This window comes from Danio aesculapii, chromosome 10, assembly GCF_903798145.1.
Source record: "Danio aesculapii chromosome 10, fDanAes4.1, whole genome shotgun sequence".
Lineage (NCBI taxonomy): Eukaryota > Metazoa > Chordata > Actinopteri > Cypriniformes > Danionidae > Danio > Danio aesculapii.
Genome location: NC_079444.1, coordinates 18,698,362 through 18,986,719, shown reverse-complemented (window position 1 = coordinate 18,986,719; position 288,358 = coordinate 18,698,362). Strand labels below are relative to the sequence as shown.

At 35.9% G+C, this 288,358-nt stretch overlaps 1 protein-coding gene across 1 annotated transcript; it reads right to left on the bottom strand.

The window, feature by feature from the left end:
- Nucleotides 1–68,615: 68,615 nt before the first annotated feature.
- On the bottom strand, nucleotides 68,616–251,620 carry LOC130236743 (leucine-rich repeat transmembrane neuronal protein 4). The gene is made up of 3 exons (XM_056467500.1): nucleotides 251,617–251,620; nucleotides 246,544–248,108; nucleotides 68,616–69,093 (listed from the first exon to the last, which is right to left on the bottom strand). The coding sequence occupies exons 1-3, from the start codon at nucleotides 251,618–251,620 to the stop codon at nucleotides 68,755–68,757; spliced, it is 1,908 nt and encodes a 635-aa protein (XP_056323475.1). The 3' UTR covers nucleotides 68,616–68,754.
- Nucleotides 251,621–288,358: the final 36,738 nt, after the last annotated feature.

The following is a 288,358-nucleotide window of genomic DNA, read 5'->3' as shown; positions in this document are numbered from 1 at the left end:
AGAAGTTATCCTGATTGCAGTAGAGTCAGAGAAGATAGACTCCAGAAAAGGAGAGGAGCAGAGCAGGAAAGCAGATTAGGAAAAGACAGGCCAGGAAAAGAGCCAGAGCAGCGTTTTACCACCTATTTTGTATCTTTCTTGACCATGTTACTAAAGCCCAAATGCTGAGACATTCAAACTGAACAATCTACATGTGACCACATCATAAAACACCCAAAGTCCACACACCAGGCCCTGATCTTATCAGTATCTGCCTTTGGAGTCAGTATGGACCTTCTTGAGTCAAAAATACATGTTTTGCCATATAAACAAATGCATATGATAATTTAGCATATGATAATTTAGCCTTCATTTTGAATGTCAACTTTCTGCAGTTTGCACTTTCACTTTCATTCAGGAACATTTCATGCATGCCCCCCGTGGAAAAGCAGGGATTGGATGTGAGGAACTGCTTGAAGAGTGTAGTGTAGGAGAAAAAACTCTGCATTTCGCGATGCAGGTCTCTGTGGTCCTTCACTGACTCTGTAGGTGCAGAGAATAGTGTCAGACAGCCATGTATGTACAGTATGGACTATCCTGTTACAAAATGCTGTGAAAATCCTACACAATAGTAATAATTTGATTATGTGTTTAGATGCTTACAGTGGATCTTTCAGACCATAATATTGTTGTGATATTACTGTAAAATTAGTAACTAAATCATTTTGACTAAGGTGTGTCTTTAAACACAGAAAGAGTACTGCTGATGATACTAACTAACTTTGCCATCTGGAGAAACATAAAGAAAGAACATTGATCACACACTTACCAAATCTGTAGAGACAGGACAATCAACACCAACTGAAACTGCCTCTTTTTTAAAAAGAAGACGAGTGGCAAATCTGGATTTCACCATTTCTAAAAGCGAAAAGCTTTCGGGTAAAAAATGTTTCTTGAAAACATATTTTTGTTGTGTGTTAGCAGACCACTAATCCACACATGGATATATCAAATATTTCCAAATGTAGTTAACCAGAGCAAGGTAATTTTTCACAGCATTATATATACAATTTGCTACAAAACAAACCACTTTGGTACCTCTTGTAGTATTGCTGCTGGTTATTGCACATAAAACCGCTGCAAAGGATAAATAAGTGTGGGGAAATGAAAACAAAACCTTCTTTTCTTTCAAAACCTTGACATTTATAAACGCAACACTGAGGACCCATGTCTACGAACAATTCTTCTACTTTCGCTTGTTTTAATTCTGGTTGGCAACACAACGTGTCGTCTCTCTGCCGTTGAACACTGTAACAAGTAACAGTAACAAGTAACAAGAACACTGTATCTTCGAAGCTGTATCATCCATATTAATGTTGCATCTCATTCACAATAGAGCAAGCTGATTGGTTCAAATCAAGTCTCTCTCATGAATTAATACTGAAAACTCAATGACGTCAGGTTGTACTGGCTGGTACAGACATTCAATATCCATGCTAGAATTTACACAAGGATCTCATGGCCGTGACGTATAGCTTTAAAATGTCTTTTCAAACGAATTTGCTCAAAAAAACACAAAAACAACCAATTTTCTCTTTTGAGCGAAATATATGTGTGCTATTAGTGTTTTTAGCAACGTGAGACGTATATATATGACTGTCAACATCTCAAAAAATCTGTTTTGATGTTTCATGACCCTTTAAAATATCAGTGTGTGTGTGTGTGCTCACAGAAGCAATGACAGAGTCCTGCACCAATAACAACACTGCAGCATTATTTCTCTCATAAGTAAATTCTGAAATGAAAGCTCAAGATTCATCTGGAATACTTCTACTTTTTACAAATAATTGATTTGATTCAGGACAGGATCTAATTATCTGTTTTTGCCAGAGCTGCTTACTTTATTCAGGTCTCAATGTAAGACATTCCGCCAATCTGTGCAATGCACACTTACATCCATCATGCATTAGAAAAGCTCGCTTTCCCAAATTATTCAAATAACTCGGTAAGAGAAGGAGACCTTGCACAGCGCATCAAAGGGTCCGAGGAGAGATCACAGAGGTTTTACTTCCATTATTACACAATACAACAAGACCATGCAACTTTCAAAGAGAACAGATCCTTTCAACTCAACATTTTTGCAATCCGCCGCAACAATGACCACCTACTTCCCCAGCAGTCTTGGTTCCAGATATATTTTCTTATTCATTTTCTCCACAGGGATCCGAAATAATTCTTCTTGAGTTCTAGACAAGAACAAAACCCAAACCAAAGCAGCTCCGAGATGACGAATCACACCATTGCACACTTTGACTAGAGTTAAAAAAAGAATTGAAAAAAAAAATGAAAGAGAAAGGATTAATATTGTTTTATGAAGTGAACATTATGCTATATGATAAAGTAGACATTATATACTGTACTTTAACCCACAAGATATAATGTGTTATAATGTAAAATTGCTCGCTTATAATAATTTGAATCAAGAGAAGATTAATTTCAACACATTTTTAAACACAATTGTTTTAATAACTAGTTAATATAACTAATACATTTAACTCAGACTCATTCTGATTACGTTCCCCTATATACATTTCTGAAGAGAGCAAAATATGTCCCAGGAGCTACGTTTTCTTGCAGTTTTTGTTTTCACAAATCAGTCAGAGCCCGCTGTGTACACTTTTTGACATGCCAAATTTCTCTCATGAGTGCCATTTGAGCCTGCTTTTCTTGCGTAAATCCACCAGAGGCCGCTGTTGACTAACTGACTGACTGACCAACCGACCGATACACCCACCCTACCCCTTCCCTAAACCCAACCAATGGTGTTTTAAAAAGCACAGATTGACCCGCCCACCCCTTTCCCTAAACCCAACCGCAGTGTTTTGAAAAGCAATCATGAAAAAAAACCAACTGATTTTTCAGATTTTCAAGCCACGTTTTCAGATTTTACCACATTCTCACCCTGTTTTTTACTTGTTTATTTTACTTTTTTGGCTTCTGTTTTTGTCTTACACACTTTCTGGCACCGTTCTTTACCGAACTCGAACCCTGTCATCGTGGTCAACTTCACTCTGCATCTCAAGTTTGCCGACGTACGCGTTGAGCTACTGGACACACTGACAACAGCAGAAAAGCCGTCCACATGCAGGTAAGCGGTCAGCTGGTAAGTGAGAAAAGGAACAGCATCATACCGCCCGGAAGCATTCGTTTCATTTAAAGTTGAAAAGCAGCCATGCATAGCTCTGGCTACATAATTTGCAATCTCCAAAAACGTATATAGGGCTACATATTCAGAATGAGCCTATGGTTGTCTTTACCATGATGACAGTACATACTATTTTACTAGATATTTTTGCAAGATATTAGTATTCATCTTAAAGTGCAGTTTAATGAGTTAAATAGAATAATTACATTAACTAGGCAAGCTGTACAACAGTGGTTTGTTCTGTAGCCAATTGTATACAGTTGAAGTCAGAATTATTAGCCCCCCTTTGAATTTTTTATCCTTTTTTAAATATTTCCCAAATTATGTTTAACAGAGCAAGGAAATTTTCACAGCTTGTCTGATAATATTTTTTCTTCTAGAGAAAGTCTTATTTGTTTTATTTTGGCTAGAATAAAAGCGGTTTTGAATTTTTTTAAGGTCAATATTATTAGCCCCTTTAAGCTATATTTTTTGACTGTCCACAGAACAAACCATCGTTATACAATAACTTGTCTAATTACCCTAACCTGTCTAGTTAACCTAATTAACCTAGTTAAGCCTTTAAATGTCATTTTAAGCTGTATAGAAGTGTCTTGAAAAATATCTAGTCAAATATTATTTACTGTCATCATGGCAAAGATAAAATAAATCAGTTATTAGAAATGAGTTATTAAAACTATTATGTTTAGAAATGTGTTGACAAAATCCTCTTTCCGTTAAACAGATATTGGGGAAAAATAAACAGAGGGGCTAATAATTCTGACTTCAACTGTATATATTGCTGTGAAAAACTATGAAAATGCTTTGGTAAACTACTTATATTTGGAAATTTTGAAAATCATTACAATTACTCTCTCTCTCTCTCTCTCTCTCACACACACACACACACACACGTCAACTAAGCTAAGAAGCATGATATATATCTCAGATGCAGAAAAGCTACTGTAGCTCATGCTTTTGTAAACACTAGATTAGATTACTGTGATGCTCTGTTCACTGGTTGCCTGGAATTCTTTATTTATACATTTCAGTTGCAGCTGCCAGAGTTCTTACCAGTTCAAGAAAATATGATCAAATCACCCCAATTTTATCTTCCTTACACTAGCTGCCTATTAAGTTCCATATTGATTATAAAATATTGCTTCTTGCCTATGAAGTTTTAAAGAGTCGAGCTCCTGTTTACCTTCTGTCTTGCTACAATCCAACCTGCTCTTTAAGATATCAAATCTCAGGGCTTCTGGTAATATCCAGAATAACAAAGTCCACTAAAGGAGGTAGAGCGTTTTCACATTTGGCTCTTAAACTCTTTAAACATCCTTCCTAGTCATGTCCGAGGCTCAGACACACTCACTCAGATCAAAACTAGATTAAAGACTTATCTTTATTTTATTATGAAATAAACTTAAACTATTTAGACAATAATGAACACTTATAAGGTAATGAACACAAGGAAAGCCTAGATCTCTGCTGTTGAACTCTGTGTATTTTCCTGTCATCTTGCTGATGTCTCAGTCTCGCCTGCATGTTTTCCATCTCAATTAACCTTCCAGAATATGACTGACACTTGTACTTTCTCTTTCCTTTTCTCTCCCCTCTACTTATCTCTTCTTCCTCTCACCACTTCTATTATTATCTTTCAAATTGAATAAACATCTCTCGCCATAAACGTATGCGGATCTCTGCAGCTTCATTTATCGTCTGGCAGTCACTTCAGTCCCACAGAAAAACACATTCATGTCCAACTCTTCGTTAATTAACTCTCTGCCAGATTTATTGATAAGCAAATGCACTTGAAATGATGTTCTGTTATCACACTCTGCAGATTGTATTTGGCAAATTTAGGCAAACAATTGTCTTCATTTTGCAACTATAAAGATGCTAGCATGATATTATGCAATAGTTTTTCTTACATACAGCAAAGAAACAACATTAAGGGCATAAAGAATATAGGTCGGAAATCAGCCTATTTTTTAGATTTCTATAACCAGTGGCTTAAGAGTTAATATGAATTTATAATTATCTTTTTTTAGATATAAAATTGCTTTTAAGAAAGACAGTGGACACAAATATTTACAAATCTAAAAATAAATAAAAAATACAAATACAGTGGAAATATATACTTGAATCTCATTTGTATGAATAGTTTTAATTAATTTACACTACTGTTCAAAAGTTTGGGGTCAGCAGGATTTTTAAATGTTTTAAAATAAGCTTATCCTGCTCACCAAGACTGCATTTATTTAATCAAAAATACTTTGAAAACAACAGTACACGTTGTAAAATTGTGAAATGTTATTGGAGTTGAAAATAACTGTTCAAAAGTAGGTTATAATTTAATTTAATCATTTATTCCAGTGATTTTAAACATGAAATTTCAGCTTCACTATTCCAGTCCTCAGAGTCCTTCAGAAATCACTCTAATATTGTTATTATTAGTATTAATAGTAAGAGTAAATAAAGCAATAATGACTGGAGTAATAATTTCATTTGAAACTACAGTACATACACTAAGAAAGCAGTTATGTATTTGTTTTTTATAAATATATAACAATTTAACCATTTTTTACATTTAATAAATGCCGCCTTGAGGAACAGTATAATAAAAAAAAACAGACGCCAAACTTTTGACCGGTAGTGTACAGTATATCAATGAGATTGACTTGAATAAATAATTATGATGGAATAAAAATAAACAGTGCATTAAATACAGTAAAAATGTACACATATACATTGCATTGTGTACATATACATTGTGAATAAATTGCATGATTTGTCTTGAATTAATCACGTTTAAACACATTCTTGTACACACAATTGAACAATGAAGTCTGAAGGAATAAAGAGCAGTATTCCATTTACTTATTAGCAGTTAAATATTTATTCATTCGTTTTCTTTTTGGCTTAGTCCCTTTATTAATCAGGGGTCACCACAGCGGAATAAACCGCCAACTTATCCAGCATATGTTTTACGCAGCGGATGCCCTTCCAGCTGCAATTTAACACTGGGAAACACCCATTCACACTTATTCACACACATACACTATGCCCAATTTAGCTCATTTAAATTTACCTATAGTGCATGTCTTTGGACTGTGGGGGAAATCGGAGCACCCGGAGGAAACCCACGCCAACACGAGGAAAACATGCAAACTCCTCACAGAAATGCCAACTGACCCAGCCAGGGCTCGAACCAGCGAATCGTGCTACCCACTGTGCCACGTGACGCCTGCAGTTAAATATATATATAAATATATATATATATATATATATATATATATATATATATATATATATATATATATATATATATAGTAAATCTCTTATTACAAATTCAAATATAGGTTATCAAATAAAATCTTAAGTGATCATCGCATCTGTGGTTCTCAGTTCTTGTACCATTCTGTTTCCAGATAACCAGTGCGATAGATGAGAGCTTCATGCATGAACTGTGCAGGGTCCCTAAACAGTGTTCATTACTCTCTACTAACCTGAGCAAGAGAAATCTTACTTCACTTCAAGAGAAATTACTTCACTTCAGAATCTTCATTCACAGGTTTGTGCAATGTCACTGTCTGCAGCGTATGTATTACTGCATTTCAGTTTTAAAGTAGACTAATTACCTCAGTGTAACACAGAGCAACCAATTGGATTTTTGTCTTCTCTTTAAATAAATCTAGTATCAGAGCTGCAGCAAGGGCTTGTGAGTGGTGGTTCCTTTGACAGCGTGACTGATGATTGCTTAGCAATGGAACACGTCACTCCACACTTTTTTTTTTTAACATTGCTGTAAAAAACCAGCTGACGGAGGCACAGCACAAGGGATAACTACACTCCTGTCCTTGTGAAAGTGAACATGTTTCAGCCATTAACACGAAGGCACTTATCTGTGTACTTTCAAATGTTGCAAGATTTGGTTCCTGAAATTACAGAGTGAGACTCATTTATATGGAAATGACATCCTTCTCCTCTTTGTTGCCGCCTGTTTTCATGCTGAGTTGATATGTGTGTTTATTTTAAGTCATACTTCTTGCACAGCAACATGGTGCACTATGTGAAAGAGTAGGAGTATGTATTATTTTGTCACATTTATATTCAGATTTGATATTAATAATTCTGTATTTTTTTTCAGAGCCTCATTTTTATTTAAGCCCATGCTTGACTAATGCTAATTGTTTTATTGTCATTCTCATGACAAGCATACAGATGGTTTTGTTTTTGAGGACTGTATGGTCTTTGTGATGTTAATTATGTACTGTGTGTTGAATAAGGCTGCAGTGCCACAACATTAACAACATATTACACAATTCACTGCTATTTGGCTAAAGGGCTCTTTATTCAACGAGTGCTAATGTGATCTTTGAAATGCGCAGGCTTGACTATGTCATGAGTCACGATGTGAGTCCAACATTCACCATGTAACTGATTTGCAAGTGCAGCTTGGCCATCAGTAATTCAACATGTTAATCAGACAGCGATACTTCATTAAGATTCTAATGATGTTTTTAGAGCTATGTAGTAGAAAACACACATACAGAATAAAACAAAAGAACCTAAATATTTTTGTGAGCCTGAGTGTTAAAAGTACAGTACATCAGAATTAAAATCTAGAAATATCTAGGCATAGCTGAATAATCGGAATTCAGTAAATGCAAATTACATTCTCTTGTTTAAAACACCATTGTTTACCAAATCTTACATGAATTTGATGTAAAACAGGCCAATCAGAACAAAACACAAACTCTGATCCATGCGATCATTAACCCACTGGGGTCTGAGGTCAACCTGTATTTTTTTGTGTTCAGCACAAAGTGTGCTACAATAATATGTGAGAAATATGAATGTACATGCTTGCTTTTTTCTGAAGAAAAATATTATGCGTAGTTAGTAGGTTTGGGAGAAAAAAGTAGCTTAAATAAGGTGCAAAAAAACTCACTGAATGAGCCTAAAAAAACTTTTGAATAACTTGCTTCACAATTATGTAAAAATTATTCTGTTCTCTCATTCAAAGAAAACATCACAATGATTTACATTTTGTAAAGTCAGTGTCTGGGTCAGCATACTGTATGCTTGGGTGACAATGGTCATGAATAATTCACACCTGGAGAGACAAAAGACACTCCCCCAATGGCTAATGTTCACCCATCAAGAGGCATTGTAAAGTAATGTCCAGCTGCAAAAGCTAGCCCAAACTAAATGCTTGTTGTATTACTTGATGTATTATGACCATGTAAATACTATGAGCTAGCAATGTGCACTAAAACAGCATGCACAAACATATATATTTGAAATGGTATAAAACGTGTTTACAATTCTGTTGTAATAAAAACTCTTATGCATTAATCCAGCATTTACTAATTATTTCTGAATCACTCTGAGACACTGAAGTGGCGTAATGACAAAAGCTTTAAACACAAGCATGAATAATATTTTAAACATGAATATTTTAAACAATTATTTTAATATATTAAACTATTATTATTAATATTAATATATAAAGACATTTTAGTGAGATTACAATGATAGCAATAATAATATTTGATAATTTAAGTTTATCTAAACTTGTTTTAAACATATGTAGGGCTCTTATTTTGTAAGGCTTTAAGGAAGAGTACAGCAGTTCTGTGAAGCAGGTTGTCATTCACATCCACGGATCATCTGATTGTTTCACAGCTGATCAAAATGCAGATCATACTGATTATAAATTTATCCAACCAGCCCTTAAGGATAATATCAGTTTAAATACATCTTTTGTTAGTTTAACTATTGTACTATAACTATTGTGTATTGTAAAATTTGCTGTGTATATTTGTAATGAGGCAACAGACACGTGTATGTTTTTAATGGGGCAAAGTACGTGTAAACTGCTAAATATAAGTGATGTTTTACAAACACATTTCGTGAGGAGCACACATAGATAAATAGCACATTTATTTCATCATAACTCCGAAAAGTTAAGATAGTTAGAAAAAGTTTAGAAAAACGCGTGTCGCAGCGATGAATGCTGATTTATACTTCTGCATCAAGTGCATGCGTATGGTCCGGTGCAGCCTTTGCGCGGTCACATAACCCTCGCCATGGCCGCTACGCACCTCAAGAAATGTAACTACACATCGCAACGATGCGTAGCGCAAGCTCTTGATTTCTCGGCTTGGTAGCGCTGACGAGTGTGGATAAGAGCAGCAAGCCTGTTGGAGCGCGTGACAGATGGACCTTTTTGTGTTTACCTTATTATTAAAGTTGCTGCACGTTCGCCTGTTCCCGTCTCTGAATGAGTGAGTTTTATCTACTTATATTAAGATAGCGTTATATAAAAAAAAAAAAAAAAAAAAAACACCAGCAAAGAAACTCAACACAGAGGAACATAAAAACCTACTACCAGCTAACAGTTCGGAAGTTTTATTGGGGAGCAACACAAAAAGCACACAGAAGTATAAATGCACAGCAACACTCAAGGCAGGCGCCGTGGGTCACAGCGATCACTCAACGCAGAAGTATAAACCAGCCTTTACATGTGACTTTCTACTGTGTGCACAAGCTATGCGTTTCCAATTGAAATAACAAAGTTGAGTGCACGAAAGATATTAAATGTTATGTAGCTAACTTCATATCCAGAACAAGTACGTCACTTCATATTTTGAGATGTTTCCAAAATGTCAATTCTGAACGTGCTTGTTAGCATACTAATGTGGTTAAAGCTGCCATACTTTATACATCACTACTGTGTGCACTGACAGCAGAGCTGCCCATGGATTAGTCTAGAAGTTAATAAAGAAATTGCTAGCTCTTCTTGTCCTTTGTTATCTAGCTTTGGTTTATGCAACATGTAAGGCTTTATTTTGTACTGGTAATTTCTGACATTTTATATACATGAGATTTGCTTGTTTTGTGTTGTTTCAGTCAGAATAGCATCTAAAATCTATTTCAAATTAAATTAAACTAAATTAGAGCGACACGGTGGCTCAGTAGTTAGCACCGTCACCTCACAGCAAGAAGGTTGCTGGGCCAGTTGGCGTTTCTGTGTGAGTTCTCCCTGTGTGACTGTGGGTTTCCTCCGGGTGCTCCGGTTTCCCCCACGGTCCAAAGACATGCACTATAGGTGAATTGAATAAGGTAAACTGGCTGTATGTGTGTGAATGAGTGTTTTCCAGTGCTGGGATGCATTATCACTAAATGACGTGCTGCATAAAACATATGCTGGATGAGTTGGCAATTCATTTCGCTGTGGCGACCCCTGATGAATTAAGGGAAATTAGTGAAAACAATTAAAATAAATGTCATATATATATATATATATATATATATATATATATATATATATATATATATATATATATATATATATATATATATATATATATATATATATATATATATATTTATTTATTTATTTATTTTTATTTTTATTTTTTTTTCATTTCATAATTAATATTTTGTTTAATATTATTTAATTTGAATATTTTTTTAAGTATTAAGAGAGGCCTATTAGGTCTTTTTTCCATTGCTAATAAAAATAAAACTTTCACTTTATCCAAAGGCAACTTAATTTATTATATTTGTAATTTCTAATATAAATGATTTTATGCAAGTATGCAGTGTTTTATATTTTGTTTTTTAATTGGCTTCATGTTTTAAAATTATTATTAAAAAAAAATAATAATAATAATTTAAATAATTGTATTATTAGATTTTTTTTTTTTTTTTTTTACATTACAGCAGTGATTTAAACCATGTATTGAAACATCCAGTGATTTAAAGCATGTCCACTGTACTGGCATTAGCACTATAATATACAATAAAAAAATCTCTATGATTTTCTAGTCTCAACAGAATATTTGTTTGTTTACTCTTCCACCAAGCAGAACTCATAAATCTGTGTGCTTGGAAAATGAATAGTAAATCTTTCCCCAAATCAGCCACATAATTTGTGGCATCAGTCATGTTTGCAGCACTTGCGTTGAATATTAAAAAAAAAGCACCTCACCCATATGAGCAATAACAGTGTTTGAAATACTAATCTGTGCCTTAGCAAGCCCCGCTAATGATTAAAAATTAAGTCTCAAGTCGTCTCAGAGTTAAAAGAACATCTGGCACGCTAACTCTAAAAGCATTATTAAATAAAATCAAATAAACATTTCCCTCAACAAATGTTTTAACACTTAACAAAATAAGCAGCAATGGCTTGTTTGGTTCCCACTGCAGGTAAATGCTCTATTACATATTTTTATGCACAAAAAGGGATTTTTTTTTTTAATAATCAACTCAAAGATTCTGCTAAAACCCATCACAAATACACCAATTTGTCTCTAATATTGAAAGTAAAAGCATCTCCACCTGAAGCCAGTCATTTCCTGGATAATTGAGCATCAACATAATCATACTCTTTGTGAAGACAGATCACTCTTATGCTGCATTCACAGTATCTCTTAAGACTCTGCAACAAAATAAATAAATAAAAAAAGAGAAGAAAAAAATTCTCTTTTGAGCCACATTACTGGCTCTTGACTCAATACGCCTGCTGTTTTTTCTTCACAAGCATGATTGATGCCAAAACAATACTTGGTCATGACAGAAATGATCGGTTTGATACATTGATTGATTACTGTGGAAAAAAAAAACAATAACTGCTCTCAGAAAATAATAATTTCTTTGTAGCCCAGAAAATGATTATGTATGTTTTAAGACAGAGATGGACAATTATTGTAGTATTAGACCTTATCTAATGCCATGGCAACAAGGAAAGGTGATTAGAGGGTGGTTTTTCTTTTACATGGCTTTCATGCAATCTTTGGTAAACCAATAGTTATTTCGGTGTATTGCATATACGTGTATAAAAAAGATGTAACTTAGATTTTCTGTCAGACACTACTTGTAAAATTCACCCACAAAGTAGATATTTCATACTTTTTTGGTGAAATTTACAAGCAGTCTGACAGAATTAAATTTGACATTTTGAAGCAAAGAAAACTTAAAAGCATTGTCTTGTAAAATCAATAGTTCACTCAAATAAGATTGTTGATTCTTATATATATATATGGTTCCTAATTCTGTGGAATATTTGATGAAGCTTGAACTGACTTCCCAGTGATGGGTTGCAGCTGGAAGGACATCCGCTGTGCAAAATATATGCTGGATAAGTTAGTGGTTCATTATGCTGTGGCAACCTCTGATTTATAAAGGGACTAAGCTGAAAATGAATGAATTTTGAACTGACTAGTTAAAATAAAGTTACTGTAGTATCATTGTTATTATTAAAATTGGATAAGTTACTGCAAAAAAACCTAATTATTATTTACATCATTAAAATTGCATTAAAATTAATTTTGTATTATTTTGACAGAAAATTTACTTAATTAATTTAGTTGCTTGACTCTGCATTGATTATAAGTAATTTTAAGGCAATAGAAATTTTGGGTAAGAATTGAAATTAAAGTTTTTAAATTCCAACCAGGACCTTTTATTTGTATTTCAAAACAGAACAAAACAAAACAAAAAAAAAAAACACTTAAATTCTAAACAGCATAAAAACATTTCAAATGAATGACACAATATTTCGAACATACCACGTTGACAAATTTCTTACTCATTTTCTTGTTTCTTAGTATGCAATTGTCTTTGAACAAAAATGTCCCCTTCCTTTTGTACCCTATTTTGAAAAAAATCTAATTATTCTGCAAAAAAAGTACAATACTCATGCAGAAGTAATTTAATTACAGTAACTGGTTACTTTAACTAAATAACACCAAAAACGAATTAAAAATATTATTTTTAGTTTCATTCTACAGAGGAAAGTCATACAGGTGTAGGGTTAAATGACAATCAGCAAATGAAGAAAATAAATGTCATTATCACATTAAATTAAGCATTAATTAAATCTATATGGACCTCCAAATAACAAGGACATAATTAGAAAATGATTCATGATATGAATGCAGAATATTTTTCTGACTATATAACAGTAGGGTTTTGTTAATAGTATAGTGAGTTTGACATATGTTTAAATGCAGTAACAGTATTGCGCATGCATTTACAAATGAGTGCATTTAGCAGAGGATACAGAATGAGCTGCTGTGGAAAAAGTGCAAATACAAGTTTTCCAAAACAAGAGCAGTGGGGTCTTTAAAATAACTTGTAAAATTGTGTGGTTACACTATACAATGAGGTTTAATTATAGATAATGCATTTATTAACATGAACTACGAATAAACAATACTTGTACAGCACTTATTCATCATAGATTAGCATTTTGTTCATGCATTATTAAAACCAAAATCTGACTGACATATCCCCCTGCCCTAAACCCAACCAACAGTATTTTAAGAAGTGCATATTGACCTAAAGTTAGGTCACTTCCCTAAATTGAAAAACCAATTCAGAAAAAGAAAAGCGCTCGTCTGATTTTTACCACATTCTCCCTGTTATTTACTTGTTCATTTTATTTTTTGGATTCTGTTTTTGTTTTATCTGCTTTCTGGAACAGTTACTCACCAAATTTGAACCCAGTCGTCGTGGCCATCTCCTCTCTGCATCTCAAGTCCACCGAAGTACATGGTGAGCTAACTGGACAAACTGGTAACCGCGAAAAAGGAACAGCGTCATACCGCCCTGTAGAGTTGATTCAAAAGAATGAAATGCAGCCATACGTACTTCTGGCTACCTAATTCACAATCTCCAGAAATGTATATAGGGCTACGTCTTCACAAAGAGCCTACGTTGCCTAAAACGATACTGCAATTCAGTGTAATGATGACACTTTATTGTAACAGAATTTGCATTACACTGAATGGCAAAATCATTACCCTGAATGACGAAACGTGAGCATGACAAGTTAATCACAAATTTCACCAAATCTATGTTATATGTAAAACTATAAAACTATTTTTGACATTTCAGTAAATGACGTGGTAAAAAAGTGAAAATTGGCATCATCATTGCACAATCTTGATGTTGCATCATTTTTACATATGTTTTTAAAATGACTTGAACCTTTTATACTGAATGACCTCTAATAAAGTGCATAAAAGACAATAAATCAATGAGTGTTATTAATAGTTACCACCTCAACATGTTAAGATGTGTAATACAAAAAAGTAACATGACAAAAAAGTAACATTGAATTTAAATGTACAATTTTGAAGCATAAGAGACAAATTATTAATACAAGTATTTGTTCTTAAAAACTCTACTAGTGTATTTAACCTTTATCATTGTGGCATTTTATGAAGGGTAACTGCACTCATATTTCAAGAACACATCCCCAAGTATCCATATTCCTCATGAAAACTGCTGCTTCAGTCCAATTTGGTGAAACGTAATGGACTTTCACAGTCTTACTAACAGCCCGATGCAGTGTAAAGACTAAATTTAGCGAAGAAAATGGATATATATGCGAGCAGCCGCCTTTCTTTCTCATGAGTGACTTGTGTAATGGGCACTTTACAACAGTCCGGTCTTGAGAGACTCTCTTGCAACTTAAAAAAAAGAAGCCTTTTATGTAACTCAAGCGAGTGCGTATGGATTGCATTCGTGTAGTGCACAAAGGGATCTATTGTGACATACACACACTTCAGGTAATGAGCGCAAAGAACTGTAATTTCTTCGGCTGATTACAGATAGTAATTAAGACACTGATCCTGCAATTATTGTGAGGCAGATATTTCATGCCTGAAAAACAGTTCTATATGAACACATTCAGCTCTTGAGGCCGAGCGGTATTGTAAAATAGCCAATAAACGCACACCTGACTGTCACATCGCAAAAGAGAACACTTTATCTCATTTGATGCTTCTAGACATAAGATTAAATGGAAAATGGCTGTACTCAAATCTTCAGTTTCTCAGAGATTTCTTCTGAGAAAAAATTAAAGAAAAGCATGATATTAAAGTCTGCAGATTTCAATATGAGCTCAAGTCTTTGAACAAGTTTTTCAAGGCAAAATGATCTGAGCTGTACAAATGACTTTTATTGCTCTGTGCTCTGTCAACAGTTATCTCATTTGTTTCTTTTCTTATTTCTCCTGAGGTTTTAGCAGAAACATTTCGAAATAAGTTTATACTAAAGGTATACGTCACCGAAAACTAGAGCTATTTACTTGGCCACAAGCTGTTCAAATTGGTTGTGACTTTCTTTGTAAAAAGAAACTAAAATAATAATGTTGGTAATCCAAACAATTCAGTTTCCAATGAATTCTATTTTATGAACAAATGCAATCTGGGCCCATGAGAAATGAATCTGTTTGCTGCTGTAGAATACTTGAGTTTGATTGGTTGATGAATGTTCAAAGGTGTGGATTTATTTTTCTATGAAAAATGTCAAAGCGAAGGTAACTTCGAGCAGATTTTGACCACTCATTTCACTCCTTAACTATTATGTCAAATGATCTTTGTCATTTCAAAATTCCTTAGAGCCAGCAAAAACAAAAACTAAAACACACAACAGTATATATCACCCTCTGAAGAGCACTTCAGAGTGAAAACGATCATGGATGTCACGATGAAGTGTCGTTCCAAACTGAAGTGCTAGAAACGGACCACTTTGAAGGGAATCCTTTGGAATGAAATGATTCTGAAGGGTACAAATGATGGACATTTTGGGCCCCCCATGATAATTTGAGCAGTGATGTTGTTTGGTGTCGCACACTGGATTTAATCCAGAAGGGCTCATCCCTAAACCTTCAGAGGGATCCTATGAAGGGATTAAATACTAGGGATGACCAAAGGGCCAAAATCCAAACTTGATCGACGTTAGTGGGCCAAAGGTAAATATATTTGCCATGGGTAATTTCCTAATTTATTTAATATTGTTTAAAAATGACTATAAAACATTGCTTAATATTAACTAATACAGCATTTTATATGAACTAATACATTTTTTTTACATTTTATAATTAACTTATTACAGTAAAAACAAAACAATATAATTTATAACAGAATTACACTAGTTTTTGCCTTGATTTGCTCGCCGATGTCTTCTGTATAGTCCTCCATCTGTTGAGTCACAGTATTTACATTTTTAAAAATCTAATTCTTTTACAAACATTTAATTAAAATAATAAAACAGCAATAAAACGAACAAAAAAGGTACTGTGTTAAAGGCATTCACCCCAACCCTCTCCATCATTCTTACTCTCCAGATGGGAAGATGAGCCAAATCAAAGGTTACAATGGGCCAACTTTGGCCCGAGGGCCTTACTTTGGGCATTTCTGCTCTAAAAGATAGTTTAATTTTATTGTATTTTAGGATGGAGTCTGGGGAATAAATGCATAAAAAGTCATTACAGGATCGTTTTATTGGCCCAAATCAAAGCAAATATCTTGAAATAAAACATAAAAATTTTTTGAAAGGATGTTTTATGAACAAGATGTTAAAATGTAATTAATACAGCACATACGTGCATGCACGTTTAGCACAACACAAATTGGCACTACAATTGAGAACCTGTAATGTTCTGTATTTACATTTAATTAGTTGAAATGTAAATAACCTGCATGGATGTGTAGGGTGAATTGTTATTATATTAGTAGTATAATGGCATGCTTTTGTTTTGTTCTTTTGTTTGAGCAGAAAAATATAATGCTCTTAGAAATTCCCAAAAACTGTATTATAGACTCAAGGGTTTACTTAATGATCACACAGTGTTTGAGGGAACAAGTTATACAAAAGCACTGAAGTTTAATTGTTTGCTTAATTATATAAAGTTTATCATGGGTGCGCAAGTGACCGTAAGCTTGATGTAAGGCAGTGAATGCAGAGTTAATCAGGAAAAAAAACCTTGGAGGAACTCAAAAAGCATTCAAATATAATTTTTCCATTTCATTTTAATTTCCCATCATCATGTCCCTTTACAGGTAAAAGTCCACTGAGTTATAAAAGATGAAGTTCTGAGAAAGAAAATATTGAAATGCATCTGTTGAATTATAGGTAAATGCAACCTATTTAGTCTTCATACAACAGCCTACACTGTAAAAAATATCCGTAAATTAGCAGTTTTCCATATTTTCATGTCTTTATTTTTAATTTCCCCATTTATTTATGCTTTTGAATTGCATTATAAGACTAATTTCCAGCCAGATTGAACATTGAAAAGTAAAAAAAAACGTAACATTTTAATAAAAAAAGTTTAAAGTGATATATTAAGTAGGTTGGTGTCGTATATTATTATTATTATTATTATTATTATTATTATTATTATTAATAATAACAACAATAATAATAATAATACATAACATTTTTATATTTTTGAGGGGAATTTCCTCATACACCACCACCTGTACGGTACAACCACTTTGTGATACACTGCCAGTACATTTTCTGTTATTTTACAGACTTATTTCTCTTTTTTATTTCTTATACAGTATATTTCAAAGTACAAACATGTCAACAAAAGTTGTTAAACTGTAGATTTGAATCTTCAACATCAACAAAACTGTAAATAAAAGCCAAAACAAAATACAGAAACTGTTAATAACAGGTATTTTTACAGTCTATAAATCACAGGAAGAATCTAGAATATTCTTCTTATTATTAGGAAAGAATCTATCTTTTTAAAGATGGCATATCAAACATTGGTATGTGAAGCACAACAGCCCTTGAGCTAGGAATATGAGTGTGATGTGAAGCCTTCAGTAGCTTATTGCTTATTTTCTTTGGTGAGTGCAGTATCCACTGCTCACTGGTTTATCATTGATCCATTATATATCACCCTCAAGGTGAAGGCAAACACAGACTCTACAGTGTCAGCTTTTGACATGTTGCTGTATGTTCTCTGCTGTTCCACAGTGCCAAGATGGCAATACTATGTGTAGATGTATATACTGGTGCAAACTGTGATCATTAAATAATGTGAAAAGGTAATAAATTATGTTCAGTTTCTGGTTTCAATTTCTCAATGTATCATCAGGAGCCAATGTTCATCTTGAGTTATTTATTTGTGACCCTGGGCTAGTCATAAGTGGTAAATATGTATGTCTATGTACAGTATTTTATTACTATTAAGATGAAAGATAAGCGTTTTTATCATACTATTTGAAAATAGTATTCTATTCTATTCAATCTGGAATCGCTGGGTTGAAAAAATAAAAATCTAAAAACTGAAAATAATTCTCTAAGTTGTTTTAATGAAAAAAAAAAAAAAAAAAAAAAAGTCACTAGCCAAAAATTGAGTTTGATATATTCACTGTAGGAAATTTACCAAATATATTCATATAACAATCTTTACTATTCTAATTATTTTTGGCAAAAGAAAAAAAAAAATCTATAATTTTGACCCACACAATGTTTTTTTTAGCTATTGCCACAAATATACCCATGAAACTATTTTACCCCTTTTTTAAGATTTAAGATAAGTCTTTTGTGTGTCTCCAGAGTGTGTCTGTAAAGTTTCAGCTTAAAAAAAAACCCCATCAGATTAGGTGGATGGAGGTGTCGCGGATGCCGCCCTCATTATTCTTTCAGCCTAAGTGGCCACCTATGTCACCTCTATGGACGCACCTGCCCTGACTGCATGCTGTATGGATATCCGTTATGTTAATGTACAAAATAAACCTGATTTAACATCCACAGAACGGGATTGAAGCATCTTTTATAATTGTAATGACATGCGGCTGTGGTGATAAAGACAGTAAAATTGCTGTAATTCATTACAAACATGCACTGTTTTAAAAATGTTTTAAACTTGTAAAACTCATTCTTGATCACATTTGATGATTGATGATCACAGAGAGCTGAACAGATCTTTTAATCCCAGTTGCTTTGCACACACCCTGTCTTGTTGATATGATTATATGCGTTACTACGGAGACATGTTAATATGCAGCTGTCAATCAATTTGGTGGGCAGGGAAATCACACTCTTACGTCACATTGTGGTTGGCCTCAAAATGGGAGGGATTTGGATCCTTTTTAGCATCAGGCAATTAAAAAAAAAAGACTTAGGGGTCTATTTTAACAATCTATGTGCAAAGTCCAAAGCAAAAGCATTAAAGCTGTGTCTGAATCCACTTTTGCTATTTTAAAAGACAGAAATATCCACTCTGCACTGCAGAGCATGGTCTAACAGGGTTGAGCTTTTTCTCTTAATGAGTTATAGGTGTGTCTTAAGAATAAACCAATCAGAGTCTCGTCTCCCATTTCCTTTAAGAGTCAATTGCGTCATGCCATCATGCATTTGCATGGCGGACTTCGTAAGTGGAAAAACTGAGCACTTCACTAGCGAGAAAACAGACCATCTGCAATACGAGAATGAGACTCTTCATGCTTTACTTTCACTCTTTTTCCTGGATAAGGAAACGTGTACGCACAGACATCCATTAGCCTACATAATTTTGTTTGTTAAGCACAAAGATTTGTTTCAAAACTATTTCTAAATTTAGTTCTAATTTCCTGCAAATGAATAAAGGAACAATAATAATGAAGTGTGCTCAAAATTATATCCAATATATGCCCCATGTGGTCCAAAACCTGACAGGTGGACAAATCCAAGCTTGTTTTTAATAAAAAAATATATATATGCATATAAGAAATAATACTTCTAATATTATTTGCATTATACAAAAGCAAGTTGTAATGAATAAACGAAAAAGCTCCCTGAGATGAAGGCATGAAGGCAGTGATTTTTATATGTAGTAAATAATTTTTGCAATATTTTATTCCTTTAATTCTTTTTCATTTGTAAAGATATGTGTATTCTGTGTGTATTAAGCAATGTTTAAGTGAGGCGCACAACTAACTCACTCTGCGCTGGACTTTAGACCTGCTTTCAGCTGGTCTATTGTGCAGTCAATTTTAGTTCCTCAAAATAGCAACGCGTCAACAATGCGCCTTAACACGCCTCTTATCTAGACCGCAGCACCCATGATGGATGGATGAATGCAAATGGATTTGCTTTTTAAACAACGTGGTGGAAAACAGGAAAATGATGGTCTGAAAATAGCAGCACGTCATAGAAACACGTCTTGCGCTCTATTGCGCCGAGTGTATGATAGGGCCCTTATTGACTTTATATCACTACAATATGACAGTGGACACACTATACCTTCACACAGTTCTGTCCAAACAGCTTACAAAAGATGATTTTCATCATAGGTGCCCTTTGAGTTTAAAGTTATGAAACATATTTGCTTATGAAAATTAACCATGGTTTTAATATATTAGAATTTTAGTAAATATGACTACTGTATAGTAGTTTTTTTTATACTGTGTTTTTAAAAACAACTTAAGATAACACATATTAACCATGACTGTCAACAGCTATTTTGTTTGTTTCCGTTTTATTTCTCCTGAGGTTTTAGCAGAAACATCTCGAAATAAGCTTATACTAAAGATATATACATCACAGAATTTGCCGATTTGCCCACAAGCTGTTAAAAATGGTCATGACTTTCTTTGTAAAAAGAAACGAAAATAATAAAAGGTAATCCAAACAATCCAATGATTTCTATTATATGGTCAAATGCAAACTGGGTCAATGGGAAAATGATCTGTTTGCTAAACTTAATAATTAAAAAAAAATTCTTATGTTTTTTGATGAAACACCTTTTCTTATGAAAATTAACCAGTTAACCCTTTAACTTCCCCACTAAGAAAAAAAAAAGAATTGCATTTGCATGTCACTAGTTAACACACTCAATGCATTTTTTTTTCAACATCCCATAATTTCTAAAATATCAACCTCCGCCAAATGATAAATGTGTTGGTTTGTGGTAAAAGTACTGGATTTAATACATATACTATCAAATCTGAAAATATTAAGTGTTAGACTGATTTACTTCAAAAAATAAAGATGAAAATCAAAAGTTTTATTTTGATTGTTTTTAAGTATGCCCATAAAATATTTCAGATTCTCATTTAACATGCTTTCTTGATTTTTTTTTTCTTCCAATAAAACCAAAATCAAGTCTAGTAGTGCAATAAGATATTCTTTGTTTGATTTTTTTGTAAACAAAACAATGCTGTGTGTGTAAACCATTATTTAAAACAGTCAAAATATGGTTTAACCATTAAATTACATTAACCGTCATTATTTAAACAGTCAAAATATGGTCAACCATTTGGTAGAGCAGGCAGGTAAAGGGTTAATTTAGTTTAATTGTAGTAAATGACCACCGTATAGTAACTGTTGTTTTTTTTTATTTTTATTACTTTTGCTATAGTAATACTAGGATAACACATATAGACCATGACTGTAGTAATCAGTTTTTTTTTACCATAGTTTTGCTATAGTAATATTGCAATATAATATTAATACTGCAGTAAAGCTATAGTAATCAATTGTATTATATAATATATTACAATGATATTGTAATTGTATAATAGAACCAATGCAGGTTGTATTACATTTAACAAATGCCATGTAATAATATCTACATTAAAAAAACTGAAGATTAATCAAAAATACAATCATATTTGCAAATACACATTAATGAACGCAGCAAAATGAATCATACCTTTCTGAAAACAAAAAGAAATACCTGAAAACTTTCCTAAATCAGGTAAAAAGTATCATCATCAGGCATCAATTTAGTTTAAGCAAAGCTTTAATTAAAGCCACGTGGAGTAACACAACAATATTATTTAGTTATTTACTCTCAGCTGGTGTAACTGGCTCCCGTTGCCTCAATATGAAGCAGCAGCATCAGAAATCGACCCGCCAGAGAAATGTTTTCGCTGGTTTTTATGAGAAGGGGGTCATAAACTCAGTGTTATCAACAGCCTGACACAAACACCTCTAAATAAACATTGAGGCAGACTGTCAGCTGTGTCAGGAGATGAGAAACTACACATTCTCTCTATGAAACACTATCACTCAGCGGCACAATTGTGTTTTCCAGCGCTCTTCAGTCTTTTCATGCAGTGACCGCTCGCGTCGATGGCAATCTGCAACATGCAGCTGCAAATGCAATGGCGTATTTGCTATTGTGCCTGTTATGAAGTGCTTTGATTGCTGTGATGTCTCATTGTTTATTGTGCACTGTATGGCTTTCTTTGAACAGGCATGTCTTGTAAAGAATGTCCTGTGATTGACGTTTCCGTTAGGAACCATACTAGCAGCTGGTTTGAAACATGAAATGATATAAATGCTAGTTAGAATTCACTGACAATTTCTTTATAACATACAGTATGCCCATGATGACATTCTGTGATTAATACAGGGGATTTGTGAGTCTTTACTATCTGTTTTATTGTTTTCCCTTTTTTATTTTATTTATTTATTTTTTTAAATATGCCAAATAGTCATGCCACTTTTATTTTAGCATGGCTTAAGATTGCAGTTTTTAGTAATAGTCTGATTTAATAATTTATTTATTTGGCAACAGTTTAGAATAAATGATCCTGAAGTTAATGGTAATGTATTTACTAGCATTAACTAAATATGAATGATCCTGTAAAACATTTAATTATAATTCAAGATTTACGAATGCATTATTCAAATCCAAAGTTGTTCCCGTTAACATTATTGATGCACGGTGAGTGAACATGAATGACCATTATTTAACTTAACAAACTAATGTCAACAAAGATGAATAAATACTGTGATAAACATATTACTAATTGTTTGTTAATGCTAGTAAATACATTAACATTAACTAACGGACCATTAAAGTGTAAGTGTTTATTTATTTAGTTTAATATGAATTGTAATATAATATTATGTCTTAAATATATTTTTAATGTATTATTTTAGAAGATCTATATTCTATTTCAAGTACCATCAAACTGTTTTATTTTTCAGTTAATTATAACATTTTCAGAAGAAAATATCATGGAAACCAGACTATATTAGTAATCTAATTTCAAGGTACAGTATTGGTTAGCATAGTAGCTTTGAAAACAAGGTCCCTCCCCTGCCGTCTATAGCCACGCCTCTTGAAATCATGAACGCGCACAGTGAAGATAACAGTTGACAACCCACTAGATCATGTTATTTGCCTTTATAATACTATAATCCTGAACAAACACCATTACATCTAGAACATTTTCAGTGGTGTAGTTAGCAAGCAAAACTTCATAATGTGCAATATTTCATCCATGCAAGGATCACTAGTTTCACTCTATCGCTTTGTCCTAAAACAAGTATGGTGCTTGGCTGGTGGGGGGCAGGACTAAACCATACTTGTATGCTATTTCAGACAGAATATTCAGAGTAGCATGATAAGAAAAAATATATATAGGGAGCGCATCACAGGTTGTCATTGTTTAAAAATAAACCAATGTGAATATAAAACCAACTTCACCTCACTAAAGAAGGGTAACAAAATTACTGTTGCTGTTAGTAGATATTTGTACACTAGTTACTTTGTAACTCATTACAATCATCACCGTGTATTTGTGTACACAAACACACACACGCACACACACTGATGGGTGGAGTTATACTAGATACTGTAATTATATTATAATTAAATTATTATAATTGTATATATATATATATATATATATATATATATATATATATATATATATATATATATATATATATATATATATAATTAATTTATTTTTAGACCATTTAATAAATTAACTTGCCTTGCCTTAAATAATGTAATTAAATAATAATAATAAAAAAATAAAATAAAATAATAATAATAATAATAATAATAATAATAATAATAATAATATGATAATAATAATAATAATAATAAAGTTCTGTTTCATGGTGCCCATTAAGTCAGAGCAAGGTAAATAAAGTTTGGACACATGAACAACATGCATAAAATGACTTTTTCCCCTCATATGTGAACTAAAAGTTGTAATTGTGTAAAATGTCTTACAATTTTCTAGAATCATTAAATAGAGAAAAAAAAAATTATTTAGGAACACCACCTCTGACCATGCTGGCCTCACCCTCGAACACCCAAACTGGACGTGTGAGGACTTCAAACACCTTTCCAAACTCAATGTTTTATTTTTCATGCACATCTATTTTGCATTTTAATATTCAGAGCTTGATTTTAAGGTGACTGTATTTCTTAGAATTCCTTCTTTTCTGGTTTTGGATTGATATTTACTTTTGTAAAATACTTAAAACCTTAAAATGTGACAATTTATTTTTATATTTTCTTACACTTTGCATTGATTTTTCAAATTTTTAAAACAAAAACGTAATTTTTGTCATATTTTTACCCCTTTTTAGCAGTATTTATTCTTGTGTACACATTTAAAAAGTTTCATTTTTCAGTGTGACATTGTGTCTTTATTCTTATTTTATGTTGAGAATATTTATGTGAAGAATTATTATTACGTTATTGTTTGTGTGACGTAGCCCACTTCATTGAGAATGTGCTACTATTTTGCATTGCTGCTAGACGGATTTGCATCTCAATCTCTTCAGCACACACGAGATTCAATTGACAAAATACTAATTTCACTCAATTTTATTTTGCAGCATACAGGAGTTGTTGGTCTGCTGCCTCATTGAGGCCTCATGGAAGCATAAAGTTGAACTTAAAACGTATCACAATATGTTTAACTTTTTATTTACGGTCAAATCTTTTTTCAGGAAAGTTTTACAATGCACTGACCGAACACACTGAACTCACAAGCTCTAGTGTGAAAGTGCTGTAAAACTGGACATCAGTGAAATGAGAACACAGCTGCTGTTAACCTCAGATGCCCTCAATGAAACAAACAGAAATGCCCATAGGAGTAGATACTGCTGTTTACTGCTGATGATTTACTCCCCTCTGCGGAGGAATTCTTAACGTTTAGCTTGTACAGACAAAACTATCATATAGATGATGTGGAAAAGCATTGAACAAGCATTTGAATGATTTTATGGTAGTTATAATGAATACATTTTTATAATTTTATTTCAAGTCTTTAGAAACCCGAAAGCTCCAGTGGGTTTGGAATGAGAAAATGATTTTCTTTTTGGAGAAAATTTCTTTAACTCTTCAGCATTAATTAATGTCGAGTCATTTTCCCAACATTAGTCAAGTAAAAGCAATTCTCAATTTTGCTCTGCACAGTCATCCACATGTCAGAGAGCACGGTGAGAATGATAAATATGTGTTATTGATATGGCTTGCGATACAAAGTGAAGCAGATAAATCAAGCTGTTTGGCTCTATCTTGTCTTTGGTGATTTCTCAGGGAGAATGAGATTGGAATCTGGGATTCACGCGAAGCTCTCTGCTGCCGCTGCATCTTCACTTTAAAAATACACTACCAGCTTTGAAGTTAACAAGTTTACTCTGAAGACAGTGTGTTGCAATATCGTCTTATCGATAACACATGAAGTAATTTCAGGCTTTTTATCTGCTTTTGAAGAGAAATTGCTTTTTCATTCAAGGGGAGACAACTGATTGATTACATTAAGAATTGCATCTTTTTTTTGTATTACAAGTAAAACAAAAAATATATATACATATAATGCATGTGAATGTGATCTGTTATATTGACTTCATGTTAGTGTTCCATGGGTTAAATTTCATTATATAACTCAAACTTGAGCAAGTTTAGAAACAACAACAACAACAACAACAACAACAACAACAACAAAAAAGCATGATTATTTGTGATTTACCACCTTAAGTAAATAAATGTTTGCATAGTTTTAAACCAAAAATATGTTTTTCGTCCACATCAAGGGTGTGTTTTTCAAACAACAACATAACTCACGGCTGAACTATCCTAGTATGATGCGTCGTTTGGGAAAAGAACAATGTAGTGACGAGTGTTTCCCAAAACCGTAGTTTCTCTGTCATAGATCCATAGTTAAAACCATGTGATAATGCAAAACACCCATAATGATGCTCTAAATGGGGTGAAGTGACAACTTCTTTAAAGAAAAAACCCATCATTTTTTGTGCACATTATATTGTTTTACATGCACACATTAAAAAAAAAAAATCCAATAATAGTTTTAGTAAAAACATGCAGTGAATATTAAACCACATTAAACTTTACAGAAGGCTATTTATTCAGAAATGAAGAAAAATCCTACTTTTTGGGTGGGCAATTTATATGGATACACCTTAATAAACTTATTGGGAATGTCACAAGAAAAAACAATTCCGTGTTTTGTTTTAACGTAACTTTATTCTTTTATAAGTTATTTACAAGCCCCCTCACATATATTAATGTGCCACAAACAGGACGTTAATATCACCAACCATTCCCATTCTATGAAGGTGTATCCATATAAATGGCCCACCCTGTATATATTTGAAGTCAGATTTATTAGCCTCCCTTTTAATTTTTTTTTTAATCTTTTAAATATTTCCCAAATTTGCACGCGTACATGTTTGTGACGCAGTTTGTGAATGGTTATTGGAATGATGAATTTGGGAAACGCCAAAATCAACAAACCATGTTTGTAACTATGCAACTTGTGACCTTAGTTGGGTAACGAGGTCACTGGCTTCCGGCACTTTAAGATTCAAAACGTATAAAGGTGCAACAAAGTTAATACATGTGGCTCCATAAACATCTCATTACGGGACAGGACTTTCATCACTGTTTGCAAAGGATGTTGAATTAAAGATTTAAAATAATGTTCATTTTCTTGCACAAACTAATCATTTCGCTAGATTAATTACAATGTATTGATTGTCAGGATTCTTTTTGTTTTGCTCTCAAAGTTCTGGTAGGCATTTAGGCTGGGAATCACAGATCATCTCGCGAGACTTTGTCCTTGATGTTGATATATCACGATATCAGCGTTACTGCATTCAATCTATATATTACAAAAAAAAATCCACGATACATCATGGTATATTTGTATATGAATGAGAAATAAAATGCATCAAAAATATATAAGATACATTTATTTTATTAAGCAGCTGCTCAGTTTACTTAAATATATATTTAAGAAAACACTGTCAAAGTTTTTTTGCTTTCTAGTTTTTTGTAAACTTAAGACACTTATTTCTACTTAGCACACTTCTGCATTTTATAAAAATACATCAAATAAGTTGGCCAAGTTCACAAAATGAATAAATAAATGCTTAGCCCTTTTTTCATGCTTTCCTACTTGATTAACCATTTTTCTTTAAGAACTGATCAGAATGTACATGGAGGGGAGCAGAGACTTCTCTGAACACTTATGTCTCCAGCAGAGTACATTACTTATTTAGTCATTAAATTAAAAAGTATTTTTAATAGTTTTCGTATTTCCCTAATATTTTCAGCCAACGTTTTCATAATATTATCTAGACTTTCTCTAGGTCTGTAAAGGTTAAATAAATGTCTCCTGTCTCCCATATTTCATACCCATCTCCGGTTTTGTTTTGTCTCCTGGAAAACTCTCAGAATTTAACCCCCCTGCCCCGGTCCTCGGCTTTTCGGTACAGTCTAAAACACAACAGAATCGCCAACATTGGTGTAATGTCCTATCGCAGTGGCTGCCTGAAACCTGGTGCATAGTACAGTCCAGGGACTCCCAACCACCAGTCTTCAGTTCGTTCCACTCATCTGCACGGCACCTACACATTTCCACCACATTTTTTTCTACAAAATTATATACTAAATTTACAGAGTCAATGTGTGTTCTGGCTATGCCAACAGTTTAGTCCAAACACAACGGCTGTTTCTCAATATGCATTCTTCAGCAATCTTGTGTCCTCACGTTACGTAATCATCAAATTCCAAAGTTCAGTTCCAATACTCAAGACCGCAAAAACGGTGGACGTGTGAAACTTCCCGAATACTGTATGTTCTTGAAATTGAGGATTTGAGGACTGAACTCACTTTAGAAGTCTCAGAAGTCATTGCGACTGGAGGTGGGAAGCGCAGCAACTTGTATAGATTATATCAGAGATATAACTGGTATATCTCAGGAGTTTCCATAAATGAAACTGTGAATATAAAACAATACCATGAAAATCTTAAAGGAATAAACATATTAAGGGTGTTTATTTACAGTGACGTCACTGTCACCGGACGGGAGCCTCGCTGCGTTTGTTTGGAGTTCGCTGCGTTTGTTTGGAGTTTAGATTCGTAATTTACATTTTTATCATAAAATACCTCCTCATTCGCTAAATATTTATCTCTCCTACCTGGGGTGAACAATCCCCTAACACACTCTTACAAACAAATCTACTTTTAAACGTTCTGTCTCTCGAGCATCCGCTTGGTGTTTGTAGCTTTAGCCTGCTAGCACCGCTGGTCAGCTAAAGCTACCAACCTCTTTCACTCACTCATTTTCTCACTTTCTGGCTTTGCTCTTCACCTTGTACAATGTCGCTTGCGTGTCTGTCCTTGAGTGCAGGAGAGGCATCGATGGAGGCGCTGGAGCTGGAGCTGGAAGCGGTGGAGTCCCAGATTCGCTCGCTGGAGACGAAGCGAGAGGGCATCAGGGCTCTGCTCTTAACCCGTACTCGCTCGTCTGAGGTAAGTGTTCGATACAACGACAATCTCCCAGTTTCATCAACCCCGTGTGCTTCTCTGTCCAGGCCCAGCGCACCGAGGACGCGGTTCGCCCAGGCGTCGTTCACGCCGACACCCGGCTACCACGGCCCCTGGGTGCAGCCGCGTAAGGTGCTTACCCGGTCCCGGGGCAGAACGTCTCCTCCTCCGGTGTTCGAGATCCCCACGGAGAACCGCTTCGCCCCTCTCCGCGAGACGGGTCGCGATGTTGCCATCATTGGCGACTCAATCGTGCGCCACGTCCGCTCCACTTCCTCCAAAGGTAACAAAGTACGCACTTTCTGCTTCCCTGGTGCCCGAGTTAAGAATATTTCTGCACAGATACCTACTATCCTGAGCGCTGCCGAGAGCCTCGGTGCCGTCGTCCTCCACGTGGGGACGAACGACACCAGGCTCCGACAGACGGAGATCCTGAAGAAGGACTTCAGGAGCCTGATCGAGACGGTTCGACGCACCTCGCCCGCCACGCAGATCATCGTTTCTGGACCGCTTCCTACCTACCGCCGAGGAAATGAAAGGTTCAGTAGACTCTTTGCTCTGAATGAATGGCTATTAACATGGTGTGAAGAACAGAAATTGCTCTTTGCCAATAACTGGAATCTTTTCTGGGAGCGTCCTAGGCTTTTCCGCGCTGACGGGCTGCACCCCAGTCGAGCTGGAGCTGAACTCCTGTCGGACAACATCTCCAGAACACTTCACTCTATCTGACTAGTAAGTAAAAATTCACAAAATTCGCAATTTAGCCACATAGACTCCTATTCCTCCCACATAAATATCAGTAATGCATACCTAGCTAACCACATAGAGACTGTGTCTGTTCCTCGTATTATTAGATCAAGAAACAAACGTACTGTGTGCTCCAGAAATAATCTATTAAGAATTAAACCAGAAAAAACACTAAAAAGTGAAAATACAAATTTCATGAAGCTTGGTCTCCTAAACATCAGGTCACTAGCACCTAAAGCACTTATCATAAATGAAATAATAACAGATAACAATCTTAATGCACTCTGTCTCACTGAAACCTGGCTGAAACAAAATGACTATATTAGTTTAAATGAGGCAACTCCTCCAGGATTCTTATATAAGCATGAGGCTCGTCAAGCTGGTCGTGGTGGTGGAGTCGCGTCAATCTTTAGTGATATTCTTAATGTTAATCAGAGAAACGGACTTATATTTAGCTCCTTTGAAGTACTAGCACTTAATGTTGTCCTTCCAAACACTATGCAAAAACCTTTGTTATCTTTCGCTCTAAATCACCATATATAGACCCCCAGGACCCTATGTCAATTTTCTAAAAGAATTTTCTGATTTTATCTCTGACTTACTAGTTAAAACTGATAAAATACTAATTGTAGGAGACTTTAACATCCACATAGATGACGCTAACGACACATTAGGGCTCGCGTTTACGGACTTGCTGGTCTCACTAGGAATAAAGCAAAATGTTATTGGTCCAACCCATCGCCTAAAGCATACACTAGATCTAATTCTGTCTTATGGAATTGAGGTCATTGATGTAGACATTATACCACAAAGTGATGATATTACAGACCACTACCTCTTACTATATAAGCTGTGTTTACCTGAAATTAGCAGATCCGCTCCAATATATCGTCCTAGTAGAACTATTGTTCCGTCCACTAAAGATGAATTTATAAATAACTTACCTGATCTTTCTCTACTTCGAAATGCACCCGCAAACGCAAATGACCTTGATGTAGTAACCAGCAGTATGGATGCCATCTTTACTAGCACTTTAAATACTGTGGCACCCATCAAACTAAAAAAGGCTAGAGAGAATAAATCTACACCGTGGTATAATAGTCATACCCGCGCTCTCAAAACAGCAACCCGTGCCCTGGAACGTAAATGGAAAAAAACTAATTTAGAAGTTTTTAGAATTGCATACAAAGACAGTATGTCCAGCTATAGGAGGGCTTTAAAATCTGCCAGGGCCGAGCACCTCCGCAAACTGATAGAAAATAATCATAACAATCCTAGATTCTTATTTAACACCATCGCTAAATTAACAAATAATCGGTCATCTTTGGAACAAAATGTTCCACCGCAAATTAGTAGTGATGACTTCATGAATTTTTTCAGTGATAAAATAGAAGGCTTTAGACAGAAAATAGGAGATATTAAACTTTCTGCACCGCCTTATACTTCAGATCCAGTAAACACGTCTCTGAATCTAAATAACCTACAGTGCTTTAAAATCATAAAACAGGAAGAGCTAGACAAAATTATAAATAGCTCTAAATCAGCTACGTGTATATTGGACCCAATTCCAACAAAGTTACTTAAAGAATTGCTACCTGTTATAGGAGAACCTCTTCTTAACATTATCAACTCTTCATTATCTTTAGGCCATGTTCCAAATCCTTACAAGTTAGCTGTTATTAAACCTATTATTAAGAAACCACAACTGGAACCCAGCAACTTAGCTAATTATAGGCCTATTTCAAACCTTCCATTTATATCTAAAATATTAGAAAAAGTTGTTTCTGCTCAATTATGCTCCTTTCTGCAGACCAACAATGTTTTTGAAGTGTTTCAGTCAGGTTTCAGAGCTCATCACAGTACAGAAACTGCATTAGTGAAAATAACCAACGATTTACTCTTAGCTGCTGACCAAGGGTGCATCTCGCTATTAGTTCTACTCGATCTTAGTGCGGCATTTGACACCATTGACCATGGTATCCTTATTAATCGCTTAAAGTCTACAGGTGTCCAGGGACATGCCCTACAATGGTTTAAGTCATACTTATCTGACCGTTACCAGTTTGTGAATATTAATGGACAGCCTTCACAAATCAGCCCAGTAAAATACGGGGTGCCTCAAGGATCAGTTTTAGGCCCTTTGCTGTTTACAATATACATGCTACCCCTGGGAGACATTATTAGAAGACATGGTATCAGCTTTCACTGCTATGCAGATGATACTCAATTATATATTTCAACTAAACCTGACGAGACGTCTAATCTGTCCAAGCTAACTGAGTGTATTAAAGATGTTAAAGACTGGATGACCAACAATTATCTTCTCTTAAACTCAGACAAAACAGAATTATTACTTATTGGGCCTAAATCCTGTACACAGCAGATCTCAAAACTCGACCTACAATTAGAGGGATACAAAGTTAGCGTTAGCTCTACTATAAAAGATCTGGGTGTCATATTAGACAGCAATTTAACTTTTAAAAATCATATATCCCATGTCACAAAAACTGCTTTCTTTCATCTGAGAAATATTGCTAAGTTACGAAGTATGCTATCCATCTCAGATGCAGAAAAGCTAGTCCATGCTTTTATGACTTCTAGGCTGGACTACTGTAATGCACTGTTTGCTGGCTGCCCAGCATCCTCTATTAACAAACTTCAGCTAGTACAAAATGCAGCTGCCAGAGTTCTAACCAGGTCTAGAAAATTTGATCACATCACCCCAATTTTATCCTCCTTACACTGGCTGCCTGTTAAGTTTTGTATTGAATTTAAAATATTGCTTCTTACATATAAAGCTTTAAATAATCTAGCTCCTGTTTATCTAACCAATCTTCTGTCTCGCTACAATCCAACTCGCTCTTTAAGATCTCAAAACTCAGGGCTTCTGGTAGTACCTAGAATAGCAAAGTCGAGTAAAGGAGGTCGAGCCTTCTCATTTATAGCTCCTAAACTCTGGAATAGCCTTCCTGATAATGTCCGAGGCTCAGACACACTCTCCCAATTCAAAACTAGATTAAAGACCTATCTGTTCAGTAAAGCATACACTTAGTGCACCACTTGGGGGCTTCCACACAGGTTATGCATCTTGTTGATATACACTGTGAACATCAGCTACGCTAATTATTTTCTTTATTCTCCATTTCCACCTGGGGATACTCTTCCCGAGGCCCTCAGACTATGCAGAGTCACTGATTCGATCCAAGACCAACGACGAGATGATCCCAAGGTTTTTTATATCCTGGACCTGGCCGAATCCTGAGCAGCTACTGTGATGGTCATGGAGGAGTGGAGAACATGAGACTGATTCCTGTGACGCTCCAGAGACAGACGAGTCTTCGCTGAGGCCAGCTTCCAGCCTCCGCCACTGAGACTACAGCTCTGCACAAGACGTTTGGCCAGCGGAGAAATTAAAATGGTCGTGCCCAACTGAGCCTGGTTTCTCTCAAGGTTTTTTTTCTTCACTTCCGCCTTTAGTGAAGTTTTTTTTCCCTCTCCGCTGTCGCCACTGGCTTGCATGTTTCGGGATCTATAGAGCTGCGCATCGTTGGATTTGCTCTTCAGTATTTGGACTCTCAGTAGTGATTATTAAACCACACTGAACTGAACTAAACTGCACTGAACTCAACACTATAAACTGAACTACACTGTTCCTATTTACTGTGACCTTTTATGTGAAGCTGCTTTGACACAATCTACATTGTATAAGCGCTATACAAATAAAGGTGAATTGAATTGAATTGAATTATTTGGTGAAATTCGTATTAAAATCTGTTCTATTTATATTGTGCAATGTATATTTGTAAAGTCTTTATGCATAGTAAACATTTTGAAAAGGGGGGAAACAAATCATTTTATGAATGCTGTAATGTTTAAATAATTTTCCATTTAGGAAGAACACAGCATCTCATTTCCCAAAGGACACGGTCTGTGGTCTCCACAAGTCCGTTCTTAGTTCTTGGAATTGAGAAACGGCTATCTGCAGAAGGAAAAACTTTCTAAAACCACTTTGTTGTTTAAATGGCAGTCGACAACCAATGTTAAGGTGCATTACTGCATCCTACTATACTGGAGTGTGAGCCTGAGTCAACTACTTCCCAAATAACGCAACAACCAATTCAAAAAAAAAAAAAAAATAAATAAAAAAAAAACTCTCATCTGTTAAATTCTGTTAACTAGTCCAATTCTTCTTAGATAATTTATTAAGTGTTCATTGTTATGGCCTCCAAGTAAAGTTACAATTCTTATTTCAAAAGGTTCCATATCTTTTAATATCTCTCTCTATCTAGAATGGATTTTTACAGTGACATAAAACATGTTCGACTGATTCCTCCTCTTGACAATGATCACATAAGCCAGTTGGATGTTTCCTTATTAAATGCAAGGTTTCATTTAAACCCGTGTGTCCCATTCTCAACAGTGTTATTATGCCTTGTTTTATTATTTCCTATCCTCCAATTCTATAGTAATGTCTTCTCGTTATATCCCAATCCCAATTATATTACCATTGTTTTAATATATTACTCTAAACTTTTGCTTCTGATTTACTAAATAGGATTTTTTATAATTTTGTCTAGCTTACATGCCTCTTTAGCTAAAACATCTGCAGCTTTATTTCCTTTAATTCCTATATGTGCTGGAATCCACATGAACACTATCATCACATTTGTTCTCTGAAGTCTAAATAAAATTTCACATGTGCAATCCTGCCTGTACTTTGATGATCCTAAAATGGCTTCCATGCAGGAGCCATTTTATAGAGTTTAGCTCCACCCAATTTTTAGAACATACCATATGAAAAAATTACAAAAATTCTAAAGCAAGGCAAAAATATTCTAAGAGACAACACATATGGTAGTAACATGCAACATATTTATCCCACAAATATCTACAAAAGTGTCTGATAAATGTGTTACACTAAAACTGAATGGTTTCTTTGATTTATCCCCCATGATGTCATCGAAAATGGTAGAACCCTGATTATTGGGGAAATGGAAACCTTAAAATGGCCGCTTTCCTTGCATACAGGTTTGGCTGTTTGGAGGTGACCCACAATGTGGGTAGGACAGCATTATTTGGTTCTTTGTTTTTATAATGGAAAATAAACTATTACGTTAGCAACAAAGTCTGGTGTGATTTATTTAAATGTTAAATCAGATAATGACATGTTTAGTTAACTCAAACTACATAAGGGATGAAAATAAACAAACAGCAAAAATGATTTTGTGGAAATAGAGCATTTCCAATCACACAAACAGTCAAGTATCCTCACAAACAGTACATTTGATATTTTTTCAGCAACACTTAAATTGTGTATAACAGAATCTGTTTGCGTGAGTAATGCATGCTTACAAACTTGCCTAAATAAGTCATAGTCACCGCCTATCTGCGACCGTATCTTTTCTAAAATATCTTTTGGCTGAATTAAGTAGTTTAAGCACATATTGCTGTGTGAAGTCTCACAGCACTGACCATGGACACGTGTGAGCGATGTAGCGACATGAAAGCAGGTCTGTGAGGGAGAAACTATAGTGAAAAATTCAGAAGAGGTTGATATCAGGAACACACAAATACCTTGGTGCAGCTTGGACACAAGAAGGTATCTCTATAGTGGTTTAAATGACGAGGTTGCTTCTCTGATGTATTGTTGATCCGCCTTTACGGTTGAAAATAACAGTATAATGACAAGTGTGTCAAGTATGAAAGGCTGTGCGTTAATAACTGATTTGGGTTGATGGTTGTGGAAGGTGTAGACGACCCCCCACTACCTCCTTGCTCTTTACTTTCGTCTCTGATATACCCCATGGGGTATACAGAACGAAGACTACAACTGCCCTCTGCAGGATCTGAGAGAGGGTCATGTGAGCTCTACTGACGCTCAGATTGGCTTGTCGCAAATAGTCGCTGTCGCACACGTAGACTGAGGTCGCCGGAAGTCACTCACTCTCCATTAAAATGAACAGTCACTTGGTGCTTTGCCCCTGCGAGTCGCTCATAGTGTGAATGCAACATAAGACTAATTAATTCATTCAGATCTTTTGTACATTTAGATAAATATCGATATTTGGTGACCGAGTATCGATAATGTTTCACGGCTGGAAATATCATGATATATCGGCATATCAATATTTTATCCCACCCCTAGTAGACAATAGGTGCATTCGACAGGAAGCACAGCCTCAGCTGGCAATCGACAAAATTAGCCGAGCGCAGGCGGAGTTGAAAACAGAGCAGTCAAGCTGGACACTTCGAGGCTCAAAGTTGCTACAGTCATGATGACTGATCACATGGCGTGATCATTTATTTATTTATTTATTATTGCAATAATGACAAAGATTTACAGACTATCTCTACACACTGTAGCTCATTTTTAAACAATAAGGGAGTTATACATTTAATTTAAGTAGCCTATATTCAATTCAATTCAATTCAATTCACCTTTATTTGTATAGCGCTTATACAATGTAGATTGTGTCAAAGCAGCTTCACATAAAAGGTCACAGTAAATAGGAACAGTGTAGTTAAGTTTGTAGTGTTTAAGTTCAGTTCAGTTTAGCTCAGTTCAGTGTGGTTTAATAATCACTACTGAGAGTCCAAATATTGAAGAGCAAATCCAACGATGCGCAGCTCTAAAGATCCTGAACCATGCAAGCCAGTGGCGACAGCGGAGAGGGAAAAAAAAACTTCACTAAAGGCGGAAGTGAAGAAAAAAAACCTTGAGAGAAACCAGGCTCAGTTGGGCACGACCATTTTAATTTCTCCGCTGGCCAAACGTCTTGTGCAGAGCTGCAGTCTCAGTGGCGGAGGCTGGAAGCTGGCCTCAGCGAAGACTCGTCTGTCTCTGGAGCATCATAGGAAACAGTCTCATGTTCTCCACTCTTCCATGACCATCGCAGTAGTTGTTCAGGATTCGGCCAGGTCCAGGATATGGAAACCTTGGGATCATCTCGTCGTTGGTCTTGGATCGAATCAGTGACTCTGCATAGTCTGAGGGCCTCGGGAAGAGTATCCCCAGGTGGAAATGGAGAATAAAGAAAATAATTAGTGTAGCTGATGTTCACAGTGTATATCAGCAAGATGCATAACCTGTGTGGAAGCCCCCTAAGTGGTGCACTAAGTGTATGCTTTACTGAACAGATAGGTCTTTAATCTAGTTTTGAATTGGGAGAGTGTGTCTGAGCCTCGGACGTTATCAGGAAGGCTATTCCAGAGTTTAGGAGCTATAAATGAGAAGGCTCGACCTCCTTTACTCGACTTTGCTATTCTATATAACAAATGCATGAGAAATTAGAGAAAAGCGAAACATAAAAAGGAAATAAATATCCACGAACAGGATATCCACGTTTTGTTAAACACAAAACAATAAGCACAAATTCTAGGAGATGGAACGTCAGTCTTTAGGCTACTAGATGTTGAATAGTATGTCAATACTGTTCCAGTTCTTGTTTGAATATGTTAAAAAGGGGTTTACATATATTTACATTTATAGATTAATATATATTCGTGCAAAACCCAAAACACAGTGTTCTGATTAAGTCTTATACAATGAGGACGATTGTTTTGGATAATGAAATCATTTATAAAAAAGCACTTTAATCCAAAAAGATTGAACGAAAGGACCAAATTAAGAGAGCTACACTTTAAGTAGAACTTTATCAGAAAGAGCAAGTTACATCATATCACTTTTAAAATATCTGCATTAACGGCTTGACAGGAAATAAAATATTTTATAATCATATATTTTTATATTTAATAAAATATTTTATTAACTGAATTTAAGAAATCTTTATAGGGAATCAATGACAATAAGTAAAACTTATTTGACTTAATATTTAGGTTATTTACTAAAATATATCATTTAAATTGTTTATGGAGCTGAATGGAGTCTGTAAAAAAAAGTCAGAATAAACCTATGCAAACAATCTGGCCTTTATGAACAAATTATTTACCAAAAAATGATCACAGCAGTAAAACATTTGTAGCCTTTTAATAAGCATGATGTGTACAAGATAGAGATGGTATAAAAAGTTAATTGTTTGTTTTGAAATTTGTGAGACAAAAATCCGAAACATGTGGTTGTTGTCATGCGGTGAACTCGGCCAATCGTGTAATATCAGTGTCGTTTTCGCAGCTCCTGCAGTCACTCTTCAGATGCTGTTCCGGCTGAATCAATCATCTGATCTCGGAGCACTGTCATGGTACTTTGATGCCACATGTGACAGTCACGTGGCGTCGACGCAGCAAGTCGAACGCACCTAATTACTTGTATTTTATGAATTAACACTTTTTTTTATTCTTGACTAGGTGAGAAAATAATAATAATTATTATTATTATTAAGATACAGGTGTCTATTTAAAGTATTTCTGAAAAGGTCTCCAGACTTCAGATCATGTAGAAAATCAAAAATCCCCTGAAAACAAGTGTTAAAACCGAGTTTAAAAAGGGTACTACTAAAGAAAAAAATCTTGATGGTGAGTAAATTAACAGCAGATTTTTAAAGTTGAACTTTCCTTTTAAGCGACCATCGGCAAAGCTCAAACTGAGCAAAAGCTATTTTGTAATATTTCACCTGACAAGCTGAACCTTGAAAGAACTGAAGCACAATTGCACATGCGTCTGTAATGGTGAGCAATATTAAATTGACTGTCTGTAATAACAGGATGTGTCAGCAGGAAAAGACTCCAACAATTAGACTTCTGATTTCAAAAGCATCATGAAACAACTGCGTGTCTCCGTGGTTAAATTGTCTCGTTGGTCCATCGGTCACCAAAACCTGAAATTATTTGATGCATCAAGGTGAACTGACTCATTTCACGAGTTCACACTTGCAACAGTTTCAGAATAAAGCGTATTTGGCGTGCTGTCCGGGGAGAGGGCTCTGAGCTCGGGGAAGACACCTAAACTCGAGTCATTCCTCTTATCAGGAAACAAAGAGGAATAGGGATTCGAGCGAAGTATCTAGCCCGGCCCCAGAACGCTCCCCCCGGGATAGTAATGCTTAAGAGGTGAGGTGACGGGGTGGTGGAGGGATGCTAAAGTTGTAAGATGCTGCAGGTAAGACAGCTTTGGTATATATAGGGGTTTGGTCAAGAACTGATTGGATAATAGAATAATTGTCAATGACGTATTTGATACTGAAACTTCTGCGCGTGCTCCTCCCGAGATTTGTTTATCAAACATCACATATTACAACAGCTCATTCTAAACGTGCCAAGAGCAACAACAATCAAAAAGCAACAAGCAGATGGCCTCAGATGTGCTAACTAAATAATAATAATACAAAAATGCAGCTTTAAAAAATACCCTACGATTCAAAAGATGATAATAAACCAATCTGAATGAAAATGAACATATTTAAGCTTCACAGAGCTGTAATTTCTGTCAGACCTTACATTTGAAAGCCACTTTACCCAAGGCCATCAACAAAACATAGCTTGATGCATAAAATCTAGACATCAGAAAAAAAGTGAAAGCATTGGAGAAGTTTTCAAAGTTAACTTTACACAAAGAGAAATGCTTTTAGCACACAACATTATTACTAACTGTCGCTAGAACACGAGTGCCGTTAGTTTCTATTGCTTTGAATGCTTGTTTTGCTGCCAAGGAATGTGAACCCATTTTGCAGGCTTTCAGCACCCCATTGTGAAACATATACTCTACTGATGTTCCATACACTGAAATTACAACGGTAGTAATTTCGTTGTAGAAAGTTTTGCAATGTATTTCACGATTTTGGAAAGGAAGAAAATCTGTGTGAACTTCTATATACAAATAGCTATACATTACAGGCACTTTTCCACCTGGTGTTGCAGAATGTGGATAGCAACTGTGATTGTGATCAGTTTGTTTTGGTACAGCAAAGTGAAGTATGAATACCTTGTGTTGGTGTGCTTTCTGTTGGTGTTTTTTTTGTGTTGGTGTGTTTTATCGGTAGCAATCATGCATTAAATCAGTTGACAAAAAGTAGGTGGTCTGTTGTGGCTTCATGAATGCTACCAAACACATCAGCTCTTACACTGTGAAAGGAAGCTGAATGAACGTGTTTAGACTACCTCTGGAAGTGGTCGAAAGTGGACAAGCTCAAAATGTTTCTGATGCAGTTTTACACTTGTAAAGTGTCATCAACACCGCCGCCAGCGGAGCACTGAAGAGGGGGCGTCTGAAATACATGTACATTTATTCATTTAGCAGACACTTTTATCCAAAGCGACTTACAAACGAGGGTAAAAGAAGCACTTCAAATCACCAGAGAGCAGCAATGTACACTCAGGAATAAAGATACAAAAGTATTAACTAGAACAATGCACTTTTGTATTTAAAGGGTACATATTTTTACCTAAGACTACGCACTATACATAAAGGGCTCATATATATACTGATATATAAATAGTGGGGGAAATAAGTATTCAACACGTCACCATTTTTCTTAGAAAACGTATTTCTAAAGCTGCTGTTGACTTTTTCACCAGATGTTAATAACAACCAAAGAAGTACATATATGACAAGAAAACAAATCTAATTAGTTTACAATTTAAGTTTTAAAAACTATTTATTTGGGCTGAATTTAGACAAAGTTAAACATTACTAAATTTAATTTCTTTGTTTAAATTCAACCCATATGAATTGTTTGCAAGCACTTACATAAAAAAAAAAAACTGTATAAATGAATAATTTTTTTCGGTGTTAATTTCTTCTTTTGTACTCTAAATAAGAAGGAAAGTAATAAACCTTTGGATTTAATTAATTAAACTATTATAGAATTTCATTTCTGGGTGAACCTTTTTCTTTAAAGAGCCCATATTATACATGAAATAGGGTCATATTTAGGTTGTAAGGGTCTCCAACAACAGTCTAATATGCATGCAAGGTCAAAAAACACTATCATGGTCTTATAATCTGCATTTATTTTTACCTAATCATCCCAGCGACTCCCATATGAATCGTTCAGCGATTCATTTGTACCCAAACCCGTCCTCAGCGCGAAGCTAATCTGCGCTGAGTGGAACGATGACAGCCTGCTGCGATTGGTCGAAACTGACAGCCTTCAGCGCGAGACAGAGTAAAATGCCCAGCACGTAATAAACAATATAAAAGTAGTCACAGTGCATACACGCTTTATAATGTAAGGTGTGGATTTGGGCTGCCAGTGGGTGAATGTAAATACAGACGATGGACTTAAAAAAACAGATGACAAACTATTTTGTTGAGCAAAAACTTCAAGAACTGGCAAGGAGCCCGTCACAGTCTACTTGCTCTTTTCACACAGACACACACACACACACACACACACACACACACACACACACACACACACACACACACACACACACACACAAACAAACACCTCCTCCTCCTCCTCCTTAGAAGACACAACACCAATAGAGAGGGAGACGTCCGCGACACCTCCCTCACCACCCGCGTCCTCAGTTATATCTGCGACACCCCCCGTCCTCACTTTGCTAACGGGTCACTTTCGTTTTCACTTTCGGGTTGAGGGCGAGGTGATCGTCTTTAACCTAGAGCGGCAGTTCAGCTTGCTGAACCGGCCCTGCGCAACACACACACACATTACCCTCACTGTTCACCTAGACTAGAGCGCCAGTTAAGCTTGCTAGGTGCAATTTAGACATCTCCCTTGAACCGGAGTTGAAATATTTTGAAACTTGACCGTTGCATGTGTGTAGAAATAGCTGGCGATCCGTAAACAAAGCGGCACGCGTTGCGTTTTCAACGTGGCTTTACACGCGATATGAGAAAATAAAGAGTTAACCTGATACAGCACACACAGTTACAAGTAACAAAACACAACTAAATACATAATTTGCAAGCTAGAGTAAACGAGGCAACAATTTTAATCGCACGTACTTACACTGGTGAAATGGGGGTAGACACTGATCCATGATGCACTGATCCATGTTCTGACAGTCTTTACTTATCCTTCCTTTTACAAACCGATGAAGTCTTCTTTTTAAGCACGTAGTTTCCAGAAGCACTAGAACTGCTCAAGGCTGGGCTATATTGCTGAGGTTTCATCTTTGATTAGACTGTCAATAATATCCATCTGCACAGCGTGACTTCATTCGACCGGTGTCTGTGTGTGTGTGTGTGTTTGTGTGTGTGGGTTTTTTTTTCTGTGTTAGTCGGCGGCGCCGCAGGTTTCAAATGTCCTGGGTTTGCGCGCGCAACTACTTGTGTTTCGTAGCCGCGTCATCACGAAACACCTAATGACTCGTTATCAAGATGACTCGTTTGAAGCACTATGAGTCTACTCTTTTATAGATGAATCAATAGTTTTAAACACTGTACACTTACAGATTTAAGCCTTAGCTGGATATTTCACTTCACTTAGAGCTATGTTACACACTACATGGAAGGGCATTTTCAATAACCCATAATATGGGCTCTTTAAGAATCATGTTTTACATAGGGGAAAAAAACAAAAAAGTCTTATATATATATATATACAATCTATGAACCGCAGGAATTATGAAGGATGTGGTCAAGATGCAGTGAAGTGGTAGGAAATTCTTAAAGGAAATTGCTCTCTGAAACAGTGTTTTTCCAATAATTCTTCTGAAGAACAGAGATCTCTTCAGTCGGTGCTTCAGACTCCTCTTCAGACAGCCGACAACATCTATGACCAATGGTGCAGGGGAGTGTAGCCTCCCTATGGCCATCCGCATGCTGCGTTGGTGATTATTTTTTTCCCTGAGTCATTAGACCCCTACCAGTGAAGTCCATGCCCTGCTGGGACCAATGTGTCTTGATAAGTTTGCCCTATTATGCTGATAAATTAGTCCATCTCCAGAGCGTTCGGGGGCTCTCTGCAGCTGTGACTGGGGGCGATGCTTCTGTCATTACACTCTGTTAAATGTCATTCTATTATCTTCCTTGAGCAAAGAAAAAAAAAAAAAAAAAAACCTGGGCTGTAAGTAGGTTTTATTCTTAGTTGTGTTCACATTAAAATTAAACAGAAATCTCCAAACAGCCCCCTGAAAAACTCATCTGATCTGTAAGCATAAATCTGATTATTTAAGTGATTCTTTTTAAATTAATAGCTTCTAGTTTAAACCCTTCAATCACATTTTTTTTTTTCACTTGGTTATGTAAATTTGCTTTTGTATCCGTTTATGGAGTTTTGATTGAATGTGTTTAGGAAGATGGTTCACTGGATTCATGATTCTTTGGTTCATTTATTTGTTTAACTATAACAGAGTTGAACAATCTGATGAATCATTTTTTCTGATGAATCATCTGTTGAACAGCATCCCAATCATCATAAATACTGCAGAAGACCTAAGGGAACCCACATGGACTCAAGATTCTCACAAAAATCAGTCAAGTTTGGTGAAGGAAAAATCATGGTTTGGGGTTACATTCAGTATGGGGGCGTGTGAGAGACCTGCAGAGTGGATGGCTACATCAACAACCTGCGGTATCAAGACATTTGTACTGCCCATTACATTCCAAGCCACAGGAGAGGGCAAATTCTTCAGCAGTATAGCGCTCCTTCTCATACTTCAGCCTCCATGTCAAAATTCCTGAAAGCAAAGAAGGTCAAGGTGCTCCAGGATTGGCCATCCCAGTCACCAGACATGAATATTATTGAGCATGTCTGGGATAAGGTGATGGAGGCATTGATGATGAATCCAAAGAATCTTGATGAACTCTGGGAGTCCTGCAAGAACGCTTTCTTTGCCATTCCAGATGACTTAAGTTATTTGAGTCATTGCAGAGATGTATGGATGCAGACCTCCAAGCTCACGGGAGTCATACACAATTTTTGTTCCTTTTCCTCTGCATGATGACTTTATATTCTGTACTGTAAATCATTTCTGTTAAGTGACAAGATTTTTGTCTAAGCAAAGTCAGACATTACTGTCCTAATTAAATAATTAAAACTCAAGGCATGATCATATTTTATTTTGGCAAAATAAGCGTAATCTAGAGGCCTTTGCCTTTCATATAAGCCACTTCTGACACCAAATGATCAACTAAAAGTCTAGTTATTATTTGTTGTTCCTAAAACTTGGATAGACGACAAGGCTGTCAGTTAGTGTATGCCTAAAATTGCTTGTAACTTGTTTTATTTGTATAGGTAGAATGTGAACAAACATATTGCATTATATGAATTAGCTTCAATAATCTACAGTACAATGCAGACTTGTCATGCTATGCAATGAATACCTGTTTTTATCATTTTTATACTTCATGTGGCTTATACAATTTATAGCACAGTGTTGAATTATTGTGTAAATGTACACTCTCTATATAAACCCCCTGAACCAAGTGTTGATGCAGCATAACTGCCTGATTTTTCACCTAATATATGTGAAGCACAGCATTTCAGCTATGGAGCAAATGTTTCCTTTTTACAGCTCAACAAAAGCAGCGATTCATTGATATTCCAATGTCCTCCTTTATATATATCAAAAGTGAGAATGGCTCCACCTGTATTGTTATTGCATCTGTTTGAAGTCATAATCCATTATGTACAATGTTAAGAGCTCATGCTGGTAAGAATAAAGAACGACTGCATTATTTACCACAACAGATTCTCCAGGGATGCTACCGTGGGCCTGTTTGCTTTGGGTAAACATTGTTGAGCATTGCGAGAACAGAAAGAGACAAAAAAAAAAGAAGTTCCAACAACAAGAAGCAGAAAACTTTTCCAAAATGCTTTCATGTGTGCGCAACTCCTACTCCTCTCCACTATTAAAGTTCACAAAAAGGTCAGTTTGGCTTTCAAACGGCCTCTTCTGCTGGTGCTCGCGGCTGTTAAATGAAGCGCCTCCGTCCTGCTTTATCTCGCAACCATTATTAAGTTTAACAACTATGTATGTTTGTAACAGAAAATCGGTAGCGGGGCATCAGGAATCGCTGGCCTCTGGATTCCTCCTTGACAGCGTCTGTTTTCAGTCATTCGCTATCAGATGGCCTCTATTACACAAAACCTTTAGAAGAACCTGGCAACCGTGCAGCTTTAAAGGGCACGAGCGAAAACACACTCTGAATAATTATGAAGCCGCTGACCTCTCGCTCGCACCGCATTCGCCATTGGCAAACATCTGTAGAAGAGAAGAGTTTAGTATTTCAGCAGCGATTCGCTTATTGGATCTTACGGCTTTACTTAAGAGGAACCTGATTTCAGGCCATAGTCGTTTATCAATACCTCTTAATGCATTCTAATCTCAAAGTCCTTTCTTGGAAATGTAAGCAAACTTAGCTGTAACAAAAAGTAGCAGTGGTGTTTATTGGAGCATGTTGTTTGTAAAACAGCATGGCGCTTTTACGAATGAGAATGAAATTAAGAATGAATTTACCAGGTTCACTGATTTAATTCTATAGGATTTGTTTATTGGATTTTAAGGCTTGATTTACTTGAAACCTGATATCAGGCCATAGTCGTTTATCAATACCTCTTAATGCATTCTAATGCAGGATCTTAGTCTTTTCTTGGAAATGTAAGCAAACTTAGCTGTTACAAAAGTAGCAGTGCTGTTTATTGGAGCATGTTGTTTGCAAAAAAGTGTGGTGCTTTTTAATAATGAACTTTTTTTTTTTGGTCATCGAGTTGCAATGTTATTGTTGATGATCAATGAACCAATCAATCATTTTACTGATCACTATGCTTTCTACACTGTTTCTACACATTTGTATGTGTGTGTCCTTGTCATAGAGTTGGGAAATCTGATTAATTTGAGTTCATTCATTTATTTAGATTAATTTAACACAGATAAATTACCAGGTTCATTATTTTATTTCTGATTTGCTTATTGGGTCTTATGACTTGATTTATTTAACTTGATTTCAGGCCATAGTCGTTTATCAATACCTCTTAATGCATTCTAATGCAGGATCTTAAAGTCTTTTCTTGGAAAATAAACAAACTTAGCTGTAACAAAAGTAGCAGTGGTGTTTATTGGAGCATGTTGTTTGTAAAACAGACTGGTGCTTTTTAATAATGAGCTTTTTTTGGTCATTGAGTTGCAATGTTGTTGTCGACGTCGGTTGATCAATCAATAAACCAATCAGTTAATCAACATTTTTTACAGATCACTATGTTTTCTATACGGTTTCTACAAATTTGTATGTGTGTGTCATTGTCATAGAGTTGGGACACTGATTAGTTTGCGTTCGTTCATTCATTTATTTAGATTAATTTAACATAGAGAAATGACCAGGTTCATTAATTTTATTCTATGATTCTTGATTCACTTGAAACCTGATTTCAGGCCATAGTCGTTCATCAATAGCTCTTAATGCATTCATTAAAGTCTTTTCTTGGAAATGTAAGTAAACGAAGTTGTAACAACGTAGCAGTGGTGTTTATTGGAACATGTAGTTTATGAAACAGCATGACACTTTAGAATGAGCTTTATTTGTTCATTGAGTTGTAATGTTTTTTTGATGTTGATCAATCAATCAATCAATCATTTTTTAAAGATCCCTATGCTTTCTGCACTGCTAAATCTGTATGATTGTGTTATTGTCATAGAGTTGGGAAATTTATTGATTTATTTGAATTCATTCATTCATTTAGATTAATTTAACGTAGAGAAATTACCAGGTTTTCTAATTTCATTCTATTTGATTTGTTCTTTGGATTTTATGGCTTGATTTTCTTAACCTGATTTCAGGCCATAGTCGTTTATCAGTACATCTTAATGCATTCTAATCTTAAAATCTTTTCTTGGAAATGTAAGCAAACTTAGCTGTAACAAAAATAGCATTGGTGTTTATTGGAGCATGTTGTTTGCAAAACAGAGTGGTGCTTTTTCGAGTTGTAATGTTGTTGTTGATGTTGGTTGATTCATCAATCAATCAATGAACCAATCAATAATTTTTACCGATCACTATGTTTTCTACACCGTTTCTACACATTTGTGTGCATGTGTCATTGTCAAAGAGTTGGGAAATCTGATTAATTTGAGTTCATTCTTTTATTTCAATTAAATTAAAACAGACAAATTACCAGGTTTAATAATTTAATTGTATATGATTTGCTTATTGGATCTTATGATTTTATTTAAATTGAATCCGATTTCAGGCCATAGTCGTTCATCCATACCCTTTTAATGCATTCTAATGCAGTATCTTAAAGTCTTTTCTTGGAAATGTAAGCAAAGGTAGCTGTAACAAAAAAGTAGCAGTGGTGCTTATTGGAGCATGGTTGTTTGCAAAACAGCGTGGCGCTTTAATAATGAGTTTTTGTCCATTGAGTTGCAATATGTTTTTCGGTCATGCTTTAATGGTTTAGTGTATGAAATGAGTCAGTGAATGTGCTCACCTATGGAGCAGGTTATCTGGAAAAGAACTAAATGATGCACTTGATGTGAACTTTGATGCGAGAACACGGTCTTCACTTGCAGTCAATTAGCAGTCTATTGTGAATAGGGAAATTTGACTCATATGGGTGAATCTGTTCATTCAAGTAGTAATTTTTAAATTAATAGATTTTTACATTATTTAAACTCTTCTATCATTTTATAGTCATCCCCCTTTTCCACTTATATATACTGTATACACTTATATACTGTGAATGTGTTTGTGTATGCCCTAGATGGGGGCTTAGACAATTGCTTGAATATGTTCAGTTCATTAGATTCATGATTCTTTTATATATATATATATATATATATATATATATATATATATATATATATATATATATATATATATATACATATATAGTTGAAGTCAGAATTTTTGGCCCCACTTTGAATTTTTCTTTCGTTTTTAAATATTTACCAAATGATGTTTAACAGAGCAAGGAAATGTACACAGTATGTCTGATAATGTTTTTTTCTTCTGGAGAAAGTCTTATTTGTTTTATTTCAGCTAGAATAAAAGCAGTTTTTAGTTTTTTAAAAATCATTTTAAGGTCAAAATTATATAATGTGTTGAAAAAAAAAATCTTCTCTCCGTTAAACAGAAATTGGGGAAAAAAAGAAACGGGCTTGTAATTCAGGGGGGGGGGGGGTGGCTAATAATTCTGACTTCAACTGTATATATATATCACTATTAGAGGGGTTGGTCAAAATGATTCATTTGAACCTATTTGTTTATTCCAGTGGTTCTTATGGTTTAAAAGGGATTCTTAGATTTATGCCTTTCCGTCTTATGTTTTACAATCAACACTGAGGCTACTTATGGGCGAAGCTGTGGCACAGTAGGTAGTGCTGTCGCCTCACAGCAAGAAGGTCGCTGGGTTGCTGGTTCGAGCCTCGGCTCAGTTGGCGTTTGGCGTGGAGTTTGCATGTTCTCCCTGCATTCGCGTGGGTTTCCTCCAGGTGCTCCGGTTTCCCCCACAGTCCAAAGACATGCAGTACAGGTGAATTGGGTAGGCTAAATTGTCCGTAGTGTATGTGTTTCCCAGTGATGGGTTGTGGCTGGAAGGGCATCCGCTGCGTAAAACAAATGATGGATGAGTTGGTGGTTCATTCCGCTGTGGCGACCCCGGATTAATAAAGGGACTAAGAATGAATGAATGAATGAACTGAGGCTACTTGTTTATATAAATATACTGTACATGAGTGTCTTGCTCTCAGATTTGGAAAATCTGAAGCATTTTTACTAAATCACTGGGATTTTTTGTATCTTTCCATGTTTTATGTTTTATAGGAATTACCAACACAAGCTCACGGCAATTCGTAACTTTTTTTTTAGTGGCTAATTCGTACGAATTCGTACGATCTAATTCGTACAATTTAGTACGATTTGCTCATCCTCCAATGACGGTTGGGTTTAGGGGCGGGGTTAGGTGCCACGCCTCCTTTTTAAAATCGTACCATTTTGTACGACTGAACTCGTACGAATTCGTACGAATTAGCCACTAAAACTGTCAAAACGTAAAATACTTACGTTTTCTCATGAGATCAGGCTGGAATTACTGTTTTTTCACTTATAAATTGCATGTGCATAGAATTGAGAAATCATATTCTCACTCTGATTATTTATAGTTAATTTTTAAAAGGATTAGTTCACCCAAAAAAAGAAAATTCTGTTGTTAATTATTCACTCTCATGTCATTGCAATCTTTTGAGACCTTCATTCATCTTCTGAACACAAATTTAGATATTTCAGGTCAAATTGTAGATGAGCTTCCTCGTTATCTATAGAAATAAAGAGTCAAGAGATCTTCAAAGCTCAAAACATAGTCAAAACGATGAATGTGACTTCATTGGTTCAACTAATCATACACAACTCCAAAAACACTTTTGGTAGGCAAAAAAAAATCTGTAAAAACAACTTTGTTCACCATTGTTCTGACCATGATGCACATACCCTATGATCAATATGAGGACGAGAGATCTAAAATGTTGTTACTTGTGTTTTGAAGATGAATAAAGGTCTCTGGGGATTGACACGGCATGATGATTAGTAATTATTAACATAATTTGCATTTTTGGTTGAACTAATCCTTCAAAAAAAAATCCACATTTTGTTAATAACACTGTCTGTAGTGTCACTACATTAAGCCATGACCCCAGAAGCAGTTTTAAAGAAGTTTCCTCGCACTGCAGCTGAACGCATGGCTCTCATGCTAACCTGAAATGGTAACAGTTATTGTGGTGCTGATTGAGCTAATCGAGCAAAGGAAAAGAAATGCTCACACATAAGCAGCTTAAGGCTTCTCTGGGGTCCAGTTCATGTTTAACTGCCCCAGCAGGACGTCTAACCTTTCAGCTGAAGAGCTTTAACACTGGACTTCCGCTGCCCCGTTTCATTCCGGCATTTTAGTGCAGGGCAGATGAGGACATGCAGACAGACAGCTTTCTTCTTTGAAGGGAACAGAAAGTGAAGGAGCATTGAAAACACTGACCTCTGATACAGGATCACTGTTGAGGCAGTTCAAAAAATAGGACCAGTTAAAAACAAATGACCATGACCATATATATATATATATATATATATATATATATATATATATATATATATATATATATATATATATATATATATACTTGAAGTCAGAATTATTAGCTCCCTTGTTTATTTTTTTCCCCCAATTTCTGTTTAATGGAGAGATTTTTTTTCAACACATTTCTAAACATAATAGATTTAATAACTCCTTTCTAATAACTGATTTATCTGATCTTTGCCATGATGACAGTAAATAATATTTTACTAGATTTTTTTGAGACACTTCTATACAGCTTAGTCTATACAAACTTAAAGGCTTAACTAGATTAATTAGGCCTTTGTTCTGTAGACTATAGAAAAAATATAGCTTAAAGGGAGCTAATCATTTTGACCTTAAAATGGATTTTCTAAAATTTAAAACTGCTTTTATTCTAGCCAAAACAAAACAAATAAGACTTTCACCAGAAGAAAAAAAATATTATCAGACATACTGTAAAAATTTCCTTGCTCTATTAAACATCATTTGGGAAATATTTTAAAAAGAAGGAAAAAATTATATATATATATATATATATATATATATATATATATATATATATATATATATATATATATATATATATATATATATATATATATATATATATTTATATATATATATATATTTGTTTGACAAATTGAGATGCAGGAAACTGTTGCTGCACAGGCCAAAAAAGCCTTTGTGATGTTTTAATTTGTACTGTTTCTGCTGTTTTCTATAGGTATTATATAAAGTGATAGTGATAGATACATCAATTGTGCTTTATAAATTATATATCATATGTAATAATAATGATAATCAAAGCATTTAAAGGGGTAGTCCAGAGTGTATTTTTAAGGCTTGGTTGTGTTTATAAGATGCAAAGCAACATGTGCTCATGCTTTGCTTGTAATCAGGTTATTTTTTTCAGGTTAATCTTACTTTATATACAGCTACTCAGCTGACATGAAAACGACTGTCAAATTTCCCAAAATTAAAAGTTGACTTTAATGTTTTTTTTTTAATCATTCCAAGTTTAAATGTTGGAACGTTCGGAAGGAATAGGGCAAAGGGGGGATAACAGGGAATAGAACACAACCAGGAACTATGCCTCTAACTACAGCTCTATAGAGGTGTAGTTGCAAGCGGACAAGCTTGCGACGCAGTTTGCGAATGTCCATTGGAGCGATGGATTTGGGAAACGGCAAATCAACAAACTATGTTTGTAACAACAGAACTTGCAACCTTAATTGGCTAAGGATAGTTTTGGGAAACGCACCCCAGATGGGTTACAAAAAGCTCAGCATCAGGTTTCAGAGCAAGTTTTCAGTATTTAGAAATACTGCAACACAAAACAAATGTAACCAAGTATAATATCATAATGAAAAACTAAATATTGCAAAATCCTTAAAAACACATTAGGTATGTAGTGCATCATGCATTCATACTGTACAAATTACATCCAATTACACACTCCTGTACATTAGATCGTTAAATTACTTTATTTCTGATCTCATCATCAAAATTTTTACAAAACATTTTTTTTTTCTGACAATAATATACTCAAAGAAGAGCCACATTTTTGCATTTGGAGCAGGTCTTCACAAAACTGTTTTCAATCTGCGCACAGAATGAAAACAAAAGAAAACAACAGCAAACTAACAGAAGGGTTATAACAATGCATATTTACATCCCACAGAAAATAAAAAACCAAACCAAAAAAAAAAACAATAACCCATAACCCGAGACCAGGCAAAGCCAGTGAAACATGATTTTCATGGACGTTAATGGGCCTACAGAGGATGAAGTGGAAGGTTAAAACACAGGGGGAGAATACAAATGAGAGACAATATTGCTTTTCATTGTGTTTTTGCCCTATGTAATCCATTAATAGATTGAGTGGGGAGAAATGAATCAGAACCAAAAAGCCTAAATTCCCTTGAATCGTTAGTTTGAGCTCTCCATAAATCATCACACCGCAGATCACTGATATCTACGCAATTAGCAGTGATTTCACGAATCTTTCTAAAACTCTCTTCTAAAACTCGATTTAAACTTTCCATTTAAAAGAGCGAGTTTGAGGAATCTGTTCTTTCACATAAAGTGGTTCTGCTTTACAGACGCAGCAAAGCAAAAAGCAAATAACGTAAGCCTAGGAACCTTGAACATGCCAGATACGCTTGAGAAACAGACGTCATTTTAACAAAAGCATTTATTTATTTATATATTCTTTTGCTGTTGATATATCAAGTGCTCAGAAAATAGTGAGAAAGGATATGAGAGCTGCTGCAACAAATAGGCCAACTGTATACTAGTCAAAATACCAAATCAAAAATCTGCCTTTTTCCCAGATATGACACTCAAAAGTGGCAGACTGATAACTACAATGGGAATACGGAGAAGAAAAAAGACAGGAAATGTCACAAACATAAAAACAAAACAGCATGGGAGAGAAGTACTGTCAGTTTAAGCTGTGTCGGTTTTTCAGTTTATGAAACATTTATATCTCCAGAACAGAAGCATCCAGAAAACATGGCTTTTTTTGGAAATAGATGATCTGAGAACAGTGCATGTTGAACAGACTGTGCTTCTGTCATCTTTGCATTTTCTCTGCCTAAAAAAAACGTGATTTCCTGGTCATTGATTATATTATGTTTGTGTTGGGGCGAGTTTTGTATTGCATTATGGCCAATTCCATATTAGTAATGAACTCCTATTTCAGAGGAAATTGGATCTCTGTTCCAAAACCTAGCATGATGCCTATGTAGGCAGAATTTTAAGGCACTACTAATACAGAATGATGTTCCAAAAGGTAGAAAGCATTAAGATGTTTTCTAAAATGTGTGCTTTTGGACCATTTAAAGCCATTACCAACAAGACAATCCCATAATTCAATGTGACAGACAGTGGAGATAATAGTACACAACATGTTAATAGTGTTGACGAATACTTTAATATTCCATTCATGTTATTTATTAGGGCAAATAGGCTGGGAAATCTGATTGTATTAAATCCAAAGGTTTCTTCAATTTCAGCTGATTCATCGATTTATTTAAACCTTTTTATTTTTATATTTATAGTAATCACTACTTTTACTTTGCTGCAGAGATCATCATTGTCTTTGTAGATCAAATTATTTTGAGTGAATCTTTTTATTCAGATGGCTCGTTGACAAAAACAAAGTGTATATTTGAGTGAATTTGGTCATCTAATGATTCATTTAAATAAGTGATTCAACAATATTTTTTTTGCTTAATTCAAATCCTTCTGTGTTAGCATATTTCTGCAGTTCTTGCTTGGTTATATTATTTTTCAAAGAGGCTGAAATCCTGATTTTATTTTTATTTATTTTTTTGTTTAATTTCATTGTTCAGTCGGATGATTCAATGAATTGATTCAATAAAGATTCATAAATTTTGTTAGTTCTTTTATAGTTTGCACTGTAAAAAATTGACCTTGAATTCCCAGTAAATTACTGGATAATAATTGCATTACTTTCACAGTAAAAAAAAACAAAAAAACTGTATATAAACACAGCAAATTACTGTGAGGTCGTTCAGAGTAATGTACTGTAATTTTGTAACATTAAATTACTGTAAAATTACAGCTATAAAGTGTAACTTCACAGTAGATAGTAAAGTCCATTACTGTGATTTCACAGTATTATCTTGTAAAATTAACTATATTTTACTGTAGCTTTCCTCAGCTACTCATTCTGACATATACCTTGATTTTGAAATCATTTTGGTGTTGAACAGTGTTTAGTTTTATGAATCAATTGCTTTTTACAGTTTATTACATTTCTGGCTAAGCACAATGTTATGTTCATTAAACATTATTTCATATTTCTATGTTAACCTTATAAAATTAAATATGACATTCATGTCGTTTCAAAACAGGATGATTTTTCTTTAAAGTTATTTTTGAAGATGTTACAAAATCTTTATGGCTGCAGTAACATTCTGTTATTTCTAAATATCAAAAAGTTCCAGTACTAGCATACAATTATTTTGTATTAATGTATATGTAGAATGAAATAAAAAGAGTTTGAATTCATGCAAAAGATATAGCCCTTTTTACAGTAATTTGCTGTAATCATGCTACCTGCATTAATTTCACAATAACATTATGAATACAACACATTACTGTGCATTTTTACAGCTAAATCCTGTAAAGTGATACTAATGCAATTTACTGTGAAAAAATAGTAACATTTTGAAAATCTGGAATTTTTTACAGAGTAGTTAAAGTGAAAATGAATCTCAGAAACATGTCTGGTATTACATATTATTTTACCCCTAATAATTACATGGCTCTGTGGAATATTTGATTCTGATTGGTCAATCACGAATTCCCTGTTAACAACCAATTAAACTAATAACACAGGCTTATCTATGTATTATAAATCACCTTGAATGTTAGTGAACATAGTCATATATATCTGTCAGTCCTCTGTTCTTGACTGAAGCCATTTTGTTAATGAATAATGATACAAGTAGGTTAGTGTAGGCTGAATCCAGCCATTTAATACATGTTTCTTGTGCTGTCCGCCTTGCGATTAATTAAAGAGCTAGTAAATTATTACAGCTTATTACAGCCAGTAAACTTTTAAAGTTTCCGCTAATTTTTTTAAATTCACTTACTTTATTTAAACAATTTAGGGTTAAAATGATTGTCCAGGTGAACATTTCAGCTCAATTAAAATAATTAAAAACTAAACCTAATTACAACTAAAAGATATATAAAATAAAGTACCAATGTGTGTAGTATGAATAACGTTTAGTTGTTACTGTCATGTAAGATGTCAACATTTGAACCACTTGAAAGTGTTTAAAACTGATTTGTAAACCATAAATACTTTTAAAACATCAATAAACATAATACGTTCACAATATATTTAAAAGGCATAACCGTACACAGTGACTTTTGGAATTGTCTGGGCCAACAAGCTTTCATTGTAACCTGTCTAGCTAACTTGAATTAAGTCTTTCATACTGATTCAGTGTCCATAACCGAATCAAGTTTAGCCAAATAGTTATATGTAGAGAATTTTAAATCAATCACTCTAGATACTTCTGGATTTCCAGGATTCTTTCCAGGATGTGTTGTAGGTGAAATGGCAGCTCAGTAGATTTTGGAACTGAAACTTTGGCTCTTCAATCAAATTTTTCCCATTCTGGTCATTTAGTCCAACGTTCAGCTGCTAACTACAACATTTGATGCGTTGATAGTTTTGTGAGCTGGAGCTCTGGTTGAATGTGGCAGATTTAGTAGACAGAGAATAAGTATGGTGACAGAGCCAAGTCCACAATAGCAGCAGATGTGAGCCTCATGGGCCAACCTCCACACACTGACAACAGCGCTACCTCTCAGCCATGTGCAAGCCTGCAGATAAGCAAAGGGTTTTTCCTCCAATTTCTGCACAGATGAGCAGATCCCTGTGTGTGTGCGTGCACTGTATAGAGCTCCTTTCACCAAGACTTTTGCCCCTATATATAATGGCTGGCCATTAGAGAAGAAAGCTATGAAAGCTAGCGTTCACATGGAATAAACAATAAAAAAAATGATAATTGCATCTTCACAATTTTTACATATTTTTAAAAATCATACATTTTGGATGCTATTTTTCATGACTGCAATTTATATCAATGCATTTTTGCAATTTAACATCACATTATTGTGATTTAATAAACATTTCAATTATTACAGACCTAGAATTAGAGTCTTAGGGTGCTTTCACACCAGTAGATCGATTGTTTTGTTTCGAAACGGGGATTAAAACAGTTACAATGTTGCATTTTGTTCTTGGTGCAGTTCGCTTTCACACAGCAATGTTTCTAAATGGACCAAAATAGCTAAAACAAGTCACATGCGAGTAAACTCTCCTCACATTGGTCAACGGTTTATTTTTCAGTCCTGCTCAGCTGTTATGCGTCATTTAAATTTATGACTATGTGCAGTAAGACATTATAAGCGAAAAGTTGTGCTTTAATTTTGAATGGTGACACCCACAGATATCATCACCACATAAAAATTGAAGGTAAGGCTTTCTCATACACAGCCTTGGCTAGAATTATGCATTATAGATTTTACATTATAGAGAGAGATGACAGGTAAACCAAGACTGCAGTTTAGTCAATTTTCCTAATGAATACATTTTCACTTTCGTACTTTGCCGGTAGGAATGATGATATCCCACTCTAATCATCCCTGCATGCACAGGACGTCAACATGACATCATATTGACGCTGTACCCCAACGTTGTGTGAACATTGAATTTTGTTTGTAAATGAAAATCAGGTTGACGTCAGAACCCAACGTCAGGTCGACGTCAATGTCCAACCTAAAATCAACCAAATATCAATGTCTAATGATGTTACCACTATGACATCAATCAGAGGTTGAATTTTGGTCTCTTACCAACACAACCTAAAATCAACCAAATATCAACGTAATTTGACATCATTATTGGACATCAAAAAAAACTTGTTCTTAGACGCAGGCTAGGCGTCATGACCTAAATCTAACCTAAAAGTAAAGTCTTATGATGTTGTGTGCCTGCTGGGATCATTCCCTTTCCATTTAGCCATATATGCCTATTACATATATCTATAATGCACTGTGATATAGCCTGGTTTGTCAGTTCGTTGGATCGTATCGCTTTCTCACTACAATCAATCTGCTCCAGAGTTCGTTTCAATTGAGCTGAGACCACCTCATTCAGGTGATCTCGGACCGATTGTTTTGGCACCAATTGCTGGTTTCACATTTGCCAAATGAACTGCTCTAATGGGGGAAATGCAGGTTCCGAAACAAAAGTCCAGGTGTGAAAGCACCCAATTGCAAACTTATATCTCATTTTGAGTTATAGGATGCTTTCACTGTGGTTCGGTTTACTTGGTCCAGACCAAGTAACATTGTAGCATTTTTCTGTCGTTTCTGGGTCCTTTTTGGATCACACTGATTGAAAAGAACCAAAACGCAGTTATGTGACAAAATCCACATCACTCATTGGCCAGATGTTATTGAACATATTTCCTAAACTGCTTTTCGATAGGTCAGAATTAATGTGCGGGAAAATGCCAATGAAACTCATGCAAGTAAACAAACCGACAGAGGCAAAATGTCGATTTTTACTATGGAGGGACGACTGCACTAGCTGATGGTCCCTGGTCATAGTATACTGTTTGTATACATTACTTTAGACAAACTATACATTTCAAGAATGAAGTGTGGCTGCAGCTGGAAAACAATCTTTAAATGCATTGCAAACGGCGAAGGTGCATCGCAAGTCATCGCAAGGCGTGAATTAATTTAGCTAAACTGCAGCATGATCATCTTACCAACAATCTACCAGGTAATGTTTCTACCTCTCCACATCCCATTATGCACAGCACATCAGACTATGGCAGCTGGATTAGTCCAAAAAATTGCAGTTCATTTTTCTGTTTGATTCTAGTTTGGATGATGTTCTCGCCACAAACGAACCGCTCCAGGGTTCCTTTGAAAGCTTTTTAGGTCCGCTTTTAATGTGCACTCAAGTGCGATTGCACATTTACACCTGCCCAAATGAACCACACCAAGAGGGAAAATGAACTCTACTGCGATTCAACCGAACTAAATAAGGCAGGTGTGAAAACACCCTTAAACTAGTAATCGTGAGTCAACTTTGTGCGATTTTGACTTGTTTTGTAAGAACTGCAATCTAAGTTACAAACTCATATTTTCAAGTCAACATTTCTGAAATGTGAATTCATATTTTTTCCCCTAAAGTTTCAGCAAGTCATTTCAATTTGAACTTTTTTCTTCTTAGAATTAATAAATAAGCTCAATGAACCTTTTTTTTTTTACTTTTGTACAACTGTAAGTTTACATCTCACATTTTGGACATTTCTTCTTATAATTGCAAGTATACATCTCACTGGTGCAGGTCATAATGCGCACAATTGCAATTCAGCATCTCACAACTTAGATTTTTCCCTCCAAAGATCTTGGAATTTAGCACGTTTTTCTCCACAGAATTGTAAATTCATTCATTCATTCATTTTCCTTCAGAATGAACCACAGCGGAATGAACCTCCAACTTCCAGCACTGGTAAATGTGAATTAGTATCTCACAAAAACCTGCGACTGCAAGTCTGATTTCTGACCTTTTCTCAGAATTGTGAATAAGCAATTTCCATTAAAAGCTCAGAATTGCAAGTCAATATAGTTTTCTCAGAATTGCAAACTGAAATCAAATGTTGCAATTACCTTTTTGATTCATTTATCCAGTGGCTGCCATAGAATATGGGCAGAGAGATGAAATTTCTACCCTCTGACTTTCTTTATTTTCTTCCTTTCTTTCCTCGCAGGCCTCTTCCAGTCCTTCTGGATATTTGCATTAGACACTCATTTGAGAGTTGGCGCAGGAGTATAAAAGTCTTCTGTTCCTTTAAATCCTACCCTTGAGGGAAAATGTGTTCCCAGAAGACACCAGGACCAAAACACAAGGGGGAAAAAAGACAAACAAGCAGGAGGGGGAAACTCTGTGAAGCTCTGAATATTTTCTCCTGTAATTTGGCTTTCATGTGAATGAACTGCACTGGTCTATTGTTTGCCGGCAAAGTGCTCCCTTAATATTAGCGAATTACACCAGCTTCCTCTGTTTTCAGAGAACATCCTTTGCAGACTGAGATGGAGAATTTGCATTTACCTTATTTATTTATTTTCCATTTAATTTCTCCGCAGCTTAACAGCACCTGCTTGGATATTTCCTAGTAAAAGCTTCTGCAAATGTTTTGCTTTGTAAACATTACGGAACACATTTTTTGATTTAACCCTCCTTTCTTCGAAAGACACTGTGCCCAACTATGATCCTTGTGCCAAATTGAAATGTGATTGCATTGAAATCTATTAATAATTCATGAATCCCTGATTAGGGATTACTCTATTAAGCAAAACTGATTTCCCCTCTACTAAAGTGTGTTAAAACACACAAATCTGAATAAAACAGTTTTTTTTAATTCCATTTCAACAAATTAATGACAACTAGGGTAAATGCTCAAACAACAAGCAGAGAATTTGCATGGGCGTCCTCAGCCTTACGTAAATGACCGTAAAGCAGCAAATTGTCAGAATAATAGGAAGAGACAGTTACATAAGGCTTCATGATTTGGCGACTTTGTGGAGGAGGAGAATTGTTGCTTTGAATGATGGTTTAAGAGCTTAGATTATCTAGTCAAGGTAACTCATCCAAATAGCTGATAGGATCAGATGGTTCCTACGCATTTCTAGATTATTTTAAGGCAGAAGAATTATATGCAGTTCTGATACGCTCTCAGCTCTGGTTTTCCACTGGAGTATCAGATCTATCTAATACTCTATTTTAGACCACTGTTGGACTGAAATATTGCTGCAAGAAAAAAAAAGGCATTGTGGAATAAATAACTTCTATGATTTATCAATCTTCAGAAAGTTTTGACTTGACCATTAATTTTGGATTGATTTAGCTTAGATTGCACAGTACCAATTCAACTATTAACTACATGATTTTAACCTGCTTATTATTAAGATATTGGCTGTTTATTAGTTCTTACACAACATTATCTTATTTTACATCTTAATGTGGTGTTAATAGCAATAATTGAAGAGTTTAGATGCAAAAACCTCTAAGAGGCATCTGAAATTGTCCTCTAAAATGAGGATTTTTATCAGGCTCCTGTGTGTATGTTCAGTAATATCACTTTTTTGGCAAAGAATAAGTCTATTTCCTGGTTTTTAAAGTAAAATATATCAACATCTATCTTTATGTTGCATCTGAACTCTTCAATTGTACCTTAAAATATAGTGTGACCAATTGTTTTATTACAGAAGTAATGGACAATTTATGATATTTCATCCATTCATTTCTATGGTCTCTGCCAAAACTGACTGACTTGCACAAATCTGACAGAAAGTCAATGGATGTCAGAGATGTAATGAGGCACATATGATTCAAGTCGGCTCCTCTAATCTCCCCAATTCACAGCATTTCGGGTTTTAATTTAGCTGTCGTGTCATGCTCTTGTCGTAATAAACATAATATCAAGGATTTGTAATCAGGCTCTTTTTTTGTTTGCCATACATGCATTATGGAGCATTACAGAAATGAGCACAATAATAAACTAATAAAAAATGACTTTTATATGAAAATGTATCATTTTTTGGCACACAATGTATAAGATATAAGTATTCAAATAGTTATTCTTGGCATAAGGATGCAGGTTTTTCTATCGCATTCAAATAAAGCCCTTTTGAGTTAAAGCAAGCTGTTTTAGTTAATTAGCTAATTAAATAGTAGAGTAATAAAATAATAAAGAAATACCTTCTGCTCAAACTGTACCAAAAGCATGACACAAACATCACGCTAAATATCAAACCTTGAGAAGCTTGAACTATTAAACGCCTAATAAATGCTAATATTTTATGAATATGATGACCAGAACAGTGCCTTTATCTTGCAATTGTCATCTATGCTTTTCTTACTTAGAGTTTTTGTCTTGTTTCTAGTTCAAATACCAACAAACTAATAATTAAGAAGCATTTTTAAGACAATTCATCCAAATTGAGTGGGGTTTTTCTTTTAAAAAAAGAGATTATCTGCCAATTTGCTAAATAAAATACTTTAAGTAAGAAAAGTATAAAGACAAGAATAGTCTAAAGGGATAGTTCACTGAAAACTGAAAAATTAAGTCATTATTTTTTCCTCTGATCACTTGTTCCAAACCTGTTTGAGTTTCTTTCTTCTGTTAAACACAAAGGAAAATATTTTGGAAACATGTAACCATTGACATCCATAGTACTGTTTATTTTTCCTACATGGAAGTCAATGATTACAGGCTTTAAGCTTTCTTCAAAATAGCATATTTTATGTTCAACAGAATAAAGAAACACATTAAGGGTTTGTAACCACTTGAGAGAGTGAGTAGACAGGGAATACATTGGCATTTTTTGGTTAAGTATCTCTTTAAATAACCTTTGCTTTCTATTTCAGCTTTTACACCATCATGTACTCTACATTTATGCGTAGAAAGGCTAGAAAAAGTGCAGGTCTGTAGTCAGCCTGGTGAAAGGGGTGGTTCTTCTTTTTCAAAAAGTGGACGTTTTCGCATTTATACATCTTATTTTCTGTTATGAGATTTAAATACATTTCAAGCACTATATTTTAGCTGGATAAGCTTGTCGGATGGTATTTCCTATATTTTCAGCTAATGAAAAAACACTTATTTTTCATTCATTCATTCATTCATTTTCTTTTCAGCTTAGTCCCTTTATTAATCTGGGTTGCCATAGCGGAATGAACCACCAACTTATCCAGCATATGTTTTACGCAGCGGATGCCCTTCCAGCTGCAACCCATCACTGGGAAACATTCATACACAGTCACATACACAATGGCCAATTTAGCTTACCCAATTCACCTATACAACGACTTTGGTCATGTGGGAGAAACTGGAGCACCCGGAGGAAACCCACACGAACACAGGGAGAACATGCAAACTCCACACAGAAATGCCAACTGACCCAGCCAAGGCTCAAACCAGTGACCTTCTTGCTGTGAGGAGATTGTGCTACCCACTGCGCCACCATGTTGCCCCTACTTATTTTCAAAAACACTTATTTGTTACATCATGTATCATTAGAAAAAAAAGAAAGAATGTTAAATTAAAAACAAGCCTATTGTCATTTATTATGCAAATAACAAACTGCCAGTACAGTCAAATTTCCTCAGTCAGAATTTGTCCATTTGAGTAATAATAATAATAATAATAATAAACAATAACAATAATGTAGAGCTTCAATTTTTCTAGCCTCTCTTGTAAAAAGAGTACATTTGAAAATTCATGGATGACAACAATTGTATTCAAACTTGAATTTGATGGGTTGTTTTCACTATTTATGATGGCATAGCAGTCAAAATAGGACAAATGAACTCATGTATGGGACAAATTCTGGAGCTTTGTCAGTGGGTGGGGGGGGTCTTTCGAACCACCCAAACCCACCCTGGCAACGGGCCTGGAGTGGTCACATCTACAAGGTTAATGCAATGCACTAATAGATTTGAGTTTGATTTTGGTAAAATATTAACATATAATCACAAATATCTGAACACATGTGTTACCATCCTTCACATTATGATTATGCTGTGTTTAATTATAAAAAAAAAATACTAATATTTTCTCAATTCCTGAAAAGTAGCAAGGTTTCTGTCCAACAGTGATTATTTTTGATGATAATGATTTAAAAATAGTAATAGTACTAAATTATAATCAACATTATATCATATAAATAAAAGCGATTCAAATAAAATATTCCATTTCCATCTGAACAACAGCTTGACATTGCCTTTCAGATTCAGGACACAGAAAGTGGTATGGATTTTCTGCAACACTGCCATTGAGCTAATGTCTTGCTGTAAGGAGCGTTTTATGAGGTTGTAAAGTTCTTGCGACTTACTCAGAATTGAAATGCGGTGGGCAGGTAACCCTATTAGCATTTACCTAACAACATCAAGCCTATACTTGATACATCATGCATGAAGCCTCAGAGCAAAGTACAAGCCACTCTCACTGAACAAGTAGATATTATTTTAATTCGCCGGGGCGTCTTGAGAAATACAAACCAGAGGAAAACAAAACAAAAAAAAAACACTGAACGCTGGATCACAATGGTTAGGGCACACAGAATCAAAGTATTTATATATATTTATATTTATGAGCGCTGATATCAATCACTCTGTTCCCCAAAACAGATGTCAGCAAAAGAGTGATAGAAAGAAAATGAAAATCTATGATGCTAATGAGATGAGGAACGGCAGATAGAAAAATATCAATCTTCCAAATGAGGGGTCATATCGAGTCTCTCTAGAAGCGTATTCTTTGATCATGGCGTGCGTTTTCAACAGCTGAGGCTTCTGTCCTTTGCACAAAACTCTGTGTTAAAAGAAGCAAAACAATATGTTTCTTTATACTCTCTATTTACAAGATAAACATACGAAGATATAACTGGTGCCGGAGACCGCCAGGACACGTTTGGAAAAGTCTGTGATCGCCTTGACAGCGTCAGGTCTCTTGAAGAGATTGAGACGTGACAGTGTGAAATCCGTTTCTTACCTCGTCGGCTTGTTCCTGTGACGTCTTGTTGGAGCGTTGCAGTTTTTATCGATCCGTGTCTGTTAGAAACATGCCAGCGTAGAGTTCTGAAGGGGCCTGAGGAGGCTCCTGAGAGACGGCCGATTAAGTCAAAAACCAGCCACTGGTCCATTGGTGTTGAAATTTGCAATATCCACACTGACTGTTGGTGAGGTACCACAAGTCCACATTCATTGTGTGAAGTCCAAACGCACAGGCACACAGGGTGAAAAAAAAAAGAAATCTGTGTTTACAGGCAATAATTCCATATTCTCATGTTATTCCGAAGTCCTTTAAGGGGTGAAATAAAGAAAAAAAATATATAAATAAAAGTGAACTTTCTATGCAGCTTGATTAAAATTCTAGATGAGGAGTGAAACGGCAAACTTGGCGATGCACAATCAGTGTAACGTGACTAATGGATGAATATAGTCATCTGGTAGACTAGTAACAGTCCAGTGTTCAAAGAAAAAACGCACAGGAGCATCTGCTCTGCCTTAATCTGAACTCAAAGTAAAAATGAACAGGCCTTCGATGTTATGGGAGACCGGCAGCTATTGCAACACTTATTCAGCACATACTTAGTAGAGATAACTGTCTGCCTGAGGAAATGTGTGATGGTTTTGGTGAGCAGTAACACTGATTTTGTGTGTGTGTGTGGATGTTCTGTAATTTTCTTCCTATATTATACAAAAATTTAAACCAAGAACTTTTCCCATACTTTAAATGGTATTCTATATTACTGCATCATAGTATCAATTTATAAATATAATTTGTTTATATTGTGTGATTACAAATGGGTCAAGTCAAATTTTAAATATTTCAATACTTCTTGAGGGTGATTTACAATGACGCGCACCTCTCAAAAAACATAACTACACATCGCAATGATGCATAGCGCAAGCTTGGTGATTGGTGGGTTTGGTACCGGTGATAAGCGTGGGCGGTGTTGAGAGCCGCGAGCCCAATGAAGCGAGTGTTTACAAGTGTCGAGTGCCGTGAAGGAGCTCCAGATGGTATTTTTTTATTTTGAGTTTACCCTATGATTAAAGTTGTTGCACGTCCTCTGATTCTTGCCCCTGAATGAGTGAGTTTTAGATTCTTGTACAAGAAGGTCACATTCAGAAAAAACAAAACACCAGTGAAGAAACTCGACACAGAGGAACATTAAAAACCTACTGGCAGCTAGCGTTTTGGAAGTGTTATTGCAAAGCAACACAAACATCACGCATAAATGAAACGTATAAATGCCCATGGCAGGCATCATGAGTCAAGCCGATCACTTAATGCAGAAGTATAAATCAGCCTTTAGGGTCTTGCTAAAAGACATTTTACAACTGACAAAATGTCCTAAACAAAACTTTATGCTATTTTTTAAAATAATTTGCTATTTTATTATTTATTTTTAATTACATTTTACTGTTTTTATTGTTTATTTTTACTTTCGTTCTTTTACCTTTAACCCATTTAATAATAAGTACCTACACTATAAAAAAAATCCTGGTTGCCTTAAATTTTTAAGCTGAATCAAATTAACCTTATGAATACATTGAACTTATATTATGTTAAACTGACTTAAAATAGCTTGCGTGACCCATAAAATTAAGTTAGAACATGATTAACTTAGTTTAATGAGTTACAATGACCTAAAACATATGCTGTCAGAAGTAATTGATGATAAAATTTTTACAGTATAAACAAATTATACATAAAAAAATTATATATATATATATATATATATATATATATATATATATATATATATATATATATATATATACACTCACACACTTCATACTTTAACACATTTATAATTTCTATTATACACCAAAATCCTCAGAGTAAAATTTACTCAATTCAGAGAGTATTTGGTCTCTCTTTAAATAAGGGAAAACAAGTTGATAATAAGTAAATCTGCTGTTTGCAGAGTTGCTTAATGATCCTCTGCTGAGATTTTGAGAGATTCAATGTATTACATTTCAGCTGTTTCATCTAAGGCTATCTAATGTAATAGTTTCAGTAAAGAAGCATTTCAAATCAATAATAAAATCAATTTTTCTGATGTGCTATTTGTGAAGATACAATGGGTTAATCAATATTTTTTTAAAGTGCGCCCCAAGTTATTGTCAAAATTGAACCCATAACACTGATCTGTGTTGAATCCCTTTTAGTGATAATGGTACTTTTGGCACATATATATATAGCATGTAGATTTATGGCAGTAGTTTGGGTTATAAAAGAAAATTGCAATTACAATAGTTCCCAGTCTCCCATACATATCGCTGTTTCATCCAATTACAGCAATTTCATCCATGTAACTGCGATGTTGAGTGACATCTGGAGTCAGAAAATCTCTCTGTTAACACTCCCTGACCGGAGGTGACTGACCACCTCTTCCTGAACTCAGCTAAAGAAAAGGAGTAAAATCAGTTTGTTCAGTTCCTCAGTTCAATTGCAGGCTCTTATTACAGGCTCAAGTCGTATTATTCGATTGTTTCCTCTAAATGGGGTTGAAAGATTGTTTTGGCCAGAAACATGTTTTGCACAAGTATGTGCATGAGAACGACTTTAGCTTAGCTTAATTTTACATGTTATTGTGAAATGTAATTCAAGTAGTTCTTGGCATTCCCACCAACAGATTGTCCGTTTGGATCAATTATCATCATAGCATAGCAACAGTTAGAAGAGAATATTGCTGGCATGTTAGCGCACACTCCTTACTGACAATTAGCTAAGCAACTCAATTTCGCATAAGGTGCAATGTCTCTCTCTGGAGGTTTGTTACTATGATGTATAGACCCTTTTAGTGACAGTGTCACAATTAAGTCAAGGCATTAGCTGGAGGCAAAACAAAGTGAATCCTGGAGGTGCCCAACAGAAAGCTACACAAAATGCCTTCTTGATGCTTTCAGACAAAACAAACAAAAAGACAATTGCACAGCTGTGGTTAACTAAAATTAAACGAGGGGATTGGACAGATATGATTAAAAAAAAGCTTACTTTGCACTTCATATCAGGCATGGTTAAATAAAGTACTGTGGTCTCTCGCTATAATGCGGTTCATTTGCCAGTTTCGCAAATTTTTTTAGCGCAATTTGAAATGCTTATTTTTATTATTTTTTTACAGCACATTGTGTTCTGCGTCTTGATTGGCTGTACACCATTGTCAATCAATCTCCTCCTGTACAGTACAGAATGCATTCAGCTTCCCAAATTATCATAAATCTTCGAATGCTAGCAGTGTGCACCGGATGTGCCATGCATTTTAGAATTGTAAACATAGATTTATATCAGGGTATGCACACCTGCGCCGCAAGTCGGCGGTTTCCTGCGGTGCCCAGCTACGACTAAAGACACTGTTCATATTTCTGCCTCTCCATCTGAATAATTTCATTTTAAATAACATACGATTGTGCGCGTCTGGTGTGTGTTACTTCCAACTGTCATGTGCCCGGCACATCATATGTGTGACCACCTTAAAGATGGAATCTGCTTTAGCTTTGTGGATCAGTGACTGCAGGAAAAAGAACATTACGCTGGATGCCAACATTATCCACACAAAAGCTAAAAAGCTTTATAAACCGTTTGCTGACAGCGATGAATGTTTGCTCCTGACAACAGGTTTTGACCTTTGGTTCCATTCTATAATACTGGACTTATTTTTCTACGAAATTTCAAACTTTTAGAGTGTTTAAACAAGAGAGAAAAGTTTTAAAATGTTAATGTATGTCTGAGGAAAGTGTATAAAGTCTGTAGTGAGGGGTTTTCATCGTGAGTTATTTTCAGAACGTAACTCCCGCGATAAATTAGGGACCACTGTATTCTTTTGTTACTATGGACTATGGTATGGTTACATAATCTGAAGAGTTCGAATGCTTTCCCACCTAACCACAAACTAGGGGAAAAGCATTGTAATGCTAACTATTTTTAGCGGTTAATTTAGCTAAAATGATTAGTCACTCAAATAGCAGTTAGCTAACTGCTAACTAATGAACAGAGACACAAATTAAACTTGTGTTGTCTCTCTTTCAATAGTGACTAAAAACACATAAACAAAGCTTGCAAGCCAGTATAGAGAATGGGAATCTACATCATGGCTTGTTGCTCTCTGCCATGTTTTATGACATGTTCATGTGCGCACAATGTAAACAATGTAAATCTCCACAAAATAAGCCAATAATAGCAATAGTTTCTGAAAAAAAAATCTTACAAACACACTATAAAATAAACTAATGTGTAATAATCTATATAAATATCTTTTTAAGTATAATTATATTTTTGTGTGTGTGTGTGTTTGTGTGTGTCAAGTTGACTGTATGTGACTGAGCTTATCTGTAAGTGACAGTGTATCAATGAGCTGCCGCAAGAAAACCTCTCCATATATGATTTTCTTTTTATTTGTGGTGTGAGGGCTTACTGTTTATTGCAAATCAGTGTGTATATATATATATATATATATATATATATGAAACAACAAACTTATAGAGATCAATGGTATATAGGATCCCATATACCATATTCCCAGAATGCATTGCGCAGTAATGTCACATTCCCATTCTCTATTAGTGAAGTGGTCGGTGGATTCGTTTTGCCTCCACCTAAGCTCTGCCCTCAAAACAATGTCACAATGACTACGTTTACATGGACATTAGTAATCAGATTATTTGCCTTATTCTGAATAAGACAATAATATAATCAAGGTGTTTACATGAGTTGCTTTTTGAATGTTCCTTCCATGATCCTGTTTTACATGTTATAGCACATAATTTGATTAACGTCATTGTGTCACCACGGTATCCTCGTTTCCTCCAGAGTTTCATGTAATTTTGGGTGTTTAACTGCAGTTTGGCACTTTTAGTTTCATTCATGAACATTTCAATTTCATTCTACACAACGGTAATAGTTTGATTAAGGTGTTTACATGTCTGTACCGCACTTCAATAATGCGACTAAAATCACCATACGCCACATGGCTTAATTCGATTTCTGTTTAGTTCGATTCTGACCTTAATCGAATTAAATTAATTAAAAATCAATGTTTACATGGTAGACTCTTAATCAGATTGTCTTAATCATATACAATCAGATTATTGGTGTCTATGTAAACATACTCATTGCTTACTCGCTGCAAAAGGGTCTATACAACACGATATTGCACTTGCAGTGTTTCACATACTTGTTAAAAAGGTGTTTCTGCCATTATATAGTAACTCTAGCCTGCGTCCTGTCATCCCTTTTGAAGCTGAAGTGTGTAACTATATATTTAGTTTAGCATTCAGTAACATATATCAACCAGCAGTCGATTTAAGAGAATGTAAACGCTGTCAATCATGTCAATATTCTAAACACTGGCTCGGCCAATAGTGTTAATTGGAGGGCGTGGCTTTCCGTCAGCCTGACCAATGGAAACTTGGTCGTTATTTTTCGGACATACAAATCACACACTTCAGCTTTTAAACTTAAAACTACACACATACACACCCTGAAGCAAACAAACACATACACTATCTATTTAACACAGCCTTTGAACACAAAACTTGGCGTTTGTCAATCTGCGTTTCTGTAGTTTGCAGAAATAGGCAACACGTTAGACATAAACGCCGCTGGCCCACACAACAATACAGTATGGTCTGACGCATACTGATACATTTTGAAAAGAAACAGGAGCTATATGTACATCTAAAGAAGCTTGATCTTTGGTACATGTAAACGCTGAAAGACCTCGCAGTATGAGACTTCATTTCAATTATAATGAATGCTTTTTTTTCCTTATACTCAAGAGATCTTCCATCTGACATGCTTATGTCTGGACAGATCTGTCTTTTAATCAAATAATGACAGCATTTATGAGCGCTCCCTGGCAACTAAATGAAAATAACAGCGAGAGGCCTTTGAGCTCTGGTGAACATTAATTTGTTTCTTTTCATTCTCACACTCTCCCTCTTTCACAAAAAAAGAAAAGAAAAAAAAAAACCTTGTTTATTGCACATTCCTATTCATTCTTCACTCAGCATGGGAGAATCGCCATTATCTACTCCTCAGAGAAGGCGTCCTGTAGCGTCGGTACAGAGCGAGGGCTGAATGAAACCAAAGCCACGTTTAACGTCTCATGCATGTTGCATTGGATTTCAATTTGCCATTGAGCGAAACGGGGACAACAAAACATGTACAGGCCTTTGATTCAGAACAAAGAAAAGATGGAAAAAGACAAATGGAATCCCATTTTCCAGAATACACTACACCCCACAATGAAAGTGCACCGTATTGCCAGATCCTCGTGTCCTCCAGCGACGACGTGGGAATGTTTTTCACTTCTCTATTATCACACGAAACAGTTAGCGCACAGTTTTCGGATGCGCCGCTGCGTTAATGTCGGCAGAATGTGGATCACCACAGCCTCTTTTCAAATTACCCATCATGCCTTGCTCTGGAAGCAGGGTGGGGGCGTTAACGTCTAAAAGTGAGGGTGCTGGTGGATCGTTCTGTCGTTGGATAGTTAATGGAGCGTTCTGTGGTGGGGTAGGGGATGCTGGGCCCCTCCATGGGTGCTCTCTGGCTGGGTGGAGAGCGGGGCCCTGTGGTGCCCGTGTTGATAGTAGGCACGGCCGGAAGGGCCACAGTCTGGATGGTGCTCCTCTCACGGGAGGGAAGCTCCTCCAGGCCCTCCAGGCTCTGCGGGGGACCCTCATAGCTCATGTTGAGCCGCAGGGGTTGATGCGCCTGGCAGTAGTCCACAATGGGCTGCTCGTACCTGTAGAAGGTCAGAGTGCTCATCTGATGAGGAACCTGTGGAGGAGAAAAGAGAAAGAGGAAGAATGAGCTTAACCGAAGATGCCTTATTAGATTAATTAAGCCATCAACAGCCATTAAATCATTATTAAAACATTTTTTTTTGTTTCTCCCTTAGCTTCATTTTAGACTCATTCTACTTATTTCTTTCAGAGGAAATACAATCAGATTTTGTTTGGAGACTGTACTAGACAGGGCCAGCCCTGTACATTCGTGGGCCCTAACTTAAAGGTTTGGGACATTTCTTCTACTTCTACTGTATATATATATACATATACATATATATATATATATATATATATATATATATATACATATATATATATATATATATATATATATATATATATATATATATATATATATATATATATATATATATATATCCCAAAAACAAAAACCCTCCAATGAAATGACACTGAACAGTAATTAATCAAAAGTGAAAATTCAATACTTAGTAGGACTAGTAAAATATACATTCAGAACTCATAAAAAAAAAACCAATTAACATTATACAATGTAAAGATTTATACATAAATAATAAAATTAACAAGCAAATAATATAATAAATATTAATATAAAAAACATAAAAATAGTAGCAACAAATACTGGGTTAATGTTAATACCCACACACAAACTTTTTGATTCCCTTCAGTCTCTTTCCCTGTTCCTTCCTTTGACTTATTTTCTAATCGATTTTTTGAGATGCAGGGTCATGAGCTTATATTAAACTAGGACTAATTCAATAAGACCATGACTCTTATAAACATGTTTCAGGAAATATGCCAGTGTAAGACACTTCAGTAAAATTGCATTTCAGTAAAATGTGTTTTAAACTAAGTTTAAGCTTCCTCTCTAAAACTGGGCAAAAATCAAATATTTCAGACGAAGTTTATTAATCTGTAATTGCTACAAGATTGTGTCCTTAACATCATTACTATTACCACCTAAAAGCGATGCTAAAATGATTTTAATCTCTTCTCATCATCATTTTCCCCTCTTTTTCTGTGCCTGTATAATAGATTAGTTTCATTTTTTCAGTCCAACTTCCAAAATAAAATATAAGGTATGGGGCAAGCAATGAAGCAAAGGCCATGGCTGTTTCTGTGTCTGTGCATGAATTTGCATTCTTGATGCAACCGGTCGGTCTCACAGGTTACATTGGAAGAACAAAGTTGGACCGCGAGAAAACAGAATGCATATGGGAAATGAGATGCTGCGAGCTTCCTGTTGATCATATGACCTTCATTCGAAGAAGAAAAATATATATACACATATTTTTTCTTTATACTGAATAGATATATAAATATATATGTGCTAAAGCACTGTCAACAAAGATGATTTGTACAATACAAATAAAAATGATTTTAGCAAGCAAACGGCTCGGACCATTAGCCGGTTGTGGGGGCCCCCTAGTGGTGGCGAGGCCCTAAGCAACCGCTTAGTTCACTTATAGGGAGGGCTAGCTCTGGTCCTAGACATTATTTTCCAAATGGTAATGAATGGGCATTGAAAAAGGACGCTGAAGCACACACAAATGTAGATAGTGGACTGTTTTACTTGTAGCATCTATCCCAAGCTTTTTGTGCCAAAATAAGAAAAAAAAATAGTTAATAGTTCAAGTCAAAAATAAACCATTCAAGCTGTAAATTCCAAAACCACTGATAATTAAGCATGCAATATAACCTCTAATGCCAACCTCAATGCAACCAGAGTCAAAGTTCAAGTCAAAAATAAACCATTCAAGCTATATATCCCAAAAACCACTGATAATTAAGCATGTTTGTTGTTTACAGTTCAACAAGTGTTCAGTGTTTCCCCAAGACCTCAGATATTAACCAATATCTGCAAACTTGTGTGGTTGAAACTACAGCTCTCGTCCTGTGGTATGTGTATATCCTAATATGATCCTAAAATGATCATGAACTTAAGCCTGCATTACAATCAGTGGCAGCTCCAGGATGGTTAATGGACCATTTAATCCTTTAGAGGGGATGCTAAAATAATTACATTTATAGCTTCAGTTCTCTAAATAAAATGTATGTTTTTAAAATAAGCTTTGAAAAGAGTCTATTTTACTTGTTTCAGCTGTAATAAATTTCTCATTTGTCACTTTAACCTCTAATGCCAACAATCAAAATTAATTGTAAATTTGACATCCACCATGCCAACTCTGAGCAGGACTTGAATTGGTGATTCTGGAACGATAAGTCACAATCTAGCCTAATACTGTATGCAATTGACCAATATTGGAATCGGTCTTAGCTTAAATGTATTTATTTTTTGCTAAAATATATATGGGTTTTAACAAATCTCCAATCTGAACTTCAGACCGAGACTGTTGGGTTAATACTGAGCTATTTTGCAGTGTCTGAAATGTGTGTTTTTTATGTTAAAAAGTGACATTGTGATAGCTATTTTATACTGTATATGCACGGCTAGCTGTAACCCTCCCGCATAATGTCAATTGTTTATTATACACCTTTGTTTTTTTATGTTTATTAATGTTTTTAATGATTATTTTCAATGAAGGAAAGTGGGAGGAAAATAGAAAAATCATTAGGAAATCCTTGAGGAGAGCTGTGCCGGGGCTGAGCTACATTCTGATGCCAAGCCTCCTTGCTGGAGCTCCCACTTATTACAATCTACTGTATATCTTTTATGTAATGTAAAATGTCTAAATTTCATTCCATGTTTTTTTTTTTTTAAGCTAAACTTTCGTCGTAGAGTGTCCTCTAGAACCCCAGAGTGAAACAAAACAGTCAAGCAGTTCTTAGATGCTATGCATTGGATTTACAGCAATGATCTGAGATGATTTTTTATCTTAAACCTTTTAATTTACAGAAGTTATGACTAGGAACAGACAGAATTTGCAGACATTTTTTGCTATTTCTGCAAGGTTTTTGTAAAAAAATCTGCGGCTTTATGTGGAATGATTTTAGGAGTATCATAACTAAAAACTTAATATATGAAATAAAAAAAAAAAAATATATATATATATATTTTTTTTACTTTTATTTAATGTTTACAATGCAAATCCAATTAGATCAACTTATATGGTCAAAAAAAGTCTCTGATACAATAAATCTACTGTAAGACAGAGAATATTACTTTACAAACTGCATTGTAAATAAATCATATGAACATTTTAATATTACTATTATTATATCACAATAATATTTGAGAAATTAACTTAAAAACTGAATACATATAAAGTTGCACACTTTTACACAAGTAAATACATAGACTCAATGATGGGCTAAAATCTGTGGAAATCTGTGCATGGATTTCGTGTGGGCCTAGTTATGACTCCAACGATCACCTGATCATAAATCGGGCCCGATTACACCGTTCAGACCCGATTGGAATTGGACGTTACCTCCCGATCAGGACTCGAATATGTATATATGCAGTTAAAGTCAGAATTATTAGCCCCCCGTTTATTTTTTTCCCCAATTTCTGTTTAACAGAGAGAAGTTTTTTTTTTCCAACACATTTCTAAACATAACAGTTTTAATAACTCATTTATTTTATCTTTGCCATGATGACAGTAAATAATATTTGACTAGATATTTTTCAAGACACTTTATAGAGCTTAAAGTGACATTTAAAGGCTTAACTAGGTTAATTAGGTTAACTAGGCATGATAGGGTAATTAGGCAAGTTATTGTATAACGATGGTTTTTAAAAAATTAAAAAACTACTTTTATTCTAGCCGAAATAAAACAAATGAGACTTTCTCCAGAAGAAAGAAATATTATCAGACATACTTTTAAAAGTTCCTTGCTCTGTTAAACATATTTTGGGAAATATTTATAAAAAGAAAAAAAAATTCAAAGGGGGTTTAATAATTCTGATTTCAACTGTGTGTATATACAGTCATTATTTTTTAACACATCTATAGTTATGCGGTGGCACAGAGTTACACCTCTTTCTTAACTTTACACAGAAACATTAACGCATGCGGCATGACATCACTTTGTTGCAGAGACGCTATTGGTTAGAAAATGCGAGTATGTCTGCAGTCTGGAGGTATTATAAAGTAGATGATGACATTCCCATAGCAAACTGTGAGATATGTAAACTTGGGATTGCCTGCCCCGTATTTTAAGTTGAGGTGCTATTTGGTTTTATATTCAATGTTTTTTAATATATTTACTGTTGCACTAAAGTCCAAAAGTGAAGAATTGATGTCATTTTCTACTTGATTGTTCAAGCTACCTCACAGAAGTGTTCTGTTCGTCAACAGAGTTGTTGAATGTTAAAATAAGGTGAATTAAATCAAAAATAAGGAACATCCTGGATCTGTTTCTTTGTTCTTCTTTATTCTTTTTTTATGTATTATAGAAGTATCGGATCGGGTTTTGGTATCGGTAGATACTTAAAATCAAATGAATCGGACTCAGACTCAAGGATGAAAAAACCTGATTGGGACATCCCTAGTTCTAACCAATGCTGTACAAACAACATACCCACGAAAAGAATCAGATAAAAGTTGTAGTCAATAGTTAGTTTCTCCAATAAAGCATTGAACATAGTTGTTAGGACTTTTGCGTGACTACTGAAATATTTCTGAGTAGCTTAAAATTGCAGCAGTCTTCCAAAAACACTTGCGTTCAGCATTCAGCGCTTAAAATAAAAAACAAAAAAAGATGCCCAGTGCCTGGTCACACTATTTCTGTTTTACCATTGCCAGCTTGCCAGCTAATGTCCTCATTTAATTGCTTTCAGTAGTGTTAAAAAGAATCAGGATATTCACCTACTGTATTCCAAGGCCAAATCAAAGTCAAAGTCAAGTCCGGAGTGACATGAAGGTGAGCAAATAATGACATTTTTTATTTTTTCGGGGGTGAACTATCCCACTTTAATTACGATAATTAAGCCACCCGCTCACCACAAGAGTCATTAAATAGTCATAAAATATCTCCGATAATGATTGTACCACCAAGAGACATGCACACACACAGAGAGAGTTCATTCCAACATCTCTCATTCCCTCATCATTCTCAGCCCACTCGCGACTTCCTCTTTAAGCTCTGCTTCCGTCTGCATTTAGAAGCTGCCTCGTGGCGCCTTGCTTTCAAAGAGGCACCGCGCTGGTAGGGGTAATAGCTTTTTACACCGAGTGCAAACCCAGCATCTGTCTTGCTTCCCAGTGTGTGTGCTGTGCTCGCTGGTGACTCACTCTGTGTATACACAAGAGGCAGAACACACACACACACACATACACAGATGCACACACACATGAACCCCCGCACGGGCTGCTGCAGCTATTCCTATGATAAGTGACACAAGCAAATATGCCTTTGCTTTTCATACCGTGACTCTGGGACCGTCACTGTGGATGAACATGCCACATGTAGAGGCCTCGTGTGTACTGCAGAAAATGTGTTTATTGTACTGGAAAACGTGACTAAAATGCTGATTGCTTAATTTGAGGTAGGCGTTCACCCATAAATGAAAATTCTGTCATCATTTGCTAACACTTTAGTTGCTACGAACTTGTTTGACTTTCTTTCTTCTTCGTTAAAAACAAATGAAGATATTTTGAAGAAAGCCGGAAACCTGTTACCATTGACTTCCATAGTATTTGTTTTTCCAACGATTTTTACCTTTGTGTTGTTGGAATATTTAATCAATTCCATGCGTGTTCAATAAAAGGTCAGGCGAGGTTTTTCTTCAATGTCAAACATATTAGTAATTTATTGGAGACAAATGAATAATTCAATTCACAGAATTCTGGTACCCTCAATGTAATGCAAAAGTTACATTCAGGAGGTGCACGCCGTTTTCATTTCCTGACTTAGACTTATATAGGCAGCTGATATTAACAGGTGGAGCTTAGTAAAATTTGTCACTTGTCAATCATTCTCCAGTCCTCCATTGGCCGCACCCATACATACGTCCTCTTTTTCTACTAATTCTCTGCACAACGTCAAAAAGCACAAGACTTCTCAACTGCAAATTCTGTGCTTACAGGAAGTTTCGCTGCAGAGCTCAATTTAATTTTAGACAAACAGGCCTTTGCGTTTCTCGCAGCTTCATCTACTTCTGCAAAAATGCTTCATTAGTATGCAAAACATATCACACTCGAGAAGAAGTTTGGTTAATATATCACCTTTAAGAAATACAAACACAATTGTTTAATGAAAATAAAAAAAATATATATTTATATGTTTAAACAAGTTTTTAAAAGATAATTAAGAAATGGAGCATTATTCACATTGCCTCAATTAATCAGTTTCTTTTTGTGATTTGTAAAATGTATTTATTTGGCTAAATAATCTGTAATAAAGAGTCAGAGATCACAATTTTGTTGACTTGCATTTTATGAATCACCAAGAATTATGTTTTCTGTTAAAAATATTATTTAATATTGTACTGTAGAAAAAGGTTCAAAAGTGATTAACAGCAACATTTAATTTTCAGAGAATTATTATTTTATTCAACATGGAAAACTAATACACATCAGCTTTTATGTTAGTACAGTCACTTTTTAATGATATGAATTATTTACAAAATTATTGCTATTATGAACTACCTCACAGTAATTTACTGTGAATTTACATACAGTACCTTACAGTAAAAGTAAATCCACTTTACATGATTTAACTGTGAATTTGTATTCAGAATTGTTTTGTGAAATTAAGGCAGGCATCATGATTACAGCAAGTTACTGTAAAAGGGTTTTATCTTTTGCACGTTATTTATAGGAATTCCAAAACTCTTTATTTTATTCAACATAGAAATTAATACACATGAGCTTTTATGTTAGTACAGTCACTTTTTTGATATGAAGAAATATTTACAGAAATATTGTTATTATGAACTACCTCACAGTAGTTTACTGTGAATTTAAATACAGTACCTTACAGTGAAAATAATGCAGCTATCACAGTGAATTACATGAGTAGCACTTTACAGGATTTAACTGTGAATTTGTATTCAGAATTATATTGTGAAATTAACGCAGGCATCATGATTACAGCAAATTACTGTAAAAAAGGGTTTTATCTTTTGCATGTCAGTTATCCATCTGGAATTATTTTTTTTCCCCGAGGGATCATTCAATAGTCCTGCTCAGCCAGTTCACAAATTTCAGAATTGTTTAATGAATCATGGTCAATGTTAATTTAACTTACTGACATCTAAATTAGTCTCTGGTCCAATTTCCACCCTTCTTTTGGTATGGATGCTAATGTAATGTAATTTGTATTTATATAGCACATTTATTGTGTATAAATGCACCCAAAGTGCTTCACAATCATGAGAGGGGTCTCTCCACACCACCACCAGTGTGCAGCATCCACTTATATGATGCAACTGAGGACAATCAGTGGACAACAGTGCCAGTGTGCTCACTACACTCTAGCTATTGGGGGAGTGGAGAGACAGTGATAAAGCCAATTCGGTGGATGGAGATAATTGGGAGACCATGATGGGTAAGGGGCCCCTACTCTTTATTAGAAGTGCCATGGGATTTTTAATGACAACAGGGAGTTAGAACCTCAGTTTAACGTCCCATGCGAAAGACAGTATGTAGTACTGTATACACTACTCTTGTCAAATCTAGTACTGTATACAAATGTAGTACTGTATACACTACTCTTGGTGTAAAGTCACTGATGGCAATATTCAACTGGCTTCATATTGGATGAAAAAAGAAGACATATGTCTTACTAGACATATACAAAACAACAAAATCCAAGTTCAAAGAAGCAAATCAGATTAAAACCAAATCAAACCTAAAAATGAAACACAACAAATTCGAGATTAATTTAAAACTAAAACAAATAAACAAATTAACAGCAAAATAAATAAAAACAACACATACAGCAAAACCAGACCAAAACAAAGAGCAAAACCAAATCAACTCACACGAAGCTAAGCTATTTTTCAAGCGGGTGCATTTAAATCCTAAAATTAAAGCCTTAATACAAGACATATTCTGAGAAAACATCTCTTACTACCTCACAGACAGTTTTGGTTCTTAACTACATTTCTTATTTCACACAATTTCTACAAAATAATGGGAAAATTCTTATTAAATAATGATGTTTTGCAGTGTCCCCATCTCTTACACACATACAAACAAACAATGACAAATCATGCTGAAACGAGTCACCATGCATTTCCGGCAAATACCCAGAGTTCATTGCTTTTAAAGGGGTGAATTAGTGAATGCTTAGAGATAGTGAAGCGACACCCAAGTGCGATTACCGTCAGCGAGCACTAAGTGAACATTAGTGACAGGAGAGCTCTGCCGGCATGACAGAAGAAGAGGTTTTACAAAGAGACTCCTGACAGCAAGCAAAATAAATAAACAACGTCAAATGCAGGGCCGACTTTCAGGCGATAATGAGATGCAGTGTGTCAGCGGCTCGGTTTAAAGCTCTTTGTATGCCACAATTAATCCACTTCCCCATATTCCCCTGAGCGGAGCGAAAGCCTTTTGCTTGGGCACCAGCAAAATGCAAAGCTACTTAAAAAAAAATGCTTTACTTATAGTGTCGTGGGATTTGGTATGATGAAATGGATAGTCATATAAGGTCAATAAAGCAGATACTAAACTGAGAAATGTGATTTTGTACAAGCACATCCATGTTTGTCTTCCAATGTATGCATGTATGTCTTTTTCATGTGATCTTTTAATTAGTGTGAACACGAATACATAATCTTGCAGTAGATACAGAGCTTAATGAAGCCACTAGAGTCTGTTATCATGTTAATCAAACAACAAAATTGGCAAGAAATTAAAAAATAAATTAAATTATAAAATGTTGGTGGGATAAAGTGATGCTTAAATAAATCTCTACAATCAAATATAACAAATAACAGAATCATGGATGGATGGATGGATAGATGGATGGATAAGAGTGATAGATGGAATGAGATGGATGGATGGATGGAATGATAGATAAGAGTGATGGATGGATGGATGGATGGATGGATAAGAGTGATAGATGGAATGAGATGGATGGATGGATACCTTTGTTTAGAGATGACCAAAATAGCATTAAATACTTTGGCCCATTGTAACTTTTGATTTGGCCCGCCATCACATCTGAGAATGTGTCATTTCAAATTTAAATGTCAACTTTTATTTGTTTGTTTTATTGTTAAGCTACAAAAAAAAGCATTCTAAAATTAATTGTTTAAATTGAAATGGTGTAAATTAATCAGATTTAGCTTAAAATGTACATATGACAGATTGACTACTGTATTGAGCATAGAACTGCACTGTGACACATGAATGTGATTGTTTATGTTTTTATTGCAATACGTTCTAATTGAAAAAGTTATACTGCATTAGTTAATATGATTTAAAATATTTTTTTCTATTTATTTATTTTTTATGTTATAAAATGAATTAGGAAATTACCCATGGCAAATTTAATATAAAATAGTTTGGTAAATTTATCTTCGGCCCATGGCTATCAATGATATTTGATTTTGGCCCTTCATACGAAAAAGGCGAAATTGGGCACCGTCCAATGCTGTCCAAATGCTATTTTCACAGAGCTTCTTCTGTTTCTGTATTTGGGCCTCCAAATAGAGAAGTGCTTACAATTTATTTTAATTATGTTCCTGAGAATTATAAAAATATATAGCTAGCATTTGACAAAGGACAGCTTTCAGAATCTCTCCCAGTTCAGTGCTGGATTCGGCTAAAAACTCCTCAAAGAAGGAGCAGCTCCAATTACATGCACAGTTTCTAGTGTTATCTGTATGTTGTAGCATGTTGTTTACCATGTTGTAAACAAGGATGTAAACAACAGGAAATGCTGTTTGGCACCGTTAACAATTTAACTACATATTCATATTTATCAGTCAAACTCCTGTATTCACTCACCATCTTCACCAGCAATGCAGTGTCTCTCTATGTGGCCATTTTCCCTGCATTCTACATTTCAAATAATGAACTCGCAAAAGATATGTGAACGTTTCATATTACTTACACATGCTTATTCCCAATATATGTGACACTTCTCAGGTTTTATGTTTTTTAGAGAGCAGGCATGAGGTTCAGCCATGTTCTCTGTCATTTTCTGTCTGATTCAGGCACAAACTGCTGCAGCTAACAGCTATTCTGACTGACACTATTTACACAGCGCTAACGTGCGTGCTTGTTGGGTCGTGACACTTTTCCTGGTGACGTGGAGCCAATCCGCGAATCATAGCTCATTATGTTAGCTGACCAATCAGAGCCTGTTGAGGGCGGGCCTTTCAGAGGAACTAGGAAATATGACAGTCGTTTTTATGTTAGCAGAGTAGCTGTATATAATCAAAGTAAGATATATGAAAAAAATAATGTTCTACAAATGAAGCATAAGCACACATTGCTTTGCATCTTATCAACCAAGCCTTAAAAAAACACTCTGGACCACCCCTTTAAAGCAAACAAAACGACCAATAAAACCAAACCAACAACAATCTAAACAAGCAGTAATAAATACATATACACATAGAAATAAAAGCATTTTAAAAACCTACAACAAAACCAAACCAACACATAAATCAACAAACAGTGTAACCAAACGAAAGCAAAAAACAAACTAAGGCAAAACCAACAGCAAAACCAAACTAAAACAAAAAGCCAATATCTAAAATAAAAAACAGCAAAAAGTCAAACTAAAACAAAATAAAATAAAATAAAATAAAATAAAATAAAACATACAACAAAACCAATTCATTCTGCTTAGTTTCTGATTTATCAGAGATCGCCACAGTCGAATGAACCGCCAACTATTTCGGCATATGTTTTACACAGTAGATGCCCTCACAGCTGCAACAAAGTACTGGGAAACACCCATACACAATCATTCATACTCACACTTATACACTACCTCCTATACCGCATGTCCTTGGACTGTGGGGGAAACCGGAGCACCCAGAAAAATCCACGACAACATGGGGAGAACATGTAAACTCCACAAAGAAATGCCAACTGACCCAGCTGGAACTTGAACCAGCAACCTTGTTGTTGCCCCCAAAAGAAAAACATATATATATAATACTAAAAAAGTTATCAAAATCATTTCTTTAAAATCTACTCTGACAACTAAATCTGGCACAATTCTGGAGGAAATGCAACTTACAGACTCACTGCTGTCTGTTGTCACAATATTAATCAAACAACATGAGTTTGCAAGAAAAACAGATAAAATGATAAAATATTGTTTGAATAAGACTCTATAATCATATCTGAACACAGAATCAGGCCCAAAGAAAACACAATTAATTTGCGCATTTTAATTACAGGCATGCTGCTTATTTAAACAGCAGCGTTCAGTATTAATGCATTATATCTAATAATCATGCAGTGAAGACCGTGCCAATAACTTAAGTTGTTTGTTTTAAAAATGATTACTTGAATACATGAAGCCATTTTGCTGCATAATCTTCAAGCCCTGTTGACTGCATTTGTTCTGTTGTTTATAATTGATTCTATTGACTGGTTCCTTAAATAATTACTTGAAAGACGTGATGTAACTCTCCAAATAGGAGTTTTTATAAACACACAATAGAAGAATCAATCTGGGTTCCCAAAAGAACATTTTACTGAGTAGTTCTTAAAAGAATAATTTTAATGCTCCTTATTTTAGCCTTCGTAATGCATTCAGGTCTGGTTAACTGAAAAAGATTCTTAAACATTAAAGGGCACCTATGGTGAAAAATCTACTTACGAGCTGTTTGGACAGAGATATGTGTAGGTATAGTGTATAGATCGTCTTATTGGGGTGATATAAACACACCGAGTCCTTTTTTTTTTCAATTTAACAACATAAAAACGGTGGATCAATTGGAGCGGTTTTCAGACCGACCGCAACTTAACATGGGAGTGTGGTCCCCCAGCCCACCAAATTGATTGACAGCTGCGTAACATGTCCCGGTAGTCACGTGTATAATCATATCAACAAGAGAAGACGAGCGCAAAGCAACCGGGAACTAAAGGTCTGTTCAGTTTGCTAGAATCATCAATCGTCATTAAATGTGATCAAGAAGAGTAAGTTTCACAAGTTTAAAATGTTTGAAAACAGAGCATGTGTGTAATGAATTACAGCAATTTACTTCAGCTTTGCTTCATCAGCTCAGCTGGGTGTCAGAACAATTATAAAAGAAGACGCTTCAATCCCAGTTTGTGGACGTTAAATCAGGTTTATTTTGTACATTAACATAACAGATATTCATATAGCAGTGAGGATTAACCTGTATCCTGTCACATTTGTGTGCAAAAAGAGTCCAAAAGCTAAACGCGCACTGTATGTATGTATGTGCGTATTGTGAACTTTGTAACGACATTGTGTGTGACTCATCGTTGTAACTTAACACAGCAAATGCATCAAATACTCATTGGTAAAGTTCTTACTGTAGTATTTCTCACAAACGCTACGTGAGATCTGCTTCCTTTATGTCTGTTTGTTGTCTGACGCAGCCGAGGGAGGAGATTAAGGCACGCAGAAAGGCACGTAGAAACGGTGGGTGGGGAGGACTAGCCTTGAAGGCGCAGTACAGCAAAACCGCCACCCAGTGCAAAAATGTATAAAATAGAATCTTATAAAAGGTATAATAAAAAATCTGATGGTTGTTTTTAGCTGAAACTTTACAGACACATTCTGGAGACACAAAAGATTCATAATAAATCTGAAAAAAGGGGTAACCTAGGTGCCTTTTAAAAAGCATACATTTTAGTTATGGAACAAAACCTGGAAAATGTTTTAAAAGCCTCAAAATATGCAATAATTATCTTATAATAATAATAATAATAATAATAATAATAATAATAATAATAATAATAATAATAATAATTTTAGGTTTTACAGTACATCCGGAAAGTATTAATTGTGCTTCACTGTTTCCACATCATTTTTTCAACATTTTTCAACAAAGTATTCAGCAAAGGTTGTGAATACTTATGTACATGTAATTTTTTCAGGTTTTTTATTTTTAATAAATTTGCAACAATTAAAAAAAAAATTCACATTGTTATTTTAGGGTATTGTGTGTAGAATTTTGAGGAAATAAATGAATTTAATCTTTTGGAATACGGCTGTAACATAAAAAATGTGGAAAAAGTGTAGCGTTATGAATACTGTATATTCATGCACTGTATATTTAGGTCATTTTATACTGTTTGTGTGTAACACCTTTAAAAAATATTTTTAAAATGATCTACAAATTTATTTTGAATAAAAACAAATATATACACTGCAAAAAAATCTGTTATTTATGTTTTTTTTTCAGCAGCTGGGTCATTAAATTACAGAAATTTACCGTGAAATAAAGGATGTTATATTACAGAAACGTCCTTAAATTAAATTTTCCAGTAAATTCCTGTAATAGCTAATAACAAACAATGTCTGCCTTTACCATTAATCTTTTTTTCATTAAAAAAATTTACATTTTTGTGTGTTATATTAAATAATATGTATTAGGGGTATGACGAGACGTTTACTCCACGAGACAAAACGAGACAAGATTAGGTTCAGAAGAACGAGACGAGATGAGATTTTACACTATTTTTAGGAACTCCTCAATGATAAAATACATGAATAGAAAATAGTCTTTTACTCAACTAAAAAAAAAAATATGTAAATGTTATTTTTACATATATTTAAATTAAGTATATGTAGTAAAGGACATACATACACTACAAAATATGTTTCTAATATATGAATGCAAAGTGGTCTTTATATTATTTTAAATATTAGCTAATTTTTGCTAATATTTGAATGGAAAATAGATTTTTACTTAACTTAAAAAATATATATCACAAAATGCTAAACAATTTAGATGCTTCTTAAAATCATTTAATTTTTGGTATTTAATTTAGAATTTTTCGAGAGTTTAACTTTCATTCAGCAACATTTTATTCATGCCCCTGGGACAATCTCTGAGCTACTGCAAATATGAAGAGCTCGATAGATAGGATGGAGAGAGTTCTTTTAATGTAATTTGATACCACATGCATAACGGACAGATTCGATTCCGGACAGCATAACGTGTTTGGTGATGATGAGAGAGTGTGAGAGTCTCCAGGAGTTCACGGTGTGTGTGCGTGTGTGTGCGTGAACTCGGGAGATGTGTGTCTGTGGATCTCGTCACACCCCTGGTATGCATATAAAATAGTAATAGTGTATAAATAATATTGTTACGATCACACAGTAAACACACAGTATTGTATAGAACTACAAATCCGCCATTAGAAGAACTACCAGATCCAGTCATGCACCACTCAACACCTGGCCTAGATCCCCGTGATTAACGGGGTCCTGTTATACTGAATGTGAACATTAGATAGATGCAGTTTCCTTGCCTTGCCAGTTTTGACCCTCACTTTGTTTTGTTTGTTTTATTGTTTATCCCTGTCTGCTGCCTGCCTTCTGACCACTCACCTTTAATTTGACTATGAATCTGAATTTTCCTGTATACATCTGTTTGCCCCTGTGTTGGCTGTTACTTGCCTGACCATTCTGCTAAATAAACCTGCATTTGGATCCGCAACTTTGTCCAGCATCACTTTACAGAAGAATCAGCACTGAAATGTGTGTGTGTGTGTTTGTGCGCGCTGTATAAATAGTCCTAGTAATCAGTTCATGAGAAGCTTCAGCTGTGTCTGTCTGCAATCATGGGGATCTAGGCCTGTAAGTGTGGTGCATGACTGGACCTTGTAGTTCTTTTGATGGCAGATTTGTAATTATATTCAATACTGTGTGTTTACCAGCGATCTGCACAGGCTGGATAGCTGGTGATTGTGACAAATATAAATACTTTATGTTGTTCTATTTGTCTTTTTTTTTTAGAATTTGGTAGATTTAATACATTTCAAAGGAATTGCATTTTAATACTGACAATTATCAGATCATAGGTCCTTCTAAAAAGTACTGTGACTAAAATATCACAAAATTAATACAGATTAGAAGCTTACCAAGTATGAGTGAATGTGAATATAAAGAACGTTTTTTAATAATAAATAAAAGAAACCCTCAAAGCAAATACCAAATCTTATTACCTAGCTGTTTAAGAGCTTAAAACATAACAGTTTGTTCATTCTGTTGTGGCAACCCCTAATACAATAAAGGGGTTAAGCCGAAGATAAACGAATGAACGAATGAACAGAACAGTTTTCTAAACAGCAATGTTTTTATAACTGGTATTGTTATCAGACTATGATATACCATTAACAAAAAGGCAAAGATGAGCTAATAACCTGGCATGTCTGATATATCAGTGGGCATCAGAAAGCAATCATACAAAAGCACACGAGTAGACATTGAGCTGGGCTTTTCAGTAATGGCAGAAGATCCTCATGAATCTGATGAGTCACGGCTGTGCTTTGGACCTTTAGTCTCTGAGGGCCCTCAAGAACATCAAACGCTAAAGACAGAGGAACGTCTGCCAAAACCCAAACCACTGCCCCAGGTGGCTTGAAGAGGAGAAGAGAAATGAATCATTGTTGTGGAAATGAAAGACCTTTGCTACTCATTTTTCTTCTGCAATCTGAAACCGATTTTCTGCAAGCTATTCTTCATGATCTTCAACATATATAATTAAAAAACTCTGTATGCTTTGACCATGAAATAGTCATTTTATTCAATCAGCTATTGCTAGGATGCATAATGCTTAATCCAAGATATCTAGTAAAATAATCAGGGCATATTTTACACATTTTGTTTTCTTAGTAAATGATAAGCATTGATATTAAACAAATATTCATATTGAAGAAATAAAGGATTTTCTGATAAAATTAGCTCTCACTGATAGCTTCTTTTGGGGAATGCCAGAATGATTCTTCACTAATATACAGTAAATACAAATATAATAGTAAATCTACACACACACACACACACACACACATATACACACATATATATATATATATATATATATATATATATATATATATATATATATATATATATATATATATATATATATATATATATTTATATATATATATATATATATATATATACAGTTTATAAAGTATGAAAATTGAAAAATAAAATTAAAATAAAACAATAAACAATAAAACAATGCATTAAAAGTTTGGGGTAGATAAGATGTGATGATTCTGCTAAAATACTGCCCAAAGCTGCATTTACGTGAAAGTACATTAAGAAAAAAAAAAAAAAAAAACCTGTCACAGTTAAAACCCCTTTATGGTGAAACATAAATACCTAAGCACAACCCTTCCTACACTTCAAGAACTGTACTCTTCCAGAGTGAGTAAAAGGGCTCGCAAAATCACTCTGGATGCCTCACACCCAGCACACTACCTGTTAGAACTGTTACTGTCTGGTCGGCGCTTCAGGGCACCAAGCACAAAAACAGCCAGACACAGGAAAAGTTTCTTTCCTCAGGCTGTCTACCTTATGAACAGTTAAATATTCACCTACTGTGCAATAAATATGTGCAATACTTGATCATACGCACTTGTACACAGCACCTTATAACCTGTCTATTTATAACAATCTGTACATACAACTCAACATCCAGGTTTCTTGACTGACCGCATTTGTTTAATGTTTATCTTTTTTTTTCATATTTATTTTGTGTTGTCACTTGTCACTTTATGTACACTGGAAGCTTCTGTAGCCAAAACAAATTCCTTGTGTGTGTGAAGCACACTTGGCAATAAAACTTATTCTGATTCTGAAATAAAATGCAATATGGTAATAAAATGCCACATTACAGTATTACTGTAAACTACATTACAGTTAAATTACAGTATTTCTGTCAGAGGACAGAGAGCGGTCAGCTGAAAAGAAAAAAATCACTTCAACCATGAATGCACTGTATATGCTAATTAAGAGATATATAAATGATAAACAGGATTAATTGAGTACAATGAGGCAGACATAACGTTAAATCTTTCTAATGAGCTTGTGCTTCAGACTATCAAAAAAGCACTCTGTTTGCAGAGCCTGTGGATTAAAAGAAAAAAAAGGAGAAAGTAATTAGTTGCAGGATTTTGTGAAACATTTTGTAAACTGACTGATTTGCAGCTGCTTTTCTGAAAATTTGCATTAATATTAGCTGCATTTTTTTTGAGTTTTACAGTGAAAATAGTCAACAACCTTTCCTTTTCGTTTTTTTATTAATTTTTTTTGTGAGCTCAAACCCAGAAAGAATGAGAGACGCTTGATTGTGCTGTGTTTTGCCCACCACAATTACAGAGCTTTTGTTATAAAACTAAGCATTTAAATCTCATCCTATTATAGATTATTGAGTGATTCAGACTAATAAATTATGTTTACATGCATTTTATCCAAGTAATCTGCTATAATACTGTCACATATATCTAATTATTTGACATTTTTGGCCATATCTGAAAAAAAGATGCAAAACTGATGTGTATATCAAGGTTAAAGCAACTAAAAGATTAGTGATTATAATACATGATACATCTAAGATTGCTCAAAATCTGTGACAATTAATAATAATAATAATAAAAAATCTAAATACTGGAGGGACTACATAATATTCATTTTTCTGCACAGACTGATTGTTTCGCTTCATAAGACCTCAATCTATCACCAGGAGCCGCACATATTAATTTTGTTTTGGCTTTCTGTCTTGTTGACTCCCAAAGTGCCAGCAGCCATTGACTTGCATTTTAAAGTCGGTGTGAAATCATAATTTACAATGGTTATTTTGCAGGAGCATACTGTTATTCTGTAGGTGAGCAATTAAACTGTGCTGAAAAGTTATTTCACTGAAAAAAAGATTTGTTTTGGTAATCTGCAATCAAAGTCTGTCTATTTAGTAGGGCTGGGCAATACAGTAAAAAAAAAAAAAATAGGATATAATGTTTAATATCATGCGGTATGGATAATTATTGAATTTTTTTTTTACAATTCATTTAGAAATATTAAGATTTTTTTATTTATTTAACCACTTTATTTTAATTTACCAACATTACTAAGGAAAATAGTTTTAATAGTAAAATTAAAAATAACCTGTCTGTTATGTCTTAAAAAAAAAAAAAAAAAAAAAAAAACACACACAAAAAACATAATTGCTAAGAGACACTCGCATATAATGTCTCTTATAATAAATAAATAAATAAATAAAATGCTACAAAGTGCACGCTATTTGGTAAAGTGTAAACACTGAACAATCAAAGCAAACTTTAAGGTGTGAATAATGATACAGTAAACCACAAACTCTGCTAACAAAACAAATTATGATCATCAAATCTAAGGTTTCAAGTAAAGGAACTAACCATCATTGATCAAATACATATTGCAACATTATAAATTGTGAAGTTGAATGACTACATTACCCCCTATGCTAAAAACTCTTCCAGATGGGGTGCTAGTGGCTTGGATGCACAAGAAAAGAAACCAAAAAGCCACTCTGGCAACATCCTTACATCTTTTTAATTTACAATCTCCTTACTGCTGCTATACGACACTCATTTTTGCATGTGTTGTTATTCTGACCTGAGGTGGCGAAACCCAATCAAAGTTCGTTCACATGAGTCTAAAAGCACATGAAAGCGCAACCACGTGGATTTGGTTTCTTTAACTATTTAAATGAGCTTTGCTCTCTTCTGGCATCTCTCGTAACTAGGCGACTATCAACCGTTTTCTTAGAGGATGACAAACGAACAAGCCATTGTTGCGGTTCTGATACTAGTGTGTATTTATGAAGAAAATGAAAAAGCACTGCAGTGTTTGGGTGATCTGTGTTTGTCTGCCATTATTACTGAAATGTGTATATTCCATACAAAGTCCGAAACAGATTGGTTAGTTCTACTAACATAAATTGTGGTGCGCACACAGCAATCGGAAATGTTGAGATGTTTTCAACTAGGTGTGCCAGGACAATTGGAGTACGTCATATGCGGAAATAATCCTAAGCTTATTGACATTCCAAGACACATGCTCAGCAGACACATTTTAATCAAACAAGTGCTTCATACTGAAACTTCATACCAAACGTTTTTTTTGTCGTTATTGACAATGGTGACTGTTTAGACTAACATTTAGAATGGCGGTTCTTCTGTTGACGTCAATTTGACGGACTCAGCCATAATAATCGTAACTATGCCCCTCTTACCTTTAGTTTGCTATGAGGGAATGTTGGGTAAAAAAAAAGCCCTGCCCCCTACTCAGTATTTAATTTCAATCTCAGCAAATTCTGGTTCATGCATACTTTAAGAATCACCAAATAAAACCAAAAACATCAAAATATACAATCAAAAATCTCCAAATACAACAGTTTTAATTTACAATCTTTAACACTCAGCTAATGTAAAAAAAGTCACCTACTTGGATGACCTGAGGGCGAGTGAATTACAGTACATACAGCACACACACTCCTTTCTCATATTCCTTCTCTCAGCCACTCCCAACTGATCTTCAGTGAAGTTGCATTGATTAATTATAGTATATTAACTACTAACTGTTCTAGTGAATTCTGAGCAGTGCAGGGCCATAAATCTGGCTTAATGTGTGTGTGTGTGAAGCAGAGAAAGGGTGTGTGACAGGTCATAACTATACCTTTCAGCACAGCAAAGTGACAGACGTGGACCTTAGTGAAGGCAGACACTATATTTAATTTAACACCAATGAAAAACGACTGCGAGGGACAGAGATATGACCGTTCAGTGTGTTTCGCACTCTTAAAGGAACAGTACACCTAGAGAAAACGCTATGAAGATACTTGTGGTTCAATGACACAGTGCTCAATTTTAAAAACAATTTATTTTAAAAAAATGTATTGAATATTCAGAAATTTGTACATTCAAAAGATTGAATCCACTTCTACTATGATAAGAATGTTTTGATTACTGTATATAAATGTCATCCTTTGATTAGAAATAAAAAGAAGCTGGAAATATTTGCAAACATCTGATGATAACAAACAATGTCCTTGCTTGTTAGACTGACGTTCAAATGGAAAAAATAAATACATAAATAAATAAGCAATTTTCTTCACAACAACAAAATAATCAGATAGATAGATAGATAGATAGATAGATAGATAGATAGATAGATAGATAGATAGATAGATAGATAGATAGATAGATAGATAGATAGATAGATAGATAGATAAAGAGACTGATAGAGAGACAGACAGACAGATAGATAGATAGATAGATAGATAGATAGATAGATAGATAGATAGATAGATAGATAGATAGATAGATAGATAGATAGATAGATAGATAGATAGATAGATAGATATACAGATAGAGAGGCAGACAGACAGATAGACAGATAGATAGATAGATAGATAGATAGATAGATAGATAGATAGATAGATAGATAGATAGATAGATAGATAGATAGATAGATAGATAGATAGATAGATAGATAGATAAAGAGACAGATAGATAGATAAAGAGAGAGACAGACAGGAAGACAGATAGACAGATAGATAGATAGATAGATAGATAGATAGATAGATAGATAGATAGATAGATAGATAGATAGATAGATAGATAGATAGATAGATAGATAGATAGATAGATAGATAGATAGATAGATAAAGAGACAGATAGAGAGACAGATAGACAGACAGATAGACAGACAGATAGACAGATAGATAGATAGACAGACAGACAGACAGACAGACAGACAGACAGACAGACAGACAGATAGATAGATAGATAGATAGATAGATAGATAGATAGATAGATAGATAGATAGATAGATAGATAGATAGACAGATAGACAGATAGACAGATAGATAGATAGATAGATAGATAGATAGATAGATAGATAGACTGATAGATAGACAGACAGACAGACAGACAGACAGACAGACAGATAGATAGATAGATAGATAGATAGATAGATAGATAGATAGATAGATAGATAGATAGATAGATAGATAGATAGATAGATAGATAGATAAAGAGACAGATAGACAGACAGATAGATAGATAGATAGATAGATAGATAGATAGACAGACAGACAGACAGACAGACAGACAGACAGACAGACAGATAGATAGATAGATAGATAGATAGATAGATAGATAGATAGATAGATAGATAGATAGATAGATAGATAGATAGATAGATAGATAGATAGACAGACAGATAGATAGATAGATAGATAGACAGACAGACAGTTGAATAGATTCTAAAGATATTTCAAGATAACATCACTGCTAATTAATATCAAGAAAGTCATATTGTTAATCTTGCAGTGTTGTAAATATTGCAAAACATAAATTTTCCATTTTAATTAACATTAATTAATTTGATGTCATTTAATTTGATGTCCATGTTTTTCTCATTATATTGCAAATAGCTGTGCAACTTAGTATTAAGAAAACAAATAGTGCAGTCATATTTTAATTAATTTATGTGTGCTTTCTGTATGAAATAATTAATAGTTATCAAACTCAAACAAATAAAGAAATGAACATAAACTGAAATACAAATAATACTGGACTAAACTTTGAGATAGTAGTAAATTCATTTGAAATCTTTTATACATGTGGTTTAAACATTTACATTTAAGCTTTTGTTAAACATTTTTAAATACATTTCTCTCTCTTTATTTTGAAAATCAGTTCTTATATTTCACATTCCTGTTGACACATTATTAACAGCACACTGGTCAAACTTTTTATTGTCGCTCCTGAATGAACTCAATCCCATAATGCCTGTGCTTTCACATCAGATGAGCTTTAAATACCTTCTATTCAGCACCTGTCACGAATCTCCTATTCTGTTCTCTCTCTCTGCTGCTTTTATCTGGAGTGCTACACATCGTGATGTTTCTTAACTCACCGTCTCCTTTCCCATTACCCAAATGACCACACCACATCTGGCCTATATACTGTATCAACAGATGCACCAACAGACTGATATTGATTTATTTTTTGTTTAATTTAGAAAATCTCTGATTTGCAGTTGCACACCAACTTCACTGCAATGACTTAATAGTACAAAGTGTGTAAACTACGGTGGCCGAGAGAGCTTAACGTGCTGCAATTTAAGAAAACACGTGCAACTACAATAAAAAAACGCCAGCAAATTAAGAAAAGACCATCTGTTTGACATCATACGTGCTGCAAATTCTTTTAAAAACGCGCTGAATTTTCTCACAATGCAAACAAATTAATAAAAAGCACTGCAATTTCTTACAATGTAAACAATTTACGAAAACGCATAGCATTTTCTCACAATGCAAACAAATTAATAAAACATGCTGCAATTTCTTACAAAATAAACAATTTAGGAAAACATGCTGCAATTTCTTACAAAATAAACAATTTAGGAAAACATGCTGCATTTTCTTACAACTCAAACAAATGAATAAAACGTGCTGTAATTTTTACAACATAATCAATATACAAAAATGCGTTGCATTTTTTCACAACACTTTCAAATAGCACAGAACACAACAAAAATGTTTCAAGAGGACCCTAAAACATGATAGACCCGGCTATTTAGGTTGTGGTTATTTAGCCTACATACAAAAGACAATGAAATCAGGATGTTATAAAAAAACAAACAAAAAACTCACCTACAACAATCAAAGATCACCTACAACTTTACTGAGTAATAGTCATGGCACAGCGGTATCCGTCACATTTTTGGGTCCACTTGAAACATTTCTGTTGTTCCATTGTTTTTGCAAGTGTTGTGAGAAAATGCAGCACTTTTTATTAATATGTTAGCATTATGAGAAAATGCAGTGCATTTTTAAATGTGTATGCGTTGTGAGGATTTGCAGCACGTGTGCTGTCAAACGAATTAAGATCTTTCCTTTACTTGCTGGCGTTTTTGTAATTGCATGTGTTTTTTATAAATAAGCATGTTAAGCTCTCTCAGCTGCCGTAGCAAACAGAGCATAAGTAAACAATAGACTTAATGTGCTAGCAACACAGGTGCCACATTGGAGGAAAAATCTGACAAATTTGACAAATATTTACCTTTGTTAAGTTCATCTGCTTTGTTCACATCACTAACAAATTAAACTGTTATTTCTACTGTTATAAGCGCCACCTAGAGGCAGAAAGTGAGTTTGCATTTTTATTTAGCCTGTCTGCTTTTTCTGTTTAGTACAGATGTTTTTTTTTTATTCAGTACATTACATTTAGTTAGTTAATTTCACAAACGATTGTCTTCTAACTTTGCATTTTTAAATTATACAAATGTAGCAACTCAAAATTGGAGCTGTCTCAGAAAAAAAGGAAAAGTATGAAAAAGTATGAAGTACAAAGTGTGTAGTATGAAAAAATGCAATTAGAATCAACCAAGGACATTTAAGACTGGTGAAATGTATACTTGCTTCACAGTACATGTGTTTTATGTAACATCATTTCACAAAGCTAAGTTCAAATAGTCACATTTTGCTTTCTATTTTAAAAGGATACAGTCTAAATTAACTTTTTTAACCCTTTAACAAATAAGTTTGAAATAATCTTGATGAGTTTTTTAATGTGACCGTTATTTTGAAAACATCATTTAATGTTTCCATGGCAACACGTCAAGTTCATCACATGACACACCAGTCAAAATAAAGAAATACATAAAATACAAGAAATTCCTTTAAAAAATGTGATTCATTAATGTTTTTCTTTTTTTCATTAAAGATGTTGAGAGTTTTAGAAAAAAAATCAATGCAACAAGACAGATTTTATAACGGTTAAAAACTATTAACTTCCATGTAAATTAACACCAATACACAAGACATGTCTTTTGAATGGGGACATCTGTAACGGTCAATATGGCGAATGAAGTCCCGCCTACTAGTACAGGAGCCAATCATCGATCGATAACGTTTCTCCGGGGGAGACATGTGCTTTTACGACTGTTTTTGTGGTCAACAAACACACTGGAATCTTAGCGAATACTTCAAATTCATGAGGTTGGTGTCGTGATCTCGTTATTTTGTTTGATTCGAACGTTTAGAAATGAAACTTATGAGACAGTTGTAATGTACTCGTAAGCTTGCCAAACAGTTTTGGACAATTTTATGTTTCCACATTAAGACAGAATGCCCGAGCATACTGGCCGAGAGGCGTTTGAAAGATGGCTGCCGAGTGAAATTACTTGCCTTAAAGGGACGTTGATACTCTGGCATTACACAATACTGTGACAATACTCTGATATTCAGATTCTCAAAAGATGTGTAAGAGCATGCATTGCATCATTGGAACAGCTTAAAAATGGTCATATTATTTGATCTACGACAGGTGATGGGCATGGCCACCATGTTAGTCTGCACTGAGAAATTAGAGCTGCTGGATTTACGACATGTTAATTCATTAACTTCTCCCCAAATACATGAGAGTAAATGGCTGTTTTACTGGGAGAAGAATAGATATATCTGACATATCAGATAGTGATATCTGACATAAATATAGCACATCACAAGAGGGCAGATTTGAATTTGGCAACTAATAAATTGCAGCAAGGAAAGTTCTAATAACACCAGTGGGATTGTACAATCTAGAGTCCAGCTCAGATTGATCCCCCCAGATTGATCGTTTGCATCAAAGGGTTTAGTGACCAAAACAAATTTCATATAAAAAAATTGTGTTTAAAAATTGACAATCAGATTCAGCCATGTAAAAACAAGATTGTTGCATCACTATTAGTAAGAGCTCTGGCCTGTTTGTCCATTACAGCAGGCGCTCATCAGTATGTGCAGGACATGCTGTCTTTGCCATTCCTGTTTATTCAGAGCTTAACAGGGAATTCTTGTGCCCTGGCCACTAGTTATGCAAATCAACAGACTCGCATCGCATATTAAAGCCATACAGTGAAGCAAACACTTGATTTGTTGCTCGCCGCTGGCCTCAGACAGAACCAACTAGCTGACAGAGACGGCTAATAGATCGCCAGCCTCAAACTGTAAGGAATCTGTAGGATTATTATTTTTTTCATCTTCAAGCCTTTTTTTTATTGGGAGAAACATTACTTCAGTGCATTCATGCAGAAGGATTCAGTGCAACAATGTATTTACCATGTCTAAAAGGCTGAACAAGGCCGAAGATATTCACCATCTGCATGCATGAGTCATTCAGTGATAGCTAAATGCGCACAGTAGGAAATCTGCTAGATCTTTAGTTAATAAGGTGACAAGTGTGATGAGCAGTGTTAATTCACTGAGGTTTACAAGCACACTCTGTGTGTGACGGAGAAAATGCAAAACGACGTGTGAGAGGGTGTTTAGTGGTAAATAGACACATTGTGTAATTGCGATTGAAGTGGGTGAATATGTTTCAATTTTAATACGGGTAGTTGAGCTCAAAGTTAATCCACTGTAATTATTAACTCTTTCGTGTTGTTTATATACTGCTTAGTCCTCCTAAGTAATTCGAATTGTAATTCTTTTAAAAACTATTTCCCCAGTTATGTTTAACAGAGCAAGGAAATCATGCTATTATTAAGTAGTTCTATTGTTAAGTGTTTTCTATTACATTTTTCTTCTCAGAAATAACATTATTTCTTTTATTTTTACTGTAATGAAAAAAAATATATATATATAATGTTCAGGTCAATATTATTAGCCTCTTTTTACTAGCCTCCGTTTAAAATTTAACCTCTTAATGCCCAATATGTTTTTTACATGCATTTTTTTATTTCTCTTTGCTATTTGGGCTTATTAGAACCTAATTAGAATAAAAATCTAAGTATCATCTTTGATAAGATATACTTTTAGAGAAAAATAATATCCATATATGTGGACTCGTGGTCCAAATTTACTTAAAACACTTTTTGCTGAAATTTTTTAATGGATATTTAACATAGAATTTTTTTTTTTAACTTGCTCTAACTATCAGATAGTAAAAATCCCATTTTGGACAGTTAAAAATAATGTTTGGGACATTTTATATGCTGCAAAACACTTGCAGGATGACACTGAATGTTTTATATTTTGTTACAGACATACAAAGTATTTTAAATAGCCACTTAAGAGCTAAAATGTGCTGTCCACATTTGTAAACACTCAAGCCCTAGGAGGTTAATACACTAATTTACAAAAATCTTGTCGCCTATCCAAGTTTTAGGAACAACAAATAATCACGTGACTTCTAGCTGATTATTTGGTATCAGAAGTGGCTTATATGAAAGGCAAAGGCCTCTAGATTATACTTATTTTGGCAAAATAAAATATGATCATTATTTAATTAGCACAGTAAGGTCTGACTTTACTTAGACAAAAGTCTTGTACAGTTTGAAATATAAAGTCATGGTGCAGCGGAAAAATAACTAATGTTGTGTATCACTCCCATGAGCTTGGAGGACTGCATCCATACATCTCTGCAATCACTCAAATAACTTAATAAAGTCATCCGGAATGGTAAAGAACACGTTCTTGCAGGACTCCCAGAGTTCATCAAGATTCTTTGGATTCATTTTCAATGCCTCCTCCTTCATCTAACCCCAGACATGCTCAATAATGTTTATTGCTGGTGACTGGGCTGGCCAATGCTGGAGCTCTTTGACCTTATATGCTTTCGGAAATGTGATGCGGAGGCTGAAGTATGAGAAGGAGTGCTCTCAGCTGAAGAATTTGTCCTCTTCTGTAGTTTTGGTGTAATGGGCAGCACAAATGTCTTGATACCTCAGGCTGTTGATGTTGCTATCCACTCTGCAGATCTCTCACACGCCCCCATACTGAATGTAACCCCAAACCATGATTTTTCCTTCACCAAACTTGAATGACTTCTGCGAGAATCTTGGGTCCATGTTCCACTAGGTTTTCTGCAGTATTTGTGATGATTGGGATGCAGTTCAACAGTTGATCCATCGGAAAAATCTACCTTGAGTCACTTCTCCAAATGATCAACTAGAATTCAGGCTATTATTTGTTGCTCTTACAACTGGGATTGACGACAAGACTTTAGTCTTGAATTTTATTTTATTTTTTTCAATTGGCTAGAACAGTCCACTGTTGTCCAATGATTTGCCTAATAAACAAAACTAGCAAAGTTAACCTAATAAACCTCAAATACATCATACTTTAAGCTGAATACTAGTATCTTGCAAATAATAAGAAACATATTATGTGCTGTTATCATGACAAAGACAAAATAAAATGGTTGTTCGGAAGTAATTAAAACTGTTAAATATGAGTTAAAAAAATTATGACAGATTCTACAGCTCTCACCAATACAGTGTAAAAAGGAACCCAATAAAACAAATGGACAAACATAATAATATATATAAAAAACTACATAAAAATAAGGAAAAAAAAGAACATTTAATACACAATGATGCTTTAGAAATGTATTTTATGAATGGGAGAATTTTTATTTTGGCATGAACTTTCCTTTTTAGTTTACTTACCAAATCAGTAAACAGCTACCAGGGCAGAACGTGCCACAAGTGGTGTTCACGCTGGTTTGGCAGAAGTATTTTTGTCATTGTCAAGAGAGTTTAAATGGCCTCTGATAGAGCCTGAAAGTGTTTGCATGCCTGTGCGTGTGAGAGTTGCATCAGGCTGTGTGCAAATTTAATGTGGCTGTGACACAGATGTTGCACAGGGAGCCCGGATGACACTAAAGACACCAGACACCCGCTCGGTGAAGTCAAACACATGTCTGAGGGCCGCAGCAAACTCCAACAAGAACATGTTTAAGAGAGAAAAGGGAATTCGAAGACGCTGACAAGTGTTTGCTTTCCATTTATATAACAGATGAACTCATGCATTATCTGTCAGAATGGTGAAAGGCTTATCTGCATTTATACAATAAAGGTTGCCACTGATGCTGGAGAATGTTACAGTAGTTGGCGTACATAATTCTTGTTGGAAAGGAGCAGAAATGGAAAACATTTTTAAATCACCTCATTCATCAATTTTGGTTGCTTACAGAGACATATATAATCAGTGTTGTGTGTGTTGTTGTTTTTTATCTATGTATTCAGCCCAGAAACAAGAATATGTCAGAATTTATGCTAGTATATATTTTAAAAATGAATTTGAGGAGAACTTTTCCTTTAAAAGTGTTTTAGTAAGCAGAATCTGAATCTGCAACAGAAAGAAAAAGAATTCCCCAAAGATCCATCCAGTAACTAGTGGCTAAAAATGTTTCTTTTATCATGGTATGAAGAACATTTTAATAATTAAATAATCGGTTTGCCACTATTAATAATATATTTTTGATAAAAATATCCAATCCAATTTTTAGTCTTGTTTCTTAGTAAACAAAATAAAGAAATACATAAAATAAAAGAAATTCCTTAAACATTTTAATTCATTAATGTTTTTCTTTTTTTTTCTTTGAGATGTTTTAGAAGTTTTAGAAAAAAAATCAATGCAACAATACAGATTTTATAATGGTTTTTAAATATCATGGTTCTATATATTCAATACAGGTTTTTAAATGGACAGTCAAATGCATTTGTTTAAGTGTTTTAGCAAACTTGCTAATTCTCAACACCTGTCCACAGGAGGCTTGACAAAATGGAGGTATAATAAAAAATACCATATACACAGCATTATAATTCTTTACATAAAAATACTGGAGCAAAAGCGACAAGATCCAACAAACTAACAGTAGACTATTTGTGCAAACACTGCTATTTAACCACTTTTTAAGAACACTACAAAAAATATTTAGATTACTTTCTGATTTTAAGCTAACAGGTAAATCAGATTGACCAATTGACAGATTGACCAAATGAGGTCTTACACTTTGACACTAGACAGTCACCATTAGCAGTTGCCCGTGTGACTCTGTGAGAGGTTTGATGCCTACTGATTAGATCACAAAACAGGATTGGAACATGATTATTTAAACATTTAAAAAACAATTTAAGATAATTAAATTTAATAAAACTATCAAAATTAAAAAGGTTATGTTTACATCCATAATTTTAACTGCTTGTTTATATATTGAATCAATAGGCTTCAATGTGGTTAAAGAGACTTGTGACCGCGATGTAATGCAATATGTCAAGTGAGAGATTATCATTGTGTGCATGTATAATTTTGCAGTTTGATATGTTAAAAACCTTCTAATAATTTTTGTAACACATTACTAATTATTTATATATGATAATTGTTATATATATAACAATTTTTATATATAACCTTTAATGGTCCACACCATTGTGAATGCATGATCGCACCTAGCAGTCATGTGTGAAAACGTTCAGTCGGTGGTTTGAAACCAGCAGATCTGGAGCACCGCTAGAAATGGGTAAAACACATTTTTGTGTCTACAAATAGCCTAAAAGGGAAGCAAAATTAGATGCATAGTTTGTATTTCAATAGACACCTGGAACATTGACGTTGTTTGTTTGATATATAAAAAAAGGTAATCTTTGAGAATCAGACATCTGCTGAAATAGCCAGAGTTATTGTAGATCAGAATATACTCATTATACCTCAAAACACTGAAATATACGTAACTAGTGAAGTTAATTTATGAACTAATATCGAGAGGAGCACGTGCTTCTGATTGAACACAGCTGGTCCTGCATTAGCCAATTCATGATTCACCAATCAGACGATTCCTAAAGCTACGGTCACACCAGAGTTTGTGTGTGCGAAATTCTGTCGTGCGGCGCTGCGAAAAGGGGCGGGATTAAACAAGATGATTAGACATTAAAAAAAGCTAGCGATTGCTCCATGTTTTAAATTTCTGCCCAGAGAGGTCCTGTTTTGTTCCTCGATTGGTCTCACGCAGTCAAGTGATGCGATTTCGCAGGTCAAAGTTCACCAAGCTTGAACTTTGCACCGCAGCAACATGCGAAACTTGACGCATGACCTTGCGTTTCCGGTCTGACGCATTCGCGTGCGTATGAATGGAAGTCTATGGGAGGAAAAGCCCAACGTGACCGCAGCTTGAGTCACCGTAAATAACCTAAGATCCACCCACAGCCATCTTCACTTTCAAAAATCCCCTCTTCCACCCCTACTCTTCCTAGATGGGTGGCACGATGGCCCAGTGGTTAGCACTGTTTCCTCACAGCAAAAATATCTCTGGTTCTAGTGCTTACCAAGCCAGTCGACATTTCTGTGTGGAGTTTACATATTCTCCCATGCTCGTGTGGGTTTCCCCCAGGTTCCCCGGTTTCCTCCCACTGTCTAAAAACATCCAACTGAAGTTAATTGACTAATCCAAATTGGCACATTAGATGTGCTTCTAGTAAGTAGTTTTCTCTTCATAGCAATCCCTTTCTGTTCATTAGCTACTCAGCAGGAGAGTTTCTAGATCTACCTGAGCTCAAACTCCCCTCTCGGCCTGCAACGGGAGGGAGCCCCGGGCTCCAGGATCTTATGAGCTCAGGGCTCTCTCCCGGGACAGCATACCAAACACGCTTTATAATCAATCATCAACTCTTGAAATTAATATATATGAATTATATGATGTAGGCATGTGTTTTACACAAACTAATATTAGCTGTAAAATATTTCACCACCTCCCCCTTTAATAGTTAATGTATAATTTGCACACTGGTTACGGTTCCTCATGAGATTGTGCTGACTGGGCACTAAATGTCATCCAATTTGCATTGACAAACACAACAGAAAACACAAGCTCCAGACATGCAGAGCCATGTTCCATCACACATTTCTCCATTCCTTCACTGGCGAAGCTCCATCCCTCATCATCTCTTAAAGACGTAAAGCTTCTTCTGCATGCCCCCAAAAAACTGCTGTGTCCATCCGTCCTGACCTGCCTTCATTTTCATTCTGTCTAGCTGATGAACATTTGCAAAAAGCAAAAAGGCTTTTTGGCTGCGCGGCGACCGCCCCTGTCAGCTTTTAATCAGGGATATTGAAAAGGAGTGTGTGAACAGGGCTGATCAGACATGCCTCCATGAACTGGAGCGGAGCCAGGCCTGTGTGAAGACCTCTAGCCTTTGTTTCTTTCTCTCTCGCGCGTCTGATTTCATTTCAGAGAGGCAGATTATCTGAAATGAGGCATTCTGTCTGGAAAAGAGCACTCAGGATAAGCCCTTACTGAAGACGCTGCTGTTTGAAAAGGATCGATGCGGATTGTCTGTGCATCTAAGCTCAGGCTCTTGAGAAAGATCTACAAAGAATTTACTGTTCTTCAGTAAATGGACAAATCCCTAATTCTAATAAATGGAGTGGTGGGCAACAGGTTGTGCTCTGATGGTGAAAACACATTGGTTTCATTTATAAGTATGAATGATTCTAAACGCACACACAAATGGCACAAAAAACACAAACTGCATTCTGATTGGTTGTTGCCATGCATTTAATATACACTGCAAAAAATTACTTGTTGCCTTAAATCAGGGGTGTCCAAACCCGGTCCTGGAGGGCCAGTGTCCTGGAGAGTTTAGCTCCAACCCTAATCAAACACACCTGAACCAGCTAATCAAGCTCTTACTAGGCATACTAGAAACTTCCTGGCGGGTGTGTTGAAGCAAGTTGTAGCTAAACTCTGCAGAGCTGTGGCCCTCCAGGACCGAGTTTGGACACCCCTGCCTTAAATCTTTCTCTCTTAAGAGTCATTTTTTTTTACTTAAAATACATTAAGCTGACTTAATAGAACTTGTATAACTTAAATAATTAAGTTAAATAGATGATTAACTTAGTGTAATAAGTTATAATTAACAAAATACACTCGCAGACACTTTAATAGGTACACCTGTCCAACTGCTCGTTGACACATATTTCTAATCAGCCAATCACATGGCAGCAACTCAATGCATTTAGGCATGTAGACATGCTCAAGACGATCTGCTGCAGTTCAAACCGAGCATCAGAATGGGGAAGAAAGATTTAAGGGACTTTGAATGTGGCATGGTTGTTGGTGCCAGTCTGAGTATTTCAGAAACTGCTGATCTACTGGGATTTTCACGCACAATCATCTCTAGGGTTTACAAAGAAAGGTCTGAAAAAGAGAAAATATCCAGTGAGCTGCAGTTCTGTGGGCACAAATGTCCTGTTGATGCCAGAGGTCAGAGGAGAATGGCCAGACTGGTTCGAACTGATAGAAAGGCAACACTAACTTAAATAACCACTTGTTACAACTGAGGTATGCTGAAGAGCATCTCTGAATGCACAACACGTCGAACCTTGAGCCAAATGGGCTACAGCAGCAGAAGACCACACCGGGTAGCGCTCCTGTCAACTAGGAACATGAAACTAAGGCCACAATTCGCACAGGCTCCCCAAAATTGGACAATAGAAGATTGGAAAAATGTTGCCCGGTCTGATGAGTCTCGTTTTTGCTATGACATTCGGATGGTAGGGTCAGAATTTGCTGTCAACAACATGAAAGCATGGATCCTAAAGAGGGTCCAACCCAATACTAGTAAGGTGTACCTAATAAAGTGGCCAGTAAGAGTATGCAGCGTTATCATCTCTTGACATGACTTGATGTGTAAAAAAAAAAAAAAAAAGCTCACAGAGGTCATACATTAACATCTATTGTAACTATTAGCGATTCACCAATATATAGCCTATAATCGGTATCAGCCAACTGGAACAATAATCAATAAATTCCTGATTATTTAAAAATAGCAGACTATGACTGCTGCTTATATACTGTCAATTAAAAGAGGCATTGAATACTATATGTAAAGAATGTACTTTACCAATCTTTATAAAAAATACTTACAATTAATTCAATAATTATACTTATTTATTTTCTAAGCTTTGCAATGGTAAAATGTAGAAAGTTTTTTCACTCTAACTGAAATATATATATTGCACACATTCTAAACCAGCCCACTTTCATTTAGAGATTAGAAAGCAGCAGAAGTGTTGATCTGTAATTATATTGTGGTGTAATATCTGTGTGATTACATTTGCTCTTCCACTGGGTTTTTAAATCTCTATGTGTGTGTGTGTCTGTGTGTGTTCCTGCACTACACACTCTTCACGCCTGGTTCAGGCCACTAATCTAAATTAAAACAATCACAACTACTTATTTGGCAGTAATTAAGATATAGTGTACAGTATGAAATTAATGACAGGGCATATGTTTTCATCTGCAGAAATAATTAACACAGGGCAGGAATGGGGAGGAAAAAAACATTTTACAGGGCAGAGCATGAAAACTGTGAAATATCATACATGTATACGCTTTTAGTGATGATCAATTTAAGCAATTTTATAACACGGGGTTGGAATTAATCATAATTTATATAAAGCAATACACATATACATTTATATATATATATATATATATATATATATATATATATATATATATATATATATATATATATATATATATATATATATATATATATACATTTATATATATACATTTATATATATATATATATATATATATATATATATATATATATATATATATATATATATATATATATACATTTTGTTTTTTATCTCAACAAAACTTATTATTGTTTGCTAGAGATTAACAATAAATCTCTTGTCTTCACAACATGACCCCAAAACAAACAAACACACCAACTAACTAACTAACTAACTAACTAACTAACTAACTAACTAACTAACTAACTAACTAACTAACTAACTAACTAACTAACTAACAACACATAAATACATGCATAAAACATACATAAATAATTGTTATATACAATTTACCCCCTCTCATTTTTTATTAAGTTGAAACACTGAAACAAATGTGTATATACACAAACATATATATATATATATATATATATATATATATATATATATATATATATATATATATATATATATATATATATATATATATAAAAATGTATATGTGTATTGCTTTCAGAAATCACAATGTTGCTCAGCAATTTAAGGGTGCTGTATGTAAGTTTTTGACTCTTCTAAAGCCCCAAAATACCATTTGTTTGATGATATGCTGAGTGAACATTGTTGTTTATCTGAAAAACAATACTTAAGTCAGATATTCTGCTTTGAAAATGTCCGTTACGTGTGGGAACGACATTGTTTTGGTCCCTTTAACCTGCTCTATGCCAGTTTACCCAACTATATTTATAGCGCCCCATGTTGCCTTGGTGGAAAACAGTGCATTTCATTCATTCAAGCATGAAGGATTTCAAAGTGTGCATCTACGATCAAAAATGAGACCTCCAGTGGACAGTAACAGCCTCTGAAATGAGGCGCAGATTCAGAGTTTCACATGAGGTTATTAATTAACAAATAATATAAATATATTGAACATAAACATTAGGTGAGCTGGTTACACTGTAACCCTGTGTCCTAACAACAAGCTACGTGACGAGAGACACAGTGATAAGCAATTGTTTGCAGCATTGTTTGCAATGCAACATGACAGAAATTTAAATACAGCCATTCAAATGTATAGAATAGTGCACTTACTGCACTCCAACGAAATGGGAAGGTTTATAAACTAATTAATACATTACTTTAACATTATTAAATGTAAGTAACGTGCTGAATCATTGATATGTGTTGGTTTGCACTGAGTCACAGTTCTAAAGTTCAATTTCAAACTGAGCTAAACTATCTGCTGCTGCTTTCAGTTTTATGGCAATAAATGTCATTCATTCATTCATTCATTCATTTTCTTAACGGCTTAGTCCCTTTATTAATCCGGGGTCACCACAGTGGAATAAACCACCAACTAATTCAGCACATTTTTTACACAGCGGATGCCTTTCCAGCCGCAACCCATCTCTGGGAAACATTCATACACACTCACTCACACTCATACACTACGGACAATTTAGCTTACCCAATTCACCTGTACTGCATGTCTTTGAACTTTCGGGAAACCGAAGCACCCAGAGGAAACCCATGCGAACGCAAGGAGAACATACAAACTCCACACAGAAACGCCAACTGACCCAGCCGAGGCTCAAACCAGCAACCTTCTTGCTATGAGGCGACAGCACTACCTACTGCGCCACTGCATCGTAAAATGACATTCAAACTCACATTATTAGCATTTAAGGCTAAATAAAGCACATGAGGTGTTTTGTAGTTGTTGTTCAGCATTAAGAAATAGAAGTCGTTTCTAAAATAGGCTCGCTCCTGTTGGTGTTGTCTTAATGTCAAACATGTGTTTTGAACTAGGTGTGCAATAGCTAGTACAACTACTGGGTGTCAAACTTACATACTGCACCTTTAAAGAGCCCATATTATGGGTTTTTGAAAATGCCCTTCCATGTAGTGTGTAACACAGCTCTAAGTGAAGTGAAATATCCAGCTAAGGCTTAAATCTGTAAGTGTACAGTGTTTAAAACTATTGATTCATCTATAAAAGAGTCGACTCATAGTGCTTCAAACGAGTCGTCTTGATAACGAGTCATTAGGTGTTTCGCAATGACGCAGCCACGAAACACAAGCCTCGCCAGTAGTTACGCGCGCAAACCAGGGAGATTTGAAACCTGCGGCCCCGCCCACTAACACAGAAAAAACACTAGACACACACACACAGACGCCGCCGGTCGAATGAAGTCACGCTGTGCTCAGATGGATAATATTGACAGTCTCTACCCAAAGATGAGTTGTTAACCTGGTACAGTACACGCGGTTACTCTTTATATTCTCTTATCACATGTAAGCCACGTTAAAAACGCGACGCGTGCCGCTTTGTTTACAGATTTAACATTAAAGGCTTTTGTGAGCTCGCGTTCCACTGCCGTTTGTCGTTGCTATGGCGATCGATCGTAAGCTAGGAGACAGGAGACTCGTGTCACTTTCCCTAGTTCTTCTGAGGAGCGTTGTGTGTGTGTGTGTGTGTGTGTGAGAGAGAGAGAGAGAGAGACTCGCGTCGCTTTCCCTAGTTCTTCTGAGGAGCGTTGTGTGTGTGTGTGTGTGTGTGTGAGAGAGAGAGAGAGAGAGAGAGAGAGAGACTCGCGTCGCTTTCCCTAGTTTTTCTGAGGAGCGTTGTGTGTGTGTGTGTGTGTGAGAGAGAGAGAGAGAGAGAGAGAGAGAGAGAGAGAGAGAGACTCGCGTCGCTTTCCCTAGTTCTTCTGAGGAGCGTTGTGTGTGTGTGTGTGAGAGAGGGAGAGGGAGAGAGAGAGACTCGCGTCGATCTCCCCAGTTCTTCTGAGGAGGGTTGTGTGTGTGTGTGAGAGAGAGAGAGGGAGAGGGAGAGAGAGAGACTCGCGTCGATCTCCCCAGTTCTTCTGAGGAGGGTTGTGTGTGTGTGTGAAAAAAGCCTTACACTATGAAGCGCGTGTGCACTGTGACTACTTTTATATAGTTGATTACCAGCTGGGCATTTCACTCTGTCTCGTGCTGAAGCCTGTCACTGTCGACCAATCGCAGCAGGCTGTCATCGGTCCAATCAGCGCAGATTAGCTTCGCGCTGAGGAGGGAGTTGGGAACAAATGAATCGCTGAACGATTCATATGGGAGTCGTTGGGATAATTAGGTAAAAATAAATGCAGATTATAAGACCATCAAAGTGTTTTATGACCTTGCATGCATATTAGACTGTTGTTGGAGACCCTTACAACCTAAATATGACCCTATTTCATGTATAATATGGGCTCTTTAAATTATTTCCAGTTAAAACTTGACCTGTTGGTAAACACTGCTAGTTCACTAGACCTTAAGAACAGGTCAGAATAAATATATTGTTTCATTTTTACACATAAATCGGTTATGATGAATGGTGATATAACATTATTTCTCCCATATGTTGATATTTTATTCTCACAAAAGATACATGAATCGTCTTGACCCATGTCAACTGTGTCCCATGACAACTCATTTAACCCTAACTCTAAGAATTGTGTATCACATCATTTTAGTTGCAGCGCATGTCATGATTTTGCCAAGTACAATGCGATCCTGGATTGACATCTGTGTTGATCCTGGAACATAATTTTTGTTAAAAAATGTAATCCATACCTATTCCCTACCTCTAAACCCAACCATAACTGTAAATAATTCCCAAAATCAGAGGGGAATAATAGTCGGATAACAATCATGTAGAAGTGCATAAACCTAACCGTAAGCCTAAACTTAACATGAACGGTAAATGTATCCCTTAATTCTGAATGGCTGACTGAAATGTTGTTCAAGGATCAACATAGATGTTGATCCAGGAACTTGTCCTACTTGGTGAAATGAGGTTAGGGAAGTTACAGCAGTTTCAAAATTAAAGGTTTAGTGAAGCTAAAACGGTTAGTTTCTCTCAGCTACTGTAAGCATACTCTATAAGCATAAGCATGCTCTATACTGTGTTACATCACAACAAATGCATACAGTCCAATCTTCAAATACATGGAAGAGTAAGCAAGCACTTTCGTCTCTAATTTGCAGCAGATTATCTCCCCTCTGCCATCCTGACCTTGAGGTCATATGTGTGGATAAACCACAGCACTGTATATCAATTCAGGTACAGTTCCTGCTGAATGTTTGGATCAATAGTGCTAATATGGACAAATCAAACCAAACTGCCTTTTACACTGAACTTCTTATCAAAGCTGAGGCTGTGAAACTTTGATCTGATGTTCCGTCAAGAGATAAGACTGGACATCCAGCAACCAAATCCTGACCTCAGGCCAGCAGTGAACAGATTGCAGAAATTGAACATATTTTAGAAACATACGTATGCTTTTCGCTTATTAAGCTGTGATGCAAGGAGTATAGCTTTTTTTTGCCTCAACTCTGTTAAACTGAAAAAATTCAATAGCAGTTGATGACCACCATGCAGTCATCACATATTTAAGCAAATCTTTTACAAATCCATGGTGTTCATTACAGTTTTTGGACTTGCTGCATTGATGAGCATGAGGAGATGTAAGAAATTATTCTCACAAAAGGCATTTATAAATAAAAATCGAGCAAAAAAGATGTGCATCTCACCTTTCTAAACATGGAAAACACATTTGATCAAGGCCCAATGTATTTAAATGTGTTTTTATGAGCTTATCTGCACAGAGTATGATATATTATTTAATATGATTTATATAATGATGTTTATTTTTAAAAAATCTTGACGTATTATAACATCCTAAATACAGGCAATGCTGCGACACACAATAAATGGTATATTTTCTATGTTATAAGAAGTTTTCCACGACAGCCACTGTGAAAATTACTATTTTAGAAAAAGTTTTTATTTCTGCAATGGCGTGGCTGAAAAACAGCATAAAATACTATGACAATGAGCATCTCATGTGCTGATTATATGGTTTATTTAGTGTTTAATACTACCAATGTGAGTTTGAATACCATTATACATGACATTTTTGCCATACTGAAAGCAGCAGATTTACCCCAGCTCTTGGGGAAAAAAACAAACCCAGCAAACATATTTTGAATATGAACGTTGAGTAACTCAATGGTTGAGAGAAAATCAATATTCCATGTACTTTTAATTATGTTAAAGAGGTTTAACATGTATTAATTATATTATAAAACCTTATCATGTCATTAGGAAATCTTGTTGTTTCACTTATAATTCGGGCACAGTGTGACGACACACTCAATGACAGAGGAAGTAGATGAGAAATCGTGTGGCTTACGTTATTTGGGCATGGTTACGTCTTGCATACTCTTATTTATGATATTTATAACAGCTGCGTATACACTGTCATTTGCTTTTTCATTACTGAAACAGTAGATTTGTACTTCTTTGTTGAGAATAAACAAGAAAAGTGCTTTATGAAGTGCTGCTGCTGCCCAATGTATGACTGGACTAGCAGGAATTCTCTTGAAGACAATGCACACTCCATGCCTGTACAAAGCCTACACATATTAAATTATGAATCATAGAACTATGCACTATGCAATGTATGCAGCTGGTTGCATGCTTTATGTTGCAGAATAAAAAAACAAAATCAAATAAGCATCTATGTATTTTTGAAAATGATTCTAGAGCAATTTTATGAATAAAAAAATGCCATCTTTCACATGAATGATATTGATCAAGTTTATGTGTTATGTACAAAACAAATCTTTAGTTTCAGTGAAATTCTGCCCTGACCTCAGACAGCAGTATATTAACAATTTATAAAACATCAATCACTGTCTGACAATTTGAGATTATGCATAGATATAAACATCACAACTGTGATTTTCAATAGTATTGCAGCACACCGTGAGGGCATTTTATAATACTATTTTATAATACTATCTGATAAAGCATTTGTAAATGTAAAGCACATGCCATCAGACTTAACAAGTGTATTGTAATCGCAGCGTATATTCATTGATAGCTGATGAACTTAAATAAAGTGAGTCTGGATATCCAGTTGCAATCTTCTAATCCTCATTTTGTGACTTCTGGCTCATCAGCTCTTGAAATACTGCCAGTGCTGCTTTGAGCTGGAAGGCAGTTACCAGGCAAATGTCACATCCATTTTCTCAAGATCAGGTCGAGGAACTAGATTTTGAGTGGATTGACTTTTAACACTCAACTTTTTTCCCTCTCTCTCTTTTTCGGGGGGCATGGTAATGCATTATTTTGCAGGTTAATTTGACATATTTTGAAGACTATAAATAATTTTACAGCTACACGTCAACTGGGAGTCATTTTTTATTATTAGATATTTATCATCCATATTTTGAAATGTCATTTAAAACATTAAAGCAGACAACTTGAATTTAAAATGGATTTTATGCCTAAAAATATAAACAATTGATAATTTATTATTGCGAATACTACTATTTATTCATTAATTTTCCTTCGGCTTTGTTCCTTATTTATCAGAGGTCACCACAGTGGAATGAACCGGTAACTATTCCAGCATATGTTTTTTATGATACCCTTCTAGTCACAACCCAGTACTGAGAAACACCTACTGTATACACTGTCACATTCACACACACACACTCATTCCCAATGGCCAATTTTCATTTCATTTTCTTTTGGCTCAGTCCCTCATTTATCAGGAGTTGCCACAGCGGAATGAACCGCCATCTTATCCAGCATGTGTTTTACACAGTGGATGCCCTTCCAGCTGCAACCCTGCACTGGGAATCACCCATACACTCTTGCATTCACACCCACACATAGGCTACGGCCAGTTTAGTTTATCCAATTCACCTATAGTGCATGTCTTTGGATTGTGGGGGAAACCGGAGCACCCAGAGAAACCCACGCTAACACAGGGAGAACATGCAAACTCCACACGGAAACGCCAACTGATCCAGCCGGGACTTGATCCAGCAACCTTCTTGCTGTGAGGTGACACTGCTAACCACTGAGCCACCACGTCACCCAAATGTGTACTAAGCGAACTAAGTCTATAGAGATATGCAAGTGTAGACAACTAAAACAACATTGGCAGACTACAGATTGCAACAACATTTTATCATGTTTATTAAAGCTTTTTATAAACCATACTTCACTCACAAGCGCAATATTGTACCAGGTGAGCTTACAAGCAAGTTTTCTACATCAGGAAATCTATATGTAGGCAATATATGTAATGTAAATCTAAAATGTATTTTTTAAGAGTCATGCAATATACTAAAACTGTTTTGTGGTTATGACATGATAATTGGACCCTGTAATCATATATTAGGCTGAAAACAATGAACTGTGTATATTTTTTATGTCTGACTGCTGATATGATAATGAAAAGCAGTAGATATTTTTTGTTTCTCTTGATTTTTGCTCTTTTAAAATTTTTTATTTAACATTTTTGCCTAACACACTGTATAAATGTGCACTGCTAATTCTTGGACAGTTATTATGAGTTAATTTGCTAGATTAGCTTCAATTTTGCCTTCAGTACTGACTAGTGTAGTTCCATCATAGAAATGATCACATCTATGCTCTTTATTGCATCCATTCTCTTTACAGAAGTCTAAATTTCTTCATTACTGTCAGAATCGTTTGTGCTTTGGCAGCAAAAAAAAAAAAAAAAACACACAAAAAACAATAAATTATGGAATAGCAACTTTTTGAGATAAATAGCTTTGGACAGACGTGTAACTGCATTATTAAAGCTCCAGTGGGAAAGATTTGACACTTGCAGAACTGCAGCAACAAACCCAGAGAGCTGCATTAAGAATGCATGTGTGAGTATAAAGTATGTAAAAGTGCTTTACGAATGTATTATGTATGTTTACTTTTCAAATCGATAACATCATCTGAGTTTCACTGGGGCCACCGCAAGTGGGTGTGTTTATCTCACTTACAATCTACTATATTTACTCCGGTGACGCTCGTCCCTCGACAAAAAAAGGGGGGAAAAGGTCATGTAAAAGGGGGGAAAAGGTCAAGTGTAGAGAGATGTTCACAAAAGCGCAGGCTTATGTGTGTCTATTTGCGACAGCGGTTCTGCAGATAGTCAACAAATAATATCTCTGAGTCAGCAAAATGCTACAAAGTAGAAAATCTTGTCAAATCTAAATGTAAAACTTGTTTCTCACCTCAGGGACGCTCAGAATGTGTTTTTCTATTGTAGGACGTCTGCTTAGCATCCTGCTAACAATGGAATATGAAATCTGAACACAGTGGAAGATGCTGAGATAGAATTAAGTGAAATAAATAAAAATGGCAATTTAACATGAGGGATAAATTGAACTTTTTCGTTGTTTTTAACAAAATTTCATTAAATATAATGTAAACATTTTTGTCATGATTGTTTTAGAAACTTTCTTCACTTAAAGAGAAAACTGAAGTCACTGCATTTGGGAACAGAGATGAGGTTCTCAAGGTGAATGCGTACCTTGGCTCTGAGGGTCAAACAACAAAAAATAAGATCAAGAATCTTGTGTGACTCTGGAGACAATTTAGCTTACCCAATTCACCTGTACCCCATGTCTTTGGACTGTGGGGGAAACCGGAGCACCCGGAGGAAACCCACGCGAACGCAGGGAGAACATGCAAACTCCACACAGAAATGCCAACTGACCCAGCCGAGGCTCGAAACAGCAACCTTCTTGCTGTGAGGCGACAGCACTACCTACTGCGTCACTGCATTGTAAAATGGCATTCAAACTCCCATTATTAGCATTTAAGGCTGAATAAAGCACATGAGGTGTACCTCAGGTGATCATTTTTATAGTTTTCTGTTGTTCAGCATCAAGAAATAGAAGTTGTTTCTAAAATATTAATTTTAGGTGTTGCTTAGGACAAAAACTCCTTTTTAATATGAATTTTAATTTTAATTTTAACAATGGAATATGAAATCTGAATACAGTGGAAGATGCTGAGATAGAATTAAGTAAATTAAATAAAAATGGCAATTTAACATGAGGGATAAATTGAACTTTTTCATTGTTTTTAACAAAATTTCATTAAATATAATGTAAACATTTTTGTCATGATTGTTTTAGAAACTTTCTTCAGTTAAACAAAGAGAAAACTGAAGTCACTGCATTTGGGAACAGAGATGAGGTTCTCAAGGTGAATGCATACCTTGGCTCAGAGGGCCAAACAACAAAAAATAAGATCAAGAATCTTGTGTGACTCTGGAGTCAGATCTGAGTTTCAATAGTCATGTCAAAGCAGTAACTAAATCAGCATACTATCATGTCAAGATTCAGATGCTTTGTTTCCACTGAGGACTTAAAGAAACTTGTTCATGCTTTTATCAGCAGCAGGGTGGATTACTGTAATGGACTCCTCGCCGGCCTTCCCCCAAAAAAACAGTCAAGACAGTTGCAGCTCATCTAAAACGCTGCTGCGAAGATTCTGACCAGAACTACAAAATCTGAGAACATCACACCTGTCCTCAGATCTTTACACTGGCTCCCAGTTACATTCAGAATAGATTTTAAAATATTATTACTTGTCTATTAATCATTAAATAGCCTAGGACATCAACACATTACAGATGTGCTCACTAAATACAAACCTAACAGATCCCTCAGATTATTTGGATCAAGTAAATTAGAAATTTCAAGAGTTCAGACAAAGCAGGGTGAATCGACCTTCAGCTACTCAGTATTCAGGCACATTCAAATCAAAACTTAAAACACATCTGTTTAGCTGTGCCTTTACTGAATAAGCACTGTGCTACGTTCAACAGATCGCACTCATATGTCTTTCTTTTCTTTCATCCTTTTAAAACCTTTTTAATACATTTTAATCTGTTTTCTTTTTTTTATACTTGTCTCTTTTATTCCTTCTTATGTAAACCATTTTGAATTACCATTGAGTATGAAATGTGCTATATAAACTTGCATTGCCTTGCCTTAGAAATTAAACAAAAAATAATTAAAAAATAAGCTTTTTTTACTAAACTAAAAAAATAAAGCATTTAATAAAGTAAAAAACTAAATCGTTTTTTAAATAATAAATACAAATTTAAACCATAAAAAAGTCTCAATGACATTAAAAAGTAATATATATTAAAATACAGTTTTATTAATTGAAATGTTTCTTAATTAGTTCAGAGCAAATGCATTAATTCATGTTTATAAATGTAGACTATATTATAAAATATTACCAATTAACCACAATAAAATATTACACCTTAAGCATGCAATATGAAAATATGATCTGAAGAAAAACAGCTCAGTAATATCATTTGACAATTTATGCACTATTGACATGCATGGAAAGAAAGGTCATACAGTATGAAAAGTTCCAGACTACACACTCCTCCCTTTCGCCCACAAAAGTGAAACTCTTTGTTAAGCGAGGAAAGTAATGCCTATACAATAGCTTCAACGTGGACCATGTCTTTAGAGAAAATGACTCTCTTTCAGCGTGTCCTGCTGCTGATTTGTCGTTTCTCCATGGTTTATCTGAAGACTGACGCTCAGGCACAGCAGGGGTGCGGCTCTATTGGGAAATGAATGAATGGTTGAGTAACCCCTAGAGCCGCAATTACCCTAAACACTAAGTGCTCTTTTTCACTTTAACCTCATTGTGACCTTTCATAGGGAGCATTATGCATGTCTGCAAAACATCGAACATCAGACGGCTCTAATAACGGCGCCATTTGACTCTTCCAAAGGCGTCCAGCTGAGTTGTCCTCTGATGACTTTCTTCAAGCAAACCTTCTGACACCAGAATTAGCCTTTATCCTGGTCTGAAGAAAAGATTCCAGTAAAAAAAAAACAGTCTTGTTTCAAATAGTTGTTAGAAATAGCTATTTGCTAGAAATCTTGGAGAATATGGTGCTGATTTTGTTCCGTATTCATTCAGATGTTTAAAATCTTATTATAGAGATCAAACGTCTTTTTTTTTCTTATAGAAATACTCTTCCAGTGATTTTAAGTGGATTTGCTTTTTTGGAATTAGACTACAGCAACATGGTGGCACAGTGGGTAGTTCTGTCGCCTCACAGCAAGAAGGTCGCTGGATCGAGCCCCGGCTGGGTTAGTTTGCATTTCTGTGTGGAATATGCATGTTCTCCCCATGTTCACGTGGGTTTCCTCCGGCTGCTCCGGTTTCCCCCATAGTCCAAAGACATGCACTATAGGTGAATTGGGTAAGCTAAATTGGCCTTAGGCAGCACGGTGGCACAGTGGGTAGTACAATCGCCTCACAGAAAGAAGGTCAGTTGGCATTTCTGTGTGGAGTTTGCATGTTCTCCCCATGTTGGTGTGGGTTTCCTCCAGGTGCTCCGGTTTCCCTCACAAGTCCAAAAACATGCGCTTCAGGTGAATTGGGTAAGCTAAATTGGCCACAGTGTATGTGTGTGAAGGAGTGTGTGTGGATGTTTCCAAGTGATGGGTTGCAGTTGAAAGGGCATGTGCTGCGTGAAACATATGCTGAATAAGTTGGCGGTTCATTCCGCTTTGGCAACCCCAGATTAATAAAGGGACTAAGCCAAAAAGAGAATGAATGAAGGAAATTGGCCGCAATATGTGAGTCTGGGTGTGAATGTGAGAGTGTAGGGGTGTTTCCCAGTGCTGGGTTAGCCTACATTCTTACATGTCAATGATGTAGACAAAAACAAAAAAAGCTACTCCCTTCCATTTTGAAAACGTCTCATATTTACACATATTTCGCATTTACACATTTACAAAAACAGCCATTATATATATATATAAATATGCCAGGCCAGTATTTGGCACTGTTACCTTATTACTAAAAAAGTACCTGCAGGGAAGTGACGATGTGACGTTGGCAGCTTGGTGCTGGTGTGCAGAATTTGCAGTGTGTAAAGTAATTTTCATATCTATGCGTTTTCAGTCGCAAAACCAGTTGTCATGTAAATGAACTGGAAAAACCCATAAAACATTCCTAGCAAGCATGTAACACTGCATTTCGTTATTTTATTATTTCATTTACAAGATGTTCTTCACCTAACCCTGTTGTTGTGGTCAACTCCGTTCTGCATCTCAAGTCCGCCGTCGTACATGTCTACCTACCGAACAAACTAGTGGTAACAGCAGAAAAGCCGTCCACACGCAGGTAAGTGGTCAGCTGGTAAGTGCGAAAAGGAACGCCATCAAACCACCCCGTAACATTCGTTTTAAAGATGAAATGCAGCCATACGTAGCTCTGGCTACATAATTCGCAATCTCCAGAAATGTGAATAGGGCTACGTTTTCAGAATAAGCCTATGTTGCCTGTGTTAGTTGTGTTAATGTTTCATCAGTCGACACATCTCTATGTGCAGGTTATATAACTGCAGCAACATGAAAGAAACAAGCATAACATGAGTGCTAGATAATTCTCTAAATGTCTAATTTTGGATCAAAATAGAAAAAGGAAAAAAAAAGCACAGCAGGGGTGCAGCTCTATTGAGAAATGAATGGAAGTTTGAATAACCCCAAGAGCCGCAATTACCCTAAACACTAAGTGCGTTTTTTTCACTTTAACCACAGAAAGTGTTACGCATGCCTGCAAAAAAAAAAAAAAAAAACAGTGAACATCAGACATCCTGCAGAGTTCTCCTCTGATTACTTTCTTCAAGCACCCTTCTGACCCCAGAATTAACCGTTATCTTGGTCTAAAGAAAAGATTCCAGTAGAAAAATACTAAAATTATTCTGGTTTCAAAACAGCTCTTCAACTGTCTGTGAGAAATAGTTTTTTTTTTGCTTGAAATGTTGGAGAATATGGTGCTGTCTTTGATGGTGTGCTCTTCAGTTCCAGAGCAGAACGCCGAGTGCTTCTTTCTCAGCCTCACAGTTGCTCTTTGGCCCCGTGTGCCGAAAGTAAGAGTCTCTACAGAGGTGTTCTGGTTTCAGAACAGCGTGCCCTGGCTGGCCCTTCCGTCACATCAAATCTCATCCTGATCTTGGTGGATGTGCTTGGAGAGAGACGGGTAAATATTGGGCCTAGGCTCGGATTAAGCCGGCCAGATATACCATCACATTACAGATGGCAGGTTTAGTTTGGGAGATTTACCCAAAGCTCAACATTTGAATGTGTTGCAGTAGCGGTAGCGCTGTTCAAGAACTGCTTTTGTATAAAATACATCTTTATAAAATTGTGTATAATCACTAACTATTTTATTTATTTTATTACATACAAGTCAGAATAAGTATGTTCTTTCATATTTACATAAGTGGAACATTATTTTGCCAATATTTTATCCAAGTTATTTGAATTTAATTCAACTCAAATTTATTTGTGTAACGCTTTTCACAATAATTATTGTTTCTAAACCACTTTACAAAAGGTGCACATGATTGCATTCCAATCAAAATCAGAAAAGTTCAGGTTACTATAACTTTATTAGTAACTAATAACTTAAAATAACTAATTACTTTACCAGTTAGCAGTTAGTATATATAGTATACTGTATAAGTGATGTCTATGTGTACATATTCTATGAGGTGTATTTGTGTATTCATTAAAAGTGTATTCATTAAAGTTGACACTAAACATTACATTTGACCTGGTTTTTATGCCTACAAAATGTGAAAATTTAAGGTGTGTTAATACAATATTTAAAAAATAATAATTTTAATATGACTACTGCTACTAAAATATGGATTTGGGTTTGAAAAGTGTGTTTTTTTTGTTTGTTTGTTTTTGTTGTTGCTATAGTTATTGTTTGTGTGATTACACTTTTTTTTAAATAAAAATACTGAATACTGACTGTACTGAATACTGAAAAATACCACAATACTGAATCTGATTTAACCCTAACCCTATATTCATACACATACTGTAGGCCAAATATTGTTGCCAACGTACATGACGAGGAGCCGGACAAACTGGTAACATCGGAAAAGCTGTCCATATGGAGGTAAGTGGTCAGCTGGTAATCGAGAAAAGGAAGCGTTTTAAAGATGAAATGCAGCCATACGTAGCTCTGGCAACATAATTCGCAATCTCATATTCAATGAGGTGTATTTATGAATTAAGTGTAATTATTAAAGTTGACACTTAACATTACTTTTGACCTGGTTTTATGCATAAAATATGTGAAAAACAGCATTCAAGTAAGCAAACTCATAAAAACCTGGTCAAAATACTCCAACTATGGCCAATGCTTGTGACTAGGACAAAAATTTCACGGTTTCACAGTATCTTACTTTTAAAATACTTTTTCCACATTGAACACAATATATATATATATTTTTAAGAAACATTTAAAATATGTCAATTACATTTCAGGCTAAATAATGAAATAAATCATTGTTGACTTCTGCTGTCTTCATTAGAAATCAAAAACACAGTTTTCTTCAGGAGATAATTTTCTCCTAATAAACTTAATAAAATGGCCTTATCACACAAAAACAAACAAACAAACAAATAAACAAACAAACAAAAATGTCATAGATCATAGGAATGGTATAACAGAACATTTTTGCAGTTTTAAAACCTTGACTTTCCAAACCACGGTAAACCTTTAAACCGGTTATTGCCTACTCGTAATTGACAAGTTCAATGCTTGTTATTGCCAATCTATAAGAATATATGACATATACAGTGCGCAGCATATATAAGTACACCCCTCACAAATCTCTCTTTTTTTAAATTCATATTTTTAATCGGAAGCTACACAATATTATATTTGTGCATATACATTAGATCAGTCAGTACTGAAGCCAAATCTGGAGCTTATCTAACAAAATAACTTACGATAACGGTCCAAAAACTAGTACATGTAAATTTATATGTTATAGAAAAATATTAAATACAAATTTAAAAATTAGGAAAAATCAAGTGAAGCAAAAAAAAAAAAAAAAAAAGGAAAATTTTTGTTGAAATTTTGTAGGTTGTTGTTAATTTGCAATATTTTGCTGGAATTTAATTGCATTATCTTTCTATTTCTAAATATGTTTGGTGACTAAATTATTATTTTAATATATATATATATATATATATATATATATATATATATATATATATATATATATATATATATATATATATATATATATATCCTTAATAAATCTGTTTTGTTTAAATTCACCAATATGCATAGCCTATATTCACTGAGAAATTGATAAAAATACTAATTTTCAAAATGGGGTGTACTCAATTATGCTGAGCACTGAACATATATATGATTGGCATATTCAGACAATATTGTAAAACTTGGTCATTTAATTTAAAGTAGAAAAACATTTGATATGATTTATTGAGGCTATATATAAAATAAGATAAACTGTTTCTGTGCATTCATTTTGGATGTGATGTCAAAATTGTGCATTCAGTTGACCTGGATGATTATGGAGTCTGTACTCATAAGCAACACCCTTTCTGACACAGTAGATAATACATTAATATATATATAAAGCTATAATTAGTCTACTTAGCTACTTGTTATGAATGTTAATTTGAGTAAATGTATTTGTATTGAAATGGACAGAATAAAGATTTTGCTTGCATTTCTATCAGAAAATGTGAAACTAACTATTATTATTGTTATTTAAAAGAATGAGGAATTTTGTTCTTTGATTTTGTATATGAAGTATTTCAAGGGTCTAACAGTTTTAAATAAGTTTTAAAGTTTCTTCTGCTCACCAAGCCTACATTCATTTGATCAGAACTGCAGTAAAAACTGTATTTTTAACTGCCACACGTAACAGCCACCCTATATGTTTATGTGCTATACCACCATTTTTCTCCTCTCTTGCATCCATTTCTCATTCTTTCTCAGTTTCCCCGTCCATGTCTCTCCTTCCTCCCCAATTTCTCTCTCCATTACGCCCACAAACAGCAGCTGAAAAGGTCTGGCACTTGTTCAGCATCCCAATGATCACCCTTCCCAAAAATGTCAATGGATGGAAATCAGGCGACGTCACTAGACTGAGGATTGAAGCATGGTATTATGGGTGAACGAAATGCTCCAGAGAGGGAGGGGGTGGTCCTTTCGCCACTCCTGCCCAGTCAGAGGCCTGGTGAAGGGTATAAATCAGCAGTTAAAAGCGAGGCGCCTCCGGCTGATTGGTGTATAATTGAGTGTCTTTTCCGGACATTTCTCAAGGCTCTGGCTCTGATCATTTTAATTTTGCGGTGTGACTCAGGGTTCTGGCCTAATCAGAAGAATCTGTGCCCTGTGAGATTTGCACACCAGAGCCAGGTCGGTTGAATGGTGTTTAATATAAAGAAAGTTGATTTCTAAAGTCAAAAAGGGAAATTAAATTATGCTGCAGAGAATTAAATTTATGGGAAGCTTGGCAACTAATATGGACCTACAACTTTAGGCTTTCATCAGCATCTGGAGAGTTACACTTATTCTGCAAAAAGGGTCTGATTTAGTTTGCATACAAGTGATACGTATAATGTGTTTAAACAGGAAGGAATGTGACGTCAAAACGTAATAAAAAAAGTTTCAATTGACATTGATATATGGTTTGTTCGGTCGAGATACAACTGTTTGCAAATCTGGAAACTTATTGTTAATAAAATAAAATAACTACTGAGAAATTTGCCTTGCATATTATATATATAAAATATTTTATATATTTACAGTAATATTTTAAAAATATATATATATTTATATATTGTTGAAGTCAGAATTATTAGAACCCTTTAAGTCTTTTTTTTTGTTGAATATTTCCAAAATTATGTCTAACAGAGCAAGGTAAATTTCATAGTATGTCTGATGACTTAAAAAAACATTTTAAGGTTAAAATTATTAGCATCTTTAAGCTATATATTTTTGATAGTCTACAGAACAAACCATCGTTATACAATGACTTGCCTAATTACCCTAACCTGTCTAGTTAACCTAATTAACCTAGTTAAGCCTTTAAATGTCACTAAGCTGTATAGAAGTGTCTTGAAAAATATCTAGTCAAATATTATTTACTGTCATCATGGCAAAGATAAAATAAATCAGTTATTAGAAATGAGTTATTAAAACTATTATGTTTAGAAATGTGTTGAAAAAATCTTCCCTTTGTTAAACATAAATTGGCGAAAAAATAAACAAGGGGGCTAATAACTCAGGGGGGCTAATAATTCTGACTTCAACTGTATATATATATATATATACATTTATTTATTTATTTATTTATTTTGACCCAAACAATGCATTTTTATAAAATATACTTGTGCAACATAATGCTTTGTAGTACGGGGTAACATCACAGACAATGCTATCCAATTCAAATTTGTCCAAACTCCAAACACTTACATATACATGCAATTCTTATCAGCTTTCAGCTAAAACAAAACAACATCTCATAAGCCTTTTCACACATATTATTATTAAAAGGTAGATTGTAAATTAACAAAAACTTATTTCCACATTGCATAGAGGATCTGGGTGAGGCAGGGGGTAGCCCCACTGCAAGAAGATCGCTGGTTTGAGCTCTGACTGGGCCAGTTGTGGAGTTCACCCAGTGCATGTTCACCCACAGTCCAGACATGCGGTACAGGTGAATAGAATAAGCTAAATTGGCTGTAGTGTATGTGTGTGAATGCAAGAGTGTATGTGTGTTTCCCAATGTTGGACTGTGACTGGAAGGGCATTCGCTGTGTAAAACATATGCTGGATGAGTTGGTGGCTCATTCTGCTGTAGCGACCCCTGAATAATAAAGGGACTAAGCTGAAAAGAAAATTAATGAATGAATGTTATTTCATCAGCTCAAACACACACACAGTGCATGAGTTTTAAACTAATAATACACAATTCGTTTAATTGCTTGCATCACAATATTTATTTTTATATGTAGCAATTTTCTAATCAAGCAAACTAATTCAGAAGCTCACCTACAGTATTATGTCTGTGAATCAACTCATGCTTGAGTACAAGAGTAGTGAAACATGATTAGACAAAATTAGAGATTAAAGTCATGTAGAATCAAGGTAAAATGCCCCTTTTCCCCCACTGACACTCTCATTAAGTTTAGTGTTACTTTAAAAAAGATAAATTATTAATCTTCGAGCGCCACTCATTAGCCAAGCAAGAAACAACATAACAACATTTTTACAGACAAATCACCACATGTGTGTATTGTTTCAGGGTTGAAACACACTAGTTTCTAACACATCAATAGGCATGTTTACTCAGTGGTTATAAATTCCTATTTTAGACTTCTAAAAGTTTTCTTGACATGAACCCTAATCACTGTGGTTTGATTAACTAATTAATTTGCATGCAAATTATGCATTTAGACTGTAGATGTGACAATGGCGAACTGCAGGGGGTCAAACCATGAATCATAATAAGGAAAGAAAGGTGGTTTAGGTGACTTTGAACTCAGACATAGTTGTTAATGATAGACGGGCTGATCTGAGTATTTCAGAAACTGCTGATCTACTGGGATTTTCACACAGCCATCTCTAGGGTTTACAGAGAAAAAATAAATACAATATGAGATTCTGCTGGCAGAAATGCCTTGTTGAGGCTGGAGGTCGGAGGTACACACATGTGGAAATTGGACAGCACGGTGGTGCAGTGGGTAGCTCAATCACCTCACAGCAAGAAGATTACTGGTTCAAGGCTCAGCTGGGTCAGTTGGCAATTCTGTGTGGAGTTTGCATGTTCTCCCTGTGTTGGCGTGGGTTTCCTCTGGGTGCTCCGGTTTCCTCCACAGGTCCAAAAACATGTGGTACAGGTGAATTGGACAGGCTAAATTGTCTATATGTGTGTGTATGGATGTTTCCCAGTGAGGTTGAAGCTGAAAGGGTATTTGCTGCGTAAAACATATGCTGGATAAGTTAGCGGTTCATTCCGCTGTGGCAACCCTAGATTAATAAAGGGACTGAGCCTAAAAAAAATGAATGAATGAATGAATGAATGAATGAATGAACACGTGGGAATTCATTTTTGGCCTACCAAACATCACAAATACAAAAACACAAACACAGAGCGCAAACACAAAGCTTCCTACACCACAGATTACAAACACACAACCTTGGCTATAAAACCAGAAAATAACATACAAAGTACTTCATGGTCATTTATACAATATAGTAATAGCAGATGGTATACAAGATTTACTAAAAATATTAGTTTTTGCTGTGGGTACTCTGTATCCTACCAGAAGGACGCTTTTCAAATTCATAATAAAGAGGATGAGTGGAGTCCTGAACTATCTGTGAGGCTTTCCATCTGGTCTGGTTTACAGTATATACAGTTCCACAAGCTGCTTTCTAGGGTTCCATTATGGTCTTTCTAGCTGTGTTAACAATCTTCGCAAGTTTACATTTGCTTCTAGCCCCAAGATTTCCATACCAGCAAGAAATATTATAGGAGATAATACTTTCAACCAGACTGGTATAAACCTTCCCCAGAATTCCCTTACTAACATTAAAACTATTCAATTTCTTTAAAAGAAAGAGTCTCTGTGTTGCCTACTTATAGATGCAGTCTGCATGTTCACCAACATTTAAGCTACAATCTAAAATAATCCCTAAGTACTTAAAACTGTTTATAAAATCTCAATGAGTTGACCCTCAATAACAACTGGATGACATATAGGCTGCCCTTCACTACCAATAATAAGTTCCTTAGTTTTCAAAGCATTTTCAAAGCACTTTCCTCGCACCATGTCACCAGATGTTCTATGTGCTCAAAGTAGGCTCTCTGGCTCCTCCTTTCCTTTGACCATAAATCCAACCATGGCCATGTCATCAGATTAGATTAGATTCAACTTTAATGTCATTACACGTGTACAATTACAAGGCAACAAAATGCAGTTTAAGTCTAACCAGCAGTGCAATAGCAGCAAGTGCAGGATACAGGTACAAGTTATAAAGTGCAGTTATAGAAAAAACTATGGTGATATTTACAGATGGATGTACTATGAACATTATATACAAGTTGTATTAGCTATGAATAGAGATTTACAATAAATGAATATATGTACAGATTGCTATTAATAATCAGAAGTGTGCAGTTAGATAAACATATTTACAAATGTATATGTACAGTGGGTGTGTACATGATTACAAATGTCCATGTGCAGTGGGTATGTACAGTTCAAATAAATGAATCGGTGCAATGTAGTGCAATGAATATGTGCAATTTTTAATTGTGCAAATGTTAAATAGTGCAGTGATTGTGAGGAGTATTAATTAGAGAAGAGTGGGGGGTGTATTAGGGGGGCAAAAATGTCAGTGAGGTGCAGAGTTCAAAAGGGAGACAGCTCTGGGGAAAAAGCTGTTCCTCAGTCTGCTGGTTTAGCATACTTAAGTAGGGTAATATAGCTTTCAGAAATCTGCATTTCACTTATATACATTAAAAACAATGCAGGTGATATCACACAGCCTTGGGGTACCCCAGTGTTCAAAACAACCTGCTTCAGATATTGAACCCTGTACAGACACTCTTTGAGGACGATCAATTAAACAATCCTTTATTCATAACACTAGGTGCTTATTAATATTAAGCTTTAATAATGGAACCAATAAAATGAACCTTGAAGCAGATAAGCTACAGCAGCAGAAGAGTGCGCTGATAGCACTTCTGTCAGTTAAGAACAGCAATCTGACACTTCAAATAGATACATACATGCAGATTCACCAAGATTACACAACAGAAGATAGAAATAAGGTTGACTGCTCTGATGAGTCTCCTGTGACATATGGATGTAAGGGTCTTAATATGGCAGCACAAGTTATTTTAAAAAATGATTGAGAAAATAATGTTAAACAGACAGAGCTAAAGCAGACCTATAGAGGCATTTACGTAAAGGCTTTTCGGTCTGATAATGCCATCAACCTGATTATATACAGATTATTTGGGTGCATTTAATTATACTCAGGAGTAAATACTTTGCTATTTAAATTAGAAAGCCGTCATTAGATTGGAATGATTATTTCAGATTTATTTATAAATTTCAGTTATGAAAATGTCAGGGCTTTAAGCTGTAAGTCATACTTTTTTAAAAATTATACAAAATTTGTGTTCATTTTCTAATTTCAGATCGAAATTTGTCAGTTACATTAGTAAAATGCATCAAGCTATTTTCATCTAATGAAAATATCCATCTAATTCTAAATATAGTTAATTCTACAAGATAATACAGTGAAATCACAGTAATGAACTTTACTGTCTACTGTGAAGTTACACTATATAGCTGTAATTTATATAGCTGTAATAAAATATAGCTGTAATTACAGTAAATTAATGTAACAAAATCACAGTAAACTATTGTGAACGACCTCAAAGTAATTAGTTGTGAATTTACATACAGTATTTTACTGTGAAAGTAATGCAATTATTAGCCAGTAATTTACTGTGAATTTAAGGTCTTTTTTTTACAGTGTATGCATTTTATATTTTTACATGTAGGCTGTAGGTTCAGAAAAAAAAGCTGAATATAAATTTCAATTATGAAAATGACAGGGCTTTAGCTGCAAGTCATACTTTTTTAAAAATTATACAAAATTTGTGTTCACTTTCTAATTTCAGATAGAAATTTGTCAGTTACATTAGTAAAATGCATCAAGCTATTTTCATCTAATGACAAATTAAAACCAATTTTATTTCCCAGATCTACGTCAATGAAAAAATAAAAATCAGAATACTTATAAATGGCCTTTGGAATTGATTGACTGCTATGCTCTGACGCCTGTCTCCGATAGACAGCTGAAGACCAGAACTAGTGTCATTTTCTTACACTGACGGCAACCCCACTGCTGATGAGTGATCGGCTCCAAGTCGATTCCTCTGAAATCTCTCGCTGCATCTCTTTGTTTCACCATCATACCATCCATCATTCTCAGGTGCCACCTTTTCTGCCCCTTTCCATCACCTCCATCCTTCCTGCGCCACTGTTTCCATAGTGATGTGTGCTTGTGCCCATAATGACTAAGTATCTCTCAAAGAGGCTGCAGGGACTGGCAGGAACCCCTCTAATTTCTCTCGGCCTTTCTTTTTTTTTCTTTCTACCACTCTTGTCACATTGATGCAAGCTCACCTTTTAAGAGCAGCCCATAGAGAACAGACAGCGTCGGAAAAATGCAAAGCGCGCACAATGTCTGTAGAAGGCTGCATAATGTCAGCATGTCCCTTGTGGAGGTTAGTCACATCAAAACAAGCCATTAAAAACACACCTGTTTTAAAATAATAGATCTTTTAAAAAATGAATTATTACTCACTCTTACATCTTTTCAAACCTGGACCACCAAAGGAGACGAGTTCATGCTTTTTTTTCTCTTCTACCATGAATGAATAAAAGTGAATGGCAAACATGAGTATCAAAATCAGTGTTCAGTATTTTTACAAATAAACAAATTGTTGACAAAATTAATAAAAAGGAAATAAACATTGAGCTGTCTGTAGTAGTCTGGTCAATCTGTATGCACTGCTAGACATTTTTTTTAAATAATAATAATAAAAAATAACAGAAAGACTATATAGTATTAATTTTCATCCATTCATTTTCTTTTCAGCTTATTTCCTTTATTAATCTTGGGTCGCCACAGCGGAATGAATCACCAACTTATCCAGCATATTTTTTACGTAGTGGATACCCTTTCAGCTGCAACCCATCACTGGGAAACATCCATACACACTCATTCACTCACATACACTACGGCCAATTTAGCCTACCCAATTCAACTATACTGTCTTTGGACTGTTGGGGAAACCTGAGCACCCGGAGGAAACCTCCACGAACATGGGGGGAACATACAAACTACACACAGAAATGCCAACTGGCCAAGCCGGGACTCAAACCAGCGACCTTCTTGCTGTGAGACGACTGTTATGCCTAGTATAAATTGTATTATTAATAATTCAGTAAGTATTGAAAACAATAGAACTTTGTTCTTACCTATACTATATATGCATATGTTATTTACCTTTACTAATAATTTATTAGTTTCCCAGTGAGGGGTTGCGGCAGGAAGGGCATCCGCTGCGTAAAATGTATGCTGGATAAGTTGGCGGTTCATTTCGCTGTGGCGACCCCAGATTAATAAAGGGACTAAGCCAAAAAGAAAATGAATAAATGAATGAATGAATAATTTATTAGACAAAACTGTTAAACAGAGACAGAATCTAATGAAGATCAGACAAAACAGAAGCTCGTTATTTCAAAATAACACAGCCTTCAACCACTAATACAGACTGTAATATAATTTTTGGGAGAACAATTCCTTTAGGAAACAGAACAACCCAGGTTCATTCTGAAAACATATCGCTATATACATCTCTGGAGCAAATATGTCCCAGGAGCCTCGTTTTTTTTTTTTTTTTCAGTTTTTGTGAATCCACCAGACGCTGCTGTGTATGTTGTTTTAAATCCATCAGAGGCCACTGTCAACTAACTGACTGACTTACTGAATGACTGACTGACTGACCGATCGACTGATCTACCCTCCTCCTTCCCTGAACCCAACCAATAGTGTTTTCAAAAGCACAGATTGACCCGCCAACTCACTTCCCCAAACCCAATACAGAAAAAGAAAAGCCCTAGACAAACTGGCAACAGCGGGAAAGCTGTCCTTATGGAGGTAAGCGGTCAGCTGGTATGCGTGAAAAGGAATGGCATCATACTGAACCGCTGCGTTAGATTTAAAAACATACTTCTAGCTACATAATTCATAATCTCTAAAAATGTATATAGGGCTACATTTTCAGAATGAGACATAAGGGAACACAAAATAAGAGTCCAATTGCTAAATCCCAAATGTCATTATCAGAGTCATTTTATGTACTGCACATGTATTTTATACTACACTGTAAGGAAATTCCAGATTTTCACATGTTACTGTAATTTTTCCACAATAAATTACATTAGTATCACTTTACAGGATTTAACTGTAAACATTCACAGTAATGTGTTGTATTCAGAATTTTATTGTGAAATTAAACAAATAAGCATGATTACAGCAAATTACTGTTAAAAGGGCTATATCTTTTGCATGTTAGTTATAGGAATTCAAACTCTTTTTGATTCATTCAACATAGACATTAATCCAAATGAACTTTTATGCTAGTATTGGGACTTTTTTGATATTTAGAAATAACAGAATGTTACTGCAGCCCCAAAAACAATTTTGTTACATCTTCAAAAATAACTTGAAAGAAAAGCATCCTGTTTTAAAATGACATGAATCTCATAGTAAATTTTCATCTTTAGGTGCACTGCACCTTTATTTAATTGTATAAGGTTAACATGGAAACATGAAATAATATTTAATGAACATAACTTTGTGCTTAGCCAAAAACATAATAAACTTAAACAAAAGTAATTGATTCATAAAACCAAACCCTGTTAAACACCCAAAATGAATTCAAAGTCAGGGTAAATGTCAGAATGAGTAGCCGAGGAAAGCCTGCTTCACAGTAAAATATAGTTAATTCTACAAGATAATACTGTAAAATCACAGTAATGAACTTTACTCTCTACTGTGAAGTTACACTATATAGCTATACATTATATAGCTGTAATAAAATATAGCTGTAATTACAGTAAATTAATGTAACAAAAATCACAGTAAATTACTGTGAACTACCTCAAAGTAATTTGTTGTGAATTTACATACAGTATTTTACTGTGAAAGTAATGCAATTATTAGCCAGTAATTTACTGTGAATTTAAGGTCTTTTTTTTTACAGTGTATGTATTTTATATTTTTACATGTAGGCTATAGGTTCAGAAAAAACCTGAATATGGAACAAGAACAGCAATCGACTAATGATGGCAAACAATAGCTGCCTGTGTGAGTTTGTTTGAGGGGATTAAAAGATGTCTGCAGCTCTAATTAAATGAGTGCATTGACATTTATATTTTATTTCCTTTGCTTATAATGTTTAAAGAAAAAAAAAACAATGAATGCATCTAGCCTATTGAATGCATATAGCATCTTACAATCAAATGGAGTTACCTTAAAAGGCTGTACTTTTGACTGTGCTTGCATATTCATATATGCATAACAAACATTTATGATGTTAAAACACAAAAGGACAGCGTGAACATTCTTCAAAGTGTTTCTGTTACATAAAAGAGAAATTCTGTATCATCATGAGAGCAAGTCAATGACACAATGTTCATTTTAGGGTGAACTGTTCCTTTAAGAATCGCAGCATAACACAGATTTCTTGGAAGAAACTAGACAGAATGAGACAGAAACAGTGTGGGTGCGCACATGGGAGAGAAAACAGGGACTGCTACAGCTGCGAAAGCAGAAGAATAGAGTTTTTTTTTCCTTGGCCTAGGAAAACAGGAGGATACTAGCAGAGATGGAGAGCTATAGCAAGAGGGATCCTGAGGAAGAAGGTGGAGGGGGATGAATGCAGAAAAGCATTGAGCCGTGGCCTGTGGAGCAGCATGTAGGCACTCGTTACTGATGTGGCAGAAAATATGTGCCGACAGGAAACGAGGATGCCAGCTGTCCCTCGATTATGACATTACCGCGCAAGAATGGGCGACAGCAAAATCATATATGACTCACAGACGATGAATAATAGAGCCAAGAACCATGACCTTCTGGCCCCGCATTAGATGCTACATACAAGCTCCGAGCCTTACCATGCAAGGCAAACGCTGCATACAAACAATGACAGTGAACCACTGAGAGGCTTGAGGGATTGCATTGACACTCAATAATTAATAGAAATTAAAATGAGTGTCTGTGCATGCAAAATCACATCTGGAACCGCTGAAAGCAATGCCTCCGGCGAAAAAAGCTTGTTTTTTCCCTGCCAATAACCGTGCAAACATCCAAACAACAGCATCGGTGTGTAGGCAGCAAGCATTATCATGCGGACATTCCATTAGTTTTTTTCAGAATAAATGACCTTGCCTTTAGAATCTACTGGTGCAGAACTGCGAGGAAGTGAGAGAAGCCTAACACCAGCACCACGCAAGAGTTGCACAGCCCATGTTCACTTATATGAATACTGCATTAACATAAATGCATACTGGGGATGTGCAATTTGGATGTTTTGACTCCTCGGGTACTTAACTGCAAAAATCAACAGAGTACTGCAAGATTCAGACAGACAACTTTGGCCATTAAATTGCAGCATGTTGCATTTCTAAGATGTTAAAAATAGTTTTCCAAGACCTGTGCGTTCTGTTCCTTGGATGGGCTATGCCAGTCCGTTCTCGTTCCTGGTTCTCAGCACATTTTCTACGTTTCTCTTGTTTAACAGCCCATTTACATGGGGCATCAGCGCTAACGCTTCTAATTTACTTTGAACTGAGTGACGTCAGAGTCGCCGAACAGAATTGTGGGTCTGTTGCCTCATACTGGATAGGTTGCATGTGGGAGAAGTTGAAAAACTTAAAACTTTTCATGCTCCAGCACAGATACCAGCCAATCAGATTGCTTTGTTCAAATATACTAGTGCAGACGTTAGCTAACCATGTTAATGCAAAACCAGATATCAGATTGAGAGTGTACTGACAAATGGCATCTCTTTCTGGAATGATAATAGCAGTGCATAAGACAAGAAGACCCCGAAGAAGTTGGTAAAGTCAGCCTAAAGGACCATTGGAGTCAAAATGACACCTGTACCATCAACAATGCTTGTCGAGGGCAAACAGTATCTTAAGGGATCAAACCCACCCTGTTCTTTGCTGGACTTCAAATTGGGGCTTTTGAAAACACTATTGGTTGGATTTGGGGAAGTGGGTGGGTGGGTCAATCGGGGCTCTTGAAAAAACTATAGGCTGGGTTTAGGTAAGTGGGTGTATGGGTGAGTTGATCTGTCAGTCGATCCGTCAGTCAGTCGACAGTGGCCTCAGGTGGAATTATGTAAGAACAGTAGGCATGAATGGCAATCGCAAGAGAAATTGGAGATCTGAAAAAGCATACACAGCGGCATCTGGTGGGTTCGCGAAAACAAAAACTGAAAAAAAAATTTAAAACGTTGCTTCTGGGATGTATTTGCCGCTCTCCAGAAATGTATATAGCGGTACATTTTCAGAATGAGCTCGGGTTGCACATTTTATATATTTATACTTTGATACTTATGAATCAGAATATCATTAATTATTTATTTATTTACGTTTGATAGTGTTTTTCAACGTGTTATTATTTTAAAAGGATTTGCAATGTAATTTCGTTCTGCATTAAAATAAAAAAGGCAACTTGACACCTGAGATAATAGAAGTTCATCAAAATGGAGGGAAATCTTATTATTAAAGTTGGTAAATATTCTGCTTTATGATCAATCTGACAGTGTCAAAGGGTGTTATGAATATGATGTGTACTGTATAGCTTTATGTGATTGACTGTAAGTACTATGGCAATCACATCAATGCAAAGCTTCAGACTAGCCCTCCATCAACCATTAATGCAATGAACGGGGTTTAACACACTTCATTTAGATAACCAGCTGGGAAATCTGGCTCTGGTTAAAGTTTACTTGATTTAAAAACAAAGATGTGCACTACACTGTTTGTAGCATCTTCAGACAAAACGTTTTACAGAAGTATGAAGGATTGTTTTACTGTAATCATGAAATTTGCAAACACTTATGGTCGAGACGTGTGCAGAGTGGATTTCGTTTTTTACGATTTTGTATGTTTCAAACTTTTATGCTAAACAACTATTGATGATATTAGTCACTTACTGCCTGACTATAAGACAAAATAGCACCAACTCGCAGTCAATACTAGGCTTATGCTAGTTTTGCTGAATGAAATAAGCAAACAATGTAAATGAAATGACAATGAGATGCTGCGGTGCTAGAAACTTGTATTATTGTCGGCTAAGTGAACGAATCATTCATAATGGGTATTCATTCACAAACGAATCAAGCCCTCCGTTAGAATGAGAAGTGAAAGCGGGAGAGGAGGTGTGTTTCAGGACATGGATTAGATCAAATTTAACAAGGAGGGAGGATAATACATTTCTATGCACACAAACACTCGCTCTTTGTCAGGAATGCCTGTGCGATCACTGATCACTTGGCAGTCCTCCACAGCACCTAGGTTCCACATTTATTTCAAAGGATCGCTACCCTGTCCTAAAATGGCAGCTCTATTGATGCATTCCTTCCAATAGACAACGATAGTGTAGGCAACATCTAATGTAAATATCTATGGAGGGTCTCGAGGACCAGGACTGAAAACCGTAGAATATGCTGCCTCTTTTAATACAAGGACCCTTTATTAGTTTTAACTGCTATTACATGGTGCTGTTTTCAAAAATGTACAGGTGGACTTCCCCTTGAAATGCATCCCATTGTGAGTAAGAGATTATCATACAGTACGTGTGCATAGTTATTCCCCCACCTCCATGGCGGGATCAGCCCGTGCGTTTATACAATAAGCTGTGGACTATTTTCAATGCATTGTAATCCGCTTCCTACAGTAAACATAGTTGCCAGATGGGAACTGTCATTAGATGTGAGAGAAAAGGCTATGTTCTTGGTATTTGTCAGTTGCACAGTTTTTCTGCAACTCATGTCTAAAAGTTGCGTCGGAAACACTAGCACAGGGGCAAGACCCGTGGCCCAGCAAGCAACCACTGCGATGAAATCCACATGCCAGAACGTGCATGCTGCTGGTTTTATCCCCTAGGGGACTTAATCTCTAGAGAATAATGTTCAGCATACGAGACAGGGGAGAGCCATCAAGACTTAGCCATGTGCCCCACGGCACTGGAGATCATGCATATTTCATAGAAATGGCAAAAACAGACAGTAAGGGCCGCTAGGTCTCTCTGTGGTGCTCCTGAATGACAGCGGTGTGCTTTGGGCCATGAATTGGTGGGTCATGTTTGGTAAGCAAAATTTGAAAATAGAATAATAGACTTTTTAAATAGCTTTCTGAAGGTATTTGGAGAAACCCATTAATATCTGAGCTCTTACACGAGGGAGCAAAATAGTAAAAAAGAAATGCATTTCTGCCATGGCAGTGGTCCATAATGGAATTCAAGATAACACACACACAATAAACAGCCTACCCAAAACTGCTTTCGATGCAGTGTTAAATAGACTACTGTAATGATCACTTCATTTCATGAGTCAGTCTCTCTCTTTCACACACACACACACACACACACACACACACACCACGACATCAATAAATGCAAAAGACTGTAGAGATTCAGAATCCCCCTAAGATCTTCTCTTATGTTTTATCCATGCTGAAGTAATTGCCACAGCTGGTTTCAACCATCCTCTCACATCCTTCTAAAGAGTGCTAGTGACTTCATATCATGTAAGTAAAATGAAACATTGATGGCTCACATCGTGCACTGCATTCTAACTTATATCTTAATATATTGCACATCCGAGGACAATCAACCATCAAAATGATGTTCTTTTCACCTGCTGAGAAACTGCTAATTGGCAGATGATACATCCCAGCACAATGTCCTGATTGTAAGTAACCTGCTGTTTCGATAATATTTTGGTGCAGTGATGTGGCTGGGGGCCTCCAGGGGGCCATGTACACTGCCCTAAATGAAACAAATGTACTACTATGACTCTATGAGGCTCTCTGGTGCTATGATATGGCTAGGATATTGACTAATGGCTGCTAAGGTGTTCTGACTAGGGACCAATAAACAATATCATATTGAATTGCAGTAAAATGCATGCCAATAACAATGAAAAGCTCTAAACATTTGTACTCAATATTGATTTATCTGAGAGCCAAACACACAGCCAAAACATTCAACAACAGTCAATCAGCATGCATTTAAAGACATTAATGCCTAACACTGCTGACAGTCTAGTCAAGCACTACATGCAGCTAGAAATTTTGCACTGTACATTTTGTACCTTTATAGCACATTTTGCACATTAAACCCTGTATCAACTAAAGAACAATGCACTGCAACTTCTTTGAGATTATATATATGCCGCTCAGGTATATTAAAGACTATATTTCATATTTTATACATATCTAACATGCTTTAGCAATACTGTACAAAAATCAGCAGCAGATTTTTCCTGTCAGTGGGTGCACATGGCTTCTGAATAGAATAAAAGTAAAACAAAAAGTGGATTTCTTTTATTTGTATTTCAACAGTCTTTAAAAAAGTCAACCTATTGAAAAGAAAAAGTGTAAAATAAATAAAAATATTGTTAAAAATCACTTTTTGTCACATGTAGTGAACAATATGCCGAGGGTAAAAGGTGCGTTTCAATCCGGCTACTACCATAACTATATTTCAAACCTGTGGGAAGCACTGCATGGTTTTTCCAATTAATATTTCAACGAATGCCCCAAAGGGTTAACTGTAAATGTGTAAACAAATAGTATCTACAACAATTATATTTACAGTTACATACAGTATGTATATATATATATATATATATATATATATATATATATATATATATAATTATATATACAGTATATATAATTAATTAATATATATATATATTAATTGAAGTCAGAATTAATAGCCGCCCTTTGATTTTTTTTTCTTTTTTCAATATTTCCCAATTTATCTTTAACAGAGCAAGGATATTTTTACAGTATGTCTGATTTTTTTTCTTGAGAAAGTCTTATTTGTTCTATTTCGGATCGAATAAAAGCAGTTTTTAATTTTTTAAAACCCATTTTAAGGTCAAAATTATTAGCCCCTTTAAGCTATATATTTTTTTTTTCGACAGTCTACAGAACAAACCATCGTTATACAATAACTTGCCTAATTACCCTATCCTGCCTAGTTAACCTAATTAACCTAGTTAAGCCTTTAAATGTCACTTTAAGCTGTATAGAAGTGTCTTGAAAAACATCTAGTTAAAATATTATTTACTGTCATCATGGCAAAGATAAAATAAATCAGTCATTAGAAATAAGTTATTAAAACTATTATGTTTAGAAATGTGTTGACAAAGTCTTTTTTAACTCAAAAAATGTTGGGGATACATTTTGCCACATCACCCAGCCCAAGTTTTGACTAGCTGCTATATGGTTACTAGGGTGTTACTGAATGGCCGTCTGATTCAAAAGAGCCCACCCTTGACTCTCTATGGCATTCTATTCCCGAGACGTAATCTTTCATTTCAGAGTAAGTCTACAGGATTTTTTCCCATCTGATTTTTCATCCACCAGATGGAAAATGTAATGTGGGCTGCTTAGAAACCTAATAACACAATAAGCTTCACAATTTGAGGCATCATATCAAGGAAAAAGTTACGTGTCAAATGTTTTGTCTAAAAGAAAAACAATATGCCTTCCAAAAACCTCCCCAAATACACGTCCAACGTCCAGCCAAATTTGTAGCACCAAAGAGGCCACCGGTTGAGTCATTTTTTCTTAGTCATAATGCTCAGACTAGTACACTACGGTGATGCTGAAAGCCTAATACTTCACTCTATAGGGAATTCAGACTATGAATAGTTGATTTACATTTGTCTCAGCATTTTAGGCTTAGATATGAGAAAGTATTTCAACACAGAAAAAAAAAATACATCAGCTTGGCTATTATTCCTGCTATCATGCTATGGAGCTGTTTGGGGTTATGTGGACTTAGGCATCAACCCACTTTTAAGATTTATGATTACACAAATGTGTGTACCCAAAGCGCACTCCCTTTAAACTGTAAACAAAGTCTAAGTTGAGATGAAAATGCTCTGCAGTTTGTTTAAGGCCATCTGCTGAGAGCTTTGCTTTCGCTGTGTGTTGGATTTAAAGCTTTTCAAACGGGCTCAGAAGATACTCCTGCCACAGCGGTTTTAATCTCAGTCGTGACACTGTCTCAGTGCCCTCTGCCTCGTGCTCTTGGTAAGTGTCGGCCTCTACAAGAGTGTCGAATATAAGAGAGGCGCATTGGCTGTTTACTCAGCGAGGTAAGAAATGGTGCACTTTTTTATTTCTGGCATATTTGAGAGCTTCGACTATGGCGTCGGTAATGGGATCCTTCCGTATAGGTGAGACAGCAATCAGAAAAGGCAAGGAACTGGGATTGAGAGGGGGAAATAGAAGATGAGGCGGAGGCAAGAAAGATATAAAAGAGACACGGAAATTCTCATTGACATTTGAATAGACTGCAACAGCATTTCAGAAGCTTGGAGCGTGCACAAACTGAAGAGCCAGTGAATAAAAATATCATGTCAAGAAGCCAGAGAGGAAGATGTATAGAGACATGGATAGATAGACCGAATAGGGAGGGGGGTAGAAAGAAAATCACCACTAGACCCAGTGGTGATTTTCAATCCCCCTTGTCATCGTGAGTGGGTGTAAAGTTCAGCCTCCTCACAAATTGGACGGGGGAATTTGTTCTCCCTTGACATTCTCCACGGAGGTGTCACACAGAGGAGCTGGCCGCCTGCTCTTTGGAGGGAGATGACAGGGGCATTGTCAGGCCAAAAAACACAGGCCCCTCTCCCCCTGCGCTATCCGCCGTACATCACAACAAGAGGGCAGCTTTTCTGACGCCGTAGCTTGCCTCGAAACAGCGGGGTGGAGAGGGAAGCAATGTAGGCACTCAGACTGACTCTCGTGAGAGGCTGTTTTGGGATCGGCAGATAAAGAGGTTGTAGATCACAATGTGTTTTGGGGAATAAGGTGAACGTTCATCTTAATTACCTCCCTGACATCTCGCAGCTGTCTGTGATATTTGCAAGATACCAGAAAATGCGGATGATGAATCCCTGAGAGGGTTCGGAATGTCTGAAGACAGAGGGATCCTGTCTCGCTCTGTACCAATCTCTTCATCAACCACATCATCATTTCTCACACTCAGCTTGCAATGTTGGCCACATGGGAGCTGGTAGGAAACTACCCTCCCCGCCCCATTCGACACAATTTCGCATGCTTCGCAAAATAAACTATGCTCTACCTGGGGAAATAGACATAGACACCTTCCAAATTAACTGCGACGAAAAGAGCTAGGCGTGATCCCCTGACATTTTCAGCTTATCACAGAATGTCTGGTCATTAGAAGATTTGCCAGTTAACACAAATGTGCATGCTTCTCCCAAAGGGACACATCAAGGTATAACTTTTGCCTACTGCTGCTTTTCTGAAACAAAACCAACTGAAACTGATTTGATTACTGCACGCTGCTGAAACCAACTAGGTCAATACTATCTGAGGAAAAGCTTTTTGTAAGATTTACATTGAACTGAATGGTAGTTGAACTCCCCAAGGAAGTATGCAATTTGCAATCTTATCTCGTAGGTAGGGTTGGGTACCGAAACCTTTGTAACTGGTATGCACCGGACTGAATCAGCATATGAATTTCTGTGCCTAATTTTGCTGCCACCGGTGTTGCGACAAGGACGTAAGAAGCATTAAGGGGTACATCAAAGAACACATAGGTACGCGTTGTGTCTCACCATCTCTAAAAATATAATTCTAAACAACTTTGAGGGATACAGACACCGTCAACGATGTTAGGTGTTTGTACTTGTTTGTTAGATATAGAAGGCAAAATGTTTAGTATGGTGCATCCAGTGAGTGACTCCCTTCATCAACACACATGATCGCATTCATCTTATTTGCTTAAACGAAGTGATCTAATGTATGGCTATATTTTACAAGCAAGGATTCTGACACACCAACATGCAGCGGATGCTTTGCAAAAGTTGTGTGTAGGGGGAAACATGTCAAACTTAATGAAACAAGGGCTCATGGAATCAACTTAAAGGCAGAGGAATGCACTGTTGACATCATCTGGCACTTTCAGTGACTACGTTCACATGGACACCAATACTCTGATTTTAATTTGATTAAAACAATACTGTGATTAAGAGTCTACCATGTAAACAGCTATTTTTTTGATAACCTTAAAGGACCACAGACACCCGCGTCTCAAAATGCAGAGGTTTTTTTCTTTCCATTCGGCGTGTGGTATCAAATTCTAATAAAACTCTTCCACCAGTCCCTTACTTCATATTCTCATGCAATGCCTCAGTTTTTCCTATGTGGATATGTGGATAGCGTGGTGACTCAACGTTAATCAATCTATGTGCTATAACATGTAAAACAGGATCATAAAAGAAAGAGTCAAAAAGCAATTCACGTAAACACCATAATAATAATATTGTCTTATTCAGATTAAGGCAAATCATTAGATTACTGATGTCCATGTAAACATAGAAACAAGCCCCAAAAAAGGAGTTCACTGATTTTTGATGACAGCACAGGATAGTAGTAAGCTAATGTAATGTTAATTGCATAATGCAAATCTTGATGCAATTAATGCAATTGAAATATATATAAAATATGAATTGATTTAAACTTTAAATTTAATATAAATATACAGGGAGGGCCATTTATATGGATACACCTTAATAAACTTATTGGGAATTTCACAAGAAAAAACAATGGTGTTCTTGGTTTTAAACGTAACTTTATTCTTTCATGAGTTATTTACAAGCCCCCTCACATATACTAATGTGCCACAAACAGGACGTTAATATCACCAAACATTCCCATTTTATTAAGGTGTATCCATATAAATGACCCACACTGTATATTTATATTGTTCAATTATAATGATAATTATTTTTTTTTGGTCAAATAATTTTGTGGCTCAAAAGTATCGGTTTAGGCACCATTTTGGCACCGGTACCATTTTAAAAGTATCGACAGGTATCAAAATAACCCTAAACGATACCCAACCCTACTCGTAGGTCTGTAAAACTTTAACAACTCATACAATCGCATGCAGCGATGCTGTGTAGTTACCAATTTTAATTTGCTGCTTACAATTGTGCAGTTGGCACATTCATTTGTCCAAGCTAAATTCTGCAAGAAACTTCCTTCTAGTAAGAACTTCCTATCGTAGAAAGAAGTTTTCTGCAGAATTTAGAACATGCATGAAGTTTCATGCATCAAGTTTCATTTCATGCAGGCTCATTCTAAAAACGTACCGCTATTTACATTTCTGGAGAGCACCAAATACGTTCCAGGACCTATATTTTTTTTTTGTTTTTGTTTTGCGCAAATTCACCAGAGGCCACTGTGTACGCTTTTTGAGATCTCAAATTTCTCTCGCGAGTGCCATTCTCACGTAAATCCAGTCACTGTCGACTGACTGAATGACGGACTGACTGACCGATCATCTGACCCACCCTCCCCCTTCCCTAAACCCAACCAATGGTGTTTTCAAAAGCACCTTTTGACCAGTTGACAGCAGGAACTGAACTGGTAATAGCGGGAAAGCCGTCCATACGGAGGTAAGCGGTCAGCTGGTAAGCGCAAAAAAGGCACGGCCCGTAGCATTTGTTTTAAAGACGAAAGGCAGCCATTCGTATATCTGGCTAAATAATTCGTAATCTCCAGAAATGTATATAGGGCTACATTTTCAGAATGTGCCTTTGTTGAATTCTTTCAGTGATCTAGTAAAAAACAAAAAGAACAAAAAAAAAATGTATACTTCTGCTTTATACTGTATACCCTTATAGTTTTGAATTTGAGGGAGCAGCTATTTGTAGTGGTGTCTGAAACTATAGTGTATATTCTGAAGTGCACTCAGTTAATCACACAATGCACTGCAATAACAATTGCAATACCAAAAGTGGCTAGAGAATACCTATAATAGACTGTGAGAGTTCACGTGACAAATATATTTTTGGCATCTGAATGTTTGTGTGCTTCGAAGAAATCAAAATACTTTGTTTCATCACTAATACACAGATTGCCATGTGTTAAATAATTATCACAGGGTCTGACCAAGAAGTTGTAATGTAATCTGTCTGGGAGATTTATCAATCAGCAAAGCACAAATAAAATGGCATCCCTACATGTGCCCTAGGGAACTCTCTCATTCACTCCTTTAGGCGAACTAATGTAAATAGTAAAAGAGGGAATAGGGGGTGATTTCCAATAAAGCCCAGTACTGGATATTCCTGAGATTGATCCATTCCTTGGCCATCAAACCCATGATCTTGGCATTGCTCAACAGTTTGAGTTACAGGGAGGCTAACAGCAGGGATTAGCCAGGCTATTCTAGCAAGCCAAAGCTTCACCACTTGGATGCAACAGAGTGCAGGATCTGTAGCTGTTCTTGGTCCTGAAACCAATGCAGTTCAATTATTGAGTCACACTGAAGCAAGTGCCGCAGGTAACTGTCCAGGGTCCTGAAAGAACTGCGCTACACATCTGTCCACTATCCTTTCCAGCTGTCTGAACTCGAATGACACAGTGCAGGGCTCATATGAGAATCAGTGTCAGTAGGTTGGCACAACAAAACAGAGAACAAAGAGAACACGGGCAGCAGACGCACCATGTCGAGACGTCATGCGACCGGATTATAGAGAGAGTGACACTGCAGAAGCCCTAATCCTTATCTGGGAGATTAGGAAAACATGACACTGTGCTCATCAAATCCTTTTAATCATCCAAATGTTCTGGTCTCCTTCAAATTCACAAAAATGTGACCAAATGGAAGGAAAACTGAATCTGTCTGGGATCGCTGCCCCACATAGCCTGAAAGTTAAATAGCATAAAGGCGTTGAAAGAAGTTGTCTACATTATCTAAGCAGATCTCTTCTCGTGCTATAATTAATGTGTTTGAGGCAATTTGCATGAAGTCAGCTCTTTAAATCATATCAAACAATATTAATGTCTAGCTCTGAAGTCTGATAAAAGAAGTATGCATTGACTTCCCCAGGCTGCAAAAGTGGTACAAATAAGAAGTAACTGTATGCTCACTAAGAAGTCCGGAGGGGTTTCTAGAGAGGGTTTTGGATGAGGTTTTAATGGAGCCATGGTAGGAAGTCATGTAAAATTAAGCGACGACACAAGATGAACGAGTCATCGCGACCTTGTAACCTAGTGTTCTAACGCTGATCTCAGTGTTCTGTCTATTTTTTTTTCCACTGGATGGTTCATCTTCAAGAACAATGGTTATGTTCATGAAGCATATGAGATGTGTGTCACCAGAGGCATGTTTGCTATATTGGGGGTCTCAGCAAATCCCATTCCAGTGGGTCCTTTTGGCAGATGCTGCTGGGCTCTACATAATTGTGTGATTTTCATGCTGATTAAACATGCTACTGTGTGCCACTCAAACATTTTAGATCCAGTCAGTGCTTTCCACATGGAGCTCCCCTGGATTTTTTTTTGGTTTGGGCATAACGCATGATTATAGCCTGACGAATTAGCATAAGTTGACTGTTAAATACATTTCAAAAAGATAGAAAAAAAAAAACCTTATAATAAATAACTTAATAAATAACTTGCTCCAAAGCTAACAAGCTAAAATCTGACCCCCTGGGTCAGTCTAGGAAACATACGAAGTCTGCAAACAACATAACACAACATTGAGGAATGAAGCAACAGTGGCTACAAAGCAAAGTCATATATCATACATGTGTTTGTGTGAACACGTTTCTTGCAACAATGCCCCAAGGCAGAAGACACACGCTGCACCTGTACCACTGTCATCTGAAATTGTGTGATGGGACTCAAATTAAGTCATTACTACAGGCGCTCTTCCTTCTCCCAGAAGTCACGTACAGCAACCTCAGAGAATTCTGCTCTCAGCCAATTCCACGTACACGAGCTCATTCGCATGCAAACATAAACACATGCACACTCCAGAGTCCTCACGGGACTTTTTCAGAGTCTTGAAATTCAGTTATCTTGCATTTGATCTGCTATGAAAATACTACCAAGGTTTTATATAAACACATTCACCATATTGAGAAACAGTGGAAGATAAAATAGCACATTTAAAATTCACTAGATATTTCTCTCTGGACTGACTAGCGGATTAATCAGTCTTTACCTTGTATAAATAATTTGGTTTTGCCAACTGAACAAGTTTCCAAATCTACATATAATGTGCAAAACAACTAGACTGAATGCAATACAATAGGCATGGAATTAACAGACTTGCTTTTTAACTTGACATGCGATAAGCTACTAAAAACTCCGCAATCATGGTGGAATGCTAAAAAACAGGAAATCAAGTTGCGAAAACAATTGATGACACAGTGTCTTATAAGGTATGTTTTATTGTCACTTATGTTTACAGTGATTCATTGAGGAAATGAGGAAATCAAAGTAATAATATTAAGCAAAATCTACTCAACTTTCTGATACTTGTGTTAATAATTGTACTTGTTTATCATGCACTGGGGGCGTTATGTGCTTTCCGTTGATTTTTCATTGGTTTTGTTGTTACGTGTAGAAACTTTTTCTACACAAAGTGAGGTAAAACTTTACAATAACCGCACACTATGAAGCATTTATGAAGCATTATCAGATATTTAATTAAATCTCATGTTCGCTAATAAATATTTTATAAGAGCAAAGTTAAAAATGATGTATTCTTGACTTATAAGCTCTTATATACAGTAGGCATGGGCTGGTATAAGTTTCTGATGGTATGATAAATCTAATTTTTTGCGGTTTTAAAATGTTGACTCTTCCAAAACCGCAGAAAACCTTGAAACCGGTTATCGCCCCATGCCTATCCTTTGAAAAATAATTAAACCCCTTTAAAATATTGACTTTATTTGTCATACAGCCTGAAATCATATTGAATTCCAAATAACTTTTCCAGCCGTTGAAATGTTCCCAACCTGTGCCTCTCTACAACTTCATTCCGAAGTTCTTTTAAAAACAGGGTATAGATTCTCAGAGGGTATGATGGTTTTTATAGGTACTGTAATTGGATTTATTTTCATAATTTGGTCATGTTAAAAAATAAATAAATAAATAATAAATAAAATAAATAATTTGTTTATTTTTTATTAGTAAATTATTGCATTATTTACAAACCAGGTTTTAAGAACAGTTTGTGTTTTTAAGCTGTTAAAATATAAAGTTAACATATATCAAGCAATATTTGCTTGTTGCCATGTACTGTAGCAGCAAAATTAGTTTCAATTAGTAGAATGTGTAAAGTGGGAATATTGTAATAAAGTTCAAAAAAGAAAAAGAAAAGACAATATAAGTGCTACATTCATTCATTCATTCATTCGTTCATTCATTCATTTTATCTGGTTAAATAAAGAAACATATATTCATTTTCCTTCGGCTTAGGCCCTGTTTACACTAATATGTTTTCGTTTTAAAATGCATAAGTTTTGCTACTGTTACGCCTTCCATCCACACTACCCAGGAGTTTTCGAGCCCTGAAAACGAAGCGTTTTGAAAACGCTCAAGAAGCCATTTTGTTTTTAAAATGCTGCTGCTCTGTGTCAGTGTGGATGGCGGAAAGCTGAGACATCTAAAAATGGATTTGTGGCTTCAGACATTCACCTATCTGATTGGGGCTTTTTCCTCAATAATAAGTAGCCTACACACAGTTTAGTCCTGCATCCTTTCCTTGTAAGTTCAGACTTCGCAAGTTTGATATGGAAAACAAACTCCGGTGGACTCTTCGGGTAAATCTTTCAAAGGGAACAGTGTACTTTATAATGTCATTCGCATCACCCTGGCTATGTTGTTTTACTATCCTAACAATAAATTGAAAACATGATATAAGGAACTGCCTATTTTCATTTTAATATTAACAAATTAACAGACACCAAAAATGTTAAGGCACCATGTAGCTACACATTTAAACGACCGCCATCTTCACTGTGTACATATCTAGAACAAAACAGAGCCTATAACATAACTGCCTCCTTTCACCCTGTCTCTTTCGCTGAATATCAGTTGTAATAATCAATAATGGCCATTATAAAGGTATAATGTACAATAAGTTTATATATTATAGGAAATCAAGCAATCAGTCAATGTGCAGAATCAGTGTACACTGTTACATAAATTAATATATTAACCTAATTTTTCTTTGCGCTCAGCCAAAACCTGTTACCTGAGAAGTAATACATTCAAAAGACCAAAATCTGGGAATAGATATAGACTAGATATAGATTAGAAATAGACAACAAGATGAATTAAATATCACGTTTAACAAATATAGTAAGATTAGATCCAGCGGTAGATCCTTGATGAATTGTCCGACATGTACACATACGCTGCAGCACATGCCAGAGTGTGTGTGTGGTCACAAGATGTGCGTTTTCAGCAGCGTAGTGTGGATGGAGAACTATTCAGAAACTCTAGGTGAAACACCAGTGTGGACGTGGATCGTTTTCATTCTAACACACCGTTATAAAACTAAAACATATTAGTGTAAACGGGGCCTAGGAAACACCCATACACTCTCACATTCATACACATACACTACGGCCAATTTACTTTATTCAGTTCACCTATACCACATGCCTTTGGACTGTGTGGGAAACCAGAGCACCCAGAAGAAACCCACGTGAACATGGGGAGAACATGCAAATTCCTTACAGAAAAGCCAACTGACCCAGCCGGGGCTTAAACCAGCGACCTTCTTGCTGTGAGGCAACAGTGCTAACCACTGAGCCACTGTGCTGCTCAAAATAAGTACTTTTTATTTATTATCATTAGCCGTTTTTGCTTGCGTGAATGGGGATTGAATGGGGAACATCCTTGTGTGTACTCGACAAAATTGTCTAATTTTAGCTAGTCACGTAAACACACCCTGAAGCAGCATTAGCTAAAAGAGGAAGCAAATAAACAAACCATACTGGTCTACCCCAATAATGAAGCGCTCTGTTGAACTTTGATGACTTAACCATCGTGACTCATCCCTAGTAGATGAGCTAGATGGCAAATATCCACTCTACCCAACAGGCAACTATAACCCCATGAACTCTCTCACACATCTAACAAAGAATCATTCAGTGCCGCTCAGTTTGTCATCACCACAAAAACATTCTCACAAGGAAAGCTTTTTTTTCCCCCAGAATTTATTCAGAAATCAGGGAAGTTGTCCGTACGCACGAGCTGTGATAAAGTGCCCAATTCCGCTATCGCCGGGTCTACAGCGGAAAGTCGTGCCTCCAGTGTGTTGTAATTGTGATTCCTGTTTCAGAGTGTGAGCCTTCGGGCTGCTCTTTTGGTTTATTCATGAGTCGGGTTTGAGGATGGGAGTGGTGGAGAGGAATCTTTAATTTTACTATCAGCCCAGGCCTGGCAGATCTATGTGAAGAAGCCTCTAATTAAAGTCAAAAGGAACATCGACCATTTTCTAATGGAATAATTCAGATGAGCCATGTTTGTCCATGCCAGTCTCTCATCCTCCATTCTCATTCATTAGAATGCATTACACTGGTGTGATTTCTGGCAGCCTGTATTTGCTTCAAGATCACAAGCCAGTGTTGCCGTCAAAGAGAATTGCACTCGCTCTCTCTCCCTCTCGAGTGTGTTTGCCAGTTGGTGCAGGAAGCGACCCGATGAGGGAAGCGACGGATTATGTGCTTTGGTTAACTCTGCAAGGCCTGACATATGAAACAGCAGGCATACACAAAAAAAAAAAAATCTGCATTGTAGAGTTATTTCTGAAGCATCTTGAGACAGTGACTTCGTTCACATATACATCAGTAATCAAATTATTTGCTTTAGTTTGAATAAGACAATAATATAATTAAGGAGTTTACATGAGTTGCTTTTACAATGTTCCTTTCATGATCCCATTTTACATGTTATAGTTCACGAGTTCCCACTTGCAATAGTTTCAGAATAAAGCGTATTTGGCGTGCTGTCCGGGGAGAGGGCTCTGAGCTCTGGGAAGACACCCAAAATCGAGTTATTCCTCTTATCAGGAAACAGAAAGGAATTGGGATTCGAGCGAAGTATCTAGCCCGACCCCAGAACGCTCCCCCCGGGATTGTAATGGTTAAGAGGTGAGGTGACGGGGTGGTGGAGGGATGCTAAAGTTGTAAGATGCTGCAGGTAAGACAGCTTTGGTATATATAGGGGTTTGGTCAAGAACTGATTGGATAATAGAATAATTGTCAATGACGTATTTGATACTGAAACTTCTGCGCATGCTCCTCCTGAAATTTGTTTATAAAACATCACTCCATAGATCGATTAACATCATTGCGTCACCACATTATCTACATTTCCTTCAAAGTTTCATGTAATTTTGGGTGTTTTATTTTTAATTTTCGACTTTAACTGCAGTTTGGCACTTTCACTTTCATTCAGGAACCTTTCATTCATGCCCCTGTGACAAACTGAGGTATTGGATGTGAGTATGAATTATGAACTGCTGGAAGAGTGTTATTTTAATGGAATTTGATACTGTATGCTGAATGGTAGAAAAAAAAACCTCAGCATGTCGCGGTGTATGTGTCTGTGGTCCTTTACTGACTGAATAGATGCAGAGAATAGTGTCAAACAGCTGTGTGTATATGAAATATCCTGTCACAAAACGCAGCGAAAAGTCCAACATGATGGTTTCAACATAGGCTCATTCTGAAAATGTAGCCATATATACGTTCCTGGAGATCACAAATTATGTAGCCAGTGGTATGTATGGCTGCATATCATTTTTAAAACGAATGCTATGGCAAGGAATGACACAATTCCTTTTTGCACTTACCCAGACGGCTTTCCCGCCGTAACCAGTTTGTCCTGTTAGCTCGTCATGTACGTCAGCGGACTTAAGCCGCAGAGAGACGTTTACCACAATGATGGGGTTCGAGTTCGGTAAAGATTGATTCCAGAAAGCAGGTAGGACAAAACAGAATCCAAATAAACAAATAAATAACAGGGTGAGAATGTGGTAAAGTCAGAAAACGTGGTAAAATTCAGACAAGGGCTTTTTTTTTTCTGCATTGCTTTTGAAAATTGTTGGTTGGGTTTAGTGACCGAAGAGGGTGGGTGAGTCGATCGGTCAGTCAGTCAGTCAAACAGTCAGTAAACAGCGGCCTCTGGTGGGTTTACGCAAGAACAGCAGGCACGAATGGCACTCGCGAGAGAAATTAGAGATCTCAAACAGCATACACAGCAGCCTCTGGTAGATTCGCGAAAACAAAAACTGCAAAATAAATAAAAAAAAATAAATAAATAACAGCTTCTGCGACATATTTCGCGGTCTCCAGAAATGTATATAGAGGTGTTTTCAGAATGAGCCTGATATACTGAACTGTCCTGATTTTTTACTGGTGTTGGCTTGTTTATCTACATATCTGCATGTACAATAAGCTCGTCAGACGGTATTGTGTGAATGTGTGAAGTCTTTAAAACATGTAAATATGACTGGCAGCGATTGGATTTGAGATTATTTAGCCTTAAATAATCAGTGTTCAAAGCACCATTTTATCTACAAGGTGCACAATGCCATAGACATACAGACTTATAATAATAATCATAATGATAATTTTTTTTTTTCATAAAACAAATTTATGATTAAGATTATTGTATACTAATTACTGTATAGATCTGTTAGAAACCTACATAATAGGACAGGACAATATATTGTTAGAGCATCAATATCACAATATATATTTGCATAATTTGAGCGGGATCTTGCCGGATCCTGTTCCAGGAAAATATATTTTATTTATTTTTATTTTTTTATTAATAAATATGTTATTTATTATATATTTTATTTTAATATATTCAGATATTCCTTTTTTGTTTTCCAGTATTTATTTTAACTGATCCAGCTTTACCTTTTTCGTGGTGAATACCTATGTGTGTATGTGTGTGTGTGTGTGTGTGTGTGTTTGAGAGAGAGAATGTGAATGAGTCAGAGAGAAAACCAGCAAGCAAAGCTGTGTGGATTGTGTGTGCGCACATACATAAAGGTAGTCACTTTCGACCAATCAGCTTTCTTACGTTTACATGCATTCTCATTGGTCAGTGATTTTTATTTCGCACACAGTGAGCAGCGAAAATAAATAATGGCACAGTGGCTTACATAAATAATGTTTGTATTTTCAAAAGGCAAGAGCCAGTCAAGCATATATTACTTTTTTAAAGCAGTAAATCTGATAATGAGCCTGATCAAAAGAGACCTCGGTCAGGAAATCGGGAGACAGAAGCAAAGCAATCTTACGTCAGCCACAGAACATGACAGAAGAGGTAACTGGGCTTTTCTTGAAGATAAGACAGAGTGAGTCATTTTCGCTTGACATATAATAGTGAACTGAATGTTAGTGGTGTCAGTAAACTGGATATTAATGTTTCGAACGTTTTATGTTCGTAGCTACATGTTTGTTTGTTTTTTGACCCATTGTTGACCCATAACATTATATTGCACAAAATAATTAAAGACTATTCAGAAATTTGATTTGATTTTTGTATTAACCACTTAGTAACGGCATGTTCGGGGTAACCGGAAACTGTATGGAGGACGTCGGTTACGGTAACTTTTATTTCCTGGTTTTGTTCCCAGAAATGATCCAGTTACAAATGGAGCACTGGTTACATTGCAGTATTAGATCATTTATTAAGGATATCATTTAATATTATTTAAAACATTTAATTATACAATGATGACCAAGTTATTATATGTTTGTTCAATTTCCGTACTTGAATACTGTTACACTCCTCAGAAAACCATAAAGCATTTTTCTTTAACTTATATTTTTTGCTCTGTCATATTTATATGTTTGCTATTCATAATATTCTATGCCGATGCACTGCATAAAAAATTACTTGACCATCCCGGTTGATCTAAATTAACTAAAGCTTTTCAAATAGAGCTATTCAAATTACAAAACATTGAGATGTCAGATTTTTCCAAAATTGTGCAGCTACATAGGCAGTACATCCTGCAAATAAACCCTTGGATGTCTTTTAAATTTGTCCAGGCAGTGAATAGGGTTTTCTTGCTACACAACACATCAAACAAAATGTATAAAATTCCAGCCCGATCTCATGAGGAATCATTTATTTTACGTACTGTCATAAAAATGGCTAATTTGTATAAATTCATATGATTTAATTTGTTTATGATTTCATTTGTATATGTGTCCCTCCAAACCCCATCCCTAAACCTACACCCCACTGAGATCATACAAATGAATACAAACTAGCCACGAAATAAATAAATGACAAATTTTACAAATAAAAAGACTACATTGTAAAAACAGAAAAAAACTTATAGGTGGGCATAGATTATTTTTTAAATCTAGATTAATCTAGATTAATCTCGGAATTAATCTAGATTAAAATGGCTCATTTGAATTCTGCTGAAGGCATTCAGAATATGTGCTACCCAAATAGTCTTTGAGAACCGGTTTCTCAAGCCAGGTGGCGCATTAGACCAGGGGCTCATCTCCGCTTTCCAAAATACAGCACAAACTGCTTGAGAAACTGTTCTACTATGATAATTGGTGATGAAAATAAATTACGTTCAAAAAGATGCACTTATGTTTACTAACTGTTTAATCAGTTAAACATGAATTTTGGACTGTAGGCCTACATAAGTTTGAAACAGCGATTTTTGATTACCTTAATCCGACTAAAGTCATAACTGAACTAAAGAGAAATGGAATTAAGATGTGGAGTATGCGTATATTAGTGCATTATTGAAGTAAACACCTCGATCAAACTATTACCGTCATGTAGGACTTTTCGCCATATTTTCCGACAAGATCCACACACGCAACTTTCAGGTTTTTTTTCTTTCCATTTGGCGTGCGTTATTAAATTCCATAACACTCTCACCAGTCCTTACTCCTTATTTGCGTCTAATACCTCAGTTTGTCACGGAGGCATGAATGAAATGTTCATGAGAAACTGCCGAACTGCAGTTAAAGTCAGGCATCCTTCTGATTTGATTAAGAAGGGCACTTTTTTTGTCAGACGGCTCACTGGTCAGGTATACATCCGCGCTAAAATATCAAGGTGAAAGTCATCATAGCTTGCGCAGAATAGACCCAGCTCCCAACCAAACTTTGAGAATAGGTTAACGATGATATTTTTTTTTAATCGAGCGATAAGAGTCTCGCGTCAATGCAACATGTTAATGCCAGTAACGGCCCACCACAAAAAAAAAAATAAATAAATAAATATATATATATATATATATATATATAACAAATAATAATAATAAAAAAATCTGCATTGGGTGTCTCCTACAACAATTCAAATAGTAAAAAAAAAGAACTTTCTATATCTGGGTCTTTCAGGTTTTGCAGCATTGAAAAAGGAGAACTGAAGAAACCACAGGTAAAACAGAAATGGAAACAGCACTACACAAGGCAGGACGCCATACATTAGCATTGTAAATCAGCACATTAAAAGCCTGTTGAGTCTACAGACATTTTCTCTGTGGTTTCCAGTTTATATCTCAAAATGATGCAATGTATGACTGCGGTGGAGAAAGTGACTATACTAATATCACTGCTAATCAGATTAGGACCACCTGAGGGCAAATCTTATTGCAATACTGTCTGCAATAAATCTAATTTAAAAAAAAAATAATCAGGGAGTAATTAAACTGTCAGTAAACGTTTCAATAAATATTTATCCATTTAAAATATTTAACAGATCAGCCAACAAATGCACTTCTCCGATCCATTAGTGCAGATACACGATGAATGGCTTTAACCATTTCAAAGCTTGTGGGAAAAAACCTAAATGTGAAGTCAGTCACAGCGAGACCTAAATTTGCAGCACTTTGAGGAGGATGTCACGCCACGTGCTTCCTTTGCGGCTTGTGAGGGAGATCCACTAAGCCTTGGAGACGCCTGACTGTACTGTATTTCTCACTCACTTCCCCACTTCACCTAGCGAACACGTTCAACCAATGGTCAACAAAAGATGACAGGGATTTGTGAAGCCTGATGGAAACATTGTGAAATATGCATTAAATCTATGGCAAGCTATTTTAGCATTTAATCTTTAACATACATGCATACAGTTAAAGTCAGAATTATTAGCCCCCCTTTGATTTTTTTCTTTTTTTTTTTTCAAATTTTTTCTAAATGATGTTTAACCGAGCAAGGAAATTTTCACAGTATGTCTGATAATATTTTTTCTTCTGGAGAAAGTCTTATTTGTTTTATTCCGGCTAGAATAAAAGCAGTTTTTAATTTTTTTTAACTATTTTAAGGTCAATATTATTAGCCACTTTGTCTACAGAACAAGCCATCTTCATACAATAACTTGCCTAATTACCCTAACCTGCCTAGTTAACCTTATTAGTTAAGCCTTTAAATGTGACTTTAAGCTGTATAGAAGTGTCTTGAAAAATATATAGTAAAATATTATTCACGCTATTCACTCAACGCAGAAGTATAAACCAGCCTTTATACAGGGCTAATTGCTTAGGATTTTTTTTTATAATGTTATCCCAGTTAGAAAAGATTTTCATTTCCCTATCGAAAATTGATAAAAATGTTATACATTTAATAATGCATTAATAATTTTTAATAATTAAATTATTTAGTTTGAATATTTTTTATTAATTTTAAATTAATTAATTTATAATTAATTATTTTATTAAAAATATTAATTCACATACCCTATAACCCTTACCAAGAATAGAACAAAACATAGCTGTCAATTACTTAAGTCTACAATAAAAATAATTTAATAATAAAATAATATAGGTCAGGTTATTATCCTCAGCAGTAAATAATCTTTTAAGCAAATGTTATGGCAAGTAATTAAATGCTATTTTAAAATAAAAAGTTAAAAGTTTTATTGAGATGGATTGTTGGTGATTGTATGGGTGTTAATGGCCCGATTGGGTAGCTATACAGTACATGGACAAAGGAAAATTAAGACATGTGAAAAAAAAAAAAAAAAGATTTAAGACCTACAACACAATATTTCAGTAGATTTAAGACCTAAAATTTTGCTTTTGAGATTTAAGACTTTTTAAGACCCCGCAGATACCGTATTGATGACAAACAATACTTTAAGGAATTCCTTTTTTCCTCATTAAAATAAATCAATAAAAAGACTTGGGTTTGGCACACATTAAATGAAATATGCATCCAATGATGTCATGTTTCCAGTTTTTTTTTCCCTAAACTTTTTGAAATGCTAAATGTATCTCCAATTACGGGTGTCATGGTGGCGCAGTGGGTATCACGATTGCCTCACAGCAAGAAAGTCACTGGTTCGAACCTCGGCTGGATCAGTTGGCATTTCTGTGTGGAGTTTGCATGTTCTCCCCGTGTTCGTGTGAGTTTCATCCGGGTGCTCCGGAATTGAATAAGCTAAATTGACCATAGTGCACTGAATGTGTGTAAAAGAGTGTGTATGGGTGTTTCCCAGTGTTGGGTTGTGACTGGAAGGGCATCCGCTGCATATAAAAAAAATTTTAAATAGATAAGTTGGCGGTTCCTTCCACTGTGGAGACCTCTGATTAATAAATGGACTAAGCCTAAAAGAAAATGAATGAATCTCCATTTACAGAATCACCCATTTGTACAAGTAAGCTGCATTGAAGTACTTTGTGGATTCTTACTTTTACAGTTTTACTGCACATAAATAAAATAAATTACAATAATAATTTTAAAAACTTACTTGTTAAGTTCTCAATGGCGAACATTTGATTAAGTGATCAATCTAAAGACTGAGGTGTTTTTTTTATTAAAAAATATCACGGCTGCATCTTTATTTCAATTAGCACCTAACTAAACCTGCTAATGAGATTCTTTAACCTGTGTCTAATTAGGCATCAGTAAGGACAGCAGGAGCTCATGTGGGATTTCAGCTCCCGGGAGTTAGCTTTGATCATCCTTTAACCCCGAGCACAGCCCTGGGGGTCTGGTTCTAGCCCACCGGATCGGCCGTCCGGGGTGTGAATCGCAGTGGAAAGGGTCGAGAAAGTCTTGAGAGATGTGGTTGTGGATGAAAGCCAAGATTGGGAATACAAAGGCGAAGACGAAGGACTTTGCTACTAGGAAAGGTAAGTCTATTTACAGCAACGCCGTCTGGGGAGGAAAGAGAGAGAACAAGGGAGTGGAAAAAAAGACAGCTTCGGGAAACATTTCCCCTGATTGAGGAAGAAACAAGGTGAAACAAACAAACCGAGCACATGAAATGCAGTGAGAAGAGCTTCAAAGCCTGCAGGTTGATTTAGCAATTAGCTTCATTTGCATACGGTTGACTTAAGTACGTGGTTTTAAAACACAAAGGCATCTTGTCGAAAAACAACACAGGATTATACTCAAAAAGAGATCACACATGACAGTGATACAGTTCAGCACAACCAGAGCAACATTGTTCATTATAATAAATACTCCCACATGCTGTTATCTCCTCATATGTATTCTTTAGTCGCACCTGAGTTAGCGTTTTAGATCTGGGAGTGTGAAAACATATAGGCTGTCTCTAATGGTTTGCTTTCACATTATTCTGTTTCTACGTTTCTATGCTAAAAACTGAGGTGCTTAGTCAAATCACTGAGGCTTGAAGAGCAGAGAGGGCTAAATTATTTACACCCAAATGAGGGCAACGCTGACGACTTGTACGCTGTAAACAAAAGAGCTGGGACATTTACTGCAGTTGTTTACCCTGGAAAAACTTAGGCTAGTTAATGAAGTCCACTCAGAAAAAAGACAAGCTAAAGTAGCAGCTAGGAAAGGCAACAACAAACAAGCTTTTAATAAGGGACACCAAATTGTCCTGCTGTTGTTAAAACTAAGGTCATGACTTCGAGTCCTTTAAAAATGAACCGTAAAAAATGTATTCTTGTGCAAAGTAGAGGATTCTTTGGAAAAAAAAAATCTGGTCAAAATTTTGGATAAAATGAGCTAAATTGTTATAATGAACCACTTTATTTTAGTCAATACAAAAACAAAATTTGTGTAAAATGTCATTTTAATTATTTGTTGTGTAATTTGTTTTATTTAATGCTTGTTATTTCTGTACTTGTAAGGCCAAAGGAGTATATTCACAAATAGTTTATACTATAGTGTCTGTGTATATTTATTGTAATATGGGGTTAAGGTGCTAACATGCTAATGCCAAACTCTACACTCCCTGACAAAAGGCGTCGATCCCAGTTGTAAGAGCAACAAATAATAGCTTGACTTCTAGTTGATCATTAGGAAAAGTGGCAGAAGGTAGATTTTTCAGATGAATCATCTGTTGAACTGCATCCTAATCATCACAAATACTGCAGAAGACCTATTGGAAGCCGCATGGACTCAAGATTCTCACAGTAATCAGTCAAGTTTGGTAAGGAAAAAAATCATGGTTTGGGGTTACATTCAGTATGGGGGTGTGCAAGAGATCTGGATGGGAACATTAACAGCCTGAGGTATCAAGACATTTGTGCTGCCCATTACATTACAAACCACAGGAGAGGGCAAATTCTTCAGCAGGATAGCGCTCCTTCTCATACTGTACTTCAGGCTCCACGTCAAGGTTCCTTAAAGTAAAGGAGGTCAAGGTGCTCCAGGATTGGCCAGCCCAATCACCAGACATGAACTTTATTGAGCATGTTTGGGGTAAGATGAAGGAGGAGGCATTGAACTCTGGGAGTCCTGCAAGAACACTTTCTTCGCCATTCCAGATGACTATTAAAAAGTGATTTGAGTCATTGCAGAGATGTATGGATGCAGTCCTCCAAGCTAATGGGAGTCAGCACATTTATTAGTTCTTTTTCCACTGCAACATGACTTTTATGTTTTATACTGTACATTATTTCTGTTAAGCGACAAGACTTTTGTCTAAGCAATGTCAGATCTTACTGTCCTAATTAAATAATTAAAAATCAAGGCATGATTATATTTTATTTTGGTAATATAAGCGCAATCTAGAGGCCTTTTCCTTTCATATAAGCAACTTCTGACACCAAATGATCAACTAATAGTCAAGTTATTATTTGTTGTTCCTAAAACTTGGATAGACGACAAGACTTTTATCAGGTAGTGTAAAATCAACTGAGTCTCCTGTTATGTTTGAAGGGGGGTATTTATAGACTTTTTACATATCATTTATCCAATTTTGTTTACTGTATTTTTATTCTTCATATCATATGTCATGGAGATAACATGTAGCAACATGCTAATCTCATCTAAAATCCTCTGAAAATGGATATTTTTAAAAGGCCACTATATCTAAAGTTGCCACCAGCAGCCAAAAACGAATAACTACTGTATTTTTAACACAAATTGTGTGCACAGTTTCCATGTTTTAGCTTATGAGGGTGTTAGCATAGCATCATGCAAAATCAACTCAATTCATAATTAAGTGTGCTTATAATTGAAGTGTGCTATTTCTGTAATGACCATCTAGGGTGCTTTAAATCTGTCACTTATGAGATCTAATGACAAACAGGAAAGCTGTGATAGTAGCAGACGACAGCTCAACTCACCATTGTTTTCAAAATTTATGGGTGCCATAGCCAGTTTTATAGAGGAACAGTTGATCTCCCGTTGATCTATATGGTTGCACGGCACAAAAACTACAGTACATTTTCAGATAAAAACGCAGTTTGCTGTGCCTAATGTTTCGTGTCATAAATCAATGGTAAATGGCTAGTTCCATTTGATAATTCAAGCTTTTGGCGTGTGGTTCAGCAGGCTGTGTTTGACAGCTGCACATTTTGAGTCCAAAGTCTGTTTTCCCCGGGCTTCCTGAAAGAGATGTTACTCCCTGCGCTCGGCGGGGGACGTTTTTATTTGGCACCAGACAAAGTATTATCCAAATGCACCTATCTACATCAGATAACCTCGCAGTTTCAGTCTGCCTCTGGATTTTTCCAGTTCAATTTCCGTGCAGGAAGTCCTCAGAGACGGCAAATTATACAGTCCATGGCAACACAGGTGCAGGCTGGCTGATATACTGAACAAAGCAGCAAGGCCACCCAGCAGCATCTCCGGGAAGGGAGGGAGAGCGCAGATAAAAGGAAAATCCAGACATTTATTTGTGGATTAAAAGATTAGATGGGCAATGCAACAATGTATATGAGACATATGATGACATATAGCTGCATAATAACATGGCCTTGACTGTACTCTGTGCTTTTTTTAAACCGGAGATAGGCGCTTATCCACATATTCAAGGGCGCAAACGCACGCCAGCGAAAACGACAAACTGATAGACACGGTTTTCTCTCCGACATGTGTCAATTTTCAAAGGCGTGAAGCGACTTCTGACTGAAGCGGGATGCAGCTCGGATCGCTCCATCAAAACAGCATAACCTTGATGTCTGCAGTTCAATAGTTGCTGTTTGAGATACACACCATTTACTCTAGCGTCTCAGGCTTGCAGTGGATAAACAGGTAAATGAGGAGTGTATGTATGAGGAAAAATAATCGCGTGGGAGACACGGGAGATGAATTCAGGAAGAGAAAACTGACTGAACTTGACAAAACTGACAGAGAGAGGTGACAGAAGATCAATGGGTTTTCTGAGAGGGCTATACTGACAAGGCAACTGCGTTAATTATGATAATGCATTAATGATTTTGACACATGATGCAGTTTTAGATCTGTGGGCAGAGAGAAAATGGATAACAACATTGCATGGGGCAGTGAGTTTACTTTACACACTAATCATTCGACAGTGTATAAATCCAGGACTGCCAACTCTCACGCATTCGGCATGAGAGTCATGCAATTGACAGTATTCTCACTCTCTCACATCCATTTTCTCATGCAGAAATATCATCCGCGTTGTAGGAATGAAAATGATCATATGCATTTGTTTATATGGCAAAACATGTATTTTTCACCAAGAAGGTCCATACAGATTCCAAAGGCAGATACTAATTAGATCAGGGCCTGCTTAAGATGTGGACTTTGGGGGTTTTCAAGAGTTCACACTTAGCTGATGATTGATTATAAGCAAGTTTGGCATGCTTTCCCGGGAGAGAGCCCTGAGCTCAAAAGGTCCTTGAGCCCTGGGCTCCCTCCAGTTTCCAGGGCGAGAGGGGAGCTTTGAGCTCAGGTTGATCTCGACAACTGCCCGTTTTTGATAAGAGCTGATGACTAAAATGATTGCTATGAAGAGATATGCTGCTGGATGAGAGTATTGACTGTAGTGAGAAAACCTGGCTCTTTATAATAAATTAGGAATCGTCTGATTGGTGGATCATACAAAGTTAATGCAGAACCAACCATGTTCAATCATAATCACATGATCCTCTCGAAATTAGTTTATAAATAAACTTCACTTACGATGTGGTCACATGTTGATTGGTCAGTTTGTATGTCTCAGTATTTGGACTTCGGTCACATGGTCAAGAAAGAGACAAAACAGTTAATATACTTTGCTCTGATCTCTTTCCTGATCTCTACTCTGTCTCTCTCCCTCTCTTTCTCTCTCTCTCTCTCTCTCACTCTCAGGTAACTTTATTTTACATTTAAGCTGGGTACAATTAATATCATATGTTTTACCATTTCATGTTTAATCATTTTATACAGTTATTTGTAGCTATTTCAGTTGTAACCATAGAGAATTATTGTCATTGCAGCTGGTAGTGCATCCGCTGCATAAAACATGTGCTGGATAAGTTGGTGGTTCATTCCGCTGTTGCGCCCCAGGATTAAGAGACTAAGCCGAAAAGAAGATGAATGAATGAATAATAAATATTTTATAAAGTATTTATCAAAATAATATATTAAAAATTTTTTATTTATTCATTTTCTTTTTGAGGCTCGAACCAGCGACTTTCTTGCTGTGAGGCAAATGTGCTACCCACTTGCACTGTGCAGTCCTACAACTTTTATATGTTTATAAATAAATGGGGGTGGGGCTTGGCGTGAGGTGTGGCTTGTGGGCATAGGGGTGGGGCATACATTCTCACTCCAAGCTAAAACCAAAAGTTGGCAGCCCTGATGATCAGAACTTTTCAAATAGCTTGTCTACATAAGCAACAAGATCCTGTCTACATAAACATATTGTTAAGAAAATGGTGAGGCAAAATGTCTAAGTTTTTGTGTCTAGAAGTCTTTAATGCTCACCAAGCATTTTATAATAAATACTGATTGCAGTGTGGTTTCTTTTTTTCCCAATGATTATTTGATGAACAATTTTGTTTTACAATATACATTTCTTTACTGTTGCCTACATTGAAAAAACAAGCTATACAAGTTGAAGTATATAGTTGAAGTCAGAATTATTAGCCCAATTTCTGTTTAACAGAGAGAAGATTTTTTTTCAACACATTTCTAAACATAATAGTTTTAATAACTATAAATAGTTTTTAATAACATTTCTAATAACCGATTTATTTTATGTTTGCCATGATGCCAGTAAATAATGTTTTAACTAGATGTTTTTCAAGACACTTCTATACAGCTTAAAGTGACATTTAAAGGCTTAACTAGGTTAATTAGAGCAGCTTAGGGTAATTAGGCAAGTTATTGTATAACGATGGTTTGTTCTGTAGACTATCAAAAAAAAAAATATATATATAGCTTAAAGGGGCAAATAATTTTGTCCTTAAAATGGGGTTTAAAAAATGTAAAACTGCTTTTATTCGAGCTGAAATAAAACAAATAAGACTTTCTCCAGATGAAAAAATATTATCAGTCATACTGTGAAAACTTCCTTGCTCTGTTAAACATCATTTGGGAAACATTTAAAAAAGAAAAAGAAAAAAGAAAATCAAAGGGGGGTTAATAATTCTGACTTCAACTGTTGATATAAAACCACAATCAAAATCAATACACTAATTCACTGAGGTAAAAAATGTAGAGATAACTGAGTGATATACAAGCAAACTAGTGTGTGATTTTAACATCATTATATATTGCAAACTAACAGGATTTGCATACTTGTTCTCAATGGACTTTTCAAACTAAAATGATAAGAATTCAAAAAAGAAAATCTCCACTGATATCAATCACTAATATCAATCTCCTGATATGCTTTCCATCACTGTTTGTCATGTTTCCCCTCAAACACTGAAATGACTATTTTTAAAATGTGTTTCCAAAGCGTGCCTATGAGGCATGCCATTGGCTGTCAGTTGCTAAGCATCAAGCTGCAATCTAACACTGCATCATTTCACGCTGCACACATTCATGCACTGCAATGTGGGGCTAACATAGCGAAAACTGTCTAAAGCCTGATCCAGAGCAAGGTTTCACAACCAACGGGTAAATGCAATAAGGAATGCTGCTTCTAAATCACACATTTCTCCTCACAGGGTGTACACTTCTCTTCCAAGGGTTACAAATGGCATGTAGAATGATGATAACCCTGGGTTAAGTGCATTGTCAAAGCATCTACCACATTTTATTTAATGTTAAAAATGTCTAATGTGAGTTCAAGTTAAATGTTGTGTGACCATTATAGTTATACAACAAGAGATTGATTTGCTTATATTGTGACATCACTTTAAAAGCTTTCAATTGGTCCACAGCATTTCACATGAAAATCTTCGGTTCATTTCTTCTATTCAGTCCTTCGAGGTCAGACATCCATGAGTAAAAAAGAAACACAGAAGAGCTGCTATACAGAAGAAATGTATGTTCTTTTATATTCACAGGAGAAGTTCTAACATTCAGAACACTGACAACAAAGCTGCCTGCTTTAAACAATTCAGTATAAAGTGCTATATAAATATCCTATGACTACATGTCAGTTGAACCCGATCAATAATTTGCCATCCTGATCCTGTTTTATGCTAAAAATGTCAGCAGCTAATTATCACCCTAACATGTTATTACATTAAGTTGTGCGATCCTCCGCTCATTGGCCACTTTGTTATGTTCACCTTTACCGCCATGCGTCTTGGTATATTATCCAGCTGGAAGCAGTCACAACTAGATAGACAGAATGTTGCTATAAAAGGGTGCACATGGACAGCAACAATTCTCAGGTATGCTGTGACATTTAAACAATGCTCGACTAGTGTTAAGGGCCTAATGCGTGCCAAGAAAAAAATTCCCACATCATTACACCAACCCTGCAAACCTGAATGGCTGACACAGGGCAGAATGAATTCATATTGTTTACAGCAAATTCTGACCCTACAAAACCCTTCCTTTTTCTGTTTTTAACTGACAGAGAAACAATGTTTTTTATGGTTATTTGCTGCAGTTGCTGGCCACCTTTAAGGTCTGAGATTCTCCTCTGCATAGTGCTGTTCTAACGCTTAGCTACTGCCGCCTTCCTGTCAGTTTGAACAAGCCTGGTCATTCTCCTCTGACCTCTCTCATTACCAAGGCATTTTCGCCCACAGAACTGCCGCTCACTGGATGCTGCATGTTGTTCGTAGCATTATCTGCAATCCCCGGAGACTCTTGTGCATGAAAAAAATCCCACAGTGTCTGTCAACAGTATCCAAGACACCAAGAACACATTTCTTCATCATTCTGAAATTCAACCGGATTGCTTGATCACATGCCTGCTCCAATCACCTCTAGTGTTTTGCAATTAAACTTGCATTTTGTAGAAGCAATTTGATTAGATGTACAGCTCTTATCTTTAAATTATTCATCCAACATTATGCAATTCCATGACATTTCACATTATACAGATATTGTCATTTTTATGACTATATTCTGTGATTAAAAATACATAAATTCATAAATTTAATCATGTGGAGTGATCGCTAAATCAATGACTCAACCTGATTTGTTAAAAGCTATGAAATATTCATTGTTTCATGAGTGAGTCATTGTTTTTTTCATGTTTTTTTCCAAATCAGCTGAGTCAATGATTGTATTGAAGTAAATGAAAATAATACTGGTGCCATGTAACAACATAACCTGCAGAATGGGTCATTAAATGAATCAACAAGAGCTGCTCAAGACTGCATGTTTCAATGTCCTAACTTTCTCCCACGTAATTGACCAATCAGATATTTGGTGTACATAATAAAAGTTTCATGAATGTATATGTGAAGTTTATTTATAAGCTAATTTCGAAAGGAGCATGTGCTTATGATTGATCATGGCTGGTCCCGCATTAGCTAACGCATGATTCACCATTTAGATGATTCCTAACTCACTATAAATAACCAGAGTTTCTTACTTCAGAGGTCTTTGCCTTGAAGAATCCCTTCCTTCCACCCCTACTCTTCCTCCTTCAACTTTATAGGGTGGCACAGCCAGTGCTTAATTTGTAAATTGTGAGGTCCAGGAACAGATCGGGGTTACGGATCCGGCATGTTACCAGAAAAGGTGTCAAGGTCGAAGTTGAAGAGCAGGAGGGTGCTCTGTTGCGGACAAAATCGAAGAGGCGAGGAGAGGTGGCAGGGGTGTTCATGGACAAATTGAAGAGGGTTGGGGAGTCACGGAGGAAAGTGAAGAGCGGGCTGGACGGGGCGGGTGTGCGTGTGTGTGTGTGTGTGTGAGGAGGATCAGTAAAGTCAGGTGCCAGATCAGATTTTTGAGGTGCCGGATCCGGATCCACCTTGTTCTGGCACAAATTAAGCCCTGGGCATGGCAGCCCAGTGGTTAGCACTGTTGCCTCACAGCAAGAACGTGGTTCAGGTCCTTAACAGGCCGGTTGGCATTTCTGTGCGGAGTTTGCATGTTCTTCCCGTGCTTGCATGGGTTTCCCCCCACAGTCCAAAGACATGCATCATAAGTCAATTGATCAGTCTAAACTGGCACTACAGTCGAGCTCTTAACCAGCAGTATATCTCTATATAGCAATTTCTAATTCGTCATTAGTCCTAAATGTGAGGGGAGTTCTCGAGACCTACCTGAGCTCAAACTCCCCTCTCACCCTGCAAATGGGAGGAAGCCCCAGGCTCGAGAATCTTATGAGCTTAGGGCTCTTTCCCGGGACAGCATGCCAAATAATCAATCGTCAGCCAGGTGTGAACTCTTAAAGTCAGATTTATTAGGAACTCAAAGCTGAAGTATACATACAGACACAAGAACATTCTACAATTCGACATGTTACAAAAGAGGCCTTTAAAATCCCTCTGTCAGCTGCATCCAGCAAAGAGGTTTAGGGGTTATTAGATATTCTGAGGAATACAGATTTAACCTTTAGTGTGAGTTTAGAAAATATATTTCACAATTATTTAAATTTGGATTAAATTAAACAAAAAAAGCTAAGAGGTGCAGTGACATTTGCACTCGGTTCCCTCTGTACCTGCTCACTGATGCATTAGATACAAAGGTTCAGGCCTGTTTGTTCAAGGATATGAGTACCAGAAAAAAGTATGCATATAAAATTCCACTAACCGGCATTAGTTTTTGTGGTGAACAAGGATTTAGGCAAAATTTATAGCTAAAGATTTTGTTTGCAACAGCATCTTCAAGTAAAAAAAAAAAACTTGAGGTTGGTTGACAGTTGCTTCCCATACAGAAATGATGAATTGGTGAAACGGTAAATGTTGGAGTATATTTTCTAAATACGACGTCCTGACACAAACCCTGTAGCAGCAAAACTGTCAGTAGTCTAAAAAATAATGCTTCTTCAGTCATAGTACTTTGTTGTTCAGGCTGAAAGCCGGAGTTGAGATTTTGACTAAGAACCACCTCAGGTGCAAGAAAAGTTTGCAGTATACATCTAACCCATTTTTCAGATAAAAGGACACATGTCAGATCCAAGTACGACAGAATGGAAGATAAATTATTCTGTATCTGATGAAACCAGACTGTCACTCTTGTTATGGGACTTCTTCTAGCAAACAAAATTCTAATAGTGGATTGGATATAAAGAGGGTATTTATCTTCAGATCGCACCTCGTGCTTTCCGCAGGGCGCTGTTTCGTTCAAAGAGCAAAGATAAAGAAATGGAAACTCATCTTTGTCATTTTCAGTCTCAGTTAACTGAATCGTTAGCGGGGGGCCACCAAATCGAAGATAGTGCGGCATTCTAGCTGCGGGTAAAACCCCTGCAGAGCTCAGATTTATCTTCTGACTGTCTGCCAGAGCTTTGGAGGAGGGAGAGGCAAAGAAAAGGCCATCAGAAGGATTTTTTTTTCTCAGCTCAGCCGTCTGAAATGTGGGATTGTGGGACTCGGACAGCCTCAGAAGTGAGTCGAAGTCCTGGGGAGGAAGCTCTCTGGGGACACCGCTCCAGGGGAGCATTGGGAAATGTAGTCAGAGACGGAGTCAATCTACTGTCAGCCTGCCAAACACAGGACAACGAGACAGGCAGGAGAAAGGAGACATTACGTGTCCTCGGGGAGACTTTTCAAAAGCTGGGCAGGTACAGGTGGATGTGGCAGAACAAATGGCAAAGGTTGTGTTTTGAATGGTAAGTCACAACAGAGCATTCGGCGGCTATGAAGGACAAGGGCACGCTTCGACTGGATCCTTTCCAAATATCTGTCGGCATGTTTTTTGCAGTGAGGGTGACATCTTTTGGACACAGTCCCTGCAGCTACAAACGTCAAATTTCCCTTTTTTTATCCCTCTGCATGCTCCCTATGATGCACTGTCAAGTAAAGCGGTGCTGTCGATGTTCGGAGACCCCGTCAGATTCATGCTCTCGCTTGAATGATTGGAACCTGTAAAAATTCTTGATTCCTCGCTGCAGGGTATTTTGTATTTAAAAAGTGCTTCTGTTTTAGCAACCATGACAGCCTGCATCCAGAGTAAAGTATTTTTCCCTCACTGGTGTCACCCAAGCAATGTTCAACAACTTGCTGGTGGTGGGGAATGGGGGTTCGTGGCTGAGGGTTAAATATTCTGATGACCAGTTCCAGGACAAAGAATGCCATGCTTTAAAAATCTCTTAATGTTGAGAAGAATACATTACATGTGGGAAGGAGAAGGCCAAACTGCCAAACATTTAAAGCAAACTTCATGAGTCATAAAATAAACACATAACAAGCACAAGTAACAAAACAGCAACATAAATGTCCCAGGCCAAGTCCTTTCTCCTCATTTAGACTTGTAACTCCCCCCTTTAATTTTCAGAAGTTCCTCTATGTGAATCAAGAATTACTCCACGCCCACAACTCTTGGCACTTTTCCCAATCTTCACATATACCCTCATTGCCCCTTAGAGGCCAGAGAACACCATTGAGACTGTGCTCTACTTCTCGTGCTCAAAGGGCTGTCATAGTGGCCACGACACCTGGGGGTAAAGGCCAAACTAGGAGAGAAAGGAAATGAACAAAGGACAAAAGTCTGAAAAGCTCGCTCTAATGCTACGTTGTAATATCTGAAACAACTCAGTGTACATATCCAGACTATTTAACTCCCTTGTTGGTGGACAATGGCTGCTGTATTTCAGAGTTTCCGGAAGCAAACCCTCCTGTGCTTGCCCTCCCTGCTCCTAGCGAACAGCAGCAGGCTCTGGCATCAGCCCCTCCATCCTCTTTTGGACAGCAGGTGCCTCTTCATGACCAGCAGGACAGCGGCGAGTGGATTCGCCATCTATCCTGGCAAGTTGCTGCAGCACCATTGCAAGGTGCAACAAGGTGCAATGAGCATCCACAGGCATTCCCCACCAGCTGAGGATGTTCCTCCTTCCTCCCAAGTTTTGGGCTCTAATGCAACCGAGATAGCCATGAAAAGAGGCAGGTGGGGACTGGCACACAAACGCAAAAAAATCTAACACAAACTTTAATCATGAAGATAACAGCCAACAAAGCAAAAGTAAGAAACAACTCTACATAGAAGACTCATCCACAGCCATAAATAAAACAGCAACATAAATGTTACAGGCCTAGGCTTCTCTTGCCCTCCACTGTCCTCACTTCTCCTTTTTTAAATCTGGAGCTCCTCTTTGGGACAGGAATCTGGTGCGGATCATTGCCACTTACATTGGCATCACTTAGCTCCCACAACTCTCAGCCCACACCTCTTATTATACCTACTGTATCTGTGCTTTTTTTTCCTTTAGTCAAACTTTAAACATTTAAAAGTTCATGTCATACCTATATTTAATCTTTGTAATCTCAAAGATTGTTAACACTTCTCAGAAAACTCATCCTACAAATTGTTTATTCATAATTGTCTCTTCATAAGTTGTAACCAGCCCTTTAACATCAATAAATAAATACCAGACGTCACCTCTTCAACAAGAAACATTATGGAACATGAACAGAAGTAAGTTCAACCATGTCAAAGGCAAGTATTTCTTGCTTGACTCACTGAGGTGAACGAATCTTGTGTACATTACAAAATGTTCCACTTAAAGGTGAGTCGAATCTTCACTCTTGGTCTCTCTGCCCTACTTAGAGCATGTGTTATCGTTCTTCATAACCCAATCTGAATGCCTTAGTAGCATTTTGCTAAATTCACCCTTCTCTCGAGGCCTTGTGTCTTTCCTCTTTCCCCCAATTTAAAAGAAATCATTTCCATTTGTCTTTTCCTATGTCTATCTGTTTCCCCAGTATGTAAATGACTGTCCTAGATAAAAGTGTAAAGCACCTACTGGTGCATTCACAGGGATTATATGTCTAATCTCAACACTTCATCATATCATTTTCAACGGTACGCCTCCTAAAAGCCATAGAAACCTATGATTTGAGAACATGTGGAAAAAATACACCAAACCTCTGTAAGAGTCCTCAAAAGAAACAGGCTCCTGGGATGTGTGGAGGAGTGAATAATTGATAAGCAGGGATGAGAAGTGTAAAGAATTAAAAAATCTGGTTCTGATTCAGATCTCTCTAAATGATTCCGGTTCCAGTAGCGACTGTTTTTGTACTTTGGAAATCTGCAAATAAGAAACACATTGACTTGACTACAGCCTTTAGCAGTCTGATGACACACGATGATTTACATTTTCACACGCAGTTTTATGCAAATATATTCATAAAACTTAAACATTTTCTCATTTTATTTCTTTTGCCCCAGCTTTCGTGATACTTAAGAAAAATCACAATATCCTGATTTGAACTTTGATGAATAGAAAGTTTAAAGAACATAATTTATTTTTAAAAACTTCAAAAACTTTACAAAATCACAAATTCCTGTAACGTCATATTTAATCAATTGAATTCATCCTTCCAATATAAAATTATTAACTTATTTCAAATTAAAACTACTTAACCTTACTAATCGTACTATTTTTTTTATAATTAAATAATACTAAAAAAACCCTAACAATCCTAACGGACATAACTTTTGATATATATTCTGACATATATTATAGATATGATCCATATCATTTACACTACCGGTCAAAAGTTTTGGGTCAGTTTTTTTTTTTTTTTTTTAAATTATTCTGTTCATCAAGGCAGCAAATATTAAATGTAAAAAATAAAATGTAAAAATAAAAAAGTTAAATTATTAAATATTTATTACAATTTTAAATAACTGCTTTTTTAATGTATGTAGTTTTAAATGAAATTAATACTCCAGTCATTATTGCTTTTATTACTATTACCATTATTAGTAATAATAATAATAATAATAATAATAATAATAATAATAATAATAATAATTCATTTTAGAGGGATTTGTGAAGGATCATGTTACCGAAGTAATGAAGCTGAAAATTAATCTTTAAAAACACTGGAATAAATTATTATTTAATATATCAATTAATGTATAAATTATTAATAAATAATAAATTATATAAATTAAATGATAAACTACTTAGTACTACTAAGTAGTTATTTTATAGTGTAATAACATTTCATAATTTTACAATTTGTACAGTATTTTTGATTAAATAAATGCAGCCTTGGTGAGCAGGATCAGCTTATTTTAAAACATTTATAAATCCTACTGACCCCAAACTTTTGACCGGTAGTGTCAGTAAATATCTATAAATATAAATATACAGTTTATTATAACATAATTATAAAAAATAAAAAATGTGATTTTAAGATGAAGCATTTTTAAAAGTATAACTCAACTTTTAAGATAATTTATTATGGAATTAGACTTCACTTACTGAGTTTAATACGATTTATGATTCGCTGCAAATGGCAAGAGTCATGCTGAATCAGGTATGTTCTTAAGGCGTTTCTTTGTAAATTTAAGGTCTGGTAAATGAAACCAAACATCATATAAATCATTTTGATTTGTTTCATATTTTCTAAAATAAATAGATTCTAAATAAGAAGTGGTTCTTAGTTTCCAGCCTCATTTATAAGTCGATGTGCCCTAGTTGTGCTATGAAATTCATTATATAGACACCGTCTTATTTAAAGTAGAGGACTATACTGCAGGGATACGCAAAGCACGGCCCACGGGACAAAAATCTGTCCAAGCACACGGTTATCAGTGGCAATTTACCACAATCCAGAGCCTTTCTGAAAAATCACTTTGGCACTGCAAGTGAATGATGCAACAACTCTCATATGAACGATGAATGATTCTCATACAGTACTTTATGGTTCTTGACAACTGTTTGACAACGTTAACAAAGCAAACAAGAGCTACAGAATCAGAACTTGACAGTATACTCTCATTATCATCACTCCAAGTGTTTAAATTGAACTTTTTATGTGTATAATATAATTTCATTTAGTTTTTGGAATATTTCTCAAGAGTTTGCATATGAATAAGATTGTAGTTTAATTCATTAAAATTATTTAACAACTTGAAATTGACATGATATGCAGTGCTTCCCACAGGTTTGAAATATACTTGCGGTGGTAGCCGGATTGAAACCCACCTTTTACCCACAGCACATAAATGGTCAAATATGTGACAAACAAAATTAATGCGATTGTTTTTTTTTTATTATTTATTATTATTATTTTTTATTTATTTATTTATTTATTTTATTAATTTTATTTTTTATTTTATTTATTTTTTTTTTTTTTACTATATTTTTATTTACTATGACACTGTTAGACCTTCTTTTAAATGGGTTAAAGTTAAAATGGCTGTTGAAATAAAGAAATCCACTATTTCTCTTACTTTTATGCTATTTAGGAGCTATGTGCGCGCCCACTCTCCTTCTTTGTTTCTCTCTCTCTCTCTCTCTCTCTCTCTCTCTCTCTCTCTCTCTCTCTCTCTCTCTCTCTCTCTCTCTCTAAAGTTGCTTTATTGCTAAGACATTTAGTAAAGTATTGCCAACGCATTTTAGATATGTATAAAGTATGTAATATATTATCATTACATTAATAAAATATACAGCAAATGAGAAATAAATAACAGAAAAAGGAATAAAAATAGACATTATTGCTATAAATTATAATAATTACTAGAATAAAAGATGTAGATTATTTAAATAAGGCAAATTACTTGATTAGCCATTTCTTTGGTGCACAATTATTTTGCAGCCAGTATATTTTGTTCTCTCCGAATGATTAATCATTTAATGTTTCCCTTTGCGACTGTGTGCCCGCAGTCAGCTGCGATAAGGTCATGCAAAAATGCATACAAACAACAGCAACTTTAGAAAGCGAAAGTAAAACCTGAATCTCTGACATTTTAGGAGATTCAGAAACTGCATTCGGGAGCATTTGGGCGCAAAAGGCACGCCTCTGTGGGTCTGCAGAGCACGTGAGATTGTCTGTGTGTGTGTTGACAATCAGCAGTAGGAAACGTGCAGAGTGAGAAGACTTTCTACTGGCTAATCGATCATGAATGTTTGGCTTTCTTGTACGGATAAAAAAAAGGTGTAAAAGGATGAAAATAACAGTATTATTCATGTGTCAACACAAAATATACTTAGGCAGTCATTAATATACCTGGGTGGCCCGTCCAGGTAAAGTCTATGTGTGGGAAGCATCTGTACTAGTTCACTGTAAAGTGAACTCATTGATCTTAATTTGAACATTTATTAGTGCATTTATAAAACAAAAGTTTGACCTTAGAAAACAATAAACAGTTTAATTTTTAATTCATGCTAACAAAGAATAATGAGTATTATGACAAGTGTTACCCATACTAATTAATTTTCTTGAATACATAAATTTATAAAAGTTCCATGTGAAAGCCAAACATTCACATATTAGGTGCATTTAATAATTTTAATAATGCAAATATAAAAACCAGTGTGTATGATAATTTATTAAAATACATCATAAAATGTATTGTTTACTAGGCTCGTGCAAACATGAACAGTTGTATTTTCTTTCATTATTATTAATTAATGTTAACAAGGATTAATGAGCACTGTAACAAATGCATTGCTCATGATTAATGTTTGCTAAAGCACCGACTAACAACAGCTAAAGTATTGCTCAAATTAATGAAACATCTTTTTGAATATTAATTATAAATTTGTACATGTAAAATTCAAACATTTAAAAAAAATGACAATCTAAAAACTAGTTTTCATTAATATTTTTAATGGGGTCATAAAATTATAAGGACACTGCTGCGCATATTAGCGCACATTTTAACAGAAATAAAAATCAAATATAAGTGGCCTCTGAGCTTATGTAACTGCAATATCCCTGAGACACTGTGTAACACAGATACGTGTCACATGGTTTCAAACTCTTCTGAAAGTGTTCTTTATCAGAGCTAGTGATGAGCTAGTGTGCTTTATCTTTAACTACCCTTATTATCTTTCCTCAAAGTGTAAGTTTCACCAGCTAGGAAGCTAATTTACATTTCTGCACCTCTTATCACTAATTAAAACCAGGATATGCTATGCTGTTTGAATCTGCTCCTCGCCACCTTATTAGGCAAACGTATGTGCTAGATTGATTCACACATTTACGGCTTACTAGACCTGTTAGTGACGAGCCGGGAAGGTTAACTGCTAACATGTCCGATTTTTAAAAAAGCTTGCATTAGTATTATTGTAAAATTAAGTAACGTAATTCAAACACATTGTCTTGTTTTCAGAAATAATAAGTAAATGATGTAAGGTTGGGCATCATGGTGGTGCATTGGGTAGCACGATCGCCTCACAACAAGAAGGTCGCTGGTTTGAGCCCCGGCTGGGTCAGTTGGCATTTCTGTGTGGAGTTTGCACGTTCTCCCCGTGTTGGCGTGGGTTTCCTCCAGGTGCTCTGGTATCCCCTACAGTCCAAAGACATGCGGTACAGGTGAATTGAATAAGCTAAATTGACTGTAGTGTATATGTGTGAATGTAAGAGTGTATGGGTGCTTTCCAGTGTTGGAGGGCATCTGCTGCATAAAACATACGCTGATAAGTTGGCAGTTCATTCCGCTGTGTCGACCCCTAATAAAAGAACTAAACCGAAAAGAAAGAAATGAAGTAAGTTCTTCCTTACTTAAAATAAGCTAAATTATCTGTCAATGGGGTAAGCAAAATAATCTTGTTTTCAGTTTCACATAAGTTTATTTTTCTTACCCCACTGGCAGATCATTTAGTTCTGAAAACAAGTCAGTGTTTTTTACTTGTCTACAAATTGCTTCTTGATTTAAGATTTTTTTTAGATATTTGAACTACAAAGAAGACAAAAACTCTAAGGAAAAAAAAACATTTTTGCAGTGTGTACTACTGAAAAAAGGCACCCAGTGTTTATCTTTGATGGTCAAAAACAGTGTTTTTAAAATATTGGAACTATTAATTTAAGTATTTGGGAAATTAGTAATGAAAGTTTAAGAAAGGGTTAGTTTAGCCAAACATTTAAATTAAATTAAATAAATTAAATCCAAGAGTTTAGTTATCTTCAGGACACAAATGAAAATATTTTAGATGAAATTTGAGAGCTCCACAAAGTGTGTGTGTTTATTTATTTATTATTTATTTATTTTTTACAGTATTTGACACACAAATGTGTTCTTGGAGCTTTGTATGATTCCAGTCAAACAATTAAATTGACGAGTAATGTATTGACAGTGTTTTGGTTCCTTTTCTGGACTTTGAACATCCCAGGACCATTTCTGTCTATGTAGGATGACAGAGCTCTCAGATTTCATCTAAAATATCTTCATTTGTGTTCCGAAGATGAATGAAGGTTTCATGGTTCTGTAATTACATGAAGGTGAGTCCTTAAAAGAGTTGGGTATAATGCGTTCCACAGTCACGCGTCACTGTATCCTAATTACATTTTTGAAGATCGCAGTAATGTAACGAATTACATTTTAAATTTGTGTCATTTGATTACAGTTACTAAAGTCGGTGTAATTGCGTTACTTGCATTACAAATATAGTTTTTGGAAGAAAAAAAATGCTTCTTTTAAATCACGTTTTTCACTGCAACGTCAGTTAATCAGCATGTGCTTTTAAATTGCTGGAGAACATGTGCTAAAATGGCTGCTTTCAAGAGTTGCAGCTTCTTCAAGTGCAAATACAGACATTAATTTCATTGAGAGTAAAAACTAAAATATTGCTGTGAAATTCTGTCTATGTCCAGTCTCTATAGAACTTTCCATTGCTTTTAACTCAACAAGCAACTTGATCAAGCACTTGAAAAGAAAGCATTCTACGACAATACTCGTCACCAAGGAGGACATCGGCGCCCAAAAAAAAGCCGACCCAACTCAATTGAACCAAAAATAAATTATTGTGTAGGATTGAGAGTGAAGGTATCTTCTGAATGTGAAGAGAAGTGTAGCTGCTTATGGATCCATTCACATACTAGGAGCGCAAATTGCGCGCACTCACTTTTCCCAGGTGAACCCAGTTAAAAACTACGAGCCACGAGACAAGAGCTGACCTATCAGCTTCATACTTTGGAATATGCACATTTCAGCAAACTTATTACCGCAAAGACAAACACAGAACTCACAAACATCGCAGTGCTTTTTTTTTCATTATGGATGTCAATGGTTACTGGTATCCAGTTTTCCAGTTTACATTTTTAGTGAACTTGTTAAGTATTTTGAATATGTCAAGCTGCTGTGATCAACCCATTGTAATGTTTTTCAGTGAATATTAAATTACTGAAAGAGCTGGAGTTTATTTTGTATATTGTGTATGTTTTAAAAGTAACGTCTAAGTAAAGTAATTAGTAATCTGATTACTTTTTTATGTTATGCAATTAGTAATGTAATCAGATTACAGTTTTCCAGTAGTAATCAGTAATTTGTAATCTATCACTTTTTAAAAGTAACTTACCTAACACTGGTCATTAATAATATAATTATTAATACTTTTGGGTGATCTAACACTTTAATTCCTTAAATTCATATTTTCTCAGATGGCAGCACTTATTTTAAGTACGATTTCTCAGTACAATCAAAACTTTATCGTTTTACAAGCTGTGCTCAAGATCCACACCTGTTATCAAACACACTTTTCACTCCCAAACATTTACTTTGCCAGCACGGCCTTGCCATTTCCCCACCTCTTGTATTGCTTTAGCGTTAGCATTCTCCACACAAGCGTTTCTTAGCAGTCAGCAGCATTTACAGCCATTGACCGGGCCGCACCATTTGATCAGCAGTTAATGACACTTAACGCAATCGCTTCAAGACAACCCGGTGCTGTTTAGAGCAGAACAGATGTTTTGGCAAAGCGATCTCACGGTTTAATTAGCCATTGATACTAAGTGCATTAGCGGTGAGAAACGTCACAGCTTGAGATATAGCTGTCGCGCGGCACATGCTAACGCTAATAGGGACTCGAATGGACAGAGTGGTGATAGTAGAAGGTAATCAATGAATGTTCAAGTAGCTGAAAGGAAGACGGCGGGATCGAGGAGTGTGTGTGTGTGTTATTTTTTTGTGAGCTGCTTAAGGAGGTATTTTATGGATGCTAACATCTGGAGCTCAGACAGATGTGTGTGTATGTGTGTGTGTGACAAACAGAAGAACGCCTTAATAGGTCTCTCTAGGTGAAAGTCATTACTGCCCATTACACAGTCGACTGAGAATGATATCCGCGGTGTTCTGATGAGCTTAATAACTTAATTAAACGCTTTGATTGATAATACAAGCATATATTGTCATCAAGCTGTGATTATAAGAGCGGAATGTAAGATTAGCTTATGTAATTTGCGGATCCCCCCCACCCCCTCACACCTTTCCTTACTCACCCGCAATTATTCAGAAGCATTCATTAAGCTTGTGCGTTATGCGTGCGGTATAACACAGGGATTAGTGTTTGAAAGTGTTGTACAGGACGTGAAGTCATTCAAAGTCATATGGTAAGCTTGTACTTAGTCAAACTAAAGACATGTTAGTGACTTAAGAGTAAAAGAACAGCGATTTGAAGTTGCTTGAAGACTCGCAAAACACTGACAGATTTCTAACGCTGTCTTATATAAGAGATATATGAAGACATATGAATACTTCAGATGCAAAAACCTCTAAGTGCCAACAAAGACTAGGTTATTTTCATTGCTTTTAATAAGAAATAACAGAACATAAGCATAAGAGGCTGAGAAAAATGCTTATTGTAGAAGAAACCTCTTAGAGGTTTTTGCATCTGAACTTTTCATATAAAATCATATTTGCTATATTACATTTGGAGACTGTTTACATCATGAATCCAATGACAAGTTCTAGCTATTAGACATTTCCTTATTTACATTTTACTCGCCCTGTATCTATTTATTTTTCAAATTATTTTTTAGACAAGTGAAAAAACTTTACTTTCCATTTACTACTTGATAAAACACATACACCAGGGCAAAAATTTCTAGCAATACTAATATAAATTTAATATAATATAATAATTGATAAATTAATATTAAATTTAACATAAGTTTTACTGAGGACAAATAGTTTTTATCAATCAATCAATCAATCAATCAATCAATCAATCAAATCAACCTTTATTTATATAGCACCGTACAACAACCAAAGTTGATCAAAGTGCTTTACACAAGTAAAAACATATTATACAACACAACTAAAGAGCAGACAACGCAAAACAATACAAGAAATATCAATAAAATACCATACACTACACTATAAAACCCAAACAGTTAAGGTAACTCAAACCATTTGAGGAAATAAATCATTTAAGTTGTGAACTTAATCCATTTGAGTAAACAAAGCAATTTGAGCAAAGTAAAACCAAATAAATGAAGAGAACCCAAATCTACTGAGCACTGAGCACATTTGAGGAAACAGATTGCTACAAACCATTTGAGTTAAAAAAAAAACCTACTCTACATGAGTACATGGAACTTACTCCATCAAAGTAATAAGTATTTAATGAACTCATTACCTTCAACACAGAGTTCAAAACTCTTTTCAAATGAGTAGACTTGACTCTCAGTAAATTTTAGTTAACTACACTCATTTCATTTGATAAAGTTGACTGTTGGGTTTTACAGTGTACAAAATACAGTGGTCCCTTACAATAACGCGGTTCACCTTTTGCGGTCTTGCTGTTTTGTGGATTTTATTTTTACAATTTGACATGCTTTTTTTTTTTTTTTTTTTTTTACAATGCATCGTGTTCTGCATCCTGACTGTCTGTAGACCATTGTCAATACATTTCCTCTGTGCCGTGTCTCTTGTAAAGTATAGAATGTGTTCAGCTTGCCAAATTGACATAAATCTTTGTGTACTGTATGTTTGCAAGTTTTTTTTCCCCAAAAATTCCCATAAAGTCCACGAAACATTCTGCCATGATCAACAACATCTGCCAACATGATCTGTCAACATCAAAGGTTCCCACAGTAGCACCCAAAAGGCCGGGGAAGATGCTAACCATCGCACAAAAAGTTGGACAAGAGAGAAAAGTATGAAAATGTTAATGTCTGTCTGAGAAAATAGTGGCGTAAGGGATTTTACAGCCTTAAAACATCTATAATATTTGTAAAAACTGAAGCGGACTACTTCGTGGATTTCACCTATTGCGGGTTATTTTTAGAACCTAACTTCCGCGATTAACAAGGCACCACAATAATCAGCAGCAATCCTGACAGACAGCGAGCCATACACAACAGCACCATCTTGTTCATGCAGAATTCAATTAATATTACATTAATTGGCTAATATAAAACATGAATGAATTATAATAACGTATACATATTGATTTGATACTGTTTAGAAACTACATTGTAAAATGTGAAAACTAAAATGTGAAAAAAAAACAAGACTTAAAACAAGACAAATTAGACTACAGATTAATTTATTAGGTCCAATATGACCAATTGATCCAATATATAATATCCAATCAGACATCATTAATTTAGAACATTTAAATTAACATTATTATATAATATAATAATAATAATAACAATAATAATACATTCACAACAGTGCACTACTACTTTATGCTTACAAAAATATCTATCTCTCTATCTATCTCTCTATCTATCTATCTATCAGTCTAAATACCATGCAAAACTGATACCACAATTCTGAATAATTGTGCAGCCCTGACTGTGCTGATATCCAGCCGCAGCCTCACACAAGGCAACTCATTGGCTCTGATCCAGCAGCAGTGGTTCATCCTCCTGACCTCCGCCAGCTTCAAAAGTACCTCATCAAGTCTGCTGAAGCCCCGGCTGAGGCAGCGTTTAACCTTAAAGACACTTGTATCTGTTCCCCCAGTGCCACCCTCTCCTCTCACACCTCGACCCACCTGCGAAATGCCAGGTCATGGGCCAGTGGCTGCCCGCAAGCTTCTCCGCTGGTAAAAATGACCTTTCAAAGCTGGTCTGAGACTGGATTGTTTTAGTAGTGGAGATGATTTGAGATTTTGGAGACTCCAGAAGTCAATTTCAATTGTATAGAAATAATAATAAAACAGATAAGCTGCATCACTGTCATGTTGTTATTCAGAAATAATGTAAAATAACATTGAAGGATTAGCTCACTCCTAAAATATAAAAAGTCAAAAAGAAATGAAGGTTTTTGAGGAAAGCAAGCAGTATTTTTATGCATACAGTTGATGTTTATGGTGTTTAGTGGATTGAACTTTCAAATGGCAGTTTCAGTGCAGCTTTAATAAACTATAAATGATCCCAGGCGAAAAACAAGGGTTTTATCAAACAATCAATTAGTCATTTTCTTTTTCTATTATTTTTTTCAACCACAAAATCTCACCTGAAATTCCAACTGTGGTTTTAAGATTAAAAAGTGTAAAACGTTGATTTCCAAACTGACATTTGGAAGTTGAAGCATTAGGGAATTACAGAAGTCCACTACTGTACATGGGGGAAAATCCTGAAATGATTTACACAAATATCAAAGGAGTGAGTAAATGATTAATAAACATAGAAATGTTCATTTAGAAGTGATCTAATCATTTTAATCAAACTTTTGGCACACATTATTTTATTATCTCTCCCTTTTTGGTTGATGCTGGCCATAGATTAAATAATCTAGATGAGATTTTCTGCTATTCATTCAGAGATTGATCATTCAAGAATAGATGGTGATTCTAACAAAAGGCCGTTACAATGCGAGTCAAAGTGGATCTTTTGTGATTGCATCTCCAACCACTGTTATTCTATATTGTGTTATACATTTTGCTTAATGTCTTTATTGTATACAGCTGTTTTTCATCATTATTTGAGTTCATTATTATGTTTTTATTCATGCTTATTTACTGTTTTTTAAAATTATTATAGTTTTTTTGATTAATTAATTCATTCATTCATTTTCCTTAGGCTTAGTTCCCGATTTATCGGGCGTCGCCACAGCAAAATGAACTGTCTTGTTTTAATTCTTTTTTTTTTTGTGTATTTTTAAAAAATATATTTGTAATTACAAAATTATGATTTTTTTATTTATATATTTTTTAATTATTATTTTATTTATCATCATCATCAGTCATTCATTTATTAATTTTCCTTCGGCTTATTCTCTATTTCACAGGTCGCCACAGCAGAATAAACCACTATTCCAGCATACGTTTTAAGCAGCATATGCCCTTCCAGCTGCAACCTAGTATTAGGATACACCCATACTCACTCATTCATACTCACAGTCATACACTACACTCAATTTAGTTTATTTAATTCACCTTTAGCGCATGTCTTTGGACTGTGGGGGGAACTGAAGAACACTGAGGAAACCCACGCAAACGCTGGGAGAACATGCAAACTCCACACACCCAACTGGCGCAGCCGGGACTCGAACCAGTGACCTTCTTGTTGTGAGGCGACAGTCCTAGCCACCGCACCGCTCTCATCATCATGTAACTCCTAATATTAAGATGCTTCCCAGTTCTAACACTGTCAGCTTGGCATTGACTATGGTCAACGTTTGACTTTCTTCAGTAAATTCATTGTGCCTGTCTTTTTGATTTTTGATAGTGTGCAGACTTTTTCCAGTTGCTTCAATATCCGTTGTTTCACAACAAATCCCCTGAAAGTGTTGGTTTTAGCGCAAAGCAATTCCAAATCCGTTTTACTTGCCCTCATGTCATTGCAAACCCATAAGAAATGTACACATTGTCACAACACAATTGATTATTTCTATGAAATCTGAAAGATTTTTGTCCCTCCACTTCTAGTCTGTTCAATAAAAATAGAAATAAATAAATCTGTATGAATTGCAGAGGCTTTATATTAAAGATAATAATGTCCTGTCATAAATAATGTTCGGTTTCTTGCACAGTCCAGTCATTTATTTCATAATACCTCACTCAACGTACCATCAAGAGCCACAGCTATTAATTAGGTTTGTCCGCATATGCATCATGTATAATGACCTTTCAAAACCTGAATTGTTCTAATATCCCAGATGATCTGAGATTTCGAGATTCATCTGATCGGTGCAGGAGGGCAATTCTCACCACAGCCTCCTGAAGTGCCTGTTTTTCAGGTTTCATCTGCCCTAAGGCTGGTAACTGGAGCTGATGTAAAGGGCTACATCCTATTAAATGACACCAGGAATGAATTTCCAGTTAGAGGTTATTGTTGCGTGTAACAGGCCCCGAGCTGCCGAGCTTTAAAAGTGTTTAACGGGGTTTAACACTTCTGTGTGTTGACGAAAGAAAGCAGCACATCGGAAGTGTGTTATAGATGATACGTCAGACTCTTCATATGGTCGTAAACACCCACAGAAGATTCAGTGGTTGTAAAAAAAGGACATAAAACATGGCCAGAGCTCATAATCTGAAGCTTTTTGAGGTATGGAGCGTCAGGCATGCGACTTTATATTCAACCTCCAAATTGATAATGGGTTCAATTAAAAATGCACATTTGACTGTAATTGAAGGATGCTTTGTCACATGAGGATGATCAGTGCCGTAAAAAGTTAACAATGAAGCAAAGAAATGGAATCGAGAGTGGTAAATGTCTTAGGGGGAACGGCTGACGCATGCTGGGAATGACAAAGGGATTCTGGGAGACTGGAAAAAAAAACACAACGATTAAAAAAAATTTATTGAAAAGCTAAAACCTCACAAGTAATCAAATGACACAAACTGACAGTGAAACAAAAGTAATTCCTTTGAAACGGATGAAACTCGCAAAACATGTCAAGGCAAATCAAAAAAAGATTAATAATAAAATGAAGAATAACAATTCTTATCATTTTAATGAGAAAATGTTTATTATAAGTAATTTAAAGAGAACTTTTTCTCCCCACTTCATAAATGAATGACTGAATGAATAATCCTCATTTCCATAATGCAAATTAATAATTATAAATGACTTAAATAGAAAAGAAAAAGTCTTCCATCATGGTATAGTATACAATGCAACTACATTTTCAGTGCTTATGAGTACACCCCTCAAAAATCTCTTATTTAAAGAGCCCCTATTATGCATTAAAAAGGGTCATATTTTGGTTTTAGGGGTGTTTTGGTTTTATGCATGTAAGGTCAAAAAACACTTTCATTATTTTATAATATGTATTTATTTTTACCTAATTATCCCAACGACTCCCATATGATTCATTCAGTGATTCATTTGTTCCCAAACCCCTCCTTAGCGCGATGCTAACCTGCGCTGATTGGTCCTATGACCCAGTCAGTTGTGATTGGTCGACTGCGTTCAGCGTGAGACAGAGAGAAATGCCCACCACGGCTTATCAACAATTTCTAAGTAGTCAGAGCGCAGAGTGTATGTGTGAGCTCAATGCAGAAGTGCATTAAATCAATGCAGTTTAACACCAGCATCTTGCTCTATTTTTAACCATGACACATATTCAGAAATAATCCACACAGTGGCAAAAGCTGAACTACTTTGAAACTTGACCGCTGCAAGTGTGCTGGAACAGCTGACGATGGCGATAGCTATGACAAACAGCAGTGGATTGCGAGCTCACAAACACCTTTAAATCTGTGAACAAAGCGGCACCCGTCGCGTTTTCAACATGGCTTTGGATGCGATATGAGAATATAAAGAGTTAACCAGATACAGTACAAGCGGTTACAAGTAACAAAACACAATTAAATACAGAATTTGCAAGTTAGAGAAAACAAGGAGGCAACCATTTTAATCACACTTACTCACACTTGTGAAATGGAGGAATGAACTGATTCATGGACTGTGTACTGTAAAGTTCCTGTCGATCTCTGACAAAGTCCCATACATCAATAGTCTTTTCTGATGTTTCCTTTAACAAAATGCCCTGTTGTAAGCATGTGGATTGCTGAAGCACTCGTCAGAAAAATAACAGGAACACAGCACAAGGCTGAGGCTACAACGGGGAGGCATTTTTACAAACATAAACTTCAACCACTGACCTGGTAGTGAAAATAGCACTAACTTTCCCTCACACTTCAGAGCAAAGCGTCTTCACAACATAATTCAACCAGGATCTGCAACAGGGTTTGTCTTCCTCTTTTTCTTTCAACAGTGTTTGTGGGCGGGGCCGGGAGTTTCAATTTTCTCAGGTCTGCGTGTGCACCAAAAGGGCGGGGCTTGAGTTCTGTATCGACGTCACACCGACACTGCTAAAGATTCGTTACAGCGATGATTCATTTGAAGCACTATGATTAGACTCTTTTATAGATGAATTAATCATTTTAAACACGACGCACTTTCAAATTTAAGCCTTAGCTGGATATTTCACTTCACTTAGAGCTGTGTTACACATTGCATGGAAGCTCATTTTCAAAAACCCATAATAGGGGCTCTTTAAATTAATATTTTCTATAGCTTTACAATGATTTACAATATTAATTAATAATATGTCAGTACTGAAGCCAAATCTGGAGCTTATCTAACAAAATAACTTACAATAATGGTTCAAAAATTAGTAGCCCTAATGTATATGCTAGGAAAAAATATTAAATAACATTTTCAAAAATAGCAAAAATCAAGAGAAACAAAAAATATATATACAATTTTGTTGAAAGGTTGTAGTTTGTCATTTATTTTTGCGATATTTAGCTTGCATTTGATTGTATTTTCTTTCAATTGCTAAATATGTTCAGTGAATAAATTATTATTTTAATAAATAGATCTGTTTAATAAATCTGTTTTGTTTAGATGCACCTAAATACATTGCCTATATTCACTGAGAAATGAAAATATAAAATTTCAAAATGGGGTCTATTTACATATGCTGAGCATTGTATGTTGGTTTAATGAAGAAAAATTGCTATTAATTAATGTTAATCTGATGAGAATCATTATTCAAAACAATAATAAACCAAGATGCCACTATAATTAGGAAAGTTGTACTTGAAATGTCTTATAAACTGCTTAATTCTTAAAAAAAAATACAAGAAGACAAACAAGTTTCTTTAAAAAAAACCCTCCTTTTGTTTTAGACCTTGAAATACATGACATTCCCTGGAGCGCAGAATTATCCTTCTACAGTATACACAGATCAAACACTAAACTCCTCTGTTTATATCCACAACCCTATTGAAAAAAAAAAAACAATCCGTTATTACAGTGTCTGTCCGCATGATTACAGTATCACTGTATTACCCAGCTAATAGACCGATTTGCAGGGCAGAACCTTGCGCAAATCACTCAGGGCCGTATTTTAGTCAGAGCCACTGAAGCCCTTTTGCCGTATTTCCATAATGGCTCTTGTGGGTTGTGTGTGAGGTGACAGATTAAAGGCAAAGAGAGTCAGGGGTATAATATCGGGTAAAAGCACGGCTGCCGAGTGTATTTTTGATGTGGAGCCCATTGTGGCAAGTGCTATTGTGTGAGGCCATGAATGTGTGTGTGTGTGCGTGTGTGTGTGTGTTGGCGTTAGGTTGTGTGTTTGATGTGAAGGTAAAAAGCCTGATTGTGTTTTCTCTGTCCCAGAGGAAGTGACAGGCCTGTATTGTAATTCCACTCTCATTTCCTCCACCATGCCGAGCGCGACTCTGTCACTCACGCGCAGGAGAGAATGGCTCTGCCAATCAATCAAGCCTCCATTACGCGGCACCTCCTATTCAAACCTCCTCGTTTTCTCCTGTGCCACTTTAGCATAACTAAATTTGAGCTCTTTGTCATTGGCGGCCATGGAGCGTGATTGGTGTGGTAAGTGAAAAGAATGGGATATGGAAAGGAGAAGGTGTAGCGCTAGTCAACTCATGGCCCTTAAGAGGTAGAGTGACATTTTGAGAGGTGCATGTTAAGAAAAATATTCATAATATTGTGTTATTTTTTTCTATTGACGTAGAAAAAGGTTGGACAGTATGATGATATGTACCTTGCAATGACTAAAATATGAACAGTGTTTATATAAATGCCAGTCTTGAGACAACATTACCACAGTCATAACGGTTTATTTAGGCTTATTAAGCCTTAATATTCACAACAAATGTTTCATAAGGTTAACTTTCTCATACACTGTAAAAAATGCAGGGTTCCACACAATTCATTCATGTTGTCCCAACACAAATTGATTAAGTTAACTTAACACTTTTAACAAATTTATGTGGATTGAACATAAAATAATTAAGTTGTCCCTATGAAATCTCAAGAATTGTGTTGTTTCAGCTCCTTTTAAATAAGTAGCTTGTGTGAGCAAAAAAATAAATAAAATAATTGAGTGTAGTATGACTTACTGTATGTAAATGTTCAACTTCAAATCAGAAAAAGATGGGACAGTATGGAAAACGCAAATAAAAAAGAAAGTAACTATTTCCAAATTTACTTTGACTTGTTTTTCCTTGCAGACAATATAATCACGGTTGAAGACTTTTGGATAGTTCACCTTCAACATAGCATAACATCATTAAAGGATTCAAGGAATCTGGAGGAATTTCAGTTTGTAAAGGACAACGGTGCAAGCCTAAGCTGAACAACAGTGATCTCCGATCCCTCAGGCGGCACTGCATCATGAATCGTCATTTATTTATAAACAATATCACTACATGGGCTCAGAACTACTTTGGGAAGCCTTTGCCAAATATCACAATACATAGTTACATCCACAAATGCCAGTTAAACGGTACTGCACCAAAAGCAAGCCCTATGTTAACAGTGTCCAGAAGCGCCATAGACTTTTCTGGTCTCGGAGGCATCTGGGATGTACTGTGGAAATGTGTAATGTGGTCAGATGAATCAGTATTTCAGATAATTTTTGGAAGAAATGGATGCTGTGTGCTCCAAACCAAAGAAGAAAAGGATCATCCAGACTAGCAAGAAGTCCAGAAGCCAGGGTCTGTCATGGTTTGGGGTTGTCTCAGTGTCTCTTGGCAAAGGTAATACTGTGATAGCACCATTAATGATGAAAAGTACATAGAGATTTTGGAGCACAATATGCTGCCTTCTTTTCCAGAGACGCCCATGCATATTTCAACAAGACAGTGCAAACCTGATTGCAGTCCCAACCTGTCACCAATAGAAAATGTGTGGCACATTTTGAAGTGCAAAATGCCACAATGAAGACCCCGTACTGTTGCCCACCTTAAGACTTGTTTGCAGGAAAAATTGGACAAAATTATCACCCTTCATCACTGGTGTCTTCAGTCCCTATAGACCGTTTAAGTGTTGTGAAATTGAATATCAATATTACAAAGTGAAAAATGCTTTACTGTTCCAACTTTTTTTGAAATGTGTTAAAAATTGGAATATGAAAAAAAAAAAAAAAAGAACAGACATTTTTGGGATTGAACGATACACTGACTGACAATCAATCAATAATAATATTTTAAAAAGTACTGCTGTCTATAATTGATTAGTATTAACATATTTATGACCCTGGACCATGAAGCCAGTCATAAGGGTCATTTATTTTATTAAATTAAGATATATATATATATATATATATATAATCTGAACGCTGAATAAGTATCGGTCAATTTATGTTTTGGTTTGCTAGGATATGACAATATTTGTCTGAGATACATATATTTAAAAATCTGTAATACGAGAGTGCAAAAAAATAGAAATATTTCAAAATGTCTTCATGAAAGAATAAATATTTGTCAATTTATGTTTGGTTATGACAATATTTGTCTGATACACATATTTAAATATCTGTAATATGAGGGTGAAAAAAACAAACATCTGATCTTTATTTAATATTTCAGTGATTTGTGGCATAAAATAAAAATCTATCATTTTGACCGCTATAACTTTTTTTTTCTTTCGCAAAAATGTACCTATGCAGTATAAGATTTGTCATTCACATTTCTGTATTATTATATGTTTAGTAATAATAATTTGAACCCAGTTGGTGAATTTTGCAGTTTTGTTTCTAAAGCTGCAATATCAGTTTTCATGGTCATATTCCAGGGCAACAATGGCAAGATTCACAGGGTTCAAACTGTGAGTAGGTTTCATTTTCACATATAAATTGGCCACCAATGGACCTGAACCCCATCGAACGTCTTGTGATGTACTGGAGTAGACAGTGAACGCCTCAGGGTCAGATAGTGGAGATGCTCTCATTATAAATACACAATCTCTGCCCAAAAAAAAAAAAAAAATCTTAATGGTAATGAACTTTGCATGATTTCATAAGATTGTTTAAACAATGACTTGAAAATTGCATACCGTAATAAACACTCAATGCATTCCAATTACATGTTAGATTGTGATATTTGTTAGTATATGCTTATAAACTATTTATTTATTATTTATTAGATTTTATTTTATTTTAAATTGCAAACATCAACCAAATATTGATTTCTTACTCTTCTGAAGTTAAATGATTGCTATTAATTTGTCTAAAAATTTATATAAAATGTCAGAGAATTTTTTTTGTTAATTTATGCAAATAAATAAATGAATGAAAATGCAAAGTGGGTTAAGATGAACTAACAATGAACAACTGTATTTTCATTTCATGTAACATGACCAAATACTTTAATAAATGTATTGTACATTGTTTGTAAATGCTTTAACTAGCATTAATTAATACAACCTTGTTGTATTCCCAGTGATGGGTTGCAGTTGAAAGGGCATCCGCTGTGTAAAACATATGCTGGATAAGTTGGCAGTTCATTCCGCTGTGGCGACCCCTGATTAATAAAGGGACTAAGCCTAAAAAAGAAAATGAATGAATGAATGAATGAACCTTATTGTATTGTGTGACCAATGAATGAATAAACGAAGACATTTTTCTTTTATTTTATAAATATTTTTTCTATAGTTAAAAAATAATGATAAAATAAAAATAAACTTATGTCACCAGTAGTTTACAAAATAGAATAAAAATTATGTTTTACTCAAATGTGAACCTGGACTCCAAATCCAACCTGGACCAAATCCAACCTCCGAAGACTACGTCGAATAGTTCGGACTGCTGAGCGAATCACTTATCCAGAGCAAGCAGAAAGGCTGCCAAAGTCACTCTGGACCCCCCACACCCAGCACACTGCCTCTTTGAACTTAACTGTGCACCAGAACAGCCCGACACAGAAACAGTTTCTTCCCTCAGGCAATCCATCTCATGAACACCTGATGATAATAATTGTGGAACCAACATCACTAACTTTTTATACACATACAGTATACACTTATTTAACAACACACATGCCAATTTGCAAATAACAGCTCCACATATAACGTTGTATATAGTAATATACATGTACATACTCTTGTCAATTTGTATATTTGCATTCACTACCTACTTTTATTTTTAAAATATATTTATTATCTGTTTTTTGTCTCGTCTCTGTATTTATGTTGCACTGTAAAAGCTCTGTCACGAAAACAAATTCCTTGTACTGTATGTGTGAACATACCTGGCAATAAAGATCTTTCTCATTGTGATTATGACCACAAATCCAGTCTTATGTGCAGTTTTTTTTAGGGGTCAATTGCAATAAATGCTTTTTAAGAGGTGAAATAATTTTTCTTTTATGTCAAAAATCATTAGAAAATGAAGTAAAGATCATGTTCAGTGAAGATATTTCATAAATATACTATACTGTAAATATCAAAACCTACTTTTTGATAAGTAATAACATTGCTAAAAGCATAATTTGGACAACTTTAAAGGTGATTTTCAATATATAGTTAGTTTTGAGAACTCAGATTCCAGATTTTGATGTGGTAGTATCTCATTCAAATATTTTCCTACTCTAACAAATAATTAATCGACTGAAAGTTTATTTATTCAGCTTTTAGATTTTCATTTTAGATTCAATTTTAAAAAAAGATGACATTTATGACTGGTTTGTGCTCCAGTGTCTATAAGTAAGTATAAATACATCGTAAAAACAGAGAAACTGAGAAAGTGGTCTCTCTATTTTCTCCACAGCTGTATTTCTGAAATTTTACTATACTTCAAAATAGTTGGTTTATGGCCTCTGAGCTTTCAGCAAGCGAAGAGTATAGGAATTTCGAAAATCATTAGTTTGTATAACCTTTTCTTCCATCCGACCAATATAAAGCAGAAAAAATTATATGCCCCATCTCTCTGTTCAGGGATTGAGATGGCGAGAGGACATTTTGGTATGAAAGTGTCTACTAGGGAAATAAATGTATACGAAAGTGTGACAGCCCTATAAATTGAGCCTCTAACTCTTCCACTCACACAAACCTGACAGATAGGCACAACTTACTCTCTATAATTGGTAACTCACAGCTCACCTTTCTCTCCAAGGAGATGTGCGCACGGAAAAAAAAAAAGAAAATTGAGTGTTCCAGAAGGAAATAGATGGGAATATGACACTAAAAGGGGTGAATGCAAGACAGACCACAATGAGATGAAACCTTGAAGTAAAAGGAAACGATGACAGAGGGTTAAGCAGTCAAGATCTGTTGTGTGGCGTTCAAACGGAGCGGAACATTGCTTTTTTTTCTTTTCTTTTTTTCCATTTCCAACAAAGACCAAAGCACAACACGTTGATAGAACAAGGAAAATTAAAACCTTGAAACTGTCAGTTTGTCTAATTTCATATGCTGCACCTTGACAACGACTTCTGCATTATGCAAAATGAATTTTGTGACACTTTGAGACATCCGAAATTGTTCCAAGCGGTGACATTTAATACTCCCCCTGTTGTCCTGAAAAAAAAGTATTCCTTTGCAGAGTAAATATCCTACTTTACCCCCTGTGTTCAACATAATAATAAAGTGGGCTGAAAGGCACAAACTTTAATGACTCTGAAAACACTTTGCCTTCTTTGCTTTTCTCTATGCTACAACTTGACAAACCAAAGTACAGCTGTGGATTATTATTTTTTTTTACAAAAACATACTGGAATAAGTATGTTTTTTTGTTGTTTACTTTAAAAGTTCATATTCAAATCAAATGTTATAATATTTATTTTGTTATGGCACACTTTGTTAGTCTTAAAGTGAAGACTAATCAAGTGCATTAATCTGCTGAAAACAGTTTTGGTAAGCTTTAATCAAACCATTTTATTTCGCTCTGGAAAAGCAGTTCCTCTCTAATGATGTCGGTTTGAGGATGTGAAATACGAATAGCCATCAATTCAGTTGAAAATATGTCATCCTAATAAAATGAAGTCTGTATTACCTTCTGGTTCATAATGAACTTTAAAAAAGCCTCTTCTGATCACCAAGGTTGCATTCATTTAATCAAAAATTAAATGATTATAATTTAAAATAAAAACATTTTCTTTGTTGTTTTCTATAAAATTTTTGTATTTATTCATGTGATTCAAAGATAATGTGTGGTGAAGTTTACACTCAACCTCTTGATTTTGAAAGAGGGTCTTCTCATTAGTACACTATAGTAGTCTAAAGGCTGATTTATGCTTTCACCTGGAGCGGCATTGCGCACCAGTACGGACAAGGTTTTTTACTTGATGCATTTGCCATTGAGATATTCTTTAAAACAACAGGGGGCAGTCAAAGGAAACCCAGCGTAAAATCAGAAGAATAAACAGAGAAGTAGGAAGTTTCCAGAACTACATCATTCCATTAATATCATTCAAGTTTTTTATAGTCATTCAAGATTTTTAAATCAACCTTTGTTGCATCACTTGTTTTAGACAGCTCTACCTCAGACACAGACTCAGACAGCTCTACCTGTTGAAGTACACAAATTCCTGACCATTATCACCAATAAAGCCTATACACAGGGCATCAGTATATTATAAGCCCATAGTTTCAAATATGTCTTGCCAGTTATCAAAGAAATAATTTGTTTCTTATTTATAGTTTTGTGGCTATTACATTGTTTTAAATACGAAATTGTAATATATATATATATATATATATATATATATATATATATATATATATATATATATATATATATATATACATATATCAGTGTAAAACCTATGAATGGCGAAAAAACTTTTCTGGGATTGTGTCTTAAAACTTTTCTGGGATTGTGGCTTCTCTTTGTGGCTTAAACAAACTTATTCCTGAAGTTTTTCCAAACTTTTTTTTTTTACACAAACTTTCCTCCTTTCCCACGGCTGTTGCAATTTCTAGCCAAGAATTTTTAGTCATCTGGTTATCCCTATGATCACGCATGGACGAATCATAAAGATGTCTGTACAGGTGTACCAGTTTCAGACAAAATCTCTTACATATAAGTCCTACATATTCAACTCATAATGAAATGCAGCGCTATGCAAACTGTTCGCTGGAGTCTCGAAAAATTTTGCTTTGAAAAATTTACAAAGAGACTTGCTTTGTTGACCAAATAAGTGAATCTAATTGGATTTGCATTGTAAAAATGAAAAAGTTAAAAATGTATATATATTTTTATTTCATATAATACATTTTTTGTCATGATACTCCTAAAATAATTCCACATAAATCCACTGATTTTTTTTTACAAATTTCTCTTATAACGTTTAATATTAATAGCTTTTACCTCAATATTTTAACTAAGTACTAACTAAAAGCTATATAAATAATCAAAGCTTACTGATTAACCATTAAAATAACCGAAGAATAATTTTAACAATCCTCATATTAATCGACTAAAAAAGTAAAAGCACACACTAAGATGGTATAAATAAATCTAGCAGTTGTCATAAACAGTAAATGAGGTTTCTGTGCCGTTCTTAAGTCTTCAGGGCATTTCCAAAGAAAGATATCTCGGGGTAAAAAAAGAAAAAAAAATCAAATGTAATGAATGTCCTTTAAAAAAAGTTAATGATATTCCTCCATCTCAGACTAAGTAGGCTTTAGGCAAGTCATACAAACTGAGGGTGACATTTGCAGAGGTAGGATATATATGCTAATATAATGTCAGGCCTCTGTGACAGCGTTTTAAGTAGTTCCTGGCACATTTCGGTGCCCCTCCACGATCTGTTGACTTGCATCAAGGTTTGACCGTGTTTTCAAAGCACTGGGGTCACGAAGGCTATTTTCACAATAGATGTAGTGCAGATTGAGCCTTTAGTTATTCACCGTGCTTCTACAAAATGGCTTCTGCACTTTCGTTAAGGAGCTATACTGAGGTCAGGGGCAGAAACATGCTGTAGAAACTCAGGGTTAAGTGTCTGGCTTAAGGCTACTGGACCACTGGACATCAGGACTTCTGACCTTCAGCTGGTGTGTTAAAATCCTCTCCTCCACAGGAGATTCGTTGACCTCTTGTTTGCTGGTGCGAAGTCACTACCTGGTACGTTCCACAAATAGCACCTGAGACTTTCTCTCTTTTTTTTTCCCAAGCAATTATTGTCAGTGTAAGAGAGAGTTCAACCTCAGTAGGTCAAGCTAAACAACCAGCTAACTTGTGGTACTGAATTTACCTTGAGAATAAATGTGTGATCTTAAGAATAAAAATAAGAACAACAACCAGAAAACCAGTCGTAGTGCTTTTATTTTTTTATATATTTCTGTCATCTGTAATCTGAGGGCTCAACAAATGTAAATATTGAGAAATCATCTTTAAAGTTGTCCAAAATAAACTTCAAAAATTGAGTTTTGATATATTTATAGGACATTTACAAAACATCTTCATAGAACAGTGGTTCCAAAACTGGGGGTTTCAGGACAATGATGGGGTCACTTGGTGACTTCTAAAAGTCAAATAAATATTATTAGATTATTAGAATTACCCTATTTTATCTATAACCCACAGAAGATAAAAATAACAGATAATAGTTACATAAAACAGTATGCAGATGAAAAGCCATTAGTCTTGCGATAACTTTTATCTATAGGATTGGGGTGTTTACATTAAATGAACACAGCAATAGCGTCAGCTAGAGCAGACTGATTTTATAGCCCCCCGGTTAAACTTTCTGACACCTTTATGGCAATCAAATACATTAAAAATAAATACAGGCCACGACTAAATATTGAGAATGATCTCTGATTGGCGGTGTCCTGACATTTTGTCCTACCCATCAAATTTTGCTACCAACAGTGTATTTGAATGGTTCTGAGGTTGGGGATAGGGATAGGTAGGTTAAGGTGATATTGCACCTTAGTATCACACTATGCTAAAAAAAAAAAAAAATTGCTGCTTGCTCAAACGACTTATTTAAAATGAGTTGAAACAACACAATTCTTAAGGTTTGCCTGGAACAACTTAACTGTTTTATGTTCAATCCACTTAAATTTGTAAAAATTATTAAGTTATTGTGTTGTGACAACATGAAAGAATTGTGTAGAACCCAGCATTTTTTTAGAGTATACTCCACATTAGAATTTAAACTGGTAGCAAAATCTGATGGGTAGCATATTGCGTTATCAAATCGTGCTACCTACTTTGAATAGACGTGTGCTAAAAGTCATTGTGCCCAACAGACTCTTTAAGTGAGGTTAATATTAAATTCAACAAATGAATAAATGACTATAAAAATATATGGTTGTTAGCCTTGTCAATATGCTTGTGCTTATATAGGCCTATTGTTGTGTGCGCAATGTTTGTATATTTATAATCACCTCAGAGAAATTTGAGGGTTGTGAGTCACTGGCATTGTTATTTTGGGGGTCGCTGGCTGAAAAGTTTGTGAACCCCTGTCATAGAACATGATGTTCATTAAAAGTAAATGTTTAGTTTTAGCACATGCAATGTATTTTTGGTTACTGTCAAAAATATACCCTTGCAACATAATATTAGTTTTGTGATCCAGGGTCACAAATGTCTATTTCTAAAGGAAAATTGGCTATGACTGATATTTTCATGTTGGATGTCTCTATGGGAAAAAAATCATACACATACACACTAAGATATTTTGATGGTTTAGGGTAATTAGGCAAGTTATTGTATAATGATGGTTTGTACTGTAGACTATCGGAAAAATATATATAGCTTAAAGGGGCTAATACTTTTGACCTTAAATTGTTTTTTAAAACATTAAAATAAAACAAATAAGACTTTCACCAGAAGAAAAAAAAACATTAACAGACATACTGTAAAAATGTCCTCGCTCTGTTAAACATAATTTGGGAAATATTTAAAAAAGGAAAATAAAAATTCAAAGAGGGCTAATAATTCTGACTTCAACTGTATACACTGTAAAATGAATCTTGAGGCTTTTAATTTTCATTAAAGAAATTGATGTGATCATTAAAAATGATGTGCATATTTTCTTTAAAAATATATATTCTTGATTTATTATAAAATATTGAGAACATTTTGTTAATAAAATCAATATATTTCACTCATTTTTTAAGCAAACATGGTGCAATTATAAGACCTAATTTGAGAAACTAATTGATCAAATTTAGGAAAAAAGCTTCATATTTATTTTAAGGGAATTTAAAAAAATATAGTAATTTTTATGATTTATTTATGCGGTTTTTGCTAAAAAAAAAAACTATTTAAAAATAATACGTGCAATAGTGTTACCACACTTTTTTTAATAAAAAGGACATAAGATTTTTTTACAGTGTATACAGACCTGTATCTGCCATATATTTTTGCAATCATATAGCCATATATTTTTGCAATATAGTTTTGAAAGCCTAAAATTTCCATCCCACATAGCCTCATTCTTTCTTCAGCACAATAGATATACTGTACTATTGACTGTGTCCTGTATTTACTTGTCGCTAAATTACCTAACGTGAAAAAGCATTGACAACCACTGTCATAGATGGAAACGTGCAGTATCATAAAGTGTCTCTCCCTACGAGTCCTACAGATATGTTTTCCTTCTGTTAACATCAAACCAGCGCAAACCCTCATTAATCAAAAATGATTGGCCAGTTAAAAACACTTTGTGCTGTCCTTTCCCTGCAGAGAACTACATCCAGAGCTGCCTCTCTTTCAGCTGCTCTCCGTGCCAGAATGAAACTGCTGGCACTAAACACACACAGGTCCATAAGGGACAAGCAATCGATCGCTCTGAGTCAGCTCTGTCCACTTTAATTCATTAAAACCCCCCTGTCAATGCCCTTTGGGTAATTCCAGTAATGTGAAAGAACTTGGGAGTGCCTGTGTATGCAGGGTGTACAGTACAGCTCTCACCATATACAGCTTTCCAATGAAGGAGGAGGATTCATATCTGGGCCGTCAATCGATTAAACCATTATATGACAAATAATTAAATGCATGTGTCAATGCTTATGGAAAACAAATGGAAATAATTTCATGGCAGTGGCTAATTTGTAGTATTATCACTCACGTAAGAGTGTGCAGTCTTTATTCTTGGTGATTATATGGTAATTGCTGTTTTGATGATGTTTGAGGTGACTGAGTATGTCACTCACTTGACAGAAATAAACATAAATATGTCTGGAGAGTCTAAAAGAATTGACTGCACGATGAAGACTATCAAAGTGACCCCATAATTCAAGTTGTGAAAGCAGAAAATGTCCCTTTTGTCTTTAAAAGATATGATACAGCGATGTGATTTATGTTTTAGGCAAAATATTGTGTTTTTGTGCACTTCAATGCCTTTGTGCACTTAAAAGTAATCATTTAGTGTTTTTTCCCCCCAAATGAGTGTTTTGAAAATGAATAATTTGAGACACCAATTGTATGATTCATAAAATAAAAAAGTTATTTTTAGGGAATCATTTGAACAAACGATTCAGTGAATTGCTCATTAAGACTTGTCACCTACTGGTGCACTGTACTAACAGTATTTGTCCATTACAGGCCTAAACCTGCGATAACATAAAACACACTCAGAAAAATACGCTATTATTGCTATATAAATTCCCCAGAAACTCTATCATTGAATGAAATCACATATCTCTACACTTACAGATAGGGCTGGGCGATTACTTGAAAAGTAATCGAAATCAACATTCAGAACCTACAATCGATCAAATTTTTTCAGGTTAATTTTTTCAAATACTTTTCCTAACACGTGTGGTGTCACGTGACACCGCTTTGCTAAGGCTGGTTTAAACTTTTGCGTCGAATGCAGGGGTGTGGTTATTCTGCGGTGGCATAGCCGCACACCTCTCAGAAACATTTAACCACACATCGCACATTTGAACTACAATGAAGATGATTGGAAGCTGCACCAGAGATACCGTGAGACGCCATATTTTCCATTACAATAAAATATTTGTTTACAAAAGATTCAAGAAATGCATGGTTTAAAATATTATTTACAGGATATTCAAGAGTGCATTTATTTAGAAGAGATCCTGCTTATTTTCTACTTTTAATAAGAAAAACATTGAAAATAAATTGTTTTGTTTCCAAAAGTGTAAGTTTTTATTTGTGACTGTTAGTTTCAGGCAATGTGTGTTTTAATTTCAGTTGTTCAACGTTGATGTTCAATAATCAGAGCGTGTTTCCTTAAATTATTTTAAGTCAAGTAATGGAGCCTTCATTCAAAAATCTCTTACTTGTAGTGTGAACATATTACTGTATAAAACCTGTCAGTGAACTATGTGGGCAAAATAAATAAATAAATAAATAAATAAATAAATAAATAAATAAATAAATAAATAAATAAATAAAATATTCGTTCATTAATCACAATTGAGTTAAAATACTCAAATGATCAATTTTGATTTTAGGGAAATTGCCCAGCCCTACTTACAGACATTACCCATATTTGATCAATTTCCTAAAGTCTCTTTATTATTTGAGCATAATTTTCCACTATATTGGTCTGTTGGTAACCTGTTCTTTTAAAAATAATTTCCATTAACTCCCATTGGAACATTCCACAAGCTTTCACCCTTGGGGTTGCCAGATGTCAACGGTTTAAATCCCTCGATCGGTTTATTTACTGCATGGAGTTCAGTAATCCCCAATGGGATACTGTTATAAATACACAATAAATCCTTTTGTAATAAATAATAGATTTGACAAAAATCAAACATGAACCTTGACTACATTGTGTGCAATGGTGTTTGCTGAAATCATTCAAGCAACCTCTGTGCTACAATCAATTTGTATTGTTGTTTCACAGCATTTAACCATTTAGCTTAGGTTTTGCCTTTATTTTACCATTATAAATGCAGTTTATGTGAATACATCATTTTAAATAAATTAAGTAGATGATAAGGAAATTTTAGGTAAAATAAACATATGATTGTCTTTTAAAAAATTTGCTTCTTTCCTCCACTGAATGCAGAATAAGGTCTTCTCAAGTATGTTGGAAAACAATATATTATTGTATTTGTCCTACAATAGAAAGAAAAGTCAATGGTAACTCAATGGTTTCCAAAATTTATTTATTCTTTCCTCTACTGAATACAAAACAAGATATTCTCAAGTATGTTGGAAAGCGATATATTGTATTTGTCCTACAATAAGAATAAAAGTCAATGGCTACTCAATGGTTTCCAAAATTTCTCAAAATGTCTTCTTTTATGTACAAAGGAAAAGAAAAGAAAATCATTCAAATTAGGTCAGAAAGCAATGTGAATCTGTTTTGATAATGAATCACTTGAGTCACTGATTGAATGATGCATTTATAAATTCTTCCATTCATCACTGTCACTTGCTTCATTTCATAAATGCATTAAGTTATTTTTAAGGAGTCGTTTGAACAAACGATTCATTGAATTGATCAGTAAGATTTGATCGATTATTGAATTGATCAATAAAACTTGATACCCCCTACTGGTGTATTGTCATATTTAATAATCCATTTATTTATTCTTTCCTCCACTGAAAACAAAATAAGTTATTCTCAAGCATGTTGGAAACCGTTATATTATAGTATTTTTCTTACAATAGGAAGGAATGTCAATGGGAGTACCCAATGGTTTCCAAAGTTTCTCAAAATGTCTTCATGTTCAATGGAAAAGAAAAACAAAAAAGAATTTGAATCAGGTATTGACATATAGTGCAACAAAAAACCAAATGTTGTGTCTCACAGGATCACAGTGCTACATAAATAAACATAATTATGAAAACAACACTGGATGTAAGAGCTATTTTTAAATCTATGCATATAATTTACTTACCCGAGTGGTAATCTAACTATACTAGCCACTAACTATACTATACAAACTTAAACTATACACATAACCTAAGACAGACTATACAAGTAAGAAATAGCAATATTGTGAAAGATATTGTGCAAAGGAAGTATTTAAGGTTGATGAAATCAAGTAGAATACTGACTTTTGGACCTTTACTTGTTCTGTTCCCCTCTCTATCCCGCTTCACTTCCTGTCATTCTATTGCCCTGTCAAATAAAGGCAAATGGCCAAAAATAAATCTTAAATAAATAAATAAATAAATAAATAAATAAATAAATAAATAAATAAATAAATAAATAAATAATTGGAATCAGGTTGAGAAAATAGTAATCTTTTCTTTTGGCGAACTACCCCTTTAAGTGCAATGCAAAATTAAGTGCAAAAATAATTTAACCTTCAGTTTAACCATTAGTATTCACTTTTAATTTAGGTATTTTATTTTAATTTCTTACTAATATTGATAGCAAATAAATTTAAAATGATTCACAGCTAAATTTACAATACCATAGCAGAAAAGTCTGAATGTGTGATTTTATTATATCTGACACTAGGAAGGATTGTATTCCAAATAGGGTTAATGCGAAAAGATTTCAAACAGCCACATCAGGCCGTCACGCAGTTTTAATAAAGCCGTCTTTATCGGATGCTGAGTGGTTTTAGTTGGTGAGGAGAGGCATCAGAACACTGAGGAATGAGCGCCGCTCTCAAGCTATTACAAGGCCGAGTTAAAAGAGCGGAGGACAGAACATTCTGCGACAAAAACGCACTCCCGATACGCGCACAATCACATTCCACACTTGTCAACTTAAAAGGTCACTGTATTAGTGTGGGCCCCTCGTCCATGCTGGTGGCTCATTTCCAATGCACCGTTCGTTCCAAGGTACTTGATGGGGAGAAATAGCATGGAAAATAATTGGATGCGTATTTTGATGAATTCATGAGACGAAAAATAATCTCCATCTTTAGTCTGACATTAAAAACTGCTGTTTCACACAGCGGATGAAGTGGAACCAAGTCTGAAATGAGAATTACAGGCTAACAGGAACAGCGCAGTCGGCCCAGACATATACATGGTGGAGCTCTTTATTTTGAATATGTAGCATGCAGCACAAATTAAGAGTGGAAACAAACACGCAGGTCTTTTTTTTTTTATAATAAATGAATAATGCCAACCTAAAACTGCTACTGCATGTACAACTTTTTCCATACAGTACAAAACCTTAGGCCCTGTTTACACTGGCAGTTAAATATGACCCAATTCAGATTTTTTGCTCATATGTGATGCAGATCAGATCTCAGGGTTCATACAAATTTTTACTACAAAATTCCATGATTTTCAAGTCAATTTTTATGACATAATGTTTCATATAATGTCTACATATACCTGGTAAATAATAAGAAAAATTATGCACGTTTAAATTTCTAACAGCATATCATAAAACATGCAACAATCTCAGTTTCAATTTATTTTTATATCTATGTAAATTAGATAATTCTTACACAGCACTTATACTGAGAGAACATGTTTTTGGTTAAGAAAATAAATGTATTTCATTCCAGTATACAGATATTTGTCAAACTTATTTTAGATAATGTTAATAGTTTGGTAAAATAGTAATAGTAGGTAAAGCTACTTCTATTGCAAAGCTGCAATCACACTGCACTTTTCACTCCATAGACTTCCACTCAAAGGCATGCAAATGCGGCAGACCAGTAACGCAAGCACGTGCGACAAGTTTTACATTTCACTGCATTCCAAAGTTCAAGCTTGATGAGTTCTTACCTGCAAAATCACATCAGTTAGACCCACAGAAGATGACTTAAAAATAAGAAATTTTAAATATGGAGCAATCGCTTACTTTTATTAATGTATAATCATATTGTTTAACCTGGTCCCTTTTCGCAGTGCCGTACGACCGTATTTCGCAAGCACTAGTGTGACCGCAGCTTAAGTCGCTTTTGACAAAAATGTCTGCTAAATAACTAAATGTAAATGTAATTTCTATGACTTTTCTAAAACTTGTTGGGTTTTTCTGTTTTTCCAAAACTTTTCCAAACCTGGAAAATACCATTTCAAAATACCATGACTTTTCCAGGTTTTCCATGACTGTATGAATCCTGGATCTGTTCTTTGACTGTGTAAACATGAAAAAAAATGCATGCATTTGGATATTCAGAGATCGGTTTCAGGCCTCCTTTATATGAGGAAATAAATGAGATATAAATCGTATATGTGACGATGTGACTTTCATGTGCACAGACAGATCGGATTTATTAAGACATTTCGTTTTGTACGTCATTAATCCTATGACAATGTGGTACTTCTCTGCGGTTTAATTACGTAGATGGAAGAGCATGTGTGGAGACACCGATGCGGTAAACAACAACAACAGAGGAAACATGGAGGAGGAAAGTGGTCAGTGGCCAATGGCAAAAGTTACCTATCTGCTTGCCCTGAGGGAAGATGAGTCAGTTCAAGATAAACCCACAAATTCCAACCACATATAAACCATAGGCACAAGCTGCGATGACGGCCCTTTACCTCCTCCGCCTCAAAATCATTTTAAAATTGGGTGAACTTCACCTATTTCACAGAGCTAAATGCAAGACAATTTTTTTCATCGTGGCTAGTGTGGTGCAAATGCTAAAACCCACCTTTACGTATGCGCGATGTCGTAAATTGTATGGCAAGTGTAAACACATGCATCGGATATGGGTTACAATTAAAAGAATGTGTCAACAGACAAGCAAAAAAATCTGAATTAGGCATCAAGACCTAACAGTGTAAACAGGGCCTATACTGTATATGCTTACTGAAAAACATTACAGCCATATGACTGTTTATAACAGGCAGCACGGTGGCTTAGAAGGTTGCTGGTTTGAGTCCCGGCTGGGTAAGTTGGCAATTCTATGCGGAGTTTGATGTTCTCCCGTGTTGGTGTGGGTTTCCACCAAGTGCTCTGGTTTCCCTCACTGTCCAAAAATATGCGGTGTAAGTGAGTTGGGTAAACAAAATTGACTAGTGTATTTAGTGTGAATGAGTGTGTGTATGGGTGTTTCCCAGTACTGGGTTGCGGCTGGAAGGGAATGCGCTGCATAAAACATAGGCCGGAATATTTGGTGGTTCATTCCGCTGTGGCGACCTCTGATAAATAAGAGACTAAGCTGAAGGAAAATGAATGAATAAAATGAATCTGTTTATAACGCCAGTCAAACCTAAACAAACTTAAAATGAAATGTTTTCTGCTTTGAAACAAAGTATTTTGCCAAAAGCAGTTTGGATTTTTAACTTATCCAAGGTTTTGTGGCAGGTTCACATTCATTTTTGTGAGTCTGTGTTGGATTTGTAAACAATATTAGTAATAAAACATTAAATACGTACATTTCATTTTAACACGTTTTCTTTATGTCAGAGGTTAGTGAGTTGATGGCGAGAATTTTCGGGTTTGGATCTGGAATGGACCTGTCGGGTCAGGTTGGGTCATAAGGTTTTGTTTACAGTGCAGATTCATTGTTCAACCTACAGTTTTTTCCTAACCTCTACATCCCCAGCTAAATCTGCCAGATTTTATAATATTTTTATGAAATAAGAATCATAAAAAATGCATTTAGCTTATTTATTTTAGCCTTGAATCTATTGACAAGCGATATTCTTATTTTATTCCACAAAACTTGAGAACTAAATGTATACAAATCATGCTGATTTTACATAGCTTTGGTACTTAAAGAGCTAGTTCACCAAAAATGCTAATTCTACTATCATTTACTCATCCTCCCCTTGTTCCAAAGCTGTTTGAGTTTTTATATAATGAAAGATACACTGAAAAATGTCTTTTTGTTGGTTTTTGTTTGTTTTGCGCCTGGACGGAAGAGTTTAGATTGAGCCCCAAAAATTTAACTCAACCCTACCCACCTTGCATATGAGCCAGACCCGATGCATTAACTGTAATTATGAGCCACAGGCTGTTTTAAACCCAACATTTTTTTTTAATATGTGGTGCCGTTATAACTGACATTCTTAACTACAATTCTGAGTTGTTTGAACTACAGAAGTAGTCTAGATTTATCTTATCTCACTCTTAGGGGTATGCTTGAAGAAGTGACAAAAGAGGACATTGAAGGCTGACTGCATCATCCTTTCTGCATCCATATCTGCATCCTTTCTGCATACCTGTCAACATACCTGTTGTTGCCAGGATGTTTTTTTACCATTCTATTCCACTTTCATCCCGTTTTAGCATTTGCCTGCAACTTTCTATGAATAGTGAAAGTAGCATAAAGAGCCGATCTTAAATGTGATATAGTCTAATTGCAAGAGCTGTTCAAGAGAATTATGCTTTCACTTTATTTGCCTTTAAATCACATTGAAATGAATATAAAAATGTCTGCTTTTACTATGCAACCTCTGAATCAGTCAATATATTGATGTTCAATAAATAATCATAGATAGTAGATAGTGTGCGTTTCCTTCAATTACTCTAAATTAATGCACCCTTCATTCAGAAATCTTTCACTTGTAATACGTGAACATATTTACTGTTCAAAACTTGACAGTGAACAGTGAGGGTAAAAAAATAAAATAAATAAATAAAATAATCGTTTGTTAATCATAATCGAGTTAAAATCTTCAATTAATCGAGCTTTTGATTTCAGGCCAAATCGCCCAGCCCTAATATTTGTTCTAGCGACTTTTATTTTAAACATAAATAATTTTGTCTTAAATGAGCACAAACAGTATGAAAGTAATCAAATGCTTTCATTATAGATTTGTGTATAGCTCTCCACACAATCAGGCTAAAAAAAAAATGTTTTAAACGCAAATGCTTGATACTCTTGATGCCAGAGTAATTGGCGGTTCATTCCACAATAGTTACCCCTGATGAATGAGGGACTGAGCTGAAGGATAAAGAGTGATCAAGTGTTGTTTGTTTCTACTACGGAAATCAATGCCTGTTTTTTTTTCCCCATCATTTTCAACAGAAGTAAACTTCTAAAAAGAAAGTAGTTGTGTACTTCAGCAGTACATGATTTTGAATAATGAAAACAGTTCACTTGTGTAAATTGCAAATGGCGTTGCAGGAAAAAAAGTAATAATCTCAATCTCACTGAGCCATGAAAACCCTGTGCAATCCCAATTCCTACCAACACAAAACTTCTTTAAAACGGAAAAGAGTGAAGGTTTTATCCCTTGAAGGCTTTAACCCCCTTCTTTTTGCTCTTTTTTTTGTACAGAAACTGCATTATGATTTTGGCGAAGGATGTTCTCTGTAGCAGCATTTGCCAACCACTTAATTTGCTGTTTATAGTTTCACCATGGCAGTAATTTAATCTGTAGCCCGCAGAATATTTCTGCCAACGCTGATGTGTGTGTAGCAGTGTGAGAGGACGCGTCGTGTAGATGCTTAAAGGCACAGTTCACTCGAAAATTGAAATTCTGTCATCATTTACTTACTCAAACAGCATTTCAAACCTGTATGACTTTCTATATTCTACACAAAGAAGACCAGTGGAAGGAGGTTGTCTGTGTTTCTTTAAGGATTATAGCAATTCACTACAAAAAAAACATGGAAAAACAACATAAAAGTATAATAAAAGTGGTCTGTATGACTCGTGGCATATTCCATGTTTTATTAAAGTGTGCAATATGCAAGACTTTGTTCTGTTAAATAATTAGCTGTGTGTGCTCAGCTAAATGGGCATTGAATGCATTTGTGTGCATGTGATAGTATTTTGTTCCAGCTGAGAGCTCATGAAGAGCTAATAAATGTGTAATGCATTAAAAAAGTTTTCCAGGAATACCTCCATCACATCATTTAGCTGTCTTTGGTCTGTGTTGCAATATATTTTTCACTGGACAAAGACCTATATTTTTGGAGATTTTTGTCTGTTTAATTTGTGCACACTAAAAGTTCATACGGCAGCATTTACACTTCACCTTATTCAACCTTATTCACATTTAATCAAATAAATGCAATCGAGCAATCAGATACTCTTAAACCGAAAATGTCAAGTGTAGGCACACTCTTAAATGTCAATACATTTTTAAACAAAGCTAATTATGTATTGATTTAAGACTTATTTATTGATTTTCTCAGTGTGTGATGCTTTCGTGCTATCTTTAAATCTATTATGAAAGCTTTAGTCTTCATTTAATTACATGAAAACCTGCAATATATTCTTTAATCTGTCTTATTTTGGATGGATGGATGGATGTAATTTAAAGAGAAAAATATTAATGTTAATGAAAATGTACTCACTGGTTACTCATATTTAAGTGGTTCCGATCATTTTGCAATGTGCGATATTTTGAAGTATGTTGTGGTGACACGGTGGCTCAGTGGTTAGCACTGTCGCCTCCCAGCAAGAAGGTTACTGGTTCGAGTCCTGGCTAGGTCAGTTGGCATTTCTCCGGTTTCCCCCACAGTCCAAAGACATGTGGTACTGTATGTGTGTAAAGTACTGTACTGGGTTGCAGCTGGTAGGGCATCCGCTGTGTAAAACATATACTGGATAAGTTGGTAGTTCATTCCAATGTGGCGACCCCTGATCTCTTAATACAGAGAACTATCTCTGTCACTTAAAAGAGAGAAAACCATGACAAACGTATTTATTAGGGGTGCTCCGATCGATCGGCTGGAGATTTGTGTTGGCTGATAATCACATTTCATGACTCAATCGGTACTCGTCGATTTGGCCAATCTCATGAACCAACTGCAAGTGTTTGTTTACAAGTTTACAACAAATTCGAAAGCAAGATGCATTTTTGTAAAGCTGCTTCTGACCATTACATGTATGCAACATCCTTAATTTTTTTTGATTGTGCTTGTGCAATGGCAAAGTTTTATAAAGCTTGAAGAATCAGAATCAGTACTCAGTAGGGCTGGGCAATTTGGCCTAAAATCCAAATCTTGATTAATTCAACATTTTAAATCAATTACGATTAATGAACGATTATTTTATTTATTTATTTATTTATTTATTTATTTATTTATTTATTTATTTATTTATTTATTTTGGCCTCTGTGTCAAGTTTCTTCACAGGGTTTTTTTCTGAATGCTACTTTAATGTACAAGAAGCTAAAATTGCTCATTTATAGGCGGGAACCGGCAGATGTGCAACAATTTTAATCATAAGGTAAACACAAAACCACGGGACTTGACACTTGCTCTAATGGGCTCGCGGCTCTCAGCAACGCCCACACTCGTCACCATTACCAAACCGACCATTGTGATGTGTAGTTACATTTTTACACTCGACGCAGAAGTATAAATCAGCCTTAACACAGGGGGTCATGTGACTCCTTACGTGGTAGGGAAAGTAATCGAAAAAATTGACATGGAAAAAATTACTTTTCGATTAATTGCCCAGCCCTAGTTCTCAGTATTGCCCGATCACCATGACAAGGAATCAGTACTCAGTATTGGCTGCAAAAATCCTGATTGGAGCATCCCTAGTATTTACTGTAGGTAGACTATCCATTTAAGAGTTTTTAAGAAACCGTGGGTTTATGGGTAAGTTGACAAACTAAACGGTCAATGTTTGTGTGCATTAATATTACTCAGCTGTGGAGAACACAATTTGTGGGCGAGAATGTGTCTTTTCATGTGTCCGTGTGTGTTTGTGGTTGTTTTACCAGTTGGCCTCGTGGGATGAAGCAGCGTTATTCAGATCCTCTTATTTAGATGCAAGTCCTAGCGTGGTTAAACAGTGCTGGGAGATGGAGCGAGGTGGGAGGGAAATGGGGGTTTGGCTGTCCTTGTCTCCAGTCTTCTGCCCTCTGGGCTTCCCGAGACCTATCGAACCCTCTCCAAAGGCATAAACAATAATAAGGCAAAATGCTTCACAGCATCATCCCAAAGTAATCACCACTAATGTCCTTTTTGTTCAAAGAAATATCTTTAAACCGCACCAGGAAACCGGCCTTGAAATGGCACCAGGCCAGTTAATATTATTCACATCTGTGCAGTTTAATGAATCACAGGCATGGCATGACAAATTTCTTCATCAACATATATTGAGCTGCCCAGAGAGCTTATCTTTATGTTCACAAATATTCCCAATGACCTTCAACTGAGTATTATTCTTTCCCAGGCAATAATTATTCACTCACAGGTCAACAAGAGTCCATTACAGACAGTAGACGTCATACTTACACGCTCATTTATCTTAATCGGACATGTTGCTGCATGGCACATCTCATGCATTTTAAAAAAATAGTCTTACTCTCTCGTCCTCCTGGGCTGCAAACCAACAGGTTCAGTGAAGCCTGTGAGACCAAAGAGCCCCATTTTTCCTCTTACATATCCCTAAGTGCTGTGAGGTTTGCCCTGCAATTGCCCACTCTCAGAGGTCTCTTTCAATTGTATACGCTCTCACTAAACCTCCTCCCTCGGTGGTGGCAAATGTCTGGATTTAAACAAAAATTACAGCCTTTGAATCTCACTCTGCCTTGTGCCTTTGACAAAAGTCTTGGATATTCAACCAGTACCAAACAGACAGAAATGTTTGCCGCCAGAAAGTGACGATAAAACAACATAGCTGTCACTAATGCAAAAAAGAAGAAAAAAAAAATTCTCTTGGAGGAGCATTAAAATATCGCACATTAAAGCAACTCATCAGTCACAACAAAATGGCTGCTTTTCAAGGGCTTCATGACAAATTTACAAGTCAGCTGACTTGAGCCTGGAAGCCCAAAGATCTCCAGCAGATCTGAGACTACATCTGAATAAGTGATTTAAGCATTACTCTCGCACTTTCAATCCCTTTGTCACTATGTCGTGAGATCAGAGCCTCACTGTCTCCTCTCATCTCATCGGCTGACTTCAGCTGTCCGCGCCACTCGAAGAAAAGCGCGCCTGAACTTCAGAGCTTAATGAACATGTCGGAATTCAATGAATTCTAATTTGCCTGTACTTTCCAAAGAGCTCCGGCAAAAAAAAGAAGGGGAGGAAATTTATTAGAGAGAAAATTGAAAAGGGGCCCCTTTTCTTGCTGCTTGATTTCCTGCACACGTTCCAAGAGGGGCTGAAAAGCAATTAGCTCTCCGGCTATGATAGTAAATGAGAGGTATGAATGCCCAGGATGGATAGCTTTCCAGGAATGAAAATTCTGCATTGGGAAGGATTATGTTAAACAGTCCATACCGAAAATCCAGGTAGCACGGCGCTTGAGCGAACGCTCTGTTAGACGTAATCCTCCCAGGAGCCCAATTTTCTAGCCATGTGTATTGATTATTTGAAAAGGATGAAAGGAAACAAGATTTACAGAGAGCATGCTTTATAGATAAACGCATCAGTGGCGAGTAACCCGTTGAACTTCGACAATATGATCCAGAAAAGAAATCCCTCCAAAATCGCTGCGAGTGAAGATGCTAAATGAGAGGTGTCTGCTGCCACAACCTTTGCAAACCAATTTGTTTTGGAAGTCTTTAGTGAAGCTGCTAAATTGGCTTGCTCGGACTGCTTTGCATTGTTGTGTCTGAAGGCACGCTTGCATAAAGATGCTCTATCTGCTAAACTCTTAATTAGCAGCTGGGTTGCCGTACGCTGTCCAGTCTGTCCAGCCTCTGGCTCTTCCCTGCCAATCAGCAGAAAACGGACTGCACCAATGTGTCAATCTTTAACAGAGTGTCTATGGCTGCCCAGCAAGAACTCAGCGTGAGATGTGTCAGGTTCACAGTTTTAGAGCTGGTGATGCAACATGTTAGCCGCAGCTAGAGGACGAAGGATGGGAAGTGTTGTAACATGAGGTGAGTTGTAACACTGTCAGTTTAACCAATTAGAGCTCTGGTGGAGTGAAATCATTATACATGACCACCTGACTCTAGGGATGGTGCTAGAAGATTCTGTGTAAAAATGCAAAGTCAGATACATGTTGTATATGTTTCGTGCGTCATGTCAATGAGAGTTTCACATCTACAAAATTAAGAGACCGCTTTAGAGTAACTATCAGTTCTTGGGATTTGCCATTAAAAGGTACATTAGCTAATACCATTATGGACTTGTATGATAAAAGTATATTTTTGTCATTTTCAGATTTGTCTGAAAAGTTTCATCTTCCTAAAACTCATCTTTTTCAGATAAGACATATTGTACAGAATCAGTTTACTCAGTTTCCTAATCTTCCTCCTGATTCAAAAATGGACACCATTCTTTCTTTTAACCCAGACAGAAAAGGGATAGTCTCTATCATCTACCTGTCAATAAATTCTTTGGGTCACACTTTATTTTGATGGTCCGTTTGTTGAATTTACATTGCATCTACATGCCAACTAATTCTCATTATATTATACGTAGAATGTTAGAGTTGGGTTAGGGTTAAGCTGGATTTTTACTTTCACCTGGCACCACATCGCATACCTCCGCGGACTGCACACGCACCTCACGAAACGGACGAGGCTTTTATACTTGCCGCATTCGCTGTTGTGATATTCTTTAAAACGACAGGGGGCGGTCAAAATAAACTGACTATAAAGTCCGACGGATAAACAGAGAAGTAGAAAGTTTCTGGAAGTTTACTGATTATTTTTGTTATTTTTATAAATTATTTTAATAATTCTAAGGATTTTATAACCATTCTAGAGTTTTTTAATCAAACTTTGATGCATCACTTGCTTTTGTTCAGTAAAGTTTATTCAAATATTAATGACAACAGAACATTGGTTGCTCTATAAATATATTTTTTATTCTAACAAGAATTTAAAAAAAAAAGTACACTTACAAAAAAAATACAGATGTTTTTTTTTTTTTTTTTTTTTTTTAATTTAGCCCGCTCCACAATTCACACATTACTGTCCGACTAGTTTCTGTCCTATACTCATGCTAAAAAGGCCATAATGGTCCAACATTCCTGACCATTAGCACCAATAAAGCCTAGAAAAACAGGGCATCACCATATTGTAAACCGATAGGTTCAAATATTGCTTTACAGTTACTAAATAAATAATTTGTTCCTTAATTATAAATTTGTCAATATTGAATTGTTTTAAATTCAAAATTGTAAAATAAACATCAGTGTAAAACTTAAGACAGGTGGAAAAACATGTTTCTGTAATTATGTAACTGGGTCTCCACTTTTGCCATGGCCTCTTTTGGCTTTAAAAAACTTATCCCTCAGGTTTTTCCAAACTTTTTAACAAAAACTTTCCTCCTTTCCTACGGCTCATGCAATTTCAAGACAAGAATTGATGATCATCTGGTTATCCCTATGATCACGCATGGAGGAATCATAAAGATGTCTGTGCAGTCGTACCGGTTTCAGACAAAATCTCTTCAAAGTGATTTATATTAAACTCAAATCAAATGCGGTGCCACGCAAACGGTTTGCTCGAGTCTCAAAAAAAAAAAAAATCATGCGCTTCACCAGCTGAAATCATGTTGTGTGCACCCAAAGCGAACCTCTGCAAACACAGTGATGATGTCACATTCGCAGCGCGCACTCAAGCGAACTAGCGGACACGTCACATATAAACCAGGCTTTAGGGTTTGTGTAAGTTGATATGTACTTGCAAAGTTTCTTATAGTCAGTTAAATGTCTGTTAAAGGAGCAGTATCAATAGATATTAAGCAAACAGTGTACTAATACTCAAATTGACCATCACAATAAAGTTTCACCATTCTTTGAATTCTGACTCCTCTGAATTACCTTAGATTACCTGGGAACAAGAGTCCGGGATCACCATCAGTGAAATAGAATGGGATTATATACTTAATTTTGTACACAGTTCTTCTATATGTGCCTGACACAGTTTAATGCAATTTAACACAGAGCATACTACACTAATGCCAGATTAGCCAAAATATACCCAAATAGAAGTAATACTTGTAATAGGTGTCAGCAATATTCAGCAAATTACACACCCATGTTTTGGTCTTGTCCAAGATTGACAGTGTTTTGGTCTAAAATATTTGATTCTTTTGCAAAACCTTTAACAAAACAGAACATTGTTGCCTTCACTACATTATTGGCTAGTTGGCTTATTCTCCTTAAGTGGAAACAAACATCTCCAGCTGTATATGACAGATGATTTTTTTTTTGTGTGTGTGTTTAAAGTTGGAAAAAATTAGGTTTTCATTAAGAGGGTCTTTAAAATCTTTTCACAAAACATGGAAACCTTTGTTGAATTATATTGACACTATATTGAAACACATTATATTATTTATTTATTTATTTATTTATTATTGTAAGTTTTTTGTAGTTTTTGTGTTTAGTTTTTATTTTTTTACATTGAGTTATTTAATAACTATATTGTTTTTATGGTCTTAAGTTTAAAATTGTGAAAAAGCAGAACAGTGTATTGCGTATTTTTGTATGTATATGATATTGTATCTGCACAAAATGTTAATATATTTGGCATAAAAGGTACATTAGCAAAAATAAATACTCACCGGACATTTTATTAGGTACACCTGTCCACCTGCTTATTAACGCAAATTTCTAATTAGCCAATCACATTGCAGCAACTCAATGCATTTAGGCATGGTCAGGGCGATCTGCTTCAGTTCAGACCGAGCACCAGAATGGGGAAGAAAGGTGAGTTAAGTGACTTTGAACGTGGCATGGTTGTTGGTGCTAGATGGACTGGTCTGAGTATTTCAGAAACTGCTGATCTACTGGGATTTTCACGCACACAACCATCTCTAGGGTTTACAGAGAATGGTCAGAAAATGAGAAAATATAGAGTGAGCGGCAGTTCTGTGAGTGCAAATGCCTTGTTGATGCCAGAGGTCAAAGGAGAATGGCCAGACTGATTTGAGCTGATAGAAAGGCAACAGTAACTCAAATAACCACTCGTAACAGCTGAGGTATGCAGAAGAGCGTCTCTGAACCCACAACATGTCCAACCTTGAGGGGGATGGGCTACAGCAGCAGAAGACCACAGCGGGTACCACTCCTGTCAGCTAAAAACAAGAAACTGAGGCTATAATTCGCACAGGCTCACCAAAATTGGACAATAGAAGATTGGAAAAACATTGCCTGGTCAACAAATCTGTAGCAACTGCATGATGCTATCATGCCAATATGGACCAAAACCTCTAAGGAATATTTCCAGTACCCTGTTGAATCTATGCCACGGAGGATAAAGGCAGTTCTGAAAGCAAAAGGAGGTCCAATCCTGTGCTAGTAAGGTGTACCTAATAAAGTGGCCAGTGAGTGTGAACACAATTATTATATATATATATATATATATATATATATATATATATATATATATATATATATATATATATATATATATATATATATATATATATACTGTATATATATTTTAAGCATCTTTTAATACATTTGTCTCAAAAACAATTCTTATGATGCACTACATTAATTTCTCATATAGCTACTGTGTAGATGGTGTCTCACCCCCACCCCACTGCACACATAAAACCATCTACACGTTAGCTATATGAGATGTGTGTCTGTCCGTCCCGGATTCCATTCTGAGAAATTTGCTCACCCTAACTGCTAGTGATATACTGTATCATACTCAATATATTGTAAAGCAAGCAAATCTATTTATATGCAAATGCATGTACACAGAAAGCTCGTTGCTTGAAATCCTTGATTACTGAAACACTTATAAAACAATAAAGAACACCATTAACTCTTAATTAAGCCTGTGGCATTGTGTGTACTTAATAAATAAATTAAAAGGCATATATACAACCATGTGGTGACATATGCCCCTATGAAATTCAATAGGATCAGTAGAAAACATTTCCAACAGAAATACTACAGTCATTTAAAACAAGCTTTCCTTTGGATCACCACAAATGTATGAACCCTGTAATTCTGACCTTAATGATGAATCCGCACTGCCATATTTCCTCTATTAAAATTGCACAAAAACAAATTGCATCTTTAATTAAGGAGACTCAGATCATACACACTGTAGCCGCAGAAACGTTTTGCCAATTTCCCTGCAGCTTTTAAGAGGCCATCGGATGTTTTCTAGCCATTAATTACTTCTAGGCAAATCTAGATTATTTATGAATGCTCTATTGCTTATGCAAACTAGCTATACTCTTAAGTTTATGTAATGACATAGTTGTCATGCTATATGAACACAGTTACACGCACACACTCCTGGATTCGCTGCTCTAACTAACCTTTCTTCTGGTGATTTATAGCACTTAAAGAGAGGTGACAAGATGACACTGAACTCTGCCATCATATATCTCATGATCATACATGTTGGCCACATGAGAGGCCCAATGCAGACGCCCCTGTCATGACCTGAAGCCACTTGCCTTACTCACTGACAACTTCTCTATCACTCTTCAAGGAGAAACATGCATGGGGGAATTCAACACAGAATTCATTTCAGTCGCTCATAGAGTTCTTTCCTGGGCAGAAGTGCTTGTGTTCACTAACGCAGCAAAACTAGTCACCTAGCCAGACAAAATAATTGCATAAAGAGGCATTTTGCATTTACTTCATGTGGAAATCTCAACTTTTTTTGTCAACTGGAGAGAGAGAGAGAGAGAGAGAGAGAGAGGGGGGCATTGCTAAGTGGTTGCTAGGGTGTTCTAAGTGGTTGCTAAGCGGTTGCTAAGGCATTGCTAGGTGGTTGCTAAGACATTGCTAGGCAGTTGCTAGGGTGTTCTGAGTAGTTGCTAGGCAGTTACTATGATGTTTCAAGTGGATGTTAGGCAGTTGCTAAGGTGTTGCTAGGTGGTTGCTAGGGTGTTTTGAGTGGTTGCTAAGGCGTTGCTAGGGTGTGTTAGGTGGTTGCTAAGGTGTTGCTAGGCGGTTGCTAGGGTGATCAGAGTTATTGCTAAAGCGTTGCTAGGCAGTTGCTATGGTGTTGCTAGGTGGTTGCTAGCATGTTTTTGAGTGGTTGCTAGGCGGTTGCTAGAGTCTTCTGAGTGGTTGATAAGGCGTTGCTAGGTGGTTGCTAAGGTGTTCTGAGTGGTTGCTAGTTGGTTGCTAAAACATTGCTAGGGTTTTCTGAGTGGCTACTAAGGCGCTGCTGGGCGGTTGTTAGGGTGTTCTGGGTGGTTGCTAGGCAGTTGCTAGGGTGTTCTGGGTGGTTGCTAGGCAGTTGCTAGGGTGTTCTGGGTGGTTGCTAGGCAGTTGCTAACAAATTACCACGTTTCTAGCATGAATTAGCATGTTGTTAGCATGAATTTAGTATGAATTAGCATGTTGCTAGTAAGATTACTGTGTTTGTTGGTATGTTTCTAGTATGAATTGGAATGTCGCTGGTATGTCCTATGTAAAGTTAATGGCAGTTTTTTATACATTGGAGGTCCATGGGTGTCGTAAGTTGTTGCTAGGGTGTGGCTAGTAAGTTGAAAGGTCATCAGTGATTGGCAGAGTAGTCTGAGTTAAATGAGCCCAAACTTAAGTCTGTATGACAGTCTGGCGCAAAGTCATAAGGTCATAAAGTTTGGTCCAATGTTAAGTCAATGGGACTTTTCTGAATTTTCCGGGTCTGTTTTCGGAAATCGGATCAACTGGAAAAGAAATAGCAACCCGAGTCAGACCAGTTTGCAGTAAGTTTGGGGGTTGTAGTATGAACGGTCTAGAAGGAGATGCATATAGAAATTAGTCTCAGAAGAAGAAGAAGACGGAAGAATAATATGTTTATGTAGTATAACAGTATGCTGGCTTTCTCAAACACAATAAATAGGATATATTGAATAATATGATATATTATTTATATTTTATTTAGTCATTATATATATAAATATCTTTTTTTACTTCTACTTTCTATTGTGTGTACTGTGGTTTTATTATATATGTAAGTTACTTTTTATGTAAACTTTATAAATGCTTTGGCAATACATTTGTAACATTTGTCATGCCAATAAAGCAAGTATTGAATTGAATAGAGAGAGAGAGAGAGAGAGAGAGAGAGGTAAGCAAGGAAAAGGAAAACAATAGAGAGAGCCATGTGGTTATGCTGTTGCCTGGTGACTGACTCCATCCAGCTCTCATGGCTCATTGGCCATGTACAAGTACGGCTAAATTTCCCTGCTAAGAGAGAGGTGCTAGTCATGCTATTTGCATGAAAAGCGTTGCAGAAAAGCTCTAGCCTGCTCTTTCTCGGTTCCTCACACCCCCACCCAGCACAGTATGTGAGTGCTATGGAAAGGCAAGTGGGAAGTGATGGAAAGTCATTTTTCTGAATACAGTTTCCAAGAACCAGTTTAGGGGATGATGACTTGGTTCCTGACATCCCAGTGTACCATATTACAGTACCTGTTTTCAGTACCTGTTTACAGTACCTGTTTTTTTTGTTTAATATTAGTTGCTCATTAGAATGGATGGATGTAAAAAACTAAATGTTGGCATAACTTGCTGTCAGGGTTGGTGACAAAGCTCTGATATTCGTTTGCTATTTTACATTTTTAAGTTCCTTCAGGTTGTTTGTGCTTTTGTCTTTGGGGCGTTCACACAAGGAAGTTATATGAAATCAGTTATAAGAACTAGCCAACAGGCCAGTCCCAGAGAAATAAATGATCCCCTCTGGCCAATAGGTGAGTGTCTACACAGATCCCCTGGCCATTTTAAATATATACACCCTGGGACTTCATTTGACCTGCACTTATTTTGCACTTATGGGACCTAACTGGTCTCATGTGTTTTTGTCAAGCACCCGTTTTTCTTTTTTTTTTTTTCTTCTTTTCACTGGTATTGCTTTGTTGTGTTCTATGTATCACTAATTTGTGCTTACAGCTTAGCGGATTCAATGAATATGAATTTGTCATCACTAGAACCAGGCCTGGTTCTACAGGGGTGCTAGAGGTCCTAAGCACACTTGCGTAAAGCACACATCTGGCAAACGGTGCTGAGTTTTGCATGGTTGTAAGTACTCTTATATACATACACTCTCATAGCAAAGTGTCCGTATATATAGGTGGGCAAAGATAAAGCTTTTTAATCTAGATTAATTTCTAAATTAATCTATATTAAAATGGCTCATTTGAATTCTCCTGAAGGCATTCAGAATATGTGTGCTACCCAAATAATAAAGTCTTTGAGACCAGGTTTCTCGAGCCAGGTGGCGCAGTAGACCAGGGGCTCATCTCCTCTTTCCAAAATGCATCACAAACTGCTTGAGAAACTGTTCTACTATAATAATTGGTGATGGAAATAAATGATGTTCAATAAGATGTACTTGTGTTTACTAACTGTTTATTCAGTTAAACATGAATGTTGAACTGTAGGCCTACAAAAGCTCCAAACAGCCATTTCATACTTGCTTTTGATGTCCGTACATACAGAAAATGCTGCTTCTCAATGCCAAGTTCACAGAGCCCTGACGGTGTGTCAAATATTGAGTATGTTTACATCGGCAACAATCCTTTAATCCGATTTTAGTATGATTAAAACAATACTCTGATTAAGAGTCTACCATGTAAACAGCGATTTTTGATTACCTTAATGCGACTAAAGTCATAACTGAACTAAACAGAAATGAAATTAAGACATGTGGAGTATGCATATATTAGTGACATTACTGAAGTAAACACTGATATCAAACTACTACCGTCATGTAGGACTTTTCGCCATATTTTCCGACAAGATCTAAGACACAGGCGGCTGTCAGTAAAGCACCACACACAAAACACGCACATGCGCACACACACACCGCAAAATGCTGAGTTTTTTTTCTTTACGTTTGGCGAGCGTTATTACATTCTATAACACTCACCAGCCCTTGCTCCTTATTTGCGTCTAATACCTCAGTTTGTCACGACGGCATGACTGAAATATTTACGAGTTAAAGTGAAACTGCCGAATTGCAGTTAAAGTCAGGCATCCTGCTGATTTGATTCAGAAGGGCACTTTTTTTGTCAGGCCAGGTATACATCCGCGCTAAAATATCAAGGTAAAAGTCATCATAGCTTGCGTAGAATAGACCCAGCTCCCAACCCAACTTTGAGAATAGATTACCGCCGATATTTTTTTTGACACGCAATAATAGTCTAGCGTTGACGCCGGTAACAGCCCAGCACTAATATATATATATATATATATATATATATATATATATATATATATATATATATATATATATATATATATATATTTTATAGCTGGGCATAGATTAAATTTTTTTTATCTAGATTAATCTAGATTAAAATGGCTCATTTGAGTTCTGCCGAAGGCATTCAGAATATGTATGTTACCCAAATAATAAATCTTTGAGAACGGGTTTCTCAAGCCAGGTGGCGCATTGGACCAGGGGCTCATCTCCTGTTTCCAAAATGCATCAGTCTGCTAGGAACAGGGAGCAAAGGGATTTTCTCTCTAAAGAAAACAGCTTTCCCCCAAGCATGATACGTGGCAGCTCAAATTTAAAAGCATGTCAACAAAAACAAAGTTTCAATGGAATCTAAAAATGTCACTTTCCTCTCACACAGGATGTCTATTCAAAATTTCAGCCATCCATTTTGTCCTACAAAGCATCGCCCTCACAAATATATAGAGACTGAGCAAACATGTTTTCAATACATTCCATGCCCAGATGTTTATGGTATTTAAAGAAAAAAAAAACTGTGAGCTCAGTGAGGTGCAATATGCACACATGGTGTGAGAGAAAACAACTGGAATTGGAGCATATTATTAACAAAATGTTTTGGCAACAATGCTACGCAGATTACAGTCCACCACCTTTTAAAAAGACTGTTTATAATAGGCTCATTTCGAAAAACCATCCACAGCATTGAGGTTATTTGTATTCATACAAGCTGTGGCGGTTTAAACGCAAACTCTATTAACCCAGCTTAAAGACCATTCAGTAGAGCTCAGATGTACAGAGGGGACTCTTAGGCAAACTCAGTGTGGCAAATTAACAGGAACACACGCGCTCACACAAATGTTTGTAGTTGGCATTATATTTAGAGGTAGCACTCAACACTTCAGTCTTATTACAATTCCCCATGCATTTGGAAAATAGGCTCCACTACAAAATGCCGTGCTCGATAATGAACTACAGACAAAATGAGTGAATCATTTATGGGAGGTAAGGAAAACATTACGGGTAAATAGATTAACTCAACTCTCCCAAGCAAACAAACAAAATGAATACCCCCCCCCCCCCTCTCCACTCCACCACCAAAGCTCTTCAACAGCAGCTTATATGAGCAGAAATGAAGAGAATGTTTGGCGTATGGCTCCAGTTACTGAGAAAATGGAGCCAAGCCCGGTAAGAGACAGTACAGTAGCTAATTACCAGTTTTGAAAGATTTACAAGCTATTACGGAGCAGGCTCACCATTCTGTACACTGTTGCACATTTGTAGGTTTCTTTATTTATTAAAAGTGATTGAAAACAAAGGTAATGAAGGTTTTCGTGGCTTTCAGAGTGAGCCAAATGGGGTGGTTAAACTCAGTGGATAAATAGTGTCGTTGGAAGAGAGCGCAATCCTTATTCTCGATTTTTCAGTGTGTGTGTAGAGTGTGCTTAATGCTGGCCCGAGCTTTGGACTCTATAGGGCCATTTATTTCCCTTGGTGTTCAACAAATCACCACTTTAAATCTCAACTGTCATAATGCCATTTACTCAAAATGGGACCGCAACAACACATAATTCAATCTGACCTCCATGTTAATTCAATAAAGAGCAAGAGTTCAGATGCACAGCTGCCCTTCACTGTTACTGGGGAGAACCATGGAGAGAAAACCAAGTTCTCTCTGCTTATTGGATAGGGTGGCAAGAGGGGTCGGGCTTTTGTTGGTGCCATGCTGGAGGGGTATTAGATGGAGTGCTTATACATGGGTGGCTTTGCCCATCCAGGTGTGTAACACACGTCCTGGAAAATGAAGCCAAATTCAATTGATTGCTTCGCTGTGGCTGGCTGAAGCATCATAGTAAACACCACCCTTTAATCTACCAAACTCATACATTCATTTCCTTCAGCTTAGTTATTTATCAGGGGTCACCACAAAGGAATGAACCACCAAATTTCCAACATATGTTTTACGCATCGAATGCCCTTCCAGTCGCAATCCAGTACAGGGAAGCTTTAAGTCAAACTAAAAATTCTAATTATTATTGATGGCTTTTCTATTTTAGGCAGTTGTGCTCACACTGGTTGTATGTTCAAGTGGTAATTTTTATAAATAGTTTAGTTTTAGTTAGGGATACTCAGATCAGGATTTTTGTAGCCAATACCAAGTACCAATTGCTTGTCATGGTAATCAGCCGATACCAAGTACCAATTCTGATGCTTTAAGCTTTATAATGCATAAAGCATATTTTCAGACCAAGTATGATACTTAAGCTTAAGATACATAAGATACTTAAGCATGTAGGGTGCTTTCACACTTGGTTCAATTGCCTGGGCCGTACCCAATTTCGATTGTCCCCCCTTGCCACCTTCTCAGTCGGTATGTGTTCACACGGTCTCTTTTCTTTCTGAACCCCGGGACACTTGTGTCATTGAGCTGCTGTTGTGTGTATGGCTGTTGCTAGACAAGAAAGCAAAAAGCCAAAATGGAAAGACGTATGCACATGGCAGTTGTTCTGTTTTTACTAAATGTTTTGGTTTTGCACATACAGAAAGCGACTCATGTCCATCTGCCGCAAAAATAATATAAACGTTCAGAACATAACACAATGTCTGCAGAAGCTGTTTTTGGAGGAGACAAGCAGACTTTATCAGTGACTGCCCTGGCTCAGGCCCGCTTGTCACCAAGGTACAGTTCGTGATACACACACACACACACACACACACACACACGAATGAACATTATGAAAATGATAGTTGTAGAGTTGCCGGTTCACTTCTGTTATTTGGAACGATTGCAGTCATACCAGAAGTGAACCAGCCAGAGTTCACGTGGGTCGTACCCCAGACCAACTCTTTCAGGCAGACTCTGTTATGGTTCACGGATGTGCACCCAAGTTCAGAAGACATGTTCACACTAGCTAAACGTACCGTACTAGCACCCTTAGTATGAACATGTCATGGTCAGAAGCAACTTAACAGAACAAAAAAAAAATGGCAAGATAAAAAAAAATGGCAAGAAAAATCACTAATAAAGCAATTTGCAAACATTGCAAATGATTGAAGAAGAATTCAATGTTTGGAGTTAAAGGGCACACCTATAAATCCATTACTTATTTACTAAAAGGAAATAAGTCCACATGTTACTGCTTATTACAATATGTATATTACAATAAGTTAAATCATTATTTATTCAAGTTAATTATTCCATAATATTTCCAGCCAGAATTTAATGAACTTGCAATGTTGTTGAAAACACAGAACATTCAGTTCTGATAGGTAAAAAGATTCCAGTTCTTATGTGTCCTCTGCTTGTAAACTCATAAACAAACAATTGTGATCGGTTCATGAGATCGGCCAGATTTGCAAATACCGATCAAGTTATGAAACGTGATTATCGGCCGATATCGATCGATGGTGGATCGATAGGAGCATCCCTAGTTTTAGTTAGTTATTTGCATTTCAGTAGCTTATTTATTACATGAATTTGCAAGGAATCCGGGTATGAGCAAGACCTTGATACCGAAACTCTGATACATGATCACTAGTGTGCCGACTCTGGCTTTAAATGGCATAATCAACACAAGATATAAGCTGCTATCGTTGAGGCATCATTTTGGCTGCACTTTGCTACAATGGAAGCAAGTGGAGACACACTGTCCATCCTTTTTGTCTTTCTTTATTTCTTTTTTTTTACAATCTAGAGGCCCATCACAATGATGCAGAGGGAGGGTGCCAAGAGAGGGCAGGAGTGAGCAGTGACAAAAGACTATGTAAGGAGGGAAACGAGATGGATGGAGGACTGCAGTAATAAGGAACTACAGGGGCTGGCAGAGACAGGTAGAAGAGACGAAAAGTAAATAGGAAGGAGAGCGAGGCATAGGAAGGGAGATAGAGGAGTAGGAGGATAAATGGATGGCAAGCAGAAGAGAATGAAAAGATGTCAAGTCGGGCAAAATAAATGACTGGTGGAATGCTTACAGGTGAATTTAAAGAAGGATTAGTTGGTGTATACAAGGAGAAGAGAATGATACTCTGTTTCCAGAATGATACTTTGCTCAGCAGGAAGCACTTTAAGGAGTCATAAGCATTCAAGAATTCAGAGGAGTTCTGTTTCAAACAGATTATTAGAGTAACACTGCGTATATATATATATATATATATATATATATATATATATATATATATATATATATATATATATATATAAATGTAAAGTCAAACCCCCAACTTCTCATGTGGACTTTCATTATTGATGCATCAAGTTGCAAAGCATTGCAACAAAATAAAAATCCTTCTAGCATCATTTCAGATATTATTATGCAGCAGACAGCAAGTTTTAGAACAGAGATAAAATGTGAAAGATATTAGGTCTATCATGAAGAAATGGAGAATGAGGAAGGGCAAAGGGAGAGGCATGTCCTAACTCAGTTGGGCTCTCTTGGGGAAGGTCTTAAATTACACTCGGATGTGGACAGCTTGTCAATTGCGAGGCCAGGGCCCTGGCTCCAGAGAAATGCTGCATACCCTTCATTAGGTCGCAATATCAGTGGCCGTCTCTAAATCTCAACACCCTTTATTTATTTATATATGAACTTATTTATGTATTACCCTTTTACCTCTTCTACAGGCCTTGCAATGTGGGCTAGATCCCTCAGGCTTCTTCTTGAATAAGAGGATAGCTGCATTCACTGCACTGTACTGACTATACCCCAATCGAGTGGAACAGTATAGCAGTTGCAATTGATTGTGAGTGACTGACTTTGGATTGTTCATAAGACAACAGATTGAGTTACTTCTGCTGGGTTCGCTTGAAAGACTAGTGTGCTCATCCTTCCTTGATTAAGCTTGATTCTTAGCCTTTGATTAAAGTTTGGAAACAAAACTTTGAGTTCAAATTGCGGCTGACGTTGGTGTGCAGATGAATCTTAATCTGGATTTTTACATGAGTCTTTCGACTGGTCTCTCCATTAAAAATCAACCATCCTTAACAGACACTTAAGATCCATTACTGACAAACCCTTCTTTTGATTCCAACCCTAAAATAAGAACCCCCTTTCAATGGGGTAAAGAAAAGAAGAGATAACTTAGTGTGTTGCTCGAATTCTAGTCTTTCTTCAAAAGAAACCACTCAAAGTAGCAGTCTCCCTGCAGGTATAATACATCTCCAGTTGTTCAATAATTTAGCGACAAAAAAAGTCTTCTTTCAAAGACCACTGTAGCTAAGCCCATTTTGAGTGCTAGTATTTGTGAAGGCTAACAAAAGTCTTGGAAGCCCAAGGTTGTGATGATGCAGCCATATATGCAGACATATTAGTAAATTTGACATCCCAGCAAAAACAAGTGTAACCTATTAATCTGCCAGAGCAGAAAGAGCCACTGTGGGGTGTAAATTTTATGCAATGAAGGCATTTCTGCTCAATCTAGTCCCTAACAGCAATAATTGTCATTTACATTTGATTTCAAAAGGCAAGATATACACTAAGTGCTAACACCAACCAATAGCTAGAACCTCTCCATCTAACCTCAGGCTAGTCTCCACATTCAATGATTTATCGGAGGACAGTTAATTAGCCTACTACGCAGAGATATCTGCAGGCGCTGTCGAGGGGCTGCCCATCACATTCATCAGTGCTGATGCCTGTCAATCACAGAGCTGGCGGCTCACTCCCTAAAGCCTGTAAAGCTCTTGCTGGGCTCACGCCAGCATGACCAGTTCAGAATGAGAGGAGAAGCTGCATGAGGCTGGACTGAGCTGTTCCACATCTCTGTGATATGAAATCATGAAATAAGCCAGAGTCACACTCAGTTCTCCTCCGTTTCACCCATTTTCTGGGCTCCTGCTCTCGATGTTACCGCCCAACTGTACCGAATGTCCATCTCCCACTGAGATGAGTTATGTTAGATTCCCTGCTGGCATGAGCCAAGCCACCCCATCACACAGTCAATGCACCATAAAGGACACGAATATCCCACTCCTATGTACCAAGGACTGCAAAATTATATCAATGGATGAAGTTGTTCATTTTTTTTAACACAGTGCTTTCCCAACATATATCAATTATTTTATCACTCTTATTTTGCTTTTAAGATAAGAGAATATTTAAGAAAATCCTCATTTCAAGAACAAAAAGACTAATCTCTGCAAACAAGCATTATTTACAATTTGTTTCCAAATAAGATTCATCCTCTTATCAAAAAGGTTAATTTGTAAATGGAAAAGATAACCTTTCTTGAACAAAATGTGCATCCGTAGAGCAATTTTCAGGGAAATAACAGGGATTTGTAAAGCTTAGCTGAAGGATGTTGCTGTGAATCTAAACAGGCTTAGTGAGAGGAGCCAGGTAAGGTAAGGTACCAGCCGAGTCAATACTCCGAGCCTAGTATTTGTTCTCCATATTTCTGAGCACCATGAGCACCAACAAGAGGGGCTTTGAGCTGTCTCCCCCTCCAGTCAAACTGAATGAGCTGAGAAATAATCGCTCCGCTTGAGCAGGAGAGTTGTGGGGCTAACCCCTCCAGGCACTGCAGTAGGTGATGGGATGAAGGGAGGATCGGAAATAGAATTGCACTGCCAGAAAACAAACAGTCTGAATAAAAAAGAAAGATGAGGCACACTGATTGAAGGTAGCAAGAGAATTCAATGGAACAATAAAAATCAGTTTGGTTATATCAGCGCTAATTAAAATGCTATAGATTATACGGGCGATGTCAACCAATTTTAATGTGAAACATCACGACGGACGATGGTATCGTAGGCAGGGGTGAATTAATGGTTTATAAATAAATTAATTAATTCGTAACAAATAAATTATTTGTAGCTTACCGTTTTAACTACCTGTCTTTGTTTTACCCATAACCAAATCATAAATAAATAAAGATAAGTTACACACAATTTACATATACAATATATAAATATACACAATATATAAATATACACAATATATATATATATATATATATATATATATATATATATATATATATATATATATATATATATATATATATATATAAATATACACAATATATAAATATACACAATATATAGTACACGCATGAAAGCGAAAGATTAAAGCAGTGTACTGACGCCATGGCATATTACCTGATAGATTCATCAGACCGAAGAGTTGTTAGATAGAGACAAGATTAATTAGATATCACGTTTAACAACTATAGTGAGACGTGATCCAGCGGTACACCCTTGGTAAACTGTTCGAAGTCGCTGCTCTCTGTGGTGACTGCTGGAGCTCAGAGTCAGACACGCGCATAGCCTACACTGCAGCGAATGACAGTGTGTTTGTGTGTGGTCACGTGATGTGTATTTTCAGCGGTATAGTGAGGAAGGAGGCCTTTTCAGAAATGCTAGGTGATGAAACGCCAGTGTGGATGTGGATCATTTTTGTTTTAAAACTAAGATAAATTGGTGTAAACAGGGCTGCGTGTATTTTTTCGAGAGCAGGTGACGGAGGGGCGGAGGATCGCGATGCTGTCTGTCGGCCATAGGCGATGGGCGATGGGCGATGGCATCATCTACCGACCCAACCCCAATACATTATACAATCCTATTTGGATTGTTAGGCAGTGAAAGACCTCATGAATTTTCTAGCTAAAGTTAGAATGTTACATTTTCAAGCTAAACTCTTTTCATTTGACTCGTCCTCCTTAGGTAAAGACTGCCACATGTCATTTAACTCATTGGAACTTTAATATATTCCTTAGGTAAAGACTGCCATATGAAATTACTGAACTTATCCCATCAGTAAAGTAATTTCCACTATGAATTGGTGCTCCACAGTGCATTTGTTGAAGACTGCTTTATTTTGACAAGGACATTAATGCAGCAGGAATTTATTTATAACTCAGGGAAGGCGTGAGGCTGAAGAGCGAGGGGATATAGAAACGGAGATTTATCGGGAGGCTCGTTAGACAAGCATCAGATTTCAGCCTGTCAAAAGAGGGTGAGTACACCTCCACAGAAGTTGGTGCCCTGGGTCTTCAACTCATCTCACATCTTGGTAATGGGAGTCAGCGGTCATTACGTCTGTTCGATGAGTCATTGTGTATAGACTTTATTTTTCCTGGTTAGTTTCTTTTCTCCAGTGTGCTGCTGCTGCTGTGGTCAACATTGCAAGCACGGCTGCTAAAATTGTCATTCCTGTAATTCTAAGGAAAATAAAAAATGAAGCAGTGCTCTGGCTTGAGGCTGATACCAAAAATGAGGCGTTTAAAGAATATCCCCAAACTCTTAACCTCTCCAAAGGGTTCCTCTTGTCAGATGTGACCTTGGTGCATGCTTGCTGGTGGGGCTTTATTTCTTTGCCTTCCTACTATTCCGCAGCTCATTATTTCTCATCCCCGTTGTGAATTAGCTTCCTATGAGTAGCCCTGAACGTCTGGACCATCATAAAGGAGACTGCTGGGACATTTCAGGACACTTCCGAATCGCCTACGGTGCATTAGCAAGCACACAAGGGAAGCACCTGCTGGTCTCATGACTGCATGCGTGTCTAGACACTGCAGCCCTTCGATCAAAGTGGTCTGTGGGTATATAATAAAACTACAGAGGAGTCAAGTCAGAACTCCAAACTTTTATTGTATTTGTGGATTTGAATGTTTGTAAAATCAGGCAACTACAGGAAGTTGTGTGCACAGTATAAGGCTGTGGGAGTAAAGTTAACGCTGCCATAATGTACTTCTCCTGCACATCTCAGCATGTGATCTCAATGTCGCCAGTTCCACTGCTCACCCACTGCTTGGTAATTACACCACCCATCAAGACTAAGCCAAACTCTTGAATACAAATGCAGAGTCTTGTAAAAAGAAAAACAGCTAAGTTCGACCAGAGTCAACATCATCTTCTGTTCAAGATTGTTTTTTTTTCCATCTTAAGTGTCATTATGTTTTCTCAAGGAATATAAGCTTTCTATCAAGCCATGAGTGGAATTAGAACCACAAACTCTTCAAAAGCCGGACATTACTACAGAAACCCTACTAAATCTAGTGGGAAGCAGGAAAAAAAAATTAAGTCTCAACAGAAATTGGAACCATCGTCTCCTCTCTGACTGCCCATATGGTCCTGCCTGCTGGAGATGCCAAGCCCTCATGGGACTCAGCAGCTAGAACAATTTCCATCTCTGATTTCAGATGCAACTTATCCGGAACCAGTTACCTCCAGGGCAATGGGAAACAGCAGGGTTTTTCTGAAGTGAGCTGTTTGATATTCAGGGTCCAAAGACCAAGCTATATACCAATTGTCTTAAAATGTCTTGTTTCTCCGCTTATGAACATTCCCATATGTGATACAGACAGTTTGGCCATTCCAGTGTCTCGGTCTTATTTGTTCTCTAGCAGAAAAAAAAAGGCTCCAAATACAGGGCTTGTCTTTATCTCTCTCTTGTTCAGTGGAGGGGAGCCATTGATAGGCGCGGGAGCAGATGGGGATTGACAGAGCTCCTAGGCAGAAAGCTAATTGAAGGAGACTGGGGAGGACTTTGACGGCACTCAAATGCCAGCAATGATGGGGAAATCAATGAAGGCATCCAATATACTACTTTCAACAGAGTTCAATAAACTCTAGTCAATTTAAACATAGGTGCAAATGATTAAGTTTTTCTGGTTTTGTCTTCCATAAAAAATAAAAATCCAGACAGTGTCTCTGACATTTTCCTAATACTTTCCTATATTTAGAAATGCATATCAAACGCACCTATAATGTATGTGGTAGGAATGAATCAAAATCATATTCTGACTTGAGTCTTAAAGCATCCTGTAATCACTTCACTTCACTTCACTTCACTTCACTTCAGTCTCTTTATATTTACTAGGGAGAGACATTAGATAGGGCAGTAGGGTTAAATCAGTCTATTTATTGTAAGCTTGGATCAATCTGATTAGATTATTACTGATGGGAAGCCAGCCATGACCAATCATATCACATGCTCATCTCAAAATTAGTTTATAAAACTTCACTTAAATGCTATTGTTCATTTTATATTCAGTCTACACAGACGTTACATTTAACATTTTACCTTAAAAAGATTGAATGAATTTGCTACTGATGGTACTTCAAGAGTTAACACTAAGATAAAGAGTGGAGGAACTATGACGTCAGTTTGTATGCAAAAACCTGGAAGCAGGTAAGCATTTTAGCAGTTCCAGTTCCCTCGTCCCAAAGTCAATGGGTTTTTTAAATGGGATTTCGATTAAATCGCTTAAATAAGGTCCGTGGCTACCACAAACTGAACCTTCACATTTTATTCTATGACATAAAACACATCAGTTACAGTGCATTCTTGATTTTTCAAAATCGGTTACGCTTCTTTAATAAGACAATTGCTATCTGGGACTACAGATGGTGTCAGAGACATTATATGTCATCGAGCTGAACTGGTCTAGAGCGCAGCTTGCTTGAGTTAAGCATTTGGATTTGTCTGTTATTTAAGTATTTTGTTAAATAGTATTTTATAACTTAATTTTTAGCATTTTTTTTATTGGGAATTCGTATTGTGTGTAGATATTGCCTTCACTTCAAGATCTTCAAGACAGATTAATTTGTTGATCGTGTATTTTAATTAAACAATATTATAAAGATACTGCTTAGCAGTGCAGCCTGTCTTTTTCCTGCTTTCAGTAATGCAAATTTGTGAATAAATTTGTAAAAATACATACATATTAACTGTGATTTTAATGTGTTCAATTGATTTTTTTTTGTCTTTTTTTTCTTCTTCTTCTAAACACATTTAACTGTATGTCATAACTGCAATATTTATACTTCTCAAAATTTATATGTGGTATTTGCTGCTTTTTGTTGCACTTGTAGATTTGTCCCCCACACCTTATTTCGGTTGTCTATTACTAAGGCAAGTGGGTTGTATGCTTGCGAGCGATACACTTATTTAAATATGTCTTATGATGATGATGATGATGATGATGATGATGATAATAATGATAATAATAATAATAATAATAATATGTAGGAACATTTATACATACAGTTTTAAAACTTTTAAAACAACCATAAAGCAAAACAAATGTATTTCCCACGTAAAAAAAAAAAAAAAAAACTAAGGCACGTAGGTCTATACAGATGTGTTTTTCCATATTTATTTGTTTATAATATATAGGGTGGATTGTAATATAATAAACCGAGAGATTAAAGCGTTGTCATGGACCCTATGTCTAAAAATAAGCTTGTAACCTTTGTGGTGCTGACGTCACAGGTGAGTGCCCTGAAGGCACTGTAGTCCGTTTATAGCCTAATGTCAGCTTTACAATTCTTGCGTTTGCATTTAAGATCCAAAAATGCTAAAAGATGTACTTTCGTGTGAGGATTATCTGGTTGGACAAAACGTATAGGTGTTATGAACTGTTTGAACGCAGAGCTTCTTATTTGCAATCTTCAAAAAGTCCTTGGCCTACAAGGTGACGTCATAGTTCCTCCACTCTATTGTGAGATCAGGTGGTTCTCAAGAGCTCCCCCTGGTAAAGGAGGAAAAGGGGTGGATGGGGGGATTCTTCAAAAATGAAGATAAGCGAGTAAGGCGAGACGGGCTATTTATTGAGTTTGGAATAATCTGATTGTTTTATTAATGATTGCAGTCGAGAGACCAGTCGTGATCAATCACATCACATGCCTCTTTCTAAATTAGTTTGTGAAACTTGACATAGTGCTTTACCAAATACCACTGTTAATCTATAACTATGTACTGCTGTGGATCTATCAAAAACAAAATGAAACTAATGAATGCACTAAAAGTAATGCTCACTTTATTCAATGATACCTAATGCATAAATTATGTGTCCTGTATTTTATTTATGTTATTTTTATTTTTTGCAACCACAAACATCTGACCACAATCGGAATTAAGTAATAGTCTGTTTTTGCAGTTTTTGTCACATTTGCAGTCTTAGAAGGACATCTGTGAGAAAACACCACTGCTCCATCATTCAAAAACCTCACTTCAGGCAAAAAAATACACCAAGTCCCTGCTCCACTTCAACTTGCACACTCCCGTCACAAACTACAAAATACATCTTGCTGTTGGAAAGCGATGTATGGGCAGTCACTGTGATAAAATAACTCTCTCGGAGTGGACAGGACTGCAGACACTTTGCTTGAGCAAGTGGGACAGCATCACTGTGACCTTGAGCCACAATGATATCCACCTATAAAGAACCACAGATATCAAAACTGAACTCACTTGTCATGTGTAAACGTATCACTTATAGTGGGTCACACAAGTGGCTGGTCACAGGGCTTTTTGTGTGTTGCATGACTTACCAGCACAGCCTTGTTTTTCATTAAACAGATGGCGAGAGACGTATCATAAAGATCCTTCTGCACCTTCGGATCAAATGTTAGAGGAGATAGCACAGGCTGAAATAGCCAGATTCTTCAAGATTAGCAATAGAGGTCGAACTATCTGTGATGTACAGTATATTTCTGGATATCTGTAAACTGTGTACCTGATCAAAGAATTCCAGATCTGGGGCCGGTTACACCAGCAGTAAGTTAAAACGTAGCCTAGTTGTGACGTAAAGAGTTACAACTTACACACTACTAAATATTTTTATGTTGGACCACTGAACTTAGTTTACACGTAACGCTACGTTCCTACTAAATATTTACAGCAGCCTCCCCCCATGTCTCATGGTAGAAAAGAGATGACAGCCAGATTAGTTTACATAGAGGAGCTCCCGATGATGCTGGAGAATGATCTCCCTCTACTCATAGCCTTTTCCCAAATCTCATGTTGCCTGAAAATTCTCAGGTTCAATGAGATTCCTCTTCTGAAGACATCTACATGCCAATATTGAGTCAGTCATAGCGCCACCTGCTGACCAAAGGACATTTGGTATAAATTTGTGATTTTTCTCAGGTTTTTATATCAGCTTAAATAATTATTGGCCAGTGTTCTCTGTCATCCTAAGGCTACGGGCAGCGGTAAGTTTGGGTGCGAGGTCCCTTTCATCGCTGCTTGCAGCTTTAATTTGCTTTTGTTTTCTTTAATTCAGGAAATTTTTATCCTTATTTTCTTATCCATCAATTGAAGCGAGTATTTCATTTTGACTGAGTTTTCCTTCGTGTTCTGTTCTTTCATGTGTAGGTCATTAAAATAACTTCAAGTTTAATGTTTTGATAACTGCTTGTGTATTTTGTGTGCATTCATGACTTGCGATGCAGGTATTGTCATCTGTTGTTAGTATCTGACTGTAATTGTCAAGATAATTTTACCAGGTCATTTTTTTAAATTACTTTCCCTACCACGTGTGGAATTATGTGACCCCACTCTGTTAATGCTGATTTATACTTCTGCGTCAAACGCACATGTATGGTCCGACGCAGCCTTCACTTGGTCACATGCCCGCGCACCACTTAAAAAATGTAACTGCATGTTGCACATTTGCACTACATTGACGATGATTGGAAGCTGCAGCAGAGATGCCTTGAGACGGCATATTTTCTATTACAATAAAATTATTATTAACATGAAAATATTTATTTACAAAAGATTCATAAAATGCACTGTTTAAAATATTATTTACATGATATACAAGAGTTATTTTATTTAGGAGAGATACTGCTTATTTTCTACTTCTGAAAATATTAAACATTAATAATTTAAGTTAATAAGTTATTTGTTTTGACTTTCTATAAGAAAAAAGTGACTGTTTTAGGCAATGTGTGTTTTAATTTCAGTTGTTCAACATTGATGTTCAATAAATAATCATAAATAGTGTGTTTCCTTCAATTAATTTAAAATCAATTTAAAATCTCTCACTTGTAATATGTGAGCATATTTACTGTTCAAAATCTGTCAATGAACTATGAGGGCAAAAAATAAAAATTAATAAATAAATAAAATATTTGTTCATTAATCGTAATCGAGTTAAAATGTTCAATTAATCCAGATTTTGGTTTTAGGTCAAATCGCCCAGCGCAAAATGATATAAACAAATGCAGAATTTTAACAGTTTAGCAATTTACAGGCTTCTTATTGGCTATTATGTCATTCAATGTCTACGCATTACTTTACGATGAGCTTACGACTTACTGGCTACGTTTTGCCTTAAGAACATGTGGTACAACTAAAAAAAGAACAAATATAGCTAGGAACCAACTAGTAGTTTCTAAGCCTCTAGTATGGACTTTTCCAGTTTAAGCAAGAACTAGGGCCAGATGAAATCTGCAGACATTTTTTGCTATTTCTGCTCAGAATTGGGTTAAAAATCTAAAACCTTAATATATGAAATAAAAAGTAATACCTTTTTAACTTTTATTTAATGTTTACAATGCAAATCCAATTAGATCCACTTTATTTGGTAAACAAAGCAAGTCTCTCATATAATATATCTACTAAAGACAGAAAATCTTACTTTACAAACTGTATTGTAAATAAATCTAATTAATATTTTCATTAGTCAATAATATTACTGTAATTAATTTAAAAACTGAATAAATATATATTTACACAAGTAAATAAACAGAATCAATGATGGGCTAAAAATCTGCGGAATTCTGCGCACGCAGATTCCGTGTGGGCCTAGCTAAGAACTTAGCTAAGCTGGTAATTTCGTTTAACAAGCAGAAGAACAAGAAGAAAAAGATTGTCATACACTGCACAAAAGCATTTTTTTTTTTCGGCCAGAGGCATACAGTATTTCAGACACTCAAGAAACTGCCTTGAAAAACTACAAATATTTTTAAAGTAAAATAATGTAAAAAGATGAGAGGGTTTTCAACTTAAATGTTTATAAGTCACAGGGAGGACTCCATGCATGGCCAGCTTTTTTATGTCCAGTAAGCTGATAAGCTATTAATAGCAATCACAGGTTTCCAGAGATCAAATGCATCTAAATTTTATATGAAGTAAAAAAAAAAAAAACAATTATGAAAAAAGAGTAACCACAAAAACAAATGATGATGATGATGATGATAATAATAATAATAATAATAATAATAATAATAATAATAATTCGTTGGTTAAAAAATGTAGCAGTTTTCATGTGTTGCCATAACGATGTACTATCAAAGCCTGCTCAACTCTTTAGAGAATATTCTCATACGTAGTAGCGTTTAGTTTGTTTTCTCTCTTTTTTTTGCGTTCTCATCTATTTATACTGCTCTAATTAATCTCTACTATCTTTAGTACAATGTGATGACTCCGTAACAAGAGTTACAGCTAAACTCACACAGCTCCTAGCTTTTAATGCTTTATTAACTGCCATTTAATATTCTCTAAACAAGTTTTTATAACATTTTGGAAATAATTGCTTATTTTTGGTCCGAAGCCAGAACTAATTAAAATATCATTTAGAAAATCTTCACTTTTCATCAAGTCGACAGAACTCCCTCTCCTGTTCCTTCAAGTAAAGATGCACAATGCTGAACTTAATTATTTTCATTCATTCATTCATTTTATTTTTGGCTTAGTCCCTTTATTAATTTGGGTTTTCCACAGCGGAATGAACCACCAAATTATCCAGCATATGTTTTACGCAGCGGATGCCCTTCCAGCCTCAACCCATCAGTGGGAAATATCCATACACACTCATACACTACTGTCAATTTTAGCATACCTAGATCACCTGTACTATAGTGGAACTTTTATTATGTAATCACTATATATAGTGGAACTTTTATTATGTAATCACTATATAATCTGCCACAATTAAAATATAGATTACTATTAAAATATACTGTTAAAACTTATAGAAAGACCTATATTCAAGTGATGCAGAAGAGACATACAAACATGCAGGGCCTTATAATTGAGGGCCTTACAATTGAAGCACAGCAGGTCATGCGCCAAAGTGAGAACATTATGACAGAGCGTATGCAATACATTTAGACAATGTATATGTTGAACAAGACAAAAACAACCCTCGCCAAAATAGCATACATAAGGAGAATCATTTAGAAAGTATGGAAACAACATGATCATATGCAAACACATGATTGTAAGCACATGCTATGTGACCTTTAAGATATGTAAAAACAGAGAAACATACAGCCATTAATTAAAAAGCTAGGATCCTATTGGAGCCGGGAATAGGGTGATGTTAAATCATATCTCATGATACCTATGGATAAGAAACTGTATATAAACTGTGGGTTTTTGGACATTGAGTGGGAGATAGCTCGATCGACCATCTCTGCTGTAACAATAAACTGCTTCAACTTGAGAACTTCGAAGACCTCAGCCTCTTTTTTTAAAACCCAGAAGATGTTTGTCGAGATCCAGCGCAACTCTCCACAACAGTACCACATGTATTTGGACTGTGGGGGAAACCGAAGCACCCGGAGGAAACCTACATTAACATGGGCAGAACATGCAAACTCCACACAGAAATGCCAACTGACCCAGCCGAGGCTCAAACCAGTGACCTTCTTGCTGTGAAGCGAAAGTGCTACCCACTACGCCACCTAATTATTTCCATCTGAAATTAAATGCACTTCATATAACAATATTTCATACATCATTATCATCTCTCTCAGATCTCCCAAGCAACCCCCTTTGCAGTGCAATTTTACAAAGCTCTGCTCTGAATAACACAGACAGTGACCATTAACTTGTGCATCTCTCTTGATGTTCAAAGGCTTTGTTTCAGATGCAGAAAGCATGCATACACAAGCTATAAGCCTCACAAAACATGACTACCTCACAAAAAAACAACCACATCACGAATTTTAGATCAGCATAAGCTCTTTTTTCCCTCCTCTCAAACAACAACAACTCACTCAGAAAGTAAGGCAGAGTGGTGGGTGGTTTGGGTAGCATCTGACTTATCTGACACAGCCAGAGATAGCCCAGAGGGTGCCATGCTAAAGAGGCATATCCAAAAATTGGAGCTTGAATCAAGCAATGCAGTAGGAGGTAACAGTACCCTCCCTTTAAACTCAAACAAAGCTTACCTTCTCAAGAAGAAAACACCTCAGCACGGCTCTTGTTTAAGAACAGAGTACTGCAAGAGCGTAAACAATCATGATTATGTGCAAAGAAATGCCATATGAAAATCAAACAAATTCATACGCCCCATGAGGAAACAGGAGAGGGTGGGATCTAACATACAGGGGTCCTCTATAATAGAAAAGGGGTGTTTAAGAATTACAGATGGAAACTAGAAGGCTCTTGAGGATGCAAAGGGCACAGGCAAAGTAAATCATAAGTGGATCATTCCATTTGGGACGATCGTAGGCGCCAGTGTTGAAAGGAGTGTTTACCACTCCGCAGCCCCTCGATGGAGGTATTAAGGAGTCCCACTTTAAAAAAATAGGCCATCTGTAGAGCGCCAACCACTACACTAGAAAAAGAGCCAGAGCGAGTTTAGATCATCATGTCTAAAAATTCACATCTGAAGTTTTTGCCTTTCAGAGATACAGCAAAAATAATTACCTAGTACATCCCTCACGAAAACCCTAAAGGGATTCCAGAGAGGCTCAATAGTAAGTGCACCGACTCTCAGTCAATGACTGCAGTGTACTCTGAGCAAGGCACATAACCACTGTAATCTCCTGGTGTGCTGCAATATCGATAAATTTATGTTGATTTACTTCAAACATTCTTTAAATGTATGTTTAATTAAATTTATATAAACACAAGAAAGCAAACTGACATTGAGCACTTATTCTGACCCGGACGGCTTTGTTTCAAGAGAAGTGCTTAGAGAGCAATCTCGATGGCAATGTATATACACTCATCGGCCACTTTATTTGGTACACCTTACTTATACTGTGTTGGACCCCTTTTGCCTTCAGAACTGCCTTAATACTTTGTGTCATAGATTCAACAAGGTACTCTAAATATTCCTCAGAGATTTTGTTCCGCATTGACATGATAGCATCATGCAGTTGCTGCAGATTTGTCGGCTGCACACCCATGATGCGAATCTCCTGTTTCACCACATCCCAAAGGTGGTCTATTGGATCGAGTTCTAGTGACTGTGGAGGCCTTTTGAGTATAGTGAACTCATTGTCATGTTCAAGAAAGCAGTCTGAGATGATTCGCGCTTTCTGACATGGTGCGTTATCCTGCTGGAAGTAGCCATTAAAAGACACTGTGGTCATAAAGAGATGGACATGGTCAGCAACAATACTCAGGTAGGCTGTGTCATTTACACAATGCTCAATTGGTACTAACGGGCCCAAAGTGTGCCAAGAAAATATCCCCCACACCATTACACCACCACCACCTGAACAGTTGATACAAGTCAGGATGGATCCATGCTTTCATGTTCATCCGAATGTTGCAGCAGAAATCAAGACTCATCAGACCAGGCAACATTTTTCAAATCTTCTATTGTCCAGTTTTGTTGAGCTTGTCCGATTTGTAGCCTCAGTTTTCTGTTCTTAGCTGACAAGAGTGGCACCCGGTGTGGTCTTTTGCTGCTGTAGCCCATCTGCCTCAAGGTTCGATGTGTTGTACGTTCAGAGATGCTCTTCTGCATACCGCGGTTGTAACAAGTCATTACTTTAATGTGTTTTACTTTTAATTAGTTAATGTGGCCTTCAATTAGCTGAACCAGTCTGGCCATTCTCCAAAGGCATTTCCGCCCACAGAACTATTGCTCACAGGACATTTTCACTTTTTCGGACCATTCTCTGTAAACCCCAGAGATGGTTGTTACTTGAAAATCTCAGTAGATCAGCAGTTTATGAAATACTCAGACCAGCTTATCTGACACCAACAACCATGTCACATTCAAAGTCACTTAAATCACCTTTCCTCCCCATTCTGATGCTCAGTTTGAACTGCAGCAGATCGTATTGACCAAGTCTACATGCCTAAATGCATTGAGTTGCTGCCATGTGATTGGCTGATGAGAAATTTGCAATAACGAGGAGGTGTACCTAATATAGTGGCCGGTAAGTGTATATAGCGGTTGCCATATCTGTCAAAAAAAATGCAATTAGATATTTTAAATAAATCACACAGCCCTAAGCAGAATGCAATCAAGGAAGAAACTGTACAATGTTAAATGGTTTACCTTTTAAAAACACTGGTTGCGTGCAAAAGCAAAGAAAGTTGACCAGTCAGTCAAAGTGTTAATATTAGAAGTTTCGATTTAGACATGCCTTGGTGCCTTTCTAAGATTTTTGGATTTAGACAGTCGACCTGCAAGAAATTGTACAATGTTTTGTATGATTTTCACCTCAAATAACCTTCAGTTAAATGAAACTAATTTTATTTGGTGATAATCTGAGTGAAGCTCAATAATTAGAGACATCCCCGTAAATTTGATAAAGGTGTTATTAAAGGTGATAAAGGTTGTCCTGCTGAAGATGATAATGGTTTAGAGAACTGCAGCTAATGAAAATAAATTTCAGAATTGCATCGGGGGACACAGAATTGCAAGTGCCAGCAAAATCGCATATCAGCTTGGCACTATACTTCGAATAGTTCACAATGAGACCCGTGAGACCATCAAGACACTGAGCCCCAGTCACAGGGAATAGTCATTACCTGCAAAACCACACTTGGTTATCTCACCATTCTGACAGGAGGCAGGCTGTAGTCCCAGGGCTCAGTTAAGTGCATGCTCCCAACAGGCCTTGGCGGCAGACAAGACATCGCAGACATTGAAATGATGCATGAAGGATTATATGGCCGCCAAACAACACTTCCAGTGATGGGTTAGACATGTCATCCTCCCACTCTGTCCAGGGACAATGTTTTTCGACCTCGTTGCCATTGAGATTGCTCTCTGAGCACTTCTCTTGAAATGAAGCCGCCCTGCTCAGAAAAAGCCCTCATTGTGAGTTTGCGCTCTTGTGAGCATCTTTCCCAAGTTAAGCAAAACGTACAAGATGAAACATACAGGCCAATTAAAACTGTGATCGTCTTGGTGCCTGGTAAAATCTAAGTTGTTTTGTTTGTTGATTAATTGGAGCTGATGCAGTGTGTTTGTGTTTTTATTTTGTTCCTGTGCCATCGGGAACTTCAAAACAGTCTCTGTTTGTAGTTAAAAGCTCACTTTATGCACCTTTTTTTATTGAGTTAGCCCATATTTTTGTTCAGAGCAATCTGCAATATTACTTTTGACAAACTTGAATGAAAAATCCTCTTCCCCCAAGCTTAGTTATGAGTATTGACAGTATCCAATATAGGATGGTGTTCTTTTAAAAACTGAATGCTGGAAATTATCCCCACTTGACAAGCTGTCCATCAAAAATGTTTCTAACCACTGGAGTATGAATTTCCGAGACATGACTTCAAAGGTCATTTCCCTAACCACCTCTGCTTTCACAATGAAGGCTCTGGCATTCTCCATTTAGTTTCTTCAATCTCCCTGAATCTGCCCTCTCCATAGATTCAAAGAACTGGTCACAATCTAAGAAACCAGAAAGAAATGTTGCAACTGTGCTGGTCGTGAGGGAGGCGAGATGACCTTGATATGCAAATCGACATTCTTTAAAAGAGAAAAAGGGTGAGCAAATAAAGTTATAAAGGTATTTATCATGCACCAAGGTATTGGCAGGAAAGTAGATAAGTTCTGCTTCATTTAATTATCATCATTTAATAGTGCTCATTTTCAGATTCTCCTGTAACCATTAGGCTAAAGTTTTTAAAGAAGGTTCTAATGTTTGTTCCTCAGAAGAGTTTAGGAATTGAATTCAGGCCAAGGTTATTATAGTTATAGAACACTAGAATTGAAAAAACATTTTTGATGACAGAAATAAAATAAAATGAGAGTTGTTTTTTTTTTAACTAGAACTAACTGAAACTGTATTGTGTATATACAATCCTAACTGAAAAGAGCTAAAATTATAGTAAAAATGTGTTCGTTTTCGTCTATGTAAATGTATTTAATACATACAGTAGGCCATTTAGAAGTAAATCTATTTACTTCACACTAGCAGGTGTTTGACCTGGAAGGCACCTCAGAGTCTGTAATCTTAATGCATTGGCCAGATCAAGCCAGTCCTCCTCCAATCATCATTGCTGTTGCTTCCATGACAAAAACAATGGCTCGACATGAGAGCAACACGGTGACAACATTAAATGCGACCCAAGCAGAGACTTAAAATTATTAATTTAACACATTTGCGCATAATAATGGGTTTTATTTCTGTATTAGTGATTGCGATCGAATCAGGGTTTTTTTTATCAGATCTTGAAGTAAACTGGTTGAACTAGTTCACTAAATCGAACTGAATCATTTGAAATGATTCACGTCTCCATTAACGTTAAACAGTTATTCACAAACTACTTAGTTTTTACATGCCTAATACCTTCCTCTGACTCGAAATAAATCAGAGTTATTCAGTTATCTGAACAGTACACCGAGATCAGATTTGAGAGACGGTGAACCGATGATTCAGTGACTGAACTGAACTTGAACATCTGGCAAAAAAACTTAAGTTTATTTTATAACAGAAAGTCATAATGGAATTTAAATAAGTGAGTCATGCTTCAGTTGGGTTGCAAAACATAATTGTAAGAAACTTTTCCGATCATGGTGATGTTTTAACTGACTGAAATTATGATTGCTGACTACATGATTTTGGTATGTTGAATCCAAACCTGAAAAGATTGTCACAAAAGATTTGCATTAAAGATCCGAACTTTCCATTTGTGTATTTAACCTCAGAAGCAGCCTTGCACACATACTTAACTTAAAGCTGCTATCTTGTGGGATTTTGTATTTGAATGTGAGGATTGGTAGATGGTATAAAAAAAAATTATCTTTGGTTAAGTTTTTATTATATAATATTTATTCTGATAATTTTGAATCTCGCACCAAACAAATACTCTAAATTTAGTAATAATCAAATTTAAGACTTTTTAAGACCCATTAAGAATGAAATTTAAGACTTACAGTATACAGAATTAAACATTAAGGATGTTTTTGTAATGGCCCGGTATCATGATGTAATGATGTTATCATGAATAATTTTTTTTAAGATTTCTTTCCCTGATTAGGGAATTTAATGGGGAATTTGCTGTCAAGATGTCTAACAGTTGTTGTGAACTGTATCTCTTTGCAATAAACTTAAATATAAAAAATAAGGTTTTATTGAGATGCATTGTTGGTGCAGATGCATTGACGCCAGCCCGATTGAGTAGCTTTACTTGAACAAAGCAAAATTAAGACTTGTTGAAAATGATTTAAGGCACACAACACAATATTTCAGTGTATTTAAGACTTTTTAAGGCCTAAAATGTAGTTTTTGAAATGTAAGACATTTAAAGACTCCTTAAGATCCCGCAGGGACCCTGAATAAAAACTTGTAAATCTATCTCTAAAAACAAATAAAAAAGAACTGAATTTGAAAACAAAAAGTAAAAACAAAATAAAAACTAAAACCAATGAAAAATCTAAAACCTTGGATGAGGCAAGTAAAAGATCACACGACTCTCATTTTTTGAGTCCACTAATCATTTAATGACTCTTTGCAATAAACTTAAATATAAAAAAATAATTTATTGAGATATACTGTTGGTCATTGCATGATGTCAGCCCGATTGAGTAGCTTTACTTAGACAAAGCAAAATTAAGACCTCTTAAAAATGATTTAAGACACACAACACAATATTTCAGAGTATTTAAGACTTTTTAAGGCCTAAAATGTAGATTTTGAAATGTAAGATAATTTTAAGACTTTTAAGACCCAGCGGGGTCCCTGAATAAAAACTAGTAAATCTACCTCTAAAAACGAATAAAAACTGAATTGGAAAACAAGAAGTTAAAACAAAATAAAACTAAAACTAATGAAAAATCCAAAACTATTAAAACCTTGGATGAGGCAAACAAAAGATCACACAATGCTCATTATTTGTGTGAACTATTCATTTAAGCACAATGAAGCTCTGCCTTAAAAACTGCTGTTTAAGTCTACAACACCCATTCTTTACGCAAGTGTGTGCTGTGTGGAGTTTGACATTTGAGGTTCTGCTAATTCTACCCTTGCGTCTCTTCACTGCAATCATAATCAGCGGTATTCTTCTGCTCAAAACGGATCCCCTGAATGGAAAACATGCTCTAGCCCACCATGCATCTTGTACTCAAGAGGTGAGAGCCTCATGTGTGCCTACTGGGCCAAATGCCTGCTCAAGCCATGACATGATCCTAATCGACATGAGCACATGGGAGGGCTCCAGCCCAGGGCCTTGGGCCAGACACATAAAACAATGACCAGCTCTCTCATTGCAGCGTCTCCCAGTGCCTTACAAACAATGCCCGGTCAGGAAAACAAGCCCTCGATATCAGTCCACAGCTGTGCTTTTGTCTCTCTCTCCATCCGTCAGAGACACACCGCGCAGGCTTAGACACCTACGCTGTCGCCTCTGCTGCCCTCTACGACGAAGAGAGCTTGTTTATCACACCGAAGCATATTGCCGATGTCCTCGCAAGGCGAAGGGAGAGCGCGAGGAAGACAGCAAGATAGAGAGACGGACACAAGAAAAGGGAACGAACGAGAAACAGAACAAATAGAGGCTGTGAAAAAGATGAATAGAGAAAGAGCAGCAAATAAAGAGAGAGAGAAAGGACACAGTAAAAACACTGAGATGGAGGGCGGGAGAGAGAGGGGAATGGAGGGAACGCATTGGAAAGCATATAATGGAGGGGACAGAGGCTAATTAAGGAAGGCCGGATTAATTAGGCTTTCAGTTTGCCTGCCTCTCATTCTCCCAGTGTGTTTCCTGCCAGCGCCACCCTACATCAACTCATAAAACACGCCGCATTGTTGTTGGATGGATTTTAGGGCTCCAGTTTTTGGAATGTACATAAGTCTGTAATTGCCAGTGGGAGTCTAACTTGGTTAGCTTAGCGGATAAATCAAAGTAAAGCTAGGCCGTATGATTATACGCAGCATAAGATGGGGGAAATGTTAAAGATGCTACCGTACAGTATATTGCTTATGCTTATTTCACAAAGTATCTGCAATGTAATTAAAATATTTGATACCAAGCGGAAAATTATAGCCTGAGGCAGCAATTTTATATATTACTCCATGAGGTAGTTGGTGATTCCAGCCATAGCACACAACAATTTCCAAATAATAATAACAAATAATGACAATAATCAAGTTGGAGATGCACTGATCCTAAAATTCTGCCTGATGCTGAAAATTTGATAATGAATGGGGAAAAACATTATACTGATATATACAATCTAATAGGGGTCGGAATCACTCACAATATGATAGTTTGCCCTCGATTATGACATACTGTATCACTATATCATAACAACAGCAATTCTGAGATAATACATATTACAAGAAGTCCATCTAAATATCACTATTTTTGTACCTGAGCTGACGCACTGTTTGTTTACTACCGAGAGGATGCGTGCGTGCCTGCCAATGATGGCTACTTTAGTGAACAGAACCTGCATAGGCTTTGAACTTAGTTTATGACTGTGAATAACAGGTAATAAAATTATAAATAACGTTCAGTTTGTTGCACAGAGCGATCGTTTGGGAGCCACACGGGAAATGTGATTTGCATGCATGTTTTTTCTCCTCAGAGTGACGGCGGCCGTGACATGACATCGGCAGTGCAAGTGAAATTTATTAATTTATTAATATTATTGTTGTTTTACCATGTGTTTGAGAAATAACATTAATAATAGTCTACTCATATTAACCTTTATTTTACATCTACAGAATCGTGATCTTGATTTTTACCAAAAGAAAATCATGATTCTTATTTTAGCCAGAATTGTGCAGCCCTATAACAGCACATGTATTATAATAAAATGTATTCATTGCTTTCAAGATTTCTGTACACTTAAGACACTTGTTACAACTTGGCCAACATATTTTATGTAAACATGTAAAGATTGTATGCTTAGCACTGGTTTATTTTTAATGCAAAAGCATGCATACCCACTAGATTTCTTTAAGAACAGCAACTGATCAACTTGTTCAGAGGTGAGCAGACTATTCTGAGCAATCATGTCTCCATCAGTTGAGAACATTAGCTCTGTTAGTAAAAATAATTTCGGGGGATCTGCCTCCTCCTAAAAATTAAACCTTTGTGCCACCTTGGACAGAAAAGGGTACTCATGATTTGCACCATTCCATTTGATCATCTATAATCACTTTAATCAGTCCCTCCAGGATTTTGTGATTTTGCAATAGCTGAATTTATCGCAAACTCTGAAAAATTTTGCGGGTTTTTTCCGAAATGCCACAGATTTTCAGCAAATCCGGGGTATTACGCTTTTTATGACATCATCACGACACAGATTTACCCAAAATAAGGTAATGTGGACTCAAACAACCCTCACTAAGCAATGATTTTACACACATCAGTATTGTAGGTGGCAGTATATAACTTTACGCTGGTCTGTAACTCAGCATTTAACCAGACGAAGAAGTCGTTCAAACACAATTCTTGAGATTTCATTGGGACAATTAAATTTTTTTATGTTCAATCCACATAAATTTGTTAAAAGTGTTAAGTGTAATTAATAGTAAATACTACAGTGTTTTTTTTTACCCATACTGACACTGACACCTCCAATAGAGATGGAGATGTTGCAAATGCTGCTAGAATTGGGGTTATGTATAGGTGATATATATTGCATCACAAAACATGATTGAGGCCATGTCCATGTGTTATGCCACAAGTTAATATATTGATTATTGTGACAGGCGTAGACTCGAGATGAAAACAAAACAATATTTTTACTTGATCTAAGAATATTTAGATATTATACTAGAAATGAGACAATCCAGAGTAAATATTTGCCTTGTGATTATTGAGTTTCTGTACCCAAATACTATTAGACTTAGTCCAATTATGAAATGGAGCTATTTAAGCCATCTTGTGAAACTGTACACATATTTAATCACAGTAAAAAAAAATATTGCAGTATCTGATTTTTCCAATATTGTGCAGCACTAGTTGGCATGCTCTAAAGCTGACAAATAGCTGCAAGCTATGCAAAAGAAAGATTCTTGTAAAATAAACTTATGGGCACTTAAAATGTTCTTTATTACTTTTTATTTGTTTTATTATTAATATGTGAATGAGTTAAATTATTTGGTTCCATTTGAAATATTGAAATTAAGTGTTATTTTATAAGTTACAGAACACAAAGTCTGGGTCTAAGAGAAATAAAAAAATATATAAATTAAAGTCTTGTGTCTGTGGTATCTTTACAGCAAATCAACACAAAATAAAGCTGCAAATATTAAGAAACGCCACAGCAAAATCAGTGATTTTATGGGAAGCGCCACTTGAAGGAGGTTGGGTGTACTGCCACCAATCACTGATGAATTAATTCAAATATTTTGCATATTTAAATAAATATCAATACTTGGCGCCAGAATATATCTATAATGTCCTGCAGAAATAAATCCCCATATCGCCATAAAATACTGAAAAAGGCTAGAGTAATTCTGAATATTTTCTTTTGAGCGTTTGATTATTTGCCCTACGTTTTATTTATTTTCATCTTTATGTTCGTATAAGTGAGTACAGTACAAAGCCAATGGAAATGATAAGTTTGCATAGCTGGTAATGAGCATAAACTGTTGACATTTTGCATCAGTGCATAATGTTTGCTCATGTCACAAATCTAGTGAAAGGGTGCTAAATATTTATTGGAGTTCAGATGTGAATAAACCATCAAGTTACTGCCACTTCTATGCCAAGTGTGCTTGCACTTCTCTAGACTGTCATTTACAAAAGCCTCCAAACAACATCTATGTTTTAAATAGACGACTTGGACCAGCCCCCGCACAATCCAATTAAGCATCAAATCACTCCAATTCTGTTTTTCATAACACTGAGTTACAAGAGGCCATCTGGGACACAAAATAACCCTCTCTCACAATCCCAAATACACCCCCCCAAAAAGCACTCTCGCTTTTCAATGGCACTGGTTTCATGAGCAGACATGAGGGGCCTATTTTCCAGCGAGAGCCCTCATTGGTTCTGTTCCTCGATGGAGCAAAAGATGAGGACCCTTCAGTCCTGTTCACTATGCAGGATCCTTGGCCAAAAATGACAGGCACTGATGGGCATAAATATTTATCAGGTGCCAAAGCTTTGCCAATGTGAAGGTACTGGGACAAAAATCAAAAGGGTTGAAGGAAAAGTACGCTTAGTCGTTTCATTGTGATTGACGTCAAGGCTCGCTATCAGAAAGTCATTCTGATCGGTGCGGCTGAAATGCCCTTGTGCCAGGCTGCAGGCCTGAGTTTATGATAATCGCAATAAATTATAATGTACTCCGCTGACATTAAAAAGCATGATTTGTGCTATATTAAATGGGCTGTGACTCTTGGGCCACCGTGAGATTGATCTGTTCTTCAAGACTTTCTCATCCCTTTTCTCGCTTCCTCTTTTACCATTAGAGAATATTCTAGTCTTTTATAGTTAGACTAATTTACTAAAAAAATATTTACTAAGAAAATTTACTCTTGACCATGTATTAGGGGCAAGTGGTTTGGCAAGAAATTGCTGAAGTTTAAGTTTACCGCGTATCAAAAGTCAGTGTGACGTAATGTTTATGCCCCAAACTTGCACAAATCTTTTAGTTCTCTTCATAAGAACTTAATACATTGTCAGTCTTGTTTTGCCAATAAGTCGTGTTTGTGACTCAGAAAAGTTCCAGTTTAGCAAATGACTTGCATTTTATGAATCCATAAGAACCACAGTTTCAGCTCAAAAATCCTAATCTTATATTAAAGAAGTGTCAAACATACAGTACATCTTAGATGGCCTGAGGATGAGTGCATTTCCAGAAAATCATAACTATCCCTTTTAACTGTCCTCTAGTCGAAGTGAAATGTGATAGATGTGCAATTAATACTCCTGATTACCTTTCAGGATGTGCCATCAACTAAAATTAGAAGAGGGCATTTGTAATAGAAATTTGAGTTAAAAAGTTTGAGGAAAAAAAATGTAAAAATGCATGTGTTATTAAAAACAGAAAAGAGGTATTGTATCATGACAAGGATTAAGAGTGGGATTAGATCAAATGAATGAATAAAAAATGAGGGACAATGCACAGACACAAGAAAATACTATAAAAATGTATTTTCATACAAATTTGGGAGAATTATTTTAATTCCTTTTCTTTTTGGCTTGAATATTGCCTATGTTTTACGCAGCGGATATGTTTTACCCTTCCAGCTGCAACCCATAACTGGGAAACATCCATACACACATTCACATAATGTGCTCCGTGCAGGTTTCTTCATCTCATTTATATACCCTATGAACAGCAGCTACGCTAATTATTCTCTTTATTCTCTATTTCCATCTGGGGATACTCATCCCGAGGCCCCCAGAGATTATGCAGTGCCACTAAAGTGATCCAAGACCTGTGAAGAGATGATCCCAAGGTTTCCACATTCCCAGGCCGTAGCAGCTGCTGTGGTGGTCATGTGGAGTGGAGAGCTTGAGACTGATTCCTGTGAGACTCCAGGGACCGCCGAGTTTTCGGTGACGTCCTGTGTTCTCCAGCCACTGGCGCGTAGACCGCAGCTCTGCACAAGACGTTTTGCCATATGAGAAATGGTCATGCCCAACTTAGCCAGGTTTCTCCCGAGGTTTTTTTCCTTCACTTTTGCCCATTGGTGAAGTTTTATTTCCTCGCCGCTGTTGCCACTTGCTTGCATAGTTCGGGACTTGTAGAGCTGCGCATCAATGGATTACTCTTCAGTGTTTGGACTGTCAGCAATGAACATTAAAACACATTGAACTGAACTTAAACTCTGAAAACTGAACTACACTGTTTCAATTCACTATAATCGTCTATGTGAAGCTGCGTTGACATTTTACAATGTAAAAGCCCTATACAAATAAAGATGAATTGAATTGAAATTAATTGAACATACACTTCGGAAAATTTAGCTTACCCAATTCACCTTTGGACTTGTTGGGGAAACCAGAGCACCCGGAAGAAACCCACGCCAACATGGGAAGAACATGCAAACTCCACACAGAAACGCCAACTGACCCAGCCGAGGCTCGAACCAGCGACCTTCTTGCTGCGTGGGGAACGTGCTACCCACTGTGCAGCCTTGGGAGAATTATATATTGTTCTATATTTTCAAATATAAAACATGATAAGCTCATGTATAAAACAGAATTATGCACCTTTCCCACTGACAAACCTTGCCCAATTATTTCTTTTCTGAACTGATGCTAATAATGCATCATTTTTATTCTACATTTTCTTTTTTTTCATTAAAGAAAATAAAATCTGTAGTGGGCAAGGCCCAATCCTGTAATAAGATCATTTCAAAATGTGATAAGGAAGTTTGCGAATCTGTACCAGACAATACACTATATGTTAGAGACAAATAGAAAATGGAAGGAAATCTGAATATCTCAGATGAGGATTGGGGGAATATTTGTAAAACTCAGTGGAAATGTACCAGCTCAGCTTTGTGGACAGAATTCTGTTGGAAAAAGGTTTATCACACCATCACAGAAAATACACAGAGGAAAGGGTACTAGCTGCTGCAGAATGTTTGGGGGAAATATAACTAATCACTATCATGTTTTTTTTGCGATTGTCAGAAATTAACCCCATATTGAAAGGAGATTAAAATACATTTAGACACCATTTTTGTAGTAGAGAGTGCTTTCACTTGTGAATCTTTATGTTTAGGTAATAGAAGTTTAGATGGATGGATTGATAAAGTCAAGAAACTGTTATTTATTCTTCTGGCAGCTAGTAAAAAAAATATTACAAAAAATTATTAAAAATAGAGTCACCTACAGTTGAAGAATAGATTGATATAATGCACACTACATTCTGTTTGTCAGGGAAAAATTATCTTTTTCATTAAGAACACAGACTGAATACTTGTTTCTAATTTGGAGTAAATGGATTTTATATATATATACATATATTTATTTATTTATTTTTTGCTTTAAAGGCAATCTTCTAAAGGATTTGTAACTCCCCATTTTTTACTGTTTATAGTTGTTGTTGTTGTTAAATGGAAGAAAACACAAAGCATATGCAAGATCTGTAAGTCTCTTTCTGTATGAAACTTTATGCAAGTTATATTTGTAATTTCTTTTGGAAACTCAAAAAAAAAAAAAAAAAGAAAAGAAAATCTGCACAAGGAATTTAATTGTGTGTGCATTGTTTTTACTTGACCTTTCCCTCGCTAGTTTAGCCTAGTTTTTATTTCATGAGCCCATCCCAAACTGTTAACCACATTTCTGGCCTAAACGTTAATCTGCAGCAAGCACTTTGTCTGTTACTGGGATTAGTCCATTTTCATTATTTGCAAGGGTCAAAGGTACTGTTCAACACCAATTTGTTAACTAAAATTTGTTGAGTCTAATGATGATTAATGCCCCTGTTGTAGGCCTTCCACGGTTAAACCAAAGTTTGTCTTCTTTTTTTTTTCCCCCCACAAAAGCAATTAGAGCAATTTTAAATCCGTGAAACGCATCACGGGCTGACAGGTTAAGCTTTTAATGCAAATGTGACAGCAACATAATGTACAATACGACAAAATGTGATGGTACTGCCCTAATTGCTCACAACTAAAAAAAAATTAATATTGAATGAGATGCCTTCAAAAGCACACTTAATGATTTCAACGCCTCCATGCTTACGTATAAACACACGATAGCCCCAATGGGTCTGGCCATGTGACACCCTCATTTCTGCACTAAAGTGAGTATTTTATGTTTCATGTAATGAGGTAAAAGCATGTTACATTTATGTTAACAAAACATAACATCTTATTAATCAACATTAATAAATCACAATTGCAAGGAAAACAGCTGCACAATTGAGGCCTTGAGATGAAGAACCATATCAGTCCATACTTTCAAATTGAGTGATAAAATTAGTTTCAGTTTGGATTGTGAACATTATATAATTTTATTTTAATTGAAGATAGACAACAAAAGGCTTTTCAAGTCTAAGGAGATAACATTTTTCAGTGTCATTATTAAAAATCAAAAGTTATTGTGATTTATATTTCTCAAATGTGGAAGAAAGGTAAAATGTATGTCCAGTCAGTGTTGAAAAACAACATAACTCCAATTCATTATATTACTTTAAACCACTAAAGATCTGATTCCTTTATCTTAGTTTTAATACAGTAACAGAAACTTCAGGTTAATATTAAGCCTTTCTTTCAGGTTTTTTATTATGATTATAATTATTATTATTATTATTATTATTTAAAAACATAAAATACTGGCGCTGGTGCAGTACACCTGTGTACATGCTATTTCAAACTGTTCACACGATCTGCCATCTCAGGATATAAATAAATATAAAAACAAAAAATAAACTCTGCTTGTGGTAATTTACACAGGACTGGTTAGAAATATGCATTGATACAGCTATATTATATATGGTATGTGGTTTATTTTGATAGGTTAACTGTTTTTGTGGCATTCAGCGCTTCACAGCGGGTTCAGAGAAAGAGACTGCGATCACATCGCATACATTTCTTCTACTCACCACTTTCAGTTGATTTTTTTTTCCTGGTTTTTGTTCACCTTTTTTGATTCAAATATGCTTTCCCAGCAACCCCACAAAGCCTTTCTTAGTCTGTCCTTCCATTTGTTCATGTTGGCTCTACTTGTTTTAGCAGAGAATTAGCATTTTAATGTCCGAAGCAGACATGACAGGAGGCGGCATCTCTATTCTTCCTAATGGACATAAATGGTTTTTCAGCGTTAAGCTATTTTAATGTTTAAAATGCAGTCTCTTGGTCTAATATCCCCAAACTGTTTCATATAGAAAGTTCCCACATACAATTAATGTCACTTAGTTATCTCATTTTTTGGACTTATACGGTTGTTCGTCTCACGCACTGAATTGTAGTCTGCCATATTACCATGGCTATTCAGTAAAACAAGGCAGATCAGCAAAATAATTGGATTGAAGGGGCACTTCATCCGCAGTTGAGCCTTTATGATTTCTGATGATAAAGACCCTTGGCTGATCAAAATCAATCGAAGAAGACATTAAACCTTGCCATTATATTTTATGATGAAAGCTGTCGAAATCGTACGTCAGTTTAACGGAAAACCACTCTCAAGGTGAGGTCAGCCGACAATCCCTTTTAGTAGTCCCTTCCACACCTTTATGCCATTTGTGATAGGCAACAGAACGATGTAAGGCATGAGGAGAACACTGGTTTTCAAGACAGGAGCAATCTGAACTGTGTGTTTGAATCTAGTCTTTTGGCTTGATGTGAAAAGCCCGTAAATCAGGTGCGCGCGTGGAATACCAAATCACAGGAGAGAGAATAGAACTCATCAATCATGGGTGACGTGCGCTTTGCTGCACGGGAGGGAAGCCAAACCACATTAGTGTTGATGCAGCAATGCTGTGGTATAGAGGACGGCAGGGGAAAAAAGAGACAAACAATTTAGAAATAGAATGGAATTATAGACTATTAATGGATAAAATTATGGAAAAAGGTCAAGTAAGTGCATGACATGAGGCCTTTTGATGATTAAGGACTTGAAGCGTCCACTCTGAACTTTAGGCGGGAGGTCTTTAATATCTTTAGAAAGCTCAATCTGTATTACCATTTATGTTAAAATGAAACCCCAGACAGCAGCCAGGGAAAATAAGGTCACATTATGCCTTTAAATCTGAGAACTGGCTAAAGATCTACTATAATGAAACAAAAAATAATAATCACTACACTGTGTAAATGATTTTATCAATCAATTGGTGTGTTTATTTAACTCTTTGGAATAGGTTAAGTATGTTTCAACTTCACAACATCTGTTTTTAGTCAGTTTAATGTAATAAAAGTTCAACTGACTTGTATGGTTAGTTTGACTCAACTTTTAGTTCACCAGGATGGACCACGCCACACTTTGCGCTAGACTTCATTGTAGGGATGAAAGGGATGGTAAGAGAAGAGTGGGATAAATGGAAAGTAAGAGGATAAACAGTGAACAGATACTGTAGGTAGGTTGATCGGGCATCCTACAATGATGCCTAGAAACTCAGAGTGGGGGTACCGTCTCTGTAATATTTTGGTAGAGTGATTGGACGCCCCGACTCAACCTAGGAGGGAAGATAAAGTTACAGGATTGTTAATAGGAAGCAAGGAAATAGAGGGAAGGAGGGTGGGTTCGAGAAAATGAGAAGAACAGTGCTAGAGGGCTGGTCTGCCTTAAATTCGTTTTTAGGGAGTAGGTGATTGGTTAAGTGAGGAGATAATGTGAGGTGTGGTTCAGCTGCCGAAACATTGTCAACAAGTTAACTCCATTAAGGCAACCACTCATTTTAAACACATAATTTTAAAACCTAACCCTACCCCTCATAGTGATGTCACTAATTCCACTGGGTGCATTGTGTCTGACATTGCACCACTGGGAGATGCAGTCTCAGCTTGCATCATAAAGGCTGCGTCCAGATACTATTGTTTGCATCTGCCAGCAAGAGCTAATAGGGCCAAGCTCACATCAGTGGTTTGCATGGTTTGGGACTTGTGGAGCGGCGCATTGATGGATTTGCTCTTTAGTGTTTGGACTTTCAGCAGTGAAAATTAAACCACACCGAACTGAACTAAACTGAACTTCAACTCTGAAAACTGGACTGACACTTCAATTTACCATAATCTCCTATGTAAGAGGTGAGCAAACTACGGCCCGCAAGCCATATAAGCCTTTCATCTGGCCCGTGAGGGACTTTTTAAAATGCCGCTTCTGAGTAACGGTTTGGTTTCAAAATCAGGAAAATATGATGCAATACAAGTGAACGCCATTTGATGGCAGTATTGCACGGATTACAGTTAGTGCAACCAGTAGAATTAGAACACACTCTCGGATATTAAAAATTTAAATGAGTCAAGCAAAAAAAAGAATTACTCTGAATGTCGTGTGCTTAAGGAAGAATGGACAACAAAAGACTTCTTTACCAATATTGGACAGAAAGCGGTAGGTCTAATATGCCAAGAAAGTATTACTGTTTTTATAGACTACAACCTAAGGCACCGATCACACCGAAAGCGCATTTACGTTCCAAAAACGCGAGGTGCACTGCACTGCCTTTTTGTTGACAAGAAAAAGAGGAGCACAGTGCGCTTTTTTTAATGTCGTTAGGCAACGACTGAATCAGCTGGGTATTTTGCATGAGTGTTGCTGTTGATATTAATATAACTTTTGTTTTCAGGCTCAGTGTTCACATTAACACTCATAATAACATGACTTGCAATAACAAAGACTAAGATTCTTCGGTTTTATCTCATAGTTTTATAATGGTTGATATGAGCATATTAATACAAGCTCAAATGAGATTGTTGTGAATTTGACTCAAATTATATAATAATTGCTAGTTAAATGTGTTAATTTTTGTCATAAAATATATTTTCCATGCATACATCCACTTTAAAAAGTTCTTTTATTAAAGATTTATGGTTTTATCAAGTTTTATGATGATTGATCTGTATATTCTAAAAGCAGTGCAAATTTGATTATTGTAAATTTGACTGAATAGTAAACTTTTAGAATTATTTTTTATGTGCTAAAATGAGATTTTTTTTATCAGACAATATCTTTTCTATTCTCCACCTTAAAAATATTACATTATTATAATTATTATTATTATATTTTATAAGAGATTATTTTATTGTTTTATGATGATTGATACGTGATGATTAATATAAATAGCAGTGCAAATTCCTTTGACTTGTAAATTTGACTCAATAATAACTATTTAAAAAAAATCTGTTTTGTGTTTATTTGACATGTTTCTGTTCGATATTACATGTTCTATGCATACTGCCACTATAAATAAAAGTTATTTTTTGAAGGATTTGACATGTGGCCCTTCACTTGGTTTGCAAAACTTGATGTGGCCCTCGGGTCTAAAATGTTTGTCCCCCCACTGTCCTATGTTAAGCTGCTTTGACACAGTCTACATTGTAAAAGCACAATAGAAATAAAGATGAATTTAATTTAATTGAAAAAAGTAAACTCTGAATCCTTTGTCAAGCAAAACAAAGAGACAAACTGCTTTTTTCAATTGTGTGTTGTTGTGCGTGTTGGAAAGACCTATCATTTCAATGGCTTAAAGGGGACACATGTTGCCTAAGAGACTTAGAGATTTGCAAAAAAGTTTGTTCCTTGAATTGAGGAAGTCACTAGAGAAAAACATGCCAATCTGATGGACTCTGATGTGCACTTCTGATCTCTCAAAAAAGCACTCTTGAGGCAGCAGATCAGAGAACAGACAGAGGTCCGTGTGGAGAGGTCAACGTTGCTGTCAGGATGTCATTCTGTATGCCTTTGTGCTCTCGCCCAACTTTGTAGTCTTCTCTTCCTGTGGCTTGATTCTGTATACCTGTTTACCTGTCTAGCATCATGCCAATCGGCCTGCTAGCATGTCTACCTGCCTTTCTTGTTTCACTCAGGGCTGTCTTCCTTGCCACCAGCACATAAGCCCTATCATGGCTCTGCCAGAGGCACTGTCTGCCTCTAATGACACCTTACTGCACTACTGACAGGTTTCCTAGCCCGAAGAACTAAAGGCAGCAGCTGCCCCTTGGGAAAAACATGAACATATGCAAATACAGCCAAGTATACAAACATACACAAAACCAGCTCTTCAAAAAGCGCCAATTGACCCCAGCTGTCAAGACATGCATTTGAGCGGATTGCTGAGTGACACACTGAGAAAATTAGTATTTCGTAAATTGGAACTGCTGGTTGTGTTTAAGCATAGAAAAGGATAACCTAAAATGGGGGAAAGATGATTCAAGAAGGAAAGATGAGTGTAAAGCAAAGATAAGAAGCTAATAAATAGATATGAAGAGGTGCACATAGAAAAAGTCAAAAAGAGCTCTTGGAAGAAAGTGGGGTGTCATTAAGGACTTTCTTATAGTGCCAAGAAGATTACGAGGAAACGAAGAAAAAAATAGCGAGACTTATTGTTGCACTCCTTCGTAATAACTAAGAATGGATCAAACAGTGTTGAAATATCCAATGAGTGCATCGGAGCCAGGATTAGAAGGATGGTTAGAAGGATTTTTCATTAACAGGATGTGTTTGAAGTTCCTGCACAGACGAAACCAATCCATTTTGTTCTTGGGAGCTGCTAAACGCACATATTTTAATGAGGACAAATAAATAATTTTGACACAGCAGCTTTTTGAGGCAACTGATTATTGAAACTGGTTTTATTAAAGAATCAAAGATCTCTCTTGGGTTAAAATAAAAGCCAAACTGCCTGCCTGACAAAGCAACATTAAAACCATCCTATCGTCCTCAAGTAGATATCTCATACTAGAAGAAGGTAATGCAGACTTATCAATGTAAAACTGCATTGCCATATCACAGCCCAAAATACAATGGCCCCTGATAAAAGTGAATCAACAGAAATCATTAAATATGTACTAAAAATCAATATGTAATTGTAAATTAACACCCTGTTTGAGGTTAAACAACTTGCTTACTGTGCCAAAACAGTCAGTGTCCCTTCTAAAATATATTCCTGCCAAAAAGCATATCCCTCCCACACATACACTTTTGTACTACAAAAACAATCTCCTAAAATGGCATCAAAACAGCAAAAGAACAGATGGATTTAAAGCAGTTAACTCACCAAACCCAATGGATTGTAAGTTGAGGAGTTGAGTCTTACCTCACATTCCCTGGAGCCAGAGATTGTGTAGGTGCATGGTCCAGTACCATTGACCAGCACATCTGTGCCCTCTGTGTTATTAGGCTTGTAGTCCACATAGTACTCCTGCAATGGTGTGCTGAGTGTGCGCTCTGTCTCCCGTGACTTTTTCCGACGTTTACGAGCAGCAGCAGAGTTTTCCTGCAGCTGCTTAACACTGCTTGGATAACGCTTCCATGAGACATAAATTACAAGGAGGATCATGGCAACTGACAGGAAAAGGGCAACACTTCCTGCCACTATCTTGTGGAATGATACCGGTTCGAAGTCTTGCTCTTGTGGAGGGACAGCAGGCTGAGAGGGAACTGAAGAAGTGCTACCTTCAAAAGATGTCCCGTGGCCCCTTCTACTGTCTCCAGATTTGAGAGTTGGGACTAAAGAGCTGGCTGGGGTCTGAGCAAAGGCGACAAAAGGTGTAGAGGGAACAAATATGGTTGATGGCGTAGCAGGGGCAATCCTGCACACTCCATTCGCATCAACTGCATCCATAACCTTCTCCCCTTGAACTTCTTTGGGTGATGCACAAATCATATTAATTTCTTTGTTTCCACGGAAGGTTCTCATCCAGGCCACTAGCGGACACACAACTGGACCACAATCCCACATGTTTCCTGCTAGGCTAATTGCGGTCAGAGAGGTCCAAGCATCCACAGCCTCTTGAGACACATTGACAAGTTTGTTTGAATCCAGATTAAGCGTCTGCAAATTCGGCATGGCCCGGTACACTTCCGCATCTATCTCCTGCAGATCATTTCCTGAAAGGTCCAGCTTCTGCAATGATGTCCACATCCATGTAAGACCTTCACTCATGGTCCTAATGCGGTTCCACTGTAGGTAAAGTGCACGTAAGTTATAGAAGCGTGGGAAGTTGAAAAAGTTGATTTTGGAGAATTGGTTATGCTCAATATGCAGCTCAGTTAGCTTCAGCAGGCCAGACATTGAATTACGAGTAATGCTGCGCAGGCGGTTGTAGCCAAGGTCAAGGAACTCAAGATTTCGGCAATCCTGAAAAAGGCGAGAGGGTAGATTCTTGAGGGAGTTGGAGCGCATGTGCAAGCTGAGTAACTTGCGCAGTCCTTGGAATTGCCCGGGCTGTAGAGCCTGTAGCTTGTTATAAGATAGGTCCAGATTCCTCAAATTTGGTACCAGGTGAAATGTGGTGTTATGAAGCAGTGTGATTTTATTGGAGCTTAGTATTAGCTCTTTGAGCCTCCGTATCCCTTGAAAAGCACGTGCATCTACATTGGCAATATAATTGTGGTCCAGGTACAGCCAAATGAGCTGGTTGAGGCCAACAAATTGGCCAGCCTTTAGGCTTGCCAAGCTGTTATACCGCAGAGACAGTCCTTGACAGCCGCCAGAGAGGTTCTTGGGAACATCACGGAATGCACTAGACTCACAGTATACAATCTTGCCATCACATCGGCAGCTCCGAGGGCAGGGACGCTCACCAAAGCAAGGGGTGGCAGATAGCCATGCCTGCATTAGCAGTGGCACCATGAACCAACGGTGCCTCATGGCAAAGCCTGAAACAGAAAAAACAAAAGAACAGTTAAACAAGTGTCTTTTCCTGAACGTAAAAAATATATTAATTAAAGTGATACTATCTAAATCAAGCTAATGTCATTATTTCTGCTCCAATTTAATGTGTCTGCACAGTAATAAACCCAACACTAGGGAAAAAAAACCCAGCAGATTCACATTTCTTGACAGAGTAGCTCTCTCTTATTTGTGTGGTGCAAAGTCAGTCTTGATCTTATTAGGGCATTGTGATGCATTACGACTTGTTGAATCGTGAAATGTGCATTGTGAGGTAGTTAACAATACCCAGCCCTAATTGTTGTGCAGTTTCAAAGCAAAGATTATGATGGCTAATAAGAGAAGAAATATAGTAATTGTCCTATGATCATAAACCCTTAAAATATTACATTTATACAGCAATAGGATGCCACACAGGACACAATTAACAGTGGTGATTGTGCAAATCAATCCAGTCATGCCATGTTGTTTAATTCTTCTCTCTGGCAGTGGAAAACATGCTATCAGAGCAAGCCAGTCCTCCAATAAGCTTGGACATGAGCCCACTACAGTATGAAAGGAAATGTCTTGAGAGATATGCCTCGGTCATCCTATTAGTCCATAATTACAATCTAAATGATTGTCAGTCAACCAAATCAGTTATATTTGCCTGGCTCTTCAGTGACTTCACTTTGTAAATCTTTCTTTTATGCACAAAAGAAAAGCCTAGGTGTTTTTCAGGTCAAAATAAACAGGGGGGGGGGGGAGTGGAAAAGGGTATATTTCATTATTATTTCATTATTTCCACAGTAAGCTCACTAATAAACATTGTTAATGTTATTACATAAATGTTATTTGTGTAAAGGTCTTGGCCAAAGCCTGGACCTTTTCCTGTAATGGGATTTTTTAATTGTGCTGTCTTTCTGGCCTTCAAATCCACATTTTTGTTGCTGTAAAACCATTTAAATTCCAATCCTGATGGCTGCAGAGCTAAAAAGATGTACTTCCTAAGGCATTATCTCTTAATGAGATGAATAATGTGGACATAACATATATTTCTAAATGTTATGAAATATCAAAACATTTTGCTTGAAGACTAAATTACTTAAAACTCATCCAAACAACATTAAAAAGAATGGGAACTGAATAGTTTAGCCAAATCTAGAAGTAATAATGCCAGATGTTCTCTGATGTTGAACTAGATAAATATCCACGAGGTGGTTTATAACAACCTTATCAGGACATTTGAATGATCAATTTAAAATGTTAGTTCCCATTAGTATACCATGGCCTTAAAGTTTTACCTACAAATGTATGTAATCAATGTATGAGACAACAAAACTTTCAGCAATCTTTTTTTTTTAATTATCAAGATCTCAGATTTAATCACACAATTTTAGCTGCTTCTACAATGATTTAATTATTATCATTAGTGATTGTTAGTGGCCTTGTAAAGTCAGTTCCAAGACGTTGACCAAAAATAAATGTCAGAATAATTTTGAAAAGCATATCTATTGTTTAAATCTTGAATATCACTTTTAACAAACTTCTTGTGAAATTAAATTCATTTTGACTAAAAATGTTGTGTTATATTCCCATAACAAATGGCACATGGCTTGATATGTTCTAATTTAATGCAAGGACACTGATACATTTCTAAATGTGGCCTCAGTGTCCAACCTATTTATGGATGCCACCAATTCACAACAATCACAAAAAACAAAGCCAGAGCTGCTGATGTCCACTAACATGCACTTGCCAACAACTGATGCACTATCAGGCTGCAGCACTATAAAGTAATTACGTCACTGGCTTTCATTCATACTAACCAGAAAATCCGACTGTATCAGCTTAATGACATTTGCTAATGAAATGATGCTGATAAAGTTAATGATCCAAGTGAGGTCTAATGAAAATTAATTTGTAACAAACTCGCACTGCCACTGTTCTTATTTTAGCACTGCTTTTTTTCTCTCGCTCTCTTGGAAAAACTGATATTGCCTCTGTATAGGCCTATATACCCTTCACAGTGATGCTCCAAAATTTTGCCAGGTTGGTTACTTTATGTTTGCTGTCAAGATCTCCCACTACAGTGCCGCAAAGCAGCAAGCATAGCTCATCATTTTACGAGCTGTGGAAGGCCATCTCGCTGCACGGCGCTAACGAATAACAATCAGAGCAGGTCACATATCTGTCAAATAGGTCCTGTAAAATGATTGAAAGCACATTTATAATCAAGTACTCTAATGTGGCCATGAGAAGGTCTGTGGCTTACAGTTAATCACAGTGCTTAGTTAAATATTCAGCATTGAAATTATAAGAAACATTTAAGCATGATAACTCATTCATACATGTTCTGGTACACATTTATTATTAAAAACTCCAAAATCTTTGGTCTTACAAATTTCAAATTTGATTAGATATATAAATTAAACCTACAAAAATTTACATGCACATAATGTGGCCTTTTTATCACATCCAAGTTTGAAATTAAAATAAAAAAAATGATCAATTACTGTACAATATCCTACGCTAATGTGTACCAGCAAACTGCCAAAAAAATAGTAAATTAGTATTCCAGTGATATTCAATGAGTAGACATCAGTCTGCTCTTTAAATTTGTAAGATATGGAGAACAGAGACGGTCTAATAATAAGTCTAACCAATATTTTAACAGATATATTGACCCACTGCCCAACTTAATTGATTGTGTGGTCTGTGGATGAATGGCACCATTTGGTGGATCACAACTGAAAAACACCTAACATCATTTGCAGGTGAAATATTTAGAAATTGTTTGAACACTGTTTAAAACTATTCATTCTGACGTTAGAAACATGCAACCAAACAGTTTAAGTTTAACTTAACTATTATCTATGTTAAAATGTACTTGTTATTTATATCTAGATAAAAAAAATGGGCAAAGGGTAAATAGACTGTCATAAATAACAGCAGCTATGTTTTATATAATTTGTTTAAGATACATTTAATCAACTTCTAATTAAGTTATTATATTATGGTACATTAATAGTAGGATTTTTCCCTTTTTATATTTATTTATTTATTTATATTTATATTTATTTTCATAATCGTGACAACAAGTCAAGTTTCATTAGTGTCATGATTTACACGAAAATAATTAGCATCGACCATAAAAGCATCGAATAAGGAATGGACGGATACTTGACTGTACCTCACCAGAACCATTATACCGCTGTGAACTGAAGTGAAAGCAGGGTCAGATTTGAGGAAGAAATGCGTACTATGGTTGTCAAATGCAAAATGAATCAATTTATGCAAATTATCTTAAAGAGAACGTCATACGTATATGATGCTTATCAGAAAGGCATATGCAATCGTTCGGTTCTATTGCATAGACGCCGTTTGAACATAATTCGCATTGTACTGCAAAAAGAATAAAACTGAAGGGAAATATCTCCAAAATTTCCCAACCCATGAAGCATCCACCGTGGTGTTCACTCAAGTCCGAGTAATAATAATAATAGACAAACTTACCCATCACCGCGTCTCAGTCAACTCCTGGCCACAGGTTTTTAAAGCTTTCTACCGCTCGAGACCCGAAACGGCATGGCACGCGCTCTCTTCAGATGTTTCGGTTCTTCCACAAGCGCTCGTTCCCGCCTGTGTTCCTCCACCGCAGAGCAGGCGCGGGAATTCTTCAGTCTCTCCTGACTGACCACTGACCATATCTTTCAATTCCCCTCCAAACAAAATGTTCACAATAACCATCCACTCGAACGGAAAGAATCCATTTGAAATCCTAAAATTACACCTTAAGTCACAAGAGACCTGAAGACGCACGATTCCAAAATCCAAGTTATCTATCACACGTCAAACTTATGGAAATCCCAGCAATCCCCATCCGCCTCAATATATTCCATCGCAGCATAATGCGCAAATACTGTCTTTCCGAAAGGATGATGCTAGCCGTAGATTAATCCGTGGACGATTTGTTTTAATATAAACAGGTGCTGTGATGTTTAGAAGATTTCAGTCCATTCCAGAATTACAGCACTCGTTGGATTCTGTTAGGAAGTGTACTCCACTCCATTCGGGAATGTTTCTCCTCTCCTGTACAGTTCCCGACAGTACAGAGATGCAGCAGGATTGTGAGTGGTTAAACCACAACCGCCTGTCGCACCATAACTTTGTCAGACAGAATCCGAATGCCCTCTTCTGGCGAACTGACATCTCCAGCAGCAATCCCTCCTCCTCTCATTTCACTCTCACTCGATATTTCCAGAGGAAAACGAGTGGGTGACAACAAGTCTATTAGATCGACTAACATAAAAGAAGAGCAAACAAACGATCCGTCTGAGGAGAGATGTTTGTTTCGTGGCCCAACAACAAATCATCACAAATCTCCAAATCTTTTAGCCTCCCCTACTGCTTGCTTCTGTAATTTTTGATGTTTTATTCGAAAGATAAATTAAACTATCTTTTCCGTATTTGGATGGAGAGGCCAATATGTGCGCTTGGAGATAAATATCAATCTGCATTTTGTCCATCTAATTATTTAAAATAATATTTAATAAACAAATAAACATCTACTACAGGCTATATTTTCTTATCTGTCTTCTTCTTTTTCTTCTTCTTCAACTGCAAAATTAATCAACAGCAAATTATTCAAATTAGGGTTGTTTTCATTATTGGTCTGGGCATGTTATAACTCAGATACCATGCTGCCATGGGAGTATAGTGGGAAATGTAATTTGATCACAGTGAATCTAAACCATAGGTCTCAAACTCGATTCCTGGAGGGCCGCAGCTCTGCACAGTTTTGCTCAAACCCTAATCAAACACAGCCGATCCAACTAATCAAGGTGTTCAAGACTATTAGGCAGGTGTGAGTTGGAGGTGGTTAGAGCAAAACTATGCAGAGCTGCGTCCTTGCAGGAATTGAGTTTGAGACAATTGATCTAAACTGTATGATCAAGAATATCGATCCCAGAAATCTAAATTGAATTAAAATATAATAATAATAATTTTCCCAGTGACGGGTTGGGGCTGGAAGGGCATCCGCTGCGTAAAAACATGTGCTGGATAAGTTGGCGGTTCAATCCGCTGTGGCGACCCTGGATTAATAAAGTGATTAAGCTGCAAAAAATATGAATGAATGATAATAATAATAATAATAATAATAATAATTTTAATTATTATTATTAGTAGTAGTAGTATTAGTATTATTAGTATTATTATTATTTAAAGGTCATTAAGGTTAGGTATTGTTGATGTGCCATTCTCTTCTCTATTATCCTACTAATGCCCAATATTCAGTTTAGTAGCAATGGATTCAGAAGTGTTTTATCTGGAATTTCTTTCCAACATTAATTTTAAAAATGCCCTCACTAAAGCATTCTACTGTAAGTCATGAACCAAACCAACAGCGGTGAGGATAATCACTGTAAACTTTGGTTTGAAGTCAAAATAAGTTTATAAAAATAAGAAAGAAAAAAAAAACACATACTAAACAACTTCAATGATGAAAGAAATGCAATCCCATGAAGCATTGCAAATGACAATCAATTTAAAAAAAAACAGAATGACATAAATACAAAACTCATTCATTTATATACTTAAATTGGTTATGTACTGTACTTGGTTATGTACTTAAAGTTTAATGTGATATGTATAAACAGTATGTAGAAATATTCATGTGTTTTGAGATGATATATCTCATTTACAATGTCTACATAAAACATTAATTCATTCATCCACTCTATTTTTTCTTTCTTGTTTGTATTGCTCTCTGCTATTTGTGATGTAATATAGTTTTTCTGTATGATGAATTTCGAACTAATGTAAACCAATGGGTTCAAAATACGCATTATCAATTTACAAGCCCTGAGCTCACAGAAGGTCTGTCCATAAAGATTGATTAGTCATTGGTTAAAACAAATAAATAATACATTTCCTTGGAACTAAATAATTTTTACTTCCACAACCAGACTTTCAGAAAATACTTCACATCACAACTTCTGTTTTGTGATTAAAATAGTATGTCCCCATAAAGAGACTCCAAACACAAGCATGTTGTCCTGCTTATCAGTCTATCTATGTAATTAATTAAACATGTCAATACTTATTTTCAGTTTCAAACAGATTGACCCAAAGGCCCTGGAGTTGATTGACACTGCTGTGATGAATTCCAGTGACAGCCAATTATTATGGTCTCTCACGTGAACTTGAATCTGATTGGCTGTGGCTGTTCTCGCTGCGAAGGAAACATTTGAGTGGCACTGCTATTTCCTGCTTCATCATTAGAGCAACCCTGCAATTTCTGTCCATCAAGTGTCCCCTTCAAACTAACAAGCCAGTTAACAAAAGCATTTAACCTCTCCAGGCTAAGTGAATTGATTGAGTGAAACCAATTATGTTGACCATCTTATATATATTTAATATTATATAATATGAAAATGCCTGATTGAGAGAAATGTAGTTGCCAAGAATGAAAGAGGCTTGTGTTTCCGACATTTCCTCCCTGTCTTTAAAGAGAACAGCTTATCCCTGTGCACCGAGTCTCAGCAATTGTACAATTGCCTGGAAATCGAGGCCAGACAGCTGCAGTCTTTAACAACAGTTCAGAAGGAGGTCATGGCAAAAGAAAGTGTGTGTTCCTGACTGCGTTGGTTTATCCACCTCAGGGCCACAAACATTTTTTGTGGCTTTCCGAAGGTGTTATCATGTTGTTGGTGGTTTCTGTGTTGTTGCTTTAGTATTCAAAGTGGTTTTAGCAGATTTTTATGTGTTTACAGGCTGTCTGGATGTGTTTGCTTAGAGGCCCAAGTCAAAAGAGCCCACCTGCTAGCCAAGTCATACCACTTTTATTTAAATGGTGCTTTATATAATACAGACTGTTTCTACAGAGCTTCACAGTGATTAATAAAAGAAAAAAAAAAATCACATAATACATTTTCCCAAATGCATCAAGAGGAGAGATTATTATGTAATCTAAAAATACATTGATTTCATTATTGAATTATGAAACTAGTTCAATCCATCTACTCTTTTACAAGTTCTAGACCAGTGGTTCCCAAAGTGGGGGTCGTGGGACAATGTGACAATCTCACATTGTGAGTTCCAAAAATCTAATAAACTTTAATAAGCTTTTAAAATTACTATTTTTTTCTATAACCTACAGAAGATACAAATATTTACATAAAAAATACAACATGCAAATAAAAAGCCATCAGCCTTTTGATCACTATTTTTTTCCATTGGATTGCGACCCCTGTGGTGTTTACATTAGTCACCAGCCTAAATTTTCTAAAACCTTTACGGCACTATACATTACATTAAAAATAAATACGGGCCATGGCGATGATCTCCAAGTGGTGGTCTCCAAAAATAATCCAAGACAATACTTATGCTGAAAACATTGTGTCCACCAGTCTCATTAGGTGAGGATAATATTGAATTAAACAAATCAATAAATGAACTTTTGTGTTGTCACAAACTTTTTTTGTGGCTTTCCATATGTGTTATCATGTTTTTGTTGGTTTCTGTGTTGCTTTATTATTCAAAGTGGTTTAAGCAGATTATGTGTTTACTACGGCTGTCTGATTGTGCTTACAGGCCCAAGTCAAAAGAGCCCACCTGCTCGCCAGTCATGCCACTTTTATTTAAATATACTTTATATAATACAGACTGTTTCTTCAGAGCTTCACAGTGATAAAAAAAATAAAAATAAAATCACAGAATAAATTTTCCTAAAAGGACCAAGAGGAGAGATTATTATGTAATCTAAAAATAAATTGATTTCATTATTGAACTATGAAATGAGTTCAATTCATCTACTGTTTTACAAGTTCTAGACCAGTGGTTCCCAAAGTGAGGGTCAGTAGTTCCAAAAATCGAATAAATTTTAATAAGGTATTAAAATTACCATGTTTTTTAACAAAAGCTACACAAGATACAAAAGGTTACATTAAAAATACTACATGCAAATAAAAAAAGCTTTCAGCCTAATAATTAATATGTTTTTTTCCATTGGATTGTGACCACTGGGATGTTTACTTTAGTCACCAGCCTACTCTTTCTAAAACCTTTACGGCACTATACATTACATTAACAATAAATACAGGCCATGACAATGATCTCCAAGTGGTGGTCTCCACAAATATTCCAAGAAAATACTCATGCTGAAAACATTTTATCCACCAGTTTCATTAGGTGAGGATAATTTTAAATTAAGCAAATCAATAAATGAACTTTTGTGTTGTCAATATGGTCATGTTTGCATAGGCCTATTGGTGTGTGTGTGTGTGTGAGCCGTTGCGTGCAACATTTGTATGTTTGTAACCATCTCCAAAAATGATGGGTGTCACGAATAATTCTGATCAATTCAGTTACAATAAATGTGGCAAACATATTGAAATATGCAAATAATATAATATACAGTAGTTCAATGGTGATTTAATAAAGTTAAAAAAATAGTCAATTATTGAAGGGTTAGTTCATCCAACAATGAAAACTCTGTTATTAAATTTTAAATATTAAATATTATCAGGTTGTTCCAATCCCCTGAGACCTTCGTTTATCTTCAGAACACAAATTAAGATATTTTGGATGAAATCCAAGCACACCGTGATCTGATATAAAGACACTTACAAAGAAAGTTTTTTTTTTTTTTTTGTGCACAAAGGTGTCATTCTAGCTTTGTTTGATTACAGCTGAACCACTGAAGTCAGATGGAATGCTTTGACAATGTTTTTGGTTCCTTTCCTGAACTTTAAACACATCACGACTGAATTTTTGTCTATGAAAAATGAGAAAGCTCTCGGATTTCATCTAAAATATCTTAATTTGAGTTCCAAAGATGAAGAAAGTCTCAGGGGATTGGAATAACATAAGGGTGAGTGATTACTAACAAAATTCTCATTTCTGGGTGATCATACCCTTTAAATACAACTATTATAAGCTTTAAAGAACACAATAGCATCACCATTCAACTCGTTTTAGCTTTGTTCTCATCTCAAAGTTCATTATAGTGTCAGATCAGTAGCTGTATAATATTTCTCTAATAATGGAACAAGTTTAGTTTAGCTATTAGTACATCTACGATGTTGCTCTTTATTTCGAATCTATTCAGTGTGGATTCAACTTAAAGTCCCCATGAAATAAAACCTAACCATATGATTTTGTTAGCTCACGTACCTTGCATACCTTGTACATAGTCTACATTTGTACTTCTGCGTTGTGTTTGTGTTGCTCTGCAATAGCACCTCCGAAACACTAGCTGGCAGTGGGGTTTCTGTGTTCCTCTGTGTTGAGGTTTTTACAGGTGTTTTGTTTACATAGGAAATACATGTAATGCTACCTTAATGTAAAATTACCTAAAACGTGCTCATTTAGAGGTGGCAACCGGTGGACATACAACAACTTTAATCATAAAGTAAACACAAAATAAAAGCAGACCATATGGAGCTCCACCACGGGACTCGGAACTTGTTAAACACTTGCTCCAATGAGTTCGCTACTTTCCAGCGGCTCTCAGTACTGCCCACACTCATCAACGCTACTAAGCCAACCAAACACAGAGCATGCGCTATTCGTTGTCACAATGTGTAGTAGATTATTTGAGAGGTGCACATCAAGGTTGGTGTCAAGTTGGTGAACGATCTGTGACTGTGCTGAGGCTGCACCGGACCATCTGTGTGCACTCAACACAGAAGTCTATATGTACATCACCAGTGTCAAAGGTTATAATAGGACATTTACTTTAACATCAAGTTACATAATTCTTTTTAAACATATTTCGGAAGAAGCATGGGCAGTTTTTGATAAGGCTAATTCATTATTGACAATCATTCCAATCAGCTCAAGTCTAAACTCCTATAAATAGTCAAACACGTCATACCTCCGTTTTCGCTTGACTTCCCTCCACCACCCCAACTCCACACTCTTAAACCCGATACCTACTTAAATCTGAAGAGGGTGCGTTCTGGAGCCGGGTTACACACTGCGCTTGGACCCTAACTCTCTCTATCCTGTTAAGGTGAATAACTCGATCTAGGGAGTTTTTCTGAGCTTAGAGCCGTCTCCCTGGACAGCACGCCAAATGTGCATTTTCTATTCAGTAGATATATATGAACTCGTGAAATAACCTTAATTTTTCGCTGTCCTTTTTGCATCCATTGTTTAATCATTACGTAAACAGTGGCATAAAATGACAATATATTGCACAAATAAATTATTTATCATAACAGGCCTATTTAGGGCCGGATTAACCAATGGGCCTTATGGGCACAGGCCCAGGGGCCCGTGCACACCAGGGTGGGGAAAAAAAGCCAATTTCGGAGTGTCTTTTACGGCTAAGTGCAAATAACACACCTAGTTAGAATAAACTATATTCACGGTTTACACCAATCACCGACTGACTGACAGAGACAACATGAGTAAAGAGCGAAATAGAGTGGCATACCTCGTAAAGCGCACAGTTACATCTTTTGACGCGACTGATCATCAACCCGGTTCGAATCCACCATCTGCTGAACTCGTGCTACTTTTTCTCTCCCCATTACATATCAGATTGGAAATATATTTATTTTTAATAGGAAGGAATTTTTTTTTTTAAATAATGCAAATGTTGTATAAAATCACAAGTGGTAATTAATAATGTTTAGCCTATTTCATATGTTTAACAGCATCTAAATAGTGCTTATATTCTATAAACAGTTATTTTACACCTGGTGTTAAATGTTAGCAACATCTTAATAGAATTGATTTGTATCCACAATGTTATCTACATTCTTCCGAACTCTGTTCATCATCATAATTTGCCGCAACTAGCCCTACTTCACCCGTATTTTCCGTCTCCATGGCTCTGTGTGAAGAACATTTCATAGATGGCACGTCTTAACATAGGTGCTTCCCCCTCTGTAAAAACTATATTGCTCAGAAAACTATAATTCCTCTTAGCAAAAAAAAAAACAAAAAAAAAACGCTATCACATATAATTATTAGGATCATTATATTTAAATTGTCTTTCTTTTTTTCTTTCTTTCTTTTTGTAACTAAACAGAATGCTGTAATTGGTCAAGCACAGAAACGTCAGTTTTGAAATACCCCGCACTTAACTGAGCTTAACTGACTGTAGTGTAGTAGTTGTCGTACATCAAAAATGAGTGGACAAGTGGAGAGAAACGCGAGAGAAAGAGGAGAGGAGGCATCTTTATTAAGGCATGTTATTATATATAGTATTGTTTCAGTGAACTTGAACAAGTATACTAAAAAACATACATTTTCACTAGTTTTATTATAGACTATAAATATGTACTATATATCATTTATTTAAATATGTGGGCAACAAATTATACATTTATTTTATTTAAAAATTATTATATTATTCTTATTTTTAAGTGTGGTTTATTTATAAACTAATTTTGAGAGGATCACGCGCTTATGATCAACACGGCTGGCTCCTCATTAGCTCCGTAATGTGACCCATTAGATGATTACGGAAGCATTATAAATAACCAGAGTTTTTCACTCCAGTTATCTTCGTCTTGAAGCTTCCCCCTCCTTCCACCTCTACTTCCTCCCCCTTTTTTCCGATAGGGCGACACGGTGGCCCAGTGGCTAGCACTGTTGCCTCACAGCAAGAACGCCGCTGGTCCAACCTTCTATCGGGCTGGTTGGTGTTTTTGTGCAGAGTTTACATGTTCTCGCCGTGTTCGCGTGGGTTTCCTCCGGGTCCCCCGGTTTCCTCCCACCGTCCAAAAACATATACCATAGCAATAGATTAAACCAAATTATCACCGAAAACAACCCTAGTTTACACTTCTCACGCGGCGACAAGCAGGGGAGTTCTCGAGACCTACCTGAGCTCGAACTCCCCTCTCGCCCTTCTAATGGGAGGGAGCCCCGGGCTCGAGGATATTACGAGCTCAGGGCTCTCTCCCGGGACAGCATGCCAAATACGCTTTATTGATTATCAGCTAAGTGTGAACTCTTGAAATTCAACTATAGGGGTGCGGCCGGGTAGGGGGTCTTACAAGACAATGTGTCCAGGGGCCCCTGGGTTCTTAATCTGGGCCTGGGCCTATATTCAAACTGAAATAATTTTACTGGACAGAAAGTGTAGGCTACTTCAACAAAATAAGACAAAGGCAACAACAGCAGGAATCTCCATCAGACAGAAGAAAAAAAGAAAACCTTGGGCAAATGATTTAGGGGAAGAGAGAAAGAGTTCAAACACCATCTATGGGAGTTTTGCCAGTTCTTTTCTACCTAGCAAGCAAAAATTTTATAATTTGTATACACTTTTATGGACACTAAAAACCCTACTCTGATCAGTTGTTAAGCTAGCTGTCATTCTGTAAGCATGTATAAATGTGTAATTGTTTGTTGTGCATTTCGAGTCTCCGCTGTGAATATTACAGTGGCTCAGAGTTCTACCTGGCCTCAGCTTTTTTACCCTACGAAATTGAGTTTGACACACTTCAGTCTGTAATGCGAAAACATCATTCCCTGGAACTCTTACTTACATATCCACTGGACTCCAATTTGGCTGATGGGCCGCTCCTTGGCCAGGGTTCAACGAGCAGAGACAATCCTGCTGACAGTGGTAAAACAATTAATGCCCTGTGAAGTTATGATGCTGGCAGCTGCCCTTGTCCCATGTAGTGCTTCCACTCTGGTGACAGTGCTATCCTTCATTTCACTGCTTCACGTGCTGATGTTATATAAAGATATCGGTCTGGGTTTACATGAGGAAGAGGAAACATCAAGCTCTGTGACTTTCATGACAATCAAGTACCATTGTTACCATTTCAAATCAAAGCAAATCAATATGATGTACTCAAGAGTACTTTTGCTGCAATCAGAATAGTATACTGTATGGTACTCTATTTTCTTTGACATTTATATAGAGACTGTGTTCTATATAGTTTGAATTCTTGTAGTATGAATCAATTTCATGCATGCTTTTCCTACCAAATGACTAGGAAATAAAGTACGTTCCTTCTCTGCCATTCATAAATCATCACGAGTGGACTTTTAGGACAAGTGGTTCTAAACAACTTGAACAGCTTGAAGAGCATACATACAGCAGAGCCCTTTTCAGAAGATTCCATAAAGAACCATGCTTTAAGTGCTATATGGGTAATTAATTTATGATATAAACTTAATAATCTTAGTTTGTTTTCATTAATAGTAAATTAATACTATACACACTCAGAAATAAAGGCGCAGGTCGAGGGTGAGAGGGTTGGGGAGTCGCGGAAGAAAGTTAAGAGCGGGAGTGCGTGTGAGGAGGGGGGTCGATAAAATGAGGTGCTGGATCAGATTTCATAAGTTCCGGATCCGGCTTGTTCAGGCACAAACTAAGCTCTGGATGTGTGTAAACTTAACATTCTGTAGTGCATTTAGTTATTGTGCCCAGCAGTCACACAACATCATACACTGAAAAAAGTGTTGCATGCAAAACTGTTGCAAACAATTTATTTGTGTTGAATTTAAACTAACAAATTAAATTGATCAATTAATTTGTTTGTTTAAATTCAGCCCAAATAAATTGTTTACAACCACTTAACATAAAAAAAAATTTGTAAATCCAAGGAATCATCTTTGAATAATTTTTTTCAGTGTAAGACGTTAATATTAGGTTAGATTTAGGTTGTGATGTCAGGTTCAATGTCATGCCAGTGTCAATTTTAGGCTGTGTTGGAAAGTCACCAAAACCCAACATCAAGCCAACATCTTATATCATATTGACATTTATTTGTTGGGTATGGCAATCAAAATCCAACGTCTGATAGATGTCATATCGGTAACGTCTACACAACGCCAAGCTGTAACATCATTAGACATTGATATTGGGTTGATTTTAGGTTGGACGTTGGACATTGGCGTCGGCCTGATGTTGAGTTCTGACGTCAAACCATTTTCATTTCTAAACAAAACGCAACGTCCCCAACATCATGTTGACGTCTTGTGCCTGCTGCGTGTTTAAGGCCATTTCAGTCATCATACAGTAAACATCCATCTTCTCATCAGTGACATGCATCTAAACAGTCTCTGGGTCAACGTGTTTAAAGATCTCGGACACGTTTAATGCTTCCAAACAGTTTCCTGCAATTATAAATCACCCATGTCTTGAGGTAGTTCATTATGATGCAATTTACCTTCTATGTGCCATTTGATTGGACAGGAATAGCAGGACTGATTTTTCTAATCCTCATAGATGAGAAAAAAAAAGAAAGTAGTGACTGCAGGTTGAAGGAAAGTAGTGCAGTAAAAGTACCTATCCTGCACTAAAAATTTAACCATTTTTAAAACTACTAAGTAAAAATACAATTCCAGGAAAAAAAAACAACTTAATTACAGAAATTTGAGTATTTGTATGTTACTTTACCCCACTGTCTTTTGGGCAGTGTTTCCCAACCCAGAAGGCACACCAACAGTACATATTTTTAACCTCTCCCTAATCAAACACACCTAAATCAACTCAGCAGAAGAAGAGACTCCAAAACCTGAAGTTAATGGGTCATATAAGGGAGACTACCAAAATATGTACAGTTGGTGCGCCTCCAGGAAAAGGATTGGGAAACATTGCTTTAGGATACACTTTTGTGTCTTTAAGGTTTACTTTTGTACTACTTTGTAGTTTTGTTTTGTTTTTTTTTGGTGGGGGGAGGGGGTGCGGGGTCTAAAAATTCAGATAACATACCCAAATATGTTTTCAGAGTGCAGTCATGTGGCACAGTTACACCGTTTACACTACATCCACCATCTTGTAATTTTCCACAAATCCAAACTTTTCTGTTCTGGTTTGACATTTGCCGGCATCAACTAGTTATGCCGATGCTTCAGCTTATACACAGATGGATGGATATTCTCCCTAATAGTTGCCTGGTTTATAGCAGAACTTACTTCCTGCACTGCTTAATGCTTCTTGCACTGATAACAAGATATCCAGTTCCCAAGGCAGAAAACATCCACATAGAATCAAACAGCCACTACATGTCATTTTGTGATATCCTGCAGTAAATTCTGCATTAGCTGTAAACCATGGGATGTTTCAAGAATTCTTCCACAGATCATCCAGGTGAAGCGTGAGATGAGCTTTGATGTTCTTCTTGGCAAGCAATGTTTTTTGTCTTTCTATACTTTTTCCATTGTTCTCTTGCTTGTCACGAACATTGACCTCAAAGCTGATGCTAGAGATATCTGTGATTCTTTGGAAACATTTTGGAAGATTTATTTTAAAGTTCCCAGACGAGATGCCGCTATGCCCTTGGGAGAAATTTTAGCAGATTGGCCACTTCTGTACACATTCACCACCACTTTGAGTCTCCGCCATTTAGAGGTAATGACTCACACTATGGTTCAATTGAGTCCAGGAACCTTTAAAATGGCTTCGTAACCCTTTCCAAGCTGATATATTGCAGCAGCTTTATTTTCTTAGCTTTTTTTGGGGATCTTTTGAGGAATTGAATGCAGCATTGTGTACCTTTGAGGTAAAGCTTTGAGGTGAGCAATTCTCTCTGGGTGAATGGTTCAATATATATGCAATTTAAAGTCAACAGGAGTGGTTGCACTAAAGTCTGCCAGTGTTCAGTCTCCCTAAATTCAATTACCAATTAAAATTGTGTTGATTTATGGAGGTAATTACTTTTTTCAGAGTTGCCATTTGGATGCGGTGAATTTCATATTCAGTAGAATGGGTTGCTGGGTTGTTTCAGTATATGATATATTTATTTTAATGTTATTATGTTGATAATTTAGAAAAGCATTGTATTTTGTAAACGAAATTCCTAAATGCACACTAACAAAAGGGTAAAAACAGCAGCTGTGGTTGCCAGAATTATACAGTTAAAAATGCAATATGGACACTGTAAAAATTTCTCAGTTTCATGGTAAACTACCATATTTCACTAATTTATAGTAATAATAGACTTACATTTTGAACACATGGGCCCTATAAACATGACTAGACTTTAAGTGTTTTTGCTTGTTTCAATATGGTACTTGCATAAAACACACAGTGCCATAAACCGTGAAAGGGACAGGTATCTTTTTCAAAGTGCATCTCCATTGTGTGAATTAAAATAGAGCCCACGGTCTACACATTGTTTCTTTGTTACACAGAAACACACACACACACACACACGCACACACGCACCCACGCACAAAACAGAGAAACATATTAATACACAGAAGGTGTTCATTATCATTGACAGGGCTACTAAACACCATCAGGGTAACACATATGAGACTAAAGTAGAAGAACTGAGTAGAAACATTATCTTATTTAGATGTACACTGTAATAATTATTATATATTCAGAATTTCACAACATGTTACTGTAATTTTTCACAGTAAATTACATTAGTGTCACTTTAACTGTAAATTTGTATTCAAAATTTTATTGTGAAATTAAGGCAGGAATCATGATTACAGCAAATTACTGTAAAAGGGGTTATATCTTTTGCGTGTTAATTAAAGGAATTCAAACACTAATAATATTTTATTCAAGATAGAAATTTATACACATTGATGTTTATGCTAGTACAGGCGCTATTTTGATAATTAGAAATATTTACAGAATTACTGTTATTATTAAGTACCTCACAGTAATTTACTGTGAATTTAAACACAGTTCCTTACTTTAAAAGTAATGCAATTATTAGCCAGTAATTTACTGTAAATTTAAGGTCAAATATTTTACAGTGTAACCAAACTCAAATGTGCATAACTGAAAAAAGAACTAAAATCAGTCATAGTAATGTAAAAAAATAAAATAAAAAAAAACATAAAAAGGGAAGCGTCGTTTAGGAATTCTGGGAAATTCATTGAATGGTTGTTCAATATACATACAGTAATAATATATTATACTGCAATGGCATTTATATTGTTTTTACTTGTTAAATTTTACAGACTTGCATATTACATCAGTTTATTAACACTTCTGAATTAAAATTTGGATAAATATTTGTTAAAACTAACAGAACATTGACTCAAGAAGTTACAGTATTCAGCCAAACAGCAGCAATATTTCACTAAAGCCCTGGGCTTGTTTCCATTGTGGTCCTTGCTGTCAAAAAAAAAATCAAAGTGGCTGCAAAGAACAGTTAATGCATAAAACAAACAGTATCTCAACATTTTAAAACATTAACAATACAATATTCTCTATACAACAACATATAAAAAACATCATCATCCACCATACAAACCACAGTAAATATCCTCATCAAACAACCCATCTTGATCGCTTTTTTGAACCTCCTTAATTCTTTTATTTCCCTGATTGGTTTTAGTCATTTGTTCCACATGAACGCACTTGTGTATAAAAACTTACTTTTCCCCACTAAACTTCTAAATTTGAATAAACAAATATTAAAATCCCAACCCCTATTTGAATGCTGTTGCCTCAACATTTGAAAATAGTTCACCAAATAACTAGGAACCACATTATTAAACATTTTATATCATTCCTGGTTTTAAAACAAGTTAACCTACCTAATTGCAAATGTGCTATAGGATGATTTTTTAAAATTATCCATAATTAATTTTGCGCTTTTTACAATTTTCCCTTCATACTCTGAGCAGCTACTAGATTAAAATGAAGTAGCATAATCAAAATGGGGTTGAATCAAAGCCCCTGCCAATAAGTTTAAAGAATGACTATCCAACAGATCAGCTTGCCTTGCTAAGAACCTATTTTTTCCAAATATTTTCATAAAAACCTTTCTTGCCATTACATATCCTGATAATTTGTTATGTATTGAACATTCAAAATAATTTACAAAACCTTTTGACTCAGTTATCAAATCCTATCCACAAAATAATATTTTTTCTTTAATTTTGCTCTTGAAGCGATTAAAATAGCTTCAGTTTTACGTATGTGTTAGGAAAGTTTATTATTCAAAACCCAAAAACTATGAACTCAATTTCTTCCGAGGCGATTTTGTCTTGATGAAACACTAAAACTGCTAAATCAATTTTTTACCACTTTTCTTTTAAATTAAATATATAAATTGGAAACATTTAGTAGAATATAGTGTGTTTTTCCTCTAAATATGCTCTACATTCCCAGATCAGAGCAAAAAATATGAAAATGTTCTGCTCAGAATAAACAAGCTTTGGTGCTGTTTGCTCAGAACATTTCTCTATGGGGAACAGCCCTTGGACCCCACTAAAAATAATGGTAGATTTGTGTTTTATAGGGAGTCTCTGTCTCAGTACTGAAGAAAGACTAGGGACATGCAGCATCGGTTTTCTTATATTTGTCTTCTTACTAAATCCCTGTTGGAAAAAATTAAAAGCTTGAGCAATCACCAGGTGGTGATTGTTGCACTTTCACTAAACCGTGAAATAACATTAAAGTTGAAGCATCAAACTCGCCAAACTGAGGCAAATAAAATGACAGATGTTTTGTTGGTTTGTTGACAAGACTTGTGAAGTGTGGCAGCAGTTCAGTCCTTGAGTGTGTGCATCATTGTGCCTGTGTGTTTGTGTGTATGTATGTGTGTGTGTGTGTGTGTGCGTTTGTGTGTATAAAAGGGAACCTTCCCAACCTTTGCCACAAGCTGTGTCCCAATCTGGAGAGCTGTTATCTAAACTGAGAATCACAGGATGCTGGGATTGGATGTACAGGGACACGACATATGGATCCTTTTGTAGCTTACTGCAGAGTAAAAAGCATGGATCAGAGTCACAAATTAACCACCATGACCCGAGAGACAACATTATTCAGCAAGCCCATCTTTATGTCTAAAATATTTGACAAACACTATACTATCTTAAATGAGACGTAGAATAAAAAAAGCCATTTAATTCTGTTTTTACATTATATAAAGCTTTGTTTTTAACCCCAACCATTCAAACCGAGATTGATTTCAGTTCATTTATTATAGTGAAGTGAGGTAAAAGTGGTACAGAACAGTGCTAGTAATGCCAACATTGTGAGTTTGAGTCTCAGGGAAAGCAAGAACAGATATATACCTGTATACCTGCAGGGCAGTGTAAGTTTGATAAACGTGTAACAACTTTGCATAAAAATCATTTGATAAATGCATAAATGCAAAGGTTATTTATATATATATATATATATATATATATATATATATATATATATATATATATATATATATATATATATATATCCCCTTAAAATATTAATACTTAACACTGACACTTTGATTTTCTTAAAGAGCACCTATGATGCAAAATTAATCTTTTGTACCATAGGTGCATTGTTTGAACAGAACTGTGTGTAGGTCTAGTGTGTCCACTGTCATATTGTTGTGATAGAGTATAAACACAAATCTTGTTTTTTTTAAATGTCAGTCTCCTGATGTTAAAATAGTATCCAATTCCCAGTGATTTTGAGGCCCACCACAACAATGCAATTTTCAAGACAATGCCACTGAATTGATTGACAGGCTCATATTAACAAGTGTCCGTAGTAATGCGTATATATTCATGTTCACAGAACAGGATTTGCAAAGAAACTGGGATTAAAAGATCTGTTTCAAATATCTGTAATCAGCTGCACCTCAAAAATGAGTTGTACAACTTTAAATGCTTTTAAAACTGGATGTTTATAATAAAGAAAAGACAGTAAAAGTGCTATGCTGACTCAGCTTCTAATAAAAAAGCGCTTATTCCTGTATTAATTCTGTTTGCAGGGTTTCAATTATTTTTTTTTATTCTTTTTGACAAGTTTTTTTACTATAGTTTATGACAGAAAAGCTCTCATTTGGCCATCTTCTTTTAATTTAGGGCTTTTTAAACCAGTAGGCATCTTAATGTCCATGGTGTGATTTATGCACGGGATGTATGCCACAGTTATATAATAGTTTATATTGGTTACGTTGTGGATATTGCACTCACTCGATCTCTCGTTAACATGCTTAAATACTTGTGCTATAAGACAATTTAAAAGCTTTTTTAGTCCTCGTGTATGAGATGTAAGGTTTAGGACTCAAACTTTTTTGTTGAAGTCTGTTATGAAATGTAAGCGTCAGAGTTTACGTCATTCGCTATGGTTTTTAATGACGCTTGACTAACATTGACAGGTGAAAATCCGACCTACCTGATTACACTGCAGACACGAGGGCACGGATCTAATTCATATCGGATAAATTTCCACAGATGAAAAAAGGCCTGAATCTGACTTGAGTAAATCAGAATCCATGTGATTTGCTGCGCTGCGAAGAGGGGTGAGAATAAACAAGATGATTAGACATTTTAAAAAGCGAGCGATTGCTCCATGTTTTAAATTTCTGTCCAGAGAGGTCATGTTTTGATCCTTGATTGGTCTCACGCAGTCAAGTGATGCGATTTCGCCGGTCAGAGTTCACCAAGCTTGAACTTTGCACCGCAGCAACCTGCGAAACTTGACGCATGACCCTGCGTTTCCTGTCTGACGCATTCGCATGCGTATGAATGGAAGTCTATAGGAGTAAAAACCCAGTGTGACCGCAGCTTTATGCGTACATGGGCCAAATCTGATCTGTGCCCAATGGAAGAAAAAAAAAAAAACAATTCGGAATTGTCCATGCAGTGTAAATGCAGCCAAATAGTATTACTTAATTTTGTAAAGTAATGCCTTACTTAGAAAAGTAATAATATTATGTAATGTTCCTTGTTACTTGCATTACGCCCAGAACTACCCGTCACATATGCAGCAAGTAGACACGAAAACAGTGTAAAGATAAACGTGTGTGTGTGTGTACTACGAACTTTGTAATGGCATTTGTGTGTGACAGAAAAGCTAGAATATACTCCACCACAATGTATCAAATAACCTTAGTACACTGTAAAAAATGCTGGGTTCCACACAATTGATTTGTGTTGAGAGAACATGAAGGAATTATGTTAACTCATAAGTTTTTACACATTTAAGTGGATTGAACATAAAACAATTAAGCTGTTCTCGAAACAACTCAACAATCTTGTTGTTTCAGCTCATTTAAAATGAGTAGTTTGAACAAACAGTAAACATAATTTTTTGAGTGCATATTTGACTCATAAACTGAATCCATAATACATAAAATAAATTCCGAACTGCTTCATCTGTGTCAGTGTCTGTCACTTGAACCCAAAATGGTCATTTTCAGCATTGCATAATAAATATTCTGATGGGTGTTTTGAGCTGAAATGTTATAGACGCATTCTGGAGTTGCCAAAGACTTATCTTACTTCTTGTAAAAGGGGTAAAATAGGAGTCCTTTAATGCTTTACTACAATGCATGCAGTGTTTTAATCTTGGTGAAACCAGGTTCATTTATAGACCTCAGAACCTTGTGAGGTCTGAAACGAGGGCGATTTATGGGCTGTGTTTCTGCTGATACAGCACCTGCCTGTCAAAAGCATCAGTGTTAAACAAGCCCCACTCATCGTAATGCCCAGATATGCAAACAAAACATGAAGAAACCATCAGAGGGAAAACAGAAGGAAATGAGACCTTCAAATCAATTATCCTATCCCGTCAGTGTCAAAGAGCAATTATGAAAGGTCATTAAATGATATTGTTTCATTTTCCACTCAGATAAAACATTAATTAAGTCACACTGAAGGGTGGAATTCAGGCATGGCTTGGTATTTTCTGCGCATTGTGAAGTAGGCTATTTGTGTTTCTACTTTCCCCTGTTCTATTGTGCTTGTAAACACTGAACAGGTAAGTCATTTCAGTTTGTTTTTTTATACCAGTTGCTAGATAAGGGAATGTTCTTTTTAAAATCCAGACAAGCAGTTAGACAGTTACTTTAAGCTATTCAATCTCGCTGAATTCGCTTCAAAGTTTGCTTATCACTCTCTGGCTCGGTTACAAAACCTAGAATTTAAAAACCTAGATGCTCTCACATACACACTCGCAATGCCAAGGCTGTTCTAAAAGTGCAAGTCTTGCTAAAGTCTTGCTGATCAGCTCATTAAAAAAACACATTGTTACACCTAATGCAGATTAGGCGTACACTAATTATTGTGTTCACTGTTTTCGACACAACATGACTTAATCAAAGCTTTGCTCTCGGCATTACACTTTTAATGCACCTTGTCAAGTTAAAAATAGTTAAGGTTACCTCAATTTATTAATAGCTTCTTTTAAAATCTTTATCTAATCTAGAACAAAGTCCCTTTAAGGCAAGTCATTCACTCTGCGGCCATCTTTGAAACGCCTCTCGGGCAGTATGCTCGAGTATTCTGTCTGAATGGGGAAACATCAAACTCTCCAAAATTGCTTGCCAAGCTTACCATTGAATTTCATATTAGGAATCACCAATAAGATTAAACAACAACTATCCCTGTAGTTTCATTTTTAAACATCAAAATCTGTAGAAACTCAGGTCTGGTCCAAGCCCTTCTACCAGAGTATCGTCAGTCTAGTGATCGACGATTGGCTTCTGTACTAGAAGGTGGGCTTTTTTCCCCATATAGCGATCGATGATTGGCTCCTGTACTAGTAGGTGGGGCTTTATTCACCATATTTACAGTTACACTTTTCCCTATTCAAAAAGATATGAGTGACATGTCTTTTGTATTCTATTGAGCTTATTCTTCAATGCGGAAGTGCGCTCATTTTTGCGATTGTTTTAGAACTTCAGATTGAGTTTCCTATGAGAGAAATGACTAGGAATAATCAATGGCAGAAAACGGTCAAACTACTTGCTCTACAAACAAGTGTTTGCATAACTATGAAGACAAAGCAAAATAATATCTGGCTCGGAAGTCTCGAGCCAAACTGCTCGAGCCAAATGGCTGCTCCCACTTGTACATGGAGAAAAAGGTGAATAGTCTTTGGATAGAAGCTGGCATGCATTTAAACATCGGGAAAAAAAACAGAGAAAAGTTAAAGGGATAGTTTACCCAAAAAATAAATGAACAATGGTTCCAAACCTTTATGAGATTCTTTCTACAGTTCAACACAAGAATAACATATTTTAAGCAAAGCTGAAAACATGTAACCACTGACTTCCATAGAAGGACCAGCAAACACTATAGTTGTCAATGGGGTTTTCAGCATTCTGGAAAATTGCTTCTGTTGTGTTTAACAGAAGAAAAGAACAATAAAGATTTGGAACAAGTAATAGATCAGTAAATGATGACCTTTAAATATTTTTAATAATAATAATAATAATAATAATAATAATATACAGTTTATGTTAGCACAGAGGCAGATAAGACAGGTGTATTATAGTATAATATATAAACATTTGTTAACTAGTAACTATATTATTCTTATGCATCTGGATATATTAGACTTGTTATTTATTTGTTTTAATATTTACTAGAGGAAATATTTATACCTACTCTATGTTGTATACATGATAATATAATATTATGTTTGTTTTCAATAATATATAGCAAAAAGGAATGGAATAAATTAAAGCTGTTGGAATATCAGTTGTTGGAAAGTATGTACAGTATATGGTGTCATTTATAAGTTCTGTGTTAAAGCTTATATTACTTCATTTCAAACAACAAAATTAATAATTATATGGGGTAAAATCTAAATTTGAAATTTCTAAATTAGATCCACTTCTGGAAGTTGTTGTGGGACCTTAAAAAACAGCACTTCAAGTTAAGCCATTCTAAGAAAAGAGAAACAGTCAAATATTATTTTTAAAGATCTACAATAATAATAATAACAACAACAACAACAACAACAACAACAACAACAACAACAACAACAACAACATTTCAAATATAAAGCTGAGCAGTAGTATAATCTTGTGTCGCTAAAAGCTGTTTTGATGACTATGTCAATATGTACTGAAAGCTTCCATCTCATTATCTAATACATTTCATCTCTGATAATGCTGATGTGAATGTTTGCATAAGCTCAAGTGAAAGTGAAGTGCTTAAAGTGAAAGAAGCATGTAAAATTAAACACATTTATACATAAAACACCTTATATATTTCATTGCTTTGAAGCAAGCAGTCTCACTGTATTAAACATTAGACAACATTGCTTTCAATAGAATTTCAAAAGTTTTACTATAATGGAGCTTTAAATGTTTATATTATTATTTGTGAATGTCTTACCTCAACAGGACTAAACAGAGGAAATGACCTGGAGAAGTCTTATTCTATAATCACAGCAACAGTATTTTAAAGGTGTTTACCACCCAAAGCAAGCGTTTTCAGAAAGTTCACTTACAGTATATGCAAGCTGGCTGTAACATTTTTTTTTCTATGCTGGGGCCTTTAGCGTTTGGAGATACTGATAACTAATTTCAGTCACTGTTATCTACTTATTTTAATGAAAAACAGCTAGAGCCAGCTTGAACAATCACTAATGTCACAAGATATTGTCATTATTTGTCAAGATATTGGTGATTTGCATTCACCCCAGTGTCAGCCCTACACATTAGTTTGGACCTTTCCTGCTTTCTGTGCTCGCATACTGTATACAATAAACAACCAAAACTCACTGTGTCTTCAAAATGGTCCAATAGGTGTGTTGACAAATAAATCCCCAAGAAATGAAATAACTGAAGAAAAGTCTGCATTCTCTCACAAATCAAAAAGTGAGACTGAGTGAGGAGCAGTTTAGTGAAGTAAAAAAGGCAAATGTTTTGAAGAATTGACCATTGATAATGCCAAAACAAACAATGTAATGGGAAATGGGAGCCATCTTAATTTGAGGAGTCACATGATGAGTTCTCCTTCTTCTTGTTTTAATGATGGTCGGCATCCAATGAAAAGGTGTACTATCGCCACCTACTGTACTAGAGTGTGGGTAAATGAATACTTATGTACTGTTTATGTGATTTTTCAGGTTTTTTATTTTTAATAAATTTGCAACAATTTCAAAAAATCTTTTTTTCACATTGTCATTATGGGTATTGTGTGAAGAATTTTGAGAAAATAAATTAATTTAATCCATTTTGGAATTAGTCTGTAACATAAAAAAATTTGGAAAAGGTGAAGCGCTATGAATACTTTCCGGATGCACTGTATCTGATGGGATTAAATAGATAAAATTTTCTAACAATTTCTAACCATTATTCGCCATTAGGATATACAATGTATTTATAGTGCACAAGCAAATTGTTTATTTCAATTTTCTTTTATTTTTTTATGTTATTATTTTTATTATAATAATTATTATTATTATTATTTATTTATTTTTTTTTACTTCACAGGCCTGTAGCCAGCCTGGTGAAAGGAGTGGTTCTTTTTTCTACACCTCATTTCAGTTATACACCTCATTTTCTATTTAATTATGTTTTTTACAATTAAAATTTGTGACACTTTAAGCAATTTGTGACACTTTAAGCACTATTCTGGATTAGCTTGTCGGATGGTCATCATAACCACACTTTTTGACTATTTTAGCCAAACTAGTATTCAAATAAATTTTTATATGGGCCCCTTTTGGTGCTTCACACCTTTTTATTGGTATTTTTTGTTTCAAGAATAAGGTCCAGGATTAAAATAAAAGTTACTTGTAAAACGTTTTCTCTATTTAAAAACAATACAGTAGCAAAAGATTACTTCTGTTACATCAGATTGTATGTTTTCTTGCACAGCTGGATGCTGGACTCATGAAAAATATTTGTTAGCATTGGCCAAATCTAGCAGAAGTCACACCGAAGCCACAGCCAACAGAGAAATAAGCTTGGTCTTAAAGCCTTTTTTGATGGGTTATTTTCACCATGATGGCAGTAGTCAAAGTAGAACAAATGAGTTCATGTATGGGATGATTTCTGGACCTTTGTCAGTGAGAGGTGGGTCTTCCAAACTACGCAAACCCTTCCTGGCTACGGGCCTGCTTCAGTGAACTGCTTGTCACTTAATCTCACTGGTGTCACTTTGATTTTTTAATGTTTGAGAGTGTACAGACTTTTCTTCAGTTATTTCTTGTTTTCAAACAATTCAATGCATATCAAACAGTGCCCATTAAAGGTATAGAAACTGGATATACCTAGGCATAGCTGAATAATAAGTTCAGTACATGTAAATGACATACTCTCTGAAACGCCTTTGCTTCTTTGATCTTTTTGATTTGTAAAACCAGTGAGTTTTAACTTCTCAGTGAAAAACAAGCCAATCTTATCATTAGTATACATGCTCATTAATATTCATGAACCTTCCAAATAAGGTAAAAACAGAACTTCTGTTCTAGCGCTATCATCTGATCGTAAAAAGGCTTGTAAAACTGCCACACACATAACAGAGAACAATTTACACTGTGTATAAATGTATTCAATGTCACCTTTGAAACTGCATTCCAGTCAAGGGCTGTAAAACAACAGTGGCTTAACAAACCCAGGGTTACAGCTTCTTTGTCTGTACCATAATTCTGATCATCATCTATTAATGCAGACTTTGATTCTGAGTTCATAAAGTGTGTGTACATCAAGATGTGACATCAATAGTGAATAGCTAATATGTTTTAAAACACAGAGATCTTGTGTTTCACTTCTTGAATGATTGAGTGTGATTCCCTGCAAAAGATTAAACAACATGAATCATTTAACACAGCAAAAATGAGAAGATCTCTCCTTGACATTGGAAATCTAATAGAAAATCACTTGATTTATCAGTATAAGTAAAAGTTGTGAAGTTATTGTATTTATGGACAGTTGTTATTTATACATACAGAGTCAAATTATCTAAATGTAAGTAGTCATTTAAACAAGTACTAGAAGTATAGCACCAAATTAATTCTTATGATGTCTTGGCAGAAAATGGGATTGAGAATTTCAGTCACACATACTGTAGTATCCAAAGTTAAACACTTGATTCTCTTTGTTCATCTAGAGGACTATATTACTGGTGGAAATTTGTGGAAATGTGCCAGAGAGAGTTTGCTTTTCTACTGAAATTTACATTTAGTCATTTAGCAGATGCTAAGCTTGTCCAAAGTGATTTACAAATTCAGATGATATTAAGTGAGAGTGCACAACACAAAGAGGCAATGCACATACTGTAAGAAATGTTACTTATACACAGATATTGATACTGTTAGAAAAATTAGAGCTTGCGATTTCAATTGTGTAGAGATGTGTTTTTTTTTTGCTTAGCGTTGGAATGATGCCAGTGATTCAGCAATCCTTGTTGGGTCGGGAAGATTGTTCTACCAGTGGGGAACAGTGAATGAAAATGTTCTGGAAAGTGATGGAAAGTGATGATGCTCACCTCCTGACCAAAGACTTCTGGAAGGGGTGTAATCAGATGTGTTCCTTTAGTATTCTTTTCCTGATCAGGGAATTTAATATGGAGAATTTCCTGTAAGCATATATTGCAGCTGTTTTGAATTGCATTTCCTTGCAATGAAAAGCCTAAATATAAAAAACATTAGGCACAATTATTGACAATAAACAATAATTTAATAATAATGTAGAGGCTGTTTATAGGAGGGCAAGTCAGCAGCTCAGTCTCCTACGCAGGTTTTAATGTTAGTACACAGACTTTAAACATGGCAAATAGATTATTAATAGAAAGTGTTCTCACATTTAATATTGTTTCATGATTTGGTAACACAACACTTAAACATAAGAAGAAATTATCAATCAGGCAAATAAGATAACTGGTCACAAATAAAAAAATCGCTGCCGATTTTATTTGACTCCTTTATGCAATTGCAATTTTTAAAGACAATACGCATCTCCTTCACTCAGCTTTTGAAATGTTTCCATCAGGACGCAGGTTTAAATACACTATAGGGCCTGAAGAAATGCTTATAAAAAGTTATTTATCCAAATTGCTCTTGTTGTCTTAAATCAGATCACTGTTTGATGTGAATGGGGTTGTTGGCAAGAAAGATCTGCAGCCTGTCTTTCATCCAGTGTTAAAGACAAATTTGCTTTCTGTGCCAAGCAGAACGGAAAATAAGGTTTAAACCAAACTAAACAAAACTTTAAAATGATTAAAGACCTACAACACAATATTTCAGTGAATTTAAGACTTTTTAAGGTCTAAAATTAAGCATCATGGTGGCGCAGTGGGTAGCACGATTGCCTCACAGCAAGAAAGTCGCTGGTTCAAGCACCGGCTGGGTCAATTGGCATTTCTGTGTAGAGTTTGAATGTTGGTGTATTGTTTTTGGTGTATTTGTTGTACAAGTGTTTCTCAGTGTTGGGTTGCGGCTGGAAAGGCATCCGCTGCGTAAAACATATAAGGTGGAGGTTGATTCCGCGGTGGCGACCCATGATTAATAAAGAAACTAAGCCAAAAAGAAAATGAATGAATGAATTTAAAACTTTTTAAGACTTTTTTAAGACACCGCAGACACCCTGTAAGATATATCATTTGAAATATGACCCATAGGACCATTTTCAAAAATAATCCCCCTTTTGTGACTTAGACAAATAAATATTGTCCTTTTATAGACATAAAAACTTGGAAATCGTGTACAACTCAATTGGTTTTGCATCGTGTTACAGTAATGCAAGTTTGACTCCAAGAAACACAGACACTGTTAAAATGTGTTTTCAGAATGAGCCTATGTTGCATATTTTTGATTCTGATGTTAACAAAGATGTTTGTCTTGGGACAATCAGGTTTTGCGAAAATATTAAAACAGAAACTGATATTATAGTAGAAATACATACAGTAAGCAGTTGGCATTCATGAAGTCCAGTCTTTGTAATCAGAAAGATCATGCTGGTTAACTTACGTTTTACCCTTTAGCAGTGATTTATTTCTAGTCTGCCATCATTAACCACCCTGAACCTGCATAGAAATACATGTCTTTTTGCAAGGGAAACAAATCAGGGTTAAAGCTCTCAAATTCATTAAAACATCAAACCATGGTAGGGGACATCAAGTTGCCTCCCGGAAAATCTTGACTTCAAATATTAATGGTAAACCAAGGCTTCCATCAAAGACCACCATAGTGTGACGGTAGATGTTCAGACGATATATTGTGTGATAGGGTTGTTGTGTCCATACCTGAGGCTGCTGAGGAGGAGGTTTATAGAAGGTCACTCCTGCAGTGCTTAATTAGACAGCAAACTGCCTCACTAAACATGGCGGCTGCCCTGCAGAGAACTGCCCAGCCTCACAAAAATTCACAAAAACGCATGCATAACTATGAGTTTAACACCAGCTGGACAAACAAGCAAACAACTCTCTCACTGGCACAGATTATTATTGATTTGAGTCTGATTTGGAGTTGTGTCAGGGCAGGTAAAACTGTGCAATATGCGAGAACACACATAACACTGTACATGTTCAAAGTTGATGCTTTATGTTTAATAATATATGCTAAGCACTGGAAGGTATGCGGTGCTTTGCGTAAGTGAATTATTTATGATCTTCAGAGGTTTTAAAATAGGCAAATGTAATGTTTAATATTTAAATTAAAGAGGAATAATTACACACTGACCAGACACAGAGACTGCAATCTAGAATACTAATGCCACCTTAATTTGGTTAACTCTTTCTTTCTCAGTGTTTTGATCATTTCTAGATAAATTTTCAAGGTCCTCTTGTGAAGTTTTTATTTTTGAGTTTTCCAATCTAACTGTAATATTAAGTGTGTTTAAGTCACTTTGGTTGGAGCAAGCTACCAATTTAATATGTGGCCCTTGTGTTAGCGGGTTTTATTAATTTTCCTATTTTAATTCTGTTTATGATGGTTTTACAGACGGATTCCATTCTGCTGTTCTTGCAAAATTTACATTATTATATAGTTTATTGTAAAGACATGACAATTCAACAACAAATTCAACAATAACAATAATAAATCTGAAATTCCAAATCTGAAAAGGTTGGGACAGTATGGAAAACCTTATTAAAAAAAGAAAGTAGTGATTTCTAAATTTACTTTCACTTGTATTTCATTACAGACAATACAACAAATATTATTTAATGTGTTATTTATGTTTTTTTGGTGTATTTTTATTTCATAATAAACATGTATTCCATTTTTGGTTCTTGCAACACATTTTTTTTAAAAGCTGTAAGTGTAAGCAACCAATTTTTAATTTTGCCATGCCTTTTTTACAACACTTAAAATATGTTTAGAGACTGAAGTCACCAAGTTATGCAGTGTTTCAGCTGTAATTTTGTTCCATTTTTCCTGCAAACAAGTCTTAAGGTGGGCAGCAGTCCGTGGTTTTTGTTGTCGTAGTTTGCACTTCAAAATGCGCCATACATTCTTTATTGGAGGCAGGTTAGGACTGCAAGCAGGCCAGTCAAGTACCTGTATTCTTTTCCTCTGCAGCCAGGATTTTGTCATGTGCAGAATGTGGTATTGCATTGTCTTGTTGAAATATGCATGGGCGTCTCTGGAAAAGAAGGCAGGGTATTGTGCTTCAATATGTACTTTTCAGCATTAATTGTATTATCACAGAAGTGTAAGTTACCAATTTTCTAAGGGCACTGACACAACCCCATATCATGAAAGACCCTGGATTTTTGACTTGCTGATGAACAGTCTGGATGATCTATATCTTCTTCAGTCTGGAGCACATGGCGTCCATTTTTCCAAAAAAAAAACAAAAAAACAATAACCTGAAATACTGATTCATATGACCACAGTACACGTTTCCACTGTGTGATGGTCCATCCCAGATGCCTCCGAGCTCAGAGAAGTCGACAGCGCTTCTAGACACTGTTAGCATAGTTTTAACTGGCATTTGTGGATGTAACAATGTATTATGGTACTTGACAAAGCTTTGCCAAAGTCGTAATTGCTTCTAGATTAATGACGATTCTTGATGCAGTGCCAAGGGATCGAAAACCACGGTTGTTTAGCTTAGGGTTGCGCTCTTGTTCTTCACGCACTGAAATTCCTTGAACCTTTTTAAATATGTTCTGCACTGTTAAAGGTCATCCAAATGTCTTCCTATCTTTCTTTGAGGAACATTGCTTTAAACATTTCAACAATTTTCTCATGTATTTGTTGGCAAACTAGCGACCCTCTTTTCATCTTTGCTCCTAAAGGACTAGACCTTTTATTGGATGCTGCTTTTGTACCAAATCATAATTACAATCATCTTTTGACACCACCTGTTTCAAATCACATCATTTAACCAATTTATTTGATTGTTAGCCGTATAGACCATTTCAATGCGGTCATGTCATTGGCCCATGAACATTTCCTGCTTGTTATCAATCTATTTCATAACTGTAACAAGAGGCAGTTCATTCATAACTTAATATTAAAACAGCTATCATAATATTATTAACATGTGGCTCTTTTTGCATTCTTGGAAGTGATACAAATTAAAAATGTAAAGCAGGAAATAATTTGGGGTCAGTTTTTGTTTACATCCTGCAAAATGGTCTATATTGCTTCTGTCAACTTTTCTTGGAATGCGTTGAAGATCTGAATGGCAGGAAAGGATGTATATTTACAAATGATATGAAGTTGACCAGACAAAACATGAAATACTTTGTATTCATATTGTCTGCGATTGAAATATACAGTAAGTCAAAGTACATTTGTAAATCACTACTTACTTTTTTATTTGCATTTTCCATACTGTCACAACTTTTTTTTTTTGTTTTGGGGCTGTAATAATAATAATAATAATAATATTAATAATAATAATAATAATAACAACAATAAAAAAATAAAAATATAAACTATAATAATAATAATAATAATATTGATAATGTAATTTTTTAACAAGTTTTTCATGTAACTCTAACTATTCCAAAAATATCCTAAAATATATGCTGTCATTCATGTGCATTCAACTTAATACAATTTTTCTGACATGGCTTCAACACACAATCATTTAGAGAGCACAATCAACTTGACTTCTAATAACCCAGTCTAGTCACCAGTATCATTCAACCAGGTATAATAGCACACAGCACCATTCGATCTATAGCTGTCTGAAAGCATAGGCAACTCACTTCTTGCTATGCTTCTCTGTTAGGAAACTCAATTTTAAACATTTTTATTTGATATATTATCTTGTAACATTATAGATTTTGTGGTGTTGTGTATATTTTTGTAACAGTTGTAAACATTCTGTAAACAGATGTTTGCTTTTTTATCCACAATCGGACAGATGAAGGATCTCTGAAGACAGGAAATGAAACTACTGTAGATTAGTATTTGGATGTGCCTTGATGTCTTCCTACATTAGGATGCAACCTTCAAAGGCAGCATTTTTAGTCTTTTGAACACAGCACAGGATTTAAAGCACACATCACATCAACATTCAGTCCATGTGTGGCTTCCCAGAAGGAACAAGACTCTTCACCTGTGTGTAAGTTTACATTCGTTCTCTTGCGTCAAGTCTGCTGTGAATTCCCTCTTGTATTCCCCAGTTGAAGTCTCTGGCGTCCAAGCAATCGGCATGAAATCCTTACCTTACTCAACTTAGATCTGTGGTACGTGCTTCCTCATCCAAGTCACCGTATTCCCCCTTAACAAATTTCTGTAATGACACAATGTCCATCAGCCAAGTCATTTGATTTGACACTTTTTTTATTTGCAGTGCATTCTGACAGATGGTAAGTATAATAATAAAAAAGGCTCTCACTATATATTAGGTGGCCTTGACTAGTATGTACATCGGAATTAATCATTTGTAACAATGTACTTATTGTGTACATACATGTTTAACGTTTTATTTATGATTGATTAAATACCTTCATGTAATTGAATCTGTAATTAATTTTAGTACTTACACTGTTGACCACCTCCTACAACTTGACCCACACTTAAACCTACCCATACTACATACCTCAGACTTAGACTCAACTTTATTATCCTGTTTATGGAAACAAAATTTGCAGCAAGGTGCCATAACACAGGCGAAGTTCCATGTACACATTACCAAAATATTACTACGAAACATGGAATACATTACTTTTAGGTGCATCTCGCTCGCCGCTGGACTTATTTAATCAACATAGGCTCATTCTGAAAACATAGCCCTATATACATTTATGAAGATCGTGAATTATGTAGCCAGAAGTACGTATGGCTGCATTTCTTTCTTTTTTTAAAATGAACGCTACTGGGTGGTATGATGCTGTTCCTTTTCGCGCTTACCAGCTGACCGCTTATCCTCCTTATGGACAGTTTTACGGCTGTTTGTCCAGTTAGCTTGTCATGTCCATCAGTGGACTTGAGGTGCACACTGTTAACCCTTACTGTAGATTATGTGGTAAATAACTGTAAACTAGCAGATGTTTTGCCGTAATAAAATTAGACAGTTTTTTACTGTAAAATGAGTATTTGTATGAAATTGTGTGGTGCAAAGAATAAATTACAGTAATTTACCCATTACAGGTAGTAACTGTGACAATAAATGGTAAATTACTGTTTAACCATTACTGTCCCATCGACTCTGATGCTTTCTGTCACTATTTATAGAGAAGTGCATTTATATTACGACAGAAAACAATGATTTAGGCATTGACACACACATACACAAGCTGAGTGTCTTATTCTTAACACAAAGTTGTACGAAAAAAAATTTTTAAATCCGAAAACATGGGCCTTTTAAGGCAGCCAAGTGTTTAATTTGTTAACTTCTAAGTGTCCTCCATTCTCAGTCTCTCAGTTGATATGGAAAATCTGATATGTTTTAAGCCATGAATAAGAATGTACAATATGGGAGTAAAATGTGTTCAAATGTTTTTGAGGGTTTCTAAAATAACTAAGTCTGTGTATTAAGTTATATTGTTGTCATCTTGAACTATGTATGAAAGCTACATTGTTAGCTACTGTAGTTAGCCTCTCATTTAACTTCTTACATTACTTTCATTTAAGTATATTTCTTCTTTGGATATTGCATATTGCCATAATGTACAGATAGATGCAAACAGTGTGATGTGTCTTTCTAGCCACTAAGCAGATTTTAAAAGTACTAAGAAAATTCTAGTCTTCTCAGTTACATACCTGACAATCCCGGAGTCCCCCACCTACAGATCCCCAACTCCCCGTCCTCAGCTTTTTTGGTCTACAACACCCCCGGATTGCCGACATTGGTGCAATGGCCGAGAGCAGCAGCTGCCTGAAACCTGGTGCATAGTACAGACCATGGACCCCAACCACCTCCACTCGGCCTTCAGTTCGCACCCCACCCCACTTTTTGTAATTTCCAGCATGCCACTTGTCTCTGCACGGTGCCTACACATCAACCACTCCGTGTCCACCCCTGCCCCCCGGCTCCTGGATTTTCAGAGGCAAATGTTGGCAGGTATGCAGTTAGGTAACTTGCACAAAAATCTTCACAGGGAATCACAAACAGATGATACATATAGGCATCCACACGCAGACATCCACTGTCAGGTCCCAGGTTGTGAATTTGTTGCTAAGTATTTTTCAGAGCTGTTTATCCAATTGTGAATTCACATTAAAGACAATAGAAAAGTTTGTTGTCTTGAGATTTTTTAAGTAAATAATAATAATAATAATAATAATAACAACAACAACAACAACAACAAAAGATTGGATCCTTTGGATTATCTGTGTTGCCGACTTTATTATTATTTTTTTATAATTATTTTAAACTATATTGAGAATTGATGTGTTTGTCTGTGTTTTTTTTATTTTTATTTGAAAAACATGTAAAAAAAATACCTGGGTTGTATTTAATGACCTAATGTCCACCATTATAAAACAATTTCTAATTCAATTCGTCATAAGATACCCTGAGATCTCTTTACAAAATAATTACGGTAAATTACCATTGGACCAATTTGGTTAAAACGAACGATCTTACCTGCCACCTTCACAAGGCTACTCAACCTGATCTTATTTGCCAGACTCAGAGTACAGTACCAAACTACAATGCAGAAAGATAAAACGGATTCAATAAATTGTTTATAAAATAGTGTCATCATATAGGTACAAACCCAAAACGATCCAAGTTTTTGTCTTTGTTTAACTTTTTTATGGACAGCCTGAATGTTAGGTTGGAATGTCTACAACCCTGTCCTTAACCCTACCCAAATCCTTCCAGACTTGTTTTTAAAGGGCCATGAAACCCTCTTTTGTCAGTTCAAGTCTACCTCAGAAATAAAAAAAAATTGCTCCGAGATGGTCGTGGAGCAGTGGGCATGGCCAACAGTGCAGGGAAAAAGAGTGGAGCAAACCATTAGTTGACTCACAAACCATGAGGAGACCCATGAATTTATAGGGAGAAGGTAAGGTGAACCATCTGACTTCGATTCCAACCGATGAACGACTGGAATCGGGAAGGCTTTATTTGGACTGTGATTGCTGTGATAACTTAGATAAGAACTTAGTACTTAGAACTTAGTAATTAGATGAGGGTGCTCGGGTGTGATGAGAGGTGGCTGGGTAAGGAGAGCGATGATTGGAGCAGAGGGAAGTAGATGGTGAGGGAGAATGGTGATTGGCGCAGCAGGAGCGAGCCGGGGATTTGACAGTTATGACTTGTTAAAAGCCTTGACTTAAGGGTTTTGGTGACTTGAAAAGAACAATCTAAACACAATGTGAGTTTTAAAAAAATGGGGTAAAAAAAGAAGTGTTAAAAAAAACTGCCTCCTATGTTACCCGTGGTTTTTATTTGAATATTTTTTGAGAATGCGCATTGCACCTTTGGAAACTCCATGTTAAGCCAGGATCTCTAAGCCACTTATTTCTTCAATCGCAACCTCCTTTGCACAGTCTGAGAAGAGCTTTAACTGAATTCTCTATCAAATCACTGAACATGAATGCTGTGAGGCTTTGCTTCAGGTAAACCTTTGGCTCCTCTGGCCCCAGCAGCCATACATAATTAAAGTCATTTAGTAAGGCTCGGGGTTGGTTTGCATCCATAAAGTGTTGGTTAACCTCTGAAACCCTGCCAAAACAATCCACAATCCACAAAAGACAGGTGCATCGGTGTTCCAAAGAACTGATGGCCAAGCATTTAAAGTGACATTCGAGCCAGTGTGAATGGTTTGATTTGATCTTTTTTGATGGCATTAGGGTTGCGGGGGGTTTTGCTGTATTGATGTTTAGCTTCGTTTAACCATAGTCACCCCTCGAAATGGCCCCAGATTGTCTCGATTTATGATTCGCTTGCAGCCTCCAGCAAGCCCAGCTGAATAATTTACATTGTGCTGAGGCCTGCGTGCCTGGAATGGCTGATAGTATTGTTGCATGCCCCGATGTATGTGGGTGTCTGTGTGCATGTCGAAGACAGAGGAGAGAAGAAAGAGGTTGAAAGGTAAGAGGTGAAGGTTTGATGATGTGAGCTAGAAGGAGATCTCAAAACTTGTATTTAAAAGAGTAGTTTGCATAAAAATTCATTAGTGATATGCTTGTTAAGTCGTGACGGATTAAATACTATTTCCAGGTCCAAGCCACTACTCATTTAAATTGAGAAAATATCTGTTTATGACCACTTTTTAGTTATATCACACATTAAAGTGAATTGTATAGAACACAATGGTGTACACAACAGTCTCAGGACTTGCTGCATCACAGACACCATTATTTTAACAATTTATAATAAAAATTAATCACTTTCTGGCCATCTGATATTAGGCATGGAGATATTTGTTGCAATTGTGATTTACGAAAGTAATACATTGCTTTGTAAACGTTTATAATTACCATTTGTTGAGTCTCCCCATTCAGTTTTATAGAGCAAATGGTCCCAGAAACCACTTTTACATTACGTTACATGAGTGGATTATATATTAATATATAGTTTTGTTTTGTATAGAATTAGAATAAAGAATAAAATAAACACTGAATTAGAAATTAGAATAAACACTGAAATCTAGAAGAAATACCAACACAAGTAAGATGTTGCAAATATAAGCTATTTACACATATAATAACTTTTTTAATAATAATGATATTAATAATGATAATAATAATAATAATAATAATAATAATAGAAACTAAACAATAAAAATAAACAATAAGGGACTTACTCAATATACTACTCAATATACTATATATATATATATATATATATATATATATATATATATATATATATATATATATATATATATATATATATATATATATATATATGTGTGTGTTTTAATTTATATGTATTTAAATTTAAGTTAGTGCTAGTTAATGTTTTATTTAATCATAGTAAAGCGGGGGATATACATGAAATACTGTGAATGCAAAGCTTGGCAGTGCGTTCAACATAGTATAGCATATATTGCCCACTGAAGGGCACTTCAAAATGAAAACAATCATGGCCACCTTATTAAACTGTCAATCCATGCCAAAAGGCTCAAAACTGGCCTTTGTAAAAAATCTAAATTAAATTAAATGATTTTAATAATAAATAAATACTTACTCCCAGGGCCATTTATATTGATATATTGATATTTAGCCACACCATATTGGTGTTTCGTAACATCTCATTTGTACGAGGAGGGTCATTAGTCCAATGCTCAACCCCCAACCTGGAGGACCAGGACAATTTAGCTTACTTAATTCATGCATGTGTTTAGACTTGTTAAACCGGAGCACCCGGAGGAAACCCATGAGAACACGGAGAGAACATGCAAACTCCACACAGAAATGCCAACTGACCCAGCAAACTCCACAGAAATGCCAACTGACCCAGCAAACTCCACACAGAAATGCCAACTGACAACGGCTGTGAGGCAACAGCGCTACCCACTGCTTCACCATGCCACCCCAATAAATAAATAAAAACTTTGATTAAAAACGATTGCTGTGCTTGTGTTTTTTAAAATTATTGTTATTTAAAACCAATATCTAAATTGAGGCAACGAAGTGGCGCAGTAGGTAGTGCTGTTGCCTCACAGCAAGAAGGTCACTGGTTCGAGCCTCGGCTGGGTCAGTTGGCGTTTCTGTGTGGAGTTTGCATGTTCTCCCTGTGTTCGCGTGGGTTTCCTCCGGGTGCTCCGGTTTACCCCACAGTCCAAAGAAATGTGGTACAGGTGAATTGGAAAGGCTAAATTGGCTGTACTGTATGAGTGTGTGTGGATGTTTCCCAGAAATGGGTTGCGGCTGGAAGGGCATCCGCTGTGTAAAACGTGCTGGATAAGTTGGCGGTTCATTCTGCTGTGGCGATCCCAGATTAATAAAGGGACTAAGCCGAAAAGAGTATGAATGAATGAATATCTAAATTGAAGGCCATCTTCTCACATGAGGACACGTAGAAGGTTTGGTTATGCTTTCGTGTCATCTTACTTTTTACTATTGTAATGTGCTGTTCCTAGTTGTGAATTAGCTCTCTCTTTCTCGTTTGCAGCATGTATAGATCTTCTAGACTTTTAACTTGCATAAAAGGGAAGAGCATATTATTTATTCACTACAGACATCATTACAAAGTTCTGTTGAAATGTGAGTTTTCAAGGCTGTTGGCTGTTGGGTTTTTTAAACTTGCTATCACTGGACATTAAGAAAAATAACAGCATAGTGTGATTCACTTCTCAATGATATGTAGATCTATGTTTGATTGTTACAGCTGTAAGGGGAATGGACAGTCAAACCCAAGGACTCAGTAACATGGACAATGTGTCAAGATATTCAATTAAATAAAGGAAGATTTACTAAAGAAAATTGTTTGCAGATTCATCAGCAGAAGTCAGCTTCACTCACCAAGAGTTTGTAGACGGCTCTTTCCTTACAATCACAAAATCACAGCAATTATATTGTAACAGAAGGTTGCTAATGTATAGAAAGAATCTGATTGGTTACAACACAAATAAGCTTAAACAACCTCCACACATAGATGCAACAACTGCAGAATTTTCTTAACGATTATCTAGGCGACAGCAAGCAGAGGTCAGCTATAAGAAATCATTCATAATGGTATTTGAAGAGAAGACGACAACATATACGTAGCACATTGTCGTTCCATCCAATGAATAGAAACACACACACACACACAGCAGAAGTGTTGGTACTTCAAGGATGACTTGAGCTCTAGCAGCCATCTTATAAAGAATAGTAAAATAAACACTTTACTACAGCAGACTATTTCAGAGAGAATTTTCTTCCAGCAGAAGAACTCAACAGAATTAACTTCTAACAAGCAGTAATATTGTGGTTGCAGCTATCGTGGTCACTCATCAGCAGTCCACATGAGAGCTACCAGTGATCTCTTGACCTGGCCTGAAAAGCCTGAAAACAGAAATAGCTTGGTAAACAGAAAAGAGCAAAGAAACACATTTGATTCCAGTATTACTCATCGGGAAAAAGTCCCTGATATAATTAGGTAATGATAAACTTTACTTCAGTGTAATTGGTGGTTCATTCTGCTGTGGTGGAATCATAACCAGACCATAAAAAGGATTAAAAGGATATAAAAGGATAAAAGGAATGTCTTGATTTGCTTCAACCTAAATCTTGTAGACAATATCATTTGTATTTGTGTCTTTTTAAATGTGTTTCTTTTAGTTGCCCTATTTAAAGCTGTTTCTTGTTTCATTTACCTCCTCATATTCTCTTCGACATATGCAGCAGAATTTTTTTGTTTCAAGGATTGCAACAGAAATTAGCTGTATCCTTTCAATAGAAAGCTCCCTTTGACTGGAATAATCTCCTTTCTTCTTTTAGATCTGTTAAGACATTTAGACGTCTCAGGACTAATTTATTTTCTTTTTTGGAAACAACTTGTTAATATTATTAATTTTGGTTCCAATTTAAATGTTTATTAATTATTTGTCTGTCAATTTGTACTCTTTGAGCATATGTTTTGTTTGCTTTAGCTATAGACTGTGGGAGGTGGTTTCCCAGCAAGCATTTTTGTTTTTAAAAGATGTCTAATAGACGTCTAAATATAGTCGTCCTGGCTAAAACAAGGCTAAACCTGGGCTGTCAGTGAAAAACCTTATAGACGTCTAAGAATAGGCCAAAACTAGACTAGTCGTCAAATAAACCGAAATGAATGACTACACATGAAGTCTGTCTAATCTGTCTATTTGAGGACTAGTCTAGTTTTGGGCTATTCTTAGATGTCTATTACATTTTCACTAAGAGCCCGAGTTTAGCCTTGTTTTAGCTGAGCTGTCTACGTTTAGATGTCTACTAAACAACATTTTTTGCTGGGTGAGGTGAAGTGTGCTGCTTGTTTGTATTGTTTAGTTGTCTGTTTGTTTTTATGTGTAGTACTCTGTTTTAATTTATGTATTTCTTACTGTGCGTTCACACCGAAGCGTCAAAGTAGCCAGAAGTCTTTAATTTTCAATGGGAGCCAGCGACGATAAGCGATGCGGCATGTCCTCACTGGTGTGGGGGTAGTTGCAATCAAGTCAACCTTATGGTAATGAGCTATGACAAAGTTCAGCTGCCTGCCAGCATTCAGGTTGTTGCTAGATCATGGCAGTTAACAAAAGTTAACAAAACTGACTTATTTATTCAATTGCCCATACATTGTATTTTATTAACATCTACTCCCACCCC

Bases quoted from the DNA above. Each gene is read 5' to 3' on its own strand.
- LOC130236743 (XM_056467500.1), bottom strand. The intron at 69,094-246,543 runs GTAAGACTCAAC...TCTCCTCCACAG, and splicing joins CTGGCTCCAGGGAATGTGAG to GTTCCTCATCAGATGAGCAC.